Source organism: Panicum hallii, chromosome 4, assembly GCF_002211085.1.
Source record: "Panicum hallii strain FIL2 chromosome 4, PHallii_v3.1, whole genome shotgun sequence".
Lineage (NCBI taxonomy): Eukaryota > Viridiplantae > Streptophyta > Magnoliopsida > Poales > Poaceae > Panicum > Panicum hallii.
Window position 1 is genome coordinate 5,966,023 of NC_038045.1, and position 272,639 is coordinate 6,238,661.

At 45.1% G+C, this 272,639-nt stretch overlaps 33 protein-coding genes, 2 long non-coding RNA genes and 1 other non-coding gene across 61 annotated transcripts in view; 18 read left to right on the top strand and 18 right to left on the bottom strand.

Moving 5' to 3' along the window:
* The first annotated feature begins 709 nt into the window (after positions 1 to 709).
* Positions 710 to 5,886, top strand: LOC112889144. The gene is made up of 14 exons (XM_025955633.1): positions 710 to 1,207; positions 1,764 to 1,845; positions 1,961 to 2,064; positions 2,335 to 2,461; positions 2,556 to 2,650; positions 2,900 to 3,023; positions 3,516 to 3,596; positions 4,000 to 4,098; positions 4,240 to 4,425; positions 4,530 to 4,617; positions 4,698 to 4,768; positions 4,840 to 4,908; positions 4,997 to 5,140; positions 5,303 to 5,886. Exons 1-14 carry the CDS (start codon positions 1,167 to 1,169, stop codon positions 5,498 to 5,500), a joined length of 1,509 nt encoding a protein of 502 aa, XP_025811418.1. The 5' UTR covers positions 710 to 1,166; the 3' UTR covers positions 5,501 to 5,886.
* Positions 5,887 to 6,887: 1,001 nt separating this feature from the next.
* Positions 6,888 to 9,908, top strand: LOC112889145 (probable calcium-binding protein CML21). Of its 2 annotated transcripts, none has more exons than XM_025955635.1 (5): positions 6,888 to 7,119; positions 7,598 to 7,873; positions 8,361 to 8,560; positions 8,903 to 9,077; positions 9,529 to 9,908. In XM_025955635.1, the coding sequence occupies exons 2-5, from the start codon at positions 7,678 to 7,680 to the stop codon at positions 9,627 to 9,629; spliced, it is 672 nt and encodes a 223-aa protein (XP_025811420.1). In that variant the 5' UTR covers positions 6,888 to 7,119; positions 7,598 to 7,677; the 3' UTR covers positions 9,630 to 9,908. The 2 variants fall into 2 exon arrangements, with proteins under 2 accessions (XP_025811420.1, XP_025811419.1); XM_025955634.1 differs by having other exon boundaries at positions 6,893 to 7,119; positions 9,526 to 9,908.
* Positions 9,909 to 14,733: 4,825 nt separating this feature from the next.
* Positions 14,734 to 18,539, bottom strand: LOC112890061. Of its 4 annotated transcripts, none has more exons than XM_025956900.1 (6): positions 18,298 to 18,539; positions 16,068 to 16,337; positions 15,834 to 15,950; positions 15,445 to 15,718; positions 15,120 to 15,317; positions 14,734 to 15,021 (listed from the first exon to the last, which is right to left on the bottom strand). In XM_025956900.1, exons 2-5 carry the CDS (start codon positions 16,292 to 16,294, stop codon positions 15,183 to 15,185), a joined length of 753 nt encoding a protein of 250 aa, XP_025812685.1. In that variant the 5' UTR covers positions 16,295 to 16,337; positions 18,298 to 18,539; the 3' UTR covers positions 14,734 to 15,021; positions 15,120 to 15,182. The 4 variants fall into 4 exon arrangements, with proteins under 4 accessions (XP_025812685.1, XP_025812687.1, XP_025812688.1 ...); XM_025956902.1 differs by having other exon boundaries at positions 14,734 to 15,047; XM_025956903.1 differs by having other exon boundaries at positions 15,441 to 15,718.
* On the top strand, positions 16,463 to 18,266 carry LOC112890062. Its single transcript, XM_025956904.1, has 2 exons — positions 16,463 to 16,676; positions 16,809 to 18,266. The coding sequence occupies exons 1-2, from the start codon at positions 16,476 to 16,478 to the stop codon at positions 17,034 to 17,036; spliced, it is 429 nt and encodes a 142-aa protein (XP_025812689.1). The 5' UTR covers positions 16,463 to 16,475; the 3' UTR covers positions 17,037 to 18,266.
* An 8,114-nt stretch (positions 18,540 to 26,653) lies between the features above and the next one.
* LOC112891102 (ADP-ribosylation factor GTPase-activating protein AGD12-like) lies at positions 26,654 to 29,696 on the bottom strand. 4 transcript variants are annotated; one of them, XM_025958034.1, is made up of 9 exons: positions 29,530 to 29,695; positions 29,290 to 29,388; positions 28,910 to 28,994; positions 28,607 to 28,682; positions 28,209 to 28,372; positions 27,700 to 27,830; positions 27,485 to 27,603; positions 27,275 to 27,370; positions 26,654 to 27,174 (listed from the first exon to the last, which is right to left on the bottom strand). In XM_025958034.1, exons 2-9 carry the CDS (start codon positions 29,330 to 29,332, stop codon positions 26,893 to 26,895), a joined length of 996 nt encoding a protein of 331 aa, XP_025813819.1. In that variant the 5' UTR covers positions 29,333 to 29,388; positions 29,530 to 29,695; the 3' UTR covers positions 26,654 to 26,892. The 4 variants fall into 4 exon arrangements, with proteins under 4 accessions (XP_025813819.1, XP_025813820.1, XP_025813817.1 ...); XM_025958035.1 differs by having other exon boundaries at positions 27,485 to 27,601; positions 27,716 to 27,830; positions 29,459 to 29,695; XM_025958032.1 differs by having other exon boundaries at positions 29,459 to 29,692.
* A 6,965-nt stretch (positions 29,697 to 36,661) lies between these two features.
* LOC112889178 (subtilisin-like protease SBT5.3) lies at positions 36,662 to 39,917 on the top strand. The gene is made up of 10 exons (XM_025955667.1): positions 36,662 to 36,882; positions 36,995 to 37,092; positions 37,178 to 37,342; positions 37,435 to 37,543; positions 37,643 to 38,177; positions 38,264 to 38,361; positions 38,453 to 38,698; positions 38,847 to 38,961; positions 39,047 to 39,260; positions 39,361 to 39,917. The coding sequence occupies exons 1-10, from the start codon at positions 36,662 to 36,664 to the stop codon at positions 39,915 to 39,917; spliced, it is 2,358 nt and encodes a 785-aa protein (XP_025811452.1).
* A 1,629-nt stretch (positions 39,918 to 41,546) lies between these two features.
* LOC112889747 (ADP-ribosylation factor GTPase-activating protein AGD12-like) lies at positions 41,547 to 43,939 on the top strand. The gene is made up of 7 exons (XM_025956516.1): positions 41,547 to 41,653; positions 41,881 to 41,956; positions 42,191 to 42,354; positions 42,733 to 42,848; positions 42,937 to 43,079; positions 43,194 to 43,289; positions 43,390 to 43,939. Exons 1-7 carry the CDS (start codon positions 41,547 to 41,549, stop codon positions 43,669 to 43,671), a joined length of 984 nt encoding a protein of 327 aa, XP_025812301.1. The 3' UTR covers positions 43,672 to 43,939.
* A 5,323-nt stretch (positions 43,940 to 49,262) lies between these two features.
* On the top strand, positions 49,263 to 59,603 carry LOC112889467 (mechanosensitive ion channel protein 2, chloroplastic-like). 4 transcript variants are annotated; one of them, XM_025956131.1, is made up of 14 exons: positions 49,263 to 49,821; positions 51,443 to 51,615; positions 51,700 to 51,759; positions 53,262 to 53,419; positions 54,435 to 54,555; positions 54,641 to 54,735; positions 54,972 to 55,085; positions 55,654 to 55,714; positions 56,063 to 56,212; positions 56,289 to 56,399; positions 56,610 to 56,777; positions 56,860 to 56,973; positions 57,863 to 57,919; positions 58,673 to 59,603. In XM_025956131.1, exons 2-14 carry the CDS (start codon positions 51,538 to 51,540, stop codon positions 59,378 to 59,380), a joined length of 1,995 nt encoding a protein of 664 aa, XP_025811916.1. In that variant the 5' UTR covers positions 49,263 to 49,821; positions 51,443 to 51,537; the 3' UTR covers positions 59,381 to 59,603. The 4 variants fall into 4 exon arrangements, with proteins under 4 accessions (XP_025811916.1, XP_025811917.1, XP_025811918.1 ...); XM_025956132.1 differs by having other exon boundaries at positions 49,263 to 49,816; XM_025956133.1 differs by lacking the exons at positions 49,263 to 49,821; positions 51,443 to 51,615; positions 51,700 to 51,759; positions 53,262 to 53,419; positions 54,435 to 54,555 and having other exon boundaries at positions 54,562 to 54,735; positions 54,972 to 55,126.
* Positions 59,157 to 60,317, bottom strand: LOC112889469. The gene is made up of 3 exons (XR_003228109.1): positions 60,102 to 60,317; positions 59,427 to 59,522; positions 59,157 to 59,294 (listed from the first exon to the last, which is right to left on the bottom strand). It is a non-coding gene; the product is annotated as an uncharacterized LOC112889469 (long non-coding RNA).
* Positions 60,318 to 69,820: 9,503 nt separating this feature from the next.
* On the top strand, positions 69,821 to 70,764 carry LOC112888721 (L10-interacting MYB domain-containing protein-like). Its single transcript, XM_025955021.1, has 3 exons — positions 69,821 to 70,041; positions 70,123 to 70,132; positions 70,207 to 70,764. Exons 1-3 carry the CDS (start codon positions 69,821 to 69,823, stop codon positions 70,762 to 70,764), a joined length of 789 nt encoding a protein of 262 aa, XP_025810806.1.
* Positions 70,765 to 78,967: 8,203 nt separating this feature from the next.
* Positions 78,968 to 83,837, top strand: LOC112889975 (E3 ubiquitin-protein ligase RGLG2-like). 2 transcript variants are annotated; one of them, XM_025956791.1, is made up of 12 exons: positions 78,968 to 79,348; positions 79,978 to 80,236; positions 80,559 to 80,643; positions 80,825 to 80,965; positions 81,067 to 81,180; positions 81,753 to 81,850; positions 81,994 to 82,073; positions 82,198 to 82,303; positions 82,392 to 82,519; positions 82,629 to 82,857; positions 83,270 to 83,326; positions 83,418 to 83,821. In XM_025956791.1, the coding sequence occupies exons 2-12, from the start codon at positions 80,024 to 80,026 to the stop codon at positions 83,496 to 83,498; spliced, it is 1,332 nt and encodes a 443-aa protein (XP_025812576.1). In that variant the 5' UTR covers positions 78,968 to 79,348; positions 79,978 to 80,023; the 3' UTR covers positions 83,499 to 83,821. The 2 variants fall into 2 exon arrangements, with proteins under 2 accessions (XP_025812576.1, XP_025812577.1); XM_025956792.1 differs by lacking the exon at positions 78,968 to 79,348 and adding an exon at positions 79,548 to 79,569 and having other exon boundaries at positions 83,418 to 83,837.
* Positions 83,838 to 83,870: 33 nt separating this feature from the next.
* Positions 83,871 to 85,914, bottom strand: LOC112889976 (fructose-bisphosphate aldolase 5, cytosolic-like). The gene is made up of 3 exons (XM_025956793.1): positions 85,757 to 85,914; positions 84,603 to 85,288; positions 83,871 to 84,490 (listed from the first exon to the last, which is right to left on the bottom strand). Exons 1-3 carry the CDS (start codon positions 85,893 to 85,895, stop codon positions 84,125 to 84,127), a joined length of 1,191 nt encoding a protein of 396 aa, XP_025812578.1. The 5' UTR covers positions 85,896 to 85,914; the 3' UTR covers positions 83,871 to 84,124.
* On the bottom strand, positions 85,152 to 90,112 carry LOC112889977 (protein transport protein SFT2). 3 transcript variants are annotated; one of them, XM_025956794.1, is made up of 6 exons: positions 89,888 to 90,112; positions 88,628 to 88,895; positions 87,405 to 87,509; positions 87,017 to 87,137; positions 86,387 to 86,563; positions 85,152 to 85,288 (listed from the first exon to the last, which is right to left on the bottom strand). In XM_025956794.1, exons 1-4 carry the CDS (start codon positions 90,076 to 90,078, stop codon positions 87,027 to 87,029), a joined length of 675 nt encoding a protein of 224 aa, XP_025812579.1. In that variant the 5' UTR covers positions 90,079 to 90,112; the 3' UTR covers positions 85,152 to 85,288; positions 86,387 to 86,563; positions 87,017 to 87,026. The 3 variants fall into 3 exon arrangements, with proteins under 3 accessions (XP_025812579.1, XP_025812581.1, XP_025812580.1); XM_025956796.1 differs by lacking the exon at positions 89,888 to 90,112 and adding an exon at positions 89,450 to 89,656; XM_025956795.1 differs by lacking the exon at positions 89,888 to 90,112 and adding an exon at positions 88,987 to 89,656.
* LOC112889978 lies at positions 85,925 to 90,330 on the top strand. Its single transcript, XR_003228234.1, has 2 exons — positions 85,925 to 86,203; positions 89,651 to 90,330. It is a non-coding gene; the product is annotated as an uncharacterized LOC112889978 (long non-coding RNA).
* A 796-nt stretch (positions 90,331 to 91,126) lies between these two features.
* On the bottom strand, positions 91,127 to 94,757 carry LOC112891084 (vacuolar protein sorting-associated protein 32 homolog 2-like). Of its 2 annotated transcripts, none has more exons than XM_025957990.1 (8): positions 94,596 to 94,757; positions 94,356 to 94,498; positions 93,314 to 93,413; positions 92,803 to 92,888; positions 92,608 to 92,699; positions 91,887 to 92,001; positions 91,580 to 91,778; positions 91,127 to 91,342 (listed from the first exon to the last, which is right to left on the bottom strand). In XM_025957990.1, the coding sequence occupies exons 2-7, from the start codon at positions 94,440 to 94,442 to the stop codon at positions 91,584 to 91,586; spliced, it is 675 nt and encodes a 224-aa protein (XP_025813775.1). In that variant the 5' UTR covers positions 94,443 to 94,498; positions 94,596 to 94,757; the 3' UTR covers positions 91,127 to 91,342; positions 91,580 to 91,583. The 2 variants fall into 2 exon arrangements, with proteins under 2 accessions (XP_025813775.1, XP_025813774.1); XM_025957989.1 differs by having other exon boundaries at positions 91,127 to 91,347; positions 94,596 to 94,756.
* A 5,287-nt stretch (positions 94,758 to 100,044) lies between these two features.
* On the top strand, positions 100,045 to 106,010 carry LOC112889294 (110 kDa U5 small nuclear ribonucleoprotein component CLO-like). The gene is made up of 10 exons (XM_025955852.1): positions 100,045 to 100,945; positions 102,292 to 102,360; positions 102,452 to 103,645; positions 103,751 to 103,849; positions 103,971 to 104,129; positions 104,393 to 104,478; positions 104,572 to 104,770; positions 104,907 to 105,017; positions 105,115 to 105,321; positions 105,445 to 106,010. Exons 1-10 carry the CDS (start codon positions 100,178 to 100,180, stop codon positions 105,538 to 105,540), a joined length of 2,988 nt encoding a protein of 995 aa, XP_025811637.1. The 5' UTR covers positions 100,045 to 100,177; the 3' UTR covers positions 105,541 to 106,010.
* A 388-nt stretch (positions 106,011 to 106,398) lies between these two features.
* Positions 106,399 to 115,113, top strand: LOC112888662. Of its 3 annotated transcripts, XM_025954938.1 has the most exons (16): positions 106,399 to 106,812; positions 107,412 to 108,010; positions 108,368 to 109,067; positions 109,200 to 109,399; positions 109,515 to 109,586; positions 110,764 to 110,835; positions 110,911 to 110,945; positions 111,031 to 111,118; positions 111,210 to 111,338; positions 111,802 to 111,993; positions 112,136 to 112,215; positions 113,163 to 113,235; positions 113,304 to 113,405; positions 113,681 to 113,792; positions 114,418 to 114,502; positions 114,586 to 115,113. In XM_025954938.1, the coding sequence occupies exons 1-16, from the start codon at positions 106,485 to 106,487 to the stop codon at positions 114,764 to 114,766; spliced, it is 3,048 nt and encodes a 1,015-aa protein (XP_025810723.1). In that variant the 5' UTR covers positions 106,399 to 106,484; the 3' UTR covers positions 114,767 to 115,113. The 3 variants fall into 3 exon arrangements, with proteins under 3 accessions (XP_025810723.1, XP_025810720.1, XP_025810722.1); XM_025954935.1 differs by having other exon boundaries at positions 108,368 to 109,399; XM_025954937.1 differs by having other exon boundaries at positions 108,368 to 109,399; positions 111,808 to 111,993.
* A 182-nt stretch (positions 115,114 to 115,295) lies between these two features.
* On the top strand, positions 115,296 to 115,376 carry TRNAL-AAG. Its single transcript has one exon. It is a non-coding gene; the product is annotated as a tRNA-Leu (tRNA).
* A 2,907-nt stretch (positions 115,377 to 118,283) lies between these two features.
* On the bottom strand, positions 118,284 to 123,886 carry LOC112890237 (C2 and GRAM domain-containing protein At1g03370-like). Its single transcript, XM_025957138.1, has 10 exons — positions 123,397 to 123,886; positions 121,654 to 123,015; positions 121,218 to 121,400; positions 120,814 to 121,085; positions 120,621 to 120,737; positions 120,119 to 120,378; positions 119,687 to 119,852; positions 119,338 to 119,610; positions 118,942 to 119,134; positions 118,284 to 118,559 (listed from the first exon to the last, which is right to left on the bottom strand). The coding sequence occupies exons 1-10, from the start codon at positions 123,815 to 123,817 to the stop codon at positions 118,549 to 118,551; spliced, it is 3,258 nt and encodes a 1,085-aa protein (XP_025812923.1). The 5' UTR covers positions 123,818 to 123,886; the 3' UTR covers positions 118,284 to 118,548.
* Positions 123,887 to 124,327: 441 nt separating this feature from the next.
* LOC112890978 (26S proteasome regulatory subunit 10B homolog A-like) lies at positions 124,328 to 128,973 on the bottom strand. Of its 2 annotated transcripts, XM_025957865.1 has the most exons (10): positions 128,736 to 128,973; positions 127,582 to 127,701; positions 127,216 to 127,352; positions 126,569 to 126,730; positions 126,364 to 126,450; positions 126,198 to 126,284; positions 125,660 to 125,797; positions 124,980 to 125,171; positions 124,791 to 124,889; positions 124,328 to 124,698 (listed from the first exon to the last, which is right to left on the bottom strand). In XM_025957865.1, exons 1-10 carry the CDS (start codon positions 128,833 to 128,835, stop codon positions 124,624 to 124,626), a joined length of 1,197 nt encoding a protein of 398 aa, XP_025813650.1. In that variant the 5' UTR covers positions 128,836 to 128,973; the 3' UTR covers positions 124,328 to 124,623. The 2 variants fall into 2 exon arrangements, with proteins under 2 accessions (XP_025813650.1, XP_025813649.1); XM_025957864.1 differs by having other exon boundaries at positions 124,328 to 124,889.
* A 2,426-nt stretch (positions 128,974 to 131,399) lies between these two features.
* On the top strand, positions 131,400 to 137,976 carry LOC112889763 (SEC14 cytosolic factor-like). Of its 2 annotated transcripts, XM_025956534.1 has the most exons (11): positions 131,401 to 131,720; positions 131,883 to 131,911; positions 135,023 to 135,106; positions 135,200 to 135,253; positions 135,337 to 135,414; positions 136,121 to 136,174; positions 136,438 to 136,497; positions 136,587 to 136,682; positions 136,948 to 137,049; positions 137,120 to 137,200; positions 137,364 to 137,976. In XM_025956534.1, exons 1-11 carry the CDS (start codon positions 131,663 to 131,665, stop codon positions 137,655 to 137,657), a joined length of 990 nt encoding a protein of 329 aa, XP_025812319.1. In that variant the 5' UTR covers positions 131,401 to 131,662; the 3' UTR covers positions 137,658 to 137,976. The 2 variants fall into 2 exon arrangements, with proteins under 2 accessions (XP_025812320.1, XP_025812319.1); XM_025956535.1 differs by lacking the exon at positions 136,438 to 136,497 and having other exon boundaries at positions 131,400 to 131,720.
* A 73-nt stretch (positions 137,977 to 138,049) lies between these two features.
* On the bottom strand, positions 138,050 to 140,288 carry LOC112889764 (phosphatidylcholine:diacylglycerol cholinephosphotransferase 1-like). The gene is made up of 2 exons (XM_025956536.1): positions 139,782 to 140,288; positions 138,050 to 138,826 (listed from the first exon to the last, which is right to left on the bottom strand). The coding sequence occupies exons 1-2, from the start codon at positions 140,163 to 140,165 to the stop codon at positions 138,347 to 138,349; spliced, it is 864 nt and encodes a 287-aa protein (XP_025812321.1). The 5' UTR covers positions 140,166 to 140,288; the 3' UTR covers positions 138,050 to 138,346.
* A 3,524-nt stretch (positions 140,289 to 143,812) lies between these two features.
* Positions 143,813 to 148,451, bottom strand: LOC112889853 (glucan endo-1,3-beta-glucosidase 14-like). 4 transcript variants are annotated; one of them, XR_003228214.1, is made up of 5 exons: positions 147,537 to 148,451; positions 146,315 to 147,354; positions 144,861 to 144,970; positions 144,442 to 144,516; positions 144,051 to 144,348 (listed from the first exon to the last, which is right to left on the bottom strand). XR_003228214.1 is itself a non-coding variant. In XM_025956634.1 (4 exons), the coding sequence occupies exons 1-3, from the start codon at positions 147,592 to 147,594 to the stop codon at positions 144,896 to 144,898; spliced, it is 1,173 nt and encodes a 390-aa protein (XP_025812419.1). In that variant the 5' UTR covers positions 147,595 to 148,451; the 3' UTR covers positions 143,813 to 144,005; positions 144,861 to 144,895. The 4 variants fall into 4 exon arrangements, 3 of the variants coding, with proteins under 3 accessions (XP_025812419.1, XP_025812418.1, XP_025812417.1); XM_025956634.1 differs by lacking the exons at positions 144,051 to 144,348; positions 144,442 to 144,516 and adding an exon at positions 143,813 to 144,005; XM_025956633.1 differs by having other exon boundaries at positions 144,030 to 144,516.
* A 4,559-nt stretch (positions 148,452 to 153,010) lies between these two features.
* On the bottom strand, positions 153,011 to 158,568 carry LOC112890710 (cyclin-dependent kinase 12). Its single transcript, XM_025957561.1, has 8 exons — positions 158,214 to 158,568; positions 157,349 to 157,395; positions 156,584 to 156,741; positions 155,920 to 156,097; positions 155,265 to 155,567; positions 155,032 to 155,109; positions 154,122 to 154,601; positions 153,011 to 153,712 (listed from the first exon to the last, which is right to left on the bottom strand). Exons 1-8 carry the CDS (start codon positions 158,431 to 158,433, stop codon positions 153,275 to 153,277), a joined length of 1,902 nt encoding a protein of 633 aa, XP_025813346.1. The 5' UTR covers positions 158,434 to 158,568; the 3' UTR covers positions 153,011 to 153,274.
* A 17,082-nt stretch (positions 158,569 to 175,650) lies between these two features.
* Positions 175,651 to 179,338, top strand: LOC112889174 (protein WVD2-like 5). Of its 3 annotated transcripts, none has more exons than XM_025955660.1 (8): positions 175,651 to 175,807; positions 175,988 to 176,312; positions 176,407 to 176,589; positions 176,721 to 176,782; positions 177,345 to 177,501; positions 177,592 to 177,663; positions 177,765 to 177,875; positions 178,657 to 179,338. In XM_025955660.1, the coding sequence occupies exons 2-8, from the start codon at positions 176,088 to 176,090 to the stop codon at positions 178,993 to 178,995; spliced, it is 1,149 nt and encodes a 382-aa protein (XP_025811445.1). In that variant the 5' UTR covers positions 175,651 to 175,807; positions 175,988 to 176,087; the 3' UTR covers positions 178,996 to 179,338. The 3 variants fall into 3 exon arrangements, with proteins under 3 accessions (XP_025811445.1, XP_025811448.1, XP_025811446.1); XM_025955663.1 differs by having other exon boundaries at positions 175,666 to 175,807; positions 175,985 to 176,312; XM_025955661.1 differs by lacking the exon at positions 175,651 to 175,807 and having other exon boundaries at positions 175,939 to 176,312.
* Positions 179,339 to 179,343: 5 nt separating this feature from the next.
* LOC112889175 (glycine, alanine and asparagine-rich protein) lies at positions 179,344 to 180,804 on the bottom strand. Its single transcript, XM_025955664.1, has 2 exons — positions 179,936 to 180,804; positions 179,344 to 179,821 (listed from the first exon to the last, which is right to left on the bottom strand). Exons 1-2 carry the CDS (start codon positions 180,709 to 180,711, stop codon positions 179,683 to 179,685), a joined length of 915 nt encoding a protein of 304 aa, XP_025811449.1. The 5' UTR covers positions 180,712 to 180,804; the 3' UTR covers positions 179,344 to 179,682.
* A 10,362-nt stretch (positions 180,805 to 191,166) lies between these two features.
* LOC112889237 (CBL-interacting protein kinase 24) lies at positions 191,167 to 199,075 on the top strand. Its single transcript, XM_025955759.1, has 14 exons — positions 191,167 to 191,600; positions 192,687 to 192,749; positions 192,892 to 192,963; positions 194,219 to 194,326; positions 194,415 to 194,489; positions 194,559 to 194,612; positions 195,060 to 195,185; positions 195,307 to 195,396; positions 196,071 to 196,193; positions 196,352 to 196,471; positions 197,893 to 198,009; positions 198,106 to 198,162; positions 198,250 to 198,324; positions 198,479 to 199,075. Exons 1-14 carry the CDS (start codon positions 191,427 to 191,429, stop codon positions 198,572 to 198,574), a joined length of 1,350 nt encoding a protein of 449 aa, XP_025811544.1. The 5' UTR covers positions 191,167 to 191,426; the 3' UTR covers positions 198,575 to 199,075.
* Positions 199,076 to 200,379: 1,304 nt separating this feature from the next.
* On the bottom strand, positions 200,380 to 203,414 carry LOC112889218 (EIN3-binding F-box protein 1-like). The gene is made up of 2 exons (XM_025955732.1): positions 203,055 to 203,414; positions 200,380 to 202,935 (listed from the first exon to the last, which is right to left on the bottom strand). The coding sequence occupies exons 1-2, from the start codon at positions 203,077 to 203,079 to the stop codon at positions 201,068 to 201,070; spliced, it is 1,893 nt and encodes a 630-aa protein (XP_025811517.1). The 5' UTR covers positions 203,080 to 203,414; the 3' UTR covers positions 200,380 to 201,067.
* A 22,047-nt stretch (positions 203,415 to 225,461) lies between these two features.
* On the top strand, positions 225,462 to 230,199 carry LOC112889968 (transcription factor GAMYB-like). 3 transcript variants are annotated; one of them, XM_025956781.1, is made up of 4 exons: positions 225,462 to 225,612; positions 225,780 to 226,274; positions 228,700 to 229,516; positions 229,593 to 230,199. In XM_025956781.1, exons 2-4 carry the CDS (start codon positions 225,864 to 225,866, stop codon positions 229,862 to 229,864), a joined length of 1,500 nt encoding a protein of 499 aa, XP_025812566.1. In that variant the 5' UTR covers positions 225,462 to 225,612; positions 225,780 to 225,863; the 3' UTR covers positions 229,865 to 230,199. The 3 variants fall into 3 exon arrangements, with proteins under 3 accessions (XP_025812566.1, XP_025812565.1, XP_025812567.1); XM_025956780.1 differs by having other exon boundaries at positions 225,463 to 225,612; positions 228,700 to 229,519; XM_025956782.1 differs by having other exon boundaries at positions 225,463 to 225,612; positions 228,700 to 229,519; positions 229,632 to 230,199.
* Positions 230,200 to 230,455: 256 nt separating this feature from the next.
* Positions 230,456 to 232,734, bottom strand: LOC112890099. Its single transcript, XM_025956953.1, has 5 exons — positions 232,444 to 232,734; positions 231,625 to 231,878; positions 231,040 to 231,130; positions 230,758 to 230,824; positions 230,456 to 230,685 (listed from the first exon to the last, which is right to left on the bottom strand). Exons 1-5 carry the CDS (start codon positions 232,500 to 232,502, stop codon positions 230,632 to 230,634), a joined length of 525 nt encoding a protein of 174 aa, XP_025812738.1. The 5' UTR covers positions 232,503 to 232,734; the 3' UTR covers positions 230,456 to 230,631.
* Positions 232,735 to 235,442: 2,708 nt separating this feature from the next.
* Positions 235,443 to 237,975, top strand: LOC112890100 (AP-1 complex subunit sigma-1). Its single transcript, XM_025956955.1, has 8 exons — positions 235,443 to 235,610; positions 235,740 to 235,780; positions 235,947 to 236,033; positions 236,618 to 236,709; positions 236,817 to 236,925; positions 237,011 to 237,046; positions 237,178 to 237,264; positions 237,637 to 237,975. Exons 2-8 carry the CDS (start codon positions 235,778 to 235,780, stop codon positions 237,706 to 237,708), a joined length of 486 nt encoding a protein of 161 aa, XP_025812740.1. The 5' UTR covers positions 235,443 to 235,610; positions 235,740 to 235,777; the 3' UTR covers positions 237,709 to 237,975.
* A 527-nt stretch (positions 237,976 to 238,502) lies between these two features.
* On the bottom strand, positions 238,503 to 242,182 carry LOC112889187. Its single transcript, XM_025955690.1, has 3 exons — positions 242,174 to 242,182; positions 241,393 to 241,957; positions 238,503 to 238,809 (listed from the first exon to the last, which is right to left on the bottom strand). The coding sequence occupies exons 1-3, from the start codon at positions 242,180 to 242,182 to the stop codon at positions 238,727 to 238,729; spliced, it is 657 nt and encodes a 218-aa protein (XP_025811475.1). The 3' UTR covers positions 238,503 to 238,726.
* Positions 242,074 to 243,030, bottom strand: LOC112889549. Its single transcript, XM_025956254.1, has 2 exons — positions 242,685 to 243,030; positions 242,074 to 242,579 (listed from the first exon to the last, which is right to left on the bottom strand). The coding sequence occupies exons 1-2, from the start codon at positions 242,878 to 242,880 to the stop codon at positions 242,353 to 242,355; spliced, it is 423 nt and encodes a 140-aa protein (XP_025812039.1). The 5' UTR covers positions 242,881 to 243,030; the 3' UTR covers positions 242,074 to 242,352.
* Positions 243,031 to 252,345: 9,315 nt separating this feature from the next.
* LOC112889666 (calcium-binding mitochondrial carrier protein SCaMC-1-like) lies at positions 252,346 to 259,946 on the bottom strand. The gene is made up of 5 exons (XM_025956411.1): positions 259,360 to 259,946; positions 254,916 to 255,701; positions 254,728 to 254,818; positions 254,231 to 254,634; positions 252,346 to 252,648 (listed from the first exon to the last, which is right to left on the bottom strand). The coding sequence occupies exons 1-4, from the start codon at positions 259,844 to 259,846 to the stop codon at positions 254,442 to 254,444; spliced, it is 1,557 nt and encodes a 518-aa protein (XP_025812196.1). The 5' UTR covers positions 259,847 to 259,946; the 3' UTR covers positions 252,346 to 252,648; positions 254,231 to 254,441.
* Positions 259,947 to 261,735: 1,789 nt separating this feature from the next.
* LOC112889581 (phospholipase D alpha 2) lies at positions 261,736 to 265,333 on the bottom strand. Its single transcript, XM_025956299.1, has 3 exons — positions 265,226 to 265,333; positions 263,119 to 265,027; positions 261,736 to 262,494 (listed from the first exon to the last, which is right to left on the bottom strand). The coding sequence occupies exons 1-3, from the start codon at positions 265,331 to 265,333 to the stop codon at positions 262,058 to 262,060; spliced, it is 2,454 nt and encodes an 817-aa protein (XP_025812084.1). The 3' UTR covers positions 261,736 to 262,057.
* A 5,257-nt stretch (positions 265,334 to 270,590) lies between these two features.
* Positions 270,591 to 272,639, top strand: part of LOC112889802 (probable inactive purple acid phosphatase 2) — a 3,251-nt gene continuing 1,202 nt past the window's right edge. The window contains exons 1-2 of the mRNA XM_025956571.1: positions 270,591 to 271,336; positions 272,368 to 272,639. The exon at positions 272,368 to 272,639 is cut by the window's right edge and continues 1,202 nt beyond it. Of these exons, the coding sequence (XP_025812356.1) occupies positions 270,629 to 271,336; positions 272,368 to 272,639 (980 nt within the window). The 5' untranslated portion in view covers positions 270,591 to 270,628. The remainder of the gene's footprint in view (positions 271,337 to 272,367) is intronic.

The following is a 272,639-nucleotide window of genomic DNA, read 5'->3' on the forward strand; positions in this document are numbered from 1 at the left end:
TCAAAACGACTAATAATTTGGAACGGATGGAGTACAGGATAACTAACTAATGAACCTGCTTTTTAATCCTAATTTGCTTCCTCCTTCTCAAGGTTTCTCCTCCTTGTGCACGGTGGCCAGCTCTACCTCCCGATAATTGTGACCTTCTAGTCATCGACGCCCACCGTACCTCCCAAGTCCTGACCCCGCCATCAAAGTTTCATAAAAATTGAGATTTTGGATAAACAAATTTCCCACCAAACAACGTCTCAAGGACTAACCATTTGCTGTAGCATGCATCGTGTGCTAGTGAGATCGCTGCCCCTTCTATCCTTTACATATCGACAACGTCGCTATTAGCAAATGTTCATCCTCGCCGTAACCTTCTTGTCCAACAAATGTTCATCTCTAGCAACCTAGTAAAACGAAACGCTCATTAGGATCCACCTATTACACGAAACGTCGCTATTAGCCTAAGGCCCTAAACACGACATGAGCAAGATCCTCCTCGTCTCTTCGTTTGCGGCGCGCCCATGCCCTGCCCGGGATGACACCCACGCCACGCGCGCATGTGCGGCGGGATGGCCAGCAAAACTTCAGGGGCTAAACTACAAAAGCAATTAACCAAGGAATGCCACAAGAGAGAGAAAAAACAAATGCATTTTAAACCCCCGCATTTAATTATTCCTCGTCCTCCTCCTCCTCCTCCGCTAGGCTCCACCGCCCCCCGCCTACTAACTCGTTAACGTTCACATTTCCCACGCCACACTGCGCCTGCTACTCCGTAGTGCCGTCCCGTCCCGTCCCAGCCGCCTCGCTCCTCCGCCTCCGTTCCCCCCACCTCGCCCCGCCGCCGCCGCCGCACCCGTGGAGTCTTCCGCGAGCACCCGCCACGTTCCCCGCTCGCCGGACCCAGCGGCGCGCGGCGGGCATTCCGAGCTCCGGGACGCCGGGGGGGCCGCGGGGTGCCGCGCGGATCTGAGGCTGACGGGTCGGAATTCGGGCGAATAGCTGGCGGCGGGAGTTGGGTCGGGTTGGTTTGGCGAGTTTAGGCGGGTTTGCGCGGAAGGAGGAATTTGGGGGAGGAAGAGTTGGTGAGGCCGTCGCTGGGTGGGAGGCCGCCCGTGGTACATGCGCCCCGGAGGCGCCTGCCGCCGCCGCCGCCGCTTCGCCGTTGTTGGGAAGCGATGATCGAGCAGTTCGTAAACTTTGTCATCCGGCCGCCTCGGTAATCACTCTACCCCCTCTTGCGTGGCCGGAATTTGGTCTGTTCTAAGATGCAACTGCAGGTTAGTTGGACTTTTGGCAGCCGTTACGCCATGTAGTCAGCGACGGTTTCTAGATGCAACTGGATGGATTTTCTAACTGTATCTACGCAGCGCGCCAGCGCTTATGGAATTCTGTTCTTGAAGTACTTGAAATCCGCGTTGAGTTAATTGCAACCACTGATGTTACATTAGGATTGGAGCAAACAGTCTGTTCTTCTTCCTTGCTATTGAGAATTCTGTACCGGGTGTTAGTTGAGCAATTAGCTCATCATAATCACATGTGCTTCAGTGGCAGAACCAAACTGGTCTGGCCTGTAACCGAAAATGGCTTTTGCATCTAGTTAACATGTGCATTCATACCAACTGTACCTTTCTAAAGCAACTTTGTGTCTTTTCTTTAAGATGCAAGACAAAATAGATAATGGAGGTTGAAAGCTTTCAGGTTTTTTGTTATCTATCAAATTATTTTGTTCTCTGTTTCCTGGTGTGTGGTGTTAACTGGCAATGCATTTACAGTGCAGAGTACAACCCAGATCAGTATTTATGGGAGCCAGAGTTTACTCTTGCCGGAAGGAAGTACAAAAGGCTAGATTTGGAGGCAAGTAAGGGACACAATTATTGAGGTTTTTTTAGTGTCATTCATTTGTGAAGACTTGGTGCTGACTATCGATATCATTGCATGCTAGCCTTATTCTTGTACTTGTATGTTGCAGCTTACTAATGAAAGAGGTCAGACCTTAAAATGCAGCCACTATGTTCCTGCTGTCATACCAGAAGACACTGCCCTTCCATGTGTTATCTATTGTCATGGAAATAGGTACTTACATTTCTTGACTCCTGCTATTAATTCATTTATTCATAAAAACTGCTCTGCTGATCAGACATCTTAATCATTCTGATCAAATGGATTTTGAAGCTTTTACTTGTCAACACTAGTTAACTCTTAAAGCCCAGTCACAGTTTTGGGTTTATGTGCTAGCTATAACCTATGAGCTATCAAGATAAATGTTATTTCCATTTTTGCTGTTTACCCTCATCAATAGCCAATTTGGCTCATTTAACAAGTTTCTTCATTAATTTGATGCAGCGGATGCAGAGCCGATGCAAATGAAGCCGCTGTAATACTTCTTCCATCAAACATCACCCTTTTTGCGCTTGACTTTGCGGGATCAGGGCTATCAAGTGGAGAGTATGTCAGCCTAGGTTGGCATGAGGTGCATAGTCATTCTACTTATATAGTTGTAGCAACATTCATATTATATTTTAATTGCTGTGTTCTGAAAAACATTACTACTCCGGTACTCCCAGAAGCAGGATCTCAAATGTGCAGTGTCCTTTCTACGTAATAATAAGCAAGTTTCTTGTATAGGCCTCTGGGGGCGCTCAATGGGTGCTGTTACAAGGTATTTAGCTACAATGGTTTTTTCTCTACTTTGTGTAGAATTTCTCAACATCATGTTGGAATATAGAAGAATATCTTTCTTACAAATTGTGCATCTTAAAGACTTTTTACTGACCATTAAATTGTTTCCCTCTTGGCCTTTCATCTTGATACTTGCATTTAATTCACAAAGTATCTTTAATATTTCGCTTTTCTGATATAGTTCTGTTTTGGTAATTCATCACGATATGTGTCCATATATTTGATGCAGCCTGCTGTATGGAGCAGAAGACCCCTCAATTGCCGGCATGGTTTTGGACAGTGCTTTCTCCAACTTATATGACTTAATGATGGAGCTTGTAGAAGTTTACAAAATACGAGTTCCTAAGTTCACGGTATGATTATCTTGTGCAGAATGTTTTGGTTCTCTGTTTTCATTAAAGTTGCATTTTATTGCTGCAATTTATGTGTTTCTTATGATATAATCATAGGCACATACATGTCTTTTAGTATAACAAATGTACATAGTAGGCTTGTTTTTGTAACAAGAAAATTATACTGGATGTCCTGCAGCTCTGAAAATTATACTGGATGTCCTGCAGCTCTGTAAGTTCTTTGCAGTGTAGACCACTAGGGTGCATGATCCTAGTGTTGATGTCCCATGCAGCAATTTTTCTAATCCTGGCACTATGAATTTGCTATCTGATTTCTGTTTACTGCTATTGGTGTTCCATGGCATAATGTTTGCTAGTTGTAGATTAGAAATGATTCACGAAATAGGAAAAATGCTGCTGTTAATTCATAAATATTCATAGCATGGTCTTTCCTGCTTCGTCTTATGTTCAACTGCTCACTATCTGTTGCTATAATCAAATCATGTTGTCCAGGTTAAGATGGCTGTTCAGTACATGCGACGCGTCATTCAAAGAAGAGCTAAATTTGACATAATGGATCTTAATGTTGTCCAGGTTCGTTTGTAAAATAGTATTTCAATCGCTGAAGAGCCTGGTGGTTTTTTTTCTAAAAAAATATAAAGTGGACTGGAACAATTTGTTACCATTTTATAGCTACGGTCATTGATTAGGACAACAGTGTGGACTACCTATGTCCCATGAATGAATGCTAAGAAATAGTTAGAAAATGTTTATGGTTAGCCTACCTGACTTGATTAGATCTCAACTGGTTGACTTGACTGTAATACAAAAAGAATGAGACAAAGACACATTGTTTGTAGCATAAAATTTCGTGTTGTACTTGCAATCTTTCTTAGTTCTTTTCAATCTACTTGCATAATCAATTTCACCTTTCAGTCAAACCCTTAGATCTGATTGGCCTCTCTTTCTGGGAAACGTTTAATTTTGGCTTCACCAGTTTGCACCGAAGACATTTATTCCTGCATTATTCGGACATGCATCGAATGATATGTTTATCCAGCCACATCACACAGAACGTATTCACCAGGCATATGCGGTAAGTGTCTCTCTAGCTTGCTTTAGGAAGGCTGACCGGTACATATATATCTTATAAATACATTCTCATCAGTGGTGATTACTCCTGCTGAAGGGCCTTATCTTGCTGCCCATTTTGTTGACATTTTGTATTTCTCTGCAGGGGGATAAAAATTTAATCAAATTTGAGGGTGATCACAATTCCCCAAGGCCTCAATTTTATTATGACTCTGTTTCAATATTCTTCTATAATGTTCTTCGCCCACCTCAATTTCCTTCAACATGCTCTGATAAATTTGACAAGTATTACAACCTTGGTGCTTTTAAGGGTGGTCCTGGTACAAATGAGGTATTTTTTCTCTTCATTCCCTTGAAATTCTGTGTGAAATCTTCTGCCTTGTGTTGTACGAAGCTCTCCTGGTAGATTACCTATACATCTACTTGAATTTTCAGAGCTTATTGTATGAGATCATCAATGGTCTACGGGCAGCCGGCACTGATGCAGGCAGTTCATCAGCTGCTACAACTAATTTCACAAATGGTGTGGCTCTTCTTTCTTAATTGTTGTGCGTAATACTTCTAAGTAGCCATTTCCTGCCTGCTGACTTCTTATTGTTTCAGCTACAAAATCAGTGGTTGAGTTGCTGACAGAGAGGGTAAATCAGCTCTCTGTCAAAAATGATAATGACTTGGTAAGTCAATTGTTGGTTGCTTTTCCTCTGGTACTTGAGATCTTAACTTAGATATCTCCACTTAAGTGCAGGATTTCCTTTTGGATGAAAATCATAACCTCACTGAGATGGATAGCAACACAGCCGAGTGTCATTTAGAGGTAAAAGCAGATCGTGCCTCGTTTATTTGCGAGAAAGATAATTACCTTCATGATTTCCTTGAAGTTAAGAAATTTCTTTACATGTTAGGATAAAGCAAACAGACAAACTGAGGAGTGCTGCTCTTACACCAGCTCAAACAGAGAGAGCTGGGGAAGATGTTCTTCCTTGGGCGCAGCTAGTGACGGATCATCTTCAGGCGAGCGGCCTGGGATACCCAATCATAAGCATAAGGTACATTTCTTCAGTTTGTACCATTTGAGTGCAAGAAACTTTTGTGTTTATTCCCTAAAACTAATAGGCTATTTTTCAAACTCGTGGTGTCCTTTGACTTGATATGTGATCCAGTAATCATAGTGAACTTCTTGAATCTCACCATCTTCTCCCAAACTGTAGAGCATGACTCTAAGGGCTTTAGCGACGCCACTGAGACGGATACGAAGGAAGCCTCTCACAATCCCAAAAGAGAAGAAGAATCGGTCCCTATGGAAGAGGCTAAAAAAAGAGAGGCAAGAGATGGGGGAGAACTTATCCCAGCGTCTCCGGCTGTGTCTGCAAGGCCAGGCTCGACACAAGAGAACCAAGTCGTCTTGACTACTGTGAATACACAATTAACTCGGAAAAATCTGCTAGGAACTCGCTGATGATTCACCAACAGGACTGCACCGCGACTTGGAGTTTCTGACATTCAGTGCCAATCATGCTGTGTACATTGGTTGAGCATTACTTAGAATCTTCTGTTAGGTCATGGATTGTCCCAGCCCCAGGGTGTGTTAACTGCCAATCTTCCACATTCGTTCCTTATTATTCTTTCCAATTTCATCCTGTAAATTCCATGGCTGATTGTTCTGTGACTTGTGGTTGGGGAAGGGGCATCAGTGCATTGCTTTCAGGATTTGTGTAGGGTTTGAAGGTCGAGTTGTATCGATCGAATCTCTCTCTGCTTTCATCGCTGCTCGGCGACTCTCTCTGATTTGCTATGATGTACTGTTGTACCTGGCGTGAAATGGTCGTAGAACTGCTCATGCATCGCATAAGCTTTCTGTCATTAACTATTCTCTGATTTGCGCGAGTTGCCTTTGAACATGCAAATCGCGACGTGAAGATAAACGGACGTTTCCCTTTTTTTGCAAGCTTGAACCAACAATCTTATTGTTCGTCGTACGCATCTCTTATTGTTCTCCGTGCGCCACCGGTATCATCGTGGTTTGAGACTTTGAGCGATGGACGACTTGAAGCCATAATGATCACCTGATCGTGTTCACCGTGCGCCACCGGTATTTTGTCAGAAGTGGCAGGTTTTGAGCTAGAATATAGGTTCCAAACTTTGAATGTTTAGGTTTCACTTGAAAGTTCTTTTTTTTTCCCCTCTTTAACTCGAAACATCCGTGATGCTCTCCCAAAACTGAACTCAGCATAGTACGCTGTTCGCTGGCGTTGTTTGTTTGCGAGTGTCGTTCCTCTCGGCCATGCTCATGTACAAAGTGCACCCCTTGCCTTCGACGATGCATGATGAGAGAGCGACATGGCCCTAACTTCCCTTCACGCTGGACGCCAAAAGCGTAGTACGGCGTCATTCTCGGGAACAATTCGATGGGTTTCGACGTCTCCTAGGATAACAAACTTTGTGTAGAACTTGAACTACATGCCACACTACCTGTGAAGATTTGACCGCTCGAGTCTCCAGAAGCCGCCGCTCGGCTTCATCCACGCCGGCAGCAGGCGGCAGCGTGTTTATCTCGGCAAGTGAAGTCATCGCCCCGTGGGTCGTCCCAACGCCCAAGCGACAGCGGACGCTCGTGTCGCCACAGCGACGCTTCCCCCCACCGCCCTCGCACCGGCGGGCCCAGAATGTCAGTGGAGCAGAGCAACCGGTGGACCCTGCCTGTCGGTGAGCACCGGTGGGCCACCGTCCCGCGTGGAGCGGAACAGGGCCAGGGGCTCCAGCACCCGCCGCACGCTGCTCTCCGCACCGGACCAGCACAAAAGCTCCCCTCCTCTCTTCCTCCATTTCTCTTTCTCCTGCTGCTGCTGAGCTCCGCCCGGCTGGAATCGAATAAGCCCCCTGCGAATTCCCTCCTCCCAGAGGCCAAAGCTCCCACCTTTCCCCCTCGATTCCGAGCGCCAGCCCGCTGGATTCCGCGCAGGAACCGCTTCGCCGATCCCGCTCTTCACGGATTCTCTTGGCGCCGCGAGGGGGCGGTGTTGTCCAGGCATGCGCTCCTCTTCTTGCAATCTTTCCCCACCTTCTCGCCGCCGTTTGATTCCGCGCTAGCGCGTATCAGCTTTTTCTGCTTCTTGATTTGTTTTTGATGGAATATAGTTAGTGCTCTGAGGACGAAGTGGCTAGGATTCCCCCCTTTCCTCAGGTGGAATCGGGCACAGGGGACAAGGATATTTAAATCCTGGTTTCCATTTTTTTATGGTGGTCTGTTGTTTCTTGTGGATGTATAGGCTACTGTTTCGGCTGTTGATATCTGATCCCATACGGATACGGTGTGTGTGTGTGATTACGATGGTGAAATTCTGTTCTTCTGACTTGATCAGTTTGTTCGGAGTTCAGAGTTTCAGACAGCCTCTTGTTCTTGTTCGGTGTCTTGATTGCTTCCACTACTTGCATAGTATTGTGCTACCTGGAACAGCTGCCATGCCTGAGCGATGATGCTTAACTCGGTTGCTATTCATTTTCAGATTTCAGCTGCTCCGCGTGTTAGCCGATTGGGGACTTCTTTTACTGATTTTTTTGGGGGGTCAGTATCTGAACTGCTAGCATGGGGGCTGTACTTGGACGGCAGGACACCAACAAGCGGAATTTCCATGGTTCAAAGCTGGAGGCTAAGATGGTGGATGCCATGCAGCAGAGAGCGTCGCATGGAACTTCACTGAAATCTTTCGATGGTATTATCATGAAGTTTCCCAAAATCGATGAGAGTTTTAGGAAATGCAAGACTATCTTCGAGCAATTTGGTGAGTCCTACACCTTTGCCTGTGCTCTGAACCCCCCAGTCACTCTCTAATGTCCTTTCATGCATATAGTTTGTGAAATTTGAATGGGGGCAATCCTGTGATGCGGTGATGGAGCATATCTTATCAACAGTATTCTCAATATTCAGAGCCAGACCTGACAGTTTGAGTAACCCATTAAATGCTGTTTCACATATAAGTCTTCTATTTATTCATCTAAATCATTGTACTTATAGCTCCTAAGCATTTAAATATATAATACAATGGTTGTAGCTTGGAAGGTAGAGTCATAGAGAGCTAGAGATATCCAGTCTCAACTTTGTACTTCAAAAGAAATCATGTATGACGAGCAGTACTTGAAACGAGCCATGTGGAAGAAAATGTTGTTCTCTGACGAGTACTCATTGACTGGTGCTAATTATTTTGGGCTTTATCTGTTTTTCATATTCTCACTCATGTGTCAAGAAGTGGATTGCCTTTTCATTTGCAGATGAAGATTCCAATGGTGAAATAGATAAAGAAGAACTGAAGCATTGTTTTCAGAAGCTGGAAATCTCATTCACAGAGGAAGAGATATGTGATCTCTTTGAAGCTTGTGATATAAATGAAGATATGGGCATGAATTTCAATGAGTTCATTGTCTTTCTGTGCCTTGTTTATCTTCTTAATGAACCAGCTGTCTCAGAAGCAGTATCCTTCATAATTCTTATAGTAACAATCTGAATGTTTCCTTAGCTTTATTGTCACATCGTGTAGTGTTGCTACGGAGGCATGCAAATGTGGTTTTAGTTTGATATAAAGTTTCTTAACTTCACCAGCAAAGTTGATAGTCGGTAGTTCGTTTATAGAATTAAATATGCCTCTTACTGGCACACTTTAAGATGCAACTCCTGCATTCATAATGCAAGTCTAACTGGATTATATAATTTTCAGCGCAATGTACCTGTAAAAACTCCTGCATTCAGGTTCTACTTTAGATCTCCTATGCTGTTTCTGTCAGGCGCTTTCCTGTTCCCTTGACCTACTTCATAGAAAATAAAGATGGGACTAGGAAATCTTGAGGCAACTTTTGAGACCTTGGTTGATGCATTTGTCTTCCTGGATAAGAACAAAGATGGGTACGTGAGCAAGGATGAGATGATCGAAGCAATAAATGAGACTACAACTGGAGAGCGCTCATCTGGGCGTATAGCCATGAAAAGATTTGGTGAGTTTTCCATTTCTTGGTAGCTCCACACCACGACCTACTAGTCTTTGTCGAAGTGCCTTTTTGTGAAGTGAACCACCACATTTTCTTCTGGTTTGGACCAGTCTCTGCTACCTGCCTGTCTTTGCTGAGAGGGAAAAGGGGTAGAATTGGGGGGAAAATGTCTTTAAACCAAAATGCTTCTTTCAAAAGAAAGGCATCTACTCATGAAAATGACAAACTTCCTAATGTTTGTTCAACACTCTAGTCATTTAAAGTTGTACTTTTCAAATGGTATATACAGAATATGTGCCCCTAAAAGCCTCTAATAATACCTGTTACCAAATGGTTTGCAGCAATTGTCACTTATTATAAAAATACAGTTTTATAATTTCGGTTGCTGTTGTGAAACTCATTGTCGTTTCCCAATCCTGACATTTACTGATTTACCCTTTTTAAATGGCACCAGAAGAAATGGATTGGGACAAGAACGGCATGGTGAGCTTCAAGGAATTTCTGTTTGCATTCACTCGCTGGGTAGGGATTGATGAAAATGAGGATGACGATGAATGAGGACTGAGTGCAAAAGACTGGTTATTGTTCAATTGTTAGGACCAGATCAACCCTGAAGGGGCTGGAAATGAATGACAGAGGAAAGGAGTAGTCGGTGTTCATTGGTTGCTTGTTCATCTTGATGTTTATGTTCTTAATAAAATGCCTTGTATGTCCGAACACTGGTATCATGGTACAGTTGCTATCTGTTGCATCGTTTGTTACAGTATATACGTATTAACGGGACAGGAAATGAAAACCTCATATGCCAGTCTCTCTTTGCTGGAATGATTGTCTATAGAGTGGGCTGGACTTGTGCTGATGAAATGAGTCCATCTCTATGATATTTTTTTCTTTTTAATCGAGGTATGGTTGTACTGACAGAACAGAGGATGTAATCAAACTTGCACTAAAAAGTTCTCGAATTATTTTTTCCCCATTTGAGTTTTGGAACACGGCCCAAACTGAATCACATTGTTCCATTAAATGAATAAATACATGACATACAACATAATACCACATAATGCACGGCAAACATGGCAGAGTTTACAACATCCGTCTTCGAAGCTGGACTTTTCGGGCTCAGTTTCCTCATAAGCCGGGTCAATTGTTTTCTTTTAAGTGAAATGAGCTCTCTGTCCTCTTCGAAGAGGTTCTTCGAAAAAACAACCACATCCGTCTCAGGAGAATATGAGACCAACAGCTTTACCTGAGATCTACAAACACTTGCAAACAGGAGCTAAAAATTGTGCAGGCTGAATAGGTAGACCACTGTCAGTCTGTCACAACCATTCTGGCCTCTAAAAAACCCTACTCTTCCAGCAAAATCTCAATTACTGGTTGGGTGCAAATGGGGATTAATTTAAACCAGAATTTTCTCCAGTAGCAAAGCTAGTGTTGTAAGCTGCTGACCCCACAACACAACAATACGTGGTCATACAAATCAACAAATGGTCAAATATTGTATAGTTTACACAGATAAGCTATAGAGCTCATCAATAGATGTAATGTCAACATAAACAAACCCCTTCCTTGAGAAGCCATTACCTCTGGAGTCCTGACACTCCAGGCAAGGCACCCTCTCTATTGTGCTGAAACCTACAACACACAGTGCGTACTATAAGCTCGTCACCTCTCTGGTGTGTCAACGGTCTGGTTGGGTCAAACCTATACACATGCTTCGACTCATAGCATTCATGGTAATTGATGCTTATTTTCAATACTGCAATAAGTGGTCCATTAGTTATGAGGTCTTTTAACGCCCTTAGAAGCTGACGGCCATCTTGCAGATGGTAAGCTTCGTGCCAACGGATCCTGTAGCGATTCCCTCTCTGTGACTGAAAAATTAGGTTGGCAAATTCTTAATTGAAATATACAATAATATTTTAATATTTTAACGTTAAAAAACCCAAAGAAATTCCTTGGTGACATCAGATGAAGCAAGGAAGATCCAACCTCCTCAATAACGCCGTGTGTCCTTAAAGCCTTCAGCATTAGCCACACCTTAGACCTTGGCACAGGAGACCTGATATCTAACATTTCAATACACTTTTGATAAGGTGGTGTTTATACCCTTCACCCTTAATCTGGCTTCGAATGCTGCAGCAAAAGCAAATGCCGCACAGTTATCTATAAATAAACACAGTACAGTTAGGTATACAGAACATAAATATATGAACCTTCTTTTATACAAGGGATCCCTTTACACAAATGCAATTGTTAGGATCAACGTACCATCGGTTTGCTCATAAACAGATGACAGAATCTTGACACCATTAGCATTCCTTTGCTCCCTCCACGTGAACCTTTCTACAGCTTTATCATACGCTTCGATACCCATATCTGAATAAACTAGAAAATTATAATAATCATTAAAAATATCTCTTGTGTTGCTTTAATCAAATGAACTAGACATATAATCATTAAAAATATCTCTTGATCCAGCACGCGCATGCAGCCAACAATATTTTCCTTCAATGCAGCTCTCTGTTCCCTAGGTCCAGCTCCCCAGAATTTTAGGCCCAACAACACTCCTATTTTGCCCAACAAACAGGTCTGGACTCTGGATCAAGACTCGCCATGCAGTGTCTACATTATCTAGATGTAATACCTCTGAACCTCTATTCTCCCTCCTAATCACTATATATGACCACCACCCAATACGGCACCATGCTTAGTTCAACTCTAACATCAGCATACCCCTTCATCAACTTCCAAATCCATTACATTTTCACAATGCCCTCAGACCTCCTTCCTAACTGATGCCCCTTCCCATCACTACTTACCTAGCTAGTTGTCAAATGCCTCCGATCCAGTGATTGGTCGCATCATTGCTGCCTTGCTACATCGCTCTGCATCTTGAACCTAATCCTAAAAAGCTCATTGGATATACTGAAAATGGGATGGAATGATGAGACAAAATGGGCCTCACTTCTCCACAATGCCATGGGTTGGGTATGATATACCCTTTTCCATTACTAACTAATGATAAAAACAGTCGCCATGTAGCACAAGATCTTCATGACCTACTGCACAACTACGAGCCAGAGAGAACCTCGTTGATGCCCACAATTGCAGGAAAACTACACTACTAACCAAATGGCCTTTATTTTGAAGAACTGAGCATACAAGCCAGCCGGCAGGCAGTTGGAATGGAGAACCCAAGGCCACCAGCGATAATGTTGACAAGCCACCATGGCCATGGCATGAGTTCAAGCTCACACCCGCATTAAGTAGCTCTAGCCGGCAGCACTAGCTGGAAAAAGGCCTACCAAGGGCACCGGAGGGATCTGATCACCCGTTCGCAGCGAAGGCTCATGGCTAAGCAAGAGGACTACACGGAGAAGGACTAAACCACGCAACTTGCTTGCCCAAGCACGCGTGTATGGAGAACGCAAAGGTGGCGGCGGCTAGGACACAAGGGAGGAAACGTGACCGGAGGCGAGTAGTCACAACAAGGCCGCCGGCCCACGGCCAACGAAGAGAACACATAATCTCGGCCAAGGAGGCAGCAGAGCACGCCGGTGATGAGAAGATCGCTGCCTATACGGCGAACACATCAAATCTGGCGAATAAAAATTACATCTAATTATGGCGAGACTAGCAGCGGGGGTTTCTCGATAGGCTGATGAATCGGCACCCGAGAAGCACGGCGGCAAGTCGGCAACGAGTACGTGGTGCGTGGACGTCATGCACCCCTAGACTTGCGCCAACGAGAGAGGCGAGGGCAAGGATCGCTGGATGGGCATCGGGGAGTTACCTGGAACGTCGATGAGGACGATACGAAATGGGGGAGAGGCGACGGCGGTGGCGGTGGCGGTGGCGAGATCCAGTTGAGGCGTTTCGATGGATCGTCCTCTCGGGTCGGATCTACGAAGGGATGGATCGCGGAACGGTGGCGGTGGTCATCACCCAATCGGTCTCGGAGGCGTCGGCATAGGAAAGGGCAGACGAGGAATCAGTTCGGTGGGACCCAGTTGTCAGAGAGCGCAGCGAGAGAAGACCAGTCACCCAGAAGAGGAAGGGGCGCTTGGTTGCGGATGTGGCCTGTTGGATTCTCGTTATCTCCTCTCTAAACTACTCCATCCGTCCCGGAAAAAATACAACTCTCATCTTCTAAACAATCAAACAATTTCAAATTTGATCAAATCTATATAAAATAGTATTAATATTTATATTATAAAATAAATACTATTAGATTAATCATATAATATATTTTTATATTAAATTTCTTTTGAAGATATAAATGTTAGTATTTTTTTATTTAAATTTAATTAAATTTAAAATTATTTGATTTTTCGAGGAGCGAGAGTTACATTCTTTAGGGACGGAGGGAGTAATTGGGCCCTTAGGTGCGTCACGTATCTATGATCCAAAAACACAAACTTTATTCCATGTGAGCTTATATAATTAATTTGTTCCATATGTACAAACTTTTCTCGTGTATAATTTTTTCCACTTAAACAAACTCCTGTTCCATTTGAATAATTCTTTGATTTTGTAATCGCTGGGTGTGCGTGCCGCACACGGACCCAGCCCGTGGGCCGGGTTATGGTGTGCCTTGATGGAGCACCCATTTGAGTAATTCTTGACTAGCAAGCCAAGGGTTCAAACTTGTTTTCTCATGAATTTGCATGATTTGTTCTTGATCTAAACTTTTTGTTCCTCCTGTATAAGATTTCATTTCATCCAAACAAATTTTTGTTCCATTGAATAATTATTGTCACGCAGGTCAAATAAAGAAATAGTTAAGAAGCCTAGCTGGCCTGAAGTTCATAATTAATAAACCCCACTATATAAATCCCTTGTCTTTCACGTACTCATTACTAGTTTTCGATATTCGACATTCGGTAGTTGATAGCTAGGCCGGTCCCTAAATTGTCTTCCTCATCATGAGAGAGTATTGACAGTTATGAGTCACAAACACGTATCAGCATGAAACGCATGTTGCGCATATATATATATATATATATATATATATATATATATATATATATATATATGAAAAATCACATCTATATACTTGAGTTAACACAACCAAAGGGGGTCTTGAGCCTACTGCCTTCTAGTGCAGTCTTAGCCAATAAATAAATCATGTATCTCATCCAAAGCAATTTTAACTTTAAACCATCAACCTATCTCTGATCCACCCCAGAGGAGTGCACCGATATACTAGGCTCACTACCCATCACGATCCTACAGTTCTACATAAAACTATAAAAGATTTCAAGGCTTGACCACGGGGCTCACTACGGGAGACATTCCTACACGTCTAGTTATGGGTGATGATAATAAATTAATTGCTTGAGAAATGTGTATGTATATAAGAGTACTTCTTTGTTTTTATTTACATGTCATATCAGATTTATTCTAAATCAAATTTGTCCAACTTTAACCAATTTTATAGAAAAAATAATAACTTTATAATACCAAATTTGCTACGTTGAATCCACCATAAAATATATGTTGATAGTTCATATATTGGTTAGTATACTTGTTGCTCTATTTTTCTATAGATTTGGTCAAAGTTAGTCTTAGCCAAGTTGGTTAGTACGATCTTTCTTGTACCAAGCTTTGGGCTTTTGTAGGTAACAACTTAAACACGATTAAAACATATTGTTGGGATGTTTACACTTTAGAGTACATAAATAGGAGGCCATATAATTATTTTAGAGTATATTATTAAAGTTACATGTTTAATACACACCATCATACTCTTGCCATGTGCCAAGCAAGCCATAAGATTGGTAGACACTAGCACGAGTCTACGGACATTATTAGCGCAGAAGACGCCCTGTCCTGTGGCCGGCTTGATACCACGCTCCATCCCGTGGGTGTTTCAGTTCATTATCACACGCGTAACAATGCTCCAGGTCTTCACCTTTGGCTTCCGTGTCCATCCTCATACGCCCACCTGCGACCATTTCCATGTACATGAACCTGATCGATGTTTTAGACAACAAAATTACTCCCGAAAGAAATGAACAAAAACAAATGAGCGAGGAGACTAACCAACTTGATCTTCCTTTCCTTCCAAGGAGCGAAAGCACGTCAGAGTTTTCAAGTCTCGTAGATTCAGCTCTGCGAAGAACAGCTGCCCTCATAACCATCTTGCTGCTTTGCCCTTGCGGTGAAGTTGACATGGCCGTAGTTACCACTACCTTCAAACATGTAACTGCTCACGCTGGCCTTTACAAGTTCATACTTCACCTGATGATTAGATATATGCACAAAGTACAAAACATGTTACCTGAAAGTCAATTCTGTAATGATCAATGACCGGTTTATCGACCGACAAAACATCGATAAATGGTGGTTTATATATATACATACATACATCGTTGCTTGGATCATCGTTATGACATCGCAGCGCGATCTCTGCAAACTCAGTGGCCTGACGAACGGCGAACCGAGGCTCTACGCTGTAGTCAGGTGGGTACATATCATACCCCAGATCACCGGAGATGGGAGGCTCGTCATCTTGAATCGGTTGGAATGATGCATCCATGGAAGGACTTGCTGTGCAGCTGCTTTTAGCATTGTAGCATGCTGCTGCTAGCTCTCGATTCACAGGAGGTGGCAGTGGTCCATATTCGCCGAAAGAAAAGGTTCTGAAAAAAAGAGAGAGATCATTACGCATGTTACATCACTGCGAACTTGACACTAGTCTACATCAAGAGGGCTAGTTAGCCTGAGAAATGATAGCGGGATTCAGTTACTGCTGACCTTACTAGTGGAGTGTAACCGTCGGGTGGAATACTACATGACCCGGGAGATGTAGGCGAGTCAGGCTCCTCATCGTCATCCACCAGTAGTGTGCCAGCAGTACTGATGTTGCTCCGCCTGGTGCATCAATCATGGCGTGCAAATTAAAGGTCTCGTCGACAGTTCGAAAACAACGAAAGAGAAGGGACGACTGGCCAGCAGCTAGCTAGCTATCATCTCAAATTTTTCACTTACAGAGAAAGAGTGAGAGGAGCTGGAGCGGCAGGCGGTGGCGAGAGCGATGAGGCGCCGCCGCAGCTGGCACCATGGCCTGATGGCAGAATCTGCATAGCCGCCATCGTCCTCTCTTGCACGAGGGCACCCTCCTGCCCCAACTCAGTGCTATGGTGGTCTCTCCGGCCACCAGGTGCGGAAGCAGCAGCAGCAGCCGGGGTCGATATCGATGTCCTTGGCTTGTCCATCGATCACGGCGACTAGTCCAACACGATTACCCCAATTAACAAGCTGCAGAATATAATTAACTGGGAGCGGTCATTATATATAGCCACATATATATATATGTAGTAATCACAACCGCAAGCGGTTGAGCTCACTTCATTGCATCAGCTAGCGTGTGACTGACAATACCGTAGGTCGTCGTCAATGGCGGGCGGCTCTGACGAGTACTACGACGCCCTCATCCTCATGAGGAGGGTCGCCGCCGCCGGCGGCAACAGGCTCGCCACCGTGCCGCCGGACTCGGCGGACCCCTTCGCCAGAGGGCCCTGCTCCGCCGACGACTTCAACCGCAACAGCGCGACCAACCAGCTCAATACCCGCGCCAGGATGGCCGCGGCTCAGATGGTACGCGCTGATGATCTGATCGATCAATAGCTCACCTAACTATTTATATATGTATATATATATATATCCTATATATATATATATTAGGATTAGGACTAGCTAATGAACGATTCTGCGCCGTGCGTCGAGCAGGGCATCGCGACGCTCTCGGACATCAGCGGCATCGACACCCACGCCTTCGACCGCACGGTGCTGGACGCAGGAGACAGGAGGCTCTACTTCCACGTCGCCTACAGCGGCAAGATGCCGTACAAGACCAAGAGGTTCTTCTTCGCGGAGCTCGTCGGGAACCGCGGGCCAGAGCGGGTCACCATAGTCATCAAGCTGCGGGGAGGGAGAAAGCATTACTACTGCTGCTAATTGGCCGTCTTTATTAATACTACATGAATGCTGGCTTGCCGGACTGAAAAAAATGGGCTAATTCTCTCTCTCTCTCTTTTTCGTTCTGTTAATCGATCTGGACAGATCACACGGTCAGTAACTGCACCTTCTGCACGGGGATGTGGCACCCGACTGCCGGCGGCTTTACCGGATACACGGGCTAGCTATATAGAGCTAGCTACCTACTATGTGTTGCTCCAGCAGGTACTACGTCGTCCACAAATTGTTAGCATGTTTAGCACAAATCTAAGCTATATTATTCACACATCGATCTTAATCGTATTTTTTTGTTGGATTGATAAATAGGACCAACTAATAAAGTGCTCGTGCCGGGCTTGTGGATCAGCTAAAGCTATGACTAGGGACGGGAAACAGATAATTGTTTAGCATACTCCATCCGTCCCATGAAGACTATTCGTTTAGAAAATTTCAGATATATTACCAGTAGTGGAAAATAACTATATTACCCTCAATTAACTATAGCATTTGTGATTGAACACCGTACTGTTTATTTGATTCTCTACATTCTCAATAAATGCAAATGCATTGCAACCTGAAAAGTAACTTCTACTTACCTTTCTCTATGCAATTATTTCTCGGTATTTGATATTATTTTATTTAGATGAACACTCTTTGTGGATAAAATTTAAAGGCTAAACGAACAATTTTTGTAGGACGGAAGGAGTAGAAAATTTAAGAATCAAGCTGGAAAAAAGAATGCACCGAATTTTATACGTTTATGGTCATTACCACCACTAGCTACGACTCGAGAGAGGATTACCATAAGCTTTTTATTTATTTAAATTCACCGGATGCATGGTGTTCCATCCGATCCATATGTTACTCTTCAGTTTGTTAAAATTGAAGAACTAGTACTTTGCCCAAGCTAGCAGAGGGTCAGCTAATGATATAGTTAGTTTGTTTGTTGTTTTTCCTGACGTCCAATTTGAAGAATTACAAACATAATAATAATAATAATAATAATAATAATAATAATAATAATAATAATAATAATAATTAAAAAAAAAACGGAGGGAGAGAGAGATGCACTGGCCGATGGCTGGGTTCGCACCATCGGCCACGAGGGCGCACCTGGGGAGGACGACAGTGCCGTGAAAACAAACAGATTGATCTAGATACATATTGTGGCTATTTCATTCAACGCAGGACAACTCGTACGGCGGATCCGAATCAGAAATTGGGGGAAGATGCTGGTGGGGAAGGAGATGAGCTAGCTGACCTGTGTGCCGAACTAGCAGATCGCACAGGTAGCAGGGCGCCGCCGCGATGTCGGCAGCGGCCAGCGCGGATGGGACGCGCGGTAGCCGATCGAGGGCTTCAATAATAGACCGCGGTGGCAGTGGGATGGTGACTGGTGAGGAACGGAGATAGCACAGGTAGCAGGGCGATAGGTGGGGCGGCGACGGGCACCTCCCCTGCCTTTCCTCTTATAGATGAGGGGTGGGCTCGCAGCCGCGCCGACTTGCTTGGGACTCGGACACAGAATCCGTCCGCCGCACGGAGATGGTTGCAATTGCAAGGCACGCCGCGCGTGAGAGTGAAGCAGGGTGTGGGGCTGAGGCCTGGAAGATAGGCTGGCCCAATTGAGTTCGTGGTCTTCAAATCCCGACCCACAATCTTGTGGGATTGATCGAGCCCATGGAGGAAGACTTTTTTCTTTATTTTCAAAAAAATAAATGCACGCTTCAAGGCAGAAGTAGGCTATAACTCACCATTCCAAATGAAGGTGGCGATGGAGGAGGGTCCTGTTGAGGTGGTGTGGTCACCTACACAAGGATAGGAGTCCTCGGGTATGTGATGACCCAAGGATCTTCCTTCACGCACCAGCTCTGAGCCTTTGTACCCTTTTGGCCAAGATCTAAGATCTGGTTCGAGTGCTGGTGGATATATTCTTGAGTATGATCTTGGATGTAGAGTTGGAGGATCCATCCACTTCGTGAAAGTGACAGTTTACTTCATCAAGGTAATAGTGCAAATGTGGTTAATGTTAGTCGTATAAAATGATGGAGCAAGAAAGATCAAGGCAATACTGCTGGTTACACATTGAGAGCTGTTAGGAGTCACATATCCTAGCACATATGTGAGTGGCTATGAAGGCATTACAGAAGCCCAAACAAACTGAGCATGTGGTTGAAGAAGAAATGAAAAGATATAACAAGAAAAAAGATTATATTTTTAAACTGTATATCCAAATCAAAATCTATTTTTTATCGAATACACAAGAGAGTTGTGCATCTTTGTATTAAGATAGAAAAAGAGTTTTACAACGCGCTAGAGCGATCTAAATCAAAATCTAATTGCACCACTATATTTGTTACGAAGAAATCTTCAAAATAAGATGACACTTGAATATGTTTGGATGATTTTTTTGGTGGAACATTTTTTTATGAACGTAGAACAATTTTTTTATGAACCGGGATAAAAAATTGTTCAGCTCTATATGATAGCTCAACCGCACGCAACCTGGATTATTTCTGACACGGGGGCCACTCTTCCCCCCGGTTACCATAAGGCCGCCTCCAATGGTTGAGCTAGTGCACTGGCTCTAAGCTTGTCCACCTTATACAAGAGATAATAAAAAATATTACCCCTCTATTGGTTTATCTTATAGCATATTGTTCAAAGCATCTTGGGTTCTATAACCTCTCTCTCATTAATAAAGTGGATTGTCCATTTTTCTCTATGAGCTAGCTCTTGAAGAAGAGATAGTACACTCTCTCTCTTTTCACATTATTTTTCTTCCATGTAAGCAAAATGATGAGTTGGACTTCTATGAGCTAGCTAGGTAGCTTTATTTGAGGAGGCCTAAGGCCTCCTTAGGAAGGAAGGAATCCAATAAACCCAAAACTCTCCCGGGTTTGGGCCGATTGATGCCTTCAGCCCACAACGCATAGTCTCTGTCGCTATCTGGCACGAGGGTCCTCCATCCCCCCGCCTAAACCCTCACCGCTCCCATTCGACCTCGCCGTCTCCCGCCATGAGCGCCGCCGAGACCGCCCCAGCCGTGGAGGATGGTGGCAAGGAGCTCGTCTGCCCGCTCTCCAACTGAAGCGTCCCCCATCAGGGAAGACTTAAAAGTGATGCTTTATCAGTCCCAGGAGGCTGATAACACTTCTATTACATCAGATGGTACATCACCGTACAACTCTACGCGGTAATGGGCAGTGAAACGCCATTATCGTGAGGATTACAACTAAAACCCACACTACTACACTAGCTACGAAAAGAGGGTCATCAGAGTCTTGTGCCATGCGGAACTCCAGCGGTGGCCCTAACCACAGGCAAGACTGGGTGCAGGACGAAATTAAACCCTACTCGACGTCTTCGGGGAGGTAGTCTGGATCTTCTGCTGTAAAAAGTAAGAGTGGGGTGAGTACAAACGTACTCAGCAAGTCCAATCACACCCACGGAGGGGGGGTATAGCAGAAACCAATGCACAGGACAATCCAAGGATAAGGTCATGGTTCATTTGCGGAAAATTCGGTTGTATGCAAAGGTTCATTTTAAAAAAACATTTTCAAAACAAGTTTTCTAGTACCAAGGAGCACATGATGTTGATTCACACAGGATCCAAGTTTTAAGCTGCTACCGGACTCCCCGTCCGCCGTAGCACACGGCACAACTGCCGGACACTTTCCAAACAACCCACACCAGTCCAACCATTCCTAGAGAGAAACACTAGTTATGTGACCATACTGTAACTTGCCCAATACCGTGGGCACGGCTATTCGAATAGATTTTAACTCTGCAGAGGTGTGCAACTTTACCCACAGGTGGGGTACCACAGCACGATCACCTTAGTGTCGGTGCAGATCCCAACAAAGCCATTACCCACCTTAGCTAGACCTGACTAGCCACCACGGGATCCATCAAGAGGTTATTCGACCTATCTCCGAGGTTTAACCGGGGCATAAGTCACACCGGGCTTATCCCTTTTCCTTGATCACCCGTTGCTCCCAGCTCTCCTGATGGCTATCAGACTAACTAGTGGGTTTTATGCTAAGCCGTTGCCCATACAATGGTCAAGTGGTTTGCACGACAGGAAGCTAGGTGAGATGACACATCAACTCGGTCCTTAGGGTGACAAGATGGATATCTTCCTTCCTTGCCCAACCACACAGGTACGAGCACACCAACGGCAATTCTCACAGAAATGCCATCCATCCCATCCAACTCATTTTTCGAAACCACCTTTTACCTCTTCCCACACACACACACGTTTTTATTTATAAAACAGGTGGTCAAGGAATAGTCATCACAAAACAAGGGGTGGTTATCGCAAAACAAGGGTGGCTATCCTACCATGTTTTCTCACGCGAAAACGTGCATTTTTATAAAACAGGCCAACGGGTTGCGTTTATAAAAACTAGGACAGAAACATGCATCAAAGGGCGGGATTGAACTATTGCCATCTTCAAATCTTTGCGGGAGGTCCTGATCGAAGCAGTCCCTCGGGTTCGGGGCCGCAAAACTGGTCTTCGTTCACTTTGCTCGCAGTCGGGTTCTCCCTCGTTCACACCGTGTTCTACGACGCATACAAACAAGCGCACAATCAGGCGAGAGGATTAAAAGCTTTTATCGTTGAGCTCGAATCAGAAACAATTTAGTTATGGGGATAGGAGAAATATTTCTAGGTGGTTTCCTAATGACATGACCAAAACTATGCTAGAAAGGGTGTGGTAAAGTTTCAGGTCGATCGGAGATCGTTTGGCGCATAAAATGATAGGTTCTATAAAGGTTTAAGGGTTAAACAAGGAGTCAGGGACCTGTTTGTAAATGTTTTAGAGGAGGCAGGGCTTGGTTATAACTCCAGAAAGTACTTGGGGTATACTAGAAAGGTGTAGGGACCTAATTAAAATTAAGTTTATGAGACGGGGGTTTTGGTTTTCCTGAATAGCTAAAAGCAGAAGGGCCTATAAGCAAAAGTGGCGCAAGGGGGGTTCTTTTTAGAGAAAAGGGAGAGGGCCAGGGGGTTTTGTGGCAAACTGCCACCTTCTTCCTCCTCTCCCCACGGGAAACAGAGGAGAGGGGGTGGGGGCGCTCGGCGCCGATTCCCGGTGCCCGGGGCGCGGCGGCGGCCGGGGATAGGGGCAAAAGAGTGGGGAAGGCGAGGGGATTCCATCCCCTTCCTCACCTTGAGCTAGGGTGGAGCGTGGAGGGCGGGCCACGGCGGGCGGCGGCAGAGCTGTGGGCGGTGGCGGCGCTGAGAGCTTGGGGAGGGGGCGCGCGGTGGCGAGGGCGATGGTGGTGGCCGGGGCTGCGCGAAGGCCCTACTTATAGGTCGGGGAAGGCGGTGGAGGGGGGTGGCCGCGCCGGTGGCCGGTGCGGAGCGCCATTAATGGCGCTTCGGCCGTTTGTTTGCGTCGTGACGCGGCGTGCGGCGAGGCGTGGGCGTCGAGGCGTCGTCGGGCACGTGGGGGAGAGGCTGTGCGAGCACAGGGCGATGGCGCGAGCGGCGAGGGCGGGATGCGGCAGCTGCAGCCGGCACGGCGTGCAGCGCGGCCACGCGGTGCGTGTGCTCGTGGGCGGGCCGGGGCGCGCGTGTCGCGTGCGGGCCGAGCTGCGGTGCGGCTGCTCTGCAGCGCACCGGGGGGGGGGGGGGCAAGGTCGGCCAGCCATGCGCGCGTGAAGGAGGGAGGCGGCTGGCGCCTGGCGCGGCGGGGTGCGGCCAGGGGGGCGCGCGTGCGGGAGCCAAGCAGGAGGGAGGAGGGGAAAAGAAGAAAGAAAAGGAAGAAAGAAAAAGAGAAAGAAAAAAGAAAGAGGGAAAAGAAAAGAAATGGGAGAGAGAGAAGGAGAGAGCAAGAAAAAGAAATAGGAAGGGGATCGCGTCGGCGCCGATCGCGGAAAGGTGGTCGCGCGTGGTCGACAGACCGCCGAGCGGTGCGGGATGGGACGGCGACGAGGGAAAAGAGGGCACAGATATTGCAAAAGGGGGGCTGGGCAGACAGCTGGAGTCGGGCGTCAGAATGGCGGCGAATCCGGGAGAGGATCAGGGTTTAGGGTTGAACGAGCTTTGACGACGAAAAGGTTTTGAACAAAAATATCTTAGCGCATAATTTGACTTGGTAATTTTCAGGGCGTCACACCAACGTCACGCTCGACCAAAGAAACCCTACCCTCGTCTCCTCCCGGGGCAAGGTCAGGAACAATCTGGAACAACACGATCTTCATCCCCTCCTTGCATTGTCGCCCTTCCCCCTCTTGCTCTTTTGATCCGGCTGATCCGATCTGGGTGCTCGCGTATGATTCTAGACGATGGGGCTCTACAACGCTAACGTGCACAACATGCACAGCGGGGCGTTCGTGCACCCTGGCTCGGGCCTCGGCGAGTCCTCAGGGTTTGGCGCCGACGCCGACCACACCGCACGAAGGTGAGGCGGATTTTTTTTGCTGTTCCTATTCCAGCCTTGTTACGCAGCATCTGATTTGAGGATCATTATGAGTTGTGTAGAAAAACTTTCAATTGCGGAAACTGCATGGTGGCACATATTGTGTTTTGTAGTTTTGTGGACTATAAGCATCTCCAAGAGACTCTTTATATCTTTAGAAATACAGATTTTAGTTAAAAATTACCTTCGAACAGCCTCTTCAGTTGGATATCTAAATATACACCTCTTCAATTTCGGATTTCTCGCTAGCTAAAGATGGAGAGCGAGAATTACTCTCTAGACTATGACAAGATATAGAAAATCTGTTGAAGAGTATAAAGATATACAAAATGATTTTTACTCAAATAACTCTCTAAATGATGATTTAGAGATGCTCTAACCAGTCTGGCTGTAAATCCGTGACTCTGTGAATGTAACTGTATTAAAAAAACCTGCAACAGGCTTGTGTTTTTTACAAAGAAAAATCTGCAGATGATTCTATTAATAGATCTAATTAGTTAAGGTACCACTTTTGAGTTTTGTACACTCCGTGGATGGCAGTGTTTCACACTTTCACTTCTGTCTGGTTGTGATAATGGGAAAAAGGCAAGGCCTAATAGATTTTTTTTTGGCTCCTAAACAAAATACTTTGTTCTGTTCAAGAATATACTAGAGGAGTGCTGATTTGTTGCTGCAATGTAAACTGAACAAACAATTCGAAAATTGAAATACATAAAACAAAATATCACTGAGTCATTCTGTATACATGATGATTGGGCTTCTCCTTTGTCCATGCCTGCAATGAAAAGTCACTATTTGCACCAAATCATGCTACTAAAGACTACAATGAGAACTCTACGCGCAAATGTCATCATCAGGCATATATATTATCCCTAAATTTTAACTGTTTATGATGTTCACTAACATTTCTGGAAGCAAAGTACTAAATCTAACATATACCCTTCCTTAACTAACACTTTTCTTCATTGCATATGGGTAGGGGGCTAGCTTCTTGTTGTGAAGCAGGAGGAAGAGAACTCCCTGAAGATCTTCCTTTTAGGCAGGAGGCCGTTGCATACCAGTTGGAAGATCTACAAATTTCCTCACCTCTCGATCATGACATACTATAAGTTTATGCTAAATTCTCATGAAGCAATCCCTGTTTTCTTGCCTTCGCAATGACATCACGCCAGTTAATATTTGAAATGCAAATACTTTGTCTGACAATCTGAAGAAATTTCAAATACTACTCCTTGAAAGAATGAAATGCAACAATTTTTTGTATATTCATAATGCAAATAGAACTGGAGTTTGAACCACTAATTAAACAGTTGCTTGGTGATATCCCAGTAACTTAGTAAATTCACCAAGATACCTATATTCCATCCATCTTTATTGTTTCCTTCTATGTAAACATTTTTCTTAAGGAAAAAAATTACGAGGCACACGGTGTACACGAAGAAAAGGGTGAACACACACTCTAACAATACATTTGCATAAAAATCATGGTTGTCCAACACTCATGTGGCTCGGTTTGGCTTTTATCTGTATTGTGTTTAGAGTTCATTCAATGACTAGCTGACCACTCTATGTTCGTCAAAAGGAAATTTGAAGCTAATACTCTTGTTGGCCAGGAAGACGAAAAGTGAGCTCTGGTACTCTTGGACTTCTTCTTAATACATATAACAGCCAGTAACCAATCGGGCACTAATGTGTTACAATAATTTATCCACACCACAAAGAAGTTCCAACATTCTTATAATTTTTAAAACTCATGTTATTCCTCTATAGTACAAATTTTAATGTGCCATTGTTAAATGAGGTTAGGGTTGCATATCTAGTTACAAGCATACCATTGTTAGGGAAATTAGCTCTATCCTGCTCGATCACTTCAACTTGCAACCTGCACTATTTGACTAGATCTTTCCTAACTGATAACTGACAAGCAATTGTGGCTCATGATTGGTGTAGCAGGCCAGAAAACAGTAGCATCCTTGTGGCAGAGCCTTATTCTCCAGCATCTCCATCATCATGTCCCCCACCTGCTGTGTACTTCTCTCCACTAAGGTTGGTAATTGAACATGCCCTTCCTTTTCCGGTATTATCATTTCTCAGCTTGAAGCCTTGAACCCGTTTTAATTTGTATCTCTGTGGTCTAGTGAGCTCTATTATGGAATCTATTTACTTAAGGATTTTATCTTAGTCTTTTTGTGCATCCTCAACCTTCAGCACCTATAAGCCACCGCCCACAATGCCTGGACATCGAGAGTTGTACTATGATGACCTCATGGTCAAATTCACAATTTGTGCTATGGAAGCATTCAATTCAGTTTAAGATAAGGAGCCTAATTTGGAGTATCAATCGATTAAGTTTGCAGAAAGCTCGGTAGAACATCACAACAATGAAGCAAACAATGAAGTATGTCACAAGTCACTAAACTTTATATTAATTAATCAATGAACGTTGCACTTTGTCTTATATTGAATTTATTTAGAACTTCTGCACCTTGTGATGTGAGTTGTCTTGTTCTGATTTGCCACCCTCCATCGATCTTACATTCAGCCACTGAGATATTGTCGGTTGTCACATGTGAGTATAGGTGAGGATATTGTGTGGCGAAAGGCTTTCTGTCCAACCAGCTGTCATTGCCAATACTCACAACTGTCATTGCTCTGTAAAAATGAATTAGTAACATTATCCACGGTGGTGTTGGCTTATTCACTTTATTTGTCCCCAAGACGTTTACCATTGACATACACTGTTTTATTGATCCATCTTACCCAACGGAAGTTTGGTTGTGTCAATCTTGTGTAAAAACTTTTAAGAGCAAACTGATGTTTTGCTGCTTTATATTTTTTATCCCTAAACCACCTTCAGTTAGCGCCAGTCACGCAGTTTTCCCATGCTACCATGCAGATACAGACAATCCCAAGATACTGTATCAAAAGCTTCATAAAGTTTAGTTTGAGGATGGCAGCTTTCTAGTTTTCCTTTGTTTGCAACACTGAAATAGGTCTGGAGCATACATGAAGATGTCTGCTATGCATCTTGTCTTTACAAAGCCAGTTTGCTCTTGGTCCACCAAATTTTTAATTTTCATTTGGAGTCTTGCCGAGAGGACTTTCGTTACTAATTTAACTGGGTAATTTAACAGAGAGAATGAGAGATCGGTCGATATGAGTCCGGAGCGCAAGATTCTTTGTTTTTTTTAACTGCGCAATTACGGCCTGCTCTATATTCCTTTATTGCTTACAACCTGATCTCATGAACCACAGATTAGGTGCGTTCTTCAAGTCATCATGCTACCTAACCAAATGTTCCATCAGCATCACAGGTGTAAAGATACTCCATGACACCATACTGCAGGCATCCTGACAATCCAAAGATGACCAAGAACTCATCACGACTTATATATGCCACAAGCATGCATCAGATCTGGTGAATTCTACTGATTGAGAGGTATCCACTCCAGCTCCAGGTCCACCTCCCCGGACTCGACGTTCTGTAGCTTCAACGAGACCTCCTGCTTCACCTTGCCATTGACGACATTGACGGGGCTGTCCCTGGCCAGCGCATTGTCCGGGGACTTGAGCCACTTGCCGATCTGCATGTCTGCAAGCAGGTCAGCGTCACCGAACGCAGTCGCTGCACTAATCATCGGCTGCAGGTCAATCTCAGCCTCGCCCATTTTGTCGTCCTTCGATAGCATGTCATGGTCAAACACTTGCTGGTTGCAAAAGGGATAAAAAGAGTTTATGAGATGTCTTTATAAATGTAATTTTGAATCCAAAGTTTATGGTCAAGAAGTTTGTGCCAAGGAGTCTAACAAGCTTGAGAGGTCCATATTGCTGAGGAACTGACAGCTTAAGTTCTTCATTCCAAACAGGATTTAGATTACGTTTAACCACTGATGTCTTTGCTTTCTGCAGAGAACAATAGTGTCATCAATTAACACGAATACATGATCTGAAAGAGATGAGGGTAAACAATCAGGAATCTATCTGACGAGGATTGCTCAAACTGGTGAAATGCAATACCTGCTGCCCTAGGATCAGTACAACATAGGGGTCACTACTTATCAGGTCTCTTACAGCTAATTTAGTCCCTCTTATTACTTTAACTTTTAGTATTCCAATAAACTCAACCATGCCAGCCTGCAAAATAAATAAACCAAACGATGCTAAAAAGGACATATTGCAAGTAAAATTGGCTATCTTATATGGCTAAATTTGTAATTTCAGATCAAGTCAAACACTGTTGAAACTTACAGAATGAGAAGCATTGCTGCCCATATGTTTTCGAGAGTAGGTAGCCTCTAAAGAGCTCTTACTAGAAACTATCCGTAGGCTTGGCTTCAGAAATTCTTGCAACTCATACTTTGACCTGAGAGGTTGCAAAAACTAACAGCGTTCAGAAGATACCATATCAGGTAAAGGCTTTAATTGCATATAGGAAGCCCACTAATTTATACATTGGTGGGATGGCAAGATATTTAAAATGAACTTGTAAAAATGTAAATTAGCTACTCCATATTTCAAACTGAATGACTACCTGTTCTCAGGTATAGTGGTTGGGACAAAGGACATCGCTTCTCACATTTCAAACTGAATACTAGGTAATGTTGTCAAAAACTGAAATTAATAACTCATTGCTAGAATTGCAATTTCTTGTAAGACTTCCCAAGCAAATATTTGCTTATATAAAAACTCGAGTGGCGGGGGAAAACCGCCCCCACGGCATTGCTTATCATGTGCCATTTACCTGATGAAATCAGCTCTCTCTTCCTGGCTAGAATCTGGATGCGGTTTGTGATAGCCCTCTGGAATAAATGCTTCATATATAGAATTGGCGTAAGAGTTTCCACCAACTTCTATCATCGAGTTAATTTCATCATCACTCCATTGATCTAGAGTGATTGACAAAACCTGTTTCAAGCAGATGTTTGTTTCAGTCAGAATTCATTCATACTACTGTGGTGCATAACAATCATGAACAAGGTGTTGTGTATTTCCTGTTGTGATTTTAAATGTATAGCAACATCTTGCCGTTCAAAATGTTCTTCTATTAATAAGCCTGCCGTAAAACTTACTGCAATATGAAAACCTCAATAACATACTATGATTGCAACAATTAACATTATTCTAGTTGCAATGAATGACCTTTGAAACATGTGTGCCAAGGCTTCTGTGAACACCAGAGCATTTTAGGCATATGAATACTCCAATGTTAGCCGATCTGCAGGTGCAAAGAAAGTTGTCGTGCAAGGAGTCAAGTAGTCAACAAATCAAAGATGTCGGTATAAGATTGACCACTAACTATACACAACACTGGGGCAGTGCAGAATTACCCAAAAAAATGACAACCAGGCTAATTCTAATACTGAGATATATGTCCCGGTGCTACTTCATATCAAGTCTTGACATGGGAGGACGTACTAGCAATTTGAAGTCAAGAGTACTTACGCCCATTTGGGATCAGGTGCACTGCAGTCAGCACATATGCGGTTATCGCTCTTGTGCAGCAACTCTCTGAGCTTCGTCATCTTATCTGAACAAATATAATGTGTGAGCTACAATACAATGTGTGACAAGCCCACAATGGATCTGAACAAACTGTTAGAACAAGTAGCAAATGCTAAGAAACCGTATGGCTTTGTCTCTGATTAGCAATTGATGTTCAAGTAAACACACTAAGGTAAGCATCACTGAACAAAAATGTGAATCTTCCTCAGTTCAACTCCGCTTCATCCAAGAAATTGCTTTCAGTTTCAGGCGCGGCAAGGGAACAGTGCAGTTCTGAAGACGGGTAAGGCCGTAAGAAAGTCAATGCAGCTTCGCATCACCTGAGGCAGCCCTCCTGCTCTTAGCACCGTCTCCGCTGCTCATCTTCGCCGGCGCCGCCGCGAAGCTCTGGCCTCCAGCTCCACAAATGTCACTCGACACTGCAGAAGCGATTGGAAACAAGTAAACAACCACGAGGCTATCTTCGCGCAGAATGAAGAGGGCTCTGACCAAGAAATCAAGATGCGACTGAGAAGAATTCCCCAATTCCTGAAGCGGCAAGAAGTGGATTTGATGGCGAACTGTAGCTCCCGGTTCTCCTGGCTGCGTGCCGGGGTTTAGATCTCCAGAATTCCTCCCCCGCGTCTTCCAAGGCGACGGTCTGCCATGAGTAGAGCAGAGCACGGCACGGGGGCCTCTGTTGGTCGCCTACCAGCCTTCGGAATTTACGCATGGGACTTTGGAGGTTAGCCATAGACAATACGTGGACCAGAGAAACCGGCATGAGTGCGCTGCCGACACAGGAATGGATTTATGTTGACGTCGACTTTTTTTTTGTTGAAAATAATGCTGACAAGGACATGAGATTGAGTACATTACACATTGCACTGTCGAATGTTTCCTTCTTTTTTTTCTAAGTTTATAGTTCTGCATTACATGGTGTTTATGTGTTTTGCTGAATTTTTTGAAGTCAATTAACTCGACAGCCGGATCACTGCCAAGTTCTTCATCATGCTGAAAAGGATCTAGATAAGGTAATTAATTTAAAGTAGTTGGTCATTGTCCAATTGAACCCAGCGTGTGTCGGTAACCCCACGCCCAAGGATAATAATAATACTAATAACATCAAATCAAATATTGGTCTGATTTAGAACTGTGCATTTTAGGCATGGTCTATCCATGTTATGGAACAAGCGCAAAGCACAATAAAAACCGACACTGATACTTAAAAGTAAAAAACTTTATTACAAAATTTATATATAAAGTTTGTCTCTATCGGATCCATATGCAAAAGTTACAAATGTTCGAGTACAATTCTAAATTCAAATTACAAAATTCAAAAAAGGTTTTTCTTGTTCTTGCCCCTCCTTTGAAGTGCAATTGCGGTTTTACCTTTATTTTTTTAACTGTGTGATTTTGCCTTTTATTTTTTACAAGTCATTGCGATTTTGCTATTGGTCTTCCCGTATTTGCCTCTGTTTTGACTGTTGACTAGGGGTAAAATCGCATTGACTTATGAAAAATAAAGGGCAAAATCATACTGTTGGAAAAATAAGGGCAAAACTATAATTACACTTCAAAGCAGGGGTAAAAATGCAAATACCCCTCGGGACAACTATCTTTGCCGCCAATTATCGAGGGCTGGGCTCTGTTACTCGTGTGGGGATGCACTGAAACACCCATGAAATGCTTATTGCTCTGGTCATTGGATGGGGCGTCGATGGTGCGACTGATCTGTGTAGCTGTGGGTTAGAGTTGGATGAAAGAGCTTATCACCATGAATTAGTATTGACGTGAAAACATGTCGCGTCGAATACCGAGCACTGAATGTGCAGTATGTAGGGGCGTACCTTGCGGCGCCGCTGCGCGTACCGGTCAGACCGGTATGGTGGACCGGTCAGGCCGGTCTTGTCCGGGTAACCCAATGAAAATCCAACAAAAGCTCGCCCGGGAGAGACCTGTCGGGGCAGGCGCACCTTGGATTGCCCTAGGATCGGTAGGGCATTTAGAGTGCCCTCAAACGCCATAGAGACGAAGGAAGAATAGCATATCGGGATTGGAAAAATCATGGTTTGAAGAAGGTAAAAAGTAAAAGATTGATTTGATTTTGATCAATTGGATACTCTCAATCGGCCGTATCCCGTTATATTTATATATTTATAGGGAGGGAAGGTCTTACACCATTAAAAGTCGAATCTTATACAAATCATGTGTCAAAATACAACTCCTAATTCGGATTAGGCTGTCAAAACCAGTCTGACCGGTGCGGTCTGGGTCAAGTTTTTTTAAAGTCATAACTCTCTCATCCGAACTCCAAATCGGACGTTCTATATGTGTATTTTGATCGTCTCGACAAGAGCTATGCAATGGTGAAGTCAAATTTACATTTTAGCAAAGTCATCCAAACCGGTTTGTGCAAACCGGTCTAGTCGGTCTGCATAGCCGTGCCAATTTTGATCGTCAATATATGCCTCCCTATTTTTAAGCAAAGATTTCATGCTAAAAATAAACTTCTAGACTAAAATTGTCTAAAGACAATGATGGCAATACATCAGCCATAAGTTGCTTCTCTATACTCGCTATGCATGCTAATGTAGCCGAAATAAGATTTTACTAAGTATAAATGTATGAATATGTATGAAGAAAATATTTCGACTGCTGTATCATTTAAACATATTTACCAACAGAAATCTTGATGCGGCCATGGTGGCCGATCATATAAATCATGGCTCCTTTGTGAAGCATAAGTAGGATGTTGGTATTTATAACACGGCAACCAAGGATTATACTAAAACCATAGATTAAAATCGGATATACCTGAATATGAAGTTCATGGCTCATGCATCGACGGAATAAACGATGAAGACCAATAAGACCGTTGATGCTTCTTTGGTGAGGAAGAATTCCTCCTTTGGTTGTCCTCAAACCTACTGTTTTGCTTTTGCTTAGCCATCTTCTAGTACTTATGTAGTAACTCTTCTTCTTCTTCTTCTTAGTTTTGGGGTTGTTCCCAAAATCCCCAGATGGACCGGTCGGATTGGTTTCAGGACCGGTCAGACAGGTCTTTGCAGATCCGGCACTTTTCTTTTGGTCTTGCCCCCCAGCCGAACTTATCTCTTGTTCAACTACGTCCTCACTCGAAACAAGCTCATCATTATGGACAATTTGATCCGCAGAACTAGCCGAAGTTTCATCGATAATCGGATTTTTTATATCTAATGTCAAATCTGAATTTTTATTTAATCTACCATCTTTTTTGTCATGATAGACTTGCTTAATCACCTTATGCGCCGAATTCTTTGATCAAAATGGTCATCATTTATAGGTGATGGTTAACTAATTACCGGCTCCCTGTAGATAATATAATCTGGACATAGATATCTAGAAAGAGGCGGTATACATAGATTATAATACCATGATGGACAAGAATAAAGCATGCTACAATGAGGCCCACATGGCATAGGCATATGCGATCCATGTAATGGAAATAGTATTGTCATAGGAGAATAATTCCATTGTCGATCCTGACCATGGAATCGCTGTCTTGGAGTAGATTTTGCTTGCTTGGAACTTTTAGGCCGACTAGCATCCTTGACATTGTTTTGGTTTTGGGACTTAGCCGGAAGCTCTCCATGAACAGGCTTCGACTTTTCCTTTTGATGCTTTCTACGACCTTTGACTTCAATTGTCTTCCAAATACCAATCTTAGGTTTTTTAGGTTTCACCATCTTTGTTTGGATTTATTTTTGGAAACCTCGAACAAAGAGATCAGACTGGTCTTGAAACCCGTCGGACCGGTTTTATCACAACTGGCCCCTTTATCTTTGTCTTGTTGCCCGAGCGTAGAAGCACTGGATACACTTTCTATGCTCTCACTAGGAGGTTTAGGTCAACAATTTCTGCTTGAAACGACCGAATTGTATCTTCACCAGCAACATCATAAGTTGGCAAATTTTCGCAAGAATTATTAGCCGGCTTTTCAATAGCCGATTTTTGAATAACGGGATTGGATCTACAAAATTAATCCGATCATCAACAAAATTAAGCAAACCACTTATAAAGTTAGCTATGGACTTACTGCTTTGGTAGATGTACATCCTCAACTCGTCGATGGCAGATATCTTCATCATGATGATACCTTGTTCCGCTACCCGATAACAGTGAGGAAACAATGTCTCATGGACACCCTTGCGTGGTTCTTCGTGTAATCCTTCAAGTGCCATCATACTGCTAATACTGCTAGAGTTTGATAGATCGGCCATGATAGCCAGATTCTCGTTCCCTGGTGGAGTCACCAAAAAGTATGTTGGCACGAAATCCTGTCAACACACGGAATGCACTAGAACGCGTGGGTCGCAAAAGGATCGGATAGCTGTGAGTCTGCGATGACTGTTCAGACCGGTTTCAAGGACCAATCAGGCCAATTCCCTCGGGCTTCGCTGGAATTGGATCGCCCGAGGAGGATAATAACCACACTTACATAATGGAGGATGGCTAGGTTTATGAGTAAACCAGCAAAGGGTAACCAACATACTTACATGACGAAGAACGACTAGTTTACAAGCAAACTAGAAAAGGTCGTCGAAGCTCTCGCCTGAGAGGGACCCCGTTAGGGTGTGGACATCGCCGACGTGCCTAAGGTCGACCAGCAAGCCTAGGATGCCATCTATGATTGTGGAGATCAGTAGATGAATGACAGCAAGAGATGTTTGAAGATAGATTTAGGATTTAGAGGTAAAAAGTAGGTGCATCGTAGATTTGTTCGCTTGGATGTATCTCAATTGGCCGTGACCCTTCATACATACATACATACATACATACATACATACATACATACATACATACATACATACATACATAGGGGAAGGTCTGAACCTAACAGAAGTCGAAACTTATACAAAGCATGTGTCAAAATATAAATCCCAACTCGGATTGGCCTGTTAAGACCGGCCTGATCGGCCCTCCAACCTGTCTTACCGCCTCCGGACCGGTCCGTCAGACCCAGGTGCAGGTCTTCCTAGAGCCATAATTTTCTCGTTCGGACTCCAAATTGGACGTTCTATATATGAATTTCGATTGTCTCAACGAGATCTATGCAATGGTGCAGTCCAATTTATAATTTGATAATGTTATCAAGACTTGTCTGACTGGTTTATATGACTTGTCATGACGGTTTGCCTAGATTGTCCAGCAAATCTGAATTGTGCCAAATTTGGTTGTCAACAACCTTTTATGTATTTTAGCACGGTCAAGATGTAATTGTTATGGTGTGCATTCAGCCATGGGTAGTGGACTTCATGAAGATGATTATATTCATCAAACTGCATACTTATGCTGTCTCCTAGCTTTGATGTTTGTCAAACTAGCATGGATGTGCATGGCAATGGTTGTAGTAATTCAAATTTGAGTTCTAAGTGATGCCTTTTATTATGTGTGTTTCATTGGAATAGGTAACAAGAAAATGCCAACGAGCTATAGGTAGGTAAGGAAATGCTGACATGATCTTACACCTTCCATTCTAGTTTTTTCGTCACAATGTTAGATGATGCATATCCTGAAAATAAGGAATTAATATGCAGAAACCGCTGGAACAAATTTTATTCATTTGCTAGAGAGTAGGTCTGAACAGGACACATTGGAACTGCCATAATTCCTCAAAATTTAGTTCTGATAATTTAGTTCTGATAAGGAGTATTCTTCCAATTGCGAAACCTGTTATCCCCTGTCACACATTAGCAAGAAGCATACTCCTTATTAACAATTTTTCCCTTCTTGCCTGACCAAAGGAAAGAAACAATGCAACAAGCAAATACGAACCGAAGAACAAACTTTTCAACTGAACATATTTTTAAATCAAATTTTGAAACTTTAGGACCCAAACTGTGTTTCCAAATTTTGGATCCTACCATAGCCTACATACTTGATTCGAACCACAAGGTATTAACAAAAGGAAAAAGTCCATATTTCAACCTCCAACTATCACGTTCGTCCGATTTTCATCCTTGAACTGCAAAACCAAACATCCTGCACCCTCAACTATTCAAAACTCTCAACTATTCAAAACCAGACAATATACACCATCAACCCAAATCCTTCCTAGTTTTAATCCACATCACCTATCTATGTAACACTCCTCACTGAGTTGACTGGGTGAGGTGGGAAAGTTGGATGTGTCAAGGTATGGCCATCCCCTCCCACCCTCTCCTCCCCTATAGGCCCTCACGGCTGTCGCTCGCCGGTGACCCACCCGGGCCTGGTGACCACCTCCGAGATGCGCCCCTTCACCCCCTCCTCCCCTTGCCCTCATAGTCCCCTCTCGCCGGAATCCCGCCCGCACCTGGCCACCACGACCCCCGCCCGCTTCTTCCTCCAGCGATGGCGGCATGCAGCTTTGCTGGAAGGATGCTACCCCCTCCGACGGTGAGGCCTCCACGCTCTCCTACCGCGACGCGCTCCTGTGCTCCCCTCCCCCCAGGCGCGTGGCCGTCGAGGCCGAGTTGGGTGCGGACGGCGTCCCGCACCCTATCTCGGTCCATGGGGTCCCATGCTAGATAGCCACGCCGACTCTAGGAGGAGGCCGGACGCGCTGGCCGCCGCCAGAGAGGGTGTCACGGCCAACCACGATTGCTCCACGATCTCCCTCTGAGGCCGCCGGACAGGTCCCGTCCCCACCCCCGCTCCGTCATCATCCGGCGTGAGGCCAGTCCCGAGCTGCCTGTCCATGCGAACGACTGGACCAAGGCGCGGGGTCCTTACTCCTGCCACCGACGTCGCTAGCGGTTGGGGCAACGGCGGGTGGTGGTCGACCTTCGTGCCCGTTCCAGGAGCCGGTTCGCTCGTCACAACTAGGTCCGGCGTTCTTCAAGCTGCGCTGCCCACCGGGACGCCACTCGCCCCCGCCGGGCTTTTCATCGCCGGCGGCCAAGCACCGGCAATCCGTGCAGGAGGTGTCAGAGGTGGTGCTGGAACGGAGCATGAGGCATCGCCGGCATGGTGGAGAAGGTGGAGAAGATAAGTTTGACATGTGGGCCCTACTGTTAAGGGATGATTTGTCAAAACCATCTGCCACATCGTATCAAAACCAGGGTGGTTTGGGTTGAGAGTGTATTTTGTCCGGTTTTGAACAATTAAGGGTACAAGATGTCTGGTTTTGCATTTCGAAGATGAAAATCGGACGAACGTCGTAGTTGGAGGTTGAAATATGGACTTTACCCTTAACAAAATGGACAAATCGCTCAATCATGATGTCAGACACTCATCCGCTTGGCCCTCCACACCGATGGATCGGCGGAGTCGAAGCCTGAGCTATCAGAGTGAGAGAGTCCACGAGTCCATCTGCACGAACACGAGGGATCGAGTCGTTACTACACGCGCGACACGTGTCCAGCCAAACGCATCCTCCGTCGCACGGGGCGGCGGCGCTCTTTCCGACCAATCCTCGCAGCCATGCCGCAGTTCGCGGTCACGACCGGGCCGTAGCCGATGCCCGTCAGATCTGGTGAAACCGCCGTCGCGGATGGCTCGCTCGCGCTGGCGGGCCTGGGAGTGAGACGGAGTCCGCCGCCTCCCCCGACCCCACCCCCACTCGCCCCACCTCCTCCTTTATAAGCGCGAGCCCGGGAGCCTGGACTGACGCGCACTGCTCCTTGGACTTGGCCGCGCCCGCATCGGCCCTTGATCTCCCTCGACCAGTCCCTGTCTGTCGTGCGGACAATGGAGGCCAGTGGATCCACGCGCCCCGCCGTCCTCCTCGTCTTGCTCTTCTCACTGCTGATGAGCCTGGCGGCGGCTACTGAGGTTTCCGGGAAGGCGGCGGCGGCGTACGTGGTGTACCTCGGCGACCACTCGCGGCGCGACGGCGTGTTGTCGCCGGAGGAGGCGTCCCGGAGGGCCGCCGACGCGCACCGCGACCTCCTCGGCGCCGTCCTGGGGGAGTAAGTGCCGTCCACGCTTCCATTACTGCTCCATTCGTTTCTTGAGGTCGGAAAGAGCTGGAACTCGCTGACCAACCTTGTCGATGCGTGGCCACGACGCGATGCAATGCAGCAGGGAGAAGGCGCGCGAGGCCATCTTCTACTCGTACACCAAGCACATCAACGGCTTCGCCGCCACCCTCGAGCCCGGCGACGCCGCCGAGATCGCGAGTGAGTGCGCCGCCCACTACTGGCCATCGTCACGACCTTCTTCTGAAACTTTTTGGTTCTTGATTCACATGAGCGTGTATTTCAGAGTACCCCGGCGTGGTGTCGGTGTTCCCGAACAGGGGCCGAAAGCTGCAGACGACGAGGTCGTGGCAGTTCATGAGGCTCGAGAGGAACGGCGACGTCCCGCCGTGGTCTGCCTGGGAGACGGCCAGGTACGGCGAGGACACCATCATCGGGAACCTCGACTCAGGTAAGTACACATAGTTCGTCGTCAGAAACACATTGCGAGTTGCAGCTGATCATTTGATCTTGTTTTTTTTTTCTCTCTCGATGTTGATGAAGGCGTGTGGCCGGAGTCCAAGAGCTTCGGCGAGGGCGAAATGGGGCCGATCCCGGACGACTGGAAGGGCATCTGCCAGAACGAGCACGACGCCACCTTCCATTGCAACAGGTCGGTTCTGCTCACAGATGTTTGCAGTCAGATCAACGCGCAACGCAGGTGGCTAGCTGATCGTGCTGGTCGGTTGATCCACCTGTTTTTGTTCACCAGCAAGCTCATCGGCGCGCGCTACTTCAACAAGGGCTACGAGGCGGCCGCCGGCAAGCCCGTCGACGACGCGCTCAAGACGCCGCGCGACGAGAATGGGCACGGGACGCACACGCTGTCCACGGCGGGGGGCGCCGCGGTGCGCGGCGCGGCCGCGTTCGGGTACGGCGGCGGCACGGCGCGCGGCGGCGCCCCGCGCGCGCGCGTCGCGGCCTACCGCGTCTGCTTCCGCCCCATCAACGGCAGCGAGTGCTTCGACGCCGACGTGCTCGCGGGCTTCGAGGCCGCCATCGCCGACGGCGTGCACGTCATCTCGGCCTCCGTCGGCGGCGACGCCACCGACTACCTCGACGACGCCGTCGCCATCGGGTCGCTCCACGCCGTCAAGGCCGGCGTCACCGTCGTCTGCTCCGCCAGCAACTCCGGCCCGGACCCCGGCACCGTCACCAACGTCGCACCGTGGATCCTCACCGTCGCCGCGAGCTCCACCGACAGGGAGTTCCCGGCCTTCGCCGTCTTTAACCGCACGCGGATCCAGGTGCGCGCGCGCGCTTTCTGCTCGGCACCATGCTCACCTCAAGCATCTGCGAGTTCTTGATTTCTTCCATGGATCTCTTGTTCCAGGGCCGGAGCCTCTCGGAGAGGTGGCTGCACGGGAGAGGCTTCTACGTCATTATCAACGGCGCAGAAGCCACAGCTCCTGGCAGCACGCAGAAAGATGCGTAAGGAACAAATCATGCTGCTCTCTGGAACGCAAGAATTTTTTCCTGTTACCATGAGTGTTAGTAAACCCACTGATTCGTGCGTGTGCAGCCAGGCGTGCTTGCTGGGTTCACTGGACCCGGAGAAGGCGAGGGGGAAGATCGTGGTGTGCGTGAGAGGGGCCATCACGAGGGTGGAGAAGGGCGAGGCCGTGCGCCGCGCCGGCGGCGCCGCCATGATCCTCGTCAACGACGAGGTCTCCGGGAACGACCTCCACGCCGACCCGCACGTGCTCCCGGCGGTGCACATCTCGTACGACGACGGGCTCATTCTCTCGGACTACATCAAGAACAGCAAGTAAGCCACTAGCTAGTCGCGCAAAACTTGGTCAGAAAAGGTCGATTTTTTTTCTTTCTTTTCTGCAAAAGAAATGTTCAGTACTCCTAAAGAGCGCCACTGCTTTGCCGAAACTGCTGTTGATATGAGCCGGGTGTGTTTGTGCAAGTGTCCCGTCCGGCTTCGTCATCAAGGGGAAGACGATCCTCGGCATCAGGCCGGCGCCGGTCATGGCTGATTTCTCATCTCAGGGGCCGAACACGGTGAACCCCGAGATCCTCAAGGTGATTTTTTATGCCGCGAACTCTTATCTTGTTCATGCATGATTTACCTTGAGCTTGATGTCACTCTGGATTGATACGTTCGCAGCCGGACATCACGGCGCCGGGGATGAGCGTGATCGCCGCATGGACCGGCGCGGCGGCGCCCACGGACCGGCCGTACGACCTTCGCCGCGTGGCGTTCAACGTCCTGTCCGGCACGTCCATGTCGTGCCCGCACGTGTCCGGCATCGCCGGCCTGATCAAGACCCTGCACCGGGACTGGAGCCCCGCCGCGATCAAGTCGGCGATCATGACGAGCGGTAATAACCAAGCTCACGGCGAACACCCCGGCGTCGTCGACGCCACTATCGCCGCCAATCATCTAGCTAACGAATTGAGCTGCTTGTGTTCTCGCCGCAGCCTCGGACCTGGACGCCGAACGGAATCCGATCATGAACTCGTCCCACGCGGCGGCGACGCCGTTCAGCTACGGCGCCGGGCACGTCTTCCCGAACCGGGCGCTGGACCCGGGGCTCGTCTACGACATGTCCATCGTCGACTACCTAGACTTCCTCTGCGCGCTCGGGTACAACGCGACGGCCATGAGGACCTTCAACAGTGGGTCGTTCGTGTGCCCCACCGCCGCCATGAGGCTCCAGGACCTCAACTACCCGTCTATCACCGCGCACGGCCTCCACGCCGGTACCACCGCGATTGTGCGGCGCAGGGTCAGGAACGTCGGCCTGCCGGGGACGTACACGGCCACCGTCGTCAAGGAGCCAGAAGGAGTGCACGTGGTGGTGACGCCGGCGATGCTGGTATTCAGGGAAGCCGGCGAGGAGAAGGAGTTCGACGTGACATTCACGATCAGTAACCCTGCCCCGGTCACGGGCTACACGTTTGGCGCCATGGTTTGGTCTGATGGGAGCCATCAGGTGAGAAGTCCACTGGTTGTGAAGATCATGGGGAACGAATGACCTGGACATTTTGTCACTTGATAGGTTGAACTAGGAATCTAGCTAGTGGAGAGAAAGCAGAAGGTAGGTAGTGGCTTTGATCATTAGGAGAGGATAAATGTGGCATGGATTTGAATTTAACCACTGGTTAAATAACACAGCAAAAGAATTGAATTGATCCAGTGTGTTTTAGATCCAACTTATGTCAGTGGTTCAGAATTCAGGTCCTTGGAATTTGTTTCATGAGTTTTTCTCTCCTTGAACGGGCTGTGGACTATGGTAGGCGCTAGGTCAACCTAAACTTCCATTGAAGGCGAGGGTGATGTGTTTACATCAAAGCTCAGCGAATTAGGAGAGAGGGGAGGGAAGAAAAAAGAGTTAAAATGTTTCTTCTTTTTCTTTTTTCTAAAAGAGACCATCAATCTGCTAGGAAAGTAAACTTCTTCACATTTTCTCGAATTCGCGTAGCACCCAGCCCCTTTGGTTGTAAATACTTGAAGTTCTTGCTTTTTTGTCAAAGTTTTAAATTTTTGATTCTCAATAACTTCTGTGGTTTGGAAATATGAAAAGCATACTACTTTTGTCCCAAGTCAAACATTAATGATTGTGCAAAGACAAAAGTATCAGGTGATGGCAAAGTACTGTGGCACAATTCTCTTCAATATAATATAATGTTCGCGTACAATTGTTAAACAAAAGGCAGAGTAGACACATCCTTCAAAGTGAATTCATGCTGATAAGCTCTTTCATCCAACTCTAACCCACAGTGACACAGATCACTCACACCATCGACGCCCCATCCAATGAGGCAATGACCAGAACAATGAGATGCTCCATCTCCTGGGTGTTTCAGTGCATCCCCACACGAGTAACAGAGCCCAGCTCTCGATAATAGGCGGCAAGGATATTTTTCCTGCTTTTGTAATTTGAATTTCGGGTGGATAATAGGCTACTTTTGCCTATGGGTTCGGATGGACACAAACTTTATATAAAATTGTTTGTTTCAACGAGACCTACAACTTCGTAATTAAAGATTTTCACTTTCAAGTATCCGTGTCGGTTTCAATGTGATTTGCACTCGTTCAATAACTGGTATGGTTTAAGAACCGATACAAATGAGGTGCTCTTCAGTAGTAAGCACGCCTATTTTTTTGGCCAGTATGTGGGTATGTTTTGGGTTATGGATAAACCATGCCTAAAATGCACAAATCTAAATCAGATCAATATTTGATTTGATATTATTAGTATTTTTATTATCGTTGGGCGTGGGATTACCGTCACAAGCTGGGTTCAATTGGAGAATGACCAAATACTTTAAATTAATTATTTTATCTAGATCCTTTTCATCATGACGAAGAACTTTGCAGTGATCGGGCTGTGGATTTAATTGAATTTACAAAATTCAGCAAAACACATAAACACCATGTACTGTATACCAATAAACTTTAAAAAAGAAGAAGGAAACATCGACAGTGCAATGTGTAATGTACACAATCTCAAGTCCGCGTCAACATTTTTTTTAACAAAAATAGAAAGCCGACGTCAACATAAATCCATTCCTGTGTCGGCAGCGAATTCATGTCGGTTTCTCTGGTCCACGTATTGTCTATGTCTAGCCTCCAAAGTCCCAAGTGTAAATTCCGAAGGCTCATGTTTCCTCTCCCCAATTCAGATAAGATGACGAAGCTCAGAGAGTTGCTGCACAAGAGCGATAACCGCATATGTGCTGACTGCAGTGCACCTGATCCCAAATGGGCGTAAGTACTCTTGACTTCAAATTGCTAGTACGTCCTCCCATGTCAAGACTTGATATGAAGTAGCACCGGGACATATATCTCAGTATTAGAATTAGCCTGGTTGTCATTTTTTTGGGTAATTCTGCACTGCCCCAGTGTTGTGTATAGTTAGTGGTCAATCTTATACCGACATCTTTGATTTGTTGACTACTTGACTCCTTGCACGACAACTTTCTTTGCACCTGCAGATCGGCTAACATTGGAGTATTCATATGCCTAAAATGCTCTGGTGTTCACAGAAGCCTTGGCACACATGTTTCAAAGGTCATTCATTGCAACTAGAATAATGTTAATTGTTGCAATCATAGTATGTTATTGAGGTTTTCATATTGCAGTAAGTTTTACGGCAGGCTTATTAATAGAAGAACATTTTGAACGGCAAGATGTTTCTATACATTTAAAATCACAACAGGAAATACACAACACCTTGTTCATGATTGTTATGCACCACAGTAGTATGAATGAATTCTGACTGAAACAAACATCTGCTTGAAACAGGTTTTGTCAATCACTCTAGATCAATGGAGTGATGATGAAATTAACTCGATGATAGAAGTTGGTGGAAACTCTTACGCCAATTCTATATATGAAGCATTTATTCCAGAGGGCTATCACAAACCACATCCAGATTCTAGCCAGGAAGAGAGAGCTGATTTCATCAGGTAAATGGCACATGATAAGCAATGCCGTGGGGGCGGTTTTCCCCCGCCACTCGAGTTTTTATATAAGCAAATATTTGCTTGGGAAGTCTTACAAGAAATTGCAATTCTAGCAATGAGTTATTAATTTCAGTTTTTGACAACATTACCTAGTATTCAGTTTGAAATGTGAGAAGCGATGTCCTTTGTCCCAACCACTATACCTGAGAATAGGTAGTCATTCAGTTTGAAATATGGAGTAGCTAATTTACATTTTTACAAGTTCATTTTAAATATCTTGCCATCCCACCAATGTATAAATTAGTGGGCTTCCTATATGCAATTAAAGCCTTTACCTGATATGGTATCTTCTGAACGCTGTTAGTTTTTGCAACCTCTCAGGTCAAAGTATGAGTTGCAAGAATTTCTGAAGCCAAGCCTACGGATAGTTTCTAGTAAGAGCTCTTTAGAGGCTACCTACTCTCGAAAACATATTGGGCAGCAATGCTTCTCATTCTGTAAGTTTCAACAGTGTTTGACTTGATCTGAAATTACAAATTTAGCCATATAAGATAGCCAATTTTACTTGCAATATGTCCTTTTTAGCATCGTTTGGTTTATTTATTTTGCAGGCTGGCATGGTTGAGTTTATTGGAATACTAAAAGTTAAAGTAATAAGAGGGACTAAATTAGCTGTAAGAGACCTGATAAGTAGTGACCCCTATGTTGTACTGATCCTAGGGCAGCAGGTATTGCATTCCACCAGTTTGAGCAATCCTCGTCAGATAGATTCCTGATTGTTTACCATCATCTCTTTCAGATCATGTATTCGTGTTAATTGATGACACTATTGTTCTCTGCAGAAAGCAAAGACATCAGTGGTTAAACGTAATCTAAATCCTGTTTGGAATGAAGAACTTAAGCTGTCAGTTCCTCAGCAATATGGACCTCTCAAGCTTGTTAGACTCCTTGGCACAAACTTCTTGACCATAAACTTTGGATTCAAAATTACATTTATAAAGACATCTCATAAAATCTTTTTATCCCTTTTGCAACCAGCAAGTGTTTGACCATGCCATGCTATCGAAGGACGACAAAATGGGCGAGGCTGAGATTGACCTGCAGCCGATGATCAGTGCAGCGACTGCGTTCGGTGACGCTGACCTGCTTGCAGACATGCAGATCGGCAAGTGGCTCAAGTCCCCGGACAATGCGCTGGCCAGGGACAGCCCCGTCAATGTCGTCAATGGCAAGGTGAAGCAGGAGGTCTCGTTGAAGCTACAGAACGTCGAGTCCGGGGAGGTGGACCTGGAGCTGGAGTGGGTACCTCTCAATCAGTAGAGTTCACCAGATCTGATGCATGCTTGTGGCATATATAAGTCGTGATGAGTTCTTGGTCATCTTTGGATTGTCAGGATGCCTGCAGTATGGTGTCATGGATTATCTTTACACCTATGATGCTGATGGAACATTTGGTTAGGTAGCATGATGATTTGAAGAACGCACCTAATCTGTGGTTCATGAGATCAGGTTGTAAGCAATAAAGGAATATAGAGCAGGCCGTAATTGCGCAGTTAAAAAAAACAAAGAATCTTGCGCTCCGGACTCATATCGACCGATCTCTCATTCTCTCTGTTAAATTACCCAGTTAAATTAGTAACAAAAGTCCTCTCGGCAAGACTCCAAATGAAAATTAAAAATTTGGTGGACCAAGAGCAAACTGGCTTTGTAAAGACAAGATGCATAGCAGACATCTTCATGTATGCTCCAGACCTATTTCAGTGTTGCAAACAAAGGAAAACTAGAAAGCTGCCATCCTCAAACTAAACTTTATGAAGCTTTTGATACAGTATCTTGGGATTGTCTGTATCTGCATGGTAGCATGGGAAAACTGCGTGTGACTGGCGCTAACTGAAGGTGGTTTAGGGATAAAAAATATAAAGCAGCAAAACATCAGTTTGCTCTTAAAAGCTTTTACACAAGATTGACACAACCAAACTTCCGTTGGGTAAGATGGATCAATAAAACAGTGTATGTCAATGGTAAACGTCTTGGGGACAAATAAAGTGAATAAGCCAACACCACCGTGGACAATGTTACTAATTCATTTTTACAGAGCAATGACAGTTGTGAGTATTGGCAATGACAGCTGGTTGGACAGAAAGCCTTTCGCCACACAATATCCTCACCTATACTCACATGTGACAACCGACAATATCTCAGTGGCTGAATGTAAGATCGATGGAGGGTGGCAAATCAGAACAAGACAACTCACGTCACAAGGTGCAGAACGGGAGCTGCAAGACCTGCTACAAAGGTTAGACCAAGTAAACCTAAGTCAGGCAGAAGATCAAAGAGAAACGAGATTTGGAACGACAAAACAATTAATTCACAGTCAAGCGAAGCCATTACATGCTAGCTTTTGGAGGCATAACTTGTCCAATAGCCCGGCTATATGGACATCATTGGCTATCTTCAATAGATCGGCTGAAAATCAGGCAGGTACTAACAAAGCAAAACACCGTCACAAACTCAGGTTGCCCATATGGTTGTAATGAGGAGGAAATGATACAGCGCATATTATTCAGGTGCCCACATGCAACTCAATTCTGGACACAATTACAATTGTCAACGATCCCACAAATTGATATGAATATAGCATTGTCATCTCCAAGCCGAGCACCGTCCCACGATTATCATAGCAACTAGCTTGGAATATTTGGTTAGCAAGGAGCATGAGGACTTTTGGTGGGATTCACCACAGCAGAACAAGTTACCAAACAAAACTACATTGAAACGTTGGTGCCATGGAAGAACAAGGCAAGAAAAATATAGGAAGAGACAATCTCCTTCATTGAACTCAAGAAAGAAGACAGCAAGCTGAAATAGAACTTCAATGCAGACAAATGTTTGTCTGTCTAAACTGTTTTTCTGTATTTTGCACTCTTTGGGGGTCTCCTTTCTCCTTTTTTTCCCCCGCCAGGACTGGTTTCAGTTCTTTCATGAGCATATGCACAGTTTTCTGCATGATTATAAAAATTTAGGTAGGTGTCTCCCCTCCCGACTTTTTTTAAAAAAGAAAGAAAATCAAAACTGCGCCATGATTCTCTCCAATATTCACATCCAACTGTTCATGTACACGTTGCTGTTTGCGAGTGTTGCAAGTTGATAAATAAAAGGAAGAATTGACACGTTAATTGAACATCAGCTGATCAGGCGATACCCAGCTATCGAACCCACACTGATCACGGACACTCATAGCATCTAAGCTTCATGCGATGGCCGGCACGATACGATGCTCCATCTCTTGGGTGTTTCAGTGCATCTCCGCAGGCGTAGCAGTGCTCTAGGTCTATACCTTTGCCGTCCCTATCCATCTCCATGCGGCCACCTTCCACCATTTAACAAAAACTCAAATGACAGATTGATTAATGGCTTCAAAAGGAAAGAAGTGAAATAACCATTCTCAAATTTACGAGAAAAAATCATACACAAACTGAATACAAGAGGAGATTAGGTACAAAGAACAAAACTAACCAACTTGATCTTCTTCTTTTAAGCAGCAAAAGCACGTCAAAAACGTGATCTCTCCATGTAGACGCAGCTCTGCAAAGAATAGCCGTTCCTTAGAGTCATCTTTCTTTGGCCTTGCCATGAAGCTGACATGGCCATAGGCACTGTCAGATTCGGACATGTATGTGCTCTCCATCGCCTTGATAAGCTCGTACTTCCCCTGACAATAGGGTGTAGAAGTTCTAAATAAATTCAATATAAGATAAAGTGCAACGTTCATTGATTAATTAATCTAAAGTTTAGTGACTTGTGACATACTTCATTGTTTGCTTCATTGTTGTGATGTTCTACCGAGCTTTCTGCAAACTTAATCGATTGATACTCCAAATTAGGCTCCTTATCCTGAACTGAATTGAATGCTTCCGTAGCACGAATTGTGAATTTGACCATGAGGTCATCATAGTACAACTCTCGATGTCCAGGCATTGTGGGCGGTGGCTTATAGGTGCTGAAAGTTGAGGATGCACAAAAAGACTAAGATAAGATCCTTTAAATAGATTCCATAATAGAGCTCACTAGACCACAGAGATACAAATTAAAACGGGTTCAAGGCTTCAAGCTGAGAAATGATAATACCGGAAAAGGAAGGGCATGTTCAATTACCAACCTTAGTGGAGAGAAGTACACAGCAGGTGGGGGACATCATGATGGAGATGCTGGAGAATAAGGCTCTGCCACAAGTATGCTACTGTTTTCTGGCCTGCTACACCAATCATGAGCCACAATTGCTTGTCAGTTATCAGTTAGGAAAGATCTAGTCAAATAGTGCAGGTTGCAAGTTGAAGTGATCGAGCAGGATAGAGCTAATTTCCCTAACAATGGTATGCTTGTAACTAGATATGCAACCCTAACCTCATTTAACAATGGCACATTAAAATTTGTACTATAGAGGAATAACATGAGTTTTAAAAATTAAAAGAATGTTGGAACTTCTTTGTGGTGTGGATAAATTATTGTAACACATTAGTGCCCGATTGGTTACTGGCTGTTATATGTATTATCAAGAAGTCCAAGAGTACCAGAGCTCAGTTTTCCTCTTCCTGGCCAACAAGAGTATTAGCTTCAAATTTCCTTTTGACGAACACAGAGTGGTCAGCTAGTCATTGAATGAACTCTAAACATAATACAGATAAAAGCCAAACTGATCCACATGAGTGTTGGACGACCATGATTTTTACGCAAATGTATTGTTAGAGCGTGTGTTCACCCTTTTCTTCGTGTACACCGTGTGCCTCGTAATTTTTTTCCTTAAGAAAAATATTTACAAAGAAGGAAACAATAAAGATGGATGGAATATAGGTATCTTGGTGATGTAATGTTGAACTACTTGTGCCTTTGATACCATGTGATGTAATGTTGAACAACTTCTTGAGATAGGTTGTACTCTTTTTTCCTTCTTAGGGTTTTCATGAGGTGTGAGTTTTTACCTAGGAAGGTTTTTAACGAGGCAGCCAACGCTTGATCACATAGATCAAGTGTTTTGAACACTATAGCTCAAATTAATTTTGTTATGTGTGAATTGTGAATTTGTGATGTGTCGATGTGATATCGTGATGATCTGCGATTCAGATTTACTCAATTCTGTATGTATTTAAAATTTCATGTGTTTATTTGTATGTTTTATCCCATATAATGTCTTCACTGTGATATTTGGGGCTGAGGAAGGTATTTTCCTATTCACGGGCTCCGGGCTGGCCCGGCACACTGAAATAGGCGTGCTTTTCAAGCCGGCTCGGCACGAAAGTGGCCCGGCATGCTGAAACAGGCGTGCTTTTCGGGCCAGCCCGGCATGAAAATGAGCCCGTAGGCTCGTGCTTGGGCAAGGGCGCGGCACGACCGGTGGCACGGCACGACCTGATAGTCTAGTTGTACTGGGCCTGGCCCGATCAGTTGGTACCCGGGCCAGTCCAGATCCATGCCTAGCAGTGCCGGGCTATCCGAATGGCCATCTATACGCAGCCCCTCCCTGCCGCATCTAGCACCCCTTTCTTTTCCTTTCTTGTCCAGCGTGCAGATGGATTAAGGAGAGGAAGCAAATGCGAAGACTAGGGAAGCTAGGATGGTCTGATGGAGCCTCGATAGTTCTTGTTTTCCTGTAGGATGAATTTATTCATCTATTCTTTTTTTATTTGGTTTGTGCATTAGTTAATCAATGAAATTTTATGATCTATATAATTGTATTAGTGTGTTGCTTCCGCTCAAAAGAAATTAGTATTGTTTCTTGATCTATATATATAGAGAGAGAGAGTACGTTGTTGACTGTAATTGTATAGAAGGGATAGTAAGAAAAATATTTTATCTCTTCTGTGCAAGGGTCATATTATCCTTTCCACTTTCACTTAAAAATCAAGAGATAATGTTGTTGTGACAGTAACAGTATAGAAGGGATAGAGTTAAATTTTTAATAGCATCGAAGGGATGGCTTAAATTTTGATGGCATAGAAGGGATGAGATAAATTTTCAATAGCATAGAGAAAATTTTCTCAATCAACTATGTAGGCTACGGTAGGATCCTAAATTCGGAAAATGCATTTGGGGTCTTAAAGTTTCGGAATTTGATTTAAAAAATGTGTTCGATTGAAGAGTTTGTTCACCGTTTCATATTTGCTTGTTGCATGCATTGTTTCTTTCTTCTGGTCAGGCAAGAAGAGAAATATTGTTAATAATAAGGGGTATGCTTCTTGCCAATGTGTGATAGGGGATAGCAGGTTTCGTAATAGGAAGAAGCATGGTTGAGCGTAATTATCAGAACTAAATTTTGAGAAGTTACGAAAGTTCCAATATGTCCTATTCAGATTTTTTTTCACATTTTGATAGCTGCTCTCTAACAAATGAATAATTTTTTCCCTCCGATTTCTGCATGTTAATTTCTTATTTTCAATATATGCATCATCTAAAAACATGACAAAGAAGCTAGAGAGGAAGATGTAGATCATGTTGGCATTTCCTTGCCAACACATGAGCCGTTACCTCTTCCAATGAAACACATATAACAAAAGGTATCACTTAGAACTCGAATTCAAATGACTACAAACATTGCCATGCGCATCCATGGTAGTTTGACAAACAACAAAGGCAGTAGACATTGCAAGTATGCGGTTTGATAAATATAACCCGTCTTCATAAAATCCATTACCTATGGCTAAAGCCTAAATGCACAACAAAAGGTTACCCTAACTTTTAGCCATAATTTGTATATTTCTTCTAACAACAAATAAGAATACAGCAAGTCACATCGTATCATGGTTGTGTGCGGTTGCAGAGGCCGAAGACGTTTCCTTTTTCTAAAAAAAAGTGACATCGCATCAAGATCAAGGGCTCGATATGATGATAAAATATACCATTGTACAATTAGAAATCTTTAATAATAATACTGGTATCATCCAATCTTACTAAGTGATCTTATTTTGAAAAAGAGATGTCGTCGTGGCAAGAAAAAGAAAAATAGTGATCTGAAGCAGAATTACAAGTTTTTTTTAAGTTATCCACGTGCAAAACACGGCGGAGAGGCTTCTGCCGTTCTGCCAAGCTTGCCCAGAAGTCCGTAAAAATAGCCCCAGATTCGCAGGTCGAGAAACAGAAAATTTCCCCATCCGTGCCTCGTCATCTCCGGTGCCCGCCAACCCCGACTCGCCGTCGCCTCCAACAACCCCGACCGCACCTCGTCTCCCGCGACACCGTGGCGACTAGTGTTTCCTAGCGCCGCCTGCATCCCCCACCTCCGACCGGGTCCGGACGAGACGTCGGGGTCCTTCGCATTCCTCCGCTCCGCACGTCCTCAGGCCGGCGATCTCCGCTCCCCCGTCGTTGGCTCCCTCCCCGAGGGAAAGGGGACTCCCGTCTTCACCCGTCCGTGGAGTTCCTCCGGCTGTCCCATCTCCCTACCCCAACTGCAAATTCCTCTGTTCGCGAGGTGAGGTGAGGCCGCCCTTGGTTCCCCAAATCAATGTGATTGTGGCAAATTTGAAAAACTTATGAACTGAGGATAATAGAATTGGACGTGCGTTTCTGCTGTCACGTGTGAGTTAATTTGTATTCTATACTTCTATTTGAGTTGTTAGGAAGCGATTTCCTACAAGAATTGCATGCACAACTAGTTGGTAGGAGGTGATGTTGACACTGGCGGGAGGAGAGTTCAGCTGCCAATTGTAGCAACAGAGTCTCCTTCCGGATAATTTATTCAGGCCGTGAAGTGGCATCCTTGCTGGCTTATCTAGATTAGGCGCCCTCATAAGAGTGATGAAGAAACATTAGTTCCTCTGCTGATGTTAAGGTGGCCATGTTCTCCTGCACAAATGGAAGTCAACTGGCTTAGTGGTGCTTAGCTCATGCAATGTTGGGAAATGAGCAGGTGGTTTACAAACACAGGGAGCCACAACATCTAACCAACTTTTGCATCTCAGTTTCGTACATTTGCAGCCTAGCTTCTACTTGCTGCATGCTGGGAGTAAATTTTTAGCCAATCCTGATAGGATCTGGTTCTGTGCCTCTAAGTCTGGATTCTCATTTCTGAAAAGTTAGCAAAACTAACATGCTGTTATTGTGGTATGGTGTCTTTCTACTTCAAGCAAGGTGATATAGTTAAAGCACTACAGGTGTCAAAACCAAAATAATCATGCTTGTTAAATTTGCCTTCTGTAATATCAGGTTTGTTGTGCAGAGATAGATAGAGGTTTTCCTGTGTAGAGAGGGATACCATGTTTCTGTGTAGAGGGATAGATCATGCTTATTGTGTACCATTTCTGAATTAGAGTTCATTCAAATGATTTCTGCTGGTGCTAGTCCTGAGTCAGGTAGTAGTAGAATAATGTAGGTTGTAAGCTATCTTTGTCAATAGCTAAGAGAGGATATTTAAAAAACAATGTCTTATTTCAGTTGCACATAGCCGTAACTATCTACACGAATTTTTTTGATTTGTTGTGCCATTGCAACGCATGGGCAAAATGAAAACATGTAGATAGTTACTGTTGTGTGCACATGAAATAAGACAACAAATAAATTCCCAATAATCACACTTAGGGGCAAGGGTGGGTAAAAAACGACAAAATATAGGGGCAGAGTGGTGGTGAACTGGTGATGGCAGGCACACCATGATCACTAACTCCATTGTTTTAAGTACTACGGATAAACAAATCTCACAAAAGTGGACATACACACATTACTTCTTTGTCTTTTTGTCCCCACAATGCCATTGTATTAACGGTGATTTTGTGGGATTATCCTACCTGAGGACCTGAGGGTGTAATTATCAAATGGCCAAGATTACCTTTTGCCACCAAAACCAGTGGTATTGAAGATTCAGCTTTTATCTTTGTTCAGTGGTTGCATATAGTGAATTTCTGAGTCCCTTAATAGTTTTGAGAAGTACCTAGTCTCTTCTCCGCCATAGCCATTGTGTCAGCTCATGCTCCATCTCTGCAAGCGGAACCAAATACTTTATACTATGAACTAAGATCATATAAGTAACAATGAAGTTGTAATCTACACATAATGTACCAGTTCAGAAACTCGCCTTTTCTAATTGTTTTTTACATTTCAGGGGAAGCTAGCACATGTGACACATCAGTGACAGATAGAAGACTGTGTCCACTGGATGTGAATTGTGAATTTCATTTGATTTGAGTTTTCCTTGAGATGGCGGTTGGATTGACATCCCAGCTGTTCCTAAGGCTGCCTGCTTCTCACATATATTGCCAAAGGAACAAATTTAGGGTACATATTGCTTGCTGATTTTCTTGTTACTCAGTCTTTTTTTGTTTTTGTTTTATGAATCTCTCATTCTTTTGTTTTGCTCAGAGCCATCAGATGAGGAGTTCTCTTCCCTTGTCATCCACTTCGTTTCCTTCAATTGCTGATGTATGCTTTCTTTCTTTTCAATTGTTAAGCTAACAGCACAGTTCATTCATTCTAAGATCATTTTTTTAAGCTTTCTAAGACCAATTTTGGAAGGGGGTAGTGACTAGGGATGCTTCTTCATGCTCTGTCATAAGACATGTAACTGGTCATTTACCCTTTTTTGTCACCTTTCTTTTGTTTTCAAAATTTGAAGTACAATCAGTTTAGCTGTAGCAAATGGTTCTTCCAAGTTTGTGTATGTTTTGACAGAAGAATTAAGGAATTAACCATTACCTCTTTTTCTTTCATGTAGTTTTAACAGATAACTCCGCATATATCATGATATTTTTTTTCAAAACTATTTTTATTTTGAAATATTTGCTGACCAATTTTAAACTTATTCTAAATTCCAAAAGAATGTGTTGAGTATATTTGGTAGTATAGGAAATATCTCAGGGAGGCATTCCCCCTCAAGGTCTTCTACCCCTATATATCCGCCCTCAAGGCTCAATGCAATACAACCCACAATTATACACAATCTATCCTTCCTACAGAATGAGGCATTTGAGTGTATTTGGTTTGAGTTGTGTAGAGCACACAGCCACTCAGAATATCAAAAGGCATTAGTCATACTCATTGGGAAATTAAGTTGAGCAATATGCTGCTGCTTTTGGATGTAAATGTATTTCTTTGAACTAAAGCTTATCTGCGTGCCTTTTGATCAATCAATTACGTACATAAAATATACTTCATCATATTTGTTGATAGGTTGAGAAATGAGAACTAACTGATGTTGATAATTGTTTTGTATTTATCTGTGCTGCCATCCATCACACATGCTTCACTAAGCAACAATGCTGTTTATAAAATACAATTAAGTTCTTGCAGGTTTAGTGGGTGTGGGTGTGTGTGTGTTTGGGTCTATGTAAGACTCCTCTTCTATTAATACAATGATACGCAGCTCTCTTGCGTGTTCGAGAAAAAAAATGTCTCTCCATACATAACTTGGGGGGAGTGTGGAGTCAAATGTTGGCCTTATGAAAACGACATTTGCGCTTTCATTGCTAAAACTACTTTACAACATTGTATTTTACAGTTTTATCAACAACATTATTTTCAGATGTGTGCCTTGGAGACCGAAACCATAAAACTTAGAATTAGGTATCAAAGACTGTAGAACCGAAACTTTTGACGTACTTTATCCCTCATAATATAATGTGTAATCCACAGCCTTTTCTTACTTCCATCCTAACTTGAGTGTTGCCATTGGTTCCAAGATTTGTTCCATGATATTATTGTTGCTTGGACATGGCTGTGGGTGTCAGAGTCTGTTTCGGGTGTGGGTGTCTGACTCAGCAAAGGGGTTGGAATTCAACACTGGTTTGGGTGTCCAGCTGGACAAATCTTTTTTAGAATCATGGTGTCCAAGTTATACCGATTAAAAAGTGCACTGATTTTGCCCCACTGTTGTAGATCTTACATAGTAACTCATGTTTTTATTTTATTTGTTTCTGTCTTTGCAGCGGCAAGACTATTGGGGTCATAATGTGTTGGAGAGTAACTACAGGCTCATGCCTTATATTCCTAATAGATATAGATCTTTGGGCTTTAGGTCTTTTGCCTTGCCAGTTCCTTCGCAGGAAAATCCTCTTATCAAGAGCGCATCATTAGCACTGACTAGGTAGTTCTCCTTGCACCATTCTTTACATATGAATTTTCTGAATGCTTAGATAGTTCTTGGCATCCAAAGATGGTAATTTGGATCCTACCATTTTCTTGTGTCAGCAAGGGAGTAGACATTGGAGAAGAACAATTATCTAATATATGTAGTACCATGCGTTGGTAACTTAGTATTTTACATTACATTGGTAAGGGGAGCTTAGGAAAATTTGCATTCAGTAGGGTGATTACCTAAACCTCTTGTTGCTATTGTTGAGGTATTCAGTCTTTAGTAACCTGTTGAAGTTAGATGATAAAACAGCAATGGTACTAAATTTGATGTTTTGGCATATGTGGCACATATATGTCATGGTATTGGGGTATCTTTTTGATTTTTCATTTCTAAAGTAAGTTATGGATTACTCAATAACTCTACCTATTTGTTAGGTTATATAGTTGGTAGCTAATTTAATAGAACTACAGTTTTCAACCTGGTGATGCTCAAAGAGCTCCTTGATAGGTCGCTGCCCCCGGCACCTTAGGTCCTGGGGGTGTGGTCATGGGTTGTTTTTAGTAAGAGTCGACCTAGTGGCATGAGTTGTACTGAGTACAGGGGTTGTCTAACCTCTGTACTCATTCCTTTCTTCTATCTTAAATGAAATGACGCGCAGTCCTCCTGCGCCGTTCGAGAAAAAAAACTGATCATGCTCTTACGCTGGCTACATTCCTTAGGCAGTTTAAATTGACTATTTGTTTCTGGCTTATTCTTTCTTGAGATAATTACTATGACACTGTATGCAAATCGATTAGGTTAACGCTTGAAATTGTCTCCTTTAGTTTTAGTGAAAATGCAAATGTGCCCATGGCAATGATACGGTGGTACCATTGTACCCATTTCTGCAGCAGCATGTTGTCCATTATAAAAAGAATCTAAAAGTTTCAGAGATGTGAAGCATTTTATTTACTTGAAAACTGTTCATTGCTATATTGCGTTTGCAGTTCATATCTTTTTAGTAATTACTTTTTTCCCTTGACAGGTCATGTGATACTTTACTTGCAAATCCTGCTACTTCGCTTGTGTTCCCTGCAGTTGGAATTATTGTGTTTGCTCTATGGGGTTTTTTGCCTCTAATGCGGGATATTAGAAACCGTTTTGATGTATGCTTCTGTTACATGCAACCATATTTATATGATTATATACTGGCCTAGCTAAATATATGGCAACACATAATGCACCTTGCAGCATGGAGGCAACTGGAAGAAGAGCCGTACTTATTTAGTTTCTTCGTCATACCTTCAACCTCTACTTCTCTGGACAGGAGCAACACTAATCTGCAGGTATAGCTCCACCATATTATAATAGTTGCTTTCTGCAGTGGTAACCCTATCTGCTTGATATTTCATTGTTGTAATGCTTTGGACTCTTTGTAATGTTGGAATTCTTCCTGTTTCCTATAGGAATTGCACTACCTACAATTCCTGCAAAATTAATGTGGTCCAAAGGGGATTTAGCACTTTTACTTAGTTTTTGTTTTCTGTTATTTATCTTTCTTTGTCAATGCAACATCTTACAGGGGTTTGGATCCAGTTGTGTTGCCTTCAGCAGCAAGCCAAGCTGTGAAGATGCGCCTGATAACTTTTGTGAGATCATTATCAACTGTCCTGGCTGTTGCTTATATTCTGACAAGGTGCAGATACTACATTCTATGAAAAACTTCAGGTGTTGTTTGTAAGTTGCAACTTTATCGATTAAATCATGCTCATGTAAGTTACTTCAAACTAGTGGCAAAGCCTTCAAGCCGATAACAACATATCTAGATAGTTTATGGTCAAGTACTCAAGAATCAAGATAGCTGTTTCAATTGCAAAACCACATGCTGGAGACTACAGTTTAGATCATGATGAATCTAGTAGCGTCAACCTTATGTTCCAAAACTATTTTGTCTTTTTAGCTATTCATCGTCAAAGCTACAAAATAGTTTAACTTGGACAAACCTAAAACTACTTATATTTGTGATTTGAGGGAGTAATTTCAACATTGTTTAGCAATGAACCAAGGAATTAGTTAGGCTACAATGATCTTTCATGTGTTGCAACAGAAAGATCTGCAGATCAACTTTAGTGATTGCTACCCTGATTTGCATTATCTTAAAGGTGCCATTATGTTTTATATTCTCTTGCCTTGTATGATTGAGTTGGTTTCTTTGTGTTCAGTTTTTTTCATTTTTAAAACTGACATAATTTTTCTTCTTTTAGCGTAATTCAGCAGGTACAGAAGTTTCTCGTGGACATGCGTAATCCCAATGATACAAGAAATGTAAGATCCTTGTATTATAATAAGTAAATTTTTGTATCTACCATAGTTCTTTGAACCATACCTTTTCTTCATTAGCAATTTACTTCTCTTTATTCACTAGGGCCCACACTCACTTGTGTATTTGAATCACAAAATTTCATGCCAACATTTACTCGCTAGCAGCCCACACTCACTATTTGCTATACTTCTGAGTGTCTGGTATGAGTATATGATACTTAACCTTACCAAATCTACAAATAAGTAATGAAGTCAAGATATTCTTCTGATTTTTAATATTTTTACCACATAATACATTTTTATCATTTTTTTCATGTTGTCGTGTCACTTATGCAAATTTGTTTGCGGCAGATGGGATTTGATTTTATCACGAAAGCTCTTTATACTGGTATTTGGATTGCTGCTGTTTCTCTCTTTATGGAATTGCTGGGTTTCAATACCCAGAAGTGGATAACTGCTGGCGGTTTTGGGACAGTATTGCTTACACTTGCTGGCCGTGAGGTACCACAGAACATGCTGCTCATAGGATCAAATTATTTTCTGCTATTGTGTTAATAGCTATCATAATTCATTGCAGATTTTCACTAACTTCCTCTCGAGTGTCATGATCAATGCCACACGACCATTTGTAGTCAATGAATGGATCAATGCAAAGATAGATGGTGTTGAAATCTCTGGCATTGTTGAGGTCAGGATTATCGTGCCTTATTTTAGGTTTCAACTATCTTTGGTTCTATTTCTTGCATTTTATGGTCTAAAACTACACCATCTGGTTATGATAATATTTGTTACTTAAGGCTTTATTTGTATGTACTATAATATCAGTTGGATCCCCATAAAAGATCTGGTTAATGCTTCATTTAATCGTTTCACTAACTTAAAGTGATTTGATTTTCAGCATGTTGGTTGGTGGTCACCAACAATTATTAGAGGTGATGATCGAGAAGCGATATACATTCCTAACCATAAGTTTACAGTTTCTATAGTAAGGAATAACACCCAGAGAACCCATTGGCGTATTAAGACCTATCTTGCTATAAGCCACATGGATGCTGGAAAAATTGGGGTAAGCACCACTATGAAGTACGTAACATAACCCAAATTTCTTGTCTGTGTAACCTTATCCATGCTTCATTTTTCTTTGGCAGATTATTGTTGCAGACATGAGGAAAGTGTTGGCAAAAAATCCACACATAGAACAACAGAAGCTGCACAGGAGAGTATTTTTTGAGAAAATTGATCCAAAAAATCAAGCACTTATGGTAATTAGACATTATCTTTTGGTTGAAATACCATTGCACAATCAGTCCTCAGTAAAAACTGTGATCATGACTGGTACATCTTTTTTAGGCATCGCCTTATTGAGCTGTCTGCCAAAGACCTCCCTCCCTTATATTGTTATCTTTGGGCTTTTTATTGTTTTTTATGTAAATTTGGCCTTTTTACTGTTTATTCTACCTAATAAACTTACCTTTGCGGTGCGAAATACCTAATGCTGCGAGGCCATCTCATTGTGTTTGTCCTTTCAGAAATTGTCATAGACAGGATGCTAGTTTCTAGAATATGTATCTGGTTTTGAGTTGATAGCAGTGCTAACTTACCGGGTTAACATAACCATAGGAATACATGATGATGCGCTGGTCTTATTTTCTTTGGGGTTTAGATGTGGGTGATTTCTAGTGCATGTTAAAACTAAATTCCAAGGATTTGGACCCCTGTCCAAATAGGTCCTTCACTTTTTCAGTAAACATTTTGCATTGCCAAAATTGCACCATGAAATCCTTACGTTCTGATGTTTAACTTGGCCTGCTTTATGATATCTTCCTAGTTAGGTCCCTAGCTTTTCCAGAGAATATTTTTCATTGCCAAAATCTAAGCATGAAGTCCAGTCTGTTCTGATGTTTAAGTTGGCCTGCTTTATGGAATGCTGGCACTAAAATCACGAAGCCGTAGTGTTTTTTTTTTTTTTGCTTTCCTTTTGTTTCCCATAAAAAGGTCTACTTGTTTGCATGCAACTGGTGTCAATATTCTAGTTTAATGCACATTTATCTATTTGTATACATTCTTAGAATACTACACTTTTCTCCATTCTATTGCTTTGAATTTATTATTGGCCACCAACTCATTTTATTTATGATGTGTTTCTTGTAGATTTACATATCCTGTTTTGTGAAGACATCACATGTGGAGGAGTATCTCAATGTCCAGGTATTATTTCTATCCATTTCTACATATTCGTCGTTCAAGAACTAGTTATATGTTCTATGGGCATAGGCTTATGGTGTCTGCTGAACAAATATGTTCTGTCAGACTATTATTATCTAGCATGTATTCTTCAAATAATTAATCAGGTCTGTAGAACTGTTATGGAGTTGGTCACTCTCATGGTTTCACTCATTGGGTGTCAGAACTAAGCACATAATTTCTAGCATGTGGAATCTTTCAGAGTGAAGTATTTCAGTTTGGAGTTTCCAGTTCCCTTCCAATATGGCGCTACTGTTCTGAGCAGTTGCCAAGATGACATAAAAAAAGCAAATAAATATAACCGTTTAAAACTGCATAATCCTTGCACCCAAAAGAAAAATATAAATGCATAGAACTGTATGGCTACATTAGCATGTCCTAATGTTTGAATCTTTGAGCCCAATGTTTTTGGTTTTTGCTTGAATTCTGCTATTGATGTAACTTCAGAGGGTTTCTGAACTGTTCTGTTTGCTTTGGAATTGTATGTGTTGTGCTTCAATATATTACTTTCTTACATGATAAAGCTATTCAAGAGTTCTACCCTTTTTCTATCTTGACAAAATTTCATTGGAGAAGCTTAGGATGCCATTTCGTCATGCCACACATTTTAATCAATTATTTCATCTGGATTTAGGCTGCATTTAGTATAAACTAGGAGGTGTGGCGGCAATACTAAAGCATAATTAATACAATTTTTCTATGTTCTGAATAACACAGGAAGATGTTATGTTGGATCTTCTTAGAATAGTTGGCCATCACAAAGCAAGGCTTGCTACCCAAATTCGAACGGTTCAGAAATCATATGGCAATGCAGACTTTGATAACATTCCTTTTGGAGAGGACATGTATTGTCGCACCCGTGGCCGTCCACTTCTGATCGATACATCTGCAAGGATCAGTGATGACAAAGCCAAACCTCGACAGGTATCATCACGCGAGGAGCAGAAAGGGAAGACAAATGGTTCGGTACAGATCAAATCCGCTTCACCTGAAAATGGTAATGTAAGCAACTCTGAAAAGCAGGAACAGAAAAAATTGGTAACTGAAGATGCTCGGATGAAGAACAGCAAGATTGATAACGTGACACCAGTAAAACCGTCTTCAGATGCTGTTACGTCAACTTCCAAGACTGGTAAAGGGAAGGCACAGGAACCTGAGGCCACTGAACGTCAAGGAGATGGTTCCGTGTCGGTGCCTAATCTGAAGAAAGAATCTAGTCCAGCTTTCGAAGACAACATTGTTCTGGGCGTTGCTCTTGATGGCTCCAAGAGGACGCTGCCTATTGAAGAAGGGAACCCTTATCCATCACACACTGAGACTGAGCCGAACACCGTAGAGGCTGCTTCATCACCAAAGGATAAGATGGCTCAAAGGCCGAAAAATTCCGGTCAAGAGAAGACTGACCAGAGGAATGTAGATAGGTGATCCAAGTTCGGATTGAACCCTTGTGAAGATTTGTCACCAAGCCTACCTTTTTTGTGCGCTGGTGCAAATGCGATCTGACACACATCATCGTTGTGTATTCAAGGTGTAGTTTGCCGCTGATGATTATTCTGGGAACACAACCCTGTTTTCAATGTATCTATCAGTCGTATTGTATAGGCTTGTAACAGTTGCAAGGGTACAAACATTTTGTACATGCACTGCAGCTGCTGATTTAAGTTGGTTTTTGCATGGGCATGCATGCGCTGCAGCAGCTGGCGTTTCCTGCGCAGCCTTGCCCTGGAAGCATGGAAGCACTAGGAATATTGGCGCGCTAACGCCGCGCCTGCAGGTAATGTGGGTATATGGTCATATGGCCTGTGGGGGCTCATTGGCTGTCATGCAGAAGGTGCCGGATATGCAAAGGTGATGCTGAGCGTGAGCGGTGGAGCAAGGTCAGGGAAAATTTTGTGCAACTAAGGTCGATGAGTTCAGGCCTTGGTGCGTCATGTGCAGGCGACTGGCTAGATTGGGTCCATACTAAAGTTGCTTCCGAGGAAGGAAAGGAGAAGATGTGTTAGTCTGCAGCGCAGCCGATATACTCTAGTTGGTTGCGCAGTCAAAAAAGGAAGCAAGTAAAGCAAGGCGAACGGCTGGAAAAAGGCCGGGAAATCTTAGGAATCACCAAAGAGGAATGAAGAAAAGGATAAGCAAAGGAACTTACCGAAGAAGGCGGGAGAGGATGCGTCTAGTCGGCGGCGCAGACGAGGAACTCTAGTCGGCGGCGCAGACGAGGAAAATGATGCACAGGTGGGAGGTGAGGGCAACACTAGCAGCGAGCAGCACCTGCGCAGCACCGATGTGGAGTCGGAAGGACGCAGTCCCAAGCAGGCCACGGCCAGCAACAACAACAAAAAATGCCCGAAATAATGACCACACACGGACGACGCAAGGAGCGGCCCACGAAGCAAAACCTGCCCAGAGAAAACCAGAAGACGCAAACACATGCACAAGCAGGCGAGCTCCCACGGGCTCCACCAAAATCGGCCACGCGTCACACACGCAGCAGGCACAAAACAATCCAGGACAGGCAAGAGACACGCGGAGCGACGGAATTGGCAGTGACAGCGCTGAGGCCTCCGGAGGTTTACTCCTGAAATATAAGGCATCGGAATATTTGAAATTTGTACCAAATATAAGATATTCTAAAATATTTTAGAAAGTATTATTTCTATCCCACTATAAAATCAGCAAAATGACAATCAAACAAGATATTAAATAGAGATATATGCGTTATTTTTTTCTCTCCCTAATCTATCATGAAAATATTAAAATTATATTACAGGACGGAGAGAGCATATATTTCCTGTGGAACTGAAGCCGCCCCCCACCCCCCTCCCGGAAACTAGAGATCCAGGACTCCATCTGGACCTGGCTAAGCAGCCAGTCTCATGCTGACAAAGGTGAAATGCCTAGCGAAGTTTAGTAGTAATGAACAGTGGTTAAAGATATACTGCTCCCTACGTCTTAGAATAATGCAATTCTAACTTTCTACAAAGTTAATCTATCTTAACTTTAACCAAATATATATAAAAAACTAATATCATTTAGAGAAAAATCCGTTTTACCCCCCAGAACTTATCACTGAAGCTGAAAAGCAACCCCAAACTCAATTTTTAATACCGGCCAAATTACCCCTCTGACCGTTTTAAAACGGTTTTCTATGATGGTTTTGCTTATATGGTAGTATGATCCACATGTCGGAGAGAGAGCGTGGGAGTGGACTCCATTTGTCACGAATTTTCCCCTCCCTCGCTCCCTCCCTCTCTCTTTCCTGCTCCAGGATGGCGCTCACACCCCCACTGCTCCACTCCGCTCGGCTCTACCTCTACCCGCCACCACCACCGCAGCCGCCTCCCCATGCTTCCATGTTGCCGCCTCGCTGTGCTCCTGCTGCGCGGCCGCAGCGCCCGCTCAGGGGCAGCTGCTGCCTCACAAGATCTATGCCGCCGTTGCAGCGACCGTGTCATGGAGGCTGAAGGCCAGCCTGTGGGTGAGGCATGCGCGGGGGGCTGGCATGGCCTGGGACAACTGCACGGCGGGGCGTGAGGAGGGGAAACCAAGGCGGTGAGGCGCCACTACGGCGGTCGCGGCGAGGCAGAGTGTCACACCCCAAAATTTTTATTTTGGATTGTGAATAAATAACATAATTATTTTTATTATTTTTCTAAAATTGATGCAACCTTTAATTAGTTTGTTATCAATTTAGATAAAAAGAAAATTTATTTTCTAAAATTTTAAAATGATCTGTTACGGGATGTTGCATTCATGTTGATTGCATAATAATATTTTAGGTGAAAAATGAATTTAAAAATTGTTTTAAACGACTAGATTTTCGGTTAGTCCAAACCCTATCTTAATTCCCAAATCAATTCCTAAACCTCTTGTGACCGGCTCTCCTTCTAATTCTTGTTCAATATATTTATTCCTCTTTCTCTCTTTCTATCTGCTATCTCGTAATCTTATTCCTTTTTGCTGGCCGAGCTCAATTTTTTTTTCTCACCATCTTATTTTCTTGCACGAGAGACAAGTCAAAGGAAGCTAGCAATCATCAGACACTTCACGTTCAGCGGCACCGGGCGTGCATCCTGTGTTGAATAATTCTCGTGCTCAGGTCATTCTGTTAGTTAGTTAGTTAGCAGCACATGGCTGGTTGTTAGGCCATGCAGATTGTAGAGCTCTAACTCGCGCTGAGTTCGCGAAGGAGCGCGTCGTGCGCCACGTTCCAGGCGTTTGGGATGGCACTCGTCGATGAAGAGTGTGGCGTGCATGTCAGGGTCATGGACTCCAGTTGTTTGTTATATTTCCTTTTATATATAAGCAATGATCAGAGGAGAAAAAGCTGATAAGATTTGCGGCACAAACAAGACCATGTTCATCGTTCCAGTTCGCGTGAGTTGTGTGCATTCTTGAGCTCGCCGGCGTCGCAGGCAGCGACGTCTCTCCGGCGATCTCTGACAGGTGGTATCAGAGCCGGTTGCGGGCCGGGGATCGATCGCGGCGAGGTTTCGTCGTTGGAATCGTCACCGCGCGATCGAGTTGGCGATGACGGGCACTCCGCCGTCATCGCCGAAAAGAGGCGAGAAGAAGACCGGAAAGTTCGAGAGTCCTGGAGCGAGCGGAGCCAAGGGCGGCGATGTCGTGATCCAGCGGGTCGTTCGAGAGGTGCGCGGCGGGACTAGCTACCCTGTCCTCACCAAGACGAACTACACCGACTGGGCGCGGCTGATGAAGGTGAAGCTCAGGGCACGCCACCTCTGGCGGGCGATCGAGGTCGGCGACGCTGATCCGAACGACGACATCGAGGCGCTCGACGCGCTCTGCAGCGCCGTGCCGCCGGAGTTGGCGACGGCAATCTCCGACAAGGACATGGCGAAGGAGGCGTGGGACACCATCAAGACGTTGCGCGTCGGCGATGATCGTGTAAGGAAGAACACCGCGCAGCAACTGCTGCGTGAGTTCGAGCTCGCCACGTTCAAGGACGGCGAGTCGGTGGAGGACTATGCGCTTCGTCTGACCGGCATGCAGGCTTCCCTCGCAACTCTCGGCGAGGTGTTGTTGGAGAGCAAGATCGTGGAGAAGATGCTGCGGAGTGTACCGCCACGGTTCAAGCAGATCGTGGTCACGATCCGCACGCTCCTCGACACATCCACGCTCTCCGTGGCGGACCTGACCGGGCGACTCAAGGCGGCGGAGGAGTCGTTCGAGGGACCGCCGTCTTTGCTGCTCCACGATGGCAAGCTGCACCTCACGGAGGAGGAGTGGAACTCGCGTCGGAAGCGCGGGCGGGAGCTCTACGCGCCGGGGAGGCAGGCGTGGACGCGGAAGAGGCCGAGGCGGCGATTCCGGATCGTCTTCGTCTACTGGACCGGGCAACTCTATGGGCAAGGTGGGCAAGGATCAATGTCGCCGGTGTGGCAAAACCGGCCATTGGGCCCGGGATTGTCCACTGAAGCCCAAAAGGGAGGCGGCCCACGTCGTCCAGGATGAGGAGGAGGCCTCGTTGCTTCTGGTAAGGTCAACGCCGTTTCTTCCCCTCTCTGCTGCAGCCCCGTCTCCGTCGCCACCGGCGGACGGCGGCTCAACACCGACGCCGGCCGATGCCTTGGGCGGGAGGCCCGAGGATGAACCCGAAGCGGCGACTCCCCTGGTTGCGACATCGACGTCACCAGGAGGAGCTTGCCCAGATCCACTTGGGCAGCGGCCGCGCCATCAGCCCCGTCCCCATCGTCGCCGGCGGTCGGCGGCTCAACTCGGCACCGGCTGAACCCTTGGGCGGGAGGCCCGAGGAGGAACCCGAAGCGGCGACCATGGCGACTCTCCTGGTTGCGACATCGGCATCACCAGGAGGAGCTCGCCCAGATCCACTTCGGGCGGCGGCTGTGTCATCCGGGGCGGTGACGGCGAGGTTGGCCACAGGATCCGGCTCCCAGGTGCGGCTCATCGAGCACAAGGTGTTTGTGCACCTCAGTGAGGAGGAGAAGAACCGCGACACCATGTCGTGGGTGCTCGACACCGGGGCGACGAATCACATGTCAGGTGCTCGAATGGTGTTCATGAAGTTGGACACGGCGGTGCGCGGATCCATGAGCTTTGGAGACGGCTCGGTAGCGAACATCGAAGGCTGCGGGACAGTGCTGTTCAACTGCAAGAATGGGGAGCACCGCTCGTTCGCCGGCGTCTACTACATTCCCCACGTCACGTCGAACATCATCAACATCAGGCAGCTGGACGAGGTGGGGTACAAGATCAACATCGACGACGGCGTCCTAAGGATCCGTGAACAGAGCCGGAGGCTACTGGCGCGGGTGCCACGCAGGTCGGACCGGCTGTACATGCTCGACCTCGACGTTGCACGGCCGGTATGCCTCGCGACCCGCGGCAAGGAGGAGGCTTGGCGCTGGCACACACGGATGGGCCACGTCAACATGAACGCGCTACGGAAGCTGGCGCGGGAGGAGATGGTGCGCAGCTTGCCACCGATCGAGCAGGTGGACCAGCTGTTCGACGCTTGTCTCGCCGGCAAGCAGCGGCGGACCTCGTTCCCGGAGGTGGCGCGGTACCGGGCCGAGCGCACACTGGAGATCGTGCACGGCGACCTATGTGGGCCCATCTCACCGGCAACACCGAGCGGCGGCAGGTTCTTCCTGCTGCTGGTGGACGACAAGAGCCGGTTCATGTGGCTGTCGGTGATGTCGATGAAGGATCAGGCGGCCGCGGCAATCAAGGCATTCCAGGAACATACAGAGGCGGAGTCTGGGCTGAAGCTGGGGGTGCTCCGGACTGATCGGGGTGGCGAATTCACCTCGGTTGAGTTCGCGGAGTACTGTGCGGCTGAAGGGGTGTGACGACAGCTCATTGCCCCCTACAGCCCACAGCAAAATGGAGTCGTCGAGCGGTGAAACGGCACGGTGGTGGCGACGGCCCGGAGCATGCTCAAGGCGAAGGGGTTGCCGGGCTGGTTTTGGGGTGAAGCGGTGAACACCGCGGTCTACATCCTCAACCGGTGCCCGACCAAGACTGTGACGGGCATGACGCCGTTCGAAGCTTGGTACGGGAAGAAGCCGGCGGTCCATCACCTGAAGACGTTCGGCTGCATCGCCTATGTGCGGAACACGACACCACACCTCAAGAAGCTGGAAGATCGTGGGCGCAAGATGATCTTCGTCGGCTACGAGCGGGGAACCAAGGCGTACAGGGCCTATGATCCTATCACGCATCGCGTCCACATCACCAGGGACGTGATCTTCGACGAGGAGGCGCAGTGGGACTGGTCCCATGGCGAGGAAGGCGGCACGGCAGCCGGGAACGTCGACGACACCTTCACCGTCGAGTTCACCACCAGGTACGCACCTGGTGAACAGGAGGAGAAGCCGGGCGAGGAAGCAGCGACGCCGGGCACGCCCCCTGTTGCGACACCGGCCTGGCAGAATGGACCGAACGCGTCGCCGCCAAGAACGCCCCTTGCTGCCACGTCGACACCTTCGACCTCGACACCGCCTGTCCACTTCGTGACGCCTCCACCTCTCCAAGGCGATGAACTAGACGCCGACCACGACGACGATATGCCGCTGCGGTTTCGTGAAATGGATGATGTTGTGGGGCTGGGATCACCGCCGGGCTATGCCGTTCGTGATCTTGGCGATGGCAGGTTACTAGCGGTGAGCGCGGAGGAACCTGCATCCTTGGCACAGGCACAGAAGGAGGTGTGCTGGCGCCGAGCGATGGAGGAGGAGTTGCGGTCGATCGAGGAGAACCGCACATGGACACTCACTGAGCTCCCACAAGGCCGACATGCCATTGGGCTCAAATGGGTGTTCAAGGTGAAGAGGGACGAGCACGGCGCGGTGGTGAGGCACAAGGCGCAGCTCGTCGTGAAGGGGTACGCACAGCGCCACGGCATCGACTACGATGAAGTCTTTGCACCGGTGGTGCGGATGGAGGCAGTGCGGCTGCTCCTGGCCCTAGCTGCACATGAGGGCTGGGAGGTTCACCATATGGACGTCAAGACGGCGTTCTTGAACGGTGATCTGCAAGAAGTGGTGTTCGTGGAACAGGCGCCGAGTTTTGTCCAAGCAGAGCAAGAACACAAGGTATACCGACTACACAAACCTTTATATGGTTTGCATCAAGCACCTCGCGCCTGGAATCAAAAGCTAGATGATAAGCTGGGTGTTCTTGGGTTTAAGAAATGTCCATCTGAGCATGCAATTTACTGTCGGGGTGTTGGTACTGAGAGGCTGGTAGTGGGGGTCTATGTGGATGATTTGATTATCACAGGGGCTAGCTGCAATAGTATCAAGAAGTTCAAGACACAAATGACAAAAATATTCAAGATGAGTGATCTAGGATTACTCACCTACTATCTGGGCATTGAAGTAAAGCAAGGTGTAGAAGGAATCACTCTGTCTCAAGGAAGCTATGCAGGTAAAATTCTGGAGAAGGCTGGCATGGTGGAGTGCAATGCTTGTGATGTTCCTATGCAAGCAAAGTTGAAATTGAGCAGGGACAGTGATTGGCCTCGAGTTGATGCTACAGAGTATAGAAGCTTGGTGAGAAGTTTGAGATATTTGGTGAATACTCGATCTGATTTGGCCTTCTCAGTTGGGTATGTGAGTAGATTCATGGAGGAGCCACATGAGGATCATCTAGCAGCAATTAAACATATTCTGAGATATATTGCTGGTACTAGAGATTGGGGACTCAAATTTGCAAGGAAGAAGGGAGATCAACCTGCACTTATTGGGTTCAGTGACAGTGATCTTGCTGGAGATGTTGACAGCAGAAAGAGCACCACTGGTATCCTCTTTTTCCTAAAAGCCCAATCAGTTGGCAGTCAGCGAAACAAAAGGTTGTGGCATTGTCTAGTTGTGAAGCTGAGTACATAGCTGCTGCAACAGCTGTCTGTCAGGGTGTATGGTTAGCACGGCTTTTATCTGAAATTTTGGATTCAGTGGTGATCAAGCCGGTGGTTAGGGTGGACAACAAGTCCACGATTTCTCTTGTCAAGAATCCTGTGCATCATGACCGGAGTAAACACATCGATACAAGATTTCACCTGATCCGGGAATATGCACAAAATGGGCAGATTGAGGTGAGCTTCATCAGAACTGAAGAGCAGTTGGGAGATGTTCTAACAAAGCCCCTTTGCAAGATCAAGTTCCTGAAGCTCTGTACCAAGATCGGCCTTCAAGAGTGTAAGTAGTAATCGTGCACAAGACTTAGGAGGAGATTTGTTGAATAATTCTTGTGCTCAGGTCATTCTGTTAGTTAGTTAGTAGCACATGGCTGGTTGTTAGGCCATGCAGATTGTAGAGCTCTGACTCGCGCTGAGTTTGCGAAGGAGCGCGTCATGCGCCACGTTCCAGGCGTTTGGGATGGCACTCGTCGATGAAGAGTGTGGCGTGCATGTCGGGGTCATGGACTCCAGTTGGTTGTTATGTTTCCTTTTATATATAAACAATGATCAGAGGAGAAAAAACTGCTAAGATTTGCGGCACAAACAAGACCGTGTTCATCGATCCAGTTCACGTGAGTTGTGTGCGTTCTTGAGCTCGCCGGCGTCGCAGGCAGCTACGTCTCTCCGGCGATCTCTGACATCCCGCCCCGCCTCTTCCTCCGCCTCCAATTCCAACTCGCACGGCCTCCTCCAACTCGCCACCGCCCTCTGCCGCATCGTCGTGATCCTCCTCCAGCTCGCCGCGCCCTCGCTTCGTCGCCACCCGCTCGGTAAGCAACAGTTTGTCACCGCGTAGGGTTTATGCGTCAGCTAGCGTCACCCGATTTCTCACCTGTCTGCCGACGTATCTCAGGAGTCAGGATCGCATGGCGGTGTACCGGGCGCTGGACTCGGCGCGGAGGACCTGGGCGGCGGACCCGGCGAAATGTCGCCGTTGAAGGAGCTCCTCTGCCTGCATGAGGTTGTGCAGCATGCAGGGAGGGCCCTCCATCGAGCTGCTGGCGCGCTCGGTGTATCACAACTACACCTTCACTAAGGCCACCCTCATATGCCCCTTGCCCCCGAAGCTCTTTTCTCTAGCAGGGAGCGATCCCCTCTAACGTTTGATTTATCTTGTGCAAAGATTATTAAGGCCCTTGCAGAGAAGGAAGGTGATATGGTGGAGTTGAGAGATTACCATGCTGGTCGTCTTGTTGATTTAACTCGTCAAGAGTTGCAGCTTAAGGGTGTGTTTGGCATGACTCTGGAGTCCAACCCCAAAGGGAAGCAGGCCAGAGCCAGCCAAACGTCCCAACTTCGGAGCAAAATGCTCCCGGAGCCGTAGTGCATTTTGGATCGGAGCAACGGAGTACCTGGTTTCCAGCTCCAAATGCTCCTCTTACAAACTTCGTCGTGGAGTTCGGATGAATTTACCCGCCACTGCCACTCGTTACAAGAAAACGTTTCGTTTCTCTCTATTCTTCTCTCCCGAACTCGTCTCTCCCGCTCCCCACATCCACCGCCCCTTCTGCTCTAACCGCCGCCGCCCGGGAGGCCACCCGCCGCCGCCCCTCCTCCGAGCCCCCGCCGCCCTCCGGGCCCCCGCCGCATCGCCCCCCGCCGCATCTCCCCCCCCCCCCCCCGCCGGCTGCATCTCCCCCCCGCCGCATCTCCCCGCCCCCCCCCCCCCCCCCGCCGTATCTCCCCGCCCGCCGCCGCAGCCGCATCGCCCCCCGCCGCGTCTCCCCCCGCCGCATCTCCCCGCCCCCCGCCGCATCTCCCCGCCCCCCGCCGCATCCGCCCCCGGCGCATCCGCCCGCCGCCGCATCCGCCCCCGCCGCATCGCCCCCCGCCGCGTCTCCCCCCGCCGTATCTCCATCCGCCGGCAAGGTTAGTGCAATTGCAAACGTATTCTGTGGTTCCCTTGTCTTCTTTCAGATTGCAAGAGCAAACTTTTGCTTATTTTTACTACTTGTTTGCATTGTCTTTGTACTCCTGTTTGTTTGTGCACAAAGCAGAATAGGATATTGCATAGTGCATGTTCTTCATCGAGGCTTGTATAGCACCCAGCCTCTATAGGAAAAAAGGACAGAAGGTAGAAATATAGCATGACTTTGGTTAGGTAAACTATAAACCAGCATTAACTTTGTGCAAATACTCAGTGTATCTTAACACAATATGTCAAAACTCAAAACGCTCGTTCTGGAGAAGATTGTTATTGCAAATGTGTAAATCCAGAGCTCTTTAATATTTGAACAAGGTAAATTAACATCCAAATGAAGTTTTAAACTAAAATGTTGATGCAATTAATGCTGACAGATTTTAAAACGTGTATAAAGGTTTGCACATCGACTTTCCAGTACATAGACGGTGGTTTGGCACACAATAGCTTAGTTAGTACTATAATGATGTTTATACATTGCAAATATAAAAAGAGTGGCATAACAGATATTTATCTTGGGAGATCTACATCCAACACTAGTTTGGCTGTCTCCATGCTCTGATATCCCATCTCATCTGAAGGGACTGGAACTGATGGACCTCCATAAAAATAATGTGGTCGAATAGAATGAGTTTTTGTGACTAGTTGCGTCTGGAGTCTTCTCAATATCTGTTGTGAGTATAGAATAGAATGCTCTTTATCATCTACTATTCTGGTGAATAGAATGTGGTCGAATAGAATGCTCTTTATCATCTACTATTTCAGTGTCAAGCATATCCTGGAGCTTATTCTGGTGAAACATAAGTATGAAAGTATGCGGTAGTGCTTTCTTTTCATTTGAGGTATCAGTGTATAGAGCCTTATTTCTTGTCATTAGCTCTGCTATTTTTCTGTGCCTATGCCTGTTGATGGGCTTTTTTTTTAATATTGCTGAGAGGTGTCAGCAACATGTTATTGGGGATGTTTTGGAGGATAGAAATTGATGATTTCTAAGTTGTTTTAGATGGTTGAAATTGATTGGAATGCTGTCAACACTCGGGAACTTTGCAAATTGTTTGCTGAACAAGTTCGTAGAGGGACTCGTCCCAACACGTATTTGAATTCGGTTGGGTATGCTGAAGTTGAGAAAGGGATGAAAGATAGACTCGGTATTGAGGTGAGCAAGCTGCAAATAAAAAACAAATGGGACAAGCTGAAAGAAGATTTCAAGGCGTGGAAAAAATTGTTGTTGAGGCAAACAGGAACAGGTTGGTGTCCTATAAAGGGCACCATCGTTATGGACGACGAATGGTGGAAGAAAGCTAGAGCGGTAAGTGTTGAGCTGTTGCTTACATGTTGCATCTTTGTGTACATTTCAGGTTGTATTTATGTGGCTTTTGCATCTTTCAGGACATTCCAGGTTGTGGAAAATTCAGGAAACAAGGACTCCAAAATGAAGAGGAACTACAAGTGTGTTTTGGTAGCATCATTAGTATTGGTACAGATCATTGGTCTCCGCATATGGCGAGTGCTGAGGAAGGACAAAATGGCACCAATGAAGAAGACACAGCAGAGGGTGCAGCTGATATTGGGCAAAATAGCACCAATGAAGGGGACACACAAGAGGATCCATCTCCTGTCAATGAAAATGGCAAAAGAGCATCAAGGTTTATCCAAGAAAAAGGCAAGAAGCCGAAAACAGGGACTGCATTACTCATTCAAGAGGCAGTGACATCCATGGCTACTTCAGCTAGCTCTTATGCTTCCAAGAAAGAAGGAAAATATTCTATTGATGAAGTGATGGGACACGTTCTTGCTTGTGGTGCCGATTATGAGACCAATGAATATTTCATTGCATCTGAATTATTTGTGAAAAAGGAACAGAGAGAAATGTTCATGACGTTTCCTTCTAATGAGTTTAGGTTCAACTGGCTTACTAGGAAGTATATGGGCAAGTATGGAAAGTAGAGATTGTGGGGCTCCTATATTTTTTCAGATTGTTAAACATGTTTCATGTTTTTTTTCAGATTGTTAAACATGTATCCTGTATCATGTATCATGATCTTTTCTAGCTTGTGTCAATTAATAATTTCTTATATTTTCAGATGTCAGAAAGTGAGAGTGACAGTTCTAGTGATGATGGTGACCAGTTTTTTGACATAATCACCAAAGGTGCTAAACTTGCTGAGATCTATTGTGATTTGTATTTATACTAGGCTCCACCAAGAGTATCAATTCAAACTGGAATTGGATGGTTACAAGAGACCCTGAATACACCAGGAGAGTGTCACAAAATGCTTCGGATGAACACAGAAATATTCATTGATCTTCATGATGTATTGGTTGAGAGGTACGGGCTACAACCATCCAAACATATGAATACTTATGAGATACTTGCAATTTTCCTCTTCATTTGTTCCGGTTGTGAGTCCAATTGGAGGTGCCAAAACAAGTTCAAACACTCAAGTGAAACTATTAGTAGAAAATTCCATGACGTGCTAGATTGTCTGGTGGCGATGGCTGAACAGTACTTGAGACCAACCAATCCTAATTTTCCCACCATCCACAAGAGGATTCGGAATGATAAAAGAGCATATCCACACTTCAAGGATTGCATTGGTGCACTTGATGGCACTCATATTCGTATCTCTATTTCACCTGATGAACAAGTCAGATACATTGGAAAGACGGGCATTCCAACTCAAAATGTGCTTGCTGTTTGTGATTTTGATATGCGTTTCACCTATGTGGCTGCTGGTCAACCGGGATCTTACCATGACACAAGTGTATTGTACCATGCATTTGAGGTAGATGAAGATCACTTCCCACATCCTCCAGAAGGGAAGTACTATGTTGTAGATGCGGGCTATCCTAACCGTCCGGGATACTTGGCTCCATACAAAGGTGAAAGATATCATTTGCCCGAGTGGCATAGAGGTATGGAACCTAATAGTCCAAAAGAGAAGTTCAATCGGGTGCACTCGTCTGTTCGTAACATTATTGAGCGGACATTTGGACTATGGAAGATGAAATGGCAAATATTGTACAAAATGCCTAAATATACCATGCACACACAAAAAAAGATTGTTGCTGCCACTATGGTCCTCCACAATTTCATTCGTGAGCACTCAAGTGGTGATGTGGATTTTGCTAACTTTGATCGAGATCCTAACTTCGTGCCTACAATCCCTGATAGGTACAACAAGTATGCAGTGTCACCACATGCCTCTGATGATTCAACAACTGAAACAAGCTTTCTTACCATGGATGGATTTCGCGATAGAATAGCGACATCTCTTTCTCTAGCTTGGAATTAGAATCTAATGTTAGTTAGAAGGTTAGATGAAGACAATGGCCTTGTAATATTTTAGTAATTGTGATCAGTATAATGACTCATTTCTCAGTATCGTGGGCGAATATTTCAATTTCCTTTGATGAATTAATGGCAAAAACAATTACATATGCTTCATCATGCTCAACAAACATACATTCAATAAACAGGGGTAAGAATGTCTTTCCACACTCAAAAACCTCTTTTCTGAAGCTGTGGACACCAATCTTGCCAAACACCATAAAAACTCCAGAGCAGAGTTGCTCCAGTCTGGAGTTCTGGAGCAGAGCAGCTCCGGGACGGAGCAGAGCCCTGCCAAACACGCCCTAAAAGCATTATAGATGCACTCCCACCTCCACAAGCAGTTGCAATTGTTGCAAGCAAAGATCGTCTCAATCGGTCGCGCAAATACCATGAGAGAATAATGAAGTTCGCGATGAGGGAATTGGTCAAAATTTCCTTTCACCGTGAGGTTACATACCTCGAGCTTCTTCAAGTGAGTTTTTATTGATCAAGTGTTGTTGTAAATTCTGATTTCATGGTGGCCATGAGGGTATGTGGAAAATCTGCTTTGGCATGGTCTGTGTTGAGCAGCAAGTACTATATAGAGGCAAAATGCAGTAGGAAATCTGCTAATTAGCTGAATAGAAGTGTCCCAGGTTAAGAAATGCAGTAGTGACTTGTGATTTATGATGAAAATTTGAGTGCAGACTGCATAGTCAAGCATGCAGGGAACCTATTTCATTTGACGCATGGTCAGCTAGTTAATTGGTATGTCTTCTAATGGATTTTCTGTCAGCATCGACGTAGCGCAAAAGCACAATTTTGTAAGATGCACTATGCACAGGCCTTCACAACTTGCATGTTTTTCCCACACAAAAAAAAGGAAATGTTGGTCCAACCTTTTACAGATTTTCTCGAGGCCAAGTTGTGTTGATCACTAGCAGTGTCATTTGATGCCAGCAACTTGATTGTGCATGCTGATACTTAATTTCCTAGGAAAATAACAGATATACTGACTGTAGCACGTGTCCTTTTTTTGGCAGCAATTATGCAATAAAAGTTAAATGTCCTAGTCATAGCAGAGTAACTATAGCATGTGTCCTTTTTTGGCAGCAAATATGCAATAACAGTTAAATGTCCTTGTCATAGCAGAGTAACTAGACAATCTGCAGTTGTATTTAACTGCCAAAATATGCAATAATAGTTAAATGTCCTTGTCATAGCAGAGTAACTAGACAATCTGCAATTGTATTTAACTGCCAAAATATGCAATAATAGTTAAATGTCCTTGTCATAGCAGAGTAACTAGACAATCTGCAATTGTATTTAACGTCATCTATTGCGATTTCTGTTCTACTAACATTTTGGTGTTATCCATTTCTGCGTTAACATTTTTTGCTCCCAGTTCTGATATTTAGTATAATGTCACTTCTGACTAGCATTCCTTTCTCTGAAAGCTCTTGGCACGGATGCTTTTTCTCTGAATGCTGGAACAACGTTTTACAGATTTTTCATTTGGCCATTTTGTGTTTCTCACTAGCGGTGTCAATTGATGTCAGAAACTTGACTGTGCATGTTGACATTTTCCCAGGATGTAGCAGAATGTGCCTATATCTTGTGTCCTATTGCATAGCCATCCAATACACAATATTAAGATTTTAACTGTTCTTGTCATACAAGAGGAACAGGACGACCTCCAACTGCATTTAACTTTATTCTTACTGATTACTGTGTTTATGGTTTGGTTCGGTTCTATATTCAGTCTTTAGTCACCGTTGTCTGATTAGCATTGGTTCTCTGAAGCTGTTGGCGTGGATCCGTTGGACAATTTTAATATTGCCAAAACGAATGTAATTTGGAACGGAGGTAGTACTTGATTTTAGGGAGAATTCCCTGGAAGGTTCTGGAACAAATCACGCTTCCTTCTATGGCCCTGAAAAACTGAAACGCTCTTTTGTGGCCTCCTTTTTATTTTCGTTCTCTTCCATTACCCTCCCGTTAGATCCGTTAGGCCAATCTGTTAGGGTTTAAGATTTGAGTTGAGAAGCAAAAATTTTTTGACTGAACTACCCCTGCCACTCCCACACACACCCCCGACCCCATCTCCCCCCATCCTATCCCGTGAGCCCCGACCGGAGCAGAGGCGGGCGGCGTGCGAGCGGAGGGCGCGCGGGCGGCGCGGGCGGCGGCACGCGGGCGGCGGGCGGCGGGCGGCGGCGCGCGGGCGGTGGGCGGCGGCGCGCGGGCGGCGTTCGGGCGCGCGCCGTCGCGGCGGGCGGCACTGTGGAACATGTAGACCGGGGAACAGCGGCCTCGCGTCAGACACGAGCACAGGCGCGCAGCAACGGAGCCGGCGTGCCGTTGCACGCGGGCATGCGACCAAGGTCGCGGCCCCCGCGAGCACATGGCCTGCGCCCCGGGCCCGGGACCTGCTGCCGCCACGCGCTGAAACCAACCGGCGCATACGGCAACTCGGACACTCGGTGTGGACGCGCCGATTCGCAGGTGCGCGCCGCAGCGCCGGAGGGCGCCGATCGGGGATCTCGTCCGGCCGGCGAATCTTTTTAGCCCGACCGGCCGGACCAGCAGCAGCCAGGCAACGTCGCGCGGGCGGCGCGCGGCGCACGGGCGGCGTTCGGGCGGCGGCGCGCGGGCGGCATTCGGGCGGCGGGCGGCGGCGGGCGGACTCGAGACCAGAGTCACCCCAGGGGAGCGGCGGAGGGCTCCCAAGGGTACTATTGTCACTTAACTGAGAGTTAACTGGGAGTTAACCCCAGGGCCATGGAAGGGAAGGAAAATGAAATCAAGGTCAAATACGGAAGTTGCAATTTTGCAGGGTCATAGAAGGAAGCGTGATTTGTTTGAGGGCCTTGCAGGGAATTTTCTCTTGATTTTATCGCTGGACATGTATTCTTATTTTTGTTGGACTTGTATGTGGGAATATGATCTGGACATGATGGTACCCCTATTTGGCTATGGTGAAATGTGATCTGTTGCTTTTGGTGGACATATATATATATGTGTTATGGTGTTTTTATTGGACATATATATATATATATGCAAGTTATGTGCACTTAAACTTAAATGCACGTTGTGTCATGTTGCTGCCAACATTTAAAAAAATTATCAAATTTCAGCCATGTTTGAAAGTTATAAAAATTTGGTTTGAATTTGCTTGCAAAAATTCTTTTTAGACCTATCAAAATGTTGTCCAGTTCTTCTATTCAAAGTAAGGGTAAAATCACAAAGCTCGCATAATAATAGGGTAAATCCGTAAGGGCAAATTAGTCTTTCTGCAACAATTTTGACACCGTTAATTGCACGGAATAGGGGCAAATGCTCCCTTCATTTTTAAAAAGCGGGGATAAAATCGCACGGTTGAAAAAATAGGGGCAAAATCACCATTCCACTTCGAAACAGGGGCAAGAATGCAAAACCCCCTAATATATATTAACAATGCATTTATTTGATAATATAGATGTTAATATATTTTTTTATAAAATTAAGTTTGATTTAGAATAAAATAAAATAATCTACAATTTGAAACGAGTCTATTGTACATTGATGCGATAAATTATTATATTGTACTCCTACATTACATTAGTTTATTCAAATCTAAATCAAGGTCCTAACGGTTGAAGTGGTGAATTTTAGTAGTAGTATATTCAAACAGGAGGTTTAATGGATGAGTTAAACTTAGCTAAGGTCTAAAAGATGTCTAAACTTTTATCGGACATGGTGTAGAGGCACATTCAGTTAGGCCAAGTAGCGGACAAGTCCATCCCTTCCGAGGCGCCGCTTGCTTTCCTTTTCCTTGTAACCTTCCGGCCGGAGCACGGAAGAGTCCAAGAAATCGAACCGTTCCGGATCGAGGTCGTAGGGCTCCAGGTGGTCCGGCGCCGGGTCGATCCCGAGCTTCGCCTGCCACTCGTGGATCAGCGCCCTGTGCTCGTCGCGCGCCGTGGCGGCCATCCACTCCGCAAGCTCGTTCCTGTCCTCGTCGTCGTCCGCCGTGGCGGCCACCCACTCCGCAAGCTCCCTGTCCTCGTCGTCGTCCACGCCCGTCACCACCGGCGGGATGCTCTGCTGCTGGTTGGCGGCGGCGGCGGCGGCGGACGACGAGAGGCTCTGCGCCAGTAGGTAGTCCTGCATTGCTTCGTCTTGGCCGTCTGGCTCCGGCTCCTGCTCGTCCTTCCGCTTGGTGCCAAGCTTGGGCGCGCCCGCCGCAGCATCAGGTGCAGCCACGGGAGCTGCAAGGTGGCTGGCCATGGTTGCAATCTGATCGGGGATCTTGATCGGTGATCTGGATGCAGCTCTCTCCTGCAGGCGTCCTATTTATTATGAACTGGATCAAAGGTACGCAGCCGGCCGGCCAAGCCGTGGCGATCGAGTCCGACACGAGTACGTAACACGATCTCTACGGACTCCGATACGTAACACGATCTCTACGGACTCCGATCCGGCCCGGACTCGCCGCCTATTAGCGCAAGGATGACACGGTCAGTGCATGATGCCATTGATGTGCCGCATTCGGAGCCCACCTGGGGCGTTGCACCTCGCCACGGCGGGGCACGGGATTGCGGCCTCGCGTTAACTGGATCGTCGCTACGGTACCGGCGCCGCCAGGCGACGTCGTCGTCAAGTCCGGCGGCGTCGCGGGACTGTACGTAAGCCGTAAGCGACGAGGAGGCTAGCTTTGCGCCGCGCTTAGATTGACGCGCGCGCCACTCGTTCGCCGACGCGGCGCGCAAGGACGTGCCCGTCAGCGCGCTCACTCCTATTCCTGTCCGCTCCGGCGCGTCGGCGGCAACGCCTCGATGACATCGTGCCGAATGCCGAGAAGCCTGCAGCACTTGGTACTGACATGGAAGAAAGGCTCGCGCGCCACCGCTCCAGCCTCCAGCAAAGCCAGGCCGCGGCGCGGGCACCAAGGAGCTCTGCGGCATCGATGCTGGTCCGGCCACCGGACGGCGTGGGTGCCGCCGTGCCAGCGGGAAGGTCCACGGCGCACGAGGACACGGCAGAAGTCACCGTACGGGGAAGGGTTAGCCACCCAGAGGGAGGCCGCGGCGGCGGTGGTGGCAGCCGCCGGGCGGGACGGTGGTGGCAGCCGTCGGGCGGGACGGTGGGGACGACCACGCGCGGATCACCGCCCTCGAGTTGCCACCTCAACGCGCAGGCCGCGGCGTGATGGACACAGCTAGCAGATTGATTTGAATAGCCTGGCCCAGGGCGCGCAGCCTTGTAGCTGGGCCGAAATCCCATTTTCGGGGGGTTCAAGTAAAGTAGGTCGATCTAGGCCTGTCTTCATGAGCCAAGAAATAAGCCCACCAGCGGCGAGTGACACCAATTTTCCTTCTTCTTTTTTTTTTTGCGAAAGTGACAGCAATTTTCTTCTCCAAGAGTAAATCCTGAGATTGCCAATGACAATTGTTGCGTTGGTTCCCTGCCCTCGTGCTGTAGTGGGTGGCACTCTCCACTCAACACGCCACGTGGACTTTCAAGTGGCAACAGGTGGTGCAGTGAAGACAAGACCTGATCATAACAGGTCAGCTTAAACAAACTTAAAAACAATTGTACGCTACATATTTGTCAAAAAGGGAGGGAGGGAGGGAGAGAGAGAGAGAGAGAACTCTCAACCACCCAAACCTTGTTTTGTAGCCACCTCATCACATTTCGTACAAAGTCAAATGATCATCAATGGCTTGACGTCGTACATACACGTTAACTTATGACATAAGCAATGTACCAAGCTTGTGCTATTCGGAACCTCGGACATTTGGTTCACTAATTTTTAGCCAACTATGAAAATCTGCCCAGAAGGAAAATGATTACTAAAAATATGGTAACTCTAAATTAGGTGTTCATTAACCATATGTTTGAATCCTAAAATATATTGCTTTGTAGCCAAGCCAAAATGAAATACTTTTATAAAAAAAGAAAGATACGATAAACTATTACTTCCTCCGTTCCAAATTGTAAGTTTTTTAGCTTTACTCTTATTCAAACTTCTCTACTTTGATCCACTTTATAGAACATACACACAAATATCTATGATACCAAACTAGTTTCATTAGATATACCATATAATATATAATTTAATAGTGCATTTATTTGATAATATAGATGTTAATATATCATTTATAAAAATTATCAAAGTTAGATAAGTTCGATTGAGGATGAAACTAAAATAATTTATAATTTGAAATGGAAGAAGTATGTTTTGCATTGATGCGATAAATTATTATGTTATAGTCCTACATTGCATTAGTTTAGTCAGATCTTCCACTGGATCAATAAGCTAATGGGTGAAGCGCTAAATTTTAGTACTAGCATATTTAAGCAGGAGGTCTAATAGATGTGTTAAACTTGAAAGATGTCTAAACTTTAGTACTAGCATATTTAGCTGCGAGAAAGGAGCAAATGGATGCTAATAGGAACCAATGACTTATGAAAAGATCAAAATACCCTCAACTCCATCTCTTTCACCATCCCTTCCAGGCCAGATAAAATATTTCTCACTAATCTAGCTAAATTGTAGTATTGGATTCAAACATGCCTGTGCTAAAATTTACCAGTATAGCTAACTTTACCTCTAGACGATCGAGACCTTTTTTTTTTGGTTAAGATAGCCGTCAAGATTAAAAGGGAACCGGGCATAGCCGTACGTGCGTGCACGTAACTTTGATATGCTACTCCCTTCAAAAAAGAAAAACTTTGATATGCTACGCTAGCTACCGACTTTTTCTGTGAGTGGATAATCATACAACACTCAGACCTCACCAGCAAACGCCTTTCCCTCTGGGTGCCGATGACCGCGACAAGTCGCCTTCTTTTACCAATCCCAACAATCATCGTCGTCCTCTCTCCCGCTCCGAAGCTTCCTCCGTCGTTTTCCCCGACGGGCGAGGCCGGGGCGAGGACGCGCGGCGGTCAGAGACCCCAGCGGACAAGAAACCTCCCTCCCCGCCTCCGCTGCCGCTGCATCGCATCGCATTGCCGCCGGGTGGAGCAATAAGCAATTGACTTGACTTCCCTCCCCCACTGCGCTACCCCCACCGGGGTTTTCCCTCCGGTTATTATTGTAAGTCTGTAGCCGAGTCCGCTTCGCTTCATCCGGTGGGCGGCCCGCCTCACCCCCGTCGTCGTCTTCCTCCTCCTCGCCCTCGTCGCGGAGCGGAGGCGCGCGTTCTTGGACGCCACGGGACACGGGCAGAGGTGAGTGAGCCCCACGTGGGTCGCTGATTCGGTGGTCGGATTCCGTGCGGTAGTGTATCTGCTCTGGTTTTCTTGGCCCAGTCTCGATTTCTCGCACCGGCAAGTCCGTCTCATCTGCCCAATTGCCCTCCCCCACTTCTCCTATCCCCTTCTTTCTCCTCTTGGTAAGGACGCCGAATTCTTGGGTTTGCTTAGGAGGTGTCTGGATCAAATCGAGTCAGGTGAGTTTGTCCAATGTTCGTCCCTAAGTGTCTGAGGTTTGTGCAGTGCCGAATTCTAGTTTCGTTAGCGCCCTTCGATATGGTCGATGTTTGTAGTGGACCTGGCGCATGTTTGGTCGATTTTGGTCAGGGAAATCGAAAAAGAAAAATATTGGCCATGGCAACGAGATGGGGGAACGATGTTGTGGATGCTGTACGGTTGTAGGAATTAGGAAATATGCCTATTATTGGCAGTGGGGAATCCCAACCATGAATTAGGCATCCTTCAATAGGTTTCCATGTAAATTGATTGGGTCAAGTTCCACTATAAATTCTTGAGACATGTCATAAAAGGCTATGCTTTATTCAAGTTAGTTAGTAGTACTTATTAGTGTGTGAGTGTAGTGATGTTTTTCTTCCATATACCAGGAAGCTCATCTGGGTGTTGGGGTCATCCAGAGGTGCAGGCTGAACAATGGGGCAAAAGGACTCCAAGCCTTCATATAGCTACTCTTATGATCACGGCAATACTTCGTCAGGGTATACTTCCAGGTATGCTGGAAATCCATCATTCAGTTATAACGCGAGGTACACGCCTTCTTCGGAGAACAATGTGCAGCCAGAAACACATGCCAGGTTGCAGAGGAAGTATTCCAGGATCGGCGATGACTACCGCTCTTTGAGTCAGGTATGTCTTCGTGGCATGGCCCGCATTGCTGTTATTGATTTGTGGTTTCCACTAGCTGCGTAAAATGGTGTTATTCTTTTTTTGTTCAATCATCCTTGGTGAACTTTGGAAGAAACTATTTCGATAGGATTGTTTTCTCAAAAGGATTCCAACAGGAGCTGTATTTTTGCATTCTCTTCACTAGTGTCTTGTCATGAAATCAGTTCTCTCAATATCAAATTCACATCTTGCTTCAGTTCCTAAAGTGCCATAGTCACATTGTGCATGTACTAGAGGCTTGCACAATATTCGTCTTTCAGTTATGGTTCTGTTACTTGTACAGGTGACTGAAGCTTTGGCACAAGCAGGCCTTGAATCTTCAAATCTTATTGTAGGCATTGATTTTACAAAGAGCAATGAATGGACAGGTTAATAGATGATCTTCCCCCTTTTGACTTTGGATGCATACTTGTGCTTCTTTACATTTGTTCTGTGCTGTACTGGTGCTCATTACACACTAAGCTACCAGACTATTTCTCTTTTGAAACAAGAGCTACCAGACTATTTCTTGATTCCCTGGTTTTAGGAGAAGTTTTTTTTTTATGTTAGGTAAAATGTCCTTCAATCGCCGCTGCCTGCATGATATTGGAAGCACTCCAAACCCATATGAACAAGCCATATCTATTATTGGAAGGACACTTTCAGCTTTTGATGAAGATAATTTGATTCCCTGCTTTGGATTTGGTGATGGTAATTGTTTAGCTCCTTTTTTCTGTTGATCACTTGATGGATTTTCAATTACATGTCTAAAACACAATGTTGATCTAGAGCTTCTGTTCTCTGATGAGCAGCATCAACTCATGATCAGGAGGTATTCAGCTTTTACCCAGAGAACCGTCCATGCAACGGTTTTGAAGAGGCGCTAGAAAGATACAGAGAAATTGTTCCAACTCTTCGATTAGCTGGTTCGTTCAGTAAAGATTTAATGTAGACATTTTCTTTCTTTCTTTTGTTCTGAAGAAAGTAGTTCTTTCTTTCATAAAGGAGAGAAAATATGTAGAATTTGCTATTTTGCAGCATGTTATAACTAGCTATTTATTAAATGGTACTCCATCCATCCCAAATTATAGGTCGTTTTGGCTTGTCTAGATATGTAGATTTTGCTATGGATCTAGATATACGCTATGTCTAGATGCATAGTAAAAATTGTGTCTCTAGAAAAGCTAAAACGACCTATAATTTGGAACGGAGGGAGTACTTAAATAGGAACTGAGCCTAGATCAGTTGGATGAGGGTGTGGATGTATGCCCAAACCACCCAAATTTAGTCCTTGTCAAGGCAAAGTTGGGTGACTATTTGGTTAGTTCTTCTTAATACAAAGTCACCTATTCCTCCTAGGTTGATCTAGCTTTTTCTTAATGGTACTAAAGCATGGCAATAAAAATTTTAGTAGTTTATCAGGGAAAGAAGTGCATACTAAAATAGTTTATCAGGAAAAGAAGTGTATACTAAAATATTCATGGTTATTTTCTAACAGGGCCCACATCTTTCGCTCCGATAATTGAGACAGCAGTTGGAATTGTTGACAGCACTGGTGGTCAATACCATGTTCTTCTGATAATTGCTGATGGACAGGTCGGCGAACATATTATCAAATTTTTGCCTTTATTTAAGTCACCTGTTCTTTCTTACCATTAAATGTTTGTCAGCAAAGCTTTTCTCTAGTTATGCTTTTGTTTGTGTACCCTTTTTTATATGGATAAAACTTCTGGTTATAGGTAACCCGAAGTGTTGATACACAATATGGACAATTAAGTCCGCAGGAGCGAGATACAATTGACGCAATAGTAAAAGCAAGGTACTCTATCTGACAGAGGTTTCGGAAGTAAATAAGTAATACCTTCATGTTCTGCTGAAATCTGAATCTAATGTTTCAATAAAGTAAACACAGAATAATATCTCTCCTTCAAAAAATATTCCAGCCAGTTCCCTCTATCAATTGTTCTTGTTGGGGTTGGTGATGGACCATGGGACATGATGCACCAGTTTGATGACAATATACCTGCTCGCTCATTTGACAATTTCCAGGTGATTGTCCTACAGATTATGTCTAGTATTCAACTGAATAATCTGGTTCGAGATAACATAGTATGGAAGAATTATTCATTTTATGCAGTTTGTGAATTTCACGGAGATTATGTCAAAGAGCATAGCTGCTGATAGAAAGGAAGCAGAATTTGCATTGTCAGCACTGATGGAAATTCCTGAACAGTACAAAGCAACACTTGATCTTCAACTCTTAGGGTATCTACTATGATTTCTAATGCTATACTGGGTCAATTAGAACTACAACTTGAGCTTTGAGAAATGATGTGACAGTTGACCACTTTCTTAATTTTTTCTACTATTTCAGACGCCGGCACAGAATAACTCCAAGAGTTGCTCTGCCGCCACCAACAAGGAATGCTTATTCGCGGTCAACTAGCTTTAGTCAGCAATCTAGTGTTTATTCACGATCTAGTAGCTTTGACCAACAAACAAGTGGCTTTCAGCAACGTCCCGAGAGCTTCAAACAGCAGCAGCCTGCCGCCACAAGGAGACCTGACACTTATGCAGCAGAAAGTGCTTTAGAGGACAGACTGGTACGTATATCTTTCTTATTGTCACCACCCCAATCATTTCATGCCCAAATCCAAAGTTAAATTGAATCAATGGAAATTTGATTTTACCAGTGCATTCACATGTTATTAGGCTTATTGATATTCGACCCTTGCATTTTGTTTCTTTAACTTCCCTTGTAGACATAGTCTGATTTGACTATTTCTCAGTTTCACTTGTACCTTCTTATCTTCCATTTTATCTGGAAACCATAGTAGTCAAGCTTGCTGTTGTACTTGGACACATATATTTGCATCTTGTGGTCATACTGATGACTTTCAAATCCTGGAGCAAAGGGTATTCCGTGTTTGGGTTTCTATCTGCTGACAAAATATGTGCTGAATCCTCTATTCTCTCTGCCTTACAAACTAAGAGCTTGACACTTATTACCTGCAGCTGTGCCCCATTTGCATGTATAAATCAAAGGACCTCGCATTTGGTTGTGGACATCAGGTGCGGGAAACTTTTAGCTGACTGTACTCAATGTTTTCGCTACACAATTCCTGATCTGCATTCTAGGCTGCTAACATACATGTGTTTGCAGACTTGCTATGAATGCGGGAAAAATTTGGAGCGCTGCCCTCTATGCCAGGACAACATAACCACAAGGATCAGGCTGTACTGATCGCTTATGGAGTGGCACATGTTGGAAGAGACTCCTGTGCAAATTGTTCAGAACCAGCTTTAATGCTAGCGCTTCATCAGATTGTAATTGGTGTGTTGTCTTACTGCATAATAAGAAGGCTTAATGTAGATAGTGGTGATGTCACTGTCCCTGTAGTGCACAATATGTAGGTTAGCTACAGTGTTTACTGTAGAAAAGATCGCGCCGCCAAATAATGTACATGTTTTCACCCTTTCTTTCCCTTCACATCTCTTAGTAAATAAGTTGGAACACCTGAAAATTTCTGGATTAGATATGAATGTTGTGAAGCAAATATATTGTCATCTCTGAGCTCTGAAATATGTTGTATGCAAAGACCCCATGAATCAAAGCTTCAGTAACATCCATGTATTACACTTATATATCTTCAGTAATACTAGTATCAGTGTACATGCAAACTGCAAACAAATCAACATTTTGAGGTGGTTTTTTGGTTAAATAGGTGCCGGAAGGAAGAGACAATTTAGTATACAACCCAACTACACAAGTGAAGCACATATACCGCACGAATCTTGACATGGTCCGAACGCTGCCACGTGGACCACAAGGATTGGGTCCCAGGCCGAGGCCACCGGCGTGGCAGCGGCTTAGTACTTGTACCCTTTGACGTACAAGCTCTCGGAGGCGGCGGCGTCCCCGGCGCCGGAGCCGGCGTACTTGCCGAGCGCGGCCTCGGAGTTGGCCTTGCACCGGACGACGAAGGCGGCCTGCGCGGCGGTGACGTTCTCCTTCTTGCCGAGCCACTTCTTGAGGGTGCTCTGCTGCAGCGCGCGGCCGAAGGAGAAGGAGAGCGTCCAGGGCTTGAGCACCTCCAGCTTGTTCATGGCGTTCAGGTTCTGCGTCGCCTCCTCCTCGCTCTGCCCGCCGGACAGGAACACCACACCGGCCACCGCCGGCGGCACCGTGCGCCGCAGCGCCGCCACCGTGTACTCCGCGATCACCTCCGCGCCAACCTGTGTACAAATTGCAAGTGGCACCCATGAGAAATCTTGCACGGTGTATGGATTGGTGCATGGAGAGAAAAAAAAAAGATTGCAAGAAGGATCGGAGCAAGATGACACGTGCCTTGGGGCTGTCGGAGCCGGGGGTGATCATGTTGGTCTTGAGGAGCGTGCCCTCGAGGAGGACCTTGTGGTCGTTGAGCGACTTGTAGACGGCGGCGAGGACGCGCTCGGTGGCGGCGGCGCAGGTCTTGATGTCGTGCCCGCCGTCGGTGAGGATCTCGGGCTCGACGATGGGGACGAGCCCGTTCTCCTGGCAGATCAGCGCGTACCGCGCGAGCCCCTCGGCGTTCTGCTTGACGGCGAGCTCGGACGGCTCCCCGGCGGCGCCGATCTTGAGCACGGCGCGCCACTTGGCGAAGCGCGCGCCGGCCTCGTAGTACTTGGCGCAGCGCGCGCCCAGGGAGTCGTGCCCCTGGGTGGTGGTCTCGCCGTTGGTGCCCGCGATCTCGACGGTGCCCTTGTCCACCTTGATCCCCGGGACCACGCCGCCGGCGATGAGCAGGTCCACGAACGGCTTCCCGTCGGAGGTCTTCTGGTACAGGGTCTCCTCGAAGAGGATGACCCCGGAGAGGTAGTCGAACACGCCGGGCGCCGTGAAGAGCAGCTCGCGGAGCGCCTGTCGGTTGGACTCCACGTTCTCGAGGTTGATGCTGGAGAGGCGCTTGCCGATGGTGCCCGTCGACTCGTCGGAGGCCAGGATGCCCTTGCCCGGCGTCGCGAGGCACTTGGCGGTCTTGATCAGCTCATCTGCAGACGCGTGGCGTAAGCACAAGAACGGTGTGTATTAAGCATACCACTAATTAGCTGCTAGTACAAACTATCATTTCCTCCATTACTCGATTGTCTTTAGAGTTTCTTTTTGAAAATCAACGTTTATTTGACTGTAAACCAGCTAGGTCAAAGATGGAAATGGAACTTCTTTCAACTCAAAATTTTATTTAAACACAAGAGTTCAACATGAATTTCGGTAAACGTGTCTTCCTCAGAAACAGCTCAATTTTGTGAAAAACCCAAGTGTAGCGCCCACTACACTGCATGCTACATGCTGCTTAGCAAATTTGAAATTACTTTGCAATTGCACTACTAGCTAGAACTGCACACAAAAAATATTTAAAAATAAATACTGAAAAGTGTACTGTGAGGTAGATGTACATCAACAACTTGCAGCTTTGCAAGGGCATGAAAAAGCAGACTCAGATATAGAGCATCAAGAACCTGAGTATTTCCCCACAAAAGCAGACATGGTGGCCCTGTCAGATACAGTTAGAAGAGACTTTGTGTGAGGAGGATCAAGGGAGCAGGAGCAAAATCCAAACGCGAGCTGAGCGTTCAGTGGCTGCCCTTTATAGACCATCCACAGGGAGAGGATATACCAAACACCCACTACGATTCAGTGATTCATGGCCGCATGGGCCCTTGGAGGCTTGGACACCCCATCACCCGTTTCCGGATAGGAGAGCCACACTGCGCCACCCAAATTTCTGACGGCCAAACCAAATTATAGTTTCCACTTAAAAAATTCTAAGCGACACTCACAATTCCCTTTTGACAACAAAAACGATGAAAGAAAACAAAGAGAGAACTAAACAAGTGGTGGCGATGTGGACTTTATCCCTGCAGGGTGAACGTAGGGATGGGATAGTTTTCTGAGCTGAAAGGAAGGTATGAGAACATGAAGCATACATGTATTCGCTTTCTCTGCCATGAACACAAATTGTGGCCCAGTTTTGAGGTACTTTGTACAATGTAATCTTAGTCTAAATTCGTTCTATTTCGAAAAATCTTAGTCTAAATTGATGCGACCAAACTCTATGCATGCAACCTGAGTTCTACATTTTTTTCTACCTTACAAGCGTTGGGCCAACATCATTCCTCAAAATCAGGTTACTGTATAACTGGGTTCTGTGCTTCAATGTAGCATCAAACTTCTGGGAGTAATGAGGCTGTCCATAACGACGAAGATAATACACAGAGCACTAGATCGTTCCATATCAGTTCTTCAATCAGCACTGGGAAGCAGTCCTGAAGAAGCAAAAAGATGACATTTAGGTAAATGAGGATTGTATACAAACGGCATCAGAACAGGAAAGGAAAATATAGATTGATAGATTTATGACTTATCATGTATCACTGTCAGGATTAGCCACACAAACAAAAATAATCCTGCCTAGAGCTGCCAGATGGCCTAGATCACGACTTATTGTGTTTGAGCACTGTGCTCTTTTCACAGAAAAATTTTCAAACTTCATACTAATTTCACTTCAGTGTGGCTCAAGTTTATCCAAGCAACAAAGATTTTGATCGCGGAGGACCATTTCATAGAAAGTAATATGGTTGGTAAGTTGCAAATATCTTTGACGGACGCGGGGTACGGTCATTTTGGTATGCACAATCTCTAAGCCAACAGGGAGCTAGCTAGGTAGCAGTGAGAACAAAACTGTAACAGGCTGGAATAGATGGGCGATAACAACTAACAGGTGAAAACTCATCGCCCAAAGCATCTCAGCACCGAGGACACAAGAGCGGATGATAGAAACTTCATTCCAGCAGATCCACCAGGGAAGTATGATATGGCATAATATGCTAGAGCAAGGACCTGGTAAATACAAGAGAAAAGTTTGTTAGCTCAAAGCCTTATAAATTATCACAGATAGGCACCAGAAACTAACAAAGCCCCAGACTGCAGTGCGAGAGTTACATGGCCTATTTATAGATTGAGGTTTCTCTTCAGAGTTGTCCCTAGCAGACAGCAGGAAGAACAGAGGATGGTCCTATTTATGCTGAAAGGAGTAAAGGTGCCTATCGTATATGAAAGTCTAATAACATAGTGCAAGAGAATTGCAGAGTGCAAAGAGGTTATCACCTGAAGCACAGAGAAGAAAACAGAAAGTATGTAGCTATGAAGCACCAATGACACATAAATGGTGGCAACCATGCTGCCGACAAATCCCACAGTGAAAGGTAATCTCTGCGACATAAGGAAATCAATTTCAGGAAATTGTAGCACAAATGCGTAGTTCTTGAGATAAGATTTAAATTTCAGCATATGAACTCACGATATAAGCCATCAACTAACAATGAATCTAGAAATCACAGTACACCAAGACTCAGCAAGTGATCTCGTAGATTGTCGCAACCAAGTTATAAGCAATAAGCTACAGTCAATAAATGCATGTTATCATCCAAAACTACATCAAGGTTACAAAGAATACATTTCACTATGTTCGCAGGTTAATATAGTTGAAATTTAGTACCATGCATGTTAATATGTCTTAACCTAAAAAAATAAAGCACGTTGAGTCGTGCACAGAAATGTCTCCGCCGAATTAAGTATGGTGTAGCAATCACGCCAATGCATCTACAAGGCTGGTTTTCTGTTAAGGTTGGTTAAGCTACCTGCAGGCTAGGGCTGGTGTTTCTATCAACAGCCATAGCAGCTTCACAATTTGACACACTTGATAGCTTATCAGATTATCAATACCTCAATGATATGATATGCTTTGATACCAAAGAAACTTGGTCATGTGATTTCCTTTTTATGATACAATGATCTGTGGGAAGGTAGCTCAATGGTACTTTTACAAGAAATTTAAGTGGTATACAAGGTATTGCCCTTTTTCTCCAGTACGAGATCATTGTGCATGTGTGAAAAGAATATGTCCATTTCATTGTGAAATAACTTTTTTACAAGACAAAAGTATGACAGAATTTCACATAATTGGTAGCAAGAAGACCGGTGAGTCTACAGGCAGGCTGTTACTGGTGTTTCCATTCACAACCATAACAATTTCACAATTGGACACACAATTGATAGTTTGTCAAATTATCAGTACCTCAAGATTATGATACGATACAAACTTGTTCAGTTAGCATTGTACTTTTACAAGAAAATTCAGTGGCATATAAGAAATTAGCTCTTCTTCATTATGAGATCAATGAATGACAAGAATAAATTTATGCCCACTTCACTGGGAATAAAAGTTGAAAACGGTACAGGCAAAGTCACACAGCACTTCACAGAATTCATAGCAAGAAGATGACAAAGCTTATGTTACGAAAAAAATTGTATGACAAAAGGTGCAATACCTCTTTGGAAATCATATGATAGAGCTGATTCTTAGGCCCTTTCAGCGCAAAGAATGATCCGATTATGAAGGCACATCCCGCCGTGAAGCAGATTGCAAACTTTTGAGGCATTATCACCATGACTGGCAGAAATATCGTGAATGCAATGAAAACTAGGAATATGCCACTAGCCAGAAACAGACCGAAATACATGAGAGATCCGCCAGATGTAACACTGCTTGTTGTGGACTTAAAGCTGCCAGGCAACCCTTTAACACCTTTCGAGACCCTGGACAGATAAGAATAGCAGAACACCATTAATTAAAAGAAACATCAAAGTTAAAAGCAAATGCCCTTATGAAGACAAGGAGAAGGCTTGCAAGAGGCTTAGCCCAAGGCCATCAGATGTGTTGTCCTTTCTTTCACCCGCATGTTTTGATCCTTCTCCCATTTCCAAGCATCATTACAACTAAATTGAATTCCAACATTTAAATAGCTCAACATGAATTTTCATCAAATCTTTTCCAAAATACAAGTTCCAAAGTTGACATTTTTTTCCTAGTTCAAGAACCCCACTTGCACTTGGAGATCACCATGGGAAAACAAATTGCTTCAGAGCTCAGCTGGAATTGGTCGAACACCTCGTCTATGCTACAGCTGGAGCCCTGGAGCGACAAATTGTTCCTGTTCTCCTTAAGCTCAACCTAATGGACTCACTAATAAGTAATAACTGAAATAAATTTGTTCTCCTTAGTTCAAGAACTTGCTATTGGGCCACTATAGGAAAACAGAACATTTGTTGGCTAAAATTGCTTCAAAGCCCAAGAGGAATTCGTCAAGAACCTCATGTATGATTTGGCTCCAGCTCTGGAGCGGCAAATTGTTCCTGCTTTCCTCACACTTAACCTAATGCCTAATGGCCTCACGAACTGAAAGCCTATCCATTAGATTCCGGTCAGATACGATGTGGGAACTCCCTACAGTCATTTCGCATAAGTAGTAAAATTGGAAGCAGAACTAAGCTAGATTGATCCCATTGTGCAGCCCCTAGGAGGACACTGAGCGCTGCAGTAATTCGTGAAGCACCTCGTGTCCTCGTCAGTGCTACAGCCGGAGCCCTGGAGAGGTAAATTATTCCTGTTCTCTTCAAGCTTAACCTAATGGACTCACTAACTGAAACGCCATCACACTCCGCGCAGATAGTAGGAGAACACTGAGCGCTGCCCTAGCAGCAAGAACAAAGAGGAGGGGTGAAGGGCGTGGGGGTTTCCGTTTACGTACACGCCGAAGGTGCCGGCGACGCGGTCGTTGGCGGAGCGGACGGCGGCCTCGATGTCGATCCCGAAGCCATCGCCCGCGTCCTCGGCGGAGCGGGCGGCGGCGTAGGAGTTCCACTCCGCGAGCAGCGACGGCTGGGAGGAGGAGGACGCCGCCGAGGAGGAGGGCCCGGAGCCGGAGGAGAACCACTGCATCTCGGGCCCACGACGCCAGAGAGGACGAGAGAGAGGGAGGGAGAGAAGAAGTGCACGGGAGAAAGAAGATGCGGGTTGCAAAACCTTGTAAAACCAGCGAGCGAGGCTGCAGCTTGATTCCTCAAGAAAGTCGTTTCTTTTTTTAATTAGTACTCCTCTATACGAATCTATCTATCTAGCCTTATAAGAACTGAAAAAAAAATTGCCTTTGGTTTCTTGCAGTCAAATGTATGTAAGTTGACAGGTGACATACTTATTTTTGTAGAATTTCTGCAATGGTCAAAGTTAGTTTCAGATTTTTTAAAAAAAAATCTATAGTTTACATACATTTTCATGATAGACAATCAATGTATGTATTGTTAAATGTGCTGATACGAGAAAAAAATACTCTTTCTTATTTCATGGCCGAAGGGAGTAGCTGTTTACCCCAGGCCCAAGGTGTTAGCAAGGCAAGCACTGTCGCACTGAGGGGTTGCCAGTGTGTTCGCTTCTCCAGCACTGACAAAAAAGAATCGCTGCTCCTGACTCAAGAGTAGATGATCCACCACAGACGCGATCGATTATGATAATTGAGTCTGTAAATAGAAGAGAGAAGCGTATCATTGTAGCCTCCAGTTAAATAGCATTTTACATCTCAGGTAGCTTTTCCGACAGCTGTCCCCAAATTTTCTAAGAATCTCAGTACAGTGCTGGTGGAACAGCAACAGTATCATGTGCAACATTCTGACAAATGTAGAGCAACAGCCACAACACAATTATTGTAGCATCCATATAAGGATTTTCAAGAAAAAAAAAACGAATCCCTTAATGATCCGCCTTTGGTCACATACACAAACACAATGGTGTTGCACCAAACTTACACAATGAGACAAAATCCTGCTTCACATACACAGAATAGACAACTGAATTGCAGGTCCCTGTAACAAAAGGGGCGTGTTTGGACCAAATATGAGCTCAAGGATCCAGACGCTGCAGCAACTCCACCATGAAGAACAAATAGGCAATGAAGCGACAGTTTCATCAAATCAGAATTGGCACTAAAAAGATATGGCAGAAATTGAAATACACATTACTGAAATACCCCAAATTTATTAGCAGAATATATGTTCATTAGCTTATCTGAGGTGTTTGATTACAAAACAATAGCATAGCATGATATCATACATAAGCTATCAGGCTGGCATGCCGCTTCTGTCTGTGTAGTTCTGACATCTTCCTAGGAAGATCTTGTGAGTATAGCAGAGTTCCAAGATATTCGCTGTATCTGGACTGCATAGTAGAAGCCTTTCAATTAATAACAAATTTGAGGCATGCAGTCTATAGCCATGAAAAAAACTAACCTATTGCAAATTTAGTAATCTGTAAAATACTAAAATAATTTGTGTCATGTTGGGGGTTTGATGCATTGTGCTACTTGTGAGTTGTTTCATTTGTGACTATTAATTCTTAAAGAATGAAACAACACCATGGACCTAACTCGGAACAAAAGATGGAGAAGTACCTAATTACATAGCCATTTCTGCTTGTAGAGCTGCCAGTTCATCATCTTCGGCTTTACTAGTCTGGGCCGATGGCCGAGAGGACTGCTGTGCAGTAGGCACACGCACTGGAGCGGTGGTGGGAGCAGTCGTGGTAGGTGCAAGCAGCTCTGCCTCCAACTCCTCCCCCTCCAGATCGGCAAGTTCAGCTTCCAGTTCATCCTATTCAAAACAGAACAAGTTAGGATTCTTTTTCCTTCTTTCTGCATGCACAAAAGCACAAACACACATGCATGCCCATGAGTGTGACCGTGTGCGCAAGAGAGATACCTCATCAAAATCAGCCGCTGCGCCCATAGGTGCTGACAATAGATCCTGAATTTGTCTCATGTTCTCCATATTGTCATTGATTTCATCCATGGTTTTGTCAACATCGTCAATATTTCTGCAAAACAACACTGTTTTTTAATAAAGAGGAAAACAAATACAGCATATCCACAAACCAATAAGCAGCAAAAGTGATAGCTCCTAATATCTATTAAATCACCACGATAGGTGTGCACTAAAATACTACAAACCAAGTACTCAAGCATAGACACTTATTGATCTAACATGTAAGCATGACTGTACTGAAGTTTATTACCAACGCATAACCATAGGAACAGTAAAAGTGTCCATATTATATGACATTTCCAGATATGCAACCTGAAGGTTTAGGTGGGCATAAATTCTCATTTCTACTACGTGAACTCTTTCTAAGACTTCCACTGTACGCTGCTTCTATTTTAATCTGTAAGTTAAGTAGACATGCTTTGCTGCATCATTTCAGTTGAAGAATCAGTGTGATAGTTGAAAACCGCTGAAATAGTTGCAAAATAAGATGATCTTGGTCCAAGTTAATAGAGAGTGGTGGCTAAGATTCTAAGATACATTGACAATGGATTTTAAAGGCTCAAATCAGTTTTGATAAATTTAAAAAAATCCAAGAAAAACTGAAAAAGCATGATAATTGATTCTAGAAGACAAAGTAGTATCATGTGATGGTACATACGTTGATTTGTGCATAGCTTTCATTGCTGATGCTCCAGTTCTCAACGCATCCACAGTCTCTGTTGTAGCTTTTGCGGCTTCTAGCATAATCATCTATAGAAAGAAAAGGTAAGACAAGTAAGTAACACAATAAGCCTTAATAATCAACAATAAGACCTTGATGGAAAACAAACTAAATGATTATTTGTGTCTTCACCTGATCATGTATCCTTAGCTGGAAATTTCCGAGCTGCTCAATTTGTTGCTCATATAACCTCTTCCTCTTCAAGCACTGTATTGCGGCTACAATCCAAAGTTCAAAGGTGATAGTTAAGTCATTCTTCTCACTAAAACTCATTTTGGTACAGAAAAAAAAAAACTTGTAGTTTCCGATGAGTATAAAATCTGCGCTTCAACGACTTACGAGAAAACTTGTCAGTTCTAGCTAGCCTATTATAAGAGTTGTTGAACATCATATAGTAAACTATTAATCAAATGGTGGTATGACATGAGGTCACCAAGTATGAGACCTGGTCCATCAGCTCACTAGTAATCTTACCAATAGCAGTGTCAAACTAGGAATGCAAGCAACTGAAAACTAATGAATGAGGCAGAATGGAGCAAAATTAAAATCAACACATTTGCAATAGCAAAAAATATGAACGAGATGGTAATTTGGCAAAACAAAAACTCCAGAACTCCAGATTCTTGGAATTGTTATACTGTACCTCTCTTATTCTTGGCTTTGGTGAAATTCTTGGCCTTCTCAACCTCAAGATTCGCCTTTTTCACTAGCAAGTTTTCCTTCTTTTCCAACATTTCAAGCGTCTGAAGCATATTAAGAAAGTTAGTTTTGCAGATACCAGGGCGTAGCCAATAGGGGGACCAGGGGGAGCCATGGCCACCCTCATGGCTCATCTACATCCTTATATACAAATATATGTACAAGGTAAATTTGTTGGATATTAGGTTTTGCCCTCTTTTGTTGCAAGGATGCCCTTAACTGCCCCCCTCTTAGATTCATTTCTCGCAACGGGGGGAGCCATGGCCACCCTCATGGCTCATCTACATCCTTATATACACATATATGTACAAGGTCAATTTGTTGGATATTAGATTTTGCCCTCTTTCGTTGCAAGGATGCCCTTAACTGCCCCCCTCTTTGATTCATTTCTCGCAACGTCCCTCATCTTAAGTCTTAAATAATTACATGCTTTACCAAAAGAAACTCTTTATTCTGAAAGAGAGAAAGCCGCTCTAAAACCTGGAAATCATCTATAAGGAACACAAAACAATTAAGACATTCAGTCTTGAGTGCAGCATTAAATTGGGTTGCAAAATCATCTGCTGTTTGCATTTAATATTTCCATGCATCGAATGATTCAGAGATCGGGTCTGCCTAACCCTGAACCAGCAGCAACATTCCCTTTCCAAAAATAAAACTAGCAGCAACCCTTGCAATCACAAAAGATTTTAGCTTCCCCAACACGTACATTCAGTGACTGCTTAGAACAGAGTTAGGAATGGGCAGCGGGATTAATCCTCACAGCCCGGTTTAGATTGCCTACAGACTGATTCAGGTTCCAACTACTGAAAGCTACAACAAATCTGATACACATCAACATGGATAGAATTTACAAATCAACCAATCAACCTCTATATAAGCTTAATCGCAACATCAAGCAATAGAACATAAAGCGCCCCCCCCCCCACCCTCCGGAGGAACCTAATATAACACGGGCATGGATATCATCCGATCGATTCATTCACCTCGTTGAGCTTGTCGAGCGAGGCCAGCGCGGTGGCCTGGCTCTGCTGCTTGGACTTCCCGAACACCCTGCCGAACACGCCCGACATCGCCGCTGCTCCCCAAGGCTCCTACCAAATCACCGCGACCCCCGATCGAAACGAATCTGCGAAGACCCAAACACAATGGGTAAGGGCCAGGCGGCCAGCCAAAGAAACAGCTATTGGGTTGGATATTTATCGGGCGATCGAGCAGGCGGATACCTGCAGCGGGATCGAGGAGCCTCCTCTCCCTCTCCTTCCTCGTCGCAACTCGCGATCCCTACTTCGTCGGCCGGTGGGGATCGTGGTCTCCGCCGTGCGGTGCGGGGGAAAGGATAGCGGGACGCGGAGTAGTTGCTTACCGGCCGGAGAAGGAAGATGGAGTCAGGCCGTCAGGGACTCGGGAAGGTGTGTGCGCGTGGCACAGTGGCGCGTGGCACGAGGGGGTGGGCCGTCCGGGCTTGTGGCTATTGAAGGGCCGGGCCGACTCGGATAAAATGGGCTCGAAAATAGGGCCTACTATCTTTTGGTTCCAACCAAATAAGCTCAATGCCTATAGCCATCAACCATATACATCTTCCGGAAATTTTTATAGTGAATAAAGAGGTGACATGGCATCTATAAATAGAGATGTTCCCCTCCGCTCTTGCCATACCATGGCATTGAGGTCTCAAGTACGAGGTGACATGGTAGCTATAGTGTAGTTGTGTTATGGTAGGGTAGCCACATAAAAAGTACGGATTTTTTTATGCTAAGTTATAGTGAATAAAGAGTTAATTTCTTTTGTCTAGAGTTGATCTAATGTGTTGGTGTCTTCTTTTGTCTAGAGTTGATCTAATGTGTTGGTGTCTAGGTGAAGTCTTCTCGGTGCAGTGTGGGTATAAGGTCAGCAGAAAACGTAGTATCGTACTATTTTGGTACCGCTTTTCGGAAGTTGTTGTTAAGATTAGAGGCACCGATTTCTCAACAATTTCTACAGAGTCGGTCAATCTGGGGCCGTCATTAGGAGGAGTTTGTGGTGAGTGCAGGGCAATCATAGTGGTTAGTAGGTGTAGGACGCCTACATTTCTAGGTGTGGCACCATCGCACCGAGAGGCGCTGAGGGAGAATCTTCCGAAAATCACAGTCCAGTACTGTGGAGGAACGCTGGTCAGTGAGATCTCTTAAGTGCAGGCGGCATGAGAAGGCTTAATAGCCACAACGATGTCTATTGGGAAACATGCATATTAGCCACAACTATGGCCTAAAAAAACAAAAAGATGACACCGATCAATTAATGCCAATTAAAGCAACTCTATTCGATAAGAATAGCAGATTGAGACTAGATGTCTATGAATGATAGGTCGGGGATATCATGTATTCGTCTAAAAAATAGACGCGGATCATTGATCAGAGCCCGAACGGGGCCGGTCATCTCCATTGGTGGCGACGGTGAGCATGGATGGCAGATGACAAACAACGAAGAGAGATAAGACCTTCCCGTGTTATGGAGTACAACGTCACGAGAGGATTAGCCAGCGGCGTCGGCATCGATCGTGGCCTCGGGCTACAACGGGCGGAGTCCCTGGCCTGGTCCCTCGACTTCTATATGCACGTAGGCCGGCAGCTGCCGTGCATGTTTGGCTTGGTCCATCGACCAGTGGGTACAATTGAAAAAAAAAATAGCGCGGTTGCAGAAATTTCTAGATCCGGCCGGTCGGAGCGGAAAATAAAAAAGGAAACACAAAAAATCCGCGAGATTATTTGCACCCCTCGAGCTAAGGCATCGACCGTGTAACCATCATCCCGCATACGTAGTTGTTCCTCGCTCGTCCATCCGATCCAACCGGCCAAGTCCAGAGCAAGCCACATTGCACGTCATCGTCTCCGATTTGTGTGGTCCAGGCACAGGTACGCTTCGACGTGCTTGAGGAACGGGGCGTGACAGACGAGATGGAACACATGCCGGATGTGCACGTGAGCCCACCACCACGCACGGGAAGAAAAAAAATGAGCTCCAAAGGATGAAGCTGATGAACACGTAATTTTAGGCTTCACCAGCTCCAGCCCACACACCCTACAATATAATGACAAGTTGGAATCGGTACCAGCTCCACCAAACACGTCCTTATATTGTAGCAACACATGCACTTTTATGGACATGGTTATTCTTTGATTTATGGTTTAATGAACATCGATGGTCCATTTTATTATAGTAGTTTAGCCACTTCAAGACGACCCTCCTGCACACATTCTCTTCGCTTACCATGTCTTCATGGATCTATGATTAGTTTAATCCGACCCTTTGGCCAAGTTCAGTCTCATACTAGTTTGAATGGATGTAATGTATATAACCTTTTTCATTTCTTGGGGGACAATGTGAATGATCATACTATTAGGGTTGTCGAACGGAGCATTTGATTAGTACTTTGATAGTATTTGTTCATTTAAACTTAAGGTTTCAACACGGCACATGTGCTTGCCTCTTCGTCTTATTAATTTTTTAATGGGAAAGCGATGTGTCATTGATCCTTCACTAATTTAAAATATGTCGGTATTAATATGTGTAGCGTGTGTTTTAAGATAGTAGGTTTTTAGTTTCGCAACCAACTCACGCAAAAGATATATTTCTTAGCCCAACCAGTGGTCGATCTAGAATTTAAAATTAGAGGGCTCATTTTCCTCTTCGTCCTCCCTCCTCTCTTTTTCTTCTTTTTCTTCCAAAATTGTTGGAAGGACTTTAGGGGGCGGGCTGCATCGAGGGGCGGGACGGGGAGGGGGGGCCGCACTTTCTGGATCCGCCCTTGAGTCCAACAGCCACTAAAAGACCCTTTGGCAAAAATAAAGAAACCCACTAAAACCTTGTGCAAGTAATGACGATGTATAAAAATGAAGCCGCAAAGACAATCTGGATATAGGGTAGAAAAAAAACACGGGATGAAGCTCACTTTTCAGCGTTTTACAGTTTAACTAGGCAAATATATCCGTATGTTGCTATGGGTAAAGGTGGTATAAATATCGGATACGTATGGTTATCTGTGCGTTAATTTGTAGGGATCTACGTGATCGAGTCGTGGACGGGGGCTTTCAATGACACAAGGCGGATCAAACCAAAAATTTAGATGGAAACATTACGTGCTATAGAAATAGTTATAGATTTAAAAATTTCTTTAGGCTGGCGTCGTGCAAACCAGTGGCGGACCTAGGACTTTTTGAGCCTGGGTCAGCTTATTGACTCCACCATGTCTACCTATTGGACTGCAGCTTTTTATGTTGGGCTGCCAACGGCCCATGATATTTTTTCACTGGGCTGGAGATAAGGGAGGCCCAGGCTCGCCGGGCCTTGGGCCTCCCCTCGGTGCAAACTAACGGTGCATAATACTACCTCTGTTCAAAAAAAATGCAACTCGCTTCTAAAGAAGTTAAATAATTTTAAATTTGACCATATTTAGACAAAATAGTGTTAATATTTATGTTACAAAATAAGTATCATTTTATATAATATATTTTCATACTAAATCTATTTGGAGATATAAATGTTATAGTTTTTTTATAAATTTGATCAAACTTAGAATTATTTGACTCATTGAAAACGAGAGTTGCAATTTTTTTTACGGAGGGAGCATGTCATGGTACGGAAACCCAATGCTCTTTCGATCTGATAGTGCGGCGAGCCGTCGGCGTACGCGAGCAACAACCCCGTTGGCCGTTGGCGCTGGGCGCCGCGGTGGTCGGTGGAAGCCAGCGCGTCCACACCAGCCTTGCCCCGCCTCACACGGGGACCCGCGCACATATGGGCCCACATGCAGTGGCACACGGGCTCGTGACCTCGCGCGCTGTCCGGGAACGCGAAGGAGCTTTGCTGGTGCAAGTGCGACTGTGCCAGCATGCCCAGTTGCCCACGCCGAACGACCATGACTGCATGAGTCGATCTGGGGGTTGTGGACTCGTGGCGGCCGCGCGCCTGGTCGACGACAACGGCGGAGGACCAAGACGACACCTATCAGCAAGACATGACTTAAAAAACGGACGCACAAATGAAAAATAAAATAAATTAATAGGGCCACAAATTCAAGAAGAAAACCTCAGGTGTATGCAGGTTGTAGAAGTACTGACATGATTAGTACCCTTATCCAACCGGCAGGGCCAACTGATTCAAATTGATCAGTTGATGCTAGGACTAGGATTAGGTGCAAGGACAAACGAGATGGAGGAGAAGAAAACAAGATACAAATATGAGATTAAGTTTAGGGGATGATTCATGGTCCAATGGGATTTTACTTGGAGCAAATCGCTGATTAATTGGTGGTTCGGAGAATCTAGCGTACAGCCGTTAGGAGATGATTTGCATGTGGCAAGAAAAAAACGGAAGGGGTTGAGGGAAAGTCTGTGTCCAAGAAGCTTCATGGGAAACTTGAGTGACCTAGTTGCTGTGTGAGAACTACTAATACTGATTAGTAGTACAGATACTAATCAAACTGGGGGCCTGCATTTTTTTTGGGGGTGGGGGGGGGGGGGGCGCATGTGCAGGGGCACGCTGGCGCGTGCGCAGGGACGGGCCTGGGAAGCCTAGCCACGCCTGAATCCACCTCCGTTCGCGGCGAGCTTGATTGTGATTGAAGCGGTACGTGGCTTGGCGCATTGGAGCAAGCGAGTGGGGATCGGAGGGATGGAAATGTAAATAGGGATATAAAAATTATCAGATATTCATATCCAAAGAAATATGGCCGTAGATACTTGTCCGTATTCGTATATGAATGCATTTTTATTATTTTTTCCATCAATTTTACGTTCGTATTCGAGAATATCCGACACTATTCGTATCCGTATCCGTGAAGAACAAATATCATATAAAACTATCTATTAACTATCTATACAGTATCCCTAAAACTAACAAAAATATTAATTTTAATATTAAAACATTATCGAATTATTTCAAGTTATCCCATGACTAATGGTCAATAATGTTAATTTGAATATTACTAACGATGATTTGAATAAAAGTTATATCTATTTTTTAGATTTTGATGCTATTAGTTTTAGTATTACTAGATATATTTAAAGATTAAGTTTAGTTTTAAATACTCTAGTTTATCTATTTTTCACCGATAAATAGTAAACTGTAGTTCACAAATAATGCAAATGAAATTTAATTTGAATATATTCAGTTCACAAACTGTAGTTTATTTAATATATTTTTTGAGAAATTTAATTTGAATAAAAAAATAGTTTCTTTAATATAAGTTTGCACAACGCTCCATGGTATTCGTTGCCCTCTTGCTACATGCGACAGCCTGTACATGCGCGTCAGACCCTGAACCGCTGCATGCGCGCGCAAGCCGCTCTGGGCCTCTACATGCAAACGTCACGTGTTGGGCCGTCGTATGCGCGCGGCAGCTTGCACTGGGCCTTCTGCGATAGGTCGACAGCCACCCAGGCGCGCGACCTGTATTATTCCCGGGAGGAGGGGAATCCAATGGAATGATGGGTCGATCGCCTGTTTTCTTTCCGTGCTTGGCAAGAAGGTTCTGGACTTCGCGTCAGAATGGGCCTTAGGCATTGAGCCCATAGAAGAGAGGCAGGAGCAGGATGAGAAGATCCAAAGGATGGGCTGGGCTCACTACTCGGTTAAAAAAAAGATACGAATCGAAACTCCACAGTGCCACGGAATATCGCGACAACTCGCGATTTCACTTTTGCCAGCCCGTTCTCCACTCTCCGTGCCGCCTCTCCGCTCTTCGCCTCTTCCCTCCTCCCAAATCCCAAACCTCTCGCGCCCGCTCCGCCGCCGAGCAAAACCCTAGCCGCTCCTCGCCTCCGCCGCGATGGACGACAGCCTCTACGACGAGTTCGGCAACTACATCGGCCCGGAGCTCGCCGACTCCGACGCCGACGATGACTCGGACGCCGGCGGCACCTCCCCGTCCCCCTCGGCGTCGCGCTCGCCGTCCCCCGCCGCGCGCTCCCCGTCGGGATCCCCCTCCCGCCCGGCCGCGCTCATGGACGTCGACGACGACGAGGACGGCGACCCGTCGCAGCAGGCCGTGGTGCTCGCCGAGGACAAGAAGTACTACCCCACCGCCGAGGAGGTGTACGGGCCAGGCGTGGAGGCGCTCGTCATGGACGAGGACGAGCAGCCGCTGGAGCAGCCCATCATCGCCCCGCCCCGCGTCGTGAAGTTCGAGGTCGGGACCCGCGCCGCGGCCACGTCCACCTACGCGTCCACCGACTTCCTCCTGGGGCTCGCGGGGAACCCCGCGCTGGTGCGCAACGTCGCCCTCGTCGGCCACCTCCAGCACGGGAAGACGGTGTTCATGGACATGCTCGTGGAGCAGACGCACGAGGTGGACACGTTCGACTCCGAGGGGGAGCGCCACGTGAGGTTCACAGACACTAGGGTGGACGAGCAGGAGCGGCAGGTCTCCATCAAGGCTGTGCCAATGTCGCTCGTGCTCGAGGGGGGAAACGGCAAGTCATACCTGTGCAATATCATGGATACGCCAGGGCATGTCAACTTCTCTGATGAGATGACTGCGGCACTGCGGCTTGCCGATGGGGCTGTGCTTGTTGTTGATGCTGCTGAAGGAGTAATGGTAATGTACACATCCTTTGCTTCACAGCAGTGTTTTCGCTATCACAATTTATGATGCTGAAATTGCCATTCATCACAAATTTTAGAGAAAGTGTTAGGATCATGAGGAGGTGCATTTAATCTGTATATGGAATACAATTTGGTCAACCTAATTCGCTTCAACAAAAAAATGCTAAGAATACATTCACCATCGAACTGTTTATCCGTGCAAATCAGAGTGCTCCACCCTCCATTTCCATTGGAAGGAAATAAATTGTATCATGCAGTGTCACAGAAACTTCTCCAAATGTGTCACCCATGCATTCTAAATGAGCAATAGGCGACACTGCTGAATGTAATAAAATAGGTGACCTGGCTGCTGGTATATAAACTAATTTAGTGTCTGTGTAGGTTTTGAGTCACATCGGTAATGTTAATACCTTGCTTGCCAGATTTTTCCAAGTACACCTTATTGTGTGCTTCGGAACAGTGTAGTAACGCTTCCTGAGGCTCACAAACAGCTTCACCTGTGAGGTATACACATGCTCTACTGATATGGACTCAGTTCAGGCAGAGTTCAAATTGGGATTTGTATGCTAAGTTGGGTTTAGTTTGAGTGTAAGATGTCAGTGGATCTGAGGATTCTGATACACTGAGCATGTATGAATATTTAGAGTCTGTGTTTACAGTTTTGAATCAGATTGGTAACATTAATAACTTGCTTGCCAGATTTGTCTAACTATACATTATTATGTGCTTGGAACAATGTAGTAACGCTTTATGTGTCTCACAAATAGCTTCACGTGAGGGGTGTACACACACTCTACTGATATGGACTCATTTCAGGAAGAGGTGAAATTGGGATTTGTATGATAAGTTGGGTGTAGGATGTCAGTGTATCTGAGGATTCTGATGCACTGGGCATGTATGAATATCATATGGTCAGTCTCTTGGATTATATTAAAAGGTCATGTTCTTATTTGTAACGATCAACCTATGGAGCACTGTGTTAACCCGTTGCAAATGAGTCTTTAAAGGATTTCATTCATTACAGGCAGAAGTAGAGTATCTAAATGTGAATCGATGTTCCCTCAATTTGAAGTACCCAGATAACATGAATCAATGATTTGTTGTACAGCAAAATGCAGTTTTGCGACTTTGGTAAAGTAAGTAGCTTGTGCTGCTTATGTTTATGCTGAGAACATGAGATGTGATTAGAATGGGTTGTTTTAGAAATTAAAAGATGTAAGAACATTGAAAATAAAAATTTTCTGTACTGTCATTTTTAGGCATGCTAGAGTATTTTCTTCATTACTTATATGGAAATATAAAGTATCATGCTATTTATTTACCTCCATTGGTGATTAGGTTAATACTGAGAGGGCAATTCGTCATGCAATCCAAGAAAGGCTTCCCATTGTTGTTGTGATTAACAAGGTACATTTTTGCGGCTCGTTTTTCTACTATGTTCCTGTAGCAAGTTGAATTGAAGTTTATGCTTACTTATGCTTACTGTGTGCTATTACAGGTTGACCGATTGATAACAGAGCTAAAGCTGCCTCCAAATGATGCATATTTCAAGTTGCGGCATACTCTGGAGGCAATTAATGATCTCATCTCATCATGTTCTACTACAGTAGGTGGCACTCAGCTGGTGGATCCTGCTGCTGGAAATGTATGCTTTGCAAGTGGTGCTGCTGGCTGGTCTTTTACCTTACAATCTTTTGCCCATCTTTATTTAAAGATTCATGGGATTCAATTTGATCATGAGAAATTTGCATCGCGCCTATGGGGAGACTTGTATTTTCACCCTGATTCGAGAACCTTCAAAAAGAAGCCGCCAAAGGAAGGAGCTAATAGATCATTTGTTGAGTTTATCCTTGAGCCTCTGTACAAAATCTATAGTCTGGTTGTCGGTGAGCAAAAGGGAAATGTTGAATCAAAGCTCGCTGAATTGGGCGTCACGCTGAGCAATGCAGCTTATAAGCTGAATGTTAGGCCTTTGCTGAGGTTAGCTTGCCGCTCAATTTTCGGCACGGCTACTGGTTTTACCGATATGTTAGTGAAGCATATCCCATCTGTGAAGGATGCTGCTGCAAGGAAGATAGACCACATATACACTGGCCCACAAGATTCCTCTATTGTGGATGCTATGAAAAAATGTGATCCCAATGGACCCCTTATGGTTAATGTAACAAAATTATATCCTAAGTCTGATTGCAGTGTCTTTGATGCCTTCGGACGAGTTTATAGTGGCACGATACAGACAGGACAGACTGTGAGGGTCCTTGGAGAAGGCTATTCTCCAGATGATGAAGAGGATATGACTGTCAAAGAGGTGACCAAATTGTGGGTTTATCAGGCACGGTACCGTGTTGCAATTAGTAAAGCACCTGCTGGTTCTTGGGTTCTTATTGAAGGTGTAGATGCATCAATCATGAAAACTGCCACGATATGTCCTATGAACATTGATGAAGATGTGTACATATTTAGACCTCTACGGTTCAACACCTTGCCTGTTGTAAAAATAGCAGCTGAGCCTCTTAACCCAAGTGAACTTCCTAAGATGGTGGAAGGTCTTCGTAAAATCAGCAAGAGCTATCCTCTTGCTATTACTAAGGTAGAAGAGTCTGGAGAGCACACTATACTGGGGACTGGTGAGCTATATCTGGATTCTATAATGAAGGACCTCAGAGAGCTTTATTCGGAGGTCGAGGTGAAGGTATGTATGATGCACTTTACTACACTTTTCCTTTTTTTTGGGTGAACCAAATTATATATTTGGGTGGAACAAATTGATTTGATTTGTTGACTTGTTGGCATGCAGGTAGCAGATCCTGTTGTTACATTTTGTGAAACAGTTGTTGATACTTCTTCAATGAAATGTTTTGCTGAAACTCCTAACAAGAGGAACAAAATTACTATGGTAAGCTTTTCCTCAATGCATTCTTTGTATTTGCTTTTAACATTCCTGTGCGGATCTTTATTTGTCAATGTATGCAGAACGGATGTTATTGAACCTTTTGTCTTTGTGGCATGAAATGCAGGTTGCTGAACCGCTAGAGAAGGGCTTGGCAGAAGATATTGAGAATGGCCTTGTTAACCTTGATTCAAGACAGAAAGAAATAACTGACTTCTTCCGCCAGCGCTACCAGTGGGATGTACTTGCAGCAAGGTCAATATGGGCTTTTGGACCTGACAAGCAGGTAAGTTGCCATAAATCGTGATTGATCTGGTGTTATCTTGCAACCTTGGTTTCTCGATTTTTTCCTACCTGTTTATGGAGTTTCACGACCCCATCACCATGCTGAACTGCTGATCCACAAGCAATCTTAGTGCTCATTTTTGCAATTGACATTGATCTTTTCCCATTCCACAAAGCACCCACCAAATCATCAGCCTTTTCATTTGATTATATATTTGCAGTAGCTCATTTCCATGTGCTTAATGCATCTTACTTGACATGCAGGGACCTAACATTCTTTTGGATGACACACTTTCAGTTGAAGTGGACAAGAACTTGCTCAATGCAATCAAAGATTCAATTGTTCAGGGGTAGGGCTCGGCACTTTTCTGTTAACTCGAAGTTCAATTTGAATTCTTTCCACTATCTTTTTTTAACCAGTTTATTTATCAACCTATACATAGGTTTCAGTGGGGTGCTAGAGAAGGTCCTTTGTGTGATGAGCCAATTAGAAATGTGAAATTCAAGATCTTACATGCAAACATAGCTCCAGAGCCATTGCACCGTGGTGGTGGTCAGATAATTCCCACAGCACGTCGTGTTGTCTATTCTGCATTCCTTATGGCTAATCCTCGCCTTATGGAACCTGTGTATTATGTTGAGGTCAGTAACAGCGATTATCTGTACACACGTGCAAGTGTACTCATGCACAAATTTTGACCTATTTGGTTTCTCTTTTGCTGCTTCAAACATTTTAGTTTGCTGCCGTGTCTGATGATCTTATGTGTGCACTTGGCAGATCCAAACACCAATTGACTGCGTATCTGCTATTTACACGGTGCTATCCCGGAGACGTGGTCATGTAACAGCTGATGTACCCAAGCCAGGCACTCCTATATACATTGTCAAGGTAAGGGACACGATGATCTGTATTCAGCCTTCATTTACCATCTGGAAAACCTGTGTGATTCTTATTGATGGTGTTGTTTCTTTGTTTCGTTTTACAGGCATTTTTACCTGTTATAGAGTCTTTTGGATTTGAGACAGATCTCAGATACCATACACAGGGGCAAGCATTTTGTGTGTCAGTATTCGACCACTGGGCTATTGTTCCTGGTGATCCTTTAGACAAGAGTATTGTCCTCCGCCCTCTGGAACCAGCACCAATACAGCACCTTGCCCGTGAGTTCATGGTAAAGACCAGGCGAAGGAAGGTAAGAGATATAGCTGTCTTGATCTTAAGCAAATTTACAACTCACTCAGCTTTTATCATTCAGTAAGACCCTCAATAGTGTTACTAGTCATGGCCTCAACTGTATGCACTATCATATTTTCAGGGCATGAGTGAGGATGTGAGCATCAGTAAATTCTTCGATGAGGCCATGATGCACGAGCTGGCTCAACAGGCTGCTGATCTCCATATTCAAATGTAGTTCAAAAGCGACATGAGATGTGCTTGGTTGACCAAGCTGGATCCTAAGATGGTCACACTTTTATTGCAGATGAGTCCTCGGCATTTTTATTGCAGATGGGAAGCTAGAATCGCCCGTATCTTCGGAAGTTCCAATCGCATCTCCATATGCTGTCATTTGCCTGCGTCTGTTGCGCCTGGATTGTTGTTTGATATCATGTAGGGAGTGACCATTGTAGGATTGGGTACCATGACCAATCATGTATGTACGGTTTCTGTAGCATCTACATCATCTAACGAACTAGCGGTCTAGCGCGACCCATTGGTTACCATTTTTATTTTTGTTTACTGTCTTAACTCTGAGAGGCAATGACATCTTCGCGGATGTAGACATGTAGAGCCTAAGTGAGATTTTGACTGGCTTGATCCCTTGTCTTTTTGCTGCTTCGTTTCTTGAAATCGTTACAAAAATACAAATGTATGGTTTTGAAAGTATCATTTTATATATTGTCTGTTTTCCTGTCTGCGAGTATTTAAACATGTATGATGCATCCTTGCGAAAAGATATTCGTCCCAGGTATGTAGTACGTGGTCATTGGTTGGTATGCGAGGTGTCAATTATCATCGACTCGACGATATGACTATATGAGCTCGAAGCTTCAAACTCCAAAAGGTAAAGAAAAAAAAATCCTCCAATGACGGCCCATCCAAATTAGTGAACGGGCCTCCACTTCTCTAGCCCACTTTAATGCAACCGGCCCACCGTGTCATCCAACGGCCACTCTTCCTGTAATCCTGTGCCTGATCCATGGAGATCTGAGTCAGAACAGAGGCGTTAAAAGACCGAAAAAAATTTCCCTCCAAAAACCCGCATCGCTCGTCGCTCTCGCTCGCCGTCTTCCCCAAAATTTCGAACGCCAAACCCTAGCTCTCGTTCTCAATCCCAACTCCCAAGCCCCCGTCTCCATGGACTTCGGCGGCAGCGGTGGCCGCGGCTGCGTCATCTCATCGCCGGGGACGGAGGACGACAAGCTCACGCGGAGGCGCTCCCGCCGCGTGAGCTTCGCGGACACCACTGCGGTGCACGTGTTCGACCGCGACGAGGATTTCGAGACGCCCCCCGAGGAGCGCGAGCCCGGCTCGGCGTCCCCGTCCCCGTCCCCCGCGAGGTCCTCGGCGGAGCGGGAGGATGGGGACGACATCGAGGAGTTCCACCGGCCCCCGGTCATCTTCCTGCCGGACATCGAGTCATCGTCCCCCGGCAGCGCCGTCGGATCCATCGCCTCCACTGATGGTAAAACCCAACTTCCTTCGTTCTCAATGAGAAGCTCTGTCAACCGGCACGTTTGATTTTGTTACGACCACGTTCGCCACATTGTTGGCTTCCATATTTGATCGGGAATTAGGTCCTTTGTTCAAACTTCTGATGCTCAGATTGTTGCATTCGTCAATTCAATTATTTAAGCTTCGCTGCTTGGAGACCCTTACTCTTTCAGTTTTGGATCCAAACGTTCGATGTCAGACGTGGCATGCCCTGTTATTTGTTGGTATATTTGGCAAATTTGCTGCGCAGAGTACTAAATTGCGAGTGTAGATGCAAATAGGGATCTAAAATGAGCGTGTTTAAGTCAGCAGACATGCTTGCTCAGTAAGATCACTAAAACCAAGCTTTGTTTATAGATTTGGAGATGCCAGTGCTTTAACTATCTCTAGTTTTTTTTAGAAGTTTTACAACTTAAACAGAACTATATGATATGGGGTGTCTTGCTCTTATGTGTCCATGAATCTAGTGTGAATGTGTGAACCTTCCATTCTTTTAGTTATACTAGCAATAATGTCATATTTTTAGTGGAAAAGGTTCTTCTCTTCTCACTATGACCATTCCTATGGCAGATGATAACTTCTTTGGACCTGTATCAACAAGCTTTATTCAAACAGGAAGACCATCGGATGCTGGAATGTCAGAGGATGACAACCATGATATAACTATGGATTCCACGATGTTCTCTATGCATTTTCGCAATATTGATCCACCAGATGACTGTACAACCAACTCAGCTGCCAGTCTAATGACACCTAATATGGAATCTAAGGGACCCCTGAAAGAACTTACAGTATCTGATCCTGGAAGAACATTGAGTAATGGTCGGACTGACATGAGTTTGTTGACTGGTAACCCCAGAAGTTATGATTATGGTAAGCTATCACCCACATTGAACAGTATGATGCAGAAGGTAAAGGGGGGCCAGCAAACAGAGTCTCCTAAATCTGGAATAGCTGATGTAACTCCTGATTGTGTTTTAACCTTGCCTTCATATGAGGAAGAAAATAGGGAAGAAAACTTATGCATTGGCAATGGTATATCTTCTGATCAGCTGGGCTCTGTTAATACTATCGCGGAGCACATTTCCATGAGTGATGAGGTTTCAACCAGAACATATCCAATTCAAGTAGATAATGAAATCATAACTGATGATCATGAGAATTCACAGGTTAGATACTTGATCCTTTAATTTGGTATATTGAACTTCATGCTTTTTAGCTATACATTAGAACTTGTAAGTAACTGGAGCACCTAAACACTTTCTGATATATTGATGTTCCAGAAAAATTTTGACTGGCATGTTGGATAGATGCTAGGGAAACTTGTATTTGGAATATGAGGGACTAACACCCTTCATAGTTGTAGTCAAGCTGAGTTGTCTCACTCAGTTGCATTTGCCAGTTTATGTCTCTGACTGGGTTTTCCTTATTCTTGTTTCTCATGTTACTATTATTTGATTATTTTATTTATCGGGCATCCATCGCTTTGGTGCTTACCTGTGTATTGTAATTCAACTATTTTGCAGAACTGCAACCGTGACCACATGGTTGTTGACCCTGGTGTCAATAATACTGTAGAACCTCCTGCAAAGCTTTCTCCAGCACATAAATCCTCTGTGAACAATGTTGACTTGCAATCCCATCTCTTGCATCAATCTTTGTTGAAAGATCAACCATCTGGATCAAATTGCACTACAAGTGCTTCCTCTATGTGTAATGTTGACTTGGAACCCCATCTGTTGGATCAATCACCTGGAACAAATAACACTACAGATGCTTCCCAACTGTCAAACGCTGCTCCTGCCATTTTGCTGATGGATGCTGAGCAGCTGCACCAGCAAAATGAAGTGATGGATACAGAAACCATTCTACATACTCCGAGAACTGTAGGTCAGCAGTTGCAAGTTCTACAAGGCTCTATATCCTCCCTATGCTCGAAAAGGCAGAAACTCTTCATTGGTACTCCTCTATCCAATAGTAAAGTGGCAAGTGAGGAGGCTTGTTCTTTGGGTAGCGAGTTTGTTGAACATGGCAAGAGAATATCTGCTCTGAAAAATGTGCTGAAGACCAGGCTTCAAGAATCGCCTGCAGTTTGCCGGTTACCATTGGTCGAAAAGAATGAACCTGGTCATCAAGCAAATGACATGGTCAGAAATACTGAAGATCGTGATTCCACCTTATCTGTTTCTTCTAATTCTGTTCCACAACATCAACTAAAGAAAACCGGTGAGTCTTTTATCCTAGGCACTCCTCCAAGAGAGGGGCTAAATGAAGCCACTAGGGTTCAGGATACTTCACGTCGTGTCCTTACTTTGGATAGCCAACCTAGTCATGAATGCAATCCCCTTCTGGATTTAGATGGTGTTGGAAGAAAGAGAACTGCTACAGAAAATGGTCATGCTGTGCAAGAGCATCCTGAGGAAATAACTAAGGCAGCAAGAAGCCCCAGAAAATCAAGAAAAGTGCTTTCTTGTGTATCTCAGTCATCTCTTATGATTGAAGAAAAACAGAATTGTGCTCGTGATAATGGGCAGTTAGTGAATGTTGATTGGAACAAGGTAAAACTACCAAGTTTATATATATATATATCCAAACTTTAAGTACTACACAAAGTTTTTGATTGTTGAAGCGGTTAGCTTCTTTAAAAAATCAGGACTTTTCTCTTTTGTACAGGTACTATGTACCATCTCTAATGCAACGGAGCAAGTTTTGTCAGCATCAATAATTAAGCTTAATTTACAACAGGTATACTTACTCCCCTGCTACTGTAGTAAAGTAATATAGTTTTTTGTTAGGAAAATAATCTTTTACATGGAGTAGACTATTTTCACTATTGAAGGTTTTGCAATACACAGTATTGCCTCTAGCTAGTATCCTATAGTGTCGACTGAATTGTATACCTGTTTTCTTTGGTAGATGAACTTAATAAAAATTAAATTTCAGTGAACTACAACTGTGCCCTGAATTATCATAAAAATAGTTTTGTGCTTAACTCATATCCAAAACCACACAAGCGTGTACATATTACTGTGAATTGTGCTCTGTAACTAACAGCATTACTTTGGAGTTTGGACGTCAACTGACATCCTGGGCCCACATGTAAGACAGGTCTAGCTCAAACTAACCGCGCCATATGTCTAGGAGCAAGATGTCAATTGCCGTGTAAACAATGTGTTAGCTTAAAAGTGTGGTTTTGCAATAAATATAACATGAATAAAGGTTATGTAGCTTGAGAAATGTGCTCCAAAAAACATAGTTTCTGATGATTTAGACTACATAAGTGTAGCTACATAAAGAGTAATTTATATGTTCCATTTTTTAGTGTCTTGGAGGATTCATGATGTCAATGTCACCAATGTTTTCTTGTCTATTTTCATTTTTTTTCTTGTCTCTTGAGGATGTAAAACGCTTGTAAATAATAAATGACGTGAATCTACTTGATGTCTGGGAATCATTTGGGTAATACATGCTGTGGCATTACCTTTTAAATGATACATGATGGTCTAAAATGGTTGTTCATGATTTTGTCTTTAATGCCATTATTCTATCCCTTGAAAAATTATTCGATTTATTTCCAAGCACATCTATACGACTATACAGAAACTGCATATTTCTGACCCTAAACATACTGGCAATCTTGCACACTTGTGCGCGTGGGGGCTAGTCAGGTTTGAGCCTGTCAGTAACTATTAATACAGGTTCCAACTGATGTTCAGAATCTTCAGTTCTCTAGACTTGTTTGGCAAATTTCTCTATTCAGAAAATTAATGAATTTTCTCGTATAGCATATCACATATACTCCCTACGTTTAAACATATGACATTTAGGACAAGCTAATTAGCACTCTGGGTGTTCTGTTAAAATGTTTATGACATTCAAATGTCGTACTTAATGTTATTTTCTGTTTTTCTTTTGAATGAAGCTTGATATGCTAAGCGATAAGCTGGATGAGATTCATGTGGCCAGAAAATATAAACGGCTTTCTACTGCTGTGGTATGCTCTCATCTTTTATCTTTTAATTTTGGCAACTCCACTTATCTAGGTGACATGTTTGTTCTTTGTATCCAGAGGATCAAAGATTGTTGTGATGATAAGCAAAAGAGGTACTTATTGATTGGCATATATATTTCATACGTTGCTGGCTGCTTTGAGATGAAATCTAATTTATAACTCTACGTGTGTCCCCAGAATAGAGGAGGCAAGATCTCTCCATGAGAAGCTTTTCTATGCGAAGGCAAAGCTGCAAATAAATAATATGAAGCTAGCTAAACTCCAAGTAGGAATTTCTTTATCTTATTTAAAAACTTTTATGGCCTGTAAGTTGCAGTCAGATGCTATCTTAGTCCTTTATTTCCATTATGGTACAGAATAAGGCTCAGCTATATCAAGACGGAATTCAAGAGTGCTGCTTTCTGAAATCTAAGATTTTGGGTGCTGAACAAATGAAGGATGCATGTCTTCCTGCAGCAACTTCGATCAATGCCAGTGATAGACAGGTAACGATTAGATGCAAGGCTTTCTGCTTTTTTTTTATAGCGATGCATAACACAATCCAAATTGCCTAGTTAGTTTCAGCTTGCAAACATGTATCTATATCCATCTATAAGAGAGCAGACAACTAAGCGATTGCTCTGCACCCCAATCATGTAAATGCCTCTTGGGTGCCATGGTGTTGATCTATTAATTCTTGATCTATTAATTCTGGCTTTTGAGTAGTCATGCTTGTTGTGGTTACTACTTCCATAGCTTCTATTACTTATGTTGTTACAATCATCCTTTTCCATTGCTCTCATTATTCTTTTATCCTTCAAGTTGGGCAATACCCTGTTGCTTCTACTGTCACCTAAACTTGCATTTGGTAAACTAAAGTAGAGATCTGCATGGCTGTGAAATTTATGCGGAAACTTGTCCACTTTCATACAAAGTTCTATTTGTTCATTTATACTTCTGCTTACCCAGGAACAGCTTGCTATTCTGACTGAAAAGCGGCTTGAACTCAACAATATTCAACAGAAGGTGGAGGACTTAAGGAGTTCCCTTGAATGTTTTCGCAATATTGAAGGTGACATTAGTTGTGATAGTGTTATGAGGCATGCTGAGGAGCAGTTGAAGATGAGAAATCAGTGTCACTTCATCCAGCGGCAAGCAGGGGTACTGGTTTATGATTTAGTGTTAAATCTACTGTGTATGCTCCTACATTCTATCTGCAGCAACTCCCCCCCCCCCCCCCCCCCACACACACACACACAGACACACACAAACCCACCTCACAATTTTATTTTTGTTTATTCAGCTCTGCGAGTTGAGTGACTTAGTTAAAAGGGACAACAAGCGTGATCTTATCCTCAACTATCACAATTTGTTGTTCCAAAGGTAATCATTCTGCAAACTTTGGAATTAGAATTGCTACATCATTGGTTCTTGGTTTAAACACATTGCTGGTTTTAATTGTCTCAGACTCAGGCAGGTGCGAGTTTCTAATAGAAAAGGAAGTCCATTTACTATCCCAAAGAATCTATTTTCTCTGCCTGACACCATGAACAAAATGTCGGCTCAATTTACTCCAGGAAAATGTTTCACTTGGCCCAATCTACCCCTAAAGAGATTTGTCCTTTCTGTTTGTCAATGTGTTTAGGTTCAAATTTTGTGGAATGATAGGGTGCATCATACCTTTTGTTAAAAATAAATAGATCAAGGATTTTTCATGGTTACATTCATAGGTTTGGAGCATTTTGTACTTAATTGCCCTGGAGATATAAAATTGCCTGAAAAATTCTTGAAACATTTTTCTAACAAAATATCATGTTCTCTATCGTCCCACTTAAATTGAACTTAAAATTCAACTTATACATGGAGAAAAGAAAAAGGACAATATTATGTGTAGATTGTACCAATTGAAATAGTTTGGGGGAGATTGTGCTGAAATTTTGTTTAGCAGGTCAAGCGGGCAAAGTGGATTTTTCTTGGTAGTAAAATGGACTTTTTCCAACAAAAATCTAGGTGATTTCCTTTGATTCTGGTGAACTTGCTTGGACTTGACAAGTTGCAACCGTTTATATTCACTGTTTTTGAAAGAATATTCTCCTCAATAATAATGCAAACAAAAATTATTATGTTCTTGAAATATTTCAAGTGTTCCTGGCTGATTTCTGAGTCAGACTATGGTACTCTGAGTTAGACTATGGTACTGTGTTCCTGGCTGATAAAGCATGCTGCAATTGTCTTAGCTTCTGTACATCATTGTATCAAGGCAATAAATAAATACACTTTGCTTTGTCATTTGAAGTGTCTTATTTTGTTTCCTACCATTCCTTTGACAGGATCATCTTAAACATCAGTGATAAATCTAGCATATTTGTGAATAATTCACTGAATGGAACCAAAATAGGACAGGTGAGATGATCAAACTATTTTCATTCTTCTGTATGCAATCAATTTCATGACACTTGACTCTTGGTCAGACATTCCCAAATTTGGATGCATCTGTGGCATTCAATTTTGTTTTCAAAGCCGAGGAGAACCAAAGAGTTTGTGATTTGCGATCCTTGCACAAGACCACGATGGTAAGCTTATCTTTGAATTTGGAATTTTCAATGTGCTGCAATTCTAGCTGTTCACTTTAAGGGATGCTTATTCTCATCAAATGCCATTAGCTATGCCTTCCTTTTATGAAGTGAACATCTGTGGACCTCACCCCTTTATCACATGTGTTACCACATCAGTAATCAAATGTAACTGTTTGAGAATAGTTATACCAACAGTTTTGAAATGGCTGTCATGTGTTCAAAGACATATAGAAGAGCCCTGTTTGCTAACACGCATCATTTATTTTTTGCAGGAAACAAGTTTGCTTCTGGGTAATCTTGTTGATGTTTTAGAAGAAGTCAAGTTAGCTAAAATGGAGTTACTAAATCTTACTTCTGCTGCTTTTGTCTTGGAGTCCCAGACATGTGTGCTCTCTATCTCGTCTACCTTTTATCTTCAAGTACTGGTGTGATTTTGTCATGAAGCATTGATATTGAAATGTTTTTTAACATTGTATATCACTCATAGAATGTTAGGTTCACATCCATACGTGCGACAATGGGATTGTTTCTTACGTTAATTGAGAGGAGGTGGATGATGTGCAATAGCTGTCAAGTAAAACTGTTGTCTCAATGCAGAAATGGAGATTTGTCCATATTTTTATAGACGAAAGTGCATCTGAAAGAAACAGAGAAAAACATCATTTGATTGAAACAATGGTTTCAGGTTATAGCAATATGTAGCATGTTTTAAGCTGACTTTATATTAAATTCTCTAATGTAATACTCCCTCCGTTCCAAATTGTAGGTTGTTTTATCTTTTCTAAATACATAGCTTTTGCTATGCACCTAGATACACGTTGTGTCTAGATACATAGCAAAAACTATGTATCTAGATTGCCAAAACGACCTCCAATTTGGAACGGAGGGAGTATCTAAGAAGCATAAACATGGCATCAATTGGAGATCAAGTTCTGGCTAGCTGCAGTACACTATCTATCCTAACCAGGAACTAAATAGCTACTAATGTTTGCGCTGTTTTATGTGTTAGGTGAACTTGGCCTCCACCTCTGCTTCATGAGCTTCAAGAGCAGCAAGAAGTTTGCTTTCATCATTGACATGACAGAGTTGAACCGGTTCGTCTAGTATGACTAAACCTTCTTTCTACATTGCTATACTGTATACTACTTACTGCTAAACCTTGTTTGATTTGGAACAGCTCGGTCTATCCTTCCGACCCATCTGAACTGCCGATCAAGATTTGTGAAACGCAGACAACGCTAGCACAGCCAAGCGTAGATGAGACCATGGCTTCTATAAGGAACCTGCAACCTGGTCGCACGGTGATACTGCGGCTGTGCCGGATGTTATCTCGGCTGATTAATTCGTTGCCAGTCTGAGTGATCACTGGGGTACAGCGTGTAGGAAAGTAGACATCATCCAGATGTGTAGGCAGGCATTATCAGTTTTCTGTATGTAGGTGCGCAGCTGTTGGTAGATGTTTGGATCCATATATCAGCCGTTTGGGGCGACCTGCAAGTGTCAGGCGTCGTAAATATAGTATTTGACAACTCTTCAGAATATCGAGTGGGTTTGTTGCTTCAAGTGGAAGGACATCTTTAACCAAGTGGTTTTGGTTACTGCAAATCCTTGTAACAGCCATTGTATTGAAGCAGCACTGAGGAGTTGATTGTCCATCTACTTTTGGTTAACTGAAATGCAAATTACTAGTCAGCCGGTTGAAAAATTCAGGAGTAATTGTATTGCCTTTTTTTTTCTTGAAGCTGCTCTAAGGAGTCGATAACCTTTGTAACATGGTAGTTTGCGTATCTCTGTGGTTAGCCGAAATGCCAGCTACTGCTGGTTGCGAGTTGAAAATGTGAGGGTTGCTGCGGTTTAATATATCGACTCCAGCATCCCTCTTCAACAGTTGAGATGGCCGAGTTGGTCTAAGGCGCCAGATTAAGGTTCTGGTCCGAAAGGGCGTGGGTTCAAATCCCACTCTCAACAGTTGAAGCTTTTTTTCCTCCCTTTTTCAACTGGGGTTAATTCAGGCTTATTTTTTGTCAACTGTGCAGACCCCCTTCCAGTCGATAAGTTTGCCAAGTTCATAATGCTGCTTTTTTTTTCATACTGCCATCCTGTGCTGTTTCGATAAGTTTTCCTCATTACTTGTTCTGAAATATAATCCCCAAGAGCATGTACCTCAAATTTTTGAATAGCATATACGCGTATATAAGCTGACAATATTAACACGTGTGTGTGTGTGTGTGTGGAAAGTCGTTACAAGGGAAGAGGCGCAGAAGCGAAAAAAATGTCTCGCCATTTCCGCTGTACACAACGGGAAAAAAGAATGTGGACAAAAAGGCAAGCTAAAATAGCTGGCCCGTGCACGAGGACGGGTATGGTTTCTTTCCCGCCTCGTGCCGTGTCTGCGTTTGCGGGCACGACCCCGTCGTCGGCGCCCGCGCCGCATCGTCGTCATACGCCGCCGGGCTTCTTGCTCATCTCGTGGAGGCCGGAGCCCACGGAGCCGCCGATGCCGCGGTGGAGCCGGCACCGGAACGAGCCCGCGTGCATGGTCGGCGAGCAGAGGCACGCGCGGGGGCTCCCCGGCAGGTGGAGCTGCTTCGCGGCGGCCGTCCGCGGCGTGGTGATGCTCACGGCGGGCGCCTCGTGCGACGAGGAGGCGCCGCCCCCGTGGTGGTGGTGGTGCCCCGGCGACGGCGACGCGCCGGCGTGGAACAGGGCCTTCTTCTTATCCGGCAGCGCGATCTTCTCGATCGACGCCGGCCTGCGCGCCTGCAGATGATCCCCCATGGCCGACCCAACACGCGGAGCGGCGACGATGATCTTGATCAACCGATTCCTTTGGACGAAAAAAAATCCGAGCAAGTCAAGAACCGGTGCAAATTAAAATGCAACCAACACTCTACATAAAGCAATCAAGCAAGAAGAGGCACATCACATAGGATTTACCTGTGTGTGTATATATATATATATATCTCGAAATCAATCAAGCAATGTATGGAGTTAGCCTACTAGGTCTACTAAATTATCTCTATGGATATAGGAGGTTGTAGTAGTAACGAAATGGAAATAGAGGGGGATTAAAGGGAGTGATGTACGGATGAATAAGCCTATATAAAGGTCAAAAAGACTATTTTTATCGTGCATAATTTCTTGTGGATCATGCATGACCAGGCCGCTGCTGAAGATGAACTGGAGCCACTATTTTGGGGTCAGTTTATATTTGGGCTCTGCAAAGCCAACATGTTTTTGGCCGAAAATTTAGTGTGTTGTGGAAAATGTGTGACTTGGATTTATTTTCAAGTTGCTAAATTCATGATTTGGCTGAGAAGGCAAGGGTGCGGTGTCGTGAACCCAATTTTGAAGTTTGCGACCTTCTATGCCCTAGCTATTTGGAGAAGAATAACCGAGAATCACAGGTATGAGAAAACAAAAGTGGTCATGGAACGCATAAAAATTAGGAACAAATGATAATGCCTTCAAGGTTGTTTGGTTGTATCATAGCAAAAAAAAAAAGGGTAATGCCTCGAATTCTTGGTTAGGATGAATAATAATCTACAACTGCTTCCTTGACTTTCCTGAGCTGCACATAAAGTTCTTCTTTACTTTCAGCTTCAGCAGCTAGCATATAGTACACATATTGATGTATCCTAATAGGAAAAACTATAAAAGCTACTCCCTTCCTACCAAAATATAGCTACGTTTAGATTTTTTTCAAAGTCAAACATTTTCATCTTTGACCAATAATATCTTGTCAATAATAATCAATTTTAAATAGAAAAAGTTACATATCATGATAGTTGGTTTCAATATGAATCAACTAATATTATTTTTAATTATCTTGTCACTATTTATGATTTTTTTGTTATTCATAGTTAAAGTTTAAAAGGTTTGATTAGGGAGAAAACCTAAACGTAGCTATATTTTGGGATAGAGGGAGTATATTTTTTTAATATCTTTATGGACAACTACATTGAAACGATGAATCAAGTAATATGAATAAACTCCACAATTGTCTACAACATGGAGTAAGTGCCAATGCAAAATTATGCACTATTGTTACTAATTCACATGCCTGCTACACTGCAGTATGTTTCGTGTGTTCCTCAGCAATTGAAGCTTTTAGATTATATAATGTCCTCAGTAAATTACATACCTGACAATTCGTTCTCAAAAAGGAGCACATCCAACAAAACTTGCCAAGTATTGAGAACTCGAAAGAACTATATGATAAAGTTCAAAACAACTATATTTTCAATGTACAAATAAGGCAATGATCCAATTTAAACATAAATATCCTTTTCCATGTCCATGAGGCAGTTTCAAGAAAAAAAATGAAAAATAGGTACTTCCTATTTCGAAGAATTCCTTGGAACAATGTGTTTTTATGACAGATTTATATGGTTGGACTTCTATGGGGAATTTCCAGTGATTTCTTTTGGATTGAGAAATATTTTCAAAATCCATGAAATATCCTTTTTTTATTTCGTGACTTAAATACCAGCTCCTTTTTCGAAAAACAATATGGCAGAAGCTTTTCTATTAATTACCGGAGACAAGAGCAAGAATCGAATTCGCCATGGCTTATCAGTCACAAAAGTGGATTGGTTTTGGTACATTCGTACATTAGCAGAACTCTTTTTCTAAGAAACTATGGCAGCCCCTTTAAACCGCACATGAGCTGAAATGTCATGTGTATAATTTTTTTGTGAACTCCATTACAATATTTTCCTTCAAAACTCATGCATTTTTTCTCCAAAACCCATATTTCCTGCTAAGTGGCACATATGCAAGGAATCGAGGAAATTGCACAGAAAGGGCAAAGTGTACTCCAAATGTGATCTTACATATTTCCCGCTTTTCCTTTTTTAAATGATACATCCAGGAATGAAATTAGCTTCTTTAACTATACCATGCATGTAGTCTATGTCAGCTGGGCACACAACTCTGCACCACTTTCTAGAAGCGTTCCTGAAACAATCTATTTACATCGAAGCACCCATCTCTGTAAGAATCTACTGGCAATGCAAGAGGGCTGAAGCAGGTGACGCCGTGAACAGGAAGAGATCACGAGGACCCCTGAACTCTGCTGGGTTCGTCATAAAAATTTTGGTTGATGGAATGTTCAATCTACTTTTGGCATGTACAGATGTTAGCTTCCACCTGAAAGTTGTTGTCCAAAGGAAAAAAAAAACATCAACATCATTCATTTGAACAGAATCAATATCATTCATGCACAAGAATAAAGGTTTCAGAGATCAATAAAATAAGGTTCACTCTCTACATCGTGCAGAATTCAAACCAGATTCGTGTTCACTTGCTTTGTATAGGGTAAGTCATCATTATAATAATTATCTGAGTTGACTGCAAGGCAACGTAATTATATGATTACCTTTGCGCCATACATCAATTCTTACCTGCATGATAATTAAGTTTTATGACACTCCCTGGAATTGCTATGATGTGAATTTTTAAATATTTTCATATGATATTACTGATAACATTTAAGCAATACTGCGACCAGATGCTGCATTAAGAAGGCTACCGTTTCTTGATGTAAGCTCCTTCTCCACTTCTGCAAAGAGTTCCTTCAATCTATTCGAGGTATTGGAAATGATGTTCTTCGTGACCTTCTTCTGTTGCTTGGTGCTCTTTAACCATGCAATCCCCAACAAAACCTGCATATTGCAGGTGTTTGTTTTCGACGATACATTCGTCATATGGTACTTCAGCTGGAGCTGCAAAGTCACCATGATTTCATATAAAAGTTCAGGATAAACATTGGGAGGAAAATAACACATACTGATTTTCTAGCTCACACTATTAATGTTAACTAATGTCTTTTTCAATTCGAAGAGTCAGAAACTCTAAAACAAAGTGAAAGAAAGAAAAACTCCTAAAGAAAGTACAATATATGATGCATGGAGAATCAGAATCTTACATTGAAGTAGTCTCCAAGTAGTACACCTTGGAGGCTCATCACCTCTTCAACGGCCCAGCCATCTCGGTTCACCAGGCTATACTTCTGCTGGGTCGTGGTTGCTTCACCTCCGTAGCGAGATAAACTTTTGTCGAATTTGTAGCTCGTTTGCCGCTGTTGCATATTGCAGCCTACAAGTTCCCATTCTGTTGCAGAGTAGTCTATACAACCGGCCTTTTGCATCACTTTGTGTTCCAGGGGACCTCCTGAAAACATCTCCATCAAGGACTCAACCTGCAAATGCAGATCTTTATAGGGAAGCTCCAGATTGTGTTTGCAACACCACTTTGAAGGTACAAGTGACACTCACGTCAACAGAAAGAACTGACGACAATATTTCAGACATTTTGACATCTGCATGGGTGAACAAGGTTCCGCCTTCTTCAGGCTGATGTTCTTTTGGTTCATCTTTTTCAATGACCTCCCCCTTCTGTTCTGGACCAAGTGCTCGCATTTTCCATATCGCCGTGATTATTCTGTGAGATTTAGGTTTATTGATGTGATTTATTCATTAGACAAGTAGCGGACTAGTTTGATAAGTGGTGCTAGTGGGAAAACAATAATTCGGATTAAGAGCCTAACTGCTGGTTCTATGATTAGTATAAAGAATATTTAGAACACGAGGTAGTTAGGTTTTAACATTCAACAATAGTCCATTAAGATCAACTTGCCATTTTAAATGTCTTTAGGCACAATGCGTCCAACAGTAGAAGCATTTAAAAAGAGAACAAATGGAAGCTACCTGTAAGCATCGTTGAATGAAACAAAGGATTGGAAATGGAATTTGAGTCTTCCTTGATGATCTGTTCCCTTGGCTCCATGTTTTGCTTCTAAACCTCTATCCTTTCGGAGGATGATCATCAATGACGGGCTACCAATCGACAGTGTTGCAGGGATAACCTGGATGTCATCAACGTCTTCCCACAAAAAGAAAAACTTTGTTTTGTGTCCGAATATGTTTGAATAAAATCCAATTATTCTTGGAGAGAAAAAGAGGCGTCCCTGTAAAAAATAACAGTTTTATTTTTTAAAAAAATATTGGCCTCAAGAAATGGGAAATAGACAATGGCAAAAGTCAAATGAACCATCAACCAGTTCAAAACTATAGCACTTATTTGCAATTTTACAGTCTATCACAAAATGCAATAAAACATTCTACACATGAGAAACCACTTGAGAGTTGGGACACTTGGAGGTTCCATTTCAAAGAAAAAGACAAGTAACAAGAAGAAAACCATAACAACCTGAAGTGGCATCTTCCGTTTTAGATGGCAGGTGAAATCGTCGATGAGGAACTCTTCTGGAGGGAGAGCAAATAGCTTTCGGAATGCTGCATTTGTTTGGGTTGACCGCAAATTTATCTGCGTAGTATGATCTAAATCAATGTAACAACTGAATAGACCGATTGTCATCTCACGTAAAAAACGCTCAACTTACCTTTTTACCAACTTCCTTCCCCATTTTTGCCAGGTAATTCATGACAACTTCAGTCCCCCTTGAGTTGTTCAAAAATATTCTCAAATGCAATTTAGGGTTACTTGCTTGATCACACTTTCCATCGAGAGGAAGCCATATGTCAGTTAAATCTGACAAATTGTTTTTCAGAAAGTTCACTTCCGTGTGACCAATGATACACTGTCCGCTTGAATCATATATAGCAATATCCATCCTTGATGGAGGATCATCCATAGCATCAAATTCGAATACCTCTAGAAAGGTAAATATCAAACGAGTCAATAAACGGTAGAAAAAATATCAGTTCAGGTTGTTCTAGAAAATTTGAATTTCAGCTATCCACCATTCAGAGTAAAGAAACACAAGGGAAGGGGAAAGAAACTAACCATTCCATTTTGGATCTGATGTCTGAAATTTAATTGAGCTTGTTTTCCTCTTTGCATTGCACGTAAAAATAACATAGAGATCAAATAGGTCAGATGAACCAGTAGCTGTTATACCAGTGCCTTCGATAAGCGCAACAGTCAGCAACCAGCCATCGCCATGAGCTTTGACCCCATGATCACTACCTAATACAGGAAACAGAGTCAGAATGTTAACCCAAGTGAAACTACAAGACAAGATCGAAACAAGTATGTAGAACAGAAGCGGCTATGTGGGGACTGTACGGCGTACGCATGACATCCTTTTCAGAACAGTGCATTTGCTCTTTTCACGACAGCAAACCCCATAAATACAAATAGCTAACAAACTTATTCGTAAATATACTTTTGTGTACAAGGATTTCATAGTAGGGGAATGATACTAAATTGAGATAGTTACCTCTTTGCTTCCATGCACTTAAAAAGCGCCGTATTACTTTGACAATGTTCTGTCCCTGAAGAATCAATACTGCACAAACTACAACCTCACCAATTGAATCTGGAAGGTCAAGACCAAAGTACTCAAGCCCATGCATCACATCGGGCTTGGATAAATGAAGGTGAGCTATAACATATAGTGCTATGGCAACAGAGAATATGAATGTAAAGTTCCCGAGAAAGCGGACAATTAACCTCCAGCCTGTTTCCTTTTGTGCATGTAATGAAGCTAAAATCTTTTCTTTGTTTGAATTGGCATCATCAAGCTCAGCTACTTTAAGTTTCTGGGACAGTACTTCAGAAAACTGCGCAAAACCTTCAGTCATGCCTTGTTTTGCACCATTCTCAATCATTCCTTTTATCATCGTGCTCTGAACAAAGTTCACCCTCCAGCTTACAGTAAGATGTGATGTTTGTTCTTCAGACGGTAGCTGGGGGCCTGGTGTAATACAGTACAGTATCTCTACCTTGAAACAATTTCCGCAGGGAACATCAGGAGTGCTAACAACAGAGAACACTGCAAAAGAATTTCCGGATGCTTTCAAGTACTTCTGCTCTTCTGTGGCTTTACAAGCTTTAACCAACTTGCTTGCAGCTTTTGTGTAACTTAATATTCTTTGCACACAACTATCATTACTGTCAAGCTTCCATGGCTCAATCTGAAACCCACTTGTTCCTTGAAGCTCTGATACTGCTGGCCAAAAATCTGAATTTGGTGAAAACAAGAGGGAATTCAACTCAGTTGGTGCAGCAACATAAGATTCGTCAACCAGTACACCACCAGGCAAGTTCGCTGGCATTTCAGTGCCTTGATCTTTTGACTCCATGATCTTCAGTAGCTCATCAAGGCTTGACTCAGATGTTGTGCCCTTCTCAGGGTTTTCACGATCTTCTGATGAGTTCACCTTTGGCTCTTGGGACTGATCAATGGACTCAGTTTCTGATGTGGTCGAATGCACAGGAGCTTCAACAGGTTTCCCGAAGAAATAGCGGGACAAGACCTCTACCACTGATGATGGGTTTGCAATTGTATCATTATCTGCAGCTGGTCCAGGTTCAGGGGCTGCTTGTTCCGTGATGCTCCGGACTGGTAACTCCGGTATGCTATATGGCAATCGTTCAAAGCTGCCATGGGATGTTCGGTCGATGTTGGAAACGACTGATAGGTCGATGTAGCTACTTGTTGCCGATAATGTTGCAACTTTGTGCTCACTAGGACTGTCTGAGCTGGACGCTAAGTCATCTGAAGCAGGATGTGGAACACTCTGCGATTCGTCAGATACATGGGTTCTTGTAGACAATGATATGTGTAGGCAAACCTCTCCTGAAACAAAACAGAATAACAGGATCTTGAAATTACCGGGATACTAAATCGAGGCGGTAACGAAAATTCCATAAAAATCATAACCCAATGGCTAGCAGAATGTATTGTTCTAAATAAAACAGTTAAACAAACAGCTAGTAATTGCAATAATTGCTTCTTTTACTCTACATTCCTGAACTTTTTCATGCATCTTGCTCATGATTGTTCAAACAAATATATTCAAGTTGCATTGTGCGAGCAAATCCAATGTCAGTGCTAAAAACTATTCATGAATTTGCATTGTCGTTTCGAAACAAACATCAATTTGCATTGGAGGTGCGGCGAAAAAAGAAGGGAAGAGCAAGAGAAGCAGGTTGAAAAACCGCGCAACTGCGATGATACCGCGGCATTTCTTCTTGGACTTCTTGCTCTTGGGCTGGAGCTGGTACCACTGGGTGCCGAGGGAGAGGTCGTCGGTCTCCATAACCTGCGAGAGCGGCAGCCGGACGAGGCCCAGCAGGTCGTTGCTGAAGTACTTGTCCTCGTTGAGCACGGACACGACGAGCTCCTCGGCGACGTCGCCGACGAGGAAGCTGAACTCCTCGTCCCAGGCGGGGGCGAGGCTGCGCTTGACGACGGCCGTCTTGGCGCGGCGCTTGCCCAGCTTGAGCTTCACGAAGGGGTCGCTGGAGCCGTTGAGGTGCACGCCGGGGAGGCCCCGCGCCTCCACCACGCGCACCAGCAGCTTCATCGGCGTCACCCGCCGCGCATTCTCCGCCGCCGCCTCCGACAGCGTCGACGCGCTCCTCGACGGCTTCGTCATGGCGAGATCCCGGCGGCGGCGGGGACCACGACCATCAAAGCGCAATCCTCACCTTTGCCAACGTGACCCAACGAGAAATCCGTTGGAAAAGAAAACGAAATTTCTCGAGGGGGCAGGACGGATCAAGGAACGCGAATTTTCCGGCCGGTGGTTTTCTGGCTGGTTTGGAATTGGTGGTGGGAGCGGGAGAGGAGGGAGGGCCGGAGGGAGGAGGGAGTTTCCCCGCGGCCGAGCGCTCGCCGGTTTTGTTCTGAGCCGTTGCCGCGCCGTCAAGATTCGTGCGCGGGCCGTCGGATCGGCGGGAGCCGATGGGATTGGGCTCCGTGCCGCATGGGCTGCTTCAGGTTCAGCTTTCCAAATATAGACACGAGACCTGGGAGAAGAATGTATGGGGAACCAGGTTCCAATCAAGCGCCTTACGCCACTGGCAAGTGGGTCCCACGTGCCATGGCATCTCAAAGAAAGGAGCGAAATCAGAGAGTACCAAACATAGGATAGGAGACACCGAGAGAAGCAAGCAAAATGCACATGTAAGATGAACTATTGTCGGGGTTCATCCTCGACGTGATCAGTTTCAGAGTGAATTCGAAGTTTACACACTACAACGACCTGCTTGGTGCTTGCAGCCACATGGACCCACATCCATCCTGGAATCTATCTGCTGGAACTAATAATAAATAAATAAATAAGTAAACGAAGAGTGGCTTGTATGCTCCGATAGCGTCAGGATGAGAGCTCTCCCGCCCGAGATGGCCTGACAGGGTTTCCACTACAATCAGAAGGTCTCTGGATCAGGTCGTCCCCCTTCACTCCTTGCCGAAGTCGGCGCTGTAGTGCGCGCTGGACTCGAGCTTCTTGGCCTCGTTCAGCTTGCGCACCGCCTGAAATCGGTATTACATCGGAAAGGGAGGGACGGTGAGCACCAAGCAAGCTCGATTAGAGAGAGAGAGAGAGAGAGGTGGTGGAAGCGCACCTTCATGAAGTCCTCCTGAATAACATAGTCGCGCTCTGCTCGAATGGCAGCCATGCCGGCTTCCGTGCAGACGTTGCGCAGATCAGCGCCGTTGAAACCCTGGAACAACCCGCGGGAGTTAGGATCCGGGAGATGGCGCCAAGCATGTTCGGGTGTTAGGAATGGTAGGCTTAAGTAAGATTAGTTCACCTCAGCCAGTTTCACAACAGCTTCGTAATCGATTTCGCCATGCTTAGCAATGCCAGCTGCGTGAATCTTGAGGACCTCCATCCTCCCCAGCTCGTTCGGGAGCGGGATCTCGATTTTCCTGTCCAACCGCCCAGGCCGAAGGAGCGCAGGATCCAAAACGTCAGGCCTGTTCGTTGCCATGATCATTTTCACCTATATCAAGCAAAAGCGTTCTTTTCACACAGTTCAAGAAGTCATTGCACACAGACAACATAATACTAACAGTCAGGGACAACCGATATTATCTCAAATTTGCCAAAGGGTTCATCATCATATTCGTGATAAAGTCTCTTGAACCAAATTATAACTTTGCAACTGAGTTTAATATGTTACCAACTCCCCAATATACTCACCATCTAGGCGACAAAGAAAAAATTACCAAGATTTCTGCACAGTTATGTTCATTGCAAAACAACACAAAATGTGAATGACTTTTGCAACCATGCAAGTGAAGTATGAACCCCTATATAGATGGAACAAGACTAACAACTAAAATTCAGCACTCCAATAAATGAATCTAAAAGAAAAATATTTCACGTCACCATAGGACTGGTTCTAAGACATGAATACACTTCAGCACTTCCACATGAAAAAATAAGCAGACAATTGACAAAAAGTATCATTTCTTCAGAAAAAAATACCTTCCCAAGCTCATCGAATCCATCTAGCTGATTTAAAAGCTCCATCAATGTCCTTTGAATTTCACGATCAGCACTTGTGCCCTCGCTAAATCTTCGGCCACCAATGGCATCGATTTCATCCATGAAAATGATGCATGGCTAGGTACAATATTGAACCAAAGAAAACACTTTAGAGGCAATTGTATCTAGACTGATTATGTACTTGATTTTTTTATTAAAAAAAAAGATAGACAAATGCATCCACAGGTGTGCATATTTCTTTTTTCCAAGCAAATAGGTTTGCATATAGTAACTAAAATGCAAAAGGCCATTTCTCAGTTTATTCTTGGCTAATGTACATCTAGAGTTATAGATGATTTGTAAACAGTATTTTATTTCTTCAAAGTCCACCTTCGAATGAACAGGCTATCTAGTTCACAGTTAAATCATACTCATGGACTTAAAAGGACAGACAGCTATGCTATTGACATCTTTCCCAAAACAAATGAAAGAATCAGGATGGCAGGTATACAGATAAGCAAAATGAAACAAAGCTTACCTGATGCTCACGTGCATAGTTGAACATTTCACGAATCAAGCGTGCACTCTCACCAATATACTTGTCAATGATAGCACTTGAAACTATCTGTTTAAAAGGTGCATATCAGTGAAAAACCATATGCTTATATATGTGATATTTTACTATAAAAAATAAAGTTACAGACCTTCAAAAAGTTAGCATCAATGTTGCTAGCAATGGCTCTAGCTAGGAGTGTCTTCCCAGTTCCAGGTGGACCATAGAGTAGCACACCCTTGAATGAGGAAAGTAGAATTTAGTACAACCCAGGGATTATGAAAATGCACTGTCATCAATTTGAGCTAGTTATGCATGATATTGCACTTCAAAGCATATTTATTTCTTGAATTTACCTTTGGCGGCTTAATCCCTACACGGAGAAACAGTTCTGGATTCATAAGCGGTAACTCAATGGATTCTCTGAGTTCCCTTATTTGATCCGACAAGCCACCTACAGCTGAGTAACTAACATTGCCAGGATCTTCATGTAGCATGTTGTAAACCACAGGGTCAACCTGAGAAGCAGGAATAAGAACAATATTGCGTCAAGGATTAATAATGTCCAAATCATAACCACCAGAAATACAGGTCGACAGGGTCGTGTTTGGTCTCCTATAATGATGGCCCATCCAGCCTAACCCTTCCTCTGGTCTCACAACGCACACAGCCCCAGTGTAGCTTTCCAAAATTCCTCCTCACTTTTCTCTCAGCACCCAGTCAACCCAGTGCCACCCTCCACAAATCCATCACCGCCAGCCAACCAACTGTAGCAGGCGTTAGCAAAATTGATTGCCCATGGACACCTATTCACTCCACTGTTAATTTTCGTTGGGCACCACTTTTTTTTTTTTTGGCTGCTACTGTGCCCCCCACTGCGAGGTCGTGTGTGCCATTTGTGGCCCATAGTCCTCAACATTGGCAGATTCCTAGATCTTATCAATAGTCTCCTCCATCCTTAAGTAATCAAACAAAAACATAAGCAAAGAACCTAAACATATACCTCACGTGGCAAAGTGCGCATGATAGTAAGCGTTGTCATGTCAAGAACAACTCTTGTACCAGCAATCAACTTTTCTTTGTCAACTTTACTTCGGCAGGCAACAACATAGCGTGGTCCACTGCTAGCCTTCACAATAACTTCAAGAAAGACATGTTTCAGTTGCCTTGATAAAACTTAATGCATTATGAATCAGTTGATAAGCAAGAAAAAGCCTTTAGCATGAGTGAAAAAAGTTCATGTTGTGAATTTGTAGGAAAAGGAATATGTAATGAAATATACTTGAAGGTCAGGTATATAATCCAGATTCTTTCATTATTCCTACAAAAAAATATTCTGCTCGAACATCAAAAACTTTTTTTCACTTACATCGTTCCTTGTCCAAAGGTCGAAGCACCTCACCAATTATTTGGCCCACGCTTTGCAATGCTTTGAGATCCTCTTCAGTTTTTTCCAAGTTTTTCTTTGCATTTTTTTGGTTCTCCCTCGCTGCATCCAAATACACAATTTCATCAAAAGAAAATCAAGATGACTAGTAGAAATCTATGCTATCAGTAAGAAAAATGTATTCTTTCACATCTTTCAATTATAAGCATAACAAAAGCATGTCACATTGAACTATCATACCACATAAAAGACATAAAGGCGTAAAGAGTACAGCGACAAGAAACACCATCCACTGATGGATCATGATCAGGAAAACATACACAAGTCAACCGCCTCAGCAGCACCACACTTTTAAGTTAAAAAGAAAAAACTAGAAGAAGGCTGGCATCAACCTATGCACAGGATAAAACATAGTAGTATTTTGATACACACTTCATGGGCCCATAAGTCATAAACATCTTCCAAAACTAATTTAGTAGCCAAATTGTGCAATTGGAGCTGCTCTCAGATTACTAAAAGATAAAACACGATTGAACCAAATAACCAATCTGAGCTGCTTGGCACAAAACAGCACAGACCTAGGACTCTTGCGTGAAAGGGGGAGTGACTACCTAGAATCTCAATCACTGGAGCTAACACCTCTTGCTTTCTGAATGCAAACTCACTTACGAAAGCATTTCACTCTAAATTAACCTCCAATAGACTACAGACATATCTTCAGCAGATCAGGGAATAGCAGCCAACACAAAATGCAAACCCAGCCAATTTAGTTTGTGGCAGTAACATCACCTGCTAACTGAAAAGAGCAAACCTAGCAAACAATCACCAACTTGTAGTTGTTTAACCACCAAACTTCACCCAAACCTCACTCTACCCGCCGAACATCACATCCGTGGCAAGCAATTTCGCGCCTCCAAAAAACCCTAAGCGACAACCTACCCAAAGCAAAGTCCTAAATCAGGCTGCACCACACCACCCCGTACCCAAATTAAGCCGGCCAAAACCCTACCCAGCCGCGCCTATCACCACAGGAACCAGATCGCGATCGTCACTCGCGAGGAGCGGAACCCAGCCCTACATACCGGCCGGGACATACACGCACAGGTAGACGGGCGGAAGAGGCGGCGGCGCGTTACCTGTTTTGGCCCGCGCCTCGAGCTCCCGGCAGCTGAGGAGCTTCTTGCGGTACTCGGCGACCGCGGCGCGGCGGCGCGCGTCCTCCTCGCCCTCGGCCATCCTCCTCCAACCCCCTCCGGCGACCTACCCTTATCGGCGGCGGCGGCGGCGCGGGGCTTTGCTTCTCTCGCAAGAAGAAGAATAGCGGAGGCGAACCACACGAGTCGCGCGGAGCAGAGGGAGGTTCGGCCGTTCGGGTTTTTGGTCCGCACAATGAGTATTCGAGAGCTACATGAAAATATATATAAACATATTTCCAGTGATTTTGGTTTTCATTTTCGAATTCGAATAGGATTTTTGATCGATTTGCTTGTCGAATCGGAAAGAAATGCTCTTGAGTCGGAATCCCAGATGTTTGTTTCATAAACCGGAGCCCAGCCCAACTGTAACTAAAACTTATCAAAAAAAACTGTAACTACACAAGTTTGTTGGGCCTTGAGCTCGTTTAGTTACAGTTGGGCTGGAAAGGATTACGCTGGCCCAGCTCTATATTTAGGGTAAGGAGCTTCTCTTGGGCCTCCTGCAAGTTGCTACTGTAGCATCACTTGGGCCTCCTCTTGTTTTTTAGAAAAAATAAAAAAGGAAAAAAAGGGAAAAGAAGATGAACCCACGAGGCCACGACCCAAACCTCACATGCACGTGCTCTACGACTAGAGGCTACGCAACAAAACCTTGCCTGCTAGCCCGTACTGCTCGTTGCTCTTCATGTTACCTGCGACACTTTTCCCATCATGTGCCACGAAAAACCACGGCCTTTCCGTTTCAAAAAAAAATCACGGCCTTTTTGGACCTTTGCTCACCGACTAAGACTTTTCTTTTTAGACATTGGTAGATTGGCAGAGGATGCAACGGTTAGTAAACTGCAAAGCGTTACAGGCTAGCAGGCAAGACCTTTTTTTTGCAGGCAAGGCAAGGGTTCCATCTAATAACTTAATAAGCCCCTGATAGTAAACTGCAAAGCGGTCTCGCTCTTGGCCTGATGATGCTTCACCGTGTCTCGCTGTTCTTGGCTCGCAGACGAAGACACACTACGGCAGAGGCACACGTCTGCTTGTTAAGCATAGCTGTCATGTTAAGCAAGACGCGATGTTCTGTAAGCTTTTGGGCTCGTGCTTGTCCTCTTGCTTCTGAACTGCGAGTCCCTCAGTATTCAGTCATTCATCGACAGCTCAGCCCTTTAGGATCTGGAACACTTTGGCGGGATATTCTCCCGGCTGAGGCCAGACAAAAATGTTGGACCGATTCCATTTTTCTTGCCACAATTAGATTGCATGTTCCCCCTCTTACAAGATCCTTTTTTACCGGAATTCCATAAATATGGGATTTACTGTATTTTACTCTCTCCGTTGTAAATTATAGGTTATTTTAATTTTTTACTACATTTAATTAGTTATACATCTAGATATATGTTAAGTCTAGATATATAGAAAAATTATAAATTTTGAAAATCTAAAATAATGTACAATTTAAAACTGATAAAGTAGAATTATAAAAGGCATCCACTGGACAACACCGATACTCAAGTCTAAAGAAATTCTCGGCAAGCGTAGGCTGGTTTAAAGTGTAGTCTGAACTATGAACCCTAGAGGTTAATTCTCGGCAAGTTCGATCATCATGATTCATGAGCCTTATAATCTAGGAAAGAAATTTGGAGTGATTTTTTAAACAAAAAGATTGAGGTGCGCGTTGCTCGATCGCACTCTACTGCACCTAATATTCCAAAGCAGGATCGTAATCGAGGAGGATCCTAGCATGTGCAGCAGATGTGTTCTCGCGCGTGGACTTATGGCGACGGGTCTCACCAGTGTGGAGCACATGGAAAATAGCTAGACAAGTCATTCTTTTTAGGAGACGTGCTTGGTCACTTGGCATCTTTAATTTTTCATTTGAGGAGCATCTTTGCTCAATGTTCAAAGAAAATGGATTGGAATATATCCTCTTTTTTTTGCCTACTTTGGTAAAAAAAATGGCCTTTTTTGCTTGGGCTTGGCCCAGCACGACTAGAACCCAGCAGTCTTAATTAAATTCGAAATTCGGAAGGGAGGTGGCACATCATACCTAACCCACGAGCTTCACACTGTGCTAGCTCCACTAATTGACCACATTGGAAAGCTGATGAACATTTGGGACTTGGAGCTATATCTTCTTGGAGTGCTTCTTCCTTTTTTTCCTTTTTTTTCCTCTCTTTATTTTTTGGCAAGAGCTTAATATTTGGCGGCTTCGAGCTCGACAAAAAAAAGATACAACCATTGAAGGTCGAATATTAAGGATCTCCTTTACAACGACTCTACAATACTAATTTTGACATATCATACATTTACACCCATTTTCTCATGTCCCAACAAACTTCCTTTTGTCCTAGGGGATACATGCTATCTCCTAAATATTTTGAGAACAAAAATATTAATTTTTTGCATTCGAAAGAGGGCCCGCAACACTTCCCATATTACAACCAAATTGCACAAAAGAGTTAATGAAAAAGATGCTCAAAAGATGTAATCTTTATCAAACGAAAAAGTAGAAAACCATGAAACGGGAAGTACATGAAAGCACCCGTCAGTTTCAATCCTTTGGCAGCAGCAACAGTCAGCCCTACTCCACGATGCAGCACTAGTATGTAGCCCTTGCTGTTGAGGTCGCCCATAGCAGCAATCGGCAAACGACCAGACCGAGCTCCAACAGGCAACAGGCCCAACACGACTGAGAGGAGACGTCCCCTCCCTCGCTCCTCTAGTCCTCCCCCCGCCCCAGTCACCACCCCCGCGCGAATCTTTTTTCCTCTTGACCGCGCTCCTAAATCCGCGCCAAATCGTCAAACCAATCAGACCGCTCCCGCCTCGTCAGTCCTCGCTCGCAGGCCGAGCTCCGGATCCCCCTGTCGGCGGCAATGGCAGACTCCGCCTGCGATGACGCCGTGGAGCAGCTCGCGGCCCTCCTGGACCAAGGTGAGAGTTTCGCGCCGGATCGCCGGTAAAGTTTGAACCTTTTCATGATTTCGGAGGGGCGGGCCTGCTCGGATTTGTGGTTTAGCTTTGGAACTGTTGGTGGTGTGTTTTGTGTGGGTTCGTCCGGTGCTAATGTGCTTTCTTTGGATTGGATTCTTGCAGTGGAGGCGCCGCTGAAGAAGACATTTGAGGTATGGATCTATGCGCGTGGCTTTTTTTTCTAAAAAAAAAAATATCGATCTTGGTTCTTCTTGATATCTGAAATCTCGCTTCTTCTGTCAAGCTTGGGCATTTGTGCTATTTTAGTTTCTGCATTTGGACAGAACCTTTGCTTAGTTAGTTCAGTCTAGCAGTTTGAAGAATCAATCTGATTTAGGTGAGCCAGCTGATATTTGATATTTCTTGGATTGTTGGGTACTAGACTATTACTTAATTTGGATCAGAGCGTTGCTGTTCATTTCTCAGCTTTTCTCTGTTAAAGTTAGTTAATACAGTTGAACTAGTATGAATATGGATCTAAAGATAAATTGATAGTGGTGAAAGTTGACGGATTGTTGATTGGATGCAAAAAAAAAAATAATGTTGTTCTTTGATCTAAGCCACACATATGAGATCCCTGGGGTAATTTTGAGTAGTTTGACGATGGGGAGTGAGAGGTGGAAAGGATGCTTTCCACAATGGATGTGTCGAGGAATATTCTGATCTGAGGTCCACTATGTCAACTAGTGGACGGTGAGATATTTGATTCCCTCGAGCCTCCTGATATGTTGGTACTAATGTATTCCTTAGTGGTTTTCCTCGTGTTTGGTTGTTTGTCAATAGAATTCTCTTTTGGTTGTTGCAAATTATTGTAGAATGATTTCACCTTTTCCTCTTTACTTTGTTAACATAATGGCACTTGACACTTGTGATCCCAGTGTGCAGACACATCCTGGTACTACCATTTTACCAGTTATTTTTAATTTGCAGGAGAATATTTTCGTCAATGAAATGCTCTCTAAAGGTTAGGCTTTAAGCATGCATTGTGTGCTGATAGGAGATGCCAAGTAATTCCTAGCAGAATGGCTTTGCTGGTGGAGTGAGAGTCAAAATGAAAGTGCCACTTGCAACAGAATTGTTGCTTCAATACCATGTGGCAAGGAAAGTATAAGTGCAAGGACTATAATTCTTAAAAAATGGAATGGTAGATAAGTTTTCAGTAGGATGCTTGGTTTGTGGGACTCATCATCCTATGGTGGATTGATATGTTACAGGATCATCCCATGATTTCCTACCAGGCTGTGCTTATTAGAGATGAGGTGGTGATAGACCAATTCATCCCAATCGTTGAACCAAAAAGGATAGTTAGGATCGAACGGTTTATTTTATTGAGGTGCATTGCATTCACTGGCCAGTTGACACTCCATCATACTTATTGTTCCGTGCTTAAAATGTTTGGGAATTGCTTCTCTTATGTTTTTGAATGCTGAGAGTATTTCTAGGTTCTATAGGTACTACTATGTGCAGTATACTTTTGCATTCCTACCGCGATAAGAGAATACTGATTCCTCTTTAATAATAAAAGTGAAATTTTAAGGGATGAGATTCTACAATGGAGAATATGAGGAAGTGGAACAGATGATAAACTTATGCCTTTCACCTTAGCACTAAGTCAGCTATATTTGAAAAACTTCATGTAAGGTTGTACTAGTATCTGATTCTTCATGTCTACCCGCATGGCCCTACTTGTTAACTGCTTCTATTATGCTTGCCATAATTTCATGCCAGCATCCTGGTGGTGAGGATCTTTGCAAATGGAAACCTTCATGTCCACCTGGTTTAATGCCAATTTTTCGAGGGGGGGGGGAGGGGGGTGGGGTAGGGAACGCTAAGGAATTCTTGCACTAATATCGTTAAATACAACAACCTATTTTGAAGTTAATCTCAGTGATGCCGTTTGGAAAAAGTACCATGAGTTCCTACTTGGTTCATATGCAGTTTGTCGGTACATACAGACAGGGGTACCTCCTGCTAGTGTGTCCAACCCGAGGGGCGCGAGGTTATCCGTAACCTTGCACTAAGCCTTTGGGTGACGGGGCATACGGCCCGGGCCTGACAGCTGGGGTCACGGTCTCCGGACCTCACCCCGCGCTCTAGCAGGTCCGGGGCCTCCATGTGTCCACGAGGACAAGGTCCTCAGAAACGGCTACTGCGGGCCCGGACCACCGCGGCGTGGTCTTGGGTCCCTACGTGTGGAAGCCGGACCCCCAGGGGGCCTGCGACCCTGTGCCAGCTAGTACAGCCCGGACCTTCCTTCCCACCGGAGTGGAGGTCCGGTGCCGTCACGTGCCTCTGAGGAAGCGGCCGCTAAACCAGCACCGCCACGTGTCCGGTGGCGGCCAGCCTTCTGCGGGAAGCCAGCCCAACTACCGCATTAAATGCGGGTGGTTGGGGTGCGCGTGCCTAAAACAGGGTATGGGCTGCCCACTGACACGTTGGGCAGGTATGCTGACACCACGGTAAGCCCGCCAATTACCGAGGCGGCGCGTCGCATCACCGCACCGCGTGCGTGGGCGAGCGGCGTGTAGTCACATCACAGTGCCGCGCGCGTGAGCGAAGGGTTATTATGACCTGCTGCAGGAGGACCGCGGCGTGCGCTGCTACAGTGCGCGCGGAGGCTACAGCACGGCAGGTCAACATAGCCCTTTCGCCTCTCAGCGGGAACTGACCCTACAGTGACAGCATGTCTCTCACTACGTATGTCACTAACAGCAGACCCTGTGCTAGCGAGATGGCACATGACCATACCCTGGTAGAGGATACGCACGGGAGCCGAAGAGGAAGATTTCCGAATCTGTGGCATTTAAGGCTCCAATGTGTACGTTATTTAATATATTGCCAGATCCACCTGTCGGGACCCCGCTCGGTGTACGTGCTCCCCTTGAGCCTATAAAAGGGAGAGCGCGCACGTTAGAACTCAAGCTTTCTCAAGTTCCACGAACGTACAAGTTTCCCAAACTCACAAGCAATACAACACACAGTGGACGTAGGGTTTTACGCTCCGGCGGCCCGAACCACTCTAAACCCTTGTGAGCTTCTCGCGTTCATACGAATCTTGATCTAGTATTCCTTGACTTCCCCCAAACTCATCCTAAACTAGGGTTAGGCGGTGCTTTCCGCCACCCGGCTGGAGAAATCCTCCGACACAGTTGTTTCAAATTTTGAAGTATATGTTCTTTCTTAGATGTTGTTAAAAAAAATAGCTTTCTTATTATCCTAAGGAGTTTGTTTTTGAGCTCTCATGTTTTTCATTTATTTTTCAGAATGTGCACCAGGGTTACCCAACAGAGACACTAGTGCGCTTCCTTAAAGCTAGAGAGTGGCATGTGAATAAGGCTCAAAAGATGGTAATTCTTAGTTCTGTAATTTTCCTTTCCAGTTTTCATATCAATGAATCATAAGTAAATGTTTCTTTACCTGAGGAAAAATTACTTTGCTAGCTTGTAGATTCTTTGAATTGGAGGATACAAAATGAAATCGATAGTATACTGGAGGTAAGTAGTTTCGTAGACCAAGCTCGTATATATTGAACTTATTTACACTTTCTTATTCATCTGCTTGTGCTTGACTATTGCAGAAACCTATTATCCCAGTAGATTTGTATAGATCAATACGTGATACACAGCTTGTTGGATTATCAGGATACTCCAAAGAGGTACAGCTGTCTTAAACATGTCATATTAATTTGCCTTGCATGCTCGCTGTTTGGACATTATTGGCTTCTGGCACCACAATATGCTTGAAGTATATATATATTCATAGACACATTCTTCTGACGTATAATATGATGTACACTGAAGGGAAAGTGACTCTTAAATTCATTTTCAGAAGAAAATATTGTATGCAATATGTGTGAGACAATTCTCCGCTCACTCAAGATGAACTCAGTGATTTTGTGGTGCGAGTGCTTGCAGCATTTTCTGACTCTCTGCTTTTTAATAATTAATTTACACACAAAGATCGGCCTTAACAGCTGGAGGACATGGCCCTAGTGGCCCTGAACTTCAGGCACACTCCTGTGACTCTATCTGCCTAACTGAACTGTATAACCAACCTGTTAAAGACCAGGTCCGAACACTACTGGTGACAGACTAGGATTACACCATTACACCAACACTATGCAGTAGTATTATTTATTACTAGTGTGCACAAATGTGGTCCTTTTCTGTACACCTATGATGTGTTCTGTTCTTGTTAACTAGTAGGTTAGATACAGAGCAAGTTCGTGAAATTTGCACTTTCATCTTTTGTGCTTAACCAATGAATTCTAGGGTATCTATGCCATAAAATACTATCCAGTCTAGTTATTATATATAAATAAGCAAAGTTATTTAATTATCCTCTTCCTTCTCCTATTCCAGGGCATTCCTGTATTTGCAGTTGGTGTTGGATTGAGCACATATGATAAAGCTTCGGTAATTGTCTCTGATTCTTCCTAATAGTTTTAGTAGCTTTTGTCAGGATGCATCCATGTTAATCAAACTTAAGTAAATACTCTTGCACCAGCACTACTAACTTGCAATATAAATTGAGTTACTTATGAATTTAAGAGATTTTGTCCCTTTTGTCAGATTGCATCCGTATGTATTTGAGATCAAGTAATACTCGTCCAGTCCATGAATTTACGCCATACTTTATGGCTTTATGCACAATAAGTCATAAAATATTGCACTTTCAGGTTAACTACTATGTGCAATCTCATATTCAGATCAATGAGTATCGTGATCGTTTTATTTTGGTGAGTGTCCAACTAATGCTCCACGTACAATTAGGTCATCTTTACGGGCTTTCTTAACACATGTATATGCTCACTTTTGTTTCATCAAGCCTACGGTGACAAAGAAGTATGGGAAGCCTATCACCACCTGTATAAAGGTTCTTGATATGACTGGTCTGAAATTGTCAGCACTAAACCAAATGAAGGTACAGCCTGCAATGGCATTGTATTGTATCCTCCTCCAAACTGTAATTGTGTAAATTGTTTTTCATAATGTCCAGAGGTTGACAGGCGATTGGTATATGCCTATTTAAGTAACTCAATATACTGTATAAATAAGCTTGCATGCAAATGTTTTTAGGATAGGGATAAAGCCCTATTTAAATAAGTCAATGTTTTATACAAAACTTCACAAGGCAAATGCTGATCATTTTGTTACTCTACTGCTGACTAATTATTGATGTATTACAGATTGTGACTGCAATATCTACCGTTGATGATTTGAATTATCCTGAAAAGACTGAGATGTATTATATAGTAAATGCTCCATATATATTTTCTGCGTGTTGGAAGGTATGGAGTTTGAGATTTCATTACTCTGTTACTTTTGTTGTAAAGACACTGACATTTCATTTGATTTTAGGTTGTGAAGCCTCTGTTGCAAGAGAGAACAAGAAAGAAGGTTCATGTTTTGCGTGGTTGTGGAAAAGACGAGCTTCTGAAGGTAAGATTGCCTGTTAGTACCATTTTCTTTTCCACATAGTTTGCCAGCAAAGTCAAACAGAAGAATCAGAACATTGAAGATGGAACTTGAATAGAGTACTGTTGAGCATTTTCAACATTGCCATCACAATACCATTAGCACCTTTGATTCCGGAACAATGCAGATCATGGACTACTCTTCCCTTCCCCATTTCTGTCGATGGGAGGGTTCGGGTGCATCCAAACATGCATCAAACGACCCCGATGACTGCTTCTCTCTTGACCACCCCTTCCACAAAGAGCTCTACAACTTCATCCAGGAGCAAGCACTGAACCTGGAGCTCATCAAGCAAGGCTCCTTGCACGTGAAAATCCCCGAGCAGGATCCTGAGGATGCTAAGATCGTGGAGGTCATTGAGGCTGAGTTCCACAAGCTCGGTGTGGAGAAAAAGTCTGCCAACGGCGTCGACAAAGACTAGCACTCGCCTAATAATACAGCCTGATTCCGCTAGACATCGCTGGCTGTTTCTGATCCAACTGATCCTATTTTTCCTTGGCCACCCCCATTGGCCATCGCTGTTTCCTGGGGGTGAATATAGGTGACATATAGAAAAATCTTTTGCTGTTCCATCCATGATGCAGGACTGAGGCAACAGGATTGATACTGTATGGCCCTACTAGATAGACATAATCACCTGTCACCAGTTGTAAACCTGCAATGTGTTCTCACATGTACTCTGAACTTCGAAGATGATATCAATAAACCATCCTAGTACCTGCACTTTGAGATCAGCTTCAGAAATAATATTACCTCCTTAAATGTGTTCTCCTAAACGATGTCACATATCCAAAAAAAGTATGCAGTGTTCAGTCAGAAAGAATGATGGGTTTCGCCATTGCCATCTGCTGAGAGTTCAGTTCTTGTTCTGATTCAGTCTAGTCCTCTTCCTGAAACCTCTGATACTTGCATCACAGAAGTTACAGATCACATGGGGGGACAATTTGTACAGTTACATATCGGTAAGTGGCATTTGAGTCCTCTTACATTACATCAAAACGATTCCAGAAAGAAAAGAAAAACTCAAAAAAATTGACATGAATTAATCCTCAATTGGCCGTTGATGGCTGGCACTTGGCGAGCTACCAAAATATAACCATATCAGCAAGGCTAGTGCGAGAGGAGAGCCTTGTGGCACTGGCAGCTGCGGCAGTGCTTCTCCGGCGCGTTCTTGCCGTCGCCGCTCTTGGCGTCGAAGTACCACCCGGCGAGCGTGTCGAAGAGGACTCCGGCCCCGACGCCGACGGCTAGGTCGATGGTGTAGTGCCCCCTGCACGCGAGCAGCCTGACCACCTGGAGCGCGTTGAGCGCGTCGTAGAGCCGCGCGAGCGCGAGCCGCCCCTCGCGGCGCATGTCGGCGGCCGCGATGACGGCGCCGGCGACGTGGCCCGAGAAGAAGAGGAAGAAGGAGACGTTGCCCACGGGGAAGTCCATCCCGGACCCCAGGAACTCCTCCGGCAGCGGGAGCTGGGTGGCGCAGCCGAGCACGCCGCGGCAGGTGAACATCATGAGCGCCGCGACGGCGGCGCGCGGCCGCTGCTCGGCGAGGATGGCCCACAGGATGTACCCCGCCTGCATCGCGACGAACACCTGCGCGCACGCATGCCGATGTGAGCGGTGGCTCTGTCACTATGTCAGTGTCAGTGTCAGGGCCGAGCTGGTCACGTCGCGCTCGGCTCGGATTCTCGCGGCGGAGATCTACGGACGACGGGGACCGTGGAGCTGGCGGGCGGCGAGATGCAGAATCTTATCACGAAATCGGTGCGCGAACGCGCGACGCCACGACTATATCGCGTGTTCTTATCGGAAAAAAGAAGATGAAATTTGGGGGGTTTTGGTTGGTGGTGTGATGAAGCAGAGCCACCGGTTTGTTCCTCTCTCTCTCTCTCTCTCTCTGCTCGTGACCAGTTAGAGCTTGATAGGTCCCATGTCAAGTTGCAGTTGCCGGTCACGCAAATCTGTCACCCTCAGGTTTGGCTTGAAAACTACCCCTGAGCCACCAGCGGCTTGCATTGATAGCGCCCGCCAAGCTTTGCTTCCCTCGCCATCCAAAGACTCGCAAGAACTAGGCTGAATTGTCTAATTTTATACTGCTAATCCACTCGTGAATTGCTACACTAATAATAATTCAGGTGGTTCATTTGTCTACATGCTGATTGCTACCTGGAATAATTAACAGCACAAGAATGTGTAGAAACCCGACCAGCTCATACTAATGTAACAGTACCAGAGGTCTGAACAATGAGTCTGTAATTTCCTAATGGTGGTTTTGCAGAACACATGCATAAGGTTGCAGCAAACGCAAGCGTTTCGCTTAGAACGTACGTTTCCCACGGCCCCCATTGAAATTAAGCAAGAGAAGGTAAGGTAGGAGCACTTGCGAGTCAAAAATGGCAGCAGAAATGTACTAGAATTAAGATGCGCTCCAGGCAAGTCCCGGAGGACAGCACAGAGACGCAGCAGAGGTGCATTGAACCTAGTTCGGCCGGCGAGGCGGCGGCGGAGAAAAACCAGACGGTTAGGTAGGCAGGGAAGAGGCGCTGACCGTGTTGAGCGCGGCGAGGAGCGAGTTGAGCCAGGGCCGCGCGGCGACGGCGTCGTGCATGCCCTGCGTGGCGGCGAAGCCCAGGTCCAGCGGCGGCGCGGCCTGGCTGACCATGGGGATGGTGTACTCGACGGCCATGAAGAGCAGGAGGCCGCACGCGAAGAGCGCCGGGAGCGGGTGCCGCCGCAGGACCCCCGCCGCGCCCGCCAACGAGCACCACTCGGGCCGCCTCCACGTGCCCTCGCCGCCCCCCACCGCCGCGCCCATCGCCCCCTTCTCGGACGCCGGGTGGACCTTGGCCGCGGCGCCCTGCTCCTCCTTGCTGCGGCGGCGCGCGGTGGCGGCGGACGGGTCGCGCGCCGCGGTGAGGCTGGGCGGCGGCATGCACGCGCGGGGCGGGGGAGGTGGCGCGTCGGTTGTGGGGGGAACGTGGGTGGGCCGGTCGGCAAAGCTGGCGTGTCGGCGGGTCGCGTGCGCGGGCCGTGCGGGGGGTGCCGAGGGACGCGCGGATTTCGACGGTTTTTAGGAGGTTTTTTTTTATAGGAGTTTTGGGGGGTGCGGGTGGACGGGCGGAGATCACGAGGCCGCGGCCTCCAGGTGAGTCCTCGTCGGTCCGTCGCGGCGGGGGATCAATGGATTAGTGGTCAGGGGTTTTATTTCAGTGTATAGTTTTATATTATAGTTATCAAAATAAGAGATGGATTTTACGGTGATGGAATTTTTCGTACATTCTATGAAACTTTCTACTTCTCTCTTCCCGCCGTATCAGCAAAATTGATGATATAAGTATAAAATTTAATATTATAAAAATTTTTATGAAACCACCATTAATACTAACCTTAGCGGACCAGACAGAGCTGCACCGGTTGCACCTAGAGCGGTTTATGATAGGCAAGCAGCCAGCCATGAATGCAGTGCGGCGCCTCGGCCTGAAAATGCAGGTCTGGTGAGGCTTTGCCAACCATCAGCATCAGCGTAGTGAGATGGTAGCGAGACCGTCATGCCCTCGTGTCGGCCTGTTTAGTTTGATTTGTTTTTAGTTTTTTGAGTGGCAGGTTAGGCTCACGTCTGAGTTTGGTCTGGGATAAGATTAGCGACGGTTGGTACAGACGAAAACTGCACTTGTCCATCCTTTTTCTAAGAAAAAAAGGATGTATTTTATTTTGTCTAAGGCAGGTCTTCTTAAGTTTGTTCAAGTTTATAAAAAAATGTTAATACTTGATACGAAATAAAAGAAATATATTTTTATAATATATTTATTTGGTATTACAAAAATTGATATTCTTCCAAACCAGCCAATATGCTCGTGTGTTACCACGGTCGAAGTCTATTATATACATACACTTGGATCCATCTGTTCGTATCCGGATCCATTACAAAAATTGATATTCTTCCAAACCAGCCAATATGCTCGTGTGTTACCACGGTCGAAGTCTATTATATACATACACTTGGATCCATCTCTTCGTGATACGACAGTTAGTTCGTGATACGAGTTAGATCAGGCCATAATTTTTTATAAAAATGTTGGGTGCTTTAGAAATAGCCTAATAGAAGTTAAGATAGTTCAATAGAGCTGCACGGTTGTGACTAAATTAGTAAATTTGTTTCCGTGCAATGAGAGCAGCCATCAATGCAGTGTGGCATCTCCCAGCATGAAATTGCAGGTTTGGTGAGGTTTTGCCCCTCATCAGCTTTAGGGAAATCATTGAGACGGCAGTGAGAGTGTGAGACACCACGTACGCCCTCGTGTCAGCCTGTTTAATTTGATTTGTTGGGGGTGGCAGGTTAGGCTCACGCTTGAGCTTGGTCTGGAATAAGCTTAGTGACGATTGGTACAGAGGACACTCCATCTTCCTAAAAAAAATAGTGATCTTCTAATTTTGTTCACAATCAAATCATCTTAGTTTCGATCAAGTTTCTAAAAAAAACTGACAATACTCATGATGCTAAATAAGTATTGTTATAACTTTATCATGAAATACATTTTCTTAATACATCCATTTGGTATCATAAATACATCCAGGTATCATAAATACTGCGAACTGAGCGTAGTTTAACCGGTAAGATTGATTGTGGTGGAATCTGATCACCCGTATTCGAGTCTCTAGATTTGGCACGGATGCCTGTACTTTTCTAGATTTATTTCAGCATTTAACCGACGCTATTCTTTCAGTGGTAGACGACGTGTCCGATTTTGTCAATCTTGAGAATCTGCCGGCTCAATCTCTCGGATGTGCTCGTAGGGTAGAAATACGTGTGTATATTCTATATATATATATATATATATATATATTTGTGAGCGTCTGCATAATACTGAGTTCTTCTATATTAGATCAAACCGAGATGGTCCGATTCATAACAAAACTAGAAAAAAAAACACTTTTTTCTTAGGAGGAACTAGAAAAAAAACACTTGTTGGTGGGCGGACCAAACGGTTGTTACTACTAAATTTGTTGCCGTGCGCGCGTAGACCGTGGACGGAGTACCGGTACAAACAGGCCCGCGAAGAAAACGTGACCGTGATTCGGTTGAGGCCACTGCTTTTCGGATACGGAGCGAAGGCATGGCAGCAAGCCAAGAATTTGTAGTCTTGGCCGGAGCCGCCCGCCTGATCGGATCACACCTTCCCATGTCCGGCCAATTTGACAGCATCATTCCACCATGAGCGTTGACGCTGACGCAAGCTCATAAAGTAGCGCGGTGGTCAACTCGTAAATGACCTCGAGGACGAGGAGTAGGCCAGCTGCCCCGGTGCTTACGTGTCTCACGGCTTCATCGTACGGCATCTCTTGGAAGCAGCAGCGTTCGTGGCGACCACCGGCCAGTTGACCACGAGTCCATGACTTTTTTGTTTTGTTTTTGAAAAGTCGACCACGGCGTGAATGGCCTAGCATAGCATCACACACATCTCCGTCCATCTTTTTTTCCCCCTCCACGATGCTCTCGAAGGGTGAATAGTAGGCTACCGCCGTCGACCACGAGGACATATTGGCGTGGCACAGCCACGGCACACCTCCGACCAGCAATGCAAGCGCGGGGAATTCTTGCTGCTGCTACTTTTCTCCGGCGACGGAACGCGGCGCACCACGTCTCGCACCTGTCACCTGCCGCTGCCGGGCTCGTCACGCGTGCGTGACCCCGACGCGGGGGCGTCGACGCCGACGCGCGCAGCCCATGAGCAATCGCAGCCCGATGAGCCAAGCCCCTGAGCGCCCTTGGGCCTGTGGCCTAAAACCACTTGAACAATTATGTGCACGCGTACCGCCATACAATCGGCCCATGAACTCGGTGAAATCATATGGGACTGAAATCAGAGCAAAAGCAATACATGACTCTTGCACGCCGTACAATCGGCCCATGAACTTGGTGAAAACATATGGGCCTCAAATTAGGGCAAAAGCAATACGAGTAGCACTTCCTAGATCAATGGTTTCAAACTTTTCGTGATAATTTTCAGGGACTGCCGTAGTTTTATGACGTCGGTCCTCATAAGGGGAAAAAAAGGACGTGCCATCTGTCCTGGGCACGTTTTTCTTTTCCTTTTTTTTGAGGGGGTGTCATGGGCACGGATGAAGAAGACACATCTTCCTGTGGACCACAAATTCCAATAAGGACGGTGCCACGCCGTGGCCAGGCACTTAATATTAATAGGCCGGCCACACCTGCTTGTTTATTCAAGACCAAATACCGATGGTACTTGGGGATCCTTTGCCGACATCTCCACCCGCCACACCCCCCCCCCCCACCCCCACCCCCTTTTTATTCCACCTCTGAGCTTCTAAATATCCTTGTGGCAGTGAACCAGACTTTTCTGGCGATTCATCAACATCATGTTGATGGCCAGTACAAACTGAGAAGACAATCCATAGGTACATAGCACATGTCAATGCAGTGGCATCCAAAGCTAGTGGCTCACTAATTGAGCAAGTACCACAGTACTTAAGGAGCAAGAGAGGTCATCAGATTCCATGGAAGAAAAAAATTAATTTTAGACTAGAGGAGGGGCTAAAAAGATAGGATTCCAAAAGTTTTCCTTTACTTTTATCTTGATACTATATTCTTCTTTATGCAAAGATCAAAAGAGGAATGCAAAAAGGACACGGGGGAAATGAAAGGAGTGACCACTACATCACTAGGGCTTGATAAAACAAAGGTTGATGGGGATATTGCTAAGATATGTTTGCTTCAGCCTTCAGCAGTAGTGATGCTCACCTGGTGGATCTACAAGGACAGGGAATGATTCAGTAAAAGAATGACCATATATACTTGTTCTGCACCAACTCCTTTCTTTACAAAGATGACAACGCAAAGTAATACATGATTATTAGCAAGGATATGTATCACTCTGTAAAGCCTCCATCAGTGGATGGGTCCACTCATCAAAGCTTAACAGTAGGTTAGAGCTTCAGTCAATGGATGGAACCACTCAGCAAAGCTTAACAAGAGGCACCAATATTACATATCATATCCTTCGACCATCTGATATCTACATATATATTCTGTGAGGACTACAGCTTCTCAAGACTTTCTTTGAACAGATCACAGGATAGGTGCACGTGCAATCCTTCATCATACCCACAAGAAAGAATGCTGATCTTCCGTCAGCATCTGCTTTGAGTGTCTAATGGTAACTGATAAGTCAAGATACAATGCTTACAGGGGAAGAAAGAACAATGATTTGTTAATCTTGTCGCCTGGCTGTTTGATGCACATCCCACATAAATAAAATCACCTAAAGGTATCGAAGCTCGAATATAAACCTGATTGCTAAAAATGAAAAAAAAACTAGGAGGCTAGAAGTTGGTATGATAGAGAATTATATTCCACAGGGTTATCAGTTTCATACGGCATTTCAACTGCTAAAAAGAATATGTACAGTGAAAGCTGAAAAGAGAGGATTCCAACATATGAACTTTTTTAGATAAACTGAGTATGGTACTATGGTTTTCATAAAGAAAGCAGATCAGCATGAGAATAATAGTTATTGCAAGTAAAAGAACTCATGTGCATGGTACTATTATTTGAATTTTCATTGTGAACTTCCCATTCCCAACATTCTAACTTGCTCAATTGTACCTTTACTACAGATGTCCTATGCCTTCCTCAATTCACTATGGCCAAAAAATGAAAATAGATAGAAGAACTGTAGCCAAATAGTGTAAAATCCAACCCCCAGCTCGAATTTTCTGCAAATAGAAATAACATGCTCAAGTCAGGTTACCTTTCAGTATGCTGCGGTATCAGAAATCAAAATGTATGCATGATAAATGCAGCACTAGAATTCAGGGGGCAAACTGACTACACAAATTAGGAAAATATACATGAGTTTGGATGATATATTATTGCAAAAGTGAGCCAAACGAAGTATGATTTCAATGAAGAGCATAGCCAATAGTTATCTGATACATCATGACATAGTGTATAAGACACAAATGAGTATAAAACACCCATAGTTCTTTGTACCAAGCTTCATTCACGGTATCTTCACAGTCAAGTGGTTTGCTTTGCTGGAATAGACTAGGGACTTGAGAATGTGAAATCGGAGGATAAGCTTTAACAACGTTCGAAAGGTCATTTGTAATTTTTGAAATTGATTTGTTAAAGGACAATAAATGGGCCCAGGCTAACTGGATGGAGGAGGTTTCAGAAAGCAAAGAAAATTGTTTGCTTCAAATAGGAAATAAGTTAGCCCAAGCTAACTTTGACAATTATATACATTACTTAGGACCAGTGTTTATGTCATTTTTGTTTTCAAACAATGGAAGTGAGGGTGGGTATTCACATATCCGAATTATACAAAGGACTGTAATTTCAGGAACCCCACCAATGTTCAAACATGGATATCAGTTAAGCTTCATGGCCATCTCGACCAAAATATTCTCTCATACAACTTCCTAATATTCTAATAACAAACATATTTGCTGACAATATGAAACCGAATTTATGGGCTAAAACCTAGCACATGATGGCGTCAACATTACATTTTCAACATAACAGACCCATCATCTAGTGCATGCAGAAAAGTGTTGCTTCCGAAGTTGTAATAGTATTACAAATACCAGAAAACTATACTCCCTCTGTCCCAGAATATAGCTACTTTTAGGTTTTTTCCAAGTCAAACCTTTTAAACTTTGGCCATGAATGGTAAAAAAATTATAAAGATTGGTAACATAAAAATGATATTAGTTTATTCATAATGAAGCCAACTATCATAACATGTAATCTTTTCTTTTTAAACATAACAATTTTTGAAGATACTATTGGTCAAAGATGAAAATATTTGACTTTGACCAAGTCTAAAAGTTGCTATATTTTGAGAGGGAGGTAGTATGTTGTTCATTAACTCCCATCTTACAACTTATAATACGACAATCACAAAACCCTACTATTGAAATATGGATCCACAATTGACGGACTCATCCACACTTCAATCCAAGTCAACAATCATCTAATGAGAACTAACAATTGATACCGAGACTTCATGTTAGAATCAGCAGCGTAATATAAAAGGGAAAGGAGCAATTGCTTACCTTCATGGACAGCATGGATGAGGATGCAGATGAAGGTAGCAGACCTGAGACACCAATGTCATATGAAATCCTTCCATCAGGAAGGAACAGCCCATAATGCCTCTCGGAGCCAGGTCCAGGCTTCTGATTCTCATTAAACAAAGCAAATATATAAGCTTTCACTGGCCTCTTTGGCTTCAGAGGAGTTCCCTTCCTCAGGAAGAGCCTTTTGCGGAGATTGAAATTATATGTCCTTGCATTCTCAGATGAAGCTCCTGCTTCATTTTGATCTCCACTAGAAGCCCACCCAGTCTCTGCCACCCGAACCTCCATGTCATCATACCCAGCAGCATGTAGAGCAGCATAAGCTGCATCTATCTGAGCATCAAACATGTTGTCATAGTGCAGGCTGGTATTTGGATCAACGATTCCATTGTTGGGTTTGAACAGAGCATAATTGATATCAATATGTTCTGGATCACTTATGTAAGCCAAAAAGGGGTACGCGTTGACATAGAAAGGCGAGTGAATCATTGCAAAGAAGTCCAAGAGAGGTTTCATGTATGGCATGAGTTCTTCCTTGAAGACACACGCTGAGGGTGGATAAGAAGTAGCAAAAACAGCTTCTGAATGAGGTGTGAAAAGCTCAATTTCTTTCTCCAAGTGGAGCCTCTTAAGTCCACTATACACATTCTTCACAGCATCAACAAGCGGCTGGTACAAGCTCTGATCTTGGCCTCCCAGAACCTCATTCCCAACAGTGATCCCAACAATGCGCGTCTGAGGGAGATAAGGCTTCACATTCTGATTCAGCCAGTCCATCGACCTGCTCTCATTTGCAGCCATATCCTTGACGAGCTCATTGGGGATTGCAATGACCAGGTTGAGACCGGACCCTTTGAACGCATCGAGAACGCTGTGATCCGAATCATATATCTTGACATTCCTTATCTTTGACTTCCTCAGGAGCTCCACCACTTTATCCGGGGAAGGGATGTTGTTTGCAATTCTCCCGTAGTTTATCCCGTAACCCCCGACAAAAGCTTCAACCGCTAGCGGACCTAGTCACGACAAACAACACCAATCAAATTTCAGTTCTTTCCCACAAAATTGCCTCTTTTGTCGCATACCGCATAGTAACATCTAACGCAATCGAATGCATAAGTAGCGCAGCTCACTAATTGATCACGATAACGGTAAACAACTGAATCGAATACGTAGCATAAAAGGAAAATGCCAGTACCAGGTGACGGGAACACCAGGAGGCAGAAGCACAGAAGCAGCAACGTCCGCGGCACCATCGTCGCAGTCCTGCAATCCCTCAGCGAGGAGCAAGAACCAAGCAGGAGACTGCCACAGTAGGAACCAGCAGCGTCAGAGGTGCAGGCAGGCAGCGCCTTGCAGCGCACTTCGGTTCCGGGCCGGGGCGTGGCGCCAGGACAGCAAGTTCCATAGACGGACCGGGGCCGCTCCAAGGCCAGGCACCGGCGGCTGCTCTCCCCCGCCACCGCCGCCACTTCAACCGTCGGTCGGGAAAGAGAATCGCCGAGAACAAAAAAGAATCTCGGATCCCTCACTTCACTTCCCACACACCGAGCCTCCACCGCCGACGCCACTACCAACCAGGGCGGGCAAAGAAGGAATCTTGACTCCTGCGCCGTCCTCTAACACAGAGACTGTACGGGTAGCAGCGCAGGAGTAGCAAGCAGCAAAGCCAAGTGGCGGAAGGATGCCTGGACGAAAAGCGGGGAGCTTTCTCCCGGCGCCGGGCGGGGGGGTTAAGAAGAGGGTTTGCTTAGCGAGAAAGGAGATCGATCGGGGGGCAAAAGGGTGGGAGGGCGAAGTGGATTGGCGACCTGACAAAGGGGGGCCGCCGGTTGGGGGTGAAGGGGGCCGGAGCAGAGGAGCTCGCCGCTGGCCCGTGCCTTCCGCTCCGGACACACCGGCGGCGGCGGGCGGCGAGAGCGACGGAGAGGGAAACCGCAACCGCTGCTCAGGCTATCCCCTCTCTCGCCGATGGAGGATGTGGGGGTTTCGCCGTTTCGGTTTGATTTTTGAAAACGGCGGTGGGGAGAGGAAGCAGCCGTGGTGGGCAGCGGAGGCAGCGGTTGTGCAGGGGCAGGAGGCGGCGTGGCGGTGGTGTGGTGCTCTGTGTGCGTGCGTGTCGTGGACCGGCCGTGGTGGGGACAAGGAGGCTGGCTTTCGTGTGGCCGTTTTGCGGATTGCCCCTCAAAAGTCCAAAAGTGTGTCGCGTTGCCATCCCTAGATTTTTTTTTTCGTGCTACAATATGTTTTATTTGTTGATGAAACCACATCCTTGGACTTTGTTATTCTACTTTGCGGTTGCCTTTTGTTCCATAATTGATGGGCGTTATTTTTCTATATTTCCAAACAGGAGATGTACGGGGTCTACCTCTCTAAACTTGTGACGTGTTAATAGTATGAAAATCATCGATCAAACTAGGAAGGGAAAACTCTATTTTTCAACCTGAACTATCAGGATCGTCCGGTTTTAAACCTGCAACTACGAAATCAGATGCTACACTTGCAAACTGTCAAAACCGTGCAAATTACACCCTCAAGCCGAAACCACTCCAGTTTTGAACCACGTCGTGGCGCTAATGCCTAGTCATCCTCCGCTCCAAGCGCACCACCATCCGCTCCGCGCCGCTGCAGCCGAGCCGGACTCCGCCTCGGGCTCCCCGGCAGCCCCACGCGATGGCGATGGTAGCGACGCGGGGACTCCAACATTGAGAACCTCACCAACTCCATCATCGACTTCCACCTCAGCAAGATCACCGCCATCGTAGGGCCCGCGCACCGGCAATTGTTGCCAAGTCGTCCTTCGCCATCAACGCGGACGCCACGGAGCTGCTCAAGCTATCATGGGACTTCTCCGACTACTCCAACTTCAACTCCGACATCTTCGGGGAGCTCGAGCACCTCGCGATGGCGGCGGCGGGTCCTGGAGCGGCGCCCAGATCAAACGTGCTGGACTCGGCGTGTGCCGTCGTGGACCTGAACGACCTCAAGTCCATGGATTTGTTGCCGGATGCCGGGCCGCTAGAGTGCATGGAGCCTTTGTGCTTGCGTGGGGGGATGGAGCGGCGACAGCGGTGCAGGTCTATCCCGGGTTCGTCGTCGCGCTCGTGGCGTCTACGATCCTCACCGCCTTCTACGGCATCCTACTCGTCCTGTCTCTCTTCACTAGGGGTGCCGCCTTGGAGGCAGCGTCCCTGGTGCTGCAGTGCGCGGCGCACCCGCTGGCGCTGCGGCTCTATTGGCTGGCGGCTCCCGCACTGACGGCACTGCTCGCCGGCACCACCATCGCGCGCCTCGCGTCTGGGTCCGGGACGATGCGCTCGCGGTGGTGGTGCTAGCGCTGACCCTGCCGCTCCCGCTGCTCACCATCTCCGACACGACGGGCATCATCTCCACCGCGCCGCTCCGCTCCGCCGGACGCGGCGAGCGACGGCGAGAGCAGCAAGTAGGCTAGTTAAATTGGATAACTGAGCAAGTAGCGCCACGTCGGGTGGCTGATGTAGTCCAAAACAGGGGGGTTTCAGCTTGGGGGGTATAATTTGCACGGTTTCGACAGTTCGCAGGTGCAGGATGTCTGGTTTCGTAGTTGCGGGTTTGAAATGGGACGATCGTGATAGTTCAAGGTTGAAAAATAGGCTTTTCCCAACTAGAAATGTTGTAAGAGTTATTAACGAGTAACGTGCAAAGTAATTGGTATGAAAAGTGTGTTGGTTACGCACACGTTTTCTAAGTCGAACCTTTTAGTGGGGGCTATGTGTTCACACCATATGTGAAATGAGTAACGGCTTATTATTGATGCGTAGCAGTGTGAATTTATTGTATTCGTGATGTATTGGCTAACTTTCGATGTGGGCTAAGATCACCTGGTACTAGTAGGCTAAGAAGAGTTTCTATTGGCTAACTTTCGATGTGGGATTAAGCGTTTCCTTAGGAATAAGGATTTCTGAAATGGTTGAGTTGGCTATAAGTGGACTGGTGACATTGTTATGGTATTGGGACATGATAATTCAAGGGTAAGAAAGATATGAAAGGAGAACACAGCTGACTTCATCAACTTTGGATTTATTATAACCTCATGAGTGGGAGAAAGGAAGAATACTACTTTGTATTTCATATGGAGGTGACGTTGGATACTTGTAGATCCTACTTGGCATGACGACCCAATGGTGGAGATCGACTGGCTTTCATAGGTGGCTTTCCGTTCCACCCCTCCAGAAGCGTGTTGTATTGTGTTTTTCTCGTTCCTAGTTCTAAGTGCACATTAGATGGGATATGAATGTATACAACTCTTTCATGTTTCCAAGTAAAACAGTTGATTTTAAATGTTCGTCTTCAAGAAAAATTTTCCACATAAAATGCTTGAATTGAACCCGAGGACTTTGAATTTAGGAGATACTTACCTAGAACAATAGAATGAAAATGGGAGTAGTTTTCTAATTAAACAAAAGGTAAGGAATCATCAGTAGATAATTAGACATGCTCCCCGTGAATCTAAGCAAGTTAGACAATTTGGGCCTACGTGCCATGACTTTCCAGGCTAGTCGGTGGTGTACTGTGCGAAGTATTATCGCACGGCAACTTCTTTATTTCCTCCTCTCCAAACCTTTCTTCTCCTTCGCGAATCAGTATAGCACTATAGCCGCACGACGACCTGACCACTCGTGCAAAGCCCTAATATAAAACAAAAAAAAATCTCCAACACAGCAAGCAAATTCCGGGTTGGTATCCACGGCCAGCACCGGTGGTTTGCAGGTGGAGCGAAAGGAGACTGATGCCGTCAGAGAGCACGTCCCGACATCCATCTCGACCAAGAAAAGCGGGTAGATCGATCACACACGCGTCTGAACCTGACGAGAGCCTCCGTACCGTGTTTAGTGGTGCTAGAAAGCCAATTTCTGTTGTGCCTAAGCCTCCTCACCCTTTTTCTAAAACGTTTTTCTTACTGCTCTCAGTGCAATGCTTACTGGGTCTGGGAACCAAAAGCTCGCCGTGCCACGGTGATGCGATGCTTTTGGGAGTGGACGTCACTCGGGCACTCACAAAGCTCTTTTCCGAGATGCTGCTTTGCTAACCGCGTCCGAGGACCTCGCCATTGACTGGAGATGAAAATCGAACAGAGGGTTTAGTTTTTGCAAAGAAGCCCAGAAGAGATGTTTTTTTGGAAAAGCAAAAAAAAATTTGAAGGGTCGCATGTTGAAACGTACTGGTACTAGGTGATAAAAGGCGTAAGCCTGGGCGTTGGAACGGGAAAGGCTCGCGGACAGGAGAGGGGGTGGTCGGCCAGCTCGACGGCGACTCGTGCTGAGGCTTTTTCTCCGGCGGAGGGCCCGGCCGCGACGGCGACGGAGGGTGACCGGGGTCGTCGCCCCCCGCGCGCTCCGATCAGCTGCGGCATGGGTCGCGCCGGGGTTCCGTCGTGCCCGTGGCGATCGGGGCCCGCCGGGGAAAGCGACGCTGGATCCCCCCTGTGGTTACGAGAAAGATGCAAGGAATCATTACACATTTACTCGATAATAACGTGTCATGTCAGTCGGTGAGGACGCGTTCTTCCTTCCTTCCTCCTACTGGAATGCAGTGGCCAATAGAAGCTTGAGGCCAAATCGTGGCCGTTGATTGGTAGGTCGGCGAGACCTCTTAATCGGGTGATTTGACGCCTCCCTCCACCACAATCGTACCTGCAGTGTTGGGACAACGATAATGAACGGACGGGATATTCTTCCCCGTTCTTCAGGTCCCCATCGCAACCGACGGTGATGGGCGTCGCCTCGCCTACTTTTTCCTTCACATACCACCTGCTACTTCCGTCGCGGCTAGGGTGTTCATATAAAGTATTTTTTAAAAAAGACAATTGTTTAACAAACAGTTGTCTAATAATTATAAAATATATGGGAGAAGGAAAATTTGGGAGCCAGGCCAAAATAACGGTCGACGCGTGGGCCCCACTGTGCGTCATGATCCACACGGCGTAGCACCTGGCTACGTGTATGGCACTGGGGTTGCGTTCCGCCACGCGTTCGGTTTGCGATACAGGCTGTCTCGAGCGATATCCTCCAAATCCTATCCTCTACATCCTTTATTTACAGAATTCTCTACAAGATTCTCTCCTCTATATCTCATTTCTCTCCAACAACGTTCTCTAAATCTCGTTCTCTATACATTAAATCCTATATTAGAAACGTATTTTGTTCCAAATTTTTGTACGTACGTATTTATCATACCTCAAACGCTATGGACATATTTTATTTTTATTTAATTCAGTGTTTGAAACGTAAAGAAAAAATAGAGAAGAGGAGAGAGAATCTCTATATATAGAGAAAATCTGTAGCGTTCTCTATTTTAAAGGACCATTTAGAGAATTTAAAGAATGCTGCTGGAGCAATAGAGAATGAAATCTTCCTCTACAGAGCACAGAACCTCGAGACAGTCTCAGCCCAGGCGGCTCCAGCCTGTGGCCTGGCGGGCCCAACGACGATGCAATCAGGCAGCCACGGCAGCATCAACCGGCCAGCTCTCAGCCTCTCATGGCTGGGACTCGACTCCGTGCTCCCTTTTGGTCATCAAAAATCCGCTGGTGCAGGCGTGCGTCAAAATGCGCAGGATCAGACGCGGCTTCAGCGGAGAAAGCACCGTCTTTTCAGACAGATTGTATCAGCAGCGACACTTGGCAAAAGCAAAAGAGCCAAAAAGGATGATCAGGCTTTACGGACTTCCGTTCACATTCAGATATGAAAGCATCTGGATCGTAGACCGGCTAGACTGGTGCACGATGACACGGGCAGGATGGTGCCAGCCACCATGAATATGAAAAAAAAAAAATTGAATGTCCCAGCCGAGCTATTGTCCTCGATAGTAGTGCGTTCCAACTTGTCTTTCATCGGAACATCGAAACTAGAAATCGTGATAGAATTCGGATCCACAGGCATGACGTCTACCAAAAATTCAAAAACAAACCGCATCTTTGCCAGCTATGTCGAAACACAGCTCTCGCTTTTCATCAGACCCAAATTTGAAGGTTGGGACTGATCCATCTGCGCCAAGAGAACTGCTTGTGGAGTCGAAGGAGAAAACGAGCTTGTTTGTCGTTGAGCCGAAGCTGAACTTGGGAATATCTTCGATAGTGACTGGTAGGGTCCTTGGTGGTGAAGCCAGCGTTGGTGTAGGTGGTGGCTCAAAGAGAGAACTTGGGGGTTTAGGAACAGGGAAAGTGAAGGTGAAACCTTTGCTAGTACTTTTATCCGAGACCTCAGCAGCTGAGATGGATGTCAAGTCTGATTCCAAAGGTTGCTGAGAAGTGCGTGTTTCAGGAACCTCTGAGTTAGCGCCACTGCTCTGAATTTTTTGACTTGACTCTTCCACACTGGGGCTGCTTGGAGGTACCTGAACATACACAAGGTAAAACATAACTGATTAGAGGAGTATCTTTAATTTGACGCTACCAGAAATCTGGTTTAACAAATCCAATCCGAAGTGAATAACTGATGTATGATAGCAGCAGAGAACAAACTTGGATAATTGATCAGATCAGGACAAAATGAAAAAAGAAGTCTTCGTTTTGCATTGCACTGCCACAACTAAAATTGGTTTAGTATAATATTCCATACTCCATAGAACACATTTTCAGTGATTCAGTAGTGTACACATCCAATTGACTTTGTTTAAATAAGATTCAGAGTAGATATTGGCCGTAAACGGCTAAAAATCTTTCATTACACTAAACATGTACATTTAGGGAAACAGCAGTGGCAGTAGATTATGCTAAAAAAGCAAACAGGAGTACAGGACATACCTTTTTTGCATCTGCAGTCTCCAAATTAGTTGTACCACTCTCGTTAATGCCACTCTGTCTATGACCCATACCAATACTGAAATCAGGCCCTTTAAACTGTCTATTGGTGGCAACGGAAGAAGCATTTCTCTTTGCTAAAGTCTGTCTTAGCTCTAATGGCTTTAATGTAGGGGAGGGAATAGTTCTGTCAAGATGCTGAAGTATTTTGAAAGCTGTTTCGCTTGACTTTGGATGAACAGATACCGAAGCACCTCTGGAGATGTTATCTACAGCCAAAGCACGCCGAGAAGCTGCTCTGCTTTCTATGGTGCCTTTGCCATCAGGCTCTTGCAGGTTGAATGCAATATTCTTTTTAGCAGCAGAACCTTCTCTTGGAAAGAAGGAAGTAGTAGACCCGAAAACATCAATCTGTCCTCTGGAAGATGATGGTGATTGCACCATACTGCCACTTGTTGATGCCAGTTTATCCTCTAGTATTGTCTACAAATTAAATAAGAATATTAGAACAAAAGGCACAGATGGGCATACATCATCTTTACAGTGGAAAAGTTCTCATGTGACAGCACATTAAGCTCTATACATACATAACACACAATGTTACAACTCATTTTTCAGTTGTGGGTCACTGTTCAAAGTTTTTGTAGAGCAAGGATTACAGGAATTATTTATATTGAATGTACTCTTTTTTTTGTTTATGAATGCACTTATGCTTGACAACCTTTCAAACATAGAACGATATCACCCAATCCCATACAAGGATGGAATGATTAGTAATTGCAAACTTGCACAAATAGTTCCAACAACAGCTATGTAGGCTTTGATCTGCCCAAGGTTTCTTGTTTTCATGAAGCAAAAGAGACAGGGATGTATCATGGTAACAGTAAAATACACAAAAAATAATTATTCATACCTTACTTCCAACAGAAAAAGGAGTTGAAAATTGTGACTGTCCAGAAGAGTTATTGTAGGTGTCACCATGCCTACTGTTCTGTAATTACAAAACAAATAAGCATTAATGTTATAGTTCCCAAAGGTGACATTTGAATGCTCCTATTTTAGTGATAGACGCAGCTAATGACAAAAAGATGCATGGCGGAGCTTGGTATAGAAATCAATTGCAATATAAGAAGATCAATTTACAACCTTAATAGATCTCCGAAATACAGAGCCATTATAAGGCGTGCGAGAGAGAGGCTGAGGCAGAGTCCTTCCTTTATTGCTTTGTGGTGTAAGATAATTGGGATAATCTTGGACAACTGAACCAGGCCAGCGTACTGAAGAATCAGTAGCTACTTTACGGAAAAGTTTTGATGTGGAATTCTCAGTCTCAACTCCATGACTCAAAGCTCTGAATTTCCGCTTCTGAGACTCATGTACAGAGGCTGAGGTCTGTGCTTCCATAAAGGCTTTTGCAATTTCAATTGGTGAACAACCAATATTAAGCACCTATAATGCCAATAAAAGCATAAGATCAGATAATACAAAGAATCAAACAGAAATGAAGGATTAACATAGTATTGCTTAAGCACAGTGCATAAATTATGGTTATGCACACTCTTGCAATCTGTTAATACGCAAAAGAAGAGATTAAAATGTTTGAATCACAATGTATTTTGAAAATTGTAGCATACTTCAGAAAACTATTACTCAGCTACAAACATAATTGAACTTCAAAAGCATGTAGACAGAATTCACATCCCATAGAAATTACAAAGGCAACAAGATCGACAGGTGCATACAAACATCTTCTGTACAGATAAATAATCACGGGGCTATTGCGCAGTTGTGCCATTCTTACATTTGATGGTGGAAGGGCATCAGTACCCCAAGATGACTGAGGATCAATCAATTTTGCAGGTGTTGAAAATGGAGTGGTTTCAAAAACCTTTGATGTAGATCCTGGAGCTCTCTGGTCTTCAAAACTAAGATCAGGGGTCCTTGACCGCATGATCTCTATTAGATGTTCTGTCTCATCCCTGTAACACCAAAGAGGATAGCAGGCATCAGAAATCCCCAACTTAAATAAACAACAGACTCAAGTCAAAAACCAGATAACCACCAACTATAGTCTGCTAAGGAGATAAATATTTCATATGATGTGTGATCACTACAGTAGTCCAGGTCCAGTTATGGAGATCAATGGAAAGAAGAAAAGATAAATGGAAATGATACGACATTCACAACTAACACAAAATACTTTGTTGTAATATCCTTTGCCAACACTAACTGCACCAAGTACGTATATATATATTAAAAAAAATGTGCCAAGTATTTGTTGGTAATCACCCAACTCAGATCCCCACTAAACCACTGCGCCCTCCTTTTCCCCCCTAAGGGTTTTCCTTTTTTTTAAAAAAGCTAATCCTAGTGATTTCTATGGAAGTATATTATTTCAATAAGCCTACTAAAACAGAGGGAGTATTACATCACGGTCAAAGCTCAGAAGGTGCAGAAAAACCTGCCTAGTAAAATGTCTCTGGTTGATCATATTTTCGATGTCAGCAAGCCCATTGCCATGACTTGGATGTCTGTCACCTTCCAGAAGCAGATTGGATTTATTGCTCATATGCATTGCTGGCCCAACAACTGCAGCATTGGTGTTTGGTTCTGTGGATTGTCTCTGCAGTTTACTTTTACACAGTAAGAAACCAAAAGACACCATGCACTAACAGGTACATCTTGATTGAAATGAAATGGAGAATGCATAGGCAAACAAGGTACATAGCTGACAACTGATCTTGCAGTTCACAAGTAATGCACAAAATGCAAAAGAGAACAGGGTCATCGATCATAATCCTTCTAGCTCCAACAGTATATGGACTTGGAAAGAATAAAGTATTTAAGTTATGAAAGTACAGCATGTGGAGTAGGAAACCTAGGTATCATTGTAATAGCAGCTAAAGTGTGCCTTCTACACAATGAGCCAACATACATCAGCAATATGATCTAGTTTTTTCAACATCTAACGGTCTAAGCTAGAGAAGGAAGCTCAATTGGGTATCTTCTTGTACTAACTGTTTTCAAGTGCCAAGGGCATAATGATCGACCATAAACTGCATGAACAGAAGTTATCTAGCATGATTACATTTGACTCTGACAGCTGCAGCATTTTATTTGAGGTAATGTAGTACCAATTTATTCTAAAGGGTAGACTCCATAGATTGAAAATCATACTTTTACAAATCAGGAGAAAGAAATTATTATTCTCAAGAGAAGAAACTGCTTACTTCAGGAATTGCATCCAGTGATTCACGATGAACCTCTAGATTATTGTCTGCAAACATTTGAAACAACAGTAAGAGATCCACATGAAACATCGAGGTGCAGGTTAAATGGAACCCTTTTTGCACTAACTCATACGATCGTAACTTCATAGCTACATCAAAATTTATAACAGGGATACAAATGTGAGAGCTACTGAGAAGACTAATCACCTACAGGCTACAATGGAGAACAAAAATAAGGACGGCTTCATATATAAATTTAATAAAATATTATAATATGTGATCGTTTAAACTACTCTTGATACTCCATGACCCTACAATAGGGTTGGTCATCAGTATGGCCTCACACCAAGAACAACGAATTGGAACCCCAAGTTGACTAGACAACAACTATTATGCCCGTTCCAAAAGAGTAAACTTATAAGCCACACAATCAAAACCACCTTGAGCAATACGAAACTCAAAATTAGTAGTAATAATCAGGTTACATAGCAAAAGAGCTCAATTAAGTAGTGTCAGTTGATAGACCTTTGTCACACTTGATCAAGAGCCAACTAGCAGATTCAGCAGGGCAGACATTAGATAACCCTTCAGTACAAGCCCGCCACATCGAACCCTAGGTTGGAGCATTGAGACAAGGCGACAGTGGAAATAGCACGAGCGCTTAACCCTTAACCCTAGATAGAACAACGCCAATCTCATGAACAAAACGCGAACCGCGGTGATCCTATTCCACCAATGGCGACAAACTCGGTAGCAGAATAGGCAAAACGTCGCAGATTTTCCCCATTTCGAAATCCTCTTCGGAAAACGGGCAGCAGCCGTCATCAGGGAGGCGCGGGACAGCGAGGGCAGCGAGGGGAATCACCAGCGGGGGCGCCGTCGCGAGGCATGGCGGGGAAGATCCTCGAAGCCACGGGGAGCCTGGGGAGCCACCGGCGGGGGCCGCCCCCGTAGGGCGACGCGCGGTGCATCCCGCGGCGCGCCGGCCGCCTCGACGGGCCCCCAGCGCCGCCAGTATCCTCCTCCGCGGCCTCGGCGGCCGCCGCCGCAGCAGCCGGAGACTGCCAACGGCGCGAGTCCATCATTCTCGCTTCCCGCTTCGCCGGCGCTCTGCTCCGCGCTCCCCGCTTTGGCCTCGCTCTCGCTCCAGTTTTGCGCAGCGCATGTGCGTGTGCGTGCGGCGGCGCGGCGACTGGGTTAAGAGCGGCGACGGCCCCAAAGGGCCCCAAATGCACACGCTGTATGGCCAGTTTGTTCACAAGGACTTTAGTCCCGTATCAAACGATAATTTTATCATTTGGAGTATTAAATAAAATATATTTTTATATATAGTTGCTAATTCGGGAGATAAATTTAATAAACCTAACTAATTCATAATTTGCTACAAGTAACCATCTACTAATCATGGACTAGTATATCTCATTATATTCATCTTGCGAATTAGCCTATGAGTTCTGCAATTAGTTTTAAAATTATACTTTATTTAATATTTTTAAATGATAAGATTCTCTAAGATGCGACAGAGGGTTTAACCCTCCCTATGTAGTCTAGGAGTAGAGTAGAGGGGGATAGAGCTCGTGCTGCAGCTGCTTCTTCCTGTTGAATTTGAAGTTTTGAATACCATCAGTAGAAATCATATTATTGCAAAATATGACATGAAGATGTGTACAGGGGAATTTGTGACATGCAGGACCTCAGCTTTGGGGAACACCAAATAATGATAGTATGTGCGCTATGACGTCAACTGCTTTCTGAGCCCACAAGACAATAAATTAGTCCGCTCACATTCGCGAGATAATGTTATCGGTGGCCACAGGTAGCGGCGTATAGTAGTAAAGGCATCCTTCATTAGTGTCTAGTGGTATTTAGTTTCAACGCGATAGACGCGACCGCGGCGCACTCCAATGGCGGAACTCGCTTAGGCTGACTCCAGCGGCGTCCAGTAAAGGGTCCGGTTCTCTATTAACAGAGGCTACTGTAGCACCGTATCGCTCCATCGGTATTCTCCAAAGCGTGCGGTAAAATAGAGGACATCGCCTGCGTCCCGCACAGACGAAGGCACTACCGGCGTCCTCCATCGCGCTCGCCCTCCAGCGCATCTCCACGCGCGCGGGCTGCGGGGCGCGCGGGGCGCGGCAGGGGCGGCGGGGCGCGGGGCGGGCGACGGTGGTGCGGCGCGGGGCGGAGGAGGGGCGGAGCAGGGGCGACGGCGGGGCGGCGCGGGAGGGGCGACGCCGGGGCGGCGGGGCGCGGGGCGGGCGACGGCGGTGCGGCGCGGGGCGGAGCAGGGGCGGCGGGGGCGGGGCGCGGTGGGGCGGAGCAGGGGTGGAGGAGGGGCGGCGGGGCGGGGCGGGGCGCGGTGGGGCGGAGCAGGGGTGGAGGAGGGGCGGCGGGGGCGGAGGAGGGGCGGCGGGGCGGGGCGCGGTGGGGCGGCGGGGCGCGGCGGAGGGGCGCGGGAGGCACGGCGGTTGCGGCTTGGGGAAAGGGGAGTTGGAAGAAAAGGATAGAAAATTGAGATCGTGGGGTATAGAAGATGGAAATAGAGGATGTTGTTGGAGTTAAGTTTGGTATAGAGAATGAAGTTGATATGGAGGATGGATATAGGGGATAGAATTTGGAGGATATCGCTGGAGACAGCCTTAGGCCTCCTCCAATGGCAGCGTTAGAGCGATCTTAGTCAGCATCGAGCTCAATAAACCATGTGGAATTGATCCTTGAATCTGCATCTAACGCCAGCAGCATTTACCATCACCACCACCATTTGCTTGACTTAGATAAGCCTGGCTGCTAGAGGACTCTGTTTGGTAGGAGGACTTGCATTGTATACGGTTACCTCTCGTAGACTGGTGACTTCACCTCACCTTCGCCTCTCCCTCACCCCTCTCTTTCCTCTCTAGCTCCGGGAGGTACCTCGCTCGCCGACGTACAAATCCGAGGGGTCGGGCGCGCGTCCTTGTCGACGGACGCGTGCAGGTTGTCGTAATTGATCAACACACCAAAATTCCTGATTTTATTTTTTAGATGGATCTTGCAGTTTGATTAAGGTAGTCAGTTTATGTTTTCGTTTTTGGTATTTTCCCAGTCGTTTATTCTTTTTTACCTTCGCCACTGCCAATTTTGATTGGGATAACACCATGGCAAGTCTAATAAATTTGGCAATTTTGAAACGTGCAGCTTATCAAACATTGATCGACTGAGCAAAACTCCTGATTTATTTTTTGATGGATCTGGCAATTTGATTAAGGTTCAGTACATCCAAGAATAGAAACATAAGGCTAATGAAAACATGCAAGGGGGCACTGACAAAATCACATTATTGTGAAGCATTATTAGGGCCATTTTCCAAGAAAACGAAATGTGAAGCCACCGAATAGCCCAGGCAACAAAACAGACCAGGGTTTGGGGACGAATAATCTGATTCTGTCTTGAATTTAACTAGAATCAATCTTCTCTGAGTACTACACTGATTATAACATGACCATATCATCAAACATAGGAAGCAGCGTAACATGAACCGCTGTTTGGAATAGTTGCCATTACTCTACTTTGCCAACATGACAATTAGTGGTCATTGACCAGCACGATCACTTGCGCGCCTCAGCCTTCCTCTCTTCTTTGGCTGCCAACATTAGCAAGTGTCAGCATGTAATGCCATGGAGCATTCAATCAAGATTTCGGTACGAGTTAGGACTGTTATAAATCATGCAAGAACAATGAATGGTGTGAGGTTGCTGATATAGCTATGTGGGTTTACATTGAATTAAGTGCGTGCATTATGAAAGAATGTCAGTGACAGCTTAACAGAAGAAAATGGCAGAGACACAGGGAATAATAGAGTGAATTTTCATTGAAAGCTGCTGAGGACAAATATCTAGACATGAGCCTTCTAATCTCATAAGGTGGCCTAAGCTTGTTCCTAACAGGCAAAAATAGCCAAGGGACATACGAGCTTTGTCCTCTTCACGCTTCTTTGCAGCTTCTGCTATTTGTCGACGAATTAAACCAAGGCGCTCTGTGTTTGCAAAAGGGTGGAAAGTATAAGTAAAAGTTCAGACCGCTCGCAATATCATGGAATCGTCGGCGAGCGGCGGGCTACCTTGTCAATCGGGTGGCGGCCTGGCGGCCTGGCTGCTGGCCTACGGGCAGTGGAGCAACACATCTTGGAGCTCGGCATCACTCCGGAGATCTCGATGATCCTCCGCTGAGCGCTACGGCGGACGGGAGGGAAAACAGAGCGGCGGCAGTTTCTCAACCCGTCTGCCGAGTTTTTTTAAAAAAAAGGGTTTAAAAAAATTCTAAAAAGGGGTGTCGGTTGGAAAAAATTGGAAAAATAGGTACCTTCCGCCCGTTGATCTGGCGGAAGGCGTGGAGCCGGGGACCTCCCGCCCATCCAGCGGGCGGGAGGTTCCAAAACTATTAAGAGGCCCCTCCCGAGGGTCTCTTTGCGAATAAAAAAAGTTTCTTATTCGCGAAAAGACCCCTGAGGCATCCCGCCCGACCAGTGGGCAGGAGGCATCCGTCAGGCGGGAGGTGCCCACCTCTTATTTTTTTGTTATTTTTTGTTGGAATTTATGTTTTACAAACTATTTAAAATCCATACTTTTTTCAAATACAAGATTTATTTGCCATACTCTTTTGTATACATAAAAAAATTTAGTTCAATTTTACGAAGAAGATTACGGTATCTAAAATGCGTATGAAGATGGTTAAGTGAAAACATTTTGTAACGTAGAATCCAAATATTATGATAGTACGATATATGAAGCCATTAAAAATAAAATAGTATGATCTGTTAAGAGTCAATGCGGCAAATATTACAAATACATATAATGGTCTATTAAAATTACAAATACACATCCAGGTCTGATACAAACTCAATGCAACAAATATTACACATGAGCAAACAACGTTCAAATAAAATTACAACTAAACAATGCCTGATGTCGTAGTAGCACTCGATCGTCGACGTCTCCCACTCCTTGATGCAACCGGAGGTCTTCCATCTGTAGCATCACCTGTAGAGCCAGCTTCAACAGAACTGGACCCAGCATCATTGTTTGGACAACATTTATATGTGTGTCCACTCTGATTGCATGCACTGCAGCGCTGTATCCTCGGACGAATCTCTGACTCATTCATGTCATTACGAATACGCCATGTCTGACGGCGTTCTCTCTTAACCCGATCTGTTCTCGGGTCTGAAATATATATCACAGAATTCGCTGTCTCAGTGAACGATCCAACCATACGGAAACCATAGATCTCATACTGACAGGTGCTGGCAATTGTCTCCTTTCTGAAGTAATGGGAAACATATATATCGACAGAATGTCGAATATCCGCACAAGCAGCCATTACATGAGAACAAGGTATGTGCAGCAACTTTGGCCTCATGCATGAGCAACAACAAGTTCCATCAAACTTGAGGATGCACTCCTTTACAGGAGTTTGACGTCTCATGCCACGTCGTACTCTGTCTATGGGAGCTACCTCAAACTTGAGCTCCTGTGTACCACATTGCCGCACATGGTGTAGCTGGGCGCTAGCTGCCTTCTTAGTCATATATTATGTCATCATTCTTAAATAATATCTGTCAGGATCTTGCATGTATGCTTGATTTTTAGTGAACCGATACCTAAAGTAATCGGTACACCCGCGGACGATGAATTCCACAATTGCAACCAGCGGAAGCCCACGAACACCTCGCAGCACCCAATTGTAAACCTTGGCGAAGTTGGTGGTCATTATGCGTACCTTGCACCATCAGTATCGTAAAGCAACGCCCACTTCTCTTTCGGTTCATTCTCAATCCATTCAGAAAAAATTTTCACCGCTGACCTAGATCTTCTGCGAGTACGTGCAGTATCTGTTGGCAAAGGATATAAAGCCTCTGCTTCATCCTGTGCAGGTCTGGATTTTTCTGCGTCCTCGCTTCTTTTCTTCCCGGTTAGTTCATCAAGTTTCTGCCACTGCTTGTTAAATTTTTGTTGATTTGTTTCCTTGCATAGCCTCTTGAACATATCCATAAGGTGCTTATTCTTGAATTGCCTGAAAAAGTTTGCACCGATGTGTCTCATGCACCACCTACTGCGAATATCACGCCACTTGGGCGGCTCTTCGGTCTCCACACACCCCTCCTGCAAATCTAGTATTGCCCTTAGTATGCCGGCGTGACGATCATGAATGAGGCAGACATCTTCCCTATCTCGAACGACTGCAAGCTTAACTCGTTCCAGGAACCAGTACCAACTGTCTGTGTTCTCACTCTCAACAAAAGCAAAAGTAACCGGAAGCAATTGATTGTTTCCATCCACTCCAATAGCTGTCAGCATTTGCAATCTATACTTTCCTATGAGAAAGGTCCCATCGATGCACAGGAGAGGCCGGCAGTGTTGGAATGCGTTAATGCATGGAACCAAGCTGAAAAAGACCCGCTGCAATATGTAGGGCGGACCTTCTCCTCTATCTAGACTTTTCAGGTTATAATTGCTTTCAGGATTTCTCTTACATAGGACGGCCAGCAATCGAGGAATATTATCATATGCAGCCTCGAACGTCCCAAACCTCATCTCCAACACCTTCTGTTTTGCACTCCACGCCTTGCTGTACAAGATGGTATACTTGTACTTTTTCTGAATATGCCTGATAATAGACTTTGGTTCAAATGACATGTTCTCTGCTATCATCCCGTACATCTCATTTGCGATGTATTGCGATGTAAGGTTGCGATGAGTCTTCTGCACTCCCGACAAATGACAAGTGTGCTGAGTGACAATTGAGCAATCCTAATAATCTTTCCATTTACCCTTATAGGCATGCACCCGCCACGGACAGTCCTCCTTCATACATACCACATCGTACTTACGAGACTTGCACTTGACTGTTTTGAACTCTCGCATAAGAAAGAGAGAGATACCAACACTGAACAGCTTCCTTCACCTCATCAATTGAGTGGTACCTCGCACCCTAGACAATTTCATTCTCCCTACAATCCCAAGGCACACTGGATCCCTCATCTACGACAAGATGACTGAAGTCGCAGCTTACTCATTCTTCAGGCACATCCTCGTCATCATCAGACGAATCGGCATTCATTGCTTCATCCAATTCACGTTCTTCGTCTTGCAGCTGTTCAACAATAAGGGGTATGTTCTCTCCCTCATCAGCCACGCATTGAGGTGTTGCGGTGCCACCTGCCTTAATTTTTGGCTCCTCAACCTCTTCATCAACATTTTCATCCCCTGGAGCAGCTTCAATATTTATCAAAGGGTTCTGGTGCACACTGACAAGGAGTACCAGTGGCCATTGCTAATGACTTGCATTTTGCAGAATAAATTAACCAGTCCTCGTTGCTTGCAAGTGGCCTCAGCTCCCAGATCAAAGCGTGAGTGGTACGATTTATGACGCACTGAACACTCACAGTGTGTGTCTCCTGATTAATTCTTAATCCGCTCATTAACCAGTTGCACAGGGATTCAAATATCCTCTCGTGCGGTCTGATAATTTCTCTGACCGCACAGTTGAATTCACTTAAATCTATCTCATTCGGCCTATAAATCACATTTCCTTCTCTGTAATATATACTGAAAATACCCTTTTCGGAAGACATATCTGTCAATCATTAATAAACTAGTTATACTACATATTAATACACAACGACCCTAAATTTCAGCGATTCCCATATTATATTTTCCAGATTCTAAACTATTCAGAATATAAATTATACTAAAAATAATTGAAAATACTAAAAACTATTCAAAACATAACTAGCCTAAGAAATATTTCCTAGATTATAGTTATTTTCAAGTAATTATACGACTAGCATGAGAATATACCTCCAAATCGGCGTGTGAACAGGGCTTCGCCGCTTCCTCTTCTTTCTTCCTCTCCTTCCTTTCTTTTTTTCCTGGTTTTTTGCTGAATAAAATTGAAATTTAGGGGCAGGTGGGGGCTTATATAAGCGGGGGGGGGGACCTCCTGCCCGCCCAACGGGCGGGATGCCCCTCGGCAGAACCTCCCCCCCCCCCCGTTGGGCGGGCGGGACGCCCCCGGGGCCGCGTCAGGGGCCTCTTCGCGAATAAGAAAAATTTCTTATTCGCGAAGAGACCCTTGGGAGGGGCCTGGAAATAGTTTTGGAACCTCCCGCCCTCTGGTTGGGCGAGAGATCCCCGGCCCCATGCCTTCCGCCCGTTGATCGGGCGGGAGGTACCCATTTTCCGAAATTTTGCCAATCGGCACCCTTTTTTCGAATTTAAATTTTTTAACCCTTTTTTAAAACAAATCCTATCACTCTTTCAGAGGAGGGCCTTGCTACTGTACTCCCTCCATCCTCTGCACGTGTTTGACACCGCACGTCGGGGTGGGTTGGGTTGGGTTGGCCCGGAAGTCAGACAGACATCCTATCACTCTTTTAGAGGAAGGCCTTGCTACTGTATACATTATAAAATTATTATTTAAGGATTTAAAATTTATCTTAAAATAAATCTAGTTTGAGAATTTAATATTTATTCTAAAATAAGTGTAGCTTGAGGATTCAAAATTTATCCTAAAATAAATGCAGTTCTCGCTTTCTAATACAAGTTTATCTCTACGTCTCCCCTCCTCTGCCTCACCTCGTTGGCATTATATCTGTTTTGGTTTATTTTGGAACGGAGGACTATTACCTAAATGATTTAGACCCATCGGTTTTAATATTTTTCTCCCAGCATACCCATTCCGTCCGTCTAGAAGCACCCGCGCGCCCGCGATCATGTCGCGCATTTATCGGCGCAGCAAAACCGAGTACCCACGGATCCGCTCCCCACCTGCGTCTCCGGCGGCTGCGTCTGCCCCTGGCAACTGGAACAAAGCGCCATGATCTTTCTGTTGCTGCTTCAACACTGCTCTTCCCTGCTCGGAGTGCAAGATGCTGTGTCCGGCGTCTGCTCGATGGGTCAAATAATCAAATGTGTCCAATGCCCAATGGCAATGCCATGTTCGTAACGTGCGTGCGTAGAGGCAGGCGCAGAGGGACGAGCACTCGTCATGGTCGCGGCGTCGGGGTCGGTCGTGATGCGTCGTGCATACGGACGCGGGGGTCGCTGTTTCTGAACGGTTGTTTGATCTAGAAATATTTTTCGCAATTTTTTGAATCATAAGATATATAAATAAACATTTGATCTATTACCTACCTCTCAAGAGGTAATATTTCATCATATCCGCCTAGATCTACTTAAATGGACGGTCCACAGTTATTTCGAAGTACCGTAACAAACTCCATCAGAAAATCTATCAGACGGTGTTGGGTTCGGTTGGAGTCTGCAGCAACAAGTGTATGGGTGGCTCGGCTTCGAGCGTTATCTCGCTTGCCGGCTGATCTCGGTGGAGCATTGGAGAATGGAGATATGAGCTCACAGTGTTCAGATCATGGGAGGTCGATCGGACGCGATCATCGTGTGTGTGTGTGTGTGTGTGTGTTTGACACAATTTTTTTCTTTTGCAATCATCGTATTTTGGAAACGGGGCAACAGGTAGTCGCATGATTAAATTAACCATCTTCCAGGCTTATCATTGAGGAGGAGGAAGAGATTAATTTTATCATAATAAAACTGGGTGCATATACAGTGTTTACAGCACTAGGAAACTGCCATCGTGAGCTATACAGATCCATTTTATCCAGTTTCACCCAATCCGGTGCATTACAATTAGGGTATGTCTCCTTGTTAGGTGACTTAGATTCTGCTTTCATGTAAGTCACTTTTTTGAGCCATTGGATGGGCATCCAACGCACACAGTACAAATCTGTAAGTTTTCAGGTGAATTATACTTTGCATTCGCGTAAGTCACTGTCCTAGCCGTTGGATTGGAACATTTTTTTTTCTGAAGGTGGAACATTTTTATTGTGATGTGGAACAATTGTTCCACCTTCATAAAATTTTGTTCCATCACCAGTACAGATCTATAAGTTTTCGGGTGACTTATATTTTGCATTCGCGTAAGTCACTGTTCTTGGCTGTTGGATTGGAACAATTTTTTTTGAAAGTGGAGCAATCGACTTACACAAATACAAAATCTAAGTCATCTTAAAACGAGTAAATCTGCTACAATTAACGCTATGGCTTGCCTATGGAAGTATGGCATGAAATTATGCAAAGGAAGTATAATGAATTTCATTCATGAACTAAAACTCATTCATAAACTAAAACCAGTTTATTTAGATGATATGGCAGCCTTAGAAACCGTCCCATAGAACTCAGAGAATGGATGGCAAGCTCACCTTTTAATTTGCATTGTGTTCCACAAGTGTACTTAATTAAGGGCAAGCTAGCTACTAACTTGTTCACATTGCGACGATGGAGGAAAGCAAAGGGAAAACAACGGGGCACGTCCACTTGCCTTTTTTTGTCCAAAACGTGATAAAACAACACGTGCATGCAGTGCACCCAAAGTGACGTGGATGGACTACGACGTGTACCTGACTTATATGGAATTGCTAGCAGTTATATAAAATTCTATGTTAGATATCCGGGAGCAGAAGAGACAGAGCTAAAATGAAAAGTCAGAAAGTTGACCACCAACCACATCAGCACCGTCTTCGCCGGGGCTCCAATCGAGCTCGTCGCGCCGCCACCAGGATCAACTTCTAACTCGGTGGACTCTGCATCCGAGTTGATCAGCAATGCGATTCTGATTCTTGTGCGGGCATCTCGAAGGCATACCGGGAGGCTACGAGCTATTGGTCAATTGTACATTCGCATGCAAGTTGCTGATTCTCTCGTACCCCCCGATGGAGCGGCAAACAACTCCAACATGCACTGCAGCACTGACCCGCCGGCGCCGCCGCCGACCTCTTGTTCGTCTCCAGCTCACGCCGATGTGTCGTTGCCAACGCTGACTACTCGGACTCGACTTCAGCTTGCACCGCAACTCCGACGTGACTACTCATCTCGACTAGACGGATCTCAAAACTACTCGGCGATGAATTCCGTATGATTAATAACCAGTCGGAATCTTTCCCGTCTAGTTGGATTCATCGATAAATCGTCCACGAATTTTAGCTAAGTCACTTATACCTTCCCGACTTAGACTTGTTCTCCTCAAGATCGGCTACTTATCTATGTACGTATCTCGATGTGCATGAAACCCTCCAGAGCTACACTTTGCCGCCAACTTTTTGCGCGACATACATTCTCTTTATCGCAATGTCGACTACTTATTTCTGCACGTTATTCTCTTTTTCAGGTCGCTAATCAATCAAGTAGCAAATGTCTTAATCCGTGAAATCTTGGATCTTCAATCATAACCTAAACGACTCATACACGTTATGAGCGAAGGTTAGAACGGACCAGGTGATTAAATGTAAAAGGTGGACTACTCGAGAGATATAACTGAACTAAACAAGAGCTTGGCACAACAAATTTATTTTTAAACCGCATAAAATTTGGAATCTCTGCATTATGCTGCATAATATATGCATTGTTTTTTTCCAGATCGAGCTTCGGCAACAACTCTCCAAGCCGCTCGGCACCCTATGACGGTTTCACTAGCTCCCTTGCTTCAGGGCTGGACGCCAATAAACTACTCAACATGGCTGCTGCGGCTCACCTGGTTGTAAGCTCGAGGGCTGGACGGCTCAAAACTACTCAGAAGACTCACAAAAGAACCTAATTTAAGAGGCTTTTGAGGATTTATTTTGATTGTTTAACCATTATTTCAGGGATTTTGTCTCGAAATAAGGGGTTTTTCAAATTTTAACCTAGAGGTCTAATCTAACCATTAAATTATTCTAAGACGCATGCCACGTTCTTTTGACTCTTTTTCCAAATTATGGATTTGGTTCAAAGGCTCGGGGCTGCGGGACACGTGTCATCAGCGACTTATTTTTTAAATTTATTTGAAAGACAAATAAGATTCAAGATTTAAATTGGACTCTTAACCTGATTCTTCGATTTAACCTAAGATTCGGGGCTATTCCATATGAAGTGCAATTTTCATCACAACCTATATATGAAGATTATTTTTCTGAAAGATTTAAAACCTACTCGGGCAAGAGCACTTCGCAGCCTCAATGCAGCCAGAAAAGTACTCGGGAAGATACATTCTAGGCAAAGTTCAGAAGAACTTGAAGATGACTCCAGAAGTATTCGGAAGCATGCACTACTTAGCTACCAAAATCTTGGAGGCTTGTCAGGAATAGATGTCTAGGTACCCGCAAAGAAAAAGAAGTCGGACTTATACTAGGATTTTTGTGTAATCCTACTAGGAATCTACCTTGTAATTCTAGCCTTGTAACCTACTAGTAACCCGTACCTGGGATATATAAAGGAGGGCAGGGTACCTAGATCAGTAGTCGTGAAAGGATCTCGGTGATGCCTAGAGAGTGGAGTGTAAATAGGTGTACCTGAAATTAAATATGCAAGAACTTCCAACACTGAACTTAAACTTCCGACAAAACTAAATTTCTTATATGAAATTCAAAATTAAACTTGAAACTGCAGCACCTAGCTGAATCAAAAGTTGTACAATGATACTAGAAGACTTCTGCAGATGATTTTTGCAAACACACCAACTTAAGTACGTAGATCGGCACAAAACAAACTATAGGTCACTAGTAACTAAATAAATGCAATAATCACAGGATACAAGAGAGTTGTTCCCAAAGTTCACTTCTACCGAGGAAGCTACGTCTCCATTAAGGAGCTCACAAAGAGCCGGATCTTCCACTAACTCTTTACCTCACTTAATCAACCACAAACGAGAATTGAGTGACTTACTATGAAATCCACAAAGGATAGGGTAATACAAACTCGCGGGGCGCACACACATGAGAGGACGCTCCACGGGTGACGCCAAACCGTGTAAAAGCAAGCTTCAAGAGTAACAAACACGAATCGAAGGATGCGAACGCTTCAAGTGCTCTTGAGATGAATTTGGCTGCCCTTTCACGTAAAAGGTTGAGTCTCACACTTCAATCTTGCTTACACCCAAGCCCTAACTCAAATCAACTAAAGGATTAGCTCAAATAGGGATTGGGGAGGAGTAGTAAATGCTCTTGGAGGCGTTTGTATTGGGTCAGGTCAGCAGCTAATGAAGGAGGGGCTGAGGGGTATAAATACCCAAACCCCAAAAAATTAGACGTTAGTGCACTGGTTAAGTGATTGTGGTAACTTCCGACACAGGGTCGGAACTTTCAACCATTTAAAATCAGCTGGCCGAGGACCCATTGTCAGAAGAACCCAGCTACTTCCGACAAGTGTCAGAACTTCGGATACAGGGTCGGAACTTCCGACACACATTGAAATAGTCAGAAAACTAGGTGCACAAGTGTGCGATTTTGTATCTCTCCTTGATGGTTAGTATCTCAGATAAGCACTTTGACACCTTCATGCTATCCATTTGCATCCCTCTTAATAGTACGGTGTTTCCTAAACTCAAATTTAAAATATAAAATAAATAAAAATCTTCTTTCATAGCAAATTTGGCATCTTATCTTGCTCTTTTTCATTTTATTGGATTTTAACCTGTCCATAACTCGATAAACACATTAGCTTCTTAAATTTGTATGTCATCAACACCAAAATCCACTTAGGAGGTCAATTGCACTTTCAAGTCTCAATAGAGAAACACATCTAAACGCAGGGCGCAATATACAGTACCCCAAACAGGACGTAGGGCATTACTAGGGATGAAAACAAAAATGGTATTTTCCGATTTTCAAGAATCGTTTTCAAGATTTTTTCAACTTTTAAGGCTAAACGAAAATGAAAATATTTATCAGAAAATCAAAAATGAAAATGATAGAAAAATATGGAAATGAAAACGAAAATGATTTGAGCTTCTTCCGATAGTTTTCGAGATATATCGTATTTTCAAGCTATTCTACCATATTTTACCGATAGAAATACCGTATTCATGTATAATACCAGCACACCCCGCTATCTATATTTTTAGAATATCATATCTGTATTTTTAGAGAGTCATGACTCATTTATCCTAACTATAAATCACAATCTAGTGACCTGAATTCATGGGACTATAGATAGTTCCTTGGACGGTGGGATTAATATCTAAATTTTTAATACTATAAAATGAGATACATGTCATGGATGGATGGATACTTGGATTAATATCTTAACCATCAGTACTTGTGTATGGAATGTGTCAAGTCATATGGTTAGCATTGTGGTTTATGATTTAATATATTTATCGTTTTTCAAAATATCGTTTCGACCATTATCGATGCATTCTCGATCCTATATTTTCGTTTCTGAAATTACCGTAATACTGATGCCGTTTTTCGCTTTCGATAATATTGAATCGTTTTCGTTTCCGATGAAAAACTATGAAAGTGAAAGTGATGAAGCCTTTCGCCGATCGTTTCCAATCGTTTTCAGCCCTAGGCATTACGCTACTCTAGCGGCCCGAACCTCACTATCTATGTCTTGTGTCCTTACTTTTACCATTAAGCTCCAGGTTCGGCGATCCCCCCACCGGAGAATCTACTACCTTGGGTATCCCCTCGGTAGCTTAGCGGATAAAACACCAACAATTTCCATAGGCGAGTTCCTTTGTCTCATAGGCCTTGTTCGCAGTCTGCTGCGGGCTCGTGTTGATGCTCTCCTTGACTTTGTAGAAGTAATATTTTTTAGAATCGACTGACTAGATTTTGTTGGTCCTATGCTAACGTGTTAGTTATGTGGGGGATGGTAAATGGTATTATAATGGATGAAAATGCACACAAATTGTACAATATTTCATATGATACAAATTCCGGCCTCTGCTCTAACATTGTGTAAATTTCGATCTGTTTTTGACAACTCACCTAAAAGTAAGAGTTAGGGAAGAAGGGAGGTGCAAAGGCCAAATCACCTAATAAAAGGAAGAGCCCTGGGACAAAGAGCGGTGGAACTTCACCCAACCTAGATGATCGTCAGAGCTTCACCCAACCTATATGCCTTCCCGTAGCAATGTATAAGCATATTTGCTCTTTTGTTATAAATACTAGCAAATATGCCCTTTCGTTGCTACGGGTGATACTATGGAGCATTTATTAATGTTATGTACTTAAATATCATCATGACATAATTAAATTTCACATGACAACATCTCGTTCAAAATCATTTCAAATAAGATTTTGACCTCTAATACTTCTTAACACTTTCGTACATGCCATCCATCCTCCTTTCAAAAATCTCCCCGCCATCCTTCACGGTGCTGGCTGTCGCGACCTTGAGCTTAATAATGACGAGGGTGCCAACCATATTAGCATGCGTGCTCGTCCCGACATTGTGGTCTGATGAGCGAGCCAACCCTTCTTTTGCTTGCAATCGCTCGCTGATGGTGCACCGGTTTTCTTGCGTGGCTACCTTGTGATGTATGGCTACTGTATGAAGGCCGCCTCCACATCGGTGGCGCGCTCTACTTCACCCTACTCATGCTCTTTTCCTTCCCCTCTTGCTACTCATCTGTCTATGAAGAAGATCAGGCGGCCTCGATTCCAAGTCGTAGTAGACTACAATCTAGATTTGAACTCCGTCTACTTTTATTTTTTATCTTATGAGAAGTTTAATGACCAAAAATTATTAACAAACTAAGGAAACAGTCCGTACTTTATGATGGGGTTAAGTACTACGGGTACCCCTAAGCACGGCCTTCGAAGGTCTAAGCAGGAATTGGCTAGACGCTACTAGGCGGCTCGGCCCGCCAGGGTGAGGGCGCAGCCAGCGTCAGCATGCACGACAACAAGGGAATGCGCCACGACCCAACAGCGGCCAAGCTTGAGGCACGTGACTGCATGGGTCGGGAGGCCCGAGCCAAACCTGGGAAGGGGCCTGACCTCAAGATCTCCTGGGAAAGGCGCGAGGCAGCATTAACTCTGCTGGATTCGACAAGATGTGCATGCGCACCCCTCGCCTGACAGCCAAGTTAGGGGCGCCCCCTGCGGATCGGGGGACCGGCGGGAGCACCCCCGGTCAACCGGGCCATCATGACATCGCGACCGGCGCAGACGCCAGCCAGCTCGACGGGACAGTTCGTACCAGGTCACCCTCCGCCGTCAAGTGTAGGGCGAGGCAGGCGCGCCGAGCTAGTGGGCCCGCCGCAAGACCCAGCAGCAACGATGGACCATCACGAGGGAGGTTGGCCTTGCCAATTAGACAAGAGGCCCGCCCTTCGCGCATCAGGATGGGCATGCCACAAGGATGACGACGCCATCCCCTGCCACGAGGAGGGCGAACAGGACCAAGGATGTGTTAGGCGGCGCCGCGGACCGGACAGATAGGACTTGGCTTCGGGAAGGGCAGGGCACGTTCAACCGAGGGCCCCGGATGAGACACGTGTAGGATAGACGATCCTTCCCTGGGACACATACCCCGGGGGCGAGGCACCCACTCTCTTGCGCATTGTGGCCCAGCCCACCAGATATATAAGACGGAGCTGGACCTTCTCTCACTCTCTCTCTCGAACTCGATACATGCACGCCCCGCTTGCAAGCGCCCCGTCGTAAGCTTCCAGCATTCGAATGTGAGGAACACGAAGAACAGGGGCGAAGCCAGACGAGAAAGCTGTCAGGTCGGATGCATTAAATACTAGGGTCGGCCACATGGATGAACAATGTTAAACAGTGATTTTCCATTGATTTTGACAAATTTTATCGGGATCCGGTGACCCTGGTGACTGCTTTGAGCTCCGCACCTTACGAAGAACACCACCCCATACTGGATGTAGGGCATTCGCTCAAACCAGTCTAAATTTTTGCCTTTGATTGTTAGCCATCAAACCATAGAGAAGCGCGGCGCAAATTACTAGTCGGTGGTCAAAACACCGCCGCTTTAAAAATAGGTAGAAATATTATTTGAAATGTTAGAAACCCATATTTAATAAAATTGTATGATAAAAGTTAGTATAATATAACTTTCTATACTCTATTTCAAGAACATATTTATTTTATTGCAAAGCACTATGCTAAAAAAGATCAATGCAACAAGATATTTGGTGGATCATAAGACTTTAACTTTTCCAATATTTTCAATACAATAGGTCGAAACATCATCTATTATAAGCCCTAAATCAGACAACTGCTCTAAACATCGTATCATTATTTTTATTAGTCGTATTTTTTAAGCTACCGTCTAAGGGCTGTTTGTTTGAGCTACAGTTTTTTGGAGCTTTTCTCAAAAGTTGTTGTTGGCTTTTTGCTTCTAAAAAGCCAATAATAGCTTTTAGATGATACTTTTAAATTTTTGGGCTTAAAAAGCTAAAAAACTTAGAAAACTAAGCTTTTCGCCGTTCCATATAAACTCAGTTTTCTGAGCTTTTGGCTTTCCGGAAGCTGTGCGAGAAGTTCGTTGTTTGTTTGAGCTTCTGGCTTTTCACGCTGAAAGCTGCCTAGAAGCTGAAACAAATCGAGCCTAAAGTTGAGTTGAAGATGATAGACGGTTCCCAACTTGTTTGTTAGATATAAATTTTTGTAAATATTTGACCTTGAATTTTGTTGATTAATATTTATATGCAATGTTATTTTCTCACCTTATTGGCTAAAGTTTTATGTTGTGTGTACCTATGTAAGATTTGGACCAGCAGCCAATACTGAAAGATTGGCCCATTAAGATAATGATTGGAGGAGCCCAATTTATTTGGTATAACATGTTTATGTAGCTAAATAGAGCATTATTAATAAGATGATCAACTATTTTTATTATTTTACCTATTATTTTAAAAGAAAAGGATAGGAGTACAGAAAAAGAGAACGAGAGGTAAAGCTGATTTATACTACTGACTTGCTGAGCATTCACGTTTCATCTCTATCCCTCGATAGGGTTATCAGAAAAGCTCGAGACTCACGAGCTATTTAAATCTAACTTGCTAAAAATTTAATCCCAGCTAAGCTGTACTAGGAATCAAACCGAGTTTGGATCTAACCCGGAGCTTGCGAGCTCCAACAATCTGAGATCGAGCTCAAACATTTCTGTTTGCATGGCACATGTATATATATCCTACTATCTCTATTAAATTTTATACCATCCAAAGTTAAAATAATAGCCGGAGGCTAGAGTCTTCCATTAACTAGCCAACTGTCGTGCCTTACAAGTTAAAATAGGTATAAAATAATAAAACTAAATATTTAGATATATTTCTCTTTCTATTTATTTATCAAATTAAATTCATCCTCCCGTACAAGCATCCCCTCATCTACGTCAATGTTGCTGGCGTGGAGTCGGGAACATGACTCGATCGACCTCGGCTCGAGATGCCCCACCCTGAGGTGGCAGGCTCGCTCGAGCTCGGCTCGTTGACAGCCCTCCCGCTCTGGGCTCGGGGCTCAGGTTCTCTGTTTATTAAACCTTTCCCTTCTCTCGGACTCCCTCCTGTCTCCTCCGTCCTCCCTTTGCTCTTCCTTCCCTGGCGGCGACGACTGGGCGAGCGGCGGCGCCATTTGTCACGTCTTCGCCCATCCCTTTGCCGGCGACGAGCATCCTCCAGGTATGCCCGCCCCTTCTCTTTCCTTCTGCTGTGCGAGACGGAGCACTCCAAACCCTAACAAAACTATTTATTCGGATCTGAATCCAGTTACAATGTATTACCTACTAACTTCGATTTCGTTTGCAAAACATGTCCTATGCTGGGTCCGCCCCTGATGCGGATTCATTTGCTGACCAGTAGAGCATGATCCTGCGGTGAGCGCGGATAGCTCGTGCAAGCTGCTGGCTTGGGAGTTCTCTTGGTAATCTGCTCCAGAGAAATCCTGAGGCAATAGCGTGAAATGGATGCGAGCCCGGAGGTTGCTGATGCTATTGGTGCAATGAGCATTGACAATGGGGCGATGGGGAAGTTGCCGCCCAGTGATGTTGTAGAGGGGCATGGAGAAGAACACGATGCGCTGGCTGATGGAGCTCATTCGGGTGAGAGTGAGGTGATCAACCCATCTGAAGAGGTGGAACTGGAAGCCACCTCACCATCTCAGGACATAAAGCCCTGTATTCTTGAGGTAAGGGTTTGCCATGTTTACTTATTGCCGGTGCTGATATCTTCAATCAATGATCTGGGGACAGTTACATTTCTGGCATTTTCATGTGTTCCAGGACAGTCAAAGCCATTCACCAAAGGTTTTTAGATCTCAGCGACAGAGCCCTCGAGGCGGAGATAAGAGTCAAGCTAGGAAAAGCTCTCCTAGTCCTTATCCTAAGGCACCCATCGCACGAGTTTCTGATCCGGATCTTGTCGATAGCTCTTCAAGCAATGGTGATGCTAGTGTCAGTAAAAAAGTGAGACCATTTTTTGTTTTGACTCATGATATTCATACCTATATTTTGTAGTGCCTACATTCATAACTGCTGCTATACTGCTTGTAGTTTGCAGTTTGATCTCATACATATTTGTTGATGTCTACATTCAGAAGGCCGAAAAGAGCAGTTTTCGCCCAGTTGCCAAGGAGAGCTCATCACTTGAGGACTCTAAGTAAGCTAATTGTTTTTCATTGTGTACTTTGTGTCTCTGTTTTCTGAATCTGGACTCATAGTCTTTGCTCTGAGCATGCAATTAAGCAAGGCCTGTTAATTACCCAGATTTCCTTGAGTATGACAAGGCTATGTATTATTAGTACATTAAGTTTGCTAGTGTTTTTTTTTGCAATGTAAGATGAGTACGTGATTTAATGCATCGTTTGAAGTACCTGCTCCGTCAAATATGCAGAGTTTTTTCCCCTTAGGAGTTGAGATCCTCTTATTTCTTCGAACAGTTAGTGTTGTTTGCGCCACAAACATTTTAGCTACAGATATTATCCTTAATTTGTTCATATGTTGGCACTTGCCATTGTGGAAACCACCGTTCACTTGACTGAGTTCTGTAATGCCAAGTGTTAACATTAGTTTCTACACAAGTTTCTCTGTCTCTAGATGTCTGTTTCAAACCAAGACATACCTTACATATTATTTTTTTCTCTGTAAATTTATTCTTTTACCGAGCACACTTAGATATTAAAAGAGTTTCTTACAATATCATGTGATTCATTCCGATCCAGAGAGAAGAAGAAAACTCAGAAGCCATCAAACCAATGTTCTGTCAAAAAGGATATTGAAGAAGAATCAAATGAAAGTATAAAACCTCAAAGGGTTGGCAGCACTCCTTCTTATGGCTTTAGTTTTAAGTGTGATGAGAGAGCTGAAAAAAGAAGAGAGGTAATTCATTATTAGTTAAGGTTGTGCTGGTTTTAGTTTCAGAACATATGGGTATAATTCCTTTACTTACACATTTCTGCAATGATATAGTTCTACTCGAAGCTTGAGGAGAAGATTCATGCACAGGAACTAGAGAAAAGCAACTTGCAGGCAAAATCAAAGGTTCATGTCCATATTCTATTTTCATGGAACTATGTATATGACATTACACAATGCTACATAGAATACATTGTTATCTTTATCTGTTTGTTATTACTGTGCAGGAAGCTGAAGAAGCAGAACTCAAAATGCTTAGAAAAAGTTTAAATTTCAAGGCAGCACCGATGCCTAGCTTTTACAAGGAACCACCTCCTCCCAAGGTTGAGTTGAAGAAGGTAATTGTGTTCCCCTACCCATGGCTAACTTTCTTCTTCTTTCCCCTCACAGTGAATTCCTGGTCCCAGAGATATGCTAAATCTAAATGATGAAACATTTTAGTTTATTGCTAAAGTGGAAAACAGTTTTTGCACTAAAGATGCACCCTGAAAAGACTATTGATTTGCTAAAAATTTCTGTCTGTTAAGAGCTAACATCATGTCTAAAAATTTGCTAACTCTTCAATTCAGTTTACCATCATGGTGAACTGAAAACATTGATCTTGGTATAATACCCTTCAACATGTTAACGAAGGAGCCTCATATTTATTTTTACTCTATTGACTAGTAAACAAAAGAACTTTGACGTTCTTCTATTCAAATATAAAGATATCAAATTTCGTGATATCTAACGTCCAATTACACAGTCTTGCCTATACATTGCTTAAGAAATTGAGGACGTAGTTTCTCCAATTACACTTTGCACACCTGAATATATATTTTCTGTAGCTTGTCTTTCTTTGGGTCATTTTGTGTATTAGGTTTGTACCCTAATATGTAGTTCTTTGCTTGATTATTTGCAAGTTCATAATCCATACTTTGTGAAGCAGTAAGCCATTTGGAAAAGTGTGCCAACAATTATGAGGTTTCAAATGCCTATTCTGAACTTGTGTTCACTAGATGGTTGGTTTTGATTTACAATAACGTCTATATAGGACTTTAATTTGGCAGTATGTTATCAGGTATAAGGTTACTATTCCTAACTTCAGAAGGATGCTACATTATTTTATTTTGATCTTAGATCCCTACAACAAGACCTAGATCACCAAAGCTTGGCCGCTCCAAGAACACAACCTCCACAGGCACAGAAGGAAAGACAAATCCTCCAGTCCGTTCAGCTCGTCTGAGCCTCGATGAAAGGGCATCCTTAAATGGTGTCAAAAAAGCACCCACTGCAAATGCAGTGAAGAAGCCCCAACGCAAATCTCTCCCTAAATTGCCATCAGAGCAAACGGCTAAAGTTGATGTCGCAGCGCCTCTTTCATCCAGAGAAGAGCTAGAAAACAAGTCATCAACTGATCTTGTTCGAGAGCCAATCCGTGCTCAAGTTACTCCTGATGAACCTGGACTCTCTGGTTAGACGAAACTTATCAAGTCGACTCCAATGAAATGGGAGGGCTGTGCCCCAGCTTCGTTTATTACATTTTGCTATTTCTGCAGTAAACTGCTGGCTGGTATTATGTACTAAATTAGTCTCATCCCCAGGAGTTTGAAGAATGGCAAGTGACCCCCTGTACTGCTTGTCTTAGTTTACGTTCACATACGAGGCATTTGTAGTTGGCAATAATTTCATATGATTGTCCTATTTCTTGGGCTAGATCTTGCTCCAAATAAATCTCTTAGCCATCCTCTCCTCCCCCTCAAACCCGAGCTGTGACTCCTCACATCAATTCTGTGGATGTTTGATTTCTGCCTCTGATGAACTAGCTGGAGAAAAAAAACGATTCTGACGTTTATTTCACAAGTGGTACTACTACTGAATACTGATACACAAGTGACCAAGAACATTCTGCATGTACAAGCTTTGCAGGGTCTCAGGCTATATAACTACTATACATAGCCCTGCAATTCAACCCGATAGTCGCCTTAGACGCGTGGTGCTCTTCCAGATTCAGTTTTACAAGTGCCGGAGATTCAGTTCACAGGCGGCAGCGAGCCGGCCGGTGACTCGTCTGAGCTGCTGCTCGGATTTCTCGGGTGTTGCTCTTCAAAGAGCCCAGATCCAGCTAGTTCACAGTCTCTGGCGGGTGAGATCTCAAGAGCTGGTCTAAGAGGCCGCCGTGATGGAAGGATGCTGAGCTGCCCCCAGGAACGGCGAAGGCGGCGGGAAGGGCTCGGCGTCGTCAGTCTCCTCGTCGTCCTCCTCGGCGTCCCACAGGAACCCGGCGTAGGAGCCCAGGACGTAGCTGCAGGAGAAGCGAGAGCAGCGTTGTCAGTGTGATCTGAAGAACGGACAGTACGTAGCGGCGCCGGCGCGCGTGCACGGAGCTGGGAGAGGTGACGCGGTGATGGGCACTCACCAGTCGTCGGGCGCGGCCTGGACGGCGCGGCTGTAGTAGTCCTCGGCGCGGCCGGCGTCGCGGCTGGTCTCCCAGACGAGCCCCGCGTAGAGCGAGAGCGCCTCGGCGTCGCCGGGGCTGGCGAGGATGGCGCGCTCGCAGTACTCCTGCGCCCTGGCCGCGTCCCCCTCCACCTCCTTGAGGAACCGGGCGTAGTTGACCAGCAGCAGCGGGTTGCCCGGGTCCGCCTCGAGCATCTGCCGGTAGTGCGCGTCCGCGGCGGCGCCGCCACCGTCGCCGCCGGCGTCCCCGCCCTGGCCGCCGGACGCCTTCCCGCCGCGGCCGCCGCCGCCCCCGGCGACGCCCTGCTCCGCGAGCGCCAGGGCCGCCTCCCGCGCCGCGGCCGCGGACACGTCCAGCCCCGTGCTCGTCAGCAGCCGCCGCAGCGGCAGCGGCACGCCGGCCGCCCCGGCCACCGCGAGCGCGACCTCGGGCTCCTCCTCCTCCTCGCCCTCGCCGTCCTCCTCCTCGAGGGAGATGGAAGCGGACGAGGACGAGGACGCCGACAGCGACAGCATCCTCGGCGCCCTCCCGTGGCCCCCCTCGTCCTTCTTCCCCCTCACCGCGGGGGCGAGCTGCGCCGCGAGGTCCCCCTCGGACATCGCGCGGCACAGCACCGCCCCCTGCCTCGGCGCCGCCGCCACCGACGGCGACACCACCGCGTGGTGCTCCGCCGCAGCCGCCGCCGGCGCGCGGGCGCAGTTGAGCAGCGGCGAGGACGCGCTCCGCAGCAGCATCGCGCGCGTCACTTCACTCCCCGTCCTCTCCTTCCCACCCTCTCGCAAATATCGCGAGCGGCGGCCTGCGTGTCCGCCACTGACACGCCGCGGGGCCGCGAATATTTATACGCCCGCTCGGCCCGCGCACGTGACGGCGTCCTCCTTGGCCGTCGGCGATTGGGCGCCCTGGTATGCCCGGTGGGTCCACGAAGGCCCACCTGGGCCCACCGGGGTGGTTGTCGCCGCAGGGAGGTGGCCCCCGGGGCGGCCGGCGGGCCCGAGCGCGGACGGACGAAATGGCCTGCGGGCTACGCGACGGACGCCGGGGCGTGGGCCCGCCGCGGGGGTTGGCGAGCGCGACGGCGGTTAGACGACGGGGGCTTGACCGCTGCGAGCGCGCCATTTTTTTTTGTGACCTTGTCAGGTGCTGATTGGCTACCGCTAGGGTTTACACGCTTGGCTGCCATGGCCGGACAGCAACCAGGGGGGGTGGTGAACTGTGTGTACGGTGGCAGAGGGGGGCTGGGTATGTGGAGCTCGCGCCATGATCGGTCGTAGTTGTGTACTTGTGTGTGGGAATAGAATGGTTTTGGAGAGGACAAATTCAAAGATGGGGTGCCAGATCCTGGTTTAGAATGTAAGGCTGGCAGGTGGTACCGTGTTGCTGCACAAGATTCGTTTCGTCAATCGCGAAACGTATTGATTGTCTATAAGCCATTGGAATTTAGAACCACCGTGTGAGCCCTTAAATTGGAACATTTTACTCTCGTAGTTTTTTCACTTAAATTGTGGAGCCAAAATCCAGATTTCCATAGAAAAAGGTAAGTTGTTGCTCTTTTGGATTTCTTTATTCAAACATGGCATTAAGAAATGCTTAAAAATAGTTAAAAGCAATCCTGATCCTGAACTGTGGCGACTCAAGGCGGCCACCTAGGCTCGATGGTGAAGGGCTTAGTGGGAAGGGAGGCAGTGCACCGAGGCAAGGCAGTGGCGGGGCTACCGCCAGTATGGTTTACTAAGTATGATTGGTTACAATACTGCCCATTATAGTTTACTAAGTATGATTGGTTTGAATACTGCAGGTAGTAGTAGGTTCGCCATAGGTAAATTTTAATCCTAGCTCCGCTACTGCACCGAGGAGGAGGCTCATTTGTATCATCAATTGTGAAGTTGCAACATTGACATACTGGAATATTTGATATTTGTGTGAGCCCTAAACTAGGAAATTGACCTCTCCTGGATGTTCGCTTGAATTTTCAAGCCAAAATTGAAAGCTCCACAAAAAGGAGGAAAACCATCCTTTTAGTTTTTTTTTCTCTCGAGCACGGTAAGCATGCATTCGATTAAAAAGTAGTTAGGAAAAAAATACAAGGAGCACGATCACAGAAACAAGGAAAGGAGAACTTCCGGAGGTGGATGTACGTGATGGCGGGACACCGAGTAGGAGGCTCATGCCGGTGTGGACCTCTATCTGGACCGAATTGGCACAAGGGTATTGTACATCACGACAAGTGATGAGCTAGGTCGCATGGGGTCTTGCAAATTCCTCGCAAAAAATGATGCAGGTGTGGCAAGGCATCATGTATGTAAGCATAGACATGTACACGCACGCGTATCGTATCCAACCCCAGGAAGGAACTGCTTTCCAGGAGAAGCTTTTCTTTTCCCTGCTCAGCACGAGTCTACCTAGCTCGTCAATTCTAACTCGAACTTCGACGGGCGGCAGATTTGCCCCGCCATTTGGTCGGGAGCCCGCCGCCGCCGCCGTGTCTGAACCTGAACCCAGATTTTCGCCGTCGCCCCAGCCCGGCGCGGGCATGCATCGACCGCACGCCGACGGCCGGGGAGATCTTTTTCTCGCACGCGCGGCGCGGGCAGGAGATATTATTCCACTTCAGCAGGCGCGCTGATGACCTGAGCAGCGGAGCGCGGCGAGCCGCGACACGGGGGTGCTGGCAGGCTCAGGCGCGCCGCAGCTCTCCCCCGCCACACGGTGCGCGCGAGGGGACCTGGAACTGGAAGGAGGGCGCGCGAAAAATCTCCGCGCGAGCCGCCGCTCATCCGATCCGCCACATGTGCGGGCAAGCGATCTTTGGTTTGGTAAGGTTTCTCTCCACGCGCCCTAGCCGTGCTCCTCGTGCCGAATTCGGGCCGCGTCCTGGAGCCTCAGCGCCGACCTCGTACGCGAGAATGATCGGCGATATCGTTGTGAACTGCACGCGGAAGCTCTCTACTTGTGCTTTCCCTCTTTGCTTAACTAACATCTCCCAGCTGATGGGAACCCGGTCGGTCATTCTTCTCCGGAAGCAAGCGGGGAGGTTGCAGCTTGGCATTTGGAACTGAAAGTGCTCTGGGCCTCTGACTCGCACTGGCAGTGTCTTTTTTTAGTTCGATGGTTTTTTCTTTTCTTCGAAATACACGTGTCTGAAAAAAATTCAAAAAAAAAAGGAATTGTGACAGGGTCACAGGGATGAGATGCCATTTTTCTGGGCCTTGTCAGCCCCTGCTCAAAGTTGGCCCAGCCCATGAGATGCCATTTTGGGCCGCATGTCAGCTGGAGGTAGGCTTGGAGCCCCAAGATGCAGGGATAGTGTAGCTGGGAGCAGCATTGTCCTCCTGCGGCACCACCTAACCTAATGGAAAACTGAAAAAAAATACTTGATATCCTCTTTCTTGGTCGAGACACACATAGGCCGCAAAAAGGGGAGAGAGAGAGAGAGGCCAGCACATGTAGGTCACGATCATGTGTACTGCAGAAATACTAGCTGCTACTTCGCAGGCTGGTTACAGGAAAACGATCGAACGCGCTAGATCATCCACGAGCGCGGAAGACGCTGAAAAAGTTCTTTATTCTGTCACGTCGCGCTTGAAGCGCCGCATGGTGCAGATCACCAGTGCCTTCTCCTTAAACAATGCTCAGTGGTAGGGCTAGATGACAGGTAAACCACCCATTTTTGAACCCCTAAAACTGCCGCGTCGCTTTACTAGCTCGGAAGAGTACGTAGTGAGGACGACGACACGGCTCGATCAGCTGTCGTTTCTTAGGCGTCAAGAGGTCACGAAATCACTATTTCGACGGCTGCTGTTGCATTTATTTGTTTATTATTATTATTATTTTGCTTCAGCTCATCCACAGGTCCATGCGTATCATCTATATGGGATCGACGTAGAACGAAGTTGGAGCCGGCCATGAGGTCATGCGCGAGGATCTTATTTTGTTCCTTCCCGGCCGGGGCAAATATGAAAGATTATCTAGTTCCCGATGTTACAGATCAGATAATCAGTCAACCAACATGAAGGTTGGGCGAGAGCATGGAACGAACGAAACATGAAGGAGATGTGAAGAACTATTCGACTACCCTCTTTTCCGAAAGGCGGGCTTCCGATCTTGTTTAAGAGAAAAGAGCCGATTCCCTCGGTGCCATTGGAAATTGCAAGATTTCATTATGTGCCACATTGAAACTTCTGAACTTGTCACATTGCCATCGATTTGTACTTTTGTGTCTTCTATATATGCCAGTTAGGGAAGTTCAGAAGTTTGGAGTGAGATGGCAGTAAGAGGAGTCCAGAAGTTTCGATGGTACAAAAGGAAGCCATGTAAATAATTTTAGTGACACCAAGGGAATTGGCTCAAGAGACAACTAACGGCCTTGCCAACGGATACGGTCGCGCTGAAGCTTTTGGTCGGACTTGGACACTTGCCCCTGTGTAGTGGGCAACAATGTGTGATGAGCACGCAACTGGCTTCGCGTCACAGAAGGCCAATAATACACAAAGATTGATGGCGCAGAATGCGGTGGAGGGCATTGTTCACGTGGAAATCCAAAGCTAGATTTTACTGTGCTTCCCATGTTTCGTGATGTCCTTTGCTATCTGAAGCCGTGTGATTGTACCCATATGACATAGATTGATCAGTGAACCCGATGAAACAAGAGGAGTTGTTCCCTTTATCTTGCCGATTGCCTAGCTTAGGAAGTGCCATAGGAACCTATCCGAAATCAGCCCCTGGGGATAACGGTTTTTATCTAACTTTATCGATACCATTTTCTCATGTTCATAGGGCATTATTATTTTCCTGGTGATGCAGATCGACTAGACCATCATCACGTACATACGGTACTTAGCGGTGGTAAAGGATCTCAAATTCTAGCCGAGATAATCTAAGAGCCGGCTCTAATCTTGTACAATTTTAAAGTAAAAATATATAAGGATCAAGTTGGATTGTGAAGAGAGCACTAGGCCATAATCTGTTACCTATAATTGTATGTAGCTGGTGACTATGGTTAGTGACAGTAACGATGCAGTGCGTGGCATACAGTAATGTGGAGGATCTTTTAATGCAAAGTGGTTTGTTTCGTCGTTTTTCTAGGATTCCACAAAAGAGATTATGATCCTCGTCATTATCCTGGGATTCCACAAAAAAGATTATGATCCTAGAACACATTATATGAGTATCTTTAATTTGATGCAGGTAATAACTGTTTATACATGCTTAAGAGTAAAATGCACCGGTAGTTTCTAAACTTGTAAAGTGTGTCACTTAGTTCCGTCAACTCCAAAAATCCAAAAATGCATTTCTGGATCCACAAACTTATAAGAATGTGTCACTTAGATCTGTTAACTTCGAAAGTGCATTTTTGGGTCCACAAATTTTTTAAATTATTCACTAGCAGGTTCATATATATTCATATTGTGCACGTAATGCTGACAGGACACGCGGACTGTACGTTTCCGAGACTACTAACATGGATTATATTGAGAATTGACGTTTTGCCCACCTTCTTCTTTTGAGAAGGAAATGACATCGGAACAGATATTAATAATCAATATTTCATAACAAAACTAGACTTCTGGTAAAAGTTTCGTTAGGTGAATACTAATAATAAAAACTATCTGGCCGGTATATGTGGCCCTACCACCTATATATAGGCGAGGGGCTACGTGTACCCACCTTTCTCTTTTGAGAAGGAAAAATGATGACATTTGGACTTTGGAACAAATGTGTTTCTGAAGGACCCGGCCCACATTATTAACCACATTTCATAACAAAACTAGACTTCTGATAAACAACATTACCTATAGTATCGTTGGGTTACTTATAATTAAGAAAAACTCTATGGTATGCCCCTACCACGCCTATCGTTGGATGCGTTAGCCCACCTTTTTTTTTAGCAGGAAAATGACATTTGGACCAAATGTGTTTCTGAAGGGGCCGTTCCCATTTATTTTTAATTTACAGGGATCTGTTTTTGTTCTATATCGTGCGGCCGTCATCTAGTCTACATTCCTCTCTCAAAAAAAAATGGAGAAGAGGCCTGGGGATTAATTGACTATCCGGGCAAGTGTAGTGTGTTCAGAATATCTGCCAAGTTTTGCTTGTAAGTGATCTGAAAACTACTGGCAGGTACATCAATTGACATTCACCCAAAATTTAGAACATGTTATGGCTGGCCAATAGAGCACATAAAGTATTTTAATAGCAACATTTATATGCTGCTTACTATTATGCTACACACACACACTCAGTCGGGTTGGTACTAGTTTTTTTTTGTTTTTATTTCTTTCTTTTTTGGGTGAGGATCCGGTTGGTTTTTAGATAATGGAAAGAGTTGTGCCTTCATCCCCTTACCAAGAGGAAATCAGTCCACACATTGAGGTTGACGTTTGGGACAGCCGCTGAATGTAGCTAATTGCAAGTCAGTTGAGCTGCCCGAAACGTTAAGTAGTCTTGCCAAAAAAATGATTGCAGAAACGCGCAGATGATGGTTAACGTGATCAATGGATTGATAAGCATACTTGTTGCCCTTGATCATTGTGGCATGTGAAAATATTATGATCATAACTACTGAATGGAGGGAGTAGCAAGTATCTCTTCGATGATTGATAAACAAAAAAGTTCAACATGCATGCACCAAGTAAGGCCCAATCCCTCCTGTTCCCTCGAAAAGGAAAAAAAAGTAATAATTCACATTTATATTTCATCTCATAAAACGTAATTCACATTTATAAACGTAAACAGAGCCTTTTATTTTGGTTTTTCAAATGGATCATGTACTAGCAGACTAGCTAGCTAGTAGTACTAGCTAGCGGTAATAAGCGACTTTAAAAACCAAAATAAAAGGCTTTGGTTACCGCTAGCTACGTACGTACGCCTGCCAGGCACCATGCCGGCCCGGCCCTTGGCATGATGGAGCGGAGGAGGATCCAGATTCTCGAGGCTTCCACAGGCACACTCATGGCCGGCACAAACAAGCAACCTCCTGTAGACGTTGCTTGACGACGACACGGCGACGTTTGCTTGCTTGCGATTTATACGTATAATTAATCGATGGGCGTCTGCGAGATGAGGAGCGCACGGCCATGCCGCGGGCTTTGCTTCCGGGCAAGTGCTGAACACGTAGGCCTGCCCTGTCGTCACAGCTTTCGCGCTGGACAAAATAAAGATTTGGTCAACGGTTGTGATGGTAGCCAAGAGTCAGTGTTGCATTCGCGCTTGGATTCCGCATCTTTTACGAGCTCGGGAAACTTCGATTTGGTCAACGGTTGCAGCCAACAGCTTGATATGCAACCGGAGACAAAATAAGCTACCGGCAGTCCGATATTGATTCGGACCAACTTATTGCACAAATCATTAGGATAAAGTGTAATTTTGATAAAAAAAAAAGTTAAGAATGGTTAAAACTACTCCCTCCATACTCAAGGGAACAAGACATTACATTTTGATCTGATCTTCAAAGTTAAATTTTGATCATTATTTTATTGTAAAATATGCCATTTGCAACTATAGTAACAAATAACAATATATAGTGACACTGTTCAAAAATTGGAGCAACGCAATTTGTAGTATTGACTTAAATGTAGAGACGGTCCCTTTTTCAAAATAAAATAGTGTACGCTTGACTTTCTGACCAAAATAAAATGCCATTTAGTCTTTCCCTTTCCCTTTCCCAGAATATATTTCTTTTCCTAGTTCAAATGGGTCAGATAGCTCAAAGCACAAGCTAAAATTAAGCTGCAACTGCCCCACCGGAGCTGCTGGCTCACGCGACGGCAACGACGGCGCCGCTCGTCGTTTCTATACGCAGACAGGCCCCACCGCCGCCCTCCTCACCGGCTCACCGCACGTAGCACGTAGCCCATCCCCGTCGTCCCCGGCCTCGGCGACCTCTCCACCTCGAGCCGCCACGTCACAGCGGCCGCCAGCAAAACCCAAACCTATCGGAGGAACAGGAGGTCGATAGATCGAGGAATTTAATGGGCAAGGACGGCAGAGACTAGAGGGCTCGATCACTACCATCATTTTCCTCGAGGACAATGAGGATCCCTTTTTTTCAACCTTTGCGCGGCTTCCATCAGAAAATATTCTCGCTGTCCTTGTGATCTTCTCGTACAGTACATACGTTCGTTCTTGGACACTATACTACTTGTCCGGCCCAGTGTGGCCAATGTGTGAGCACTGAGCACCAAGATGGCGTCTCGTACAGTAGACCAACACAAAGATCGATGGGACAGAAGAATGCGGTGGAGGAAATTGCTTGTTCATCATTTCCCATGTTTGTCTGAAGCCCTTTATTGTCTGAAAATTATTAGGGGAGTGACGCATTATTTGGTCATCATCATCAGTTCGTGATTGACTGATAAAGTACGGCAAAATTTCAACTCCAGCCTGTGGAGTGTGGAATCCAGCATGCCAGACAATTGACTAGACATTAGTTAGTGGATGACTGGAGAATTTTCCACACAGGATAATGTGGTAGAAACTATACCGCGGTCCACTGTCTGAATGCATGTAAATTTTTTTTATTAGAAAATGACACAACATAACAAAAAGAATTGAGTGGGAGAAAAATGAATTTGTTATATAATAACCATTCTTCATGTGACCATTATCAGGAATCAATGTTAAAGAATGTGGAGGAGAACAAAATGACAGAAATACAATGGGATCTTCTCTTTCTCCTCATTTTTCTGATCCATACAAGAGTGATAATCTTCCCCAATAGTTTCTACTTTGATGTGGTCATCAATTTCTAGTACTAGTTTTATATTAGTTATCTGTCATAACTGTTGGTAATAATATATTTGTTGACAATTTACCGAAACTGTCGGGGAAACACAAAAATGATATATTTAGAGAAATATCGGCCACTCGGGTAAAAACAGTGAGGACTAGTACTAAAACTGATGTTAGCCGCTAATAAAATAATTACCACCAAAGATTAGAACTATATATGTATAGCCAGCGTAGATGAGAGAGTGAGTTAACAACAGATACCGGAATCTAGGTGATGGTATACGTGTTATTATGGACATCCACACTATTAAATAGTTTTTGACTTTTGCATAACACATTATAAAAAAGGTAACTTCATGTAAAAAAGGTAATACAGTCTTGCTAGGTTAACTAAGAAACAAGCCAACTTCTCTGGTGTGTCCCTCCACCACCTATATGCAAAAGGTGTTTCTCTCTAGCAGGAAAATTACCCACACCTTCTCGTTTAAGCAGGAAAATCAGCCACCTTTTCTTTTGAGCAGGAAAATGACACTTGGAACAGAAGTCAGAAGTGCTTCGGAAGGTTCCTGTTGTTCTTCCTTTTAAAGGCCCAAAAAATAAAAAATCAAAATCAGACGATTAAGTACTGCAACTTCTGCTTGTAGGTAAAACCACAGGCATGCAGTTACATCAACTGACACCGACCCGAAATTTAGATTCCCACATAGCGCCAGTATGCAGTACACATATAGAGTAACTTAACGAATAACAGTATTAATGTTGCATTATCTTATGTAGACGTGTCAATGCGATAGCTTACGTGGCTGCTACGGAGGCTACACGTACACACGACGTGTACCTTGAACTATCTTTTACCAGCCCCCGTTCCCATCCGCCCTAGCTTAGTTTACACGTACACTCATGCGTCGGTAGACGTACGCATATAGGGACACCTTTATTAGTCAAGTTCATCCTTGATGTCGACTCGTGATGCTGCTTAATTATTATACGAATACACTCCCTCCGGTCGGTATTACTCGACGTTTTCGACAGCAGTCGAGTGTGTTGCTAATTGTGTTGCAGGTTGGATTGGTTGTTCGAAACGTCACTGATTTTAATTTAGCAGGAGATTATATACATATTTATAAATATAAGAGTTCAGCATGCGTGTGGCGATTGTTCACATTTATAAACGATCAAGATGGCACGGAGTAGATCTAGATCAGGCTTCTTCCACGACGCTGAGTGCCAGCACGAGGACACGTCAGCCACGGCGGTTTAAAATTTTTAAGCTTAGTCGCATCACATTGGATGTTTGACACCAATTAGAAGTATTAAATATAAGCTAATTATAAAATCCATTGCATAAATGAAGACTAATTCGCGAGACGATTCCATTAACCTAATTAGACCATGATTTGGTAATATTATGCTATAGTAAACATATGCTAATTATGGGCTAATTAGTATCAATGGGTTCTTCTCGACAATCAGCCGCGACTTATGCAATTATTTTTATAATTAGCTCTTATTTAGTCTATCTAACCTGTGTCAAAAAAGATGACTAAAGTTTAGTCCCTAGAATTCAAACAGGACCTAAATTATCCAGGCCGGCCCGGCCCCTTGTCGCGTTGCAAAGGCTAGCTATTGCCTGCCCGCGTTAGGTTTATTTCCTTCCTTAAGATGGTCCTAATTGCTTGCGGTTTTGTATATTAACCGGCGGGGTTTTTTTCGCGTGAAGAAAGCATTAGCCATTTGCGAGCAAATGCTGAAAGCGCAGCCGCGTAGGCATGGCCTGTCACGACGGCCTTGCAGAGGATATATATGATTCGTGCTAGGGCAGCGGTGAGTCAGTGTGGCACTCGCGCTTGAATTCCTCGGCCGTGTGATCATACGGCCCCGGAAACTTTGGTTCCGGGTAGGTCAAGGCCTGCGTAGCCGTATGGAGCTCTGTTCACTGTCGTTGCCAACAGCTCGGCGCCAGCAGGGAGGCAATACCCACGGTTCTAGTGCCCATGCCAATTAATTTCTATCCTTACGGTGGAACGGTGGAATCTGCCCACCCAGATTTGTTCCTCCAGACAACAATAAGTGGATGTTTATTTTCTCCTCCGAACTACACACCTACTATTGGTCACATATATACCCTTTCAAATTTTTTATATATAAAAAATAAAAATTTTTATATATAGGAAAATAAAAATAAAAAAATAAAAAAGTTAACTCCAAATATTTTCATATATATATATATAAATTTAAAGAAAAAAATTTGATCATCATAAAAAAATATTATATACTGTTAATTTGTATAAAGACAATATATACGACAACTTATTGCAGCTGCAACCAAACAACTTTCAATTTTTTCACCACAGCCGTCTCACGGCGCTTTTTTCTTTTCACACCAGATATCTGACGTGAGCTCACATGTAAGTATGTAACAGCCGAACCAAAAGCGCCCTTTACCGGTCACCCCCACCGAAGCTGCTGACGGACGCGACGGCGCCGCTCGTCGTTTTTATAAACACCAGCGAGCCGCCGACACCGCGCCGCTCTGCCCTTCCCACCGCACGCAGCCCAAACCCCCCTCCCTCCCATCCATCATCCCCGTCCCCGACCTCTCCTCCCACAGTCCCACCTCGAACCGTCACATCGCATCGGCCAAGCGGCGCGCGCACGCGGACGCGAGCTAAACCCAACCCCCAAGACCCGGCAGGCGCGGGGGGGAGGAGCGGGAGGAATGGCGGGCGCGGCGGCGCGGAAGAAGCGGGTGGGGAGGTACGAGGTGGGGCGCACCATCGGCCAGGGCACCTTCGCCAAGGTCAAGTTCGCCGTCGACGCGGAGACCGGCGCCGCCGTCGCCATGAAGGTGCTCGACAAGGAGACCATCCTCAGCCACCGCATGCTCCACCAGGTACCCCCGCCTCGCCCCGTCCTCATCCGCTCCCCCATTTTCGGTTTGGTGGTGGAACATCACGAAGTCAAATTGGACTCCTACTCCCCATTGGAGCTTGATTTTTTGTTTCTTTCGGTGAGGGGGAGGCCAGGTTAGCTTGATTCGAGCTGCCCTTTTCTCTCCGATTCCAACCGAGCTGCCTAGTACAAGACGGGATCATTGAATTTTCCATCGAAAAGGTGGGGAATTCCGGCGCGGGGCCGAGCCGAATATACCTCGAGCGCAACTCGGCCACACAGTAATCCCAACTTGCGAGCAGCAAGCGCATCCTAAACTTTATTGAACACCGTCACTTGTACTTTTTTTTCCATTCCTTTTCTGTACAGGAAAAAAACTACCACATTATTTCCACACTCGATTTCAACTATGATGTTCTTTTTGAGGGAAACCTTAGGAGGAGGGGCTGTCATCCTGGAATTTTGAATCCGCGAACACAATTACGAAAATTTGGTGGAATTCAGCACCACCGCCGCTAATAAGGGGTGCAAGTGTTTGGTTTCGATTTGTTAAACTGAATATATCTTGTGAGATTAGCACGGTTGATTCAGGCATTTCGGGCTTTCAGAGGTTCTGTTTTCAAAAGTGTGGACATTTGTTATTTCCTCTGCTTATATAAATTGTAAATGACTAGAAACTTAGAAAGTGAAAGGTTTTTCCAGCCTGACACTATCGCTTTCTTTTCCCACAATGGATAGACCTAATTCCATTAAGCAAATAGAAGTAAACGGCTAGTCGTTCATCAAGCCAAAATGGTAAGGTGCACAATAGTAAATGACAGCAACAGAGAGTTGCGTTTCAGGCTTCATACGTTATCAGACCAACTATTACTACATAGCCTAAGTAAAACCAGTAAACTACTAGCAAAGCAAAGCATCAAGTCTTGAACCCATCAAAACACTACAAGCCCACAAAACGGTATCTTCTTTTCTTAACAATTGTGGATTACCTCTTACCAGTTAAGCGTATATCTTTTATGAGTTTATTAAAAAGAAAATGAAGTTTTGATTTCCTTACTCCAATGACTTACTACTTGTTTGCTGCCAGATCAAAAGGGAAATATCAATAATGAAGATCATAAGACATCCCAACATAGTTAGGCTTAATGAGGTATGTGGTGTGCCATAATGGTGCTTATAATTCTCTCTATTTTACCTATCTAATCGTATTATACTGAAACTGTACTCACAAATTTAAAACCCTATATATCACCTGGTTTGCCTTCTTTACTAGCATTTTCATTACTTTGTAGGTGTTGGCAGGGAAGACAAAGATATACATAATCTTGGAACTTATCACTGGAGGTGAACTGTTTGATAAAATAGTAAGAATCTTATGTTCTATGACATATCCAAAGTAGCTTAGCTGTCTATTGCTGCATTCTATACGTCATATATTTTAGCAAATTTTACGGTGATCAGAATTAGTCATAACTAGCTTCAGGTTTATGCTAATTATGTCTCATTAGTTGATTTAAAGTGTTCCTTCCTTCTCCTAAATTATAATAATGCTAACTGCTGCCCTACTTGAAATATACCATTTTCTTAAAAAGCCCGAAAACTATACCTTTTTGTTATTAGGACTCTGTTTCTGTATGCGAACTCGACGGTATCATGTTGTCACCCATAATACGAGAAAATTTTACCCAGCAGATAAGGCCCACTACCTATCTATGATTCAATAGACAATTCCTGCCTATAGCTTTTACAAGGAATATTCTTATATGATTGAGTAAGACAAAATAAAGTACAAGTGTTTAATTAAATGAGACGTGAAGTCAATCCATTTGTGACCAAAAATGCGTGAAGCTGCAACTGAGTTCTTGGGGAGCATAGATCACTTTTTAACATATCCTTGCATACTCTGTAAGATATCAATCCCTTTTTTGAATTAAACAACTTGGTGAACTTTGAGGGAACTAGGTGACTTTAATATTAAGAAGAAATAGGCACCCAAATTTGAGATGATTCAGACTCGAAGCGGGGTGTGGGGTGTGTGTGCACCCTCAGCCCACTTGGTTCCTACACCCTTTTTAAGAATATTAATCTACAGTAACTGAGTGTAGCAGAGATGCGTATGCTGCGTTGGTTCTGCGGGCATACAAGAAGGGATAGAGTCCGGAATGAAGAGATTCGAGATAGGGTCGGGGTGGCACCTATCGAGGAGAAGTTGATTCAACATCGGTTGAGATGGTTTGGACATGTTCAACGGAGGCCTCCCGAGGCGCCGGTGTGTAGTGGAGTTTTAAAGCGGGGCGATAATGTAAAGAGAGGTAGAGGTAGACCTAGACTAACTTGGGACGAGACGGTTAAGAGAGACCTTAAGGAGTGGAATATCGCTAAGGAATTAGCTATGGATAGGAGCGCTTGGAGATTAGCAATTAACGTATCTGAACCGTGACCTTTGTTACTTTTTGTTTAACCCCTAACTCTTCCTTTGGCTTGTGCCCTTTTTGTGTTTTTTGTGTTCTTATTCTTGTTTTCTGTGGGTTTCATCTCTAGCCTACCCCAATTTGCTTGGGACAAAAGGCTAAGTTGTTGTTGTAATCTACAGTAGCTGATAACATCAAATATTTGTAGGCTCACCATGGGAAGCTTCGCGAGAATGAAGCCCGGAAATACTTCCAGCAGCTCATTGATGCCATTGATTATTGCCACAGAAAAGGAGTTTATCATAGGGATTTGAAGGTCTCTCCTCGATAATTGATGAAAGTATCATTTTTAAACATTCATTTATTGCATTTCTCACACTGACAATTTGGGCTTTGTTCTGTAGCCTGAGAATCTGCTTCTTGATGCGCGTGGAAACTTAAAAGTTTCTGATTTTGGACTTAGCACACTGTCTCAGAATGTAAGTTTGGTGATTTCTATTGTTTTGCTGCCAAGTTATATTATTATGCTGATAAGGAGCTTCCCCCAGGGAGTAGGCCTTCTTCACACAACATGTGGAACTCCGAATTATGTTGCTCCTGAGGTATGAACCACTGCTAAAAACTACTAAATCGTCTAAACATGTGTTCTGGGTAAATGCTCTCTACTGAAACAACAAACAAATTTCATTGTCCGCTAGCTACATCATATGCATAAATGATCTTTTAAGATTTTCTTTTGACCAAGGCAGGAGCTATGCTATTCATTCAAGAAGATCTATTACAAAATTTATGCATAATAAGTTAAGGGTTCCTTGAGGATGGACATTTTAGGGTTAGATTCAGGAGTCATGGAGGACGCTATTCTGTTGTAATGAAAAATTTGTCTATTCTGTTTGCCATGTTCATTCTAAGCTGTAGTTAGTTGCATGTTCTTCACTAATTTCTCTTGTGTTTATCAATGTTGTTATCTTTGACATCTTTTTCACTAAAATTATGAGTGTCTCAGTACATATATATTCTGTATTCTTTAACATGGATCACTATTTTAGGTGCTAGGCAGCAATGGATATGACGGATCTGCAGCAGACATTTGGTCATGTGGTGTTATTCTCTATGTTTTAATGGCTGGTTACCTTCCCTTTGAGGAAAATGACCTTCCAAGCTTGTATGAAAAGGTACCAGCTTCTTTTGAACTGTGTATTTCTGCATATATTATTATCTCCCCAATATTGTTGATTCACACAATTACTTGGCTCATGTAACACTAAAACCCCTCCTCTTACTTTTGCATTCAAGATAACTGCAGCTGAGTATTCATGCCCATATTGGTTCTCTCCAGGAGCCACGTCATTGATCCGGAGAATACTTGATCCAAATCCAAGAACTGTAAGTAAAAGCACAAACTTATTTTGTTCCAGTATTTGGATTTGAAACAATGCTTATCGTGCGACTTTAAGCTTTCAGAAGATTTTGATTACCGGTTGCTCTGTTAATTTACCTTCAGTCCATACTGAGAAACTCTTTTAAATATTTTATCTTATATTTCTTTGTATTGATGTTCTGATATGTGTTTGAGAATTCCCATATACCAGGTCAATATAAGAACTTGCCATAAAAACTTAAATACATTTATTGCAAAGCATTTTTTACCTAGCATGTAGCATTTGGTATGTGTTCCAGTAATTAGGTTGTGAGGACAGGTCGTTTTTCTTAAATTTTCAGGTGCAAATGTAACCCGTTTTGTCTAAGGGGTATGTGGGTACTGTAATTGTCTTCTTCTATTAATGCAACGATATGCAGCTCTCCTGTGTCTTCTAGAAAAAAAAACTTGCCATAACAACTTGTATGCATTTATTGCAAAGCATCTTTTACCCAGAATGTAGCATTTGATATGTGTTTGAGAAATCCTATATACCAGGTTGATATAAGAACTTGCCATAACAACACATACACATTTATTGCAAAGCATCTTTTACCTAGCATGTAGCATTTCAGTTATCTGTATTCACAAATAAATTGATGGTATCAGCTTCTCATGTATCTGCCCTGTTTCTTTCCAGCGTATCACTATTGAAGAAATAAGGGCAAACCCATGGTTTAAGAAGAACTATGTAGCTATTAGGCGTAGTGAAGATGAAATTGTCAGCCTGGATGATGTCCAGGCAGTTTTTGACAATATTGAGGTTTGTGGAACATTATTAATTGGTTAATCCAAGCAAGTTACTTAAACACATTTATCTCCTTTCAGAGTAACCAGAAAGATCCCTATTGTTCTATTGTCTATTTGAAGCCGAAGGTTTTTGTTTCTGCAGTTGATTTTATACTATGTTTCTTTTTTCAGGACAAGTATGTATCTGAGGAGGTTACTCACAAGGATGGTGGTCCTCTTATGATGAATGCCTTTGAGATGATTACACTATCGCAAGGTTTGGATCTCTCAGCGTTGTTTGATAGGCAACAGGTAATTTGTAACTCTTTTTAGTCAGCATAGTGGACCATTGTCATGGGCATACGTTAGATGGACCTGAACTCAAGTAGCACGACCATGCTAATTGAGAGCAATTGAGATTGCCTGGAATAGTAGATTGATTAGGGTATACAATACATGTACATATATAGGCAGCCCTGAGAGAGGTTTAGAGAATCACAACCAATCAAGGGATAACCTGCCTAACCTAACCATCCAGGCATGGCAGGGAGCCAGCCATGGGCCTGGCGTCCAGGCCCATCATGCACACAGCACAATATTCTAACACTAATGTCCAGCAGCTGCACCACAAGGGTAGGGATAGAGGGGATTCTAGGAACCTCGATTGTTTATTGCTTAATCAAAAGAGACACAATCCCACAGATGGATTGATTTGACCTTTGAAAACTAATCCCTATAATTAAGGAAACAATTCAATCTAATCTTATACCTAAATAAAAAAGTGTATCCTAGGGCCACCTCCAACAGCGCCATGTTTCTGTTTCGCGTGAACAGTAACCATCATATCATGGCCTGGGGCTGCTGCTCCATCGGATGGGCCCTAGTGGGCCATACATGACAGCCATTTAATATGGCGCTATTAATTAGCACAGTGAAATTTGAAATGTTTGTATGAAAATCATGTGGAGATATGAATTTAACTTGTCAGCTCTTTTCCCCATCATCAATGTTTCACACCACTTCATCTGTGCTACCTGCTGCCTTGCTGGTGTTGTCTTCTATTCCCCCCAGTTCCCATAAAGTACTCTTGAGAAAGAAAATGAATTTGGTAGTATATTTCCTGTTTAACAAACAAGTTACAACCTGATCTGTTTTTTCTCCTTTTTTTGTTCTTGTACATCAGTTATTTAATTATCCTAATTGATTGATACAGATTTAACATCTATTATGGATCAAAGACCAAACCTTGGCACTGCTTATGTTGAATACAAATTATGTGACAGACTGGGAATACTGTCCTACAATATTTGTGCACTGAGCTAATACTGTCACACATTTCAGTGACCCAATCAGACTTGATGCCACTCAACTAACAGTTTTGAGCAGCCAGGATTAGTTCAGTAGCAAAACCAAACCAAACAATTAAACATCCTATAACTAACAAGATTGTAAGCAACTATTCGTATTTAAATCAACTTGTTCAGTGTCGAGAAGTATTTGGCTGCTGCAATTGAAAGCTCTATGGGAATTCGTGATTAATTCATGTGGCACAAGATATACCTACTTTTAATTTTTATCCACATGTAGACATTGGTTGTTTTATGCTTGCTGTTTTGTTTGGTCATCTCTTTAATATGTGGGTGCCATTGCTTTATTCATATCTCAATGTTTATGGATGCCAGGCATTTATTTGGTCTAATGCCTATTGAATCACATGTATCTTCCTTTTGTAGGAGTTTGTCAAGCGCCAAACTCGTTTTGTCTCAAGAAAACCAGCTAAGACTATAGTAGCTACAATTGAAGTTGTTGCTGAGTCTATGGGTCTCAAGGTCCATTCCCAGAATTACAAGGTCCACTTGAAACATTGCTTCAAAAGAAAACGTGCTGGATAAACATTTAGCTTTTGTTAATCTTCATGTACTGATACATATTTACTAACTTTGCAGCTACGGCTCGAAGGCACGTCATACAACAGGATGAGCCAATTCGCTATTGTTCTAGAGGTGAGGTCGTGCAGCCCTTCAGTTCGTAACTGGTCTGTACACTACGTTATGCAATCATTCTCACGATTTGAAGTGAATTGTTACCAGATTTTTGAAGTTGCTCCTTCTCTGTACATGGTCGATGTTCGAAAGGTTGCCGGTGACACTCTGGAATACCACAGGGTCTGTTCTGTTTGCATCTCATCCTTTACTAATCATATAGTTGGGCAGTGGGCACCAAGTACTAGTTCAAATGTTTTTTCCTCCATTCTGCATGCCTTCTGATTTGAGAATCTTGCAATGGCTGCTACTAACTTGCATCCTAAACTCATCGCAGTTCTACAAGAACTTATGCAGCAAACTCGACAGCATAATCTGGAGGCCAATCGAAGTTTCTGCGAAATCCACACTGCTGAGGACGACCACTTGCTAGCCCAGCACCGCCACTGATGAGTTACATACAGAACAACGTGATTCCTGGCTTTCGATGACATGAGCTTCTGTTAAATCTGGCAATGCTTTTGAAGCTGGGATTTCGTGATGGTTTTTGTAGCTGGGAGTCGTGATGGTTTCTGAAGCCGCTTCTGCAGGCGACATGTGTACCATAGCTGAGTCTTTAGTAGATGAAACGAGGCAGCTTGCAGCAACAGATGATTGTACTGTAGTGATGCTAGTGTAGATAGTCTGTATAGCGCCAGTTATGCAGCCTGTACGTAATAGGGACCTGAACTACCCGTTAGAATCGATTCCTTGTGTATGTATCCAGGAAATAAGCTGGCTCATGTGCTCGTGCCAGATCTTGTAAATGCTTGGAGGATCCAAGACTCTGATGCGTTGAAAGGCATCAAAAGATTCTGCTGACTCAGCTGGAATTACTTGTTGACATTTAAAACTGATCGTTGGAAATTATCAATTTAGGCCTTGGTTTAGGAAATTTCTACTCACAAAAACTACATGTATGCGCCAAATTATCATAGAACTCCACTTATTTGCCCTTATCACAATTGTACGCATGCTTTGCACATGATGTTGAGAGATAACACGCTGTCAACTCTGCTAGCTAAACAAGTCCTCAACTATGCTCAACTACAGTGCAGACCCTTCTTGTCTTTTCGTTCACCAGTCTTCTTTTTTCTTAAAAAAAACTAATCCACCACAGGCTTCCAGGTCTGAGGTTCGGATGAACCTGGCCTTCTCTGGCCTGTCCAAACGTCAAGCAAGCCCTCATGAGACGCAAAAGCGTGTAGCTTTATTCAAAGACACGACTGGTAATCTTCTTTCTTTGCCCTTTCGTCAGGCCGGTGACGCAGGCTGGTGCGGGGTATCAGGAAATGGGCAAGTGCATGAACCACGGAGCCATTCAGTACAGCGGAGCAGCCCAGCACGCAGCGCCCCGGGGGGGGGGGGGGGGGTGCGGGCGTGGGGAAGGCAGAGACCAGAGAGGATGAACATGGTGGCCGGGTCAGCTGGCGCTTGCTTGGCAGCTGCCGGGAGGCGAACAAGTTCACCGGACAGGCCAACGGCAACGCGCAGCGACTCCTCACGGTCAGGGTTCATGGCTGACCTTGAAGGGAACTGCTCCGGATAGTTTTGACTGGGGATTTGGATACAAAATCTGGACAGTTGGGTTAAAGAGTTTTTGGAACAAACATAAATTTACTTTTGGTACTGGTATCCTACGAGTTGCCCGGAAACCATGCTCTTTCAGTGCGTAGCTCAGCTGGCATCTCTACTCAGGAAGCACATACTGGCTTGACAGTTTTAGGGTCCATTTCGCATTGCATCACACTTTCAGTAGAACAGTTTTTCATCGGTGCATCTTCCCAACTCAGTTCTAGGAAAGGAATGCTCTTGGAAGAAGATTCGGCACTGCTACGCAACAACTGACCAAAGACTTCAGCAAGCAGCTCAGTTCTAAGGAAGGCGTGCTTACAAGCCAAGCATGACTGAATGAATAGTCCTGGCCGGTATCAGTCAAACAAGGCAGCAGCCCCTTGGTCTTATTTTTCTTTATTTTTGATAAGAAGTTCCATGAAACTTAGTAACAAATAACAAAATACATGCAAGAGATCATACTGATCCCAGGATACAAGCTGCAGCCTCTTGCTCATTATCTCAGGGTTGCTCGCACAATTCACAAAGAATTCACAGAAACTAACCAGTCGTATAAACAGGATTGAGTTAACATAAAGGGTCAGCACAAGCATGGTATGATGATATTATCACAAGGCACAGGACTTTTAATAGAACACGAGCTTTATTTATCTTCAGAAGGTTGCAAAGGTTACAGTGTTTCAAACCACCTGCCTGAAAAATCAGGTATCTGGAGAAGAAAAACAACCACACAGGGTTGTCATGGCAAAGGCTCTACAGAATGAACCTTGCAAAGGCCAGATCCCCAAGCATATAGGCAAACCCTACCAACACTGAACCAGCAACCATCCATGACCAACAAACTGAACTCGACCAGGTTGCAGACACCCAGACATCAAAGACACCGACAATACAACTTGCTACAAACTCAAAGAGCATTGATGTCTGCAAACTCTATAACCAGAAGTACTGGAAAGAAGACACACTTGACAATACTGGAGCTCCAAACATGAGAAACTGCATGGTAAAATGACTCTGATCACAAAGGCTTAGGTTGGGATGAAGGGGGGCAAGGCGCCATGGTAATGGCTGCCGAAGGCTCAATGAACGGACATCCTCACATGAGGATACCTGCAAAAAACGAGCCTTGGCAAAAACGCCCCCCAGGAAAACAACTGGCCCTATGACAAACAGGAGACCCACCATGACACAAACACGAGCCGGAAACCAGACTCAACTATGAAGCTTGGACTGAAGAACTACCGCTACGGTCATATATCATCTGGAGAAGGTTGACCCAGCATCTCCAGCAACTAATCGCCTTCTTGTTCCTCTAAGCAAGGATGTCGCACCGCCAGAGCTGCTTCTCCAATGAGGCGATGTTGTGGTTGCCGATGAAGTTGAACTGGAGATTGAGTCCCTCCAAGGATGAAGACATGCTGCCTAAGAAAGGAACACTCTTCTGGGTGACCTTCATACAACCAGACAGTGAGAGGATACGAAGCTTGAGCTGCTTTGCTGCTGCCAAGACTGCAACACCATAGTCGCTGACCATGCAGTTTGAAAGATCAAGCTCGGCAAGCTGGCTGCAGCTCTCAGAGATTGCAAACAGGCTTGCATCAGTAATCTTACTGCAGCCCTCAAGGCTAAGGTGTGCAAGAGAACAACCGTGCGCCTTCACCAAGGCAGAAACAGCTGCATCTGTGAGATTCTCGCAGCCATTCAAATCAACATTGACCAGCCCGCTCTCGGAACTCTTGATCAACGGAAGGAAGCCATTGTCAGTAACTGCACCAAGACCGCTCAAATTGACATTCTCCAACTGAGGGCAGATCATGCCCACCACAGCCAAGCTGGCATCTGTGAAACCTGGGCAATCCTTGATGGTCAGGGAGCGAAGCGACTTGCATACTGGAAGTTGTGCAGGTGCAGAGCAAATGTCCTTAATCCCAATGCATTTGACCAAAGAGAGAGCCTTAAACTTCGGGCTGCAGTTGAGGAGGAAAGCAAGAATGCCCATGAGAGTAACCTTGTTGCATTCCTCAACCTGCAAGTTCTCCAGAGCCCTTGCTGATTCCGCAAATTCCTTGAGGCAACCATCGGAGACCTTGCTGCACTTCTTGAGGTTAACAAGCTTCAAACTTGGGCTGAACTTGGCAACAGATGCAAGAGCAAGATCCGTGAGCCCCGGGCAGGAGGCAACAGTCATACATCTGAGCTTCTGCAGGCCCAGGGCATTGGCCATCACCCAAAATCCCCTCTCACCAACTGCTGGGAGGCGAGCGAGGGTGAGGTCTGTGATAGCCTTCCCGTAGTACCCAATCACCGCAAGAGAAGCATCAGTAATGCTTAGACCCTGGAGCCGGACCTTGGCCAATGAGGCAGTTGCGCAGCAGACGAGGCCAGACACACCCTGGTCATCAACATGAGTGCAGTTCTTGATGTTCACCGCCTGCAGCTTAGCACAGCACCGGCCGATCGCCTTGAGACCCTCGTTGGCAACACCAGAGCATGCCTCGATGGTCAACGACTTCAACTCCGGGCAACCCTGAGCGACGGCGATGAGGCCCTTGTCCGTGACCAGCGGGCAGCCAGTGATGTCCAGACGCTCCAGCGCGTGGCACTCCGCGGCGATCTCAGCGAGCCCAGCATCGGTCACCTGCGGAACATCCCACAAGGCGAGGGACCGGAGCGCCGGGCAGCCGCGGGCGAGCGCGGAGACACCGACGTCCGTGACGCCGCGCGCCGGGTGGCTCCCGCGGACGGAGACGGCGGCCAGGCGGCCGGCGACGGCCGCCGCCGTGAGGCGCGCGTCCGTGGCCTCCTTGCCCTCGAAGGTCCTCTCGCGGGCGTCGCCGTCATGGTCCATGAGGTCGGCCTCCTCCTCGTCGTCGTCCTCGCCGCCGAGGTACTCCATGTTGAGGTCCGGCACGGCGGGGGCGGGCGGGGCCAGCACGGCCTCGGAGGCGCGGATGCCGGCGAGGAGCGCGAGCCAGCGGCGGGAGGCGCAGGCGGAGGCGCAGCGCGCGCGGGCGCCCCGCACGCGGCGCAGGACCTCGAAGAGGCACTCGTCCGGGAGCGCGTCCAGCGACGGCTCCTCCCTCCGCTTCTGCCGCTTGGGCGCCGCGGCCGTCACGGGCTCGTCGGCCGCCGACGCGAACACGCGCTTCCGCGACCGGACGCCGGCGAGAACGCCATCACCTGAACCAAGAAACGAGGCGGAAATCCGTAAGCACAAGCCAAGAAGAGCAAATCCAATCAATCCCCACACCAGCAGCTACAAATCTTCGAAATCCCAGCCAGAAAGCAAGGACCTTTACCTCTGTATCCCTGGAACGGAGACATGCCGAGTGGCGAAAGACCAAGAACGCCGTGGACGCAGCCGATTCCTGCTCCGAGAACGCCGGCGGGCGCAAGAACCGGAACGAAGGTGGGGAAGATCGCGAGGCAACAGCACCAAACCAATTGATCGGAGGGCGGAGTGGGGGACGCCGAACCCTATCGCCTTGCCGCGACAGGGAAAAAATGGCGGAGGAGGAGGAGAAGCGGGAAGGGGACGGGTTGGGGTGGAGGAGGAGGAGGTGGTGCGGTGGGGGAGGAGTGCCCGGTGGCGCCGGCTTTTTATGTGGTGGCGAACCCGGAGGGCAAGTTGCCCAAGTGGGGCGCCGTTCGTACCCCCTCTCCCCTGTCATCTGGATCTGCTGGCCATTCTGCCCGGTTCATTGAATCTTCTCTCTCCCTCTCTTGCTCGGTCAGTGTCGGGTTGGGGTGGAGGAGGAGGAGGAGATGGATCACTGTGCTGGAGGTTGAAAATCACTGGCGTCTCCTACAAACAGCTGATGGTATTTGATGGAACGCATGCTTACTGTTTTCATAATCATGGGACGGTCCCACGATGTCCAGTTGTTTTTTCCTTCCTCTTGCAAGGGTGAGGTTTGGCGATACGAGGGTTAAGAGGAAAGACCAGAGGAGGAAACCAATTGCATAATGGTCCAAATTCTTTTTCGAGATGATAATGGTCCAAATTCTGGGCGTATAAGATTGTTACCGTTCACATTTACACTAAATCAAACAGCTCTGATTTTTTTACTAATTTTTTTTTCAAAAAAAATGTATTGATTGATACCTATAATTCTAAACAAATACACTACCAAGACATATTTTATAGCGAATTTTATGAAACCAATCAGATGCTGTTGTCAAATCAAATAACCCAAAAGGCCTTAAGGCCAAGTCACTGCCCGGCACGCACAGGCCGCCGCCCCGGCACAGGTGGCCCACCCACCCCCCGTTTCCGTTTCCCCGCCGTCCAGCCACAGGAACGGGACGCGTACCCACCGGAACCGTGGCCTCGGTTGACGCACCCCGCACCCCGCTCGCCGCGCTGCGTGTTCCGTTCCGCCCCGTCCCGTTCTGTTCCACTTCCACCCCCCGTTCCGTTGCTCTCCTTCCCTCCGCGTGTCCTACCCACACCCTCCTCATGTGCAGCGTACCTGGACGCCCCCGCCGGGGCCCGTGGGGCCCAGGCCCACCACGCGCCCCGCGCTTTTCCACCGTCCCTTTCTTTTATTCTTCTTCCCCGTAACAAAATCAGAAACAAAACAAAGCTGGATTAGCATTCGGAGAAAAGAGGGGGAGGAGCCTGATTAGCCAGCGGCCCGGTGCATCGCATGTAGCCGCCGCCGCGGTGCCTCCCCCCTCCTCCCGGTTCTTCCTCCCGCAGGATCTCATCGACCAGCCAGTAGTGGTGGTGGTTGATCGCGTCTCGTCTCCCCTAATCCAAAGATTCACGCTTTGTTTATGCATCACCGGGGCCCGCATGGCCATCTTGATCATTCTACTAATCCACGCGGTCTGCCACGCTAGGGTTTTTTCCGAAACCATAACTTCGAAACACAGTACAAACGTAGACGCTTATAAGTAGACGCAATCTATGGTCGAGCTGTGATTTCCTCGGCCGACAGGCCGATCAACAGCTTGGTTCTGTGTTTGTCCGCTGGCGAGAGCTGCAGGGTTTGGTACAGTGTGCGCGACGGTTGCGAGTGCAGTGATGCATGCACAAGCAGATTCTAGTCTCCGCTCATGCGACGTGGTGCATTGGATTTAATATTGTGAACTTGTTTCCTTCAAAAAAATTACTGTGAACTTGCGATGACGCCACTAGCTGGGTTTCAGATATAGATTCTCTAGCTGTTTGAGCAACATAATTGCTTCCAGCTTCCAACAACAAAAAGTAATTAAATACAACACCAATTGAACCATCGCTCTGAAATTAGTTTGGGCTTGTCAAATATTTCATGAAAAATGATATGACATGAGCCAATCGAGAAATTCTATTAGTTTTTTTTAAAAAAAAAAGCAATGCATCTTTTGACAACCCGTTTGGTTGGTTTTAAGGTTTTCCATTATCATTCTCGTTGAAAAAATTACAATTTTTTTCAGGGAGAGATGCGGTACCGATGATTTTTTTTTCCATACATGCATAACTTATACAAACATGTAAATATATATACATGAACATCGGGATTTAAGCCCTCGTAGATGGAGTCATGCATCCACGACTCTATCACCACACCAAGCCATCTGGTTGCTAACCCTTTCTCACCGCATTCTCCTGAATCCTGATAGAGAAATACATGAAAGAGAATCCCCAATGCAAGACGGCTTCTGAATAAATTCAGAGCACACTATTCAGTTGCCCTTGATCATGCTCGTCCAGATCCGTAGTACCACCAACCGTCCAAAATTTTTGGACTGAATCAACATGACTTCAGTTGAATAACCATTGATCGTTGCATGATGCATATATACTCCTCTTGTTTAATTTTCAACATGCAATTAATCTAAGTCAATTAGCAGCCGGCCATGTCAACTTAGTCTGACGACAGGAGATTGCTGTTTCGTCAGTCTTGTTGATGCGCAGGATCCATTGTATTTGCATTGCGCCCCTTCCATCGATGACTCAAGAAACGGCTGGTTTGACAATGTTGTTATTGTGCGTCACTGCCAACAACCAAAGCAACACTCTGTTAGTAAGTTCCATGCTCTGGTATGCAAATTCAGCTTGTAAACCAGCTGATGAAAGGTTGCTCATCCAAAAGTTGATGGATGATCCCGGCCTAAGGGCATTGACCTAAACCATTTGCTGAATGCTGATCACGAGAGAACGAACAGGTGAGCTGGCATCATGAGGCATAATCCAAGTTCAGTGCATGCACCATGCATCTTATACCAAAGCATGTACTAGAAGGGACACAAGTGGCAGCTCTTACATATTTTTAATTTCATTCATCCTTACCCCCACCAAATAAAGCATCGTCCACTTGGGTTCTATTTTTCTTGCCCTGCTTCATGCTCGTGGACCAAGACCTTTAGCCTGGCTGCATTGGGGAGCTGAATCCGCTGATAGATCCTTGTACTAGAGTACAATGATGACCGAGGAACCACGCACTTTTGAGCCAGTCCTAAACAACGAAATGTGAGCTGTTTCTCAAGCTCCGCGCCACGCACGGACTGCTTGCAAGTTGCATTGCTTGGAATAACACCCCCTCTCGCTTTCTGCCTCCCAAAGGACGCCGGTTAGTGCGGCAATATGGTCTCCTATTCCTGTCCTCGATCACCATCCGATACTCATCTTTGACCACTAATTACTGATGATTGTAGTTAATAGTTCCTCCTTAATTTTATTACTAGGCCTATTTTGTTCCATTAGGACAAGACATTAGCGGCGACAGTTACAACTTATTACAATATTGGCACTTCATTTTACATTTATGCCAAAAAAGTTATGAAGGGTCAAAACTTGTCCCAATGAAACAAGAGAGATGAGTTTCAAGGCAACTGGTTGCTTTTGGTTGCTTTGAACCAAGAGGGAGATGAGTTTCAAGGCAAGTAGTGCTACCTCGGAAGAACCTGCCGGCCGTGCACGAGTTTGACGGTGGGCAGGCAGTACACCAACGACTCCACCGATCGAGCTAGCTGCCCATTCGTCCGCGTCCGCGTCGCGATCCGGGCCGGGGAGACCTTTTCGCGGCGTCCCCGGAGGATCAGAACACGCACGTCGTCGTGCGCATCCTGCTCTGTCGTCTCCGAATGGTGCGATGAACCCTGCCTCGATCTCCCTAGCTTTCCGGGTGGGTTTCTCGTCGCCTTTGCCGTGCGCGCGCGCTTGCTTGCAGCTTTGCTGTGTTCATGCACGCATCTATCGGCCTGTCGTGTCGTGCTCCGGCGGAGAGAGATTGTTCAACTTTGATACAGAGATTGACAGGGCCATTTTCTTTCTCCTTGTGGTAGGTCGTTTTCGGTGCTGGATACGGACGGGACAGCCATAGGTGAGGTGCTCATGGTCATGGTTTACTCTTCAGCGCTGTGAGCCAATGCACGGAAGACTTGGCTTCGAGAGAGTAACATGGGTTATCGTTTTCAATTGGAGGAAGTAACTGTCATCACCCGGTACAAGTAGTGGTAGGCGTTTCTTGCTTTGCCGGTCACACGAACGTACGTGTCGGGGGATAAGCCAACTAAAAGATAGCTCACGCGTGACGAGATCACTGGTGCAGAATAGACCTCTCATCCACCCCTTTAGTCTCGGCTGGAGTTGGACCCACGATTAATGAAAGTATTAGTTCCCTGTACAACGGCTTGTCCAACAGCTAGAGGGACGGGGAATCTTTAGTCTCGGTTGGAGCCACCAACCAGGACTAAAAGTCCCTCTTTAGTCCCGAATGGTGATACCAACCAGGATTAAAGGGTTCTTCACTTGTCAATTTAAAACAAAAGTGTCTTATCTAGAGTCACATGTGTTGTGTAGGTGGGGTAAGAAAACTATATGCGAGGCAGGAGATCTTGAGTTCCATTCTGCGGATTGCAGGGGGTTGGTTGTGCTTGCCAATTTTTTTTTAGCGTTGCAGATCTTTTAGTCCCGATGAACATTTCTGTACTAGTGCATATATATAACTGACCAAAACTACTACTAATAACCAGGTGCCGAGATCTGTGGGCATTTTCTTTGACATTATTCACCCACCACCATATAAATTTAATTTCATGGATACTACAAACTTATAGAAATTTTTGTTGATGATTCAAACAACGGAAATAGATTTCCCCCATTAAAATAATAAAAATTGGCATTGCATGGTTTTAGCAAATAAGGAGAAAAAGAATAAAATTTGCCGTTTGGAAGTACGAAACTCCATGTTATTCGCACAATGAATTGATAGAAATAACAAATTTTGTCAAATAGTGGTAAAATATCCAGTTTCGTCCTTCGTAAAATAAAAATAGTTACATCCATGGATTCTTTTTTTTAAAAGAAATCGCTACTCCTCCATACGGTCTCGGACGAAGTTGATGTTCACATGGAAATTGTACCAATATAATTCTCGATCTACTCCTACAACTCTCTGTACCAGTTGGCAACCTTTACTTTGTCACGATCCCTAGGTTTCCCTGCGCCGGATCACAAGATCGAAGCAACCAGCAGCAAGCCAGCAACCCCGGCCGCCCGCCTCCGGTAGTCGTCGTTCCACCCTCGTTTCCGCGTGGTGGTTTTGCCGCCAGCGCGGGCGATCATCATCTGGAAGCGCGAGATGACGTTGTCGCAGCATGCAGCCCTACAATTTGCATGCAGATCGGGAACAACTTGCATGCATGCTGATGATCGATCTTGTCCTTCTCGGTCTCGATCGAACGGGGCACCATGCCGTCCACTTGGTTCTTGTTTCGCTTCTCGATCGCGTTCTTGGACCAGGACCTTTAACTACTCATGGTACATGCATGCATCCGGGAGCTGATCTAGCTAGCTAGTCCATCGACAGATTCGTAGTATTATTAGGGAATGAATTACTATAATAGTATAACATATATACTATTAAAACAAAAAAAATCACAAAAAAATGATGGCCAACATGCATGCCACCTGATTAAGTCCCGAGCAACTGCAGAAAATGAAACAAAAAGGAATAGGAAAAAGTTGGTTATTATCTTCTTTTTTTAAATTAGTACTATTTCGGTTGCATAGGGGGGCTGAATCCTGAAGAACAATGATGGCCATGGAACCACTTGATCCTGTCCTAAACATTAATGAATACTCCTAGTGAGCTAGTAGCTCTTTCTCAATCTCTGCGCACACCGGCTCTTGCAAGTTGCTCGAAAAAGTACTTCCCCAGCCCCTCCACTCCTCCCCAAAAAGTTGTCGTGTACGTTCTTCAGTTCCTGCTATATTTGGGATGATAAAGTTTGTTGTAGTATACTCCCTCCTCCGTCCCTAAATAACTGTCGTTGTTGGTGTACTACCACAAGTTTAACTTGGATTTGCAGAAAATACATTCCTAGATTCAAAGATCTTTCTAGTGATACTAATTATAGTGATACTAATTATGTACCATAAATATTAATAATTTTTAATATATTTAATCAAAATTGTTCCTCGGGAAATGAAAACGACACATATTTAGGGATGAAGGGAGTATGCACTAAATTTTTTTTAAAGTCTAAAATTAAGTATTCTAGGTGATACCTATTTATTAGGGATGGCGATATAAATAGGAGGTTTCTGAATATGTTAAAACCTAAAAGCGCAATATGATTGAAAACTATGAAGTGTGAGTGGTAAGAAACTTTAATTCGAGGTTGTTAATACACAAGGAGAAACGTTTAGATACATAACATATGAAAATGATCGGCGCTATTAATTTGATTCGTCTGGAGAAATAGTTATGTCATATTGTATAATGTAACGAGAACACATTCAAATCGTTGCATCGCTTGGCTCAAAAATAAGGTTGAAGTGGCTAGGGTTGCCGGTGGTGCTGAATATTAATGCTGCTGCGGCATGACAGCGACTTCAATTCGCGGTGCATCCTCCTCCGTCCATCCGGTTGAAGCAAGTCTTAATCTAAATCGCTCTCAGAACGACAGAACAATCGCACGGCCGGCTCGCAAAAACCGCCCGGAAATTATTGGACCGCAGTATAGAGCCATGGGTGTACAGACGTACACCTAATAATTTAGGTAGAAAAATCGCATTGGGCAGCACAATATAACTATAGACTATTTTATCAGGCTACGTTGCTTTGTATTTTGAGCCCAAACAGGTCAAATAACCTATCTAGCAATCCGGCAATATCTCTTGGAAATATATTTCTCTAAGATGTGATCTTCGTTTAAACCATCTAAACATGATTAGAGAAAATTTAATAGGCTGTGATCAGCAGGCCCTTAATCTATTAATCTATTTCAAACAGAGGTTGACCCAGCCCCATAGTGCCTATATATATTTAAGATTGTGGCTATCATTAAACACACGTTTTCTAAACCCCAGCCACCTCAAGTCTGATCGCTATGGACGCTGGAAGGGTTTGGAAGACCAAGTACTCGAGGGTAGTGCCATTGGCGCTACCCCGCTGCTATATATACACCGACAAAAACGCGTATTTCCTCTACGGCTCAGGCGTCATCAACTCAGGGAGCTCTCTAACGCTGATATAAGATCTACCAACCAAATTCCGCATACGTGATTGATATCATGTTTAGACGAAGATTATGTTTAGTTGCTAATTATATTTATTAGCAGAAACAACAGTTCTGGCCGGCCTCTTCTTTTCTGGTTGTCAGCTGGCCCAAGTGAGAACAACGAGTGAATGACCCATCTTTCTCCTCCTCGACCCCGCGTCCCTGCAGTCGGTGGCAGCTGTTTCTTTAGCTCCGGCGATACGGAGGGAGCGCCTCTGCTCACAGCCGTGGCACCACCATATCTACATCCAACTTTCAGCTGAGTGATTATTCTAGGTACTCATTTTAGTTTGTATATGATGCAATCGGTTCGTACTTGGTGGAAGTGCAATTGGAAGCCGGTAATGCATAGTTTTTCTAAGTTCTAGTACCTCGGTCAACTAAAAAGCATGGTTATTGATTTGAAAGATTTGTGGAGTACAAACGATGTTTTTTAAAAGACCGCTACCCTAATTCCAAAACAATATACCGAGCAAAGCAAAGTTTGAAGAAATTTTAATCTTTTTTCGCTCGCTTTCGTGGATTCTTCGTTTTTCTTTATAACCGCTCTTCTACTGTATGTACGCCTAATATAAAAATCTTACATCCGCCACTGCTGCAGCAGGTACAAGCGGTTACCAATTTTGATCTCAGTTGTTGGCTGGATGTACGTACGAAGTTATACGCAGGTACTCCCTTCATTTTAGATTTAGATTGTACTCCCTCCATTCCAAAATATAGTTACATTTAGATTTTTTTTAAATTAAATCTTTTCACTTTTGACTACAAATAGTAAAATAATTATAAAGACTAATAATATAAAATTATGTTAGTAGATTTATTGTGAAACAAACTATTATAATATGTGAAAGATATTTAGGCCCCTTAGGTTTTGGTGGAAGATGACAAAGCACATATATATCTAATCATGTTATCGAGCATGTGTGCAGGGGCCAAGAATGACGAAGTAAAGCGTATTACAAAAACATGACCCATCAAAATGGGAAATGAAAAGCGGTATTCCAAATTTACTTGAAGAATTAGATTTTATTTTGAAATTGAGTATAGGAACGCCGTACTATCAAGAGGGACTTTGATTCACAGATGTTGATGTGGTAGTTGTGCTCAAGAAAACCTACAAAAGTCATGAGAATCAAACCTACCACTAAAAATAGTCTTCTTGTGAAAATCTATATTTATCCGGAATGTCCAGTACAATATCCGGAATATCCGGATATTGTGATCCGGAGTATCCGGACAGCAGCCTGGAGTCTCCGGGTAACTGTTACTCATCTGAAGTTTCTCTGGGACCGGAGTCTCCGGACCCCTATATCCGGAGTATCCGGAACATATACCCGGAGTATCCGGGTATCTTTCTCCCAATGGCTAGTTTCTGTGAGACGGGGTATAAATACCCCCCATACCCCTTCTTTTACCTCTCTCTTGCTCATTTCGAAATAGAACAAACCAGCAAGCAAAAGGACAGCTCTCTCACTTCCCCTCTTCCATTCTTGAGTGATTTTCTTAGGGGAATCAAGTGAGATAGTTGCAAGAGCAAAGATTCGTAATAGCAAGCTTCCATCCCATTTCTTGAGCACAGAACCCTTAGCCGGTGGATTCAAGTTCATTACTCTTGGAGCTTCAAGCTCCTAGACGGCTAAGCGTCGCTTGTGAGTGTTCAAGCAAGTTGTGAGCACCCAAGAAGTTTGTAATCTTCATTCCTCGTGGAGGAACTCATAGTAAGTATTCTCGGGTTTGAGCGTTGGTCTCACCCTTGGAAGAGGAGTATAGGGGTTCTTGAGCACCGTCTCTTGAATCCTTCCTCAACGGAGACGTAGCTCTTTTGGGAGTGAACTTCGGAAAATAAATTTTGTCTCCTTCTTGTGTTTCTTACTAGTTTTATTATATATTTGCTTGTGAGACTATTCTTCTAGGTTTTGAGGTCGATCTACATTTATATTAGTCTCTAGAGCAAGACAACTGTTTAGAAACGCTCCTAAGGTACCACTAGCTTGCCTAAATTTACTCGAACTAAATTGTAGCGTCAATATCTTGTTCGTGCAAATATTATTTCATACCCGGACTCTTTGGACCATATTTCCAGAAACTCCGGACACAAAATCCGGAGTATCCGGACATCTGTGTTACTGATATTGTCTAAAATGCTTTAAGTTTCAGATTTGCCTATTCAACCCCCTCTAGGCATCTTGAGATCCTTTCAATATGCGATCTTTTCTATTTAAAATAATTGATTTTTAGAGATTTTATTGGTCAAAGTTCAAAAAAATATTTTGAAATAACTTAAACGTAGCTATATTTTAAGTTGGAAGGAGTAGATTATTTTAGATTTTATAGATTCATAGTTTTTATTACACGTCTAGATATACATCATGTCTAAATACATAATGAAAATTATGTATCTTAATAGGAGGGCTAATTAAATAAAATGGCAATCGACCGTGCATATATGAACTCGGTCCTTCTAAATAAATATTCTTTTAGAGTTTAAATTTTTTTTTCCACCTAGTGAGGTTTTTATCTAACTAAAGCAACGCCCGCACCAGTACAGAGAATCATATGGAAAATCGTAGAGATATTTAAATGGTCAGTCGACGCTATTTTTTTCTAGTTTGGATGTGCTTACATATTTATTCAAATGAAGGGAACCAACCAGACGGCGCGTTTCAATCACAACTAGTATGAATAATTAGAGATAATAATATCATTTCCCATGATTAATAGCGCGTCATAACAAGTATGAATTATTAGAGATAATAATATCATTTCTCATAATTAATAATGCGTCTTCAATTTATTTGCAATGCACCTAGGTATTTTGGGATGGAGCGAGTAGTAGGTTCAAATAATTAAACCGTCGGATGACACGCCAATACACGCTAATAATTTATTTTTAACGAACAACACATGATACATGCATTTCTATTGATCTAGCAGAAAAAGGTACAAAGACATAGCCGTAGAAGGCCATAACCAGTTCAAAAGAAAAAAGACATGACAACAACACCGGTGGGTTGGATTGAGTTATCAACATGCATCGAACTTAACTTTACTCAAACAGCTCAGGCTAGTCGGATTAGGACGTCGATGCAAGCCACGCAACTTGTCTCCACAAGACAATACCGCCCGCTCGGATTGGGACATCGATACGGACGAGACCACTCCACTGGGCAACTGAGACAGACCGATGCCTAGCCGCCGCGGCTAACAACCTTATCCACTTCATGTAGCCGCCGTCGCGTACGGCCCCGCGCTGATAGTGAAACGAGAGAAACATGCTACACCGCATTGAAAAAGGCCACCGCCATGCAGGACCCACCGTCATAGTGCTGTTGCAACACCACACACCATCCGACAGGGTGAAACCACCGGATCCGGACCACACACAGGCTGCCTCGTAGTTGTAGGATCAAGAACACCGACTAGAGGGGAGGTGAATAGGCGGTTTAAAAACTAACACCAACAACACTAGAGAAATTTAATTAGTATCAAAAGAAAGCCCTATGTCATGCTACAACTATCTCTAGAGAGGTTTGCAACCTAGGATGACAAGATACAATTCAAGCTCTAGTAAAGTAAATTGCTCAATATAAAACAACAATTAAAGTGAGCAAGAGATAACCAAGCTTGACACACAAATTTATCCCGTGGTGTCGATGACTTGCCGGTCAACCCTAATCCACGTTGAGGTGGATTCCAAGAATCAACCGCTCCTCAATCAAGAACCTCTTGATCTTGAGCCAGCAAGAAACAAGGAACCGCTCCACACCTCGATTTCACTAGAGTTGCTCTTCACCACTCCGGTGAGGTGAGCACAAAACCTCTCACAACCGAAATTGGGGCTTCTCAACAATCTCCTTCAAGAAGCTCCACGAAATCACCTTCTCCAAGCCGTCTAGGGAGCGGCAACTCCCAAGAGTAACAAGCCAATGATTCTTGCTTGAAGAATCGCTAGTGCCACAAAGCTCAAACTCTTCATGCAATGCACTAGAAAGCACTCTCACTCTTAAAAATGCAAATCCTTAGCAAGTGTGTGAGAGAGAGGGATGTCTTAGCTCTAGAGGGTCAAGAATGCAGTCCAAATGGTCAAGAGAGAGACCCAAAGGCCGGGCATTGGGTATATATAGACATCCCATCAAAAACTAGCCGTTACAGTCTTTTCTGCGAGATCGCGGACCGTCCGATTTCAAAAACCGGACCGTCCGCCGTTACAAACCAGAGAGTCAGAGAGCATTAAATGCGTGTCAGAACTCGCCGTTACAGCCCTGGCGGACCGTCCGCGCACAATCGGCGGACCGTCCGCTGTAAAGAGTTCTACACCTCCAGAGACAAGACAGTCTCTGGAATAGACCTAAGATTAGCCAGCGGACCGTCCGCAGCAAAGTAGCGGACCGTCCGCAGTTCATCCTAGAAGAACAGACAGAGACAGCAATGTTTCTGGATCAAGTTATCAGAGAACCTGCGGACCGTCCGCGCCCCAGCGGCGGACCGTCCGCAGGCTAGATTATTTAGACAGACCAGAGAACACCCTTTCTGGAACGAAACTGAGTTAGTATGGCAGACCGTCCGCCCAAGAGAACCAGACCGTCCGCCTGCCACAAGAGATTTCCACTAAACCTTCTGTAATGGTAGCGGACCGTCCGCGCCCAAGCGGCGGACCGTCCGCTCTTGAGCAGTCAGCACTCAAACTTGTTCTTTTTCAAAGCCCGACAAAGCGTAGTTAGCCCTCATGCATGCACTTAGACATTTTGAGCAAAATGGCACTAAAGACCCATCAAGCACGAGTACATGACCCCTCTTGATAGTACGGCTATCTAACCAACAAATCCGGTCACTTATCATCCACTAAATACCTTGTGACCGGTAAAATTCAAAAGACCCTATTTTATACCTTTGCCTTGAGCCCAAGCTTTTGCTCATCGTCTCCAAAGATCCACATGTTCACAAATAACTCTCATTCATCCGTGGATCAACCTATACTCATTTTCTCAAAAGGAGTTGTTAGTCCACAAACCGTTGTCATTAATTACCAAAACTCGAATTAGGGGCCTAGATGCTTTCAGTGGTGGCCAACGCGAAACACATCCGCCATTGGACTCCACCTCACTCGTTGCCTCGCCTCACGTGGGGCCTCGCCACGCGCGCCTCTGCAATCCATGTCGCAAATCCGTTTTCTAAGTTGCTGTTAGGATGAAGAATAGTGTTGCCCTGTTTCCAAGAACCCCATCAAAATAGACGACCTGCACCCGTCGGGCGACAGCAACTCGTTGCACACCACCTGCACACACAGCCTCCGTCGTCATGCCAGCAAGCCAAGTTGTCGTATGCGCCATCTTCCGATGATGTAATGCGCCGGAGTTGCCGAGCAAGCCTGACCAACCCGCCGCAGTCCACTACAAACCTAGTCTTCCCATGGTGTCGTTGCTGCAAGCGCCGTCCTCCGACGCAATCCCACACCGCATTGGCAATTGCTAAGCAACACCAGCCGCCGTGGTCCGCTGCAAGCAGCCCAAGCCGACACCCATGCGACATCCCCTGGCTGCCGGCATAATTTTGGCCGCCACCACGTGGGCTCGGCAACCTCCTTCCAGCCAACCACCCGCACCAGCCGCCTTGACGGGCCACCGGCAAAAGCCACCCATGACCAACGTTGACACCAGCAATACCACAGGCCGAGATGGGTCTCTTCAAATGACGCCTCCAAGGAGGTGACGACGCCAAGGGCGCCACCGTCGCTCGTCCATAGGCGGACAAGGTTTTCACCCAGAGAACTCCGTGCAATAGGGATGGGGCGACAAGATGACGCCCCCAGTGGGGAGAATGACGCCCTCGAATGTTGTCATCATCGCCACCAGCATGAACGCCGACAAGGCTTTCGGCCGGAGAATCCCATCCCTAGTTGCACGCACTCAGCCCGGCATTCCGGATCCGCAGCCATGAAAGCCCTTCCGGGTGCAGCCCCACCGCCATGCCTCCTCTAGCCGCGGCCAGCTCCTGCACGCAGCCTCCAAACAACCACACCTCCACGATGCCAAGGCCGCAGACCCGCTGTCGCTCCTCAGCCCCAAAGCTGCTCCACCGTCACTCGAAACAAGCTGCCAGATCTAGGTCACGACCGGCCCGCGCACCGCATCTCCTCCCGCGTGGACCTACGCCACCTCCTCGATGCCGGCGCGTGGCCTCCACCGAGCCCGCGCGGTCGCCGGTCGCCCCGCACGCCCAAGCTGCCTGGCCGCCGGATTCGGCAGGCGCCCACACGGACGCCAGCGCCGCCGGCCCGCTGGCGCGTAGACACCGTGTCGGGCTGCAGCCATGTGGGCACCGCGCCGGGCCGCCGCTGCGCCACGTCGCCAGCCCGCTGCCGCGCCGCGCCATCGACCAGCGGACGCGCGTACGCCGCGCCAGCCGCCCGCAGCCGCGCGGACGCCGTGCCGCCAGCCCGCCCTCACATCACTGGCCACCAACAATGCTAGCCGACGCCCCCACCTCGTGCGCGTGCATAGGTAGCATAGCCACTGGATCCAGCCGGCGTCGTGGCGGATCTGTGGCCCTGACGACTCCAACGCCGCCCGCGCCGGCGAGCTTCTTCATGCAGGTTCGGCGGCCGCACCCGTCCAAATCTACCGGAGGATGGGGAAAGGGGCCTGCCGCCGCCCTCCTCGCAAGCCGCACAGCCTTCCGGCGGCCCGCTCGGGCGGCGGTGCGTCGGGTGGAGGCTTCAGGGGAGGGCGGCGGCTAGGGTTTCAAGGGACGCTCGAGTCGCCCGTACAGGGACGACGCGAGCGCTTTTAATTTCAAGAGACACCGGTTTGTCAACGGAACTATACACGCTAATAAATATTTTTTAGAGTTCAAATTATGTCCCATCAGATATTTAAATAATCAGTGGATGCTATTTTTGTCTAGTTTCGATGTGCCTACACATTTATTCAGGATAAGGGAACCAAACAGACGGCGCTAGTTTCAATTACAACTAGTATAAATAATTAGAGACAATAATAATATCATTTCTCATGATTAGTAATGCGTCTTCAATTTATTTGCAATACATCTAGCTGTTTTGGGATGATGGAGAGAGTAGTAGGTCCAAATAATTAAACCGTCGGATAACACGCCAATACACAAGTGGATCGTACATTACCGACCACTTGGAGCATGATTTTATTTAGCAAGTACCGAGACAACACGCACGCACGCACGCTAGATCGATCTCACTGGCAAAGAGGAGCTGCCTGCCAATCGAGACGATGAACTGGCCGGCCGCCTCATGCATGCCTGCCGATGGGCGATGCATGGGCACATGCACGCACCCGCCGGGCTCCTGCCGACCCAAAACTTTTTCATGACCATGCACCTGCTGCGGCGCAAATTGCTGGACGTCGCGCTGCATGCGTGTACCCAACGCGGCAGCTAGCTAGCACACGGTTACAAGGTTACTATTCCGAAAGGAAGGAGATAGTTCTTTTTTTTATGGAAAAGGGATAGTTCTGCTCACTGGCGGATAGGGATGAAAATGGTCGGAAACGATCGGTGAAAGACTCCATCACTTTCACTTTCACATTTTTTCATCGAAAACGAAAATATACGATCGAGAACATATCAATAATGATCGAAACGTATTTTAAAAAAGGATAAATATGTCAAACCATTGAGCACAACTCCAACCATATGACTTGACACATTTCATGCACAAGTATTGATGGTTAAAATATTAATCCAAGTATCTATCTATCCATGACATGTATCTCATTTCATAGTACTAAAAATTTAGATATTAATCCAACCATCTAAAAAACTAGTTCTATGAATTCAGGTCACTAGGTTATGATTTAGGGTAAGGACAAATGAGTTACGTCTCTAAAAATATAGATATGGCATTCTAAAAATATACATAGCAGGATAGCAGGGGTGCTGATATTGTAAGTGAACATGGTATCTCTATCGGTAAAATATGGTAGAATATCTCGAAAATACGATAGTTCTCGACAATCATTTTCGTTTCCACTTTCATATTATTTTACCTTTTTTATTTTATTTTATAATTATTTTAATTTTCGTTTAGCCTTAAAAGTCGATAAAATCCCGAAAATAATTTTTGAAAATTGAAAATTACCATTTTTTTCATCCATACTGGCGGAGCGTCGTTGGCCCCTTGTCTGGTAAAAAAACAAAACTGCAAAGTGCAAACTGCTGGCCTAAGTGCAGTCTGTGGCTTGTTGATAGGTAATTCAGCCCACAAGTAAAAAAGCTCATGAGGTACAAACGGTGAAAACAACGGAAAAAATATCAAGCCTATTCCAGCGAGTCGCGACTAGCGGACGAGGCGACGTCGACGCTGATGCCTGGGCTGGTCAACGTCGCAGTGAGTCCTCGGCATGGTATAATATAGCAATCGGCCTCTCTTCGATTGACTGCTCGGCATGGTATAATACAGCAATCGGCCTCTCTTCGATTGACTGCTAGCTCCCTCACTGGTTCTACTGTTTAAGGCTGGTACCAATGGGGGGCGGTACCGCCCCCCTGTTGGCCCGGTCCAGGCGAGAGGCGGATGAGAGGGAGAGAGAAAGCGGGAGCAGTCCCGCCGGGCGGGAGCGGGCGCTATCGCCCCGCTCTCGTCCGTGTTGGCAAGCGCGCGGGGGCGGTAGGCGGGCGGTAGCAAGGCGGTGCGCTGGCGTCGGCGTGCGTGGGCGAGAGGACGTGACGTGGCGCGTTTTGATTGGTCCACGCGGACTATCCGTTGAACTAGCCGTTATTTAACCGTTTGAACTCCAAAAAATCGAAAAAAATTGCAAAAAATTTCAAATTTCATCTCCAACCCTCTATAAATACCCCACCCGGTTTTCACTACTTCCACACCCCATTTGAGCTCATTTCTCTCCTCTACAATCCGAAATCTCTTCCATCATGACCGGTTGCTCTCCAGATTTCCATACCTTCACCGATCTCTTGCAATCCGACAGGTCATAAGCATCTCCCCAAGATGACCCTTCTCCGATGCATCGCCGTTCCGATGTCAACTCTTCGCTGCAACCCCAGGCATTATTCCCCCCTGCTGCACCTCCGGCTCCGGGGGCACCTCCAGCGCCATATCATTATCCGTACGGTCTATACTCATACCCACCACCTCCGTATGCTTCACCTCCATATGCTCCACCTCCAGGAACAAGAAGCGGGACTGATGGTCCATACCCACCACCTTCGTACGCTCCACTTCCATATGCTCCACCTCCATACGCTCTACCTCCATATGCTCCACCTCCATACGCTCCACCTCCATATGGTCCATACTCACCACCTCCGCACGCGGCACCCACGGTTCCAAGCTCCGTCTCCACTGAGTCTCAAAATGAAGGAGCGGGAGCGACCGAACCAAAGCGTCCAAAGAGACTTGACTGGACGATTGCGGAGGAGGAAAAATTGGTAATTTAATTAGTATTTATGTATTTAAATATCGTGTTTTTTTAAATAACTAACAATATCTTCGGGCTAGGTACATGCTTGGGTTTATCACTCGAATGACTCTATCACCGGCAACAAACCAGACCGGTTTGAGTTTTTGGGGCCAAATAGCGAAGACCTTCAACTCTACCGTGGAGCCGTCCCGTCATCGCACCGCGAAGCAACTGAAGGATCATTGGAACGTGTGCAACCGCGATGTGGCCCCGTTTAATGGATACTACATCCAAGAAGAAAGAGTACGTCAGAGTGGAGCAGACGATGCAATGGTCATGGAGGGGGCAATCGCGAGGTACGAGAACGACCCGAAAGTGACGATAGCATTCAAGCGCCATCATTAGTGGAGAGCTGTTCGCCACGAATCCAAGTGGGCAGCGAAACATAGTTCTGGCAGTGGATCCGATGTGAGTAGCAAGAGAACCCGCCTCGGAGTTTCGGGTGAGTACAACTCCGGCGGAATAGAAGACACCGAGCAGGACAATGAGACTCGTCCAATAGGCCGTGATAGGGCCAAAGCGGCTAAGCAGAAGGAGAAGGCTAAGGGGAAGAAGAAGGGGAAGGAATTCTCATCAAGCAGTGCGGTAGGAAGTAAAGCATTTACAATGAAGAACATATACGGTGGCTTAGTGAAGGCTAAACTATTCAAGCAATGAAAAATAATAAAGTTCCGATCAACCGCGGATATGGACGAAGCAGAAAAACGTACTCATCTTAAGGCCACCAAGATGGTGGAAAAAGAGCTTGAACTAGACGAGAATTCGGAGGAGGATTAGAATTTTTTAATTATTATGTATTTTTGCTATTTTTAATTGCGATGTAATTTCCTTTTTTAATTATGATGTAATCGGTAATTTTTTTAGTTGAATAAAATTAGTTTATTAAATTATTTTGCGTACGTGAACAAAATAGAGTGAAATAATTAAATCTGGAAAAAAAAAGCTGACGTGGAGGAGAGAGAAGTGAGAGCTGGTACTATAGTCTCTGCATTGGAGGGGTGGGGTGAGAGGGGGGTGAGAGCTGACTGATATATATATCTCCCCCGCCACTGGACTCAGCCTCATGTACCATATGAATGTTGGGATCGAGGACCAGCCAGGGCCTTTATTCGGACAATCGATCAGACTAGCTACCTACTACCTCGGGGATCCGCCGCATCCATCCATGGTTGGGATCGGGTCGACTTCGTCACAACTGTACTAGCCACCGTGACGGTCAGCATGCCAACAAGCCACCTGATCCAGTAGTCATGAACTTCGAGGCGTTTCTACTCAAGCTCATCAGCTCCTGCATGCAACTTGACCCCCCCCCCCCCCCAAAAAAAAAAAAAAATTGTAACTTGCTTCGTTCTTTTCAGTCCCTAGCAATATGCAAATTGCTTGCTAGATGATCAGTGCTCGTCTTCTCGGCTGCATGCTGCATGTCCAGGTGCGCTGAACCCATGCACGGGTTGTTGGCGCGATATATTTTAGCGCAACAACCAGCTGGGAACGATGAACAGTTTATTTGATGGCATTGGCAAGTCTAGCTGAGACGATCGATCCTAAAAAATATCAAATCTAATGAAGTTAGTTACTAGCATGATGCTGTAGACTCAGTGATCTTGCCCAGTTGCTTCGTGACACGCTTGTCACTGAAGATGATCAGTTTCAAGAGGCCGGATAGGGAATATTGATCTGAATGGAAAGCAGCCGTACGTGAAACTTCGCCGATCCTGGACCCGGTGGGCAGCGCATGCATGAACGATCGACGACGACTCAATCGTCGACGTACGCGTCTTCGATCACTCGTGTATGTACGTGTCGCGGTTTGCGTTGGGCATGCACGCACGTCGTCCCTGCAGAGAGTGCAATGAACTTGGCTGATGAAGAACGCGCGCGCGGTGGTGGTTTCATCAGCATGCCGTGTGCATGTGTTTCTTCGGTTCATCATGCATCTTGTCAGTCAGGACGACAGTTTCAAACATGAACACTTGCTGCGTGCAGTGCAGCGTGTGCCATCTGGTTGGACGACTTTCTCGCTCGCTCGCTCCCAGCTCTGTCATTGCACATGCAAGGCCCGAAGGCCGGTCGTTCTCGATGCCGGCCGGTGATGTGCGAGACAACTTGGCCGTGTAGCTAGGTTTCTACTCTTCAGCGTTGAGATCTCAAGCGAACGGAAGTCTTAAGGGCTAGGCCAGTGGTCACGGTGTTGATCTGTATTAGAAGTTGGTGACGCAAATGCTGAGAATATCAAGGCACTGCCACTGCGGTATAGCTAGCTTCGCAGAGGCCAACTTGTAGCTACTACCATTCCTCTTCCACTTGCTTTTATTTGTACTTCCTTTTCCTCATCACTCCAGGGATTATATTTGTACTAAAATAGTACCATGATGACCAACATGCCTCCTGATCGATGATGAAGTCCCGGCCTGCCGTACAATGAACCCAACTGCAACTTGTCCCTTCTTAAGAAAAAAAACACAAAACTTGCTCAGAAAGGCAGGGTATAACAAAGTGCCAACGTCATTATTTTGTTTCGGAAAAAGCTAATGTCCGTGCTGGATTAATTGTTCATCTTGAGTTAGTTCTTGACCAGCGACGGCGGCGCGGCTCAGACCAGAGTGCAGCGTGCGATGAACTTGGCTGGGTTTTCTTTTTCCCGGTTCCGGGTGGCTTTTGCCCTCTGTACGTGCATGATCTCTCTCTCTCTCTCACTCTCTCTCTCTCTCTCTCTCTCTCTCTCTCTCTCTCTCTCTCTCTCTCTCTCTCTCTCTCTCTCTCTCTCTCTCTCTCTCTCTCTGTGTGTGCGCGCGCGCGCGTGCGTGCGTATGTGTATCCCACTGGTAGGCTGTGTGTGACTAACCAGACGCAGCGCAGCGCTCGTACGCGTGACGGAGGAGCTAGTACGTAGCAGGCTAATAACCATGCAACCAGAGCAGCCCGGCCAACTCGACCACCGACCCGATGAATGAGCACGCGTACGTGCATGCACCCGGCCGCCGGCCATTCCAGTTGGGCAGGGGGCACTGCGTGCACGGGCAGCAGCTAGCCCGCCATCTCGCCCATGCCGCCGCCGGCCGCGCCGCCCCCCACCCCCCGGCGCACGCGCAGTGAACTTTGTCGATCGTCTGAGGTGTCCGTGTGTGTGTCTCTATCTCGATCCTGTTGATTTCCTTCCTTGGGCGACGGCCGGCTCGATTATATTGGTACGTTGTCCAAGTGACCGGCCGGCACCGTGATGGGCAGCAGCACGCCAAGTTGCTCGAGAGTTGAGACGGCAGCAAGGGCTTCCAGTAACAGAGATGGATGCCAGGACGCATGGGCCGGGAGACCCAACTGAGACGACGTCCACACGGACGTGTCGTCGCGGACTCGCAGTCCGGGTACGATGCACTTTATTTCTCGTCGCGGCCTCCGTGCACGCATTGCAGTGATGCAAAGCGGCGCATCATCCAAGAGCAGTGCATGCAACGAACTTGGCTGCGCGCGGCTTCCGGGTGGTCTTTCTTTGCCGTCCGTGTTTCTTATTCTTCTCGCAGCAGATCTGATCTGCGCGGAGTTTCAGCGTCGAGTACGCGTACTGCGTTTCGTTGGACGGCCTTCGCTCTCATCAGCTAGTAGTTCTTGCTTGTAGGTCTTTCTAGATGCGGGATACCTACGACACAGCGGGTGCAGTGGCGGAAGGTGAGCTAAGTTAATGGAAGAGCCAACTTGATTAGCAGTGTGAAATAGCTAAGCTGAGAAATAAAGAGCATTTGCATGTGTACATGTACGTATGAAAGTATGCAAGAGAGAAATTTTTATTGGAAGGGGGACCGGGATCCAGTTTGACCTCCACTGTATTCCGCCAGTGGATGTGCATGCATGTAGTATATATATGGTTACTATTATAATAATAGTCAATATACTAGCAGCTATATACTCCATCCTTTCTAAATTATAGTTTTCTTTCCGAAAACAAATCATTGTAGTTTTATCCTAAATCTAACTTTCTAAGGTTTGATCAAGTTTAAAAAAGATATATTGTCGGAGGAATTCTCCAGCCGGGTGGCGGAAAGCACCCGCCTAACCCTAGTTAAGGATGGGTTTGGAGGAGACTTAGGAGCGCTCGATCGGTGTGCGGATGAACACAGGAGGGACACGAAGATTTAGAGTGGTTCGGGCCGCCGGAGCGTAACACCCTACGTCCACTTGGAAGTTGTATTGGCTGCGTGAGCCTGGATGGAATGCAGGCTAAGCTTGTGTGTCTGAGCCTTGGATGTTGGAACCCCCATCTAACGAGCGCACTCTCCCTTTTATAGTCCAAGGGGAGTGCTTACACTGAGCAGGACCCCGACAGGTGGGCCCGGCCAACAGGTGCTGCTCTATGGGAGATGTGGAGATCTTCATCTCCAGCTTCTCTCCGTAGTCTTCTCGATCGAGAAGTTGATGTGCGTATCCACAACTAGGATACGGCCGTGTACAGCCTTGTCTTGTACAGTGTCCGGCGTCAGCGTTGCATAATAGTGAAGCCGTGCTGTCACTGTTAGGATGGGACCTCCCGTCAGGCGGTGAAGCAACGCTGACCCGTTGCGTGTGCACTGTTGCAGTGCACGCCTTGGCTTTGCCTATTACAGACCATCATCACGCGCGCAGCGGCGTGACGGGACTGTACACAGTCCGCGCACTGTGCACGGTGATACGACGCGCCGCCTTCAGATCAGGCAGGCTTACCGTGGTGTCAGCTTACCTGCCCCGTGTGTCAGTGGCAGGCCGCTCTTTTTGACCTGGGCGCGCCCGGCCCAGCTACCGCATTAAATGCTGGTAGGTGGGTTGGAGACCCGCGAAGGGCCTTCAGCAGCAGGCACGTGGCAGGGCCAGCCCCGCTCCCTCTATAGGACAGCACGTGGCGGCACCGGTCCCCTTCCCCGGGGGAAGGGGGTCCGGGCCCTCCGAGGCCGGTTGTAGCAGTCTGGCCCGTGATGGCCCGGCCATCACACGTAGCGGCCCCGGACCCCCTGGGGAGTCCGGGTCCGCGGGGGCAACCCGAGAGCCCTCCTGCCCTCCTGGGTGCGCAGACGCCCCGGGCCTCTTAGAGCTCGGGGAGGGTCCGGAGACCGTGGTCCCAGCTGTCAGGCCCGGGTCGTATGCCACGTCACCCAGAAGGCGAGAGGGAGAATTTGGATTATGAGATGCCAAGGGCTTGGACACCCTAGCAGGAGGTACCTCTGTCTGTATGTACCGACATATATGTACCAATATTTATGATAACCGGTATTCATCAAGAAAAATATTTTCATAATATACCTATATGTTTTCATAAGTGTGGACACTTTTCTCTATAAATTTGATCAAAGTTTGAAAAGTTTGACTTAGAATAAAACTATAATAGCTGGTTTTGGGACCAAAGAACCGGCTAATTTCTAGAATAAATAAGAAAAATGCGAGCACACTTGTCAAGTCGAGAAATTGAATCCGATAAATATATTCCACCACAAGAAATCTTGCCAACTGAGTTACCACATTTCGCTATTTAATCATTAGTCCAAATAGAAATAACAAAAACAATCTGCGTTATGTTGGGTGATTTGGCTCATAAGGAATCAGCCCACCAGCCATTTTAGCTTCTGGTCGGGCTTGACAACCGGGCCTCGACAAATAGTTAGTTACGTGGAAGGGCCGACGACGAATCCAGCCCATCCAGCCATTCATCTCACTCACAGCACCCTACCAATTATTCGGGCCGGACACGACCCCATTCGTCGCCACCCTCGGCCCGGGTTGGACTGCGCCTGGTCCGCCGCTGCTATACAAGTCCAGCACCCAGCCGCCGCCGCCGCCGCCAAACCCATCATCGCTCGCTCTCGCTCTCGCTCACCGCCACGCGCCTCGCCGCCACGGCCTCCCCACCCCGCCACGGCTGATCTGCTCCGACGACCGCCCGCTCTTCATGGTACCATTCCCACCCCGGAGCGTGGTCCCTCCTCTGCTTCAGATTATTAGATTAGATCGGGTTTGCTTGGGGGGTCGGAATTGCGACTGCAATCGCTGCAGATCGGATGGATTTCCGGGTTTTCTTCGCTCATGGATTCGTTTGGCTTGTTGCTCGGTTGCTCGCAGTAGACACAGCAGTCCGGTCCCGCTCGCGGTGGAGGATCAGTTTGCTGTGGCGTCCCGCCGCCCGTCGCGTCACGGCGCCGCAAAATGACGGTGATGAAGGTGGAGCAGGACCCCGCGCTGGAGCTGGCGCCCGAGGCCGGGGCGGAGGAGCTCTCGCCGCCGCTGTCGTCCTGCGATGAGGAGGACGACGATGAGGACGAGGAGACCGACAGCGAGGGGAATGGCGGTGGCGGCGAGCCCCCGCTGAAGAAGGGGCCCTGGACGCCCGAGGAGGACAAGCGCCTCAAGGACTACGTCGAGGCGCACGGCGAAGGGAACTGGAACCAGGTGCAGCGGAACGCCGGGCTTAACCGCTGCGGCAAGAGCTGCCGCCTCCGCTGGGCCAACCACCTCAGGCCCGACCTCAAGAAGGGGCCTTTCGACGCCGAGGAGGTTGAAAAGATCATCAAGTTCCACATCATGTGGGGGAACAAGTGGGCCAAGATGGCCTCCCACGTAAGTGCTGCGCCCCCTGTGCTCCTGCAGTTTCCTGCATTGATTGTTTTTTTTTCGGTCTTCTGACAACGAGTTGTCTAGTAACATTAGATTAGTCATACTAGAAAGGATGGGAATGAGATGCTCTGGTGGACTGGGAACGATCAAAGTTTTCCATAGATTCTATGTTGTTTTCTCCAAACATTGTGTGTTTTTGTCACATGATAACATATTCATAGTCTTAGAGATATACGTGCCACCAGTGGACATTTATACTTACTCTCTTTTGCATGCTGAAGGCGATTTGTTCTATTTAGTTCAACGGGCATGAAAGACGACTCCTTTAGTATTACTGATTTATCAATTATAAAAAGGTGGTGGCGTAAATGCCTGGGTTGTAGTGAAGTAATATTATCTAATTAGTGAACTTATGCTAATACTCTATCTGTCCGTATATAACTGTCAGAAGCATATTTTTAATTCATGTGCTCAGTGCTCATGGGAATGAAAGTTTTCAGCATCGTTTTTAGTGCCTCATGAAAGAATCACGAGAAATTTTTGCTTCACTATTTTATGAAGTCACAATTTTCTCTGTTGCCTTTTTACATTAGTTCATTTTGAGATCAGTTTTTCTGCAACCCCCATCCGTAGCAATAGAAGTCATGCTATGACTATGTTAATACATTCCATTGGCCACTATAAACATACCGTAGTTATGTTGGTTACTGTTGGGTTTCATCTCTAGTCTACCCCATGTTGCTTAGAACAAAACACTATCTTGTTGTATCTGATTACTCCCTCAAGTTGGAAAAACATGTCGTCTCTGACACCATAGCAGTAATAAAGGAGTGTGTGCATTCAGGACCCTTTTGCCCCCATTCTTCCTATCCATTCACATATTTCACGTCCACCAGTCTTCACTTATCCCTGCTGGAATATCACCCGCCACTGCCTCCATTCTCTCCGCCGTATGCCACAGCCCCATCAATTCCAGGCTCTGCCACCCACACACCTCTATCCATGCATTGCTGCCACCCTCGCCGTGTTCTATGGCCACAATCCTGTTGATTTCTGGCTCCGCTGGCTGCCGCAGTTGAGGCACTGCCGTGGACCGTGGCATGGTGCTCTGCTGCTGCATCCAGATCAGGAGCTCCATTGCTGAACGCCTGTGCTGAGATCCAAGAGCTATGCTGCCGCACCAGGATCCAGAAGCTCTGCTGCCTTGTGGGGATTCAGGAGCTCAACTGCCATCATGCCCTGTGTCCACCAATGAGCTCCAGGAGTTGTGCTGCCGCCGAGATGCTAACTTCTGTTGCTGTGTTTGATGAGATGGTTAGCATTCTATGTTTCCTAATTCCTGATTAGCAATGGAGATTTTGTGTGGTATGAGAGAAAGGGGAGGAGGCATTGGCAAAAGTGGAAGAGCCTGTCTCTTCGCGCCAAAACATTATGTTTTAAATTTTTTATGCACCTTTTGAATTAGCCTGTAGCGTCATGTTTTTCTGTCTGGGCAGTATTTTTATTCTGCTCCTGGATGGCTTGATCAATCCCTGTGTATTTTACTTCCGACACATTGTTTCCAAATCTGATCTACATCTGTTATCTTCAGCTTTACATTTCTGCATGTATAATGATGCATTGCTTGCTATTTATATATTTCTTTTTTTTTCTGCACTAACCTGTTTTATAGGCTACTCAATGCTTGATGTTCTCATATGCTTGAAAGCATGTGTAGTTAATATGTCTTTTAATACTTTTGAGGATGGTTGTATACTTGTCAGGTTGTTTTGATCGTTTACCAGAATTACCCTGCATAACCTTTAAGATGTCAGCACCATTGTTGCTGCAGTTGCTTTATTCAGGATCTCACACTGGCTGCTGATGTTCATCTAGCCTATAATAATTTTGATCATGGTGCAGTATCGGTAGCTGTTTCCTTATGCTTGTCTGGAGATAACTTGATATGCGTGGACATTGTGTCGCCTATTGGTTTTCTTGTTCTTCTAAGGGCATGTCATAATCCAATCAAAGTGAGCCACTGTTGGGTAAATATTCTAGTATATATTAGGTGATGAGCATATGAAAGGGGCATTGTTGGTGTTGCGTGTGGTAGCAGATGTGAATTTTTTAAATGAAACTTGGACAATAGAGTCACTTTATATTACTATATCATGACCAGTTGTGGAAAATACATATCCATGCTACTTTTGACTGTTCATTGTCAAATTCTGATAAACTGCAAAGATCTTTCGCTTGTGTTGTCTGTCTTGCAAAGGCACTTTTTAAAATTCCTTTTTTCCTGTTTTCATTACACATAAATGTGCCTTTAGATTTGGAAAGCATTTTCTTCTACTGATCCCATTTGACCTTGTTGGACACTAAACTTTTCTTCTACTGATCCCATTTGGCCTTGTTGGGCACTAAACTGGTATTGTGTTTCTTTCAGTTACCAGGTCGCACAGATAATGAAATTAAAAATTATTGGAATACAAGATTGAAGAGGCATCAGAGAGCTGGTTTGCCTATCTATCCAGAATATTTGCTTTCTCGGGTTCCGGATCAAGACATGAACTGCCACACTCCTGATGAGTCACGCGGCAAGAAACGTTCAAACGAGTTACCGCAGGAAAAAGTTGTTGGTATGGATGATCTTGTGGGTGATTTTATGGTATTTCAGCACCTTGACTATGGTAAGGATCCAGTGGTTCCAACAAACCCACTAAAGCGTCATGCGTCTACTGGTGATCTGTCGAGTGTGCAAATTACTGTTAATACTGAGAAGACCTTTTACTCCAATGATTTGAACTATGTTTTGACAAAGAGTCAGTCGATGCCTCTGGGTTGTGCCATTGCCAGTGGCTATCCTATATTCGATGGCAATCTCTCTACTTCTGGGACCATACATGGGTCCATGAAGACAGAGCTCCCTTCATTCCAATGTTCCAAAGATGACTTAAGTAATGGCTGGTTGCTTCAATGCCCCTGGGCTTCTATTGAACAACAGATTGACACCTTTATTCAATCTCCAGAGTCCATGTCTTCACATAACACTGGTCTGCTGGGCACGATCATTAACAAGGGTGATGTACTAGATGATCCTACTAAGTTTGAAAGAATTTTTGAAATGGCCGTCCCTCTTGGATACAATATAGTTTCACAATCTGATGATTACCCTACGAGGCATCCTTCCTCTTCAGTCAATGGTGACTGTGAACCTGACACATGTCTTTTCACTGAAATTCAAGATTCAAACTCACCTTCAGGTGGTAAGTGTGCTTAACTGCTTGCCATTGTAACATCGTGAATTGATTATGCAAGGCTTACTTTTGGTGTCTACAGGTTCTGATGCTATTTTCACTCTTGGCAAATGTTATCCAGATGCTAATTTTTCTGTTGCTGGGATGCCTGGTACATCACTAGAAGCAAGCTTCTTAAATGATGATTCCCTACTCTCGAAGGACCACTCCTATCTCTACCCGTCGGGTTCACTCTTTGATGAGGAGTCTTGTGAAGAGCCTAAGCCGTTAATTTATGCAGGCCAATGGTTTGATTCTACCGCCTGGAAAAGCGTGCCAGGTGCTTGTAACATGCCTGACTTTCCAGGTCCTTGAACGGCAGTTCTCTATTGGGCATCCAGTGCTACAGCGAACACATATTAGAGGAACCAAAGAGCAATCTTTTGCAACAACCATGATTGCCTAGGTGTTCAAATAAATGGAGATTTGCCCTGCTACTGTTACGAGTCTTAGATTGTTAAATTTGTTTGGTAAAGACCTTGAGTGCTTGAACTTCAAATTCATTTGGTTTGGTGTGATACGTCTGAATTATGTACAAGAACTGCAGTATTTGATATGATGTCTGAACTATGCTAAAGGACCTATTTCATTCTTCGATGTAAAGGGTTTTGTTGGGACTAATGCTGAATGTTTCATGTGCTGTCTTTTTAGCATCACCCAGTAGGGTTTAAATGCGTTAGCCTGCCTTCCATCAATCTGCTAGTTTGTAACAGGCAATGGCTTTACAAAGTGGACACGACCTTTGTATTTCTGTTTCTTCAGTAATTTCACCTTACATTGTACAGATTAATGCAAATTTATTAGCTTGTATTCAGTTACTTAGATTACATAAGTCTGGATTTATCTCGCGAACTTTGTTTTCACATAGAAGCACCGGGTAGAATGTTACCAAATGATCTCATTCGCTTGACAGGATTAATATACTACAATTGATTAATGATAATGCTGCCCTGTTTGATGATATCATGATACACTATTGAGCTCAGAAATGTAATACGTTCAAGAACCTAGAGCTTCTGTGCATCTGAAGTTCTGAATACAATTAAGCGATCAATCTGAGTCAAACAATGAACTTCACTGGCCTAATCATACAGGCCTTCTTGCTCCCAAGCGTCCACAAGCAAATCTACCATTTCCTGCAAGTATAAGTTTTGTGTTCAAGAACGTTCTGAAGGTAAACAAGGCAAGGAATAAGCATCGGATCTTACACCAAGAGGTATCGGTTGGGAGAATGGCTTATTGCTTCCCAGCAGAGACTCATACGTTGTGTTCCAACTGTACCATCAACAAAAGGACAGAAATTATTGAGGAAATCTAATTTATACTGGAAATCTAATTTAATGCATATACTTCCACTAAAATGCATACGGTGACAACCTTCTTATATTTAAAAATATTATAAGTAGCACATTGTCCTTTTAATTCACGACATGGAACCCAAGGAAAACAAGATATTTCAGGTGACAGCATAAAAACACAATATAGCCCACCTTAATTTTGGTTCTCGGAGCTGTTGAGACCGGGACTGGCATTTCTTGTTTCCAACCCACTGTTGTCTGGTCTGGTTCCAGAGCATAAGACCTGAAATATCGTAGCAAGAAAATTGAAATAAGACGGGGTAACATTCACTGTTGAGGAACAACAAACTGAAAATGCTAATATAAAGGTATTTGCTAGATCATTGTAGTTGTGGATTTATAGAAAAGTGCAATTCGAAAAAAAATCAAGGTTTTCACTGGTTTACATCACTAGCTTTCCATAGATTTATATGCAGAATCATCTCATGCTAACTTTTGGACTGATAAAAGAACTAAACATAAAACAAAGACCTTTTTCAATCATAATTTGTAGATTTTACAGAGGAGCCCCTAGCCCTATATTCATTAGATGTTGAAACCCAATTTTCCATTCGCATGACAGATTAAAGCTCGTTCTATTCACATGACAGATAAAGCTCATTCCATTCACATGAAAGATAAAACTCAAATAATCAACTAGAGACTTGCATAATTTGACGGATGGCACTAGCATGGTGGACTGATAAGGCAAGTAAGACACAAAAATGGTGAATTTACCTTGACTTACAAACTCATTTGGATTGCTGCTACTTCCTGCGGCATGCTGATCGCTGGACTGCGCAACCGTGCTGATCGAAGACATGCTCCTCTGCGACTGGATCCCGCTGTTCTCCATCTCATGTGCGCTCGTGCTCCAAAAGTCCTCCGACAAGCTAGCCTTCCTTACCGAGCGCCCCTGGATCCTCAACCGCTTGGAAGGCTCGTCGACGGCTGTTATTGGAGTGGGCTTAACACAGCAACCAAAGCAACCTCTGCTCTGTAGCAAACCAGGATTGGCCAGTAAACGATTAGCAGAGGATACCCAAGAGCCAAGATAAACTACACCTTGTAAGACGAAAGTGGAAAAGACCAAAAATCATGACCACATATGACCCAATACGCGAATTTTGCAGTGAACTACAAAAAAACCAATCACTCCGTGAACTCAGCAGTCAAAGACTGAATATTTCCAGAGGACTAGTTCCAAAGTCAGACTAAAAGGGTCATCTTTTATACCGGAAATAGGCCAGGCAGATTAAACAAGAGCAAGATACCATCACCTAATACGACGGAATCAACGGGCTCGGCAGGAAAGCTGAGAATTGGATAAATCAAACCAGCCTACCAATCAGAATCACTCGAGGCCGTGCCAAATATAAAAGCAGCACCAGCGCAACAATATGAATCAGGGGACAACAAGCATACTGGGGGACCCCCCGAACCGAACAGAGAACCTCGCATCGCATCCGGGGATCCTGAAAAATCTGACGAGCCTCGCCGCCACTACACCGCGAAAGGTACCGAAGGAATCACGAGAGGGAGGAGGGCCGCACGAACCCCATGCAAGCGACGAGGCGGCGCACCCAGGTGGCGAGGGACCTGCAGCTCAGCAGCATAGCATCCGGGCCCCGTGCCGCGTCGGAGGAGGCCGGCGGTGGAGCAAACCCTAGCCCACGCGACGGCGGGGAGGGGAAGGAAGGGGAGAGAGGGAGGGAGGGGGGAATCGGAATGGGATTCCGCCGTGGGCGTGGGTGTCGGGATGGGATTGGGGGAGGGGATTAGGAATCTAGGCGGGGGGATTCAGTTGAGGAGGAGATGCGGTGGTGGGCTGGGAGTGGACAGGGCGACCCACTTCGCTTTGAGCCTTTGACGGGAGGTTCCCAAATTTGTGCATTTTTTTCTCAAAAGAAAAGGAAAATTCTGCATCTTTTGCTTCGCGTCCCCAGAAAATTCCACCGTTCCTCCGCTCTGTGCCACTATGATTTGTGCCTTTTAAGATTCCACGCCGCCAAACACGCACACCACACGTGCACACTCACTAGCTTGCAAGTGCATTTCATGTTACACGCTTACATGTAAGCTGTTGAAAGCAATTGTGCGAATATGAAACGTCATATTTTTTTAACACTTACCTAAATTTCACCCAAAATTCATACTCCCATCAGTCATCTTTATAAGTTATTTTGGACATCTATATGGTTGAGGTGAGGAACTTTGATTGGCATTCTTTATGAAAGTATTTTTTTTTGAAAAAACGGATCATATATTGTGAAAAGCAATTTTCATGATCAATCTACCCATGTCACTACATCAGCCTTAATTAATCATTTTGCAAAACCTTTTGTGTTTGGTAAAAGTAAAAAAGGTTTGACCTGTGAAAATAATAATAAAACTAGTATTGTATACAAGAATGCGCAAAACCTTCATGTATTCAACAAGCGTTTTAGTCCAGACAAAAGGAAGACATGTATAGGCATATTAATCTCTAAAAGATCCTAGCTTTATTTGGATTCTCGCTAGAGTTACGATGATATAGGACTTTATTTGGATTCTTGCTAGAATTAGGATGATAGAGGATAATTTCTAAGAGTGGTTGAATTTCCTTCTTTTTTGAGTTGTTGTTTGACACAGCTTGTTGGTGCATCTAGCAGTATAATGGAGGAAAACCAAGTTTATCCGACTAAACCGCCAGCTTAACAAGCTAGTGATAGTCACGTAGCTAGTGGTGTGGTATGATTTAAAAAACTGTAGTCTTCACCTGTAGACTATAAAACTAGGGAACCGTGCAGCCACACAGCAAAGTTCAACTTTTATTTTAAACCCTGGGACTGCTACGATGAAATGTACTGGGTCTTCTCTTTTTCTCGCTTTAGAGAGGATTGCCGGGCCCTTTCACCAACAATTAGTGTGGATCGAGAAGTAGCTTTGCAGGTGCCCCCACAAACAAAAGGAGAATTTTTTTTTGAAGGACAAAAGGAGAATTTGAGGTGTGCTTGTAAGGGAATAATTAAAGATTTGGAGGGAAAGAAAATGGCCTCTTTTCAGGTGACCAAGCCCTACCTGCCATGTCGCCACCCATCATGTAGGGTGACAAATGATTTTGGTCGTGTGTGTGTGTGTGTGTGTGTGTGTGGTGGAGTGGGTAATCAGTGGCCATGATGTGTGATTGTCCTTGTAAGCTCACCTTTCACTGTTTTTTCGTGTTGTTTAAACCCTGTAAAAGTTTTTTTTTTGAAGTAAGCTATAAAAGTTGCTCAGGAATGATGAAAGGTAGCCAGCTCAATAGTGAAACTCGCTAACACCAAATGTTCTTTAGTTGCTCTTTCTTTTTGCGAGCGCGGGGGAGGTTGAAGAATTCTAAAGCTCGATTGCAAAGTTGAACTTGTACGAGTGCACAATTTTTTGAACTAAATTGAGAGCACCTTGGAACATGGAAGCCACTGCTGAAAGTCAGCTTTCAGCTACACATATACAAGAAACTGCAGTTTTATTTTATAAAGAATTCTAGGGTCAAACTCAGGTTCTCGTGCTCAGAGTGCTCTAACTAGGGTCTGTGGCTTCAAATTCCACTTTGGACATGTTTTTTAACCCTCGTTTTTTCTAAACTTTGTTTATATCGAATAATAATGAATGGCCTTTGTTAGGCCGTGTTTTTGGCCCAAATTGTAAATGTCCAGGCCTAGTTCTGTTGGGCCTATTGTGTTTTACAAACTGGGCTAAATTCGGCCACTTCCTAAAGTTCCCCCACGTTTCTTTTTTTTCCACAAATTTTCCATCTCTACCTAAACCTTGGCCTTGGCCCGAATGCCATGAAACGAGTGGATTCTGACGGTAACAATAACATTTTTAAAAAAAAAAAAGAAATCAGAGACTTTGGGGAGGAGTGTTCTAAAGAATTGACTTCGGCTCCGATCATCCTTATTTACCAGTCTTCAAATTTACGAATTGGTTGATAGAAAGCGCACGCTAGCACGCTCCATATTTCTATTTACAAGGGTAAATTCGAATTACGACAAGAACACATCATAGAGATATGAATTACTCTCTTCGAGTACAAATACAAGTAGTTTTAGATTCGTCCTAAATCTAAATTTTTTATATTTAAGAATTAATAGTTAAAAGTAAATGGTTTTTGCAGTTGCAACATAAGGTTGAAGTGTTAGGTTCATCATGAAAAATAATTTCACAGCATAATTTTCCCATTTAAAATATTAAATTTTATAAAAAAAGGCTAATCAAAGCATCATATTAGAACCTTTTATTTTGAACCTGTGAAATATTTTTCTCATGTAGCTAGATTTTTCAAAAGTTTATGTTTTATTTTGTGTACATTGAAATTGTTCAGTAAAAGAATGTTTCAAGCTCCAACATCGAGTGTGTACATTGAATTGAAATTGTTTTCTTTTGAAAGGAAAGAGATTGAAATTGTTGAGTTCGATAAAGGTTGATGATACAGTTTTTACAAAAAAAAGTTGAATGAAATAAATTTAATAAACTATTCACAAAGATTACAAGAAAAAGAGAAGAAAAAAATGAAAATAAAGAAAACTGCCACTCGTCTGCTCGTATCCGCAGGCCCGTTGCTTCCCCGCTGGTGGGGTGGCCGATCTAGATCGCCTTCACAGATCTCCGTTCACCGCCACCTCTCTCCCTCTTTCGTGGCTTCATTCCGGGCTGCGCCGTCCTCTTCGTCGGGCCCTTCGCCGGCGACGAGCTCCCACCAGGTTCGCCCCCCTTCCCTTCCCGCTGTGCGAAACCGAGCACCCCAAACCCTAATGGAAACTATTTGTATCCGGATCTGACCCAGTTACGTGCACATGTTAACTTCGACCTTTTGGCCCCTTGCTACGCAGGATCCAGAGCGTGCTACGGCCTCTCTCACCCATCCGCCATGGTAAGATCCGCCCCTCCCCCCCCTGTAATTTTGTGATCTGTGTCTTCGTGTTTGCGCCGGACGCGGTGTTCATACGGGTTCATGTAGACGGTTACGTGCTAGCACTGGATCTTGTTTGGGGGTAGAAGCTAGCTGAAATCTGACCCTTTCCCGTGCGTTTTTGCAGATTAATTTCGTGCTCCTGATCAGCCGCCAGGGCAAGGTGAGGCTCACCAAGTGGTATTCGCCTTACACCCAGAAGGAGAGGACCAAGGTCAGTATCCTAAGCTGCTCTCTGCTCGATAACTCGTGTATTTCAGTTGCAGTAGCTGTGCTCTGTGTTCATTACTAGCACTGGATGCTAATTTCTGCAAAAGTTAAGACTATGCATATTAGTGTGATGTATGTGTTAGGATTTTGCAACCATGACTTGTTTGAACAAATCGAAATTTAACAGTACAAGTGGATAGATGGTGGGCAGTATGTAATGATAAGTTTGATGTTCATATGCTACACATGTGTTGTCAGCTTCTAAGCTATATCCTGATCCAGCATCTATATTTCCATGGATGGAGTCTGTGATGGATGGTTTCTGTTATGTAAACTTGAATATGTATTTGTTCACGGTGTTGTTCTGCCTCTCATTGTATTTGGTATTTTGAGGTTTGATGATATGATAAATCTGTTACCGCTAGTATCATAGCATGTTGGGCAGGAGTTAGAACAGGTTCTGTGTGCAGTGACAATATTATCTTACATTTAATCACATGAACTAGCAGTATCCATTACATATATTTTGTTGGTGAGGCACATTATACTATATGCTCATATATTAAGTCTGCTACTCATGTTCTAAAGGTCATTCGTGAGCTCAGTGGACTCATTCTTACGCGAGGGCCCAAACTCTGCAACTTTGTCGAGTGGAGAGGTTACAAGGTCGTATACAGGAGGTATGGCTCCGCAATGTTATTAGTTTTACTGTTTGTTACATAGGTTATGCCGCTTTTGCAATATCTGCTACTAGCTATTGATGTCGCTTTATAACTATGGTGGGCAGGTATGCCAGCCTGTATTTCTGCATGTGCATTGATGCTGATGACAATGAGCTTGAAGTCCTCGAGATCATCCATCATTTTGTTGAGATACTGGACCGCTATTTTGGCAGCGTGAGTGCTTCAGTATTCTTTCTCATAAATAAGGATTCATTTTTTCATGTCATTGTTTTGACTATTTTCTCTATAACTTCTTTAGGTATGTGAACTGGATTTGATATTCAATTTTCACAAGGTAATCTCTAATGCTTATTAACACTGAATGATATGGGATCGAACTTAGTCATTATCAGCTTTGTGCTAGCTTCTTATCATGCTTATGGGCGTGTAGTTATGTTCATCAGTGCTGATTTCCCATTTATGCAGGCCTATTACATACTGGATGAGATTCTTATTGCTGGCGAGCTTCAAGAATCTAGCAAGAAGAATGTTGCAAGACTTATTGCTGCACAGGTATGCATCCTGACATTTGGCAAACTTTTTCTATTTCCTTGGAAATCCACTATTCTTCTGGATTAATTAGGAGTTTACAATATGTGGCATGAGATTTTGTTTGGTTGTTGTCTTAACAGCGCTTGCGCTTCAGTTTGTTTACCCTGTGATTCAGTAGAGGATGCTTTAAATAGTATTGTAACGCCTTTGTTGTGCCACCTGATTATCATTTTCTGTTTCAATTTATTGATGTAAAACTAGTGCATGGATTAAGGCACAAAACCTGCTTCATTCCCTTTGGCACACTCATATCCAGGACACTGGTTAAACAGAGATAGAAGTCCATGACCATTTTGTCCTAACAAACTTCCCTCTGAAATGTGAATTGTGCAGGATTCGTTAGTCGAGGCTGCGAAAGAGGAAGCCAGCTCCATAAGTAACATCATTGCTCAAGCTACAAAATAAAATTCTACACCACTCTAATGCCTGCCCCTTTACTCTATCCTGTCGTTGTTGTACAAGTAAATGTAATGCACTGGACTGCTCCGTCCATTTGCTCTCTTCATTTTTTTTTCTAAGGAATACAACTCTCAAGATTCCAGATCGTGTAGAATGAGCGTGATGTGTGGCTACATTGTATGTGTTCCTTTGCAAGTAAAATTGGCATGTTCCTGACTGCTCACGCATAGTTGTAAATTCATAATTTTACGAGCGAATTACTTTTTTTAGATATCATTGATTGTTTATGTTGTTTTGCAACGTCTGAAAACATGTGAGAGTTGTGTTTGAGGGGAAAAAAAACAGTGCGAGTTATCAGCATGTGTTGTGATGCTTTATATTTGATGCTATGCTTGCAAACACATATGCCAGTCTTTCTGGACTGATTGGTGCTGGCTTTTTCACTGGACTGGATCAATGTGTATAGAGTTCCATTACTCCCCAGTCCCCACTGACTCCCGTCTCCACCTGGTCTCCTAAGGTGGACTTCATTTCTTCACCTATCAGCTTATCTGCAGTTAGCTGGGAAAAAATTGTGTGTGGATGGGTGGGCGTGTAACAGAGTTCCATGATTGTCCACTAAATTGCAGTTATGCAGTACTAGTCGAAATCTTGTGTTGTCATTGCTCCATTTAGAAGGAATAATCCGTTTCTTCACCCACTATATGTTCTACCCAATAGGCCTACCAAGAGCAATATTCCGGGCTTTACAGAGTGCAAGTCCTAGTGCTTGGTAGTTCGCCCTCGATGGTTTAGGGCATTGATATTGAGAACTATCTGAACAGTTTTTAGGGAAATGCGTATAAGAAAGGTGACATGTCTCGCCTTTCTTTTCATGTGCTTACATAGAACATAGAGCAGTGGAATGTGGACACATACAATTTCCGGGCTGGGCGCTTGTCTGTTGCTTTGCTTTGCACCACCCTTCTTCTTTCACCTTGGATAACTCTTCCATGTTGTATGCTTCCAGAGGATGGTGGAAAGTTTAGTTTGTGAGGAACTGAAAATGGCGCCCGCAATAGCTAGTGCGTGTGTTCATCTCCAGATTCATGTCCCGCAATATCGAGCCTGTTTTTAGTGAAACATTTCATTCGCATCAACTATGTAAAAGTCATGCAAGAATCATAAAAAGGCTGCTAACAGTTTAACACCCCACAATCTTTACTTACTCTTTTCGCAAGGGCGTGGGAACTGGGGAGGTTAATGGTTCTAAAAGCTCGATTACAATATCGCTGTCATCTGAAGCAAATCATATTTATGGCCGAGTGGTCTAGGGCGCCAGACTCAAGTTCTGGTCCTCGGTTGAGGGCGTGGGTTCAAATCCCACTTCTGACAGTTATATTTGTTTTACCTCTCTTATTTTTTGACCGATATTTATTATAATCACAATGAAATGGGCTTGGTAGGCCGTGTTTCCAGCCCGTGCTTCCGATGTCAAGCGAAACCTCTGTCTATTGGGCCGTATCGTGTTTTTCCAAATTGGGCCAAATTCTCCACTTCCCCTTTTTTTTCCTCAATTTTTCCATCTCTAATCTCTCACTTTTTTTAACCTCATCTCTAATCTCTTAGCTGAACCCAAGCGTGGCCTTGTTTAGACCTGCTTATTAAGTGCTTATCCTTTCTGGCCATAACGACTTGAAGTTTATGTGCTGCTAAAAACTACTACGAGACAAGCTGAGAAGGTGCCGAAGCTCTCTAGGTTCCAAACTTGTGGTGATATCACGAGGTTGGGGAGAAAGCAAAACGGACAAAACAGGGGAGAAAGCAGCAGGAAACAAACAATCTGGAAAGCGGAGGGAGCGAGAGGGTTCTGACGGCGGCAGGAACAACAAATTTTTAATCCGGAGAAAGCGCAAGAGCCCAGAGTGTTCTCAAGACGGCAAGAACAATGCAGCCATGGAGAGGAAACGATCTTGATTCTAGAGAGTTTCCCGTGGAGTAAAATATGAACCTACGAAAATGGAAGTCTTTGTCCAACAGATATCCCTTGAACTTTTGACACTGCATTTGTTTGATTTAGAGTTTGATGCGTATTTGCCCCAACACTAACGGAATGGTGATGGTAAAGAATTCATGTGATGCATGTTAGTACCATAGTACAAATACAGTCTTGTACAGTGAAAACTCAAGAAGTGGAGAAAGAGGAGAGGAAAAGGAAATCTGAACTCTGACATGAGGCGAGAGCAAAACCAGTCATCGGTGCTTTACGCCTTTACCGCTGGCGATTGGCTGATGAACAACAACAGTACAAACTGGAGGAGAACAACTACCACCATTGGTTGATTCTCTTTTTTAATTTTTTTTAAAAAGGTTAAAGAGAGAGAAAAGAACAGTATGTATGAGATTACAGTGTCCAAAAGCCCCTCTCGACCTCCAAAGGTTAGCTTGGCTGGCTCCTCCACCTAATCCAATTCCAGCCTTTTTTCATGCGCTGAGCGTTGCGCACTTCGTGATCCCGCCGCCTTCGACCGGGATCCTCTACACTACACCGCGGAACGAGCACGTGAAACCGCAACGTGGCCTTGGATCATTTGCTGCCGTAATATCGTTGAAAAGGATTCAGAAAGCTAACTCAAGATTTATATCCATCATAAAGGCTTTCTGAACAATTTCCTTCTGGTGAATTTAGGAGCATCGTCTTCGCCTCCATTTGGAGAACCCATAATTGAGCCCGTAAAGAAAGAAAGAAAGAAAGAAAAAGAAATAAGAGAAAATTGGGCGATGCGGACAAGAACGGTGCATTTTTAGAAGGAACATTGGGACAGAAATGAGATCCCAAGGCTATCTAGCAGTCTAGTGCATCCGGTCACATGGACATGGTAGCTGGCTCCTGAAGCGAACAGATTCCTCTCCTAAAGCCAAGGCGATTGCTGCATGTCAGCGGTCTCGTATAACTTGTCTCGTGTACATCCACGTAGTATTTTCAATGATGTGGAGGAGAGAGAATGAGGTGGTTGCTTCGCGAAACAACCGCCTCATAGGTACAGGTTTAAAGGCTATCAGACCACTCATCGTTGTACGAGTTGTTGTTATCATACTATCCATAATATTTTTTTATTCCATAAATTAAGGAATATAATATATTAGAAGAAAAAATAATAATCTATTGTACAAATTATCTCTTCAGTTATTTAAAGGCGATGTGTCACTGCATCAGATCGCGTGTTAGATAGCTCCGAGTACTACCCTAATCCACACAGGCCATGCCGTGACGATTCGGCGATGCTGGTGCAGAATAATATGCAGGCCCCGATCATTGCCTCGCTTTACAATAAAGACCGGATGGATAAAAGAATCTTCCTCCTCCTCTTCAGACTACGATGGGCCATCGATCCAACCACACGAAATTTTGAAATCGCTTCATTGTTGGACCTGAACATCCGAACATGGCGGGGGACCATGCCATGACGCAACGCGATGCAGGGCCGGCCGTTGATGCGCGCACGGGCGTGGGAGTGGGTGGGGGGGGGGGGGGGGGGACCGGATCTCGAGACCGGCGGATGATGAAAGCCGACAGGATAAATCATGGAGCGTGCTCTAGAAATCATTCAGCTGCGACGGTTTCTCTCCAAATTTCATCGGACCTTGCAAATTCCGGAAGAAAACCGTTCAAACTTCAACCTATACGAGAGTGGAATGTGCATCTCTTACCTGATTCCTTGAATTCTTTATCCCACAATCTCGCCCGGTCATCGCAAAGCTTTGGATTTGGCTCGATTCCGACACCAGAATTTGGAATGGAAACTGCCTTCTCCAATTCCAACTGGATCGGGTCGTCCCTGGCTGCAGTGGCTTTCCTCCGAGCAGGCGGCCTGTCAACTGGCGGGCGTACTGCGCACAGCGAGCGAGACACTTGTTGGGCGGAGCCTTCCGGGACACGGACGGCGACCGCGACGCCGACGGACGGGGGCCGCTGCGGCGCGGGCACGCCGCGCGCTGGACCGGGGCCATGTGATCCCCGGCCGGTCGCGCACGCCTCCAGCCCCGTCCGCCCGACGCGCCGCCGCGTTTGTCGCCGCCCGAGCCGGACGCATCCACCCACCGGCCACCGCCGAGCGAGCTCCCACAGCCAGGAATCCCGGTGCCTCGCTCGCCTCCACAGAAACGGAGGGAAAGCCGTGCCCGACAGCAACGCCTGATGATCGTACGTACGGTAGCCGGCGTCGCTGGCCGGGGAACCCAAATCCGGTGGGGCACCTCGGTCGGTGAGAAAGATCTATCGCCAAGGAACTGATGCTCACCAGTCACCAAGGAAACTGAAAGAAATTAAATTGCAAAAAAAGAAGAAATTGTGGCGAGGGCGAGGAAGAAAAGGAAGCGAAAGATTCAGTCTTTGAGCTTGGAGCAGCGAAGAATCGTTCACTGATCACTCGGAATGCAGAGTAGTACAGTAATGTACAAGGAAGTAGCGAGTACAACAGCGCACACACACGCGGATCATTAGCTCCCTCGCGGCGTAGGGGACGGCCACTAATTACAAAACTTCCCAACAATGGCGAGGGAGCGATCAATCGGGAGCAATCAGTCCACGACGCACACAGGAGAAGCGAGGGAGAGGTCTAGATTAATGGAGCGGTTAACTAGGCTCTTGGTTGGTCGGGGGCGGCGGCGCTAGTAGGAGCAGGCGACCCTGAGCATGGAGCGGCCGCGGAGCATGCCGCGGTAGAGCGCCTCCCGGTTCGCCGGCATGGCCGCGGCGGCGCACGACGGCTCGGCCTCCCGCGGCGCGCGGGGGGCGGAGGACGCGGGGGCGGCGCCATTAGTGTCGACGACGTCGTCCGCGAAGCGCACCCGCTTCTTGCCCCCGCGCCGCGCCTCCTTCCGCTTCTTCCGCTTCTCTGCGACGCACGCACGTCAGCAACCAAGAACCGTACGGCTGGCCGCGACGTCGTGGCCACGGTCGGTCGGTCAAGGCTCGAGAACTAAGGCGGAGATGGGCTTACCGGACGAGGAGAGGCACGGCCGGAGGCGAGGAGACGGAGTGCCTGCGGCGTCGGCGTCGGAGGAGGGGACCAGCTGCGGCTGCTTGGCGCGGCAGAGGGAGAATAGGACGAGCGTGCCGGAGAGCGCCATGGCCGTGGCCGCGATGGCGAGGCCCGCGTGCGAGCCCGCCGAGGACGAGGACGAGGACGGCGCCATCCCCCGCGCCGCGAGATCCAGCTCGCAGCAGCGTCCGCGCCGACGGGAGAGGAGGGAGCAGGGGAGGGCGATGAGAGTGAGGTCGTTGGGGGCGTTGGGGCCGGTGGTTGAGGGGGGCCGTGCGCAGTGCCGGAGCTTGTACCTGTAGGAGCGCACGCTGCTATGCTCTGATATAGGAGGCCGGGGCCGACCGTCCTGACCTGACTCGCCTGGCCTTGAGTCTACGGGGTCAAGTTTGTTTTACCATGGATTTTGCGACTTTCGATTTATTTATTTATAACTTAATTCTACGCCGCCAGTTCTAAATTATTAGCTGTTTTATTTTTTTTAAATTTATAGTTTTGCTATGCATATATATATATTATATTTAGGTGCATAATAAATCATATATATATTATATTTAGGTGCATAATAAATCATATATATTATATTTAGGTGCATAATAAATCATATGCATCTAACGGTGGTAATGGATCAGGGTCCTAGCGCTCTCTTCGCAATGTAACTTGGCCTTTACTCCATCCGTCCCGTGAAAAGTGCAACCCTACGTTTGAAAAAAATCCCACAAAAAATGCAATCCTAAAAATGAGATCTCAACTACCTACCTAATTAAGATATCAGATTTGATTTGCATATCAAAACTAACCGTACGTGGTAAATAAATAAGAGTATAGGAATCATTTCACGCTAACACTAATCTTTCTGAAAAAAATCTAGACTTGCACTCTTCATGGGACGGAGGGAGTATATATATTTAGCTTAAAATTGAATAAAATCAGAGCCATCGGTGCTTAGATTATTTAGGCTAAAATTTAGAATCTTTACCACACTATAAAGTTAAAACAGCTAATAATTTAGAATGGAGGGAGCAGTTGACAGGAGTTGGTTGGAACGAGCGGGCTGACGTCATTAGGACATGCTTATTTGAAATTTTGAATGGTTACGTGCATTGGTGCAAATGCCAGAGATTATCTCCATTTTATCCCGCTGCAGACTGCCATGTCGCCAGAGGTCGTAAATAAACATATCCAGTAAAAACCACAGCGACTCACTTTATTTTATCCTAAAATGAATATACATGTAGTCTAAAACTTTGCCTCAAAACGAAAGAAGTACCTTCTATTTCAAAATACAAAATATAGCTATTTTCAGAATTATTCTGAGTCAAACCACTTTAGATTTGTCCACGTTGACAATAGAAAATATATGCGTCTACAATGCCAAAATAAGCAAATTATTCTGAGTCAATAACTGATTTGATGATACTAAGTTGGTGCCTTGTTATATTTCTTATATAAAATTAATTAAAATTATGATAGTTTGACTTGGAACAAATTAAGGAGTAGATTTGAACTAGGCCATAAAAATATGGTTGTTATTACGACTTGTTTATAAAGGATTCATTCACTCGCAAAAAAAAAGGTTTCATTAACAAAAGAATGGTTCGCGGTTCTAGGGAAACTAGAAAAGCGAAAAATGGAGGAAGGAAAAATGCAAGAATTCAAGCCCGGCGTTAACAAAAAATTTAGCACTTCACACTCCAAAAAATCAGCGGTACAAAAAGGACAAGAAAGGACAGGAAAGCGATATCGGTTCATCAGAATAAGTACTAACGACCATGACAGTAGTAGTAGGACTAGCTAGTACCATAACCTCATCGCATCAATTTCTTCTTACACAGACACCCGGTCTGACTTGCCAACCGCTTGGTCCCCCTGATCTCCCTTTCCCCAACCCTACGCCGCTGGCCGTCCAAGCCCGGTGCTGCCCGGTCTCGCACGCTAGCCCCGGAAGCAAGCAACACGCGCCGATATGATCCACGCGGACGAACAACCACCCTGCGAGGCCAGGACCAGGACGAGGCGGTAGCAGTCTTGGATCCGGCACGCCAAGCCCCGCGGTTGGACGCCGTCGCCATCCGCCACCTGACCGGCCACCTCCCCGCACGCGCGCCGCCCGGCCGCCGTCCAGGCCGGGTCCTCGCCGGAATCGCAAGCCCCCCTGCTTGGTCTGGCTGGCCTAACACCGCCCGCTCACGTCACCCGCGATCTTATCCGTCTCCTGCCCCCTGCCCCTGCACCATCAAGATCAAGATCAAAACCGCTGCTTCCCTCCAGAGACCAGTGGTTTGGTTGCCGTGCACCCGTCTTGCTCGCTCGCACAGAGTAGTGCAAGCCCCAATGCGATGCGATTGCGAGGTGACGGCCAAAGCCTTCCATTCCGAAGGTGACGCCTTCCAGATTTGCTGACGGCTACGCTCCGATGGAGTAGGCCAGTTGGAATATCCTAGATTCTCACGGTGACGGCGAGTGAGTGCGTGCTGTGTGCGTAGCTGCTCCGATTAGTTGCGGACTAAGCGGCCGTCCAATCAAAGCGGCGGAGCCCCGGTAACCTGCAATCTAAGCGCGAACGAACCCCGCTTTCGCCGCGCTTTGTTTAGAGCAAATGGCCCAATTTGGCGTACTTTCTCGACACTATCTGGGTACTCCCTCCGTTTCCAAATTATATCCAAATTGTAGATCGTTTTGGCAAATCAACATCTAAATAAATATCATATCCAGATATATAGTAAAAATTATGTATACTAAAATGATCTATAATTTATAATATTTTTTTTGAAAGAGCTGACACTAGCGAAAACTCAGTGAGGCAGCAGCACCTAGAGCACCAGACGCAACGCACGTAGCGTGTCCGATGTCCAGCCGTGATGTCCCTCCCCTCTGTATTTGTCCCACACTGGGAAAACATGGATGGTTGTTGCTCGGTTGCAATTGGAAAAGCACGCATGTGAAGAAAAAGCGCGCGCGCGTCACCAGGTGTCCCGGCCGTGCCGGCGACCATCATCGGACGGCAGCCAGCAGGCACATGCGTGCGTCCTCGGTGCTTATCCACTCCGAGATCCGCTGATCATTGGCGGCCGGCCGAACATGGCCGGCCGGCGGCGGCACGGCGCCCCCGTCGTCGTGTCCGGCGGGTGGGGACGGCCGGGCCGGAGGGCCGAGCGCGGCGGCGGGCGAGCTGGTGCCTGGTGTGGTGGCCGCTGAGCGAAGCAAAGCGCCCCGGCCGCGCGACGACGCGAGGAAGGAAGGAAACCGACAGCCGCCGCCTCGTGATCGCTTTCTCGGCGGGGGAGGGGGGGTCCGGCCGGGCCCCTCGTGAAATCACCTTCCCTGTGCGGGGTCGCGGGCAGTGACGTTGCCGCGAGGGGCGCCGCCCTCTCGGGTGAACCAAGGGAGCGTCGCTGTTGGGACACTTGTCGCCGTGGCGGTGGGAGAGGAGACGGCTGATCTGGGGTGCGCCGTGTGGCCACCGGACACTGTTAAGTTTACAAGCCTAGCCTTCCTTCTTTGCCGTTCTGTCCATGGTCATACAGTGCGTGTAACATGGAACATTTTCGAGGCGACTGGTGGCGTGACACGTGATGCAATCGTGTGATATATCAATAAAAGAAGCTCTCGTGATTTTCCCTCAAAAAGAAAAAAAACTGCAAAAAAATAGCAAGGCAGGCCACGTGGATAGCGCGGGTAGCTAGCTTTTCTATATTAATATTTAGATTTTTTACTTGAAAATAATTCTATTCAAATTATTTTGTTTTATAGTTTATTGTCATTGTACAAATAGCTTATACCAATTATCATCTTTTTTATTATCATAATTTGTAGCGTGAAATATACATTTGTTTTAAAACGGATACCTTATGTAGAAATATACTTTTTATATTTATTGCAAGTAATTCAATTTTAATAAAAGATATGAGTGAATTAACAGTTTTTATATAGTTTGTTTGCTATCATACTCTTTTTTTTTATGAAATATAGTATAGATGTTGATTCTCACATACACGCATGTATTCTTGGTTTGTCTCTTCAATCTTGTATTGCCGACTCTATTCATTCGTGAGTTGATCAATTTACCTTCCAACTAAGGTGGTATTGCGTCTTGCTTTATGCGTAGGTGGTATGGTGTTGAGAGGTTGATCTTGTTGAATTTCATCCACTCTACCAATGCACCAACCCTATGGTCCTATCCGTTGATTTTCACCAAAATCCGAGACGCATATGCTTTAGTTTGCTCCCTGAGGCACGTGACACTTCCCGTCGATCTGGTAGACATATTTCTTTGCCATGCAGTACTCTCTTAAAGATTTTGTATTTTTTTGGTTTTTAATAAAACTAATGGTGTTTTGTAGCTTTGAGGAAACTAAGCAACTGAGAACACTCAGTTCACTCTTTTAGATTTTTTTTTTGTGATGGTAGTATGCTTTATTATTGGATTATAATATAAATAATGTATTTAGATTCTCAATGTAATAGTACTATATTATTATATGAAATATTAAGGTAATATATTAATTTAAAATGAATAATCCAACAAAGTTGCAAGGACCTGATCTAACTTAGCCATTTTGGCCCAATCCAATCTTTTATCTACCTTTTCTCTCGTATTTTCCCTTCAAATTTTGTTTCCTTTCCACAGTAACTAAGCAACCCTTCAACTTCAGTGGTGTACGTCTTCTTGGAGCTGCGGTGGAGCATCTAGGAGCTCTAGATTGAGTTGTCAACCTTGTCTACTTTCTATGGCTTGTTCGTCATGCTAATCCCTATTGCTTTCTCTTCTCAGTTGATACTTCCAACATTACCTTCTCTAACGAGGTATCTGATGCGATCTGCTCGACACGTCTTGTTGTTGAGGTCTAGTATGCCTTTGCTTTATCGATGGCAACATGTTCCCTATCCAGCTGGAGATATCACCTCATAGCATTCTAGATGTAAGTGAAATTATCTTTGATGCCTTCAAGTTGTTACCCTAAAGCCATCATTTCATATCCACATCAATTTGTATAAAAACCCGTGGATTGTATAACTGTTTCTTATTTTCCTTTGGATCTTAAATGTTGGAAGCGGAGCATAATTTATTTGTTTGAGGAAATATGCTATATTTTGAATCAAAGTGAAGTTCTTACCCTGAGTAGAAATTTATTCAATGCAGCTTGCGTAGAATAAATGAGTGTGTTGTATATATGAATCCTCACCATGTCTACAGCTGCGTCGCTTGCCATGTCCAGTTGCTATTAGGAAGAAAAATCCTAGCAAAAAGATGGCAAGCAGCTCAATACACATTCTAGTGTTGATTGTCTTGAAATCTCATTTAGACACCTCTGTTTGCTTGTGATCGCTTGCCTGCCTACTAATACCCTGCTGCTTTGCCTTCTCGCACAATCATAGTTGTTGTAGCCGCACAAACTGATGCCCACCATGGCTGCCCTATCATGGTTTCTGGTGGCATACCAAGCACCAGGAACGCGCGTTTGCACCCTTAGCAGCTAATTCAGCTTGGCCCTCGCGGAGTCATGCAGAGAAGCAGCGGTACGTGGTTACCAGATCGGCCAGAAGCTGCAGGAGGCGATATAATGCCGAGAGGGCGGCAACAACATCTAGCTCTTTCTAGCGACGATGACGCCTACTATATTTTTCAGTTATTCTTATTTTTCCTTCGGCTCATGCCTGATGTTCCACTCCTAGAAGAAGGCATGGCATATCATCTTTTACGGAAATCCTAATAGAATTTCTAACACCAAGAGAGATGGATAAGATGAAAAAGGAAATTAATTGTCAGGGATAAATCCCTAGATACCCACAAGAAAGCTGGTCGCAGGGAAAACGAAGTCGGACTTCTACTAAAATTCCTCAGTGATCATACTAGAATTCTACTCTGTGATTCTACTAGAATTTCTACCTTATAACCGACTAGCAACCCACCCCCTAGGATATATAAAAGAGGGCAGGGATACCTAGATCGGTAGAGCAGCCAATAAGCAACTCAACACCCAAGCGCAGGGTGTAATATACAATACCTCAAACAGGATGTAGGGTATTACGCGATTCCGGTGGCCCGAACCTGTTTAAATCTGTGTCTTGTATCCTCGCTTTGTGGCGGAGACAAATAAAAGAAATCGATCATAGAGATAAAAGTGCATTGAGACTACTTCCCTATATAGAGTTGTGTCGCACCCTACATCACATATAAGATATCATAATGAATAATTGTAAGCAAGAGCACGTCATAATAAATGATAAAATTTACAATGGGGAACTTAGTACTATATAAATACATTATTTTCTCATTTTAATGGCAAATTATAATCAACAATAAAAACTTTTATATCTGAGTACAAAAATTCGAATCAAAAAAATAAATTACATTATGCTTTTGGTGCAATATATAGTTGCACATTCTTTGTATCATATGAACATGTGTTTTGTGCGACCTTTTAAAATAAGCCATATTTATAGTTTATTTTTCGTTTTGTAATAAAAAGTTTATACATTTAACTTTGTTATGTGCTAAGAACTAATCCCAATATTATTGTATTTTCTTTTTGCTTTTTGTGCATGAAATAAATTGGTATAAATGTTGTGCGGCCTAACATATTTGAAAAGATATTTTATTATTTAAGTATATTTGAAAATATATTATAATATTATATATATATATTAGTTGAAAATGAGAAATGATGGTGTTGATCATATGTAAAATCTATTAAGATATTTAGATATTGTAACCATGAATTTGCACGGAAAGTTTGTGAATGATTTTAGGAACTTGTAGTTGCGTAGATAAATTATGGCATCAAAACTTAGAGAAGTAGATTGTGAAGACAAATCATGTTGCATGGTAGAGTACTATACCCTTAATCTTGCAAAAATGACAAAAAATATGAAGGAAAGTTGATAAAGTTTTTAGTTACCATTTGATATTGATATAATAAACATATGTTTTGATGTTGAAGCTATTGAAAGATTCGAAGTAGAATAGGTTTTAGTAGTTAGGACTTACTTCTTTGTTGGTTTATACCATATCTGCTTCAGCTGGCTGTGGATGCAGCTATCGTAGCCAGTTGAAGCGAATGGGCTGTTACATTTTCTAAAAATGTGCTGATAGCATAGAATTTCTTATTTACAATGGAAAAGCAATTAGTTATTTGTTGTAAGACATATGATCATTGTTGTTATCTCGATAATTTGTTGTCTACGCAGAGTTTCCAAATATATCTTAATGTATGTTGTTTTAAATTAATTGCACTAAAATGGAGTTATGATCATGTTTTATATGGTATTATGGATGAAATGAAGGAGCAATTTATCTATTTCTTTCTCTATTGAGCAAAAGTTTTATTTTATTTCTTTTCGGTTGTGTTGTGTGAAGTCTTTGGCTTCTTAGAAATGATCTTTGTTTTTAACAATATTTTAGTTTCTTCGCATAATGCAGGAGTATTCCGTGTAATATCCTTTTAGAAGTGGGCCATTTTGGAGATGGAAGATGGAGGATCGATCTGTAAGCCCAGCACTTGAAGCTTCAAATCCTGTCTTGGCGTTCTAGCTGAATACAATGTTTAGTGTCTCTTGTTCTCTGTTTTGCCTAGTGTAGAGGGTGTTTGGCTGCGCCTCAGGCAGCGGGATCTCGTTGTTCTTTGTTCTCTGTACTTGGCATGTAACACTGGTATCTTCGGTTAACATTCTGCTTTCTATAAGAAACCAGGCCGAAAGTAATAACAAGAATTGATTTCGACGGAGAAAATTCTAACCTTGAAGATTGGTTTTGCTCTTGTATTCCTATAGTAGGACAAGAAACCAAAGTTGGGAATGTGAATTTTTGATAGTTTGAAACCATGGTTTAAGAAATAGGTTGGATCAGTTTGGGGCTAAATGATGATTTATTTCGGTTTGGATTAGTTTCGAAGAGAGAAGCGGGTAGATCAATCTGAGGTTCACATGCACAAATAAAATGGTTTGGTGTGGTTATGGTGTGGTTTGCAACCGCCAGGTGTGCACTTCAAATTTGTTAAATCCAAGCTTAGAATATATAGAGCTTAAAACTAAAATTAATGCTCATTTAATGAATATTCCCTCCATCCTAAATAAGTGTTTTTTTTACTTCTAGTAAGGTCCATTTAATTAAAGCAATACCAAATACCTGGAAAAAATTATATAGAGAAAGATACGAAGCTAATCAAATGCTTAGTAGATGCTACTATTCTGATTCCAATGCATTTGTATTTCTTAAGAATCTAGAGATCCATATAAATAACACGGTTTTCAATCATAAAATGTATAAATTATTAGGGGTAATAAGATTATCTCTCACTACAAATTTTCTAAACAAACACTTATTCTTGGACAAAGGGAGTAGATAGGAGAGCCTTGTCAGAAGTGGTGGAACTACCTAAATAATTAGCCTTCGTCCCACTATAATAATTTTCCAAATTCTGCATGGTGTTCTGGTTCCACTAATCTTGCGGCTCTATCAATTTATCCATGGCCGTAAAGGAAAACAAATATCTTTCGGACTCCAGAAATGTCAGAGCTTCCACGATAAAATCAAATCCAACTGCTCGCAAACGGTTCACACGTCACGCAGCTAGCGGATCTTCCTGCGTTGCTTCGTTAACAGACAAACCAGGCACCGAATCGAATCGGACTACCAGCTACTTTTACGACACAATCCGACATCTGCAATCGCCTTATCTCCTTGTCACAGAAAAAACTAATCATCGGACCTTGACCAAAGATAGTCCAAGGAACGAAGACATCTACTCTATGTCTGAAATCTTTGCGGATAGTGGTGGAAACTGGTGGACGGAGCGCAAGGGCAGCGCCAGACGACGCTACTACCATCACAGGAAGCTTCTCCCCTGCTTCCTGGCTGCCTTCCTTCGCAGCACCTTTCGGTTTCCCTTCACATCTCTGCTTTCCTGAGAAATGTAGCTTTTCAGCTGTTCTAGAAGATCAGAGCAAGCCTAGAAGAGGCTGCCTGCCAAACACCAGCCAGCGGTTGAATGGTTCCCGCAGGCCGCACTCCTGGTCTATATTCTTTCCCTTTTATTTCTAGAAGCTTCTTTCCGGGAGCACCAAACTGGTATTCCTGTCCCTGGCAACGATATCTACATCATAACAGCGGGCACATCTGACAGCATACTTCCATTTTTCTGCAGTAAGGCATTGGCTTCCCAAATACAAAGCCAAATACACCACGATCTCTGTTCGCGGCAGCGCTTAAGCGACCGGTATGTATGTGGCAAGCCTACCAAGCACACTGAGCTTGCTTCTTCCAAGTCGATAAGCGACCGGTATGGAGGATCAACAAGCTTTTGCACCTTGCAGACACCTCCATACAAAACATGTAAGCACATACACACTGATGCACCTTGCAAGTCTTTTGACGTCTTTACATAACCCCAGTTTTTGCTAATGCAGATGTATGCAATTGGGAAAATTAGCAACAATTTTTTTTTTTGAAAAAAGAGCTCCATCAAAAGAAAGCTCCCCCTTCCCATTAAAAAGAAAAAGAAGAAGAAGAAAGTTCCCCCGAACCCAACAGAAGGTTCCAAACGGCCTGTGACTATTGAGGTTCCAATCCGGGTGGGTGTCTCCCAACTGGAGGCTCTACCGACAGAGCCAATTATACGGATTAAGGAAGCTATGTTGGAGACAAGGGCGGATTATTACATAAAGGCATCGACTTATGCCAAGTCGCCGTGGAAAATACATACATGTATAACCTGCACCCTTTCTGCAGGGCAATTTCAAGGTCAGTGAAGGTCACAGCTCCGGCGAAGTTCAGGAGCACAAGGAATTGTAAATTAAGTTAGGAGAGAGTTTTCCCTGTGTGTTACAGTTTCTCTAACAAAACTCACCCCAGACACGGGGCAAAATAAGCCTTTGGGAATTCGCAATGGGCAGCTAACTTGGTGCCAATGGTGCCATTTAACTGAAACGTGAGAAATGAAGAAAATGAGTCATGGGATTAAGTTAAAACGCCGAATTCATCAAAATCAAGTGAGACATCCAAGGAAATGAATAACAAGACAAGAAAACTGGAGAGTATATCCACCAGAACAAGTGCATTATCCTGCTCAAAGGGATTCAGATAACTGACACTAGAAAGGACCAAGTGAGATATTCTCAAACTTTAAGTATTGCCATATTTGAATCAATCAAGCCACATAATACCCCAGAAAAAGCGTTACATTTTACTGCTATTAATTACAATATACTAAAAATGGGAAATCCCTTCAGCCAAGCTAGATCATTGATCCTGAAGTTAAGACATATTTAGCCCATGAAATGTGAAGTTAGCTCAATTTCGATATGATGTAGCACACCGTTTCACACATTTGGATGATGGTTTGGTTGACAGGATCAGGAGGAAACAAGTCATGCCTGCAATCTTCATCCAAACACCGTGCTGCACCATTATGTGCCACATCAAGCACAGTTATCATAAAGCTACGTTTTCCCGTCATGTGGGCTAGCCTGTCACTTATGTCATCTGTGGTGGAAGCATAGTTTTTCCCCCTAAATTAGTGCAACAATTAATTAGGCTCTTTGAAACTAGTTCTTTGATAGTTCCAGCAGTATAGGAGCAGTTTTGTTTACTCGCATTCATTATATGGGGAAAGGATCATTTAATCTTAAACATCTCATGCTATACATTTTCAATTTTAATGAATCACCTGAATACTTAGGATAAATAGTGTTTTCTAATAATCAAATACACATTTACCACACAATTAAATTAGTCATGAAGTTTGAGGAATCCTAGGACAGATGGGATCATTGGGGGGGGGGGGGGGGGGGGGGGGGCAAACCACATGATTTTGGTGGTACGATGCAGCCATTCAAAGCCCATTTCCAAAACCCTTTTTTTACCGAAGTCAGCAGGGGAGGCCCTTACCTATTTTTTTTATTATAAAACAGGGGTTTATGTATAGCAGTACAGGCAGGATTTTACACGGGTCTTATCCTAAACCTTTACAGGTTAAGTTTAGAGTCAGGATCAGTAGTCCACTAACCATCTATTTCTCCATACCAAACACTCTCAAGAGGTTGTCCCACTTTCAGAACTAATATGTTATGGACAATTTTATGGACAATTGCAATATCCATGCGCATTATTAAACTGTAGACCAAACGATGATTACATTTAGCAGCCAGCTACCATCGGTATTCTTTAATCCTCTCTATTCAACAACAGGAGGTATACAGAGACAATCTAAGTAGCAAGACATAATTCATCAGCATAAACAAGCTTCATGTATGATCACAGTTAGCTTAAAAATAATCCCACATATAGTTCCTAGACCTGAGGTACTGCCTAAAATAATCTAAGGTCATTGTTCTGGATCCCAAATCAGTGCAGCAGCTACAATATAAGCTGCTTGTAGCAAGAAAGAAACAACCACTACGTTCAAAAGGATGATTATGTACAGAAAAAGAACTACTAGGATTGAAGACAAAAATTCATATCAAGTGTAATGGCAGCAGTATAAATCAACAAGTAGGATTGTTACCAGTATGCTAGGCAAGGTGCATCAATATCTCATGATTATCACTTCATCTCTGCTGAACCAAAATTAGGAGGAAAATGCCACCAAGCTTCCAGTTCTATACTGAAAGGCACCATCTTTGACTTCAAGAAGGAACTATTGAACCATGTGTCGTCATTATCTCTACAGTCAGCCATGTCAATAATAATGGCTGATTTTTGCAGAACTCCTGAATTTAATCAAGAGAGAGATTTTTCTTCATCGCCTCATACACTAGATATGTAATACTTGCAGCAGGCACCACTTTAAGGAGATTTGGCAGAATTCCTTTGTAGAAACCAGAAATACCCTCATGTTGTAGGGTTCTCCAGAAGACATCAGACATTCCTCTATAGGCAGCTTCTGAATTAGCTTGTTGTGCTTGCAGTCTACATATATTTAGAAATAAGGTTGAGAGAGAGAGAGAGAGAGAGAGATGAGCTGAGACAAGATTTTCAAGATGTACAATTACAAATTCTTACCTTGTTCTGATAACCTGTAAAGGGTAAACACATGTTGCTCCTAGAGCTCCAGAGACAGTTCCGCAGCCCAATTGTACTAGAGGACCAGGATCTACAAGATATCATAGGAAACAATCAAAAATCAAGAAACACACAGTTGAAGTAAAGGTAGGATAGGAAACACAATCAAATACTGAGAGATGGCATACCACTGTCCTTCAGTATATATGTCTTTGACACATCTTTCAGAGTCTCATATACAGCAAGATCAATTCCGGCATAAGGTACAATACCAAGCAATGATGGAACAAGACCTCTATAAAATGCCCGAGGACCTTCATGCATCCAAATATCCCTTGACAGTGCACCAATTCTAGGAACTTTACCACCCTCACATGAATAAGTCTGTAGACGTGTCTTTACTAAATCTATAGGATAAATTGCTGTTTGGGCCACTGCACCAGCTAAACCACCGGCAACCAGACGTTCAGAAGCACCAACTTCACTCTTATTTTCTCCTTTGCTCTTCATAATATATTCTTTTAACATTTCATAGGCATAAAATCTTATTGCACTTTCTGGAGCAACCTTTACAACATTCAATCCATTCCCTCTAAAAAATCCCAGCATACCACCCTTAGCCCAAATATCTTTAATTGCATGCATGACTGTAGTACGCGTTGTTTGTACTTGCATAATCACTTTAAGGCGATCCAGAGGTGCAGTTGCAGTACGTGATGCTGCACCAGCAATCCCTCCAGCAATCAGATATTTGCTTGCATTGACATGCTTACTTATGCCTTCTGGTATAGCAGCCTGTTCACCTATATCAACAAGGCAGACTCTTTCCCAGTGCTGATAAATGTTCTCTATGGTTGCCTCATTAGGGTAAAGCAAAAGAAAGTCTCTCCATTCTTCAAAAGTAATAATCCCATTGTTGTCTTTGTCCACATGCTCAACAAATCTTGACAGCTCCTCATCATTAATCTCTATACCTGCAAATAGCAAACTGACATTGCTTGTAAGATAAATTACAGATACAAATGTGACTGAAGCTTCAAACAACCTGGTCACAAACATATATAAGAGTATATGAAAAGCACTGGTAGGAGAAGTAAACCATGCAAGGTGATTCCAGATCTAGACACTGTAGGAAATCAAACCTTGACCTTATGTAACTCTATAAAATATGAACTGTAGGTAGAATCAAGTTAGTACTCTAATTAGGGAACATGCATTCTTAATAAAAAAAGGTCTAATTAGCTGATCTCTAACTTGTTGGAAACTAGTCAAATTAACTAAATATTCAGTGTATAAAGCCATAACTTTCCCAGACCAAACGCCAGAGACTACCACTGCCATTTTAACATGAAAGAAATACACAATTACCCATGTTTGTCACAATTAGTTCCTCATCAGTGACACATGAGCCACAACTCTGAATCCCTAAGAATCACACTAGCAGTTAAAAAAGGAATGTGGAATTTAGAAAGATCAAAAATCACATGTCATGGGGTGTTCTACCAAGGGACTACCAAGGGAGGAGGGCACATGTACTACCAACTATGGCATACTAAGGTGCCAAGCGTGTTGTGCCCTGTCTTGGCCCCGATGGTCTTCATTCTTAAGTAAGGAATGCTGTCTATTTTTTATTTGGTTGCTATCTTCTTTGGATTTGTTAAGCTAAATATTATATTGGATCTGAGAGGAACCAGCATACATGTAGAGGCTAGGCTCATTCAGTTGATTCAAAAAGGAATAGGAGAAATCCATCTGCGACCCTTCTCCTTCTCTCTTACTGCACAGCACCTGTGCATAGGGATCCATCGGCGCACGCCTCCCTCTCTCAGCTGTGCCAAGGCAAGTTCACTATGTACTTGGTTTGGGACCCCCAGCCTCCAACCTCTCAAAACTACATTCCATCCTAGTCTCTGGAACACAAAACTGTATTTCATGAAACACATTGAAAACAGCACCCAAGCACAAAATGAACCTCAAGTATTCTTGATACATGTTAGAACATGCTCAACCAGGGAAGGTACACACCATTGGAAACATTCAAAATCCAATACTGTTCAATCACACAAAGGTATTTCATTGGACCATATGTTTCTGCCAGCCACCAGAGTCAGAAAGGGCCTCTATTTTAGATCTGGCCAGCACTTGTCATTGCAAGCACCAAGCCTCTCCCACCAACCTACCATGTCGTACAGAGAAAGAATAGAAACAAGAACGGTTTTGGTTTCGGTCCAGGTGACTGAGGCAAGGGCTTCTTTGGAATCAGGTTAGACTCAGTCAGCATGTCATGTGGACGCCATGTCAGTACTCCTGTCTCGAGCAGTGTGATTAGGACATTAAGTGGCTGATTTAATCAATTTAAGGTACCTGAGGCTGCAACTTAAGAGTTTGGACACATGTGATGCAACAAGTTTAGGGACCCAAAGCACATTTTACTCTTAGGCCCCGTTTGGAACCTTGGAATTGAATTCCATTCTAATAATCATAATTTAGACACAAATCTATTAAGCTAATATGATTATATACGGAATATATTTGTATACTATTGTTGGCCATATGAGGGAGATACTTATGTGCTATATTTCTACTAAAGAGAGTGGGCCAAAGAACGTGCTATAAGTTACGTAATAGAAACATAGCTTGGTGGTGTATAGAATCATTTTCCATCTCTCATCCTATGAATTTAGGATAGGCTTATATCTAAACTTTGGAAAGTAGTTGGAAAGTGGTGGGATGTCAAATTCTAAGCCAAATAACCTAGTTTATTAAGTAGATTTCAATTCCTCCAAAATGAGAGGATCCAAACGGCCCCTTAGGCAAAAAGAATGGGCAGTAGCATGAGGGAGAGCATGCCACATGGATGGCAATGTCAGCTGTGTTAAGGACAGTTTTCATGACCATATGAGAATGTTGGGTTAGAGAGAGCTTAGGCCATAAAAGATAGAAGAATGATCAGTGCTATATCATCTTCATCAAGAACACTCGGTGGATCAGCACCTTCATTACGGAAGTCTTGTGAGGCTGTGAGCGCTAGGAAATATAATGTATTGCCAAGCCATAGACATTAATTAAGCCACATGCCAATTTCAACTCAATTAGAAGGATCGAAGGTAAATGCAAGAAATTTCAGCTAAGTTTATGCCCACAATGAAATAGTAAGCATATGGACACAACAATGCTCAAGGCCTAGTGAAATATTTGTGATCATTTGTCAGATCGAAGCAGTAGAAGGATTCTCAGTGGTTGAAAACTAGCCTGTTTGCTTCAATGTCATGCATGGGCTATATATCCTATTAACATATTAAAATATGACTTGAAGACTGCAAACATTTAGTTATTTACGCGCAAGATGACCGTAATAATATGGTGCAGAAGTGTCCTATGTATTAGCTTTGTATAGCTTTATTTAAAAAGATGCCTTAAAATATGGATGACTCTACAAAATAATACCTGTGGTCATAGCAATATAATATTGTCTCTAATTTTGCACCAGATATGTCAGATGCAGATGCTTTATCGACCTACACAGCAAGAGTCCATGCTGATTTACACCAGCATTATGAAGAAAAAAATAGTAGTCTGCTAGCATATTGGGAAGTAGCATAGGCCCTGTTTGTTTCAGCTTATGGCCGATTTTGAAGACTTGATTTTGAGAAATCCAAAAGTCAGATGACTCCTAGAATCCAGAATCAAGAATCCATCATCAGCTGGATTCTCGATTCTCGATTATGGTTTGGATTTCCCAAAATCGAGCCTTCAAAATTGGCCAAAAGCTGAAACAAACGGGGCCTTAGTAAAATCTTCACAGTGTTAACCTTCAACTTTTAAATCAGTGTAGGTTAACCAACCTGGAAATCTATAGAGGAATAAAAAATATAAAACTACCTCCGAATCCTACAACCATGTTTTGTTGACATGATAGTTCTCTTTTCCCCTTTCTCCACTTGTTTTTTGAAATATGCAATTGTGCAATTTTGGAGCAGCAATGGCAAGTTCAGGCATGGTTTACTAACTGTGTATCCAACATGAGCAATTTATACCACAAAAAGTGATCATAGAATTGCTAGTCATACAGCTTGATTGCTTTCATCATTTCCAGGGAAACTTAGCTTATTCTGCGCTCTCAATTTGATAGCAGTAGTAACAGTTAAAAGTCCTACAGGCAATAGATAATGTGACAGCCAATTAGCTGTACATGGTCTTACTCCAACCAGGGTAGAAATGAGATAATCATTTTTCTGAATGCTTGCAGTAGATGTCCATCAGGACCAGAAAGTTCATGTATCGTTATCTGTATTATGTCTATTGCAGAGAACACTTCCCATCTCAACACCAGACAACACTCACATCCATCTAACACCAGCCCAGCAAACCAAATAAGGAAAATATAAGACTAACGAACCCCAACGGTTGAGTACTAATTCGTCTCGAGCATCCAACAACAACCAAGAGTTACTACCCCACAGCAGGTACATTACGCACAACGCGTCAGAATCCGGTCACCGCGCGCGCGTCGTGCGGCAGCGCAGCACCTAGGCGCCCAAAATCACCGGCGCGGCGGCACAGGTATTGGGGCTGGGGGGGGGGGGAGGCGAAAGCCCAGAAGGCCGGGGGTTTGGCCTAGGAAGCACATACCAGCCTTGACGAGCGCGTCCCAGAGCTCCTCGGGAAGGATGCAGCCGTTGTGCTCGACGTCGATGGCCTGGAAGATGCGGTAGAGCTCGAGCTCCTTGTCGTCCATGTAGCGCCGGAAGTCGTCGTAGCCGACGCGGCCGTCGCGGTCGCGGTCGCAGGCGCGGAGCAGCTCGCGGGCGTACTTGCACTCGGCGGGCACCTGCAGCGCGGCGAGACCCGCCTCGATCTGCGCGTAGTCGAGCTGCCCGCGCCCCGCGGCGTCGAAGAAGGCGAACATGTCCCGGATCCGCGCCTCCCGCTCGGCCTCCGTCTCGTGGAGCGCGAGCAGGACGTGCTCCATGGTCACGGGCGCCGCCTTCCGCGCCGGCTCGCGCCCGCCCGCTCCCCCCGCCCCCTTGGCCGCCGCGGCCGCGGTCGCTGCGGCGGGGGGATGGGGTGCGGAGGCGCCTCCACGGGGCTCCACCGCGTGGGCCGCCGCGCCGGTCATGGCGCCGGCGGCGAGCGGAGGCGGTGGTGGTGGGGTGGGGTGGTTTGGGTTGGTTTCGGGGAATAGAATGGAGCAGAGTGGAGAGGGAAAGGAGAAAGGGAAGAAGGGAAGGGAAGGGAATATGCGTGGATGTGTGTGTCTTGAGGCCTACGGGCTACGGCGACGTATACCAGTAATTGCCGTATTCAATGCGAATAAATCGGGAATTTTGTAATTGCGTGTGCTTGGTACTTTGATCACGTGTGAATTTGTAGGTATGTGACACATTAAAAAGTAGCCCCTCTCGTATGCATGGATGCATATTCATCACATCCGGTCACCCAAATATCCGTGAATGAATGTATATACCCGATATACTTACAAACACGTTCGAGAAATTAAATCTATAGAGACCAACATGCATAAGCATCTTGCTATTAACAGGCGCGTTACCTATCACTGAAAAAGATTGGCTTAAAGCGTGACCATACGAGCATACTGTTAAATTAGGAAGTCAAAAGGTAGGAGTGGCCCTTCGAGCGAACCGACATCCCGTCATGCGGTAGCCTACCGCCTCTTTTCTCACGATGCGTTCATCCTCTTACCTAAAATCTTGATTTCATATAGATTCGAGTGGTGATCCATGGCACAAGTTTGATAAAAAAATCCATTAAGTTTACTCTCATATGAGACCCATAGTTGTGGAGTGTGGATTGGACAAACTTTACACAAACCAAATGAAATGAAGTAATCGCTAATGGTACCGTATCGAGCAATCAACCAATGCTATCCCATCCAATTTGAACACACTCCATTTTCGTAAAAGGGTTATGGAAGACAATCTATTTAAGGATATTTGGTTTTAGTATAAATTTTTTAACGACTCTGACTAAAAGGAGATCTATAGCTAAAGCAGCTAGCTTTATTTGGCTTCTGGTTCATTTTATTACGAGCTTATAAATTTCTTTTTATCACACTACAGTACATAGATGAAGCGGAATCTAGAATATACCCTGCAAACACGCTACAACCAGAACCAACAATTTACACACGCGCGCATTCCGCTCCTCCGGGCCCTACACGATTGTTCTGGCGAGGGCATAGGTCGCCGCTCCAACTTGCTGCGGGTTGGACAGAGACGGGGTGGTGCGAGTGCGACGAGATGAGTGCTGGATCACCAGCACAGCACCACTCGTGCTACGGGTACTGATTGGGGGAGGGCCCGGCCCCGTGATCGCGATCCCGAACGGTGCGTGTGATCCACGAGGAGGTTTGCTGCTCGTCCGATCGCCTGTTTATTACAGGACGGCAGCTTAGCGCCGACCACGTATCCCCTGGCCAACAACCAGGACGCCCGTGGAGATGAGCTGTACGTGATGCCGGTGATGGTATGGTATGGGTTGGTGCCTGGAGAACCCTGCTGCCTGGCGCCAGGATCATGTGTCCAGGTTTAGCCGTTGTGCGGATATGGCCTGAGCAATGTTCAGTCTATTTACGCGGAATGCTGTTCTAATTTATTTTATCAATTTTTTTAGTCGACCCAATGATTTGCCTGTGGAACAGAGTTTTTTTTCTTTTTTTTGAAAAGCTGGAGCAGAAGAATTTGACATGGAATCTTCACTCTTTTCCCTCTTCTTTTCCTTGTTACTTGTAAATAAACGCGCGTTGAAATGTTGGGTGGATACGGAGGAGAACAGAAGAACGGGGGGAATAAGCTGGACAGGAACAGGCTTGATGCGGAAGAAAAGGAAAGTAGGGGAGCCGGGAGTAGAGCAGGAAAAGCTGAAAGCATCAGCTGGTCCAAAGAAGGTCACTACTGATCTGATCAGGGACCGCCATTTCCTCTGAAGATTTCCAACTAAGACCAGACCACCCCAAAAAGACCACTAAACTTGGATGGCACCCAGACGTGACACAAATATTCCTCCATCTTGGTCCTGAGAACATGATAAGTAGCTTTGGAAATGATTCTCCTACCACTCTCTAGCGATTCGGCGACACCTACCGGTTCTCTAGGACGGAGCAGAAATGTTCAGAATTTCGGAGTTGTGAAAGAGGACTGAAGACTACAAGTTATTTCTGAATGCCCGCCCTATGCTCACAGAAAGACTGCTTATCCCACGGCAACAGAATCCGAATAGCTCGCACTGCTGGAACTATGTCCAGGAGGCAGCAGTGAACAGTTGAGAAGATAGCAAACTTGCACCTCCAAAAGAAAAAAGAAATACTTCTCTAAGTAGTGAGAATAGGAGGCAGGTTCTTAGATTTCATCCCGAGCACCGTCGCCGTTGTGTCGGGGAAGTATTTTGCTCCAGGGAGCTCTGTCACCGTGCCTTCCTTTGTGACGTTGACCGGGTACCTGAGCAGGTGCCCAGGGAGGTCGGCGTCGAGGTTGTCACTGGCGTAGAGGTCCCAGTACTTGTCAGCCATCTCGTTCACCCTCTGAACGCACTTCAGGCTGCCCGGGTTGAGGAAATCATCGTGCAGCATGCCAAGGTGCTCGTACCACAGAGACATCCGGAAGCCATGGACCTGCCCTCGGGCGACCTGACCTTTGGTGTTCAGGTGGCATGGCTGGTATGCGCCCATGGCGATCTCAGAGTCCCTACCCCCATCCATTGAGCGCTGGTTGATGTTGGCAGATCCAACGATGATGTATTCGTCGTCAACTGAAATAGACAGGGGTAGATTACACATTAGAGACATTAAAACTTGAACCACATGAAACGTGTGCTCACTTTGTAGGAACTGAAATAAAGACTAGGTGACAATATCAGCGATCATGTTTCTGAAAGCAAGAATGGAACACGGCAGATATGTTTGGTTCTGAACCTCAATTTCTAGTAACGAATCCTGTAGCTCAGATTTGAGCTGTCCTATGCAAGCCGTTTAATTACAGGAGGGTGTTATATGCTAGGCAGATTTAACTTGAACCACGTCAGAGATGAAACATGTCTTGACAGTGTAGGAACTGAAACAAGGCTAGGTCGCAATATCAGCAGTCATATTCCAGCCAGCAAGAATAGAACAATGCAGATATACCTGAATTTTAGGTTTTCCAGCAAAAGCCCTGTCATAACATGGCACAAGGTGTTCGAAATTGGATAGGCAATTATAAGATACTTCAAATAATGGAACATAAAAATCTGAAACTGCAGATGTTCAAAGAATGCCTGAAGATGTTCAACAGGCGCAAACAATTTCAAGCAACCGAATGAATTTGCAGCAACCTATGAGTAAAATTGCTGTTCTAGATTAAGAATTTATGATCATGCAGTGTGTTTGTGGCATACCTATCATCATCTTGGAGTGAACATAGATCATGAAGCGCCGTGCATTCTGCGCCCGAGCATAGTCTGTCCCATCCAATGGACGGCCTGCAGGTTCATACTCGTCACTCAGTTTCACCTCCCTGTTCCCCAAGCAGAAGAATGTAAGGTAATCCCTTGGATTTGCGTCGATCCTCTTCACCTCAAGCGCAACAGAAATGTCATAGTACATCATCTCCATCGTCCTCCTCTGCCAGTCAAGTATTGCCTGCACGGATCCACCAGCAGGAGGACCTTCTGGCCACATTGGCAGCACGACATAGACCGCAAAATGCTCACCAGCTTCAATCTTGCTCACAATCTTCAGTGAAAGCTCTTTGGGGATCAGATGCAGTGCTTCAATCTCCTCTGGCTTTATGCCGTCGGCTTTCCACCCGAATGAGCTGCCGAGGAAGTACTGGTTCTCGATGTAGATGAAGTGCTTGGCCCGGCGTATGGCGTGGATGTAGGCATCCTGGATGCTCCTGTCAAGGACATTGTTCTTGCCAGTGACAAGACCAGATTGAGCTGCGATCTCTGGAGAGTTAGGAAAACCAAAGCACGCGCCGCCATCAATGGACCGGAAGAGTTGCACGTTCCATGCTTCCTGGTCTTCGGGGAACATCACTGGTGACGGCGGTATGATCAGGTCCGCCATAGCTTTGAGGTCGACGAGGAGATCAATGCCACCTCCTTGCTTCCTCCACCGCTGCTCAAAGTTGTAGAGCACGTCCCACGCTGCTGGGCCTTCGATCTTGGAGTGGATGTCGTGCCATGGCTCCCTGGGCCCGCCATTGTCAATGGACGCGCCCGCGAGGTTGGGCTGGTGGAAATCCTTGTGGTGCGCCGTGTCCAGAGTCCGGAACAGGGAGTGAAACTGCGTGTCGTAGCGGCCGTCGCAGAGGTCGAGGCCACCAACGAAGCTGACGATGCGGCGGCGGTCGCTGTGCTTGCCCGGCATTTCGTGGTCGACGACCACGATCTTCTGGTGGTGGGTAATCATGTAGGCAATCTGCGCGCCCATGACGGCGCTGCTGCCGGCGTCGGGGTTGCGGGGGCAGAGGACGCAGCGCACGTCGGTGCCGCGGAAGTACTCGGCCGTCTCGGCGTCGTGCGTGCTCATGAACCCCCACTTCATGCCGAGGGACTCGACGGAGGTGCGGTCGTCCCACACGAGCATGAGCACGCGCACGCCCTCGCTGGCCTTGCGCTTGAGGAGCTCGCCGAGGGTGGCGTCGCCGCCGGGGCGCGGGCGCGCGCCGTCTCGCAGCAGCGTGATCTCGGTGTACACGGACCACCCGGTGATGTAGATGAGGTGGCGCGCGTTACTGACGGCGTCGAACACGTCCTCCCAGCACCTGCCGGGCTGGTAAAGGCGGCCGCCGGCGAGCGGGATCCTGGGCGCGAACCCGTCGGGCACGTGCGCGTCCTGGTACAGCGTGACCCTGCACCCGGGCCGCTGCGAGAAGAAGGTGTAGGGCACGCCGGGGTAGCGCGCGCTGCCGACGCCCCGGCCCCACCCGCGGGGGTCGGCGGCCACGTCCTGGAACCGCAGGCGCACCCGTATCTTGGGCCCGTGGCGGAGCGGCTTCCTGGCGGCGTCGAGGATGTCGAGCCAGCGGTCGACCTCCTGGCCGGAGAGGAGGTCCCGGGCGGGGAGGTAGGCGCGGCCGATGAGCGTGGCGCCGATGGGCTGCGCCGCCTTGACGGAGAAGACGACGTCGGCGGCGAAGTGCGCGCAGTAGATGTGGAACGCCTCGTACCAGCGCGGGTTGACGGGGTCCCCGGCGATGACCCGCGTCCGGCCCACGCGCGCCCGGCCGAGGTCGACCGTCGCGTACAGCCGCGTCGCGCCCTGCCCGAGCCCGAGCGAGTCCTCGAACCCCTCCACGAACTGCAGGCGCGCGCGCGCGCGGCGAGCGCCATCAGAACGAGCTGCGGGACCCTCGGATCCACTGAATCCTAGCGAGAGCGAAGCAGGGAAGCTGCTGCTAGCATTGCACCGCGCGCGCGCTGCGGAAATCGCCTCTATGCTCTACCCCGCAGATTGAAAGGAGAAGCAAAGATTCGATTTTGGGGCCGGTTTTTTTACCTTGCGGAAGATGCCGGGGGCGCCGCCGGTGGCGCGGGTGGGGTTGGTGAGGTTGTCGGCCTCGAGGATGGTGGCGTCGAGGGTGCCGTGCAGCAGCAGGTGCGCCATGGCCGCACCTCCTCCGCCTCCCACTCAGCTCGCTTGCGCAGGACAACTTCGCCTTCCACCTTCCAGGAGGACGGAGGAAACGGAGCGCCAATAGGTGAGAGACAGGGATGGCCTGTCAGCTCTCGTCAAAAGTGGATGCGCTGGTGCGAGGCCAACCAAAAAAAATCACCGGAAGCGTGGCAAGAAATTAAGGCGGGCTGACTTGGATATGAATCAGAGCAAGAGAATGTGGGGAGAAATTAAGAGAGGAAATTAATTTGGGACGGAACAGAGCAAGAAGATACAAGAACAAATTAATTTGGAGACGATCGGATGAAGAAGAAACAGAGCAGAGCAGAGGAGAGAAAGCAATGAGACAGAAATAGGGGCCAGGACAGGAAATGCCACTTGATTTTTTTCAAAAAAGGCCACTGGAAAATCGAAACGGCCACATGGAATTTGACTTTTGAGCAGATCGCGTGGTGCTCTTGTACGAGATTTCAGAGAAAGTTTGCTTGGAATCAGAGCAGCAGGCAAAAGATGAGACGCGCAAAGATGCCGAGCCGCGTTATACAAACTAGCCTATCAACCCGTGAGGGAGTCTAATTAAAATTAATATAAAAATAAAGCTTATAACTAATAATTATAATTATGTATCTTACGTGTCACGTTTTCTTTCATCTATTAAATATTCTAACACACTCTAAAATACATATTTATTATTATCTAGCTACAATAGATTTGCATCACGCCTCTACATGTGTTTGATATATATTTAATTGAACCATTTATTTATGCATTTGTATTCTTATCTCTTCTATCGTATATGAATATATGGTGAAAGATGTTAATGATATAGGTGGGTAATTTACATAAAAATTAGGGGTTACTTTAGACTTTTTTATAATGGTAGATATGAGTAATTTAAATATATGTTTAGAGTTACTTTAATCTATTTTCATAATGGCAGAGGTGAATAATTTATTAGAAAATATAACAAATGCAATAACTATTATGATTAGAATTATTGAATTGATGGCCGGATATTTCTAATTTTTGTTAGAACTTTTATAATTTTTTTTATTTTTTTAGAGTATTCACTGGATGGCTTCACGTGTAGACTCCAAAACTAACTCCAATTAGTAATAGTCGGATGGCACTAGTGGCGTAGGGAAAAGATACCGACGGTAGGGCCATGGAGCACGATTTATGTATGACCATCGTTTCCTTTCACGGGTCATGGATATTCCAGCCCCGGCCATCACTCGCCAAATCGAACCCCGCGACAAGAAAATCATCGGTTGCGTACCAGGAGATAGATTAAGGATGTGTGAGATAAAAACAAGATATTGGAATAAACCCGTAGGAGGAATTAATTCGGTGATCAGTTTTTTTTTCCGGAAACAAACAATTTGGTGTGGAGTAGATGAGAGATCTGCAACTGTGCACAGCTCTGTCCCACACCACTCCCACTGGATGGTGAAATATGCAGAGAGGTGGCCCAAAAGGGAGCACTTTTTCACAAATCACATGGCAGCGCGGCAAATCGCAGTGCTTCCGTACAGCTTTCAGAGAGTGGGAAGACGCTTCAATCACATGGCCACTTCTTTTTTTTTTTTTCTTCTGAAAAAAATCACATGGGCCATGGGCACTTCAGAGTTCAGAGCAAGGACCTGCACATGGGCACCAAGGCTGAACTCGTGGGGTAAAAAGGAATAGACAGTCCGCCGGGAGACGATGGCCCGTACGTGCACTGCGCACATGCACATTGCCACACCTTGGGGGTTTGATTATCACGTTTGTAGGCTACATCCTCGGGGGTTGTCCCTAGTTGGAGTTGTGGATACTTTGAAGATATATTTGGTTGATCAATTCTAAGTCCTGCATTGATCTTAGAGTTGAGGACAAACTCTAAGAGCCTATTTAGATAGAGTTCCATCTAATTCTGATTCTCTGAGAGAAGTGATTCTATGGCTGAACGTGATTTTTTGATTCTCTAGACTCTTAAAATCATAATGGAGAATCATTTTATAGAATTCGGAGAAGCTGCTTTTTTTCAGCTCCCAACCTCTTAATTTATTTCACAGAATCACTTCACAGAATCAGTAAAATATCACTTTTCTCTAAAATAATTGTTTAGCAGAGCTACTACTAGATTCAGCAGACAATCATTAGATCTGCCAAACGCACCCTAACACTGCTACTCCACATCCACAGTGTCCTTTCTTGTAGTTAATACCCTCCTCCACAATACATTCCATCCAAATACACAATACATTATACTCGTCACCCATCATAGGACAAACTAGATTGCAATGCATAGCTCCTTGAGGAGATAATTTATAAAGCTTGCTCCTTTTTGCAGGGCGCCGTTACATTAGCACCATGGTTGAGTCGCACGGCTATGCCACAAAAGTGCCGTTGTCCTATTGGCGCCATGTTCGAACTTGCAGGCTCATCACACATGGCTGCCAGGCAGGGGCATGCATCACAGCGACGTGCTAGGTTGAATGGAGCCGTGCAAAAGGGCACGCCTGCAAAAATTGTTTCCTTGTGGCCTATATGTGAAATATATTTTCAAAAGGGACAAAATACACAAATTTCAAGGGGCAAAGGAGGAAACAAAGGCTACTAGGAAATGATGGCGCGCATCACAAATGTCACCATTTTGTTGGAGATGAAACAAAACAAGACATTGGAATAAAGTGATAGGAGGAATTAATTTGGTGACTAGATGGGAAATGTGTGCACTGTCTGTCCCACAGTACGATGAAAGACGTAGAGAGGAGTGGCAGCTTTTTACTAGATGGCATATAGTGTTTGTGTTGAGAAAGAGAGAAGCTTCAGATGAGAGCAAGGAACAGACAATAGATGGCACGATCACCAATGCAGAGCTCTTTGGGCTTTGATTATCAGGTAGGTTAGGATCTTCAGATGAGAACAAGGAACAGACAATAGATTTGCTCAACCACTAAGAAACTCGTGTGATTTTAAGTCTGAATTGGGAACATGCGTCTCTCAATCTCAATCTACCATGATTCCAACCTCTTCCCCTCCGTATTGGGCTGAATCGCTCTCTCGTGCATCTCTTCGTCTCTCCGCCGCCCCTCCGGAGACATGCATGTTCTTTACAACTGCAGAATTCACATCAGACTTCGGCATCAAGTTCGGCACCTGGTGGTGAGAGGAAATCATGAAGAAATATCTGGAAAGGAAACGTGCCTCTAAGGTCAACGTTTTCGCTTGGAAACTTAGCCAGGAGGAGGAAATTTATAAAGAAGATGGAGATTGAGGACACATGTGGTCTGTGTGGACTAACAGCCAAGACGGGTTTTCATGCAACGGTTCAGTGTCTCCAAGCAAGAAACCTCAGGAAGGCAATGCGACTGGACCTGACTGGCTGCTACTGCTATTGGACCAGTGTTCATCAGAACAAAGAGACCTTGCTAAGCTGGTCCATTGGAGGGCATGTACAGTTCACAACGATATCACGCATCAGTTTGGTGATTCACAGCTAGAACGGTCGGTACATTTTCTCCTAAATCTTCGCAACACAATGGAACAGAGTCGGAAACAGAATATAAGTGGAGTTTGCCATTGCAAATATACGATTTCTAAGATATACCACTACAATTCATCTATTTGAAAATATAGTATTAGTTCCAACTCTGAACCGTACCATTTTCTACGTATCCAACGCCTTTGAGCCCACATACAGGTCACCATATTCTCGTATTACCCAAAATACCCCCGCAACACATCTTTCTCCGGTCACCGGCGCATGGGCCCCAAACGTCATCCTTTCCTCGATCTGGACAACAGCAGTTGCACGGAGCTACTCAATGGCGCCATGGCCTCCTTGAATTCGCGCGCTCGGAGGAACTTGTCGTCGGCCAGCAACGGAGAGTAGCAGCATCTCGCCAGAACGATCCATTTTTAAATCTGCACATCAAATCTTGAGCGAGCTCACACGAATAACCCAGCTCCGCACGTCCGCCGCTATTAACACTGTTTGGCAAGTGTGCCGCTCCTTCCTAGCTCCGACTCCGGCTCCTCTGATGGAATTAAAATTATTTTAGAAAATATTTAGCAAAATAGCTTCATCCTATTTTTTATTAGCTCGATAACGTCGACATCAACCCTTGCAGGGCAGCGTGAACCAGGACCGATGCGCGGCCGCCGCGCCCCCCTTGTCGGCGAGCAAGGGCTCTTTAAATTGCCACCGTTTCTTCTACTCGTGCTTCTCCTGCCATTGCTTATTGGAACCTAACCGTAGAATCTCTCTCGCTCATGGACCAAACGGAGGTAGAAAATGATGAACAGTAGATGCGATTTTGGCGACGAACACCGCGGCCGCCAAACGGCCTGTATCTTAGCTGTTATTTCATTGGACACGAGGATTACATGGCCTTTGTAGCCTCTCGGCCACGCATCTTCACCAACGCACCCTGGCGATCTTCACGCGCATGCGCGCGCTCTTCTAGCGACCCGGGCATCTCCAAGCTCTGAGCCACGAACTCCTCTGCGAGAACCGGTCTCCAACTGATCTCGAACCTTGATGCGCTCCTCTGCAACTGCCGCTCACCGCGCCACCTCTTGGGCACGCGCACACGCTGTCCTGGCCCAACACGACCTGGAATGCGCCCACACCAGCGTCGGACTACCCATGGCGCGAACCCAAGCTAGAACTCATCCGCCAATGCATGCTAACTCGCTAGACCTATACGATCGACTCAACGATGGACATCATCACGTGCACATACACACGCGTGCACCACTGCCTGCGACACTTGCCACAACCATGAACACACCATGACGTGGTTTATTTGCCTGGTTGCCGGTGGATGTCGAAGCCGGCGCCTGTCGTTGCAGCCAGCGAGCCACTCCGGCCCGAGTGCCGCGGCCGCTGTGTTGGTCCACCAATCCGCCATGGCCGCCCCTCCGGAAAGCACGCCGGCGCCCACACCAGAGGCCGGGATGCCGGGCCATGCTGCTGCGAAGGCCGGAATGCCGGGCCAAGCTAATGAAACTCTCTTTTACCTTGCAAAAAGAAGAAAAAGAAGAAGAAGATTGAAGATGGCTTAGAGGGGCGCGCTGCGTGAACCTGCCATGCATAAGATGGCAGCGCCCGATGCTCCTCACTAAGTCAACTGAACGCACATGAACCTCGCCCGGAAAAGAAATCAAATACCCTCTCGTATAAAACAAAGAAGGAAGCATAAAACAAATGTAGTTGAGTACCTTACATTTTTATTAAGCTGAGCTTCATGACCACACTCATCAACTCAAGCTTGAGTAATAATCTGCAATAAACAAATGCTTCCCAATGTCACCTTCTTCTTCCTGCTCGTCGCCAATCTCGCCGCCGGCGAGCCAACATCCACCACGACACTCACTGCCACCCCGGCGACGCTAACCAAATTATACAGTGCAATCACCCTCCAATGGTCGAACCTTGCCTCCCCGAGCCCACTCGACTATGTCGCCGTCTACTCCCCGCCGTCCTCTGGCAACCTCGACTATCTCGGCTTCCTCTTCCTCAACGCCTCCGCCTCCTGGGCCACGGGCACCGGCAGCCTCACGCTCCCGCGCCTCCCCGACCTGCGCGCCCCCTACCAGTTCCGCCTCTTCCGGTGGCCGCCTGGGGAGCTGTCAAAGAACCCGCGCGTTGACCAAGACGGCGACCCGCTACCCGACGCGAGCCGCCGCGCCGCCGTTTCCGGCAATGTGGCCTACGAAGGATCTGGGGCGCGACCCGCGCAGCTGCACCTGGCGTTCACCGACGAAGCGGACGAGATGCGGGTGATGTTCGTGTGCGGCGACGACGGGAGGAGGTTCGTGAGGTACAGGCCCGCCGGCCTGCGCGAGGAGCAGTGGGAGGAGTCGCCGACAGTGGCGACGACATACGAGCGGCGGCACATGTGCGACTACCCGGCGAACGATAGCGTCGGCTGGCGGCACCCTGGGTTCGTCTTCGACGGCGTCATGAAGGGACTGCAGCCTGGGAGAAGGTACTTGTACAAGGTAGATGCAAGCTCTCACTCCGTCCTAGCACAAATTCGACCTGAATTTCAACTGCTAGGGCTAATTTTAAGAGTGTGATTTGCGGAAATACAGAGGTCATTGGGTGCTCTTTAGGCCTGTTTGGATTGCAAGATCTGAGGAGTTTCCTAATTTATTTCAAAATTGTGCTAAATCCTAAGGACATTAGTCTGAACCCCGCCCATCAAAGGAGTTCCTCTTGTGTGCTTTGCGAGGCATTCAAGCAATTCCATGTTGAAGTTCATGTGTAAAATTTAAATTTTGAAACAATAGCTTCAGTATGGTAGTCTGGTTTAGGACATTTTCCCCTCTGTGAGTGGTTAAAATTGTTGTATGGTTGGTTACGAGAGGGCACAATATTCTTTAAAGATATAATCTACATGCTGCTTAACACTGAATCGGGTAGTTTATCTTCCTGGTACAGGAATTAGGAAATTTTTCAGCCAGGAAAACATCCCAACGAGTATGATAACTAATTGTATTTGCACCAAACCTGCTTTGTTTAATGTATACGATTCGTTGTTCAAGCTCGAAAGTTTTAAATAGATGGAAGCCCAGTTGCTCGTTAAAGTTATATAGAAATAGATTGCTCCTTTTTACATATTGCAGATAATTTACCTCTAGCTTAGACTTTAGGTTTATTTAGCCTTTACTGCAGCACAAAGACCAGGAACCCCAAAGCTATGTTTAGGACTTATTAGGATGCTAGGAACAGCTGCCTTTTTTGTCCTAAGTCCTCCATCGGAAGCATATGCTGGTTTTAAAGAGAAGTCTTAGTCAACACTCAGCAGATAATGGCTACCAAATTTCGTTGGTCCAACAATTCTACCAAATTGATAAGTGCATGTGAAGATACATTTTCTCTATCTTGAAACAAACAATTATTATTTCATATTTCGCATGCACAGTTTCAAGTTTCAGCAATATATTCAGCACCCATCACCAGTATTTTTACAAAATACTCTCTTATATGCCTTCACCTAATCTGTTGAAGTTGGAACTATTATTGATAGGTTGGCAGTGATTCTGGGGGATGGAGTGAGACATACAGCTTCATCTCACGTGACACTGAGGCCAATGAGACCACTGCATTCCTTTTTGGCGATCTGGGCACTTATGTTCCTTACAACACCTACTTTCGAACACCAGATGAAAGTTTGTCAACAGTGAAATGGATCCTCCGTGATCTTGAAGCCCTTGGCGACAAACCTGCAGTCATTTCACATATTGGTGACATCAGCTATGCTAAGGGTTATGCATGGTTATGGGATCATTTTTTTGAACA

Bases quoted from the DNA above. Each gene is read 5' to 3' on its own strand.
- LOC112889144 (XM_025955633.1), top strand. From the start codon at position 1,167: ATGATCGAGCAGTTCGTAAACTTTGTCATCCGGCCGCCTCG. The intron at 2,651-2,899 runs GTATTTAGCTAC...TATTTGATGCAG, and splicing joins TCAATGGGTGCTGTTACAAG to CCTGCTGTATGGAGCAGAAG. The intron at 3,024-3,515 runs GTATGATTATCT...CATGTTGTCCAG, and splicing joins TACGAGTTCCTAAGTTCACG to GTTAAGATGGCTGTTCAGTA.
- LOC112889145 (XM_025955634.1), top strand. From the start codon at position 7,678: ATGGGGGCTGTACTTGGACGGCAGGACACCAACAAGCGGAATTTCCAT. The intron at 8,561-8,902 runs GTATCCTTCATA...CCTACTTCATAG, and splicing joins AACCAGCTGTCTCAGAAGCA to AAAATAAAGATGGGACTAGG. The intron at 9,078-9,525 runs GTGAGTTTTCCA...AAATGGCACCAG, and splicing joins TATAGCCATGAAAAGATTTG to AAGAAATGGATTGGGACAAG.
- LOC112890061 (XM_025956900.1), bottom strand. From the start codon at position 16,294: ATGGACAAGCCAAGGACATCGATATCGACCCCGGCTGCTGCTGCTGCT. The intron at 15,951-16,067 runs GTAAGTGAAAAA...TTGATGCACCAG, and splicing joins GCTCCTCTCACTCTTTCTCT to GCGGAGCAACATCAGTACTG. The intron at 15,719-15,833 runs GTCAGCAGTAAC...TCTTTTTTTCAG, and splicing joins GGTTACACTCCACTAGTAAG to AACCTTTTCTTTCGGCGAAT.
- LOC112890062 (XM_025956904.1), top strand. From the start codon at position 16,476: ATGGCGGGCGGCTCTGACGAGTACTACGACGCCCTCATCCTCATGAGG. The intron at 16,677-16,808 runs GTACGCGCTGAT...TGCGTCGAGCAG, and splicing joins GGATGGCCGCGGCTCAGATG to GGCATCGCGACGCTCTCGGA.
- LOC112891102 (XM_025958033.1), bottom strand. From the start codon at position 29,332: ATGAGCAGCGGAGACGGTGCTAAGAGCAGGAGGGCTGCCTCAG. The intron at 27,371-27,484 runs GTATTGCATTTC...TGTTCTCTGCAG, and splicing joins TACTGATCCTAGGGCAGCAG to AAAGCAAAGACATCAGTGGT. The intron at 27,175-27,274 runs GTTAGACTCCTT...TTTTGCAACCAG, and splicing joins AATATGGACCTCTCAAGCTT to CAAGTGTTTGACCATGACAT.
- LOC112889178 (XM_025955667.1), top strand. From the start codon at position 36,662: ATGGAGGCCAGTGGATCCACGCGCCCCGCCGTCCTCCTCGTCTTGCTC. The intron at 38,178-38,263 runs GTGCGCGCGCGC...CTCTTGTTCCAG, and splicing joins TTAACCGCACGCGGATCCAG to GGCCGGAGCCTCTCGGAGAG. The intron at 38,962-39,046 runs GTGATTTTTTAT...ATACGTTCGCAG, and splicing joins TGAACCCCGAGATCCTCAAG to CCGGACATCACGGCGCCGGG.
- LOC112889747 (XM_025956516.1), top strand. From the start codon at position 41,547: ATGTTTCCTCTCCCCAATTCAGATAAGATGACGAAGCTCAGAGAGTTG. The intron at 43,080-43,193 runs GTATTGCATTCC...TGTTCTCTGCAG, and splicing joins TACTGATCCTAGGGCAGCAG to AAAGCAAAGACATCAGTGGT. The intron at 43,290-43,389 runs GTTAGACTCCTT...TTTTGCAACCAG, and splicing joins AATATGGACCTCTCAAGCTT to CAAGTGTTTGACCATGCCAT.
- LOC112889467 (XM_025956131.1), top strand. From the start codon at position 51,538: ATGGCGGTTGGATTGACATCCCAGCTGTTCCTAAGGCTGCCTGCTTCT. The intron at 51,616-51,699 runs GTACATATTGCT...TGTTTTGCTCAG, and splicing joins GCCAAAGGAACAAATTTAGG to AGCCATCAGATGAGGAGTTC. The intron at 57,920-58,672 runs GTATTATTTCTA...TGAATAACACAG, and splicing joins AGGAGTATCTCAATGTCCAG to GAAGATGTTATGTTGGATCT.
- LOC112888721 (XM_025955021.1), top strand. From the start codon at position 69,821: ATGGTTGAAATTGATTGGAATGCTGTCAACACTCGGGAACTTTGCAAA.
- LOC112889975 (XM_025956791.1), top strand. From the start codon at position 80,024: ATGGGGCAAAAGGACTCCAAGCCTTCATATAGCTACTCTTATGATCAC. The intron at 82,858-83,269 runs GTACGTATATCT...TATTACCTGCAG, and splicing joins GTGCTTTAGAGGACAGACTG to CTGTGCCCCATTTGCATGTA. The intron at 83,327-83,417 runs GTGCGGGAAACT...ATGTGTTTGCAG, and splicing joins CATTTGGTTGTGGACATCAG to ACTTGCTATGAATGCGGGAA.
- LOC112889976 (XM_025956793.1), bottom strand. From the start codon at position 85,895: ATGGTCTATAAAGGGCAGCCACTGAACGCTCAGCTCGCGTTTGGATTT. The intron at 85,289-85,756 runs GTTCTTGATGCT...ACGCGTCTGCAG, and splicing joins TTTTGTGGGGAAATACTCAG to ATGAGCTGATCAAGACCGCC. The intron at 84,491-84,602 runs GCACGTGTCATC...ATTTGTACACAG, and splicing joins CCGGCTCCGACAGCCCCAAG to GTTGGCGCGGAGGTGATCGC.
- LOC112889977 (XM_025956794.1), bottom strand. From the start codon at position 90,078: ATGCAGTGGTTCTCCTCCGGCTCCGGGCCCTCCTCCTCGGCGGCGTCC. The intron at 88,896-89,887 runs GTACGTAAACGG...TTATCTGTCCAG, and splicing joins GTCGCCGGCACCTTCGGCGT to GGTCTCGAAAGGTGTTAAAG. The intron at 87,510-88,627 runs GTATTGCACCTT...CTTATGTCGCAG, and splicing joins ATCATATGATTTCCAAAGAG to AGATTACCTTTCACTGTGGG.
- LOC112891084 (XM_025957990.1), bottom strand. From the start codon at position 94,442: ATGTCGGGCGTGTTCGGCAGGGTGTTCGGGAAGTCCAAGCAGCAGAGC. The intron at 92,700-92,802 runs GTGAAGACACAA...TTCTTTCTATAG, and splicing joins AGCTAAGGATACATGATCAG to ATGATTATGCTAGAAGCCGC. The intron at 91,779-91,886 runs GTATCTCTCTTG...TGTTTTGAATAG, and splicing joins CAGCGGCTGATTTTGATGAG to GATGAACTGGAAGCTGAACT.
- LOC112889294 (XM_025955852.1), top strand. From the start codon at position 100,178: ATGGACGACAGCCTCTACGACGAGTTCGGCAACTACATCGGCCCGGAG. The intron at 100,946-102,291 runs GTAATGTACACA...ATTGGTGATTAG, and splicing joins ATGCTGCTGAAGGAGTAATG to GTTAATACTGAGAGGGCAAT. The intron at 104,479-104,571 runs GTAGGGCTCGGC...ACCTATACATAG, and splicing joins AAAGATTCAATTGTTCAGGG to GTTTCAGTGGGGTGCTAGAG.
- LOC112888662 (XM_025954935.1), top strand. From the start codon at position 106,485: ATGGACTTCGGCGGCAGCGGTGGCCGCGGCTGCGTCATCTCATCGCCG. The intron at 109,587-110,763 runs GTATACTTACTC...TTTTGAATGAAG, and splicing joins TTAAGCTTAATTTACAACAG to CTTGATATGCTAAGCGATAA. The intron at 111,994-112,135 runs GTACTGGTTTAT...TTGTTTATTCAG, and splicing joins TCATCCAGCGGCAAGCAGGG to CTCTGCGAGTTGAGTGACTT.
- LOC112890237 (XM_025957138.1), bottom strand. From the start codon at position 123,817: ATGACGAAGCCGTCGAGGAGCGCGTCGACGCTGTCGGAGGCGGCGGCG. The intron at 123,016-123,396 runs GTATCATCGCAG...GTTTTGTTTCAG, and splicing joins GTCCAAGAAGAAATGCCGCG to GAGAGGTTTGCCTACACATA. The intron at 119,611-119,686 runs GTGAGTGTCACT...CTGCATTTGCAG, and splicing joins CGTCAGTTCTTTCTGTTGAC to GTTGAGTCCTTGATGGAGAT.
- LOC112890978 (XM_025957864.1), bottom strand. From the start codon at position 128,835: ATGGCCGAGGGCGAGGAGGACGCGCGCCGCCGCGCCGCGGTCGCCGAG. The intron at 125,798-126,197 runs GTAAGCTTTGTT...TATTGTACCTAG, and splicing joins ACTATGCACGTGAGCATCAG to CCATGCATCATTTTCATGGA. The intron at 124,890-124,979 runs GTGAACTAATCT...GGGTTGTTCCAG, and splicing joins CTGTTGTGAAACTGGCTGAG to GGTTTCAACGGCGCTGATCT.
- LOC112889763 (XM_025956534.1), top strand. From the start codon at position 131,663: ATGGCAGACTCCGCCTGCGATGACGCCGTGGAGCAGCTCGCGGCCCTC. The intron at 135,254-135,336 runs GTAAGTAGTTTC...TGACTATTGCAG, and splicing joins AAATCGATAGTATACTGGAG to AAACCTATTATCCCAGTAGA. The intron at 137,050-137,119 runs GTATGGAGTTTG...ATTTGATTTTAG, and splicing joins TATTTTCTGCGTGTTGGAAG to GTTGTGAAGCCTCTGTTGCA.
- LOC112889764 (XM_025956536.1), bottom strand. From the start codon at position 140,165: ATGCCGCCGCCCAGCCTCACCGCGGCGCGCGACCCGTCCGCCGCCACC. The intron at 138,827-139,781 runs GTCAGCGCCTCT...GCGTGCGCGCAG, and splicing joins TCCTCGCCGCGCTCAACACG to GTGTTCGTCGCGATGCAGGC.
- LOC112889853 (XM_025956634.1), bottom strand. From the start codon at position 147,594: ATGGTGCCGCGGACGTTGCTGCTTCTGTGCTTCTGCCTCCTGGTGTTC. The intron at 147,355-147,536 runs GTACTGGCATTT...TGTCGTGACTAG, and splicing joins CCTGGTGTTCCCGTCACCTG to GTCCGCTAGCGGTTGAAGCT. The intron at 144,971-146,314 runs GTAAGCAATTGC...TTCTATTTGCAG, and splicing joins CATCCATGCTGTCCATGAAG to AAAATTCGAGCTGGGGGTTG.
- LOC112890710 (XM_025957561.1), bottom strand. From the start codon at position 158,433: ATGATGGACTCGCGCCGTTGGCAGTCTCCGGCTGCTGCGGCGGCGGCC. The intron at 155,568-155,919 runs GTAAGAATGGCA...TTGGCATTATAG, and splicing joins ATGCCCTTCCACCATCAAAT to GTGCTTAATATTGGTTGTTC. The intron at 153,713-154,121 runs GTATGTCCTGTA...GTGTATGTTCAG, and splicing joins AGACTGCAGATGCAAAAAAG to GTACCTCCAAGCAGCCCCAG.
- LOC112889174 (XM_025955660.1), top strand. From the start codon at position 176,088: ATGGATGCGAGCCCGGAGGTTGCTGATGCTATTGGTGCAATGAGCATT. The intron at 176,783-177,344 runs GTAAGCTAATTG...ATTCCGATCCAG, and splicing joins TCATCACTTGAGGACTCTAA to AGAGAAGAAGAAAACTCAGA. The intron at 177,502-177,591 runs GTAATTCATTAT...GCAATGATATAG, and splicing joins GAGCTGAAAAAAGAAGAGAG to TTCTACTCGAAGCTTGAGGA.
- LOC112889175 (XM_025955664.1), bottom strand. From the start codon at position 180,711: ATGCTGCTGCGGAGCGCGTCCTCGCCGCTGCTCAACTGCGCCCGCGCG. The intron at 179,822-179,935 runs GTGAGTGCCCAT...CTTCTCCTGCAG, and splicing joins CAGGCCGCGCCCGACGACTG to CTACGTCCTGGGCTCCTACG.
- LOC112889237 (XM_025955759.1), top strand. From the start codon at position 191,427: ATGGCGGGCGCGGCGGCGCGGAAGAAGCGGGTGGGGAGGTACGAGGTG. The intron at 192,750-192,891 runs GTATGTGGTGTG...ATTACTTTGTAG, and splicing joins ACATAGTTAGGCTTAATGAG to GTGTTGGCAGGGAAGACAAA. The intron at 198,325-198,478 runs GTCTGTTCTGTT...AACTCATCGCAG, and splicing joins ACACTCTGGAATACCACAGG to TTCTACAAGAACTTATGCAG.
- LOC112889218 (XM_025955732.1), bottom strand. From the start codon at position 203,079: ATGTCTCCGTTCCAGGGATACAGAG. The intron at 202,936-203,054 runs GTAAAGGTCCTT...TTCTTGGTTCAG, and splicing joins TCCGTTCCAGGGATACAGAG to GTGATGGCGTTCTCGCCGGC.
- LOC112889968 (XM_025956780.1), top strand. From the start codon at position 225,864: ATGACGGTGATGAAGGTGGAGCAGGACCCCGCGCTGGAGCTGGCGCCC. The intron at 226,275-228,699 runs GTAAGTGCTGCG...TGTTTCTTTCAG, and splicing joins GGGCCAAGATGGCCTCCCAC to TTACCAGGTCGCACAGATAA. The intron at 229,520-229,592 runs GTAAGTGTGCTT...TGGTGTCTACAG, and splicing joins TTCAAACTCACCTTCAGGTG to GTTCTGATGCTATTTTCACT.
- LOC112890099 (XM_025956953.1), bottom strand. From the start codon at position 232,502: ATGCTGCTGAGCTGCAGGTCCCTCGCCACCTGGGTGCGCCGCCTCGTC. The intron at 230,825-231,039 runs GTGGGCTATATT...TTGATGGTACAG, and splicing joins CTCCGAGAACCAAAATTAAG to TTGGAACACAACGTATGAGT. The intron at 230,686-230,757 runs GTAAGATCCGAT...TTATACTTGCAG, and splicing joins CCCAACCGATACCTCTTGGT to GAAATGGTAGATTTGCTTGT.
- LOC112890100 (XM_025956955.1), top strand. The intron at 236,710-236,816 runs GTATGGCTCCGC...TATGGTGGGCAG, and splicing joins TACAAGGTCGTATACAGGAG to GTATGCCAGCCTGTATTTCT. The intron at 237,265-237,636 runs GTATGCATCCTG...TGAATTGTGCAG, and splicing joins CAAGACTTATTGCTGCACAG to GATTCGTTAGTCGAGGCTGC.
- LOC112889187 (XM_025955690.1), bottom strand. The intron at 238,810-241,392 runs GTAAGAGATGCA...CACTAAAAACAG, and splicing joins TAAAGAATTCAAGGAATCAG to GCTCGATATTGCGGGACATG.
- LOC112889549 (XM_025956254.1), bottom strand. From the start codon at position 242,880: ATGGCGCCGTCCTCGTCCTCGTCCTCGGCGGGCTCGCACGCGGGCCTC. The intron at 242,580-242,684 runs GTAAGCCCATCT...CGTGCGTCGCAG, and splicing joins GCCGTGCCTCTCCTCGTCCG to AGAAGCGGAAGAAGCGGAAG.
- LOC112889666 (XM_025956411.1), bottom strand. From the start codon at position 259,846: ATGACCGGCGCGGCGGCCCACGCGGTGGAGCCCCGTGGAGGCGCCTCC. The intron at 254,819-254,915 runs GTATGCCATCTC...GATATCTTGTAG, and splicing joins ATATATACTGAAGGACAGTG to ATCCTGGTCCTCTAGTACAA. The intron at 254,635-254,727 runs GTAAGAATTTGT...AAATATATGTAG, and splicing joins TTACAGGTTATCAGAACAAG to ACTGCAAGCACAACAAGCTA.
- LOC112889581 (XM_025956299.1), bottom strand. From the start codon at position 265,333: ATGGCGCACCTGCTGCTGCACGGCACCCTCGACGCCACCATCCTCGAG. The intron at 265,028-265,225 runs GTAAAAAAACCG...GCGCGCCTGCAG, and splicing joins CCCCCGGCATCTTCCGCAAG to TTCGTGGAGGGGTTCGAGGA. The intron at 262,495-263,118 runs GTATGCCACAAA...TGTCTATTTCAG, and splicing joins TCACTCCAAGATGATGATAG to TTGACGACGAATACATCATC.